The sequence below is a fragment of the Delphinapterus leucas genome, chromosome 1 (genome assembly GCF_059928025.1).
Source record: "Delphinapterus leucas isolate spDelLeu-1000000601 "Yukka" chromosome 1, BTC_Dleu_Yukka2, whole genome shotgun sequence".
NCBI lineage: Eukaryota > Metazoa > Chordata > Mammalia > Artiodactyla > Monodontidae > Delphinapterus > Delphinapterus leucas.
In genome coordinates this window covers 3,156,768-3,445,125 of record NC_143129.1, presented here as the reverse complement: position 1 = coordinate 3,445,125, position 288,358 = coordinate 3,156,768, and positions in this window count along the sequence as shown.

Genomic DNA, 288,358 nt, shown 5'->3' with positions numbered 1-288,358 from the left:
CCGGTGGGCACCGATCCTCTGTGCGGGAATCTCCCCGCTTTGCCCTCCGCACCCCTCGCTGTGCACTACTCCGCGGTCCCGAAGCTCCCCCCTCCGCCTCCCGCGGTCTCCGCCCCCGGAGGGGCTTCCTAGTGTGTGGAAACTTTTCCTCCTTCACAGCTCCCTCCCACTGCTGCAGGTTCCCTCCTTATTCTTTTGTCTCTGTTTTTTCTTTTGCCCTACCCAGGTACGAGGGGAGTTTCTTGCCTTTTGGGAGGTCTGAGGTCTTCTGCCAGCCTTCAGTAGGTGTTCTCTCTGTGCTAATTTCAATCTCTGGTTATATGCAGCACCCCAACTCACCTTTCCCCATAGGCAAGCATAAGTTGGTTTTCTAAATTTGAGACCCTGTTCTGTTTTGTAATTCAGTTCATGTGTAGCCAAGTTTACATTCCGTGTATTAGTGATATCTTATGATGTTTCTTTTTCTGTGTGACTTATTTCTCGTAGAATCATCGTACCTGAATCCACTCATTATGCCGCTACGGGCCTGATGACATAGATTTCATTGCTGAGTGATATTCCATTGTACGTACGTACCACAACTTCTTTATCCATTTTTTGCTTTCTCGGATATTTAACTTGTACCGTAGACGAGGTTCTTGTAAACAGAGCCGTCCCAAACTTTGGGGTGGCTGTGTGTTTTTGATTTTAATTTCCCTAAGCTACAGGACCATAAGTGAAAGTGCCATAGGCTGTGTTGCTTTGTTTCCTACGTGTTTCAGGAAACACCATACACTTCTCCAGAGTGGCTGTTGGCAATTTACATCCCGCCCATCAGCATAACAAGGCTCCCTGTTCTCCATGACCTGTCCTGCCTTTCTGGATTTTACACTTTTTTCAGATAGCCCTTGTGACCTGGGGGCAGTGAGACTTCATTGTAGTGCAGATTTCTTTACAGGCTTGCTTGGTTGGCCAAAAAGGGCATATGCGTTTTTTCCTGAATATATTCAGGAAAAAACGCATACGCCCTTTTTGGCCAAGTGCATCATTGTCGACATTCGGCCTCTTTTCCTATGCTTTAAGTGCAATTCCAGTCTACCCCCTGAAATCGTTTTCCTGAAATTCTGCCCCACTTTCAAGTCCTCTTCGAAGACTTATTTCAATACATTTTTGGACGATAGCTGTCATTCATAACTCTGCAGGTTTGTGAATTACAGTGCCCCTGAGCTCCTTTCTTCAACTCGCTTTCTTGTGAGCTGGCCGCAAAACCGCTGGATTGCTTCAGGCCCTAATCTGGCTCGGGCAGGGCATGCTGAGCCTTTGATTAATTACTCTTCCTGGTGGGAAATGAGCGTTCCATTTGCCCGTGCAGACACCTACAGCTAGTCTCTCATTGGTTCTCCCTATTCCTGTTCATCTTGCACAGAAATTGCAAACTGTGCCAAACAGGAGGTTAAAGGCACTGACTCTCCAAGTGGGGAGAGTGTTAGTAAAGCGTCTGGAACCGTGAGCCCGAGTACCAGGGGACGAAACCTGAGATGCATTTGAAAACGTTTCCCAATCACACGGTGGACCATACTCTGGGTTTCCCATGCATGTTTTAGCTGAAGGAAGAATCCCTTAAACCTGGAGAGTTGGGACCCATGGAATGGGTACCATGCAGTGTGACTTCAAAGGGTCTGCGTTTGCTCACCGAACCTCACCAATGTTATCAGCCCGAACTGTCCAGCCTTATGTCTCACCCAGCTCTGGGTGTAGATGTGGTAATTCCAGGTTGCATCACAAGCCCTGAATGAATTATTTAAGAATTGCTCTCTATTTCACTGTCATTGTGTTTTGTTTTTGAAATTTATTTTGATAATGGGATTTATCGGATTTTCACTGCTGCGTTCAGGCTGCTGTACACATGCTTGATTTCCTTATGGAGACATATAAATCCATGGGTTTTAAGATTCTTACTTGTCAGGTATATTCCCAGGCGTTGAATATGGGGTGTTGAGCCCATTTCGTTTAGCAAGGAGTAGGTCTTGTCTATTATATATTTGGCTTATGGAAAGGTATCTGTGCTAATTTCAATCTCTGGTTTTATGCAGCACCCCAACTCACCTTTCCCCATAAGCAAGCATAAGTTGGTTTTCTGAATTTGAGACCCTGTTCTGTTTTGTAATTCAGTTCATGTGTAGCCAAGTTTACATTCTGTGTATTAGTGATATCTTATAATGTTTCTTTTTCTGTGTGACTTATCTCTCGTAGAATCATCCTACCTGAATCGACTCATTATGCCTCTACGGGCCTGGTGACGTAGATTTAATTGCTGAGTGATATTGCATTGTACGTACGTACCACAACTTCTTTATCCATTTTTTGCTTTCTCGGATATTTAACTTGTACCGTAGACGAGGTTCTTGTAAACAGAGCCGTCCCAAACTTTGGGGTGGCTGTGTGTGTTTTATTTTAATTTCCCTATGCTATAGGACCATATGTGGAAGTGCCATAGGCTGTGTTGCTTTGTTTCCTACGTGTTTCAGGAAACACCATACACTTCTCCAGAGTGGCTGTTGGCAAATTACATCCTGACCATCAGCATAACAAGGCTCCCTGTTCTCCATGACTTGTCCTGCATTTCTGGATTTTACACTTTTTTCAGATGGCCCTTTTGACCGGGGGGCAGTGAGACTTCATTGTAGTGCAGATTTCTTTAACATGCTTGCTTGGTTGGCCAAAAAGGGCGTATGCGTTTTTTCCTGAATATATTCAGGAAAAAACGCATACGCACTTTTTGGCTAAGAGCATCATTGTCGACGTTCTGCCTCTTTTCCTATGCTTTAAATGCAATTCCAGTCTACCCCCTGAAATCGTTTTCCTGGAATTCTGCCCCGCTTTCAAGTCCTCTTCGCAGCCTTCCTTCAATATATTTTTGGACGATAGCTGTCATTTATAACTTTGCAGGTTTGTGAATTACAGTGCCCCTGAGCTCCGTTCTTCGAATTGCTTTCTTTTGAGCTGGCCGAAAAGCCGCAGGATTCCTTCAGGCCCTAATCTGGTTCAGGCACGGCATGCTGAGCCTTTGGTTAATTCCTCTTCCTGGTGGGAAATGAGCGTTAAATTTGCCCGTGCAGACACCTACAGCTAGTCTCTCATTGGTTCTCCCTATTCCTGTTCATCTTGCGCAGAAATTGCAAACTGTGCCAAACAGGAGGTTAAAGGCACTGACTCTCCAAGTGCGGAGAGTGTTAGTAAAGGGTCTGGAATGGTGAACCCGAGTAAAAGAGGACAAAAACTGAGATGCATGTGAAAACGTTTCCCGGTCACACGGTGCACCATACTGTGGGTTTCCCATGCATGCTTTAGCTGAAGGAAGAATCGCTTAAACCTGGAGAGTTGGGACCCATGGAATGGGTACCATGCAATATGACTTCTAATGGTCTGCATTTGCTCATCGAACCTCACCAATGCTATCAGCCCGAAGTGTCCAACCTTATGTCTCACTCAGCTCTGAGTTTAGATGAGGTAAATCCAGGTTGCTTCACAAGCCCTGAATGAATTATTTAAGAATTGCTCTCTATTTCACTGTCCTTGTGTTTTGTTTTTGTAATTCATTTTGATAATGGGATTTATCGGATTTTCTCTGCTGCATTCATACTACTGTACAAGGGCTTCTTTCTCTTACCGAGACATATAAATCCATGGGTTTGAAGATTCTTACTAGTCATGTGTATTCTTAGGCGTTGAATATGGGGTGTTTAGTCCATTTCGTTGAGCAAGGGGTAGGTCTTGACTATTACATATTTGGCTTATGGAAAGGTATCTGTGCTAATTTCTATCTCTGGTTTTATGCAGCACCCCAACTCACCTTTCCCCTTAAGCAAGCATAAGTTGGTTTTCTAAATTTGAGACCCTGTTCTGTTTTGTAATTCAGTTCATGTGTAGCCAAGTTTACATTCCGTGTATTAGTGATATCTTATGATGTTTCATTTTCTGTGTGACTTATTTCACTTAGAATCATCGTACCTGAATCCACTCATTATGCCGCGACGGGCCTGATGACATAGATTTCATTGCTGAGTGATATTCCATTGTACGTGCGTACCACAACTTCTTTATCCATTTTTTACATTCTGGGATATTTAACATGTACCGTAGACGAGGTTCTTGTAAACAGAGCCGTCCGACACTTTTGGGTGGCTGTGTGTTTTTGATTTTAATTTTCCTAAACTATAGGACCATAAGGGGAAGTGCCATAGGCTCCGTTGCTTTGTTTTTTAGATGTTCCGGGAAACACCATACATTTTTCCAGACTGGCTGTTGGCAATTTACATCACGCCCATCAGCATAACAAGGCTCGCTGTTCTCCATGGCCTGTGCTGCCTTTCTGGATTTTACACTTTTTTCAGATGGCCCTTTTGACCGGGGGGCAGTGAGACTTCATTGTAGTGCAGATTTCTTTAACATGCTTGCTTGGTTGGCCAAAAAGGGCGTATGCGTTTTTTCCTGAATATATTCAGGAAAAAACGCATACGCCCTTTTTGGCCAAGAGCATCATTGTCGACGTTCTGCCTCTTTTCCTATGCTTTAAATGCAATTCCCGTCTACCCCCTGAAATCGTTTTCCTGCAATTCTGCCCCACTTACAAGTCGTCTTCACAGCCTTCCTTCAATATATTTTTGGACGATAGCTGTCATTTATAACTCTGCAGTTTTGTGAGTTACAGTGCCCCTGAGCTCATTTCTTCAACTCGCTATCTTGTGAGCTGGCCGCAAACCCACAGGATTGCCTCAGGCCCTAATCTGGTTCCGGCACGGCATGCTGAGCCTTTGGTTAATTCCTCTTCCTGGTGGGAAATGAGCGTTAAATTTGCCCGTGCAGACACCTAGAGCTAGTCTCTCATTGGTTCTCCCTATTCCTTTTCATCTTGCGCAGAAATTGCAAACTGTGCCCAACAGGAGGTTAAAGGCACTGACTCTCCAAGTGGGGAGAGTGTTCGTAAAGGGTCTGGAATGGTGAACCCGAGTAAAAGGGGACGAAAACTGAGATGCATTTGAAAACGTTTGCCAGTCACACGGTGCACCATACTGTGGGTTTCCCATGCATGTTTTAGCTGAAGGAAGAATCCCTTAAACTTGGAGAGTTGGGACCCATGGAATGGGTACCATGCTGTATGACTTCAAAGGGTCTGCATTTGCTCATCGAACCTCACCAATGCTATCAGCCCGAAGTGCCCAACCTTATGTCTCACTCAGCTCTGGGTGTAGATGTGGTAAATCCAGGTTGCATCACAAGCCCTGAATGAATTATTTAAGAATTGCTCTCTATTTCACTGTCCTTGTGTTTTGTTTGTGTAATTCATTTTGATAATGGGATTTATCGGATTTTCTCTGCTGCCTTCATGCCACTGTACACACGCTTCATTCTGTTACGGAGACATATAAATCCATGGGTTTGAAGATTCTTACTAGTCAGGTGTATTCCTAGGCGTTGAATATGGGGTGTTTAGTCCATTTCGTTGAGCAAGGGGTAGGTCTTGACTATTACATATTTGGCTTATGGAAAGGTATCTGTGCTAATTTCTATCTCTGGTTTTATGCAGCACCCCAACTCACCTTTCCCCTTAAGCAAGCATAAGTTGGTTTTCTAAATTTGAGACCCTGTTCTGTTTTGTAATTCAGTTCATGTGTAGCCAAGTTTACATTCCGTGTATTAGTGATATCTTATGATGTTTCATTTTCTGTGTGACTTATTTCACTTAGAATCATCGTACCTGAATCCACTCATTATGCCGCGACGGGCCTGATGACATAGATTTCATTGCTGAGTGATATTCCATTGTACGTACGTACCACAACTTCTTTATCCATTTTTCACATTCTGGGATATTTAACTTGTACCTTAGACGAGGTTCTTGTAAACAGAGCCGTCCGACACTTTTGGGTGGCTGTGTGTTTTTGATTTTAATTTTCCTAAGCTATAGGACCATAAGGGGAAGTGCCATAGGCTCCGTTGCTTTGTTTTTTAGATGTTCCGGGAAACACCATACATTTTTCCAGACTGGCTGTTGGCAATTTACATCCCGCCCATCAGCATAACAAGGCTCCCTGTTCTCCATGGCCTGTGCTGCCTTTCTGGATTTTACACTTTCTTCAGATGGCCCTTTTGACCGGGGGGCAGTGAGACTTCATTGTAGTGCAGATTTCTTTAACATGCTTGCTTGGTTGGCCAAAAAGGGCGTATGCGTTTTTTCCTGAATATATTCAGGAAAAAACGCATACGCCCTTTTTGGCCAAGAGCATCATTGTCGACGTTCTGCCTCTTTTCATATGCTTTAAATGCAATTCCCGTCTACCCCCTAAAATCGTTTTCCTGCAAATCTTTCCTGCTTAAAAGTCGTCTTCGCAGCCTTCCTTCAATATATTTTTGGACGATAGCTGTCATTTATAACTCTGCAGGTTTGTGAGTTACAGTGCCCCTGAGCTCATTTCTTCAACTCGCTATCTTGTGAGCTGGCCGCAAACCCACAGGATTGCCTCAGGCCCTAGTCTGGTTCTGGCACGGCATGCTGAGCCTTTGGTTAATTCCTCTTCCTGGTGGGAAATGAGCGTTAAATTTGCCCGTGCAGACACCTAGAGTTAGTCTCTCATTCGTTCTCCCTATTCCTTTTCATCTTGTGCAGAAATTGCAAACTGTGCCCAACAGGAGGTTAAAGGCACTGACTCTCCAAGTGGGGAGAGTGTTCGTAAGGCGTCTGGAATGGTGAACCCGAGTAAAAGGGGACGAAAACTGAGATGCATTTGAAAACGTTTGCCAGTCACACGGTGCACCATACTGTGGGTTTCCCATGCATGTTTTAGCTGAAGGAAGAATCCCTTAAACTTGGAGCGTTGGGACCCATGGAATGGGTACCATGCTGTATGACTTCAAAGGGTCTGCATTTGCTCATCGAACCTCACCAATGCTATCAGCCCGAAGTGCCCAACCTTATGTCTCACTCAGCTCTGGGTGTAGATGTGGTAAATCCAGGTTGCATCACAAGCCCTGAATGAATTATTTAAGAATTGCTCTCTATTTCACTGTCCTTGGGTTTTGTTTGTGTAATTCATTTTGATAATGGGATTTATCGGATTTTCTCTGCTGCATTCATGCCGCTGTACACACGCTTCATTCTCTTACGGAGACATATAAATCCATGGGTTTGAAGATTCTTACTAGTCAGGTGTATTCCTAGGCGTTGAACATGGGGTGTTTAGTCCATTTTGTTGAGCAAAGGGTAGGTCTTGACTATTACATATTTGGCTTATGGAAAGGTATCTGTGCTAATTTCTATCTCTGGTTTTATGCAGCACCCCAACTCACCTTTCCCCTTAAGCAAGCATATGTTGGTTTTCTAAATTTGAGACCCTGTTCTGTTTTGTAATTCAGTTCATGTGTAGCCAAGTTTACATTCCGTGTATTAGTGATATCTTATGATGTTTCATTTTCTGTGTGACTTATTTCACTTAGAATCATCGTACCTGAATCCACTCATTATGCCGCGACGGGCCTGATGACATAGATTTCATTGCTGAGTGATATTCCATTGTACGTACGTACCACAACTTCTTTATCCATTTTTCACATTCTGGGATATTTAACTTGTACCTTAGACGAGGTTCTTGTAAACAGAGCCGTCCGACACTTTGGGGTGGCTGTGTGTTTTTTATTTTAATTTCCCTAAGCTATAGGACCATAAGTGCAAGTGCCGGAGGCTCCGTAGCTTTGTTTTTTCGGTGTTCCGGGAAACACCATACACTTCTCCAGAGTGGCTGTTGGCAATTTACATCCCGCCGATCAGCATAACAAGGCTCCCTGTTCTCCATGGCCTGTGCTGCCTTTCTGGATTTTACACTTTTTTCAGATGGCCCTTTTGACCGGGGGGCAGTGAGACTTCATTGTAGTGCAGATTTCTTTAACATGCTTGCTTGGTTGGCCAAAAAGGGCGTATGCGTTTTTTCCTGAATATATTCAGGAAAAAACGCATACGCCCTTTTTGGCCAAGAGCATCATTGTCAACGTTCTGCCTCTTTTCCTATGCTTTAAATGCAATTCCCGTCTACCCCCTGAAATCGTTTTCCTGCAATTCTGCCCCACTTACAAGTCGTCTTCGCAGCCTTCCTTCAATATATTTTTGGACGGTAGCTGTCATTTATAACTCTGCAGGTTTGTGAATTACAGTGCCCCTGAGCTCCTTTCTACAAATCGCTTTCTTGTGAGCTGGCCCCAAAACCGCAGGATTGCTTCAGGCCCTAATCTTTTTGCGGCATGAAATGCTGAGCATTTGGTTAATTCCTCTTCCTGGTGTGAAATGAGCGTTAAATTTGCTGGTGCAGAAACCTACAGCTAGTCTCTCATTGGATCTCCCTATTCCTGTTCATCTTGCGCAGAAATTGCAAACTGTGCCAAACAGCAGGTTAAAGGCACTGACTCTCCAAGTGGGGAGAGTGTTAGTAAAGGGTCTGGAATTGTGTACCCGTGTAAAAGTCGACGAAAACTGAGATGCATTTGAAAACGTTTCCCGGTCACACGGTGCACCATACTGTGGGTTTCCCATGCATGTTTTAACTGAAGGAAGAATCGCTTAAACCTGGAGAGTTGGGACCCATGGAATGGGTACCATGCAGTATGACTTCAAAGGGTCTGCATTTGCTCATCGAACCTCACCAATGCTATCAGCCCGAAGTGTCCAACCTTATGTCTCACTCAGCTCTGGGTGTAGATGAGGTAAATCCAGGTTGCATCACAAGCCCTGAATGAATTATTTAAGAATTGCTCTCTATTTCACTGTCATTGTGTTTTGTTTTTTTAATTCATTTTGATAATGGGATTTATCGGATTTTCTCTGCTGCCTTCATGCAGCTGTACACACGCTTGATTCTCTTATGGAGACATATAAATCCATGGGTTTGAAGATTCTTACTAGTCAGGTGTATTCCTAGGCGTTGAATATAGGGTGTTTAGCCCATTTCGTTGAGCAAGGGGTAGGTCTTGACTATTACATATTTGACTTATGGAATGGTATCTGTGCTAATTTCTATCTCTGGTTTTATGCAGCACCCCAACTCACCTTTCCCCTTAAGCAAACATAAGTTGGTTTTCTCAACTTGAGACCCTGTTCTGTTTTGTAATTCAGTTCATGTGTAGCCAAGATTCCATTCCGTGTATTAGTGATATCTTATGATGTTTCATTTTCTGTGTGACATATTTCACTTAGAATCATCGTACCTCAATCCACTCATTATGCCACGACGGGCCTGATGACATAGATTTCATTGGTGAGTGATATTCCATTATACGTACGTACCACAACTTCTTTATCCATTTTTCGCTTTCTGGGATATTTAACTTGTACCGTAGACGAGGTTCTTGTAAACAGAGCCGTCTGAAACTTTGGGGTGGCTGTGTGTTTTTGATTTTAATTTCCCTAATCTATAGGACCATAAGTGGAAGTGCCGTAGGCTCCGTTGCTTTGTTTTTTAGGTGTTTCAGGAAAAACCATGCACTTCTCCAGAGTGGCTCTTGGAAATTTACATCCCACCCATCAGCATAACAAGGCTCCCTGTTCTCCATGGCCTGTGCTACATTTCTGGATTTTACACTTTTTTCAGATGGCCCTTTTGACCGAGGGGCAGTGGGACTTCATTTTAGTGCAGAATTCTTTAACATGCATGCTTGGTTGGCCAAAAAGGGCGTATGCGTGTTTTCTGAATATATTCAGGAAAACACGCATACGCCCTTTTTGGCCAAGTGCATCATTGTCGACGTTCTGCCTCTTTTCCTATGCTTTAAATGCAATTCCAGTCTAGCCCCTGAAATCGTTTTCCTGCAGTTCTGCCCCGCTTTCAAGTCCTCTTCGCAGCCTTCCTTCAATATATTTTTGGACGATAGCTGTCATTTATAACTCTGCAGGTTTGTGAGTTACAGTGTCCCTGAGCTCCTTTCTTCAACTTGCTTTATTGTAAGTTGGCCGCAAAACTGCTGGATTGCTTCAGGCCCTAAACTGGTTCCGGCACGGCATGCTGAGCCTTTGGTTAATTCCTCTTCCTGGTGGGAAATGAGCATTAAATTTGCCCGTGCAGACACCTACACCTAGTCTCTCATTGGTTCTCCCTATTTTTGTACATCTTGCGCAGAAATTGCAAACTGTGCCAAACCGGAGGTTAAAGGTACAGACTCTCCCAGTGGGGAGAGTGTTATTAAAGGGTCTGGAATGGTGTACCCAAGTAAAACGAGACGAAAACTGAGATGCATTTGAAAACGTTTGCCAGTCACACGGTGCACCATACTGTGGGTTTCCCATGCATGTTTTAGCTGAAGGAAGAATCCCTTAAACTTGGAGCGTTGGGACCCATGGAATGGGTACCATGCTGTATGACTTCAAAGGGTCTGCATTTGCTCATCGAACCTCACCAATGCTATCAGCCCGAAGTGCCCAACCTTATGTCTCACTCAGCTCTGGGTGTAGATGTGGTAAATCCAGGTTGCATCACAAGCCCTGAATGAATTATTTAAGAATTGCTCTCTATTTCACTGTCCTTGGGTTTTGTTTGTGTAATTCATTTTGATAATGGGATTTATCGGATTTTCTCTGCTGCATTCATGCCGCTGTACACACGCTTCATTCTCTTACGGAGACATATAAATCCATGGGTTTGAAGATTCTTAGTAGTCAGGTGTATTCCTAGGCGTTGAACATGGGGTGTTTAGTCCAGTTTGTTGAGCAAAGGGTAGGTCTTGACTATTACATATTTGGCTTATGGAAAGGTATCTGTGCTAATTTCTATCTCTGGTTTTATGCAGCACCCCAACTCACCTTTCCCCTTAAGCAAGCATAAGTTGGTTTTCTAAATTTGAGACCCTGTTCTGTTTTGTAATTCAGTTCATGTGTAGCCAAGTTTACATTCCGTGTATTAGTGATATCTTATGATGTTTCATTTTCTGTGTGACTTATTTCACTTAGAATCATCGTACCTGAATCCACTCATTATGCCGCGACGGGCCTGATGACATAGATTTCATTGCTGAGTGATATTCCATTGTACGTACGTACCACAACTTCTTTATCCATTTTTCACATTCTGGGATATTTAACTTGTACCGTAGATGAGGTTCTTGTAAACAGAGCCGTCCGACACTTTGGGGTGGCTGTGTGTTTTTTATTTTAATTTCCCTAAGCTATAGGACCATAAGTGCAAGTGCCGTAGGCTCCGTAGCTTTGTTTTTTCGGTGTTCCGGGAAACACCATACACTTCTCCAGAGTGGCTGTTGGCAATTTACATCCCGCCGATCAGCATAACAAGGCTCCCTGTTCTCCATGGCCTGTGCTGCCTTTCTGGATTTTACACTTTTTTCAGATGGCCCTTTTGACCGGGGGGCAGTGAGACTTCATTGTAGTGCAGATATCTTTAACATGCTTTCTTGGTTGGCCAGAAAGGGCGTATGCGTTTTTTCCTGAATATATTCAGGAAAAAACGCATACGCCCTTTTTGGCCAAGTGCATCATTGTGGACGTTCTGCCTCTTTTCCTATGCTTTAAATGCAATTCCCGTCTACCCGCTGAAATCGTTTTCCTGCAATTCTGCCCCGATTTCAAGTCCTCTTCGCAGCCTTCCTTCAATATATTTTTGGACGGTAGCTGTCATTTATAACTCTGCAGGTTTGTGAATTACAGTGCCCCTGAGCTCCTTTCTACAAATCGCTTTCTTGTGAGCTGGCCCCAAAACCGCAGGATTACTTCAGGCCCTAATCTTTTTGCGGCATGAAATGCTGAGCATTTGGTTAATTCCTCTTCCTGGTGTGAAATGAGCGTTAAATTTGCCGGTGCAGAAACCTACAGCTAGTCTCTCATTGGATCTCCCTATTCCTGTTCATCTTGCGCAGAAATTGCAAACTGTGCCAAACAGCAGGTTAAAGGCACTGACTCTCCAAGTGGGGAGAGTGTTAGTAAAGGGTCTGGAATTGTGTACCCGTGTAAAAGTCGACGAAAACTGAGATGCATTTGAAAACGTTTCCCGGTCACACGGTGCACCATACTGTGGGTTTCCCATGCATGTTTTAACTGAAGGAAGAATCGCTTAAACCTGGAGAGTTGGGACCCATGGAATGGGTACCATGCAGTATGACTTCAAAGGGTCTGCATTTGCTCATCGAACCTCACCAATGCTATCAGCCCGAAGTGTCCAACCTTATGTCTCACTCAGCTCTGGGTGTAGATGAGGTAAATCCAGGTTGCATCACAAGCCCTGAATGAATTATTTAAGAATTGCTCTCTATTTCACTGTCATTGTGTTTTGTTTTTTTAATTCATTTTGATAATGGGATTTATCGGATTTTCTCTGCTGCCTTCATGCAGCTGTACACACGCTTGATTCTCTTATGGAGACATATAAATCCATGGGTTTGAAGATTCTTACTAGTCAGGTGTATTCCTAGGCGTTGAATATAGGGTGTTTAGCCCATTTCGTTGAGCAAGGGGTAGGTCTTGACTATTACATATTTGACTTATGGAATGGTATCTGTGCTAATTTCTATCTCTGGTTTTATGCAGCACCCCAACTCACCTTTCCCCTTAAGCAAACATAAGTTGGTTTTCTCAACTTGAGACCCTGTTCTGTTTTGTAATTCAGTTCATGTGTAGCCAAGATTCCATTCCGTGTATTAGTGATATCTTATGATGTTTCATTTTCTGTGTGACATATTTCACTTAGAATCATCGTACCTCAATCCACTCATTATGCCACGACGGGCCTGATGACATAGATTTCATTGGTGAGTGATATTCCATTATACGTACGTACCACAACTTCTTTATCCATTTTTCGCTTTCTGGGATATTTAACTTGTACCGTAGACGAGGTTCTTGTAAACAGAGCCGTCTGAAACTTTGGGGTGGCTGTGTGTTTTTGATTTTAATTTCCCTAATCTATAGGACCATAAGTGGAAGTGCCGTAGGCTCCGTTGCTTTGTTTTTTAGGTGTTTCAGGAAAAACCATGCACTTCTCCAGAGTGGCTCTTGGAAATTTACATCCCACCCATCAGCATAACAAGGCTCCCTGTTCTCCATGGCCTGTGCTACATTTCTGGATTTTACACTTTTTTCAGATGGCCCTTTTGACCGAGGGGCAGTGGGACTTCATTTTAGTGCAGAATTCTTTAACATGCATGCTTGGTTGGCCAAAAAGGGCGTATGCGTGTTTTCTGAATATATTCAGGAAAACACGCATACGCCCTTTTTGGCCAAGTGCATCATTGTCGACGTTCTGCCTCTTTTCCTATGCTTTAAATGCAATTCCAGTCTAGCCCCTGAAATCGTTTTCCTGCAGTTCTGCCCCGCTTTCAAGTCCTCTTCGCAGCCTTCCTTCAATATATTTTTGGACGATAGCTGTCATTTATAACTCTGCAGGTTTGTGAGTTACAGTGTCCCTGAGCTCCTTTCTTCAACTTGCTTTATTGTAAGTTGGCCGCAAAACTGCTGGATTGCTTCAGGCCCTAAACTGGTTCCGGCACGGCATGCTGAGCCTTTGGTTAATTCCTCTTCCTGGTGGGAAATGAGCATTAAATTTGCCCGTGCAGACACCTACACCTAGTCTCTCATTGGTTCTCCCTATTTTTGTACATCTTGCGCAGAAATTGCAAACTGTGCCAAACCGGAGGTTAAAGGTACAGACTCTCCCAGTGGGGAGAGTGTTATTAAAGGGTCTGGAATGGTGTACCCAAGTAAAACGAGACGAAAACTGAGATGCATTTGAAAACGTTTCCCCGTCACATGGTGCACCATAATGTGTGTTTCCCATGCATGTTTTAGCTGAAGGAAGAATCCATTAAACCTGGAGAGTTGGGACCCATGGAATGGCTACCATGCAGTATGACTTCATAGGGTCTGCATTTGCTTATCGAACCTCAACAATGCTATCAGCCCAAAGTGTCCAACCTTATGTCTCACTCAGCTCTGGGTGTGTATGTGGTAAATCCAGGTTGCATCACAAGCCCTGAATGAATTATTTAAGAATTGCTCTCTATTTCACTGTCCTTGTGTTTTGTTTTTGTAATTCATTTTGACAATTGGATTTATCGGATTTTCTCTGCTGCATTCATGCCGCTGTACACACACTTCATTCTCTTACGGAGGCATATGAATCCATGGGTTTGAAGATTCTTACTAGTCAGGTGTATTCCTAGGTGTTGAATATGTGGTGTTTAGTCCATTTCGTTGAGCAAGTGGTGGGTCTTGACTATGACATATTTGGCTTATGGAAAGTTATCTGTGCTAATTTCTATCTCTGGTTTTATGCAGCACGCGAACTCACCTTTCCCCTTAAGCATGCATATGTTGGTTTTCTAAATTTGAGACCCTGTTCTGTTTTGTAATTCAGTTCATGTGTAGACAAGTTTACATTCCGTGTATTAGTGATATCTTATGATGTTTCATTTTCTGTGTGACTTATTTCACTTAGAATCATCGTACCTGAATCCACTCATTATGCCGCGACGGGCCTGATGACATAGATTTCATTGCTGAGTGATATTCCATTGTATGTACGTACCACAACTTCTTTATCCATTTTTCACATTCTGGGATATTTACCTTGTACCGTAGACGAGGTTCTTGTAAATAGAGCCGTCCGACACTTTGGGGTGGCTGTGTGTTTTTTATTTTAATGTCCCTAAACTATAGGACCATAAGTAGAAATGCCGTAGGCTCCGTTGCTCTGTTTTTTAGGTGTTCCGGAAAACACCAAACACTTCTTCAGAGTGGCTGTTGGCAATTTACATCCCGCCCATCAGCATAACAAGGCTCCCTGTTCTCCATTGCCTGTGCTGCCTTTCTGGACTTTACACTTTTTTCAGATGGCCCTTTTGCCCGGGGGGCAATGAGACTTCATTGTAGTGCAGATTTCTTTAACATGCTTGCTTGGTTGGCCAAAAAGTGCATATGCTTTTTTTCCTGAATAAATTCAGGAAAAAACGCATACACACTTTTTGGCCAAGAGCATCATTGTCGACGTTCTGCCTCTTTTCCTATGCTTTAAATGCAATTCCCGTCTACCCCCTGAAATCGTTTTCCTGCAATTCTGCCCCGCTTACAAGTCATCTTCGCAGCCTTCCTTCAATATATTTTTGGACGATAGCTGTCATTTATAACTCTGCATGTTTGTGAGTTACAGTGCCCCTGAGCTCCTTTCTTCAACTCGCAACTTGTGAGCTGGGCGCAAACCCGCAGGATTGCTTCAGGCCCTAATCTGGTTCCGGCACGGCATGCTGATCCTTTGGTTAATTCCTCTTCCTGGTGGGAATTGAGCATTAAATTTGCCCGTGCAGACACTTACTGCTAGTCTCTCATTCGTTCTCCCTATTCCTGTTCATCTTGCGCAGAAATTGCAAACTGTGCCAAACAGGAGGTTAAAGGCACTGACTCCCCAAGTGGGGAGAGTGTTAGTAAAGGTTCTGGAATGGTGAACCCGAGTAAAAGGGGACGAAAACTGAGATGCATTTGAAAAGCTTTCCTGGTCACACGGTGCACCATACTGTGGGTTTCCCATGCATGTTTTAGCTGAAGAAAGAATCCCTTAAACCTGGAGAGTTGGGACCCATGGAATGGGTACCATGCAGTATGACTTCAAAGGGTCTGCATTTGCTCATCGAACCTCAACAATGCTATCAGCCCGAAGTGCCCAACCTTATGTCTCACTCAGCTCTGGGTGTAGATGTGGTAAATCCAGGTTGCATCACAAGCCCTGAATGAATTATTTAAGAATTGCTCTCTATTTTACTCTCATTGTGTTTTGTTTTTGTAATTTATTTTGATAATGGGATTTATCGCATTTTCACTGCTGCGTTCATGCCGCTGTACTCACGCTTGATTCTCTTACGGAGACATATAAATCCATGATTTTGAAGATTCTTACTAGTCAGGTGTATTCGTAGGTGTTGAATATGGCGTGTTGAGTCCATTTCGTTGACCAGGGAGTAGGTTTTTTCTATTACATATTTGGCTTATGGAACGGTATCTGTGCTAATTTCAATCTCTGGTTTTATGCAGCTCCCCAACTCTCCTTTTTCCTTAAGCAAACATAAGTTGGTCTTCTAAATTTGAGACCCCATTCTGTTTTGTAATTCAGGTCATTTGTAGCCACGTTTACATTCCATGTATTAGTAATATCGTATGTCTTTTTCTTTTTGAATTATGTGACTTTGAATGATCATACGTAACTACTCTGGGGTTGTTACAACTGGCCATATTTCACTGATTTTCAGGCTGAGTAATATTCCACTCTACATAAGTGCCACACCTCTATCCATTTTTTCCCTCCAGAGACATATAAATTATATCCTAGTCGAGGATCTTTTAAACAGAGAGGCGGTAAACATTGGGGTGCCTGTGTCCTCTCCATTTTTGTCTTTCCCAAGATATACGTCCATGAGTGCAAGTGCCCTGTGCTCTGTAGCTCATTTTTTAGATGCTTTAGTAAACACAATACACTTCTCAAGAGTGACCATTGGCAATATACATTTCCACTATAAGCCTCACAGGGCTCCCTTTTCTCCTTGCCCTGTCCTGCATTTCTGGTGTTTACACTTTATGAGGAAGGCTCTTCTGACTGATGCGAAGTGATATGTTTTGTAGTACTGATTTCCAGTGCCCACCTGTTTGGTTGGCTAAAAAAGTGTATGCCCTTTTCTTGAATATATACAGAAAAAGACGCATACACCCTTTTTGGCCAACTGCAATGTTGGCAATGTTCAGCCCCTTTTCTTGTGCTTAATGGTGAGTCCTTTCTACCTCTTCCAATCCCTTTCCTGCCATTCTCCGTTGCTTACAAGTTCTTTTCTCTGACTTTCCTCAAGACATTTTTCAGTGAGAGATATTTTCAACTCTGCAGTTTCGTGAATTTTAGCGGCCCTGAGTTCCATTTTTCAACTTGTGTTTATGGGAACTGACCACAAAGCAGCGGGATTTCCTCAAGCCCTATTCTGTTTCCATGGGCAACCCTAGCTTTTAGTCAATTCGTCTTCCTGATTGGAAATTAGAGTGACATGTGCCTGTCCGAACACCTAGGACTTGTCTCTCATTGTTCCTCCTCCTTCTGCTTCATCCTCTGGACAAATTCCAAACAGGATGTTGACAGTGCTGACATCTCCAAGTGGGGAGAGTGTTCGTAAAGACGCTGGAGGGGTGAACCCGAGCACCAGGAGATGAGGAGATGAGATGCCTTTTCCAAACTCTTCCTGATCAGACGGTATACCATCCTCTGGGTGTGACAGGCATGTTTTAGGTGTAGGAAGTGTCCCATTCATGTGAGGAGGACACCAGGGCTTTTTCAAAATCAGTGTCTCTCCACAACCCAAACTGGGGAATTTTTTAAGCTACGGCTACACATAGGTTCATTAAGGGCCTTGGGAAGTAGGCAGAGTCCAAACTTTAGATGATTGAAGTCTTCAGGGTCAGAAGCACTCACCACTGGCTTCCCTTAGGTTCCATTTTAACTGTCATTAATAGATGATGTCAATAAAAATATCTATTCTTTTTTCAGATTATTTCCCCTTATAGGTTATTGCAAAATATTGAGTGTAGTTCCCTGTGCTGTACAGTAGTTCCTTGTTGATGATCGATTTTATACATAGCAGTGTGTATGTGTTAATCCCAAACTGTTAATTTATCCCTCCTCCCACCTTTCCCATTTGGTCTTAATAAATTATAAGATTTTATACTTCTCAGAAATGGGAGAGCTGAAAGAGAGGTATCATTTTCAATGGAAAAGCATTTAAAACAAGATTGAAGCTTTAACCAAGATTATTAGATGTACATCCTTGGAAAGAAATCACTTCGTTTCTCTAGTATTGACCTGACAAATAAGACAAACCTTTCACTGAACTTGCTTATAATAAAGTGATGGAAATATCAAATGGAAGTGTTAGAAACATCTTATTTTACCCGAGCCTTATACACTGTTCTATGTTAATTACAGTTTGGCTCACACATCTGTTCATTGAAGTTACAATGTTCTCAATTTCTGTTACTGATCCTCCAGAGTGGACCCCAACAAGTGTCCCCCTGCCCAGTGTCATTGGAGCCAACAGATCGAGACTGAGTTTGGTTCAGAAGCAAAGGAAACTTTATATTTTGATCAGAGAATGCAGAGGTGAGAGCATGTGCTACCCCGTGGGCTGTGGGCTGGGCTGCTGTGTAGAGATCCTGTCAGAGTCAGTGGGAGGGAGGGGGCGGAGCTCTCGAGGGCCCGGTTGGCTGCAGCTCAGGCTCTATATCGCGGAGTCTGCACTGTGCTCCAGGAGCTGAAGTGTCGACCCAGCCATTCTGCACTAGGAAATCTGGTCTGAAGTGCCGGCTGTTGAACCTCTGTATGCGGGACCCTAGGAGCACGTGAAATTAGACAAAGCACAAAGGATAAAAAAGGTTAGACTTTATTTTATTGCCCAGATTCTATTTTTATCTCCCAGGGATTTTTAAGGGGCTTTGCCTGGGACAAACCCCTCTTCTGCATTTTGTCCCCTTCCTCATTCTTAGAGTGCTGAGGGTGCAGACCCTTCATCTGTAACTGCTGAGTGCTGAGTTAGGAGCCCTCATACCTGTGGGAGAGGGTCTGAACTTCTCCCCAGCAGCCTCCAGGTGACGTTGTTTGTCCGCAGGCCTCCTGCCTCCCTGCTCCTCCGCCTGAGCACAAGTATTGGTAGTGTTATAGATTCTAATGACCTTTAAGGGTCCAGGAAGGAGATGTGCAGTGACGCTGTGAGGTCCAGTTTCACCCCGCCCCACATTTGTTCGGCCACCTTAGGCTGACCGTTTCTGCCAGCCTAGATGCTCTGACCAGTAGTCTGTGCTTTCTTCAGTTAGGCCCCTGAATTAACGTAAAAACAGCACCAGGTGTCAGCACCCTGACTGCTCAACTCCCAGACAGTCCAGGGTCAGTGGTGATGAAGGACCATGATGGCCACTGAGTCAACAGCCTTTTGAAGTAAACAGGAGTCCAGCCGGTCTTATTGGCCACCATCATCACAGTGTCTGTAGGCTCTTCTATGGTGACAGCGTGATATACGGTTCCCCCGCCAAGATTATTACCTCCCCTCTGGGTGCAGTAAGTCCTGCAAGCAGTAGTCTACTCTTTTGGGACACACTCTTGTTGTTTTATGAGAGAAACTCCAGGTCAAGTGATGGTCACACGAGTCGTCATGGTGCCCCTTTGCCCCAGTTATCTCTCTGGAGGTTGGAGTTGGAGGACCTCCTCACTCAAGGTCAGTGTGCCCACGGAGCAAACCCTGCAACTTCAGGGCATGGTTGGGGGTTAGGATCACCACGTGGGGTCCTTTTCCCTTAGGAGGGAGGTGGCCTTTTGGGCTGCTGATTTCCAGGTTTTCAGATACTGCCAGTATCTTGGCCAGATGTGGCGGTGGGCCAAGCCCCTTGGTGACCGTAGTTTATCCTACCTGGATGGCATTCTTGCATTGTTCCATTTCAAGTGGTCCCAGGTTTTGCACTAATACTCCAATGGCCATTCAAATTTCACTAGGAATGTAAAGGTCAAAGGGTTTAGCTAAATTAGGGAGTTCCAGGGCAAGGGTCTGAATTGACTGCTCTTTCCATTCTTGAAAGGCCACTTCTGGATTCTATTCAAAAGGATCATCATCTTTTTCTTTCAGTGTTTCATATAGAGGCCCAGCTAGTAGACTGTAGTTAGGGATCCAGAAGCAGCAAACCCTGGCCTCCCCAGGAACCCCTAAGCTGTCTTCTAGTTTTAGAAATGGGTAAGGCTGTAAATTGTTTCTTCCCTTTCCTGGGATGGGCTTCTCCGACCTTCTGTGAGAATGCAGCCCACGCAGGTCACCATAGTCTGTGATATTTGAGCTTTTTCTTGGACAACTTGTATCCTTTATTGGCTTGGTAGTTCAGAGGTCTCCTTAGTAGGGCTGGCGATCAGAATGTCGTCTGCATATTGAAGGAGTGTTTCCTTTTCCAGAGGTAGAACTTTTAGGTCTTTAGCTGAGCTTTCCCCAAAGATGGTGTGGGAATTTTTGAACCCTTGGGGCAAGACGGCCCGGAAGTATTGTTTTAGTTGTATGTTGAGTCCTGCCACTCACAAGCCAAAATTTCTTGTGACTCTGGGACTAATAGAATACAAAAGAAGGCTTCATTGAAGACTAATACAGAATACCATGTCCTGGTGGTTAGTAGAATGACCAGCAGGGTGTAGGGTTTAGGAACTACTGGAGGTATATCCTCGGTGGCTTCACTGACTGTCCTGACATCTTTTACCAGGACTCCAGCAGCCCATGGGGCTCTCGAGGTCAGGCCAATCCCAGGATATGGAGCTCACCTGGGCAGGTACCCCACCCCCACCCCAGCCCACGGGGCTCTCTTCAGGCCCCCCAGGATCCCCTGGCAGGTTCCCCTGCAGCCCATGGGGCTCTCGTGGTCAGGCCGCTCCCAGGATACAGAGCTACCCTTTCAGGTACCGTGGCAGGGCTGGGCACACAGGAGCCATGCACATCGCCCTCATTGCAGAGCACTCCCAGCTCACCTGTCACTCAGATCTGACACAGAGCACCTCAGAGCAGGACTTGAACTAACAAACAGCAGCTCCGACAGGTCTGTGACCCTGGGCATCACTCTGTGTGGCCTCCCTCCACCTGGTCTTCCAGAGACTTCCACTGCACCCGGAGCACCAGGCCTCTGTCTCCACCCACCACCCACCCCTCCTCTCCCTGACTCCTGGGTTCTTCTCATTAGGAGATGGTTTTCTTGAAGTTGTCTCCCACTCATGGGCCAGATAATATAATTAGAAAACAAGCCAGAGCTGCAGCCCCTTGTCTATCCTGACTCTCAGGAGCCCACACCTGTTCCTTGGACCTGGCCGATTCAGCAAGTTCCAGTTTCTGCAACTGTGAGCCCCTGAGGGGTGATTATTGGCTGGCCTGGGAAGCCTGACCATGCCGGCCATCCCTCCCCAGGTGTGCCTGGGTTGAGATCAATATAAACACCGCTCCAGGCAGCAAGAGCACCTGCAGCTGTGCCTGACGCCATTTTCTGCCCTGTCAGCAGTCTCGGGGCTGGACTGGTGGGAGGGAGTGAGAGGCCACGGCTTTGTGGGTGGCCCAGTGTGAGTGGGGCTCTGCTGGACTTTCTGCAGCAGTTGCCAAGATGCCACCTGCTAAAGAAGAGGATGTGCCACCCATACCTGCCGCTGGAATTTCTCCCTGGGCAGAGGTGAGTAAGGAAGAAAGCAGTGGGTGCCGGGACAGGAGGGGTATCTCAGGCAGGGAAATGGAAAGCTTCCAGAAGAGCACCCAGGGCCAGGACCATCCTGTCTGGCCTGCAGGCACCAAGTCGGCTGGCATGCTGTCGCTCATGTGGCTCCATGGCCCTTCCTCTAGGCTTTCAAGTCCTTGTACATATTCAGGTGTTTTACCTGGGAAGGGTGGGAACATTTCAGCAGCAGCTGGCCTGGGGCTCGGCCCACGTTTACTCACAGATGCCTCGGCACGGGCCCCCAGCTTTGCAATGAGGACGCTTGTTGCGTGGGGCATGCTGGCTGAATGGGAGATGATTCCCCACCACTGACCAACTTCAGAATTGTTTACAACTGGAGCAAGGGCCCTGATACGGTTTTCCTCTGTGTAACTGGTGGGTTCTGTTTTTTTTTCTTTTTTTCGTTTTTGGTTCAAGGTAGATTTTATTCCTCTTTTTTGTATTTACAGATATAAGCATGGAAATAATTTATTCATATAAATACATGTATGTGAAGGGAAGAATATTTTTTCTGTTTTACTTTTTGTAATTTTGAATTTAATTTTATTTTTTTATACAGCAGGTTCTTTTTGGTTACCTATTTTATACATAGAAATGTATACATGCCAATCCCAATCACTCAACTCCTCCCACCACCACCCCCCTAACAGCTTTCCCCCCTTGGTGTCCATACGTTTGTTGTCTACATCTGTTGCTCTATTTCTGCCTTGCAAAACGGTTCATCTGTACAACTTTTCTAGGTTCCACATATATGCATTTATATACAGGATTTGTTTTTCTCTTTCTGACTTACTTCACTCTGTATGACAGTCTCTAGATCCATCAACGTCTCTACAAATGACCCAATTTCATTCCTTTTTATGGCTTAGTAATATTCCATTTTATATATGTACCTCATCTTTATGCATTCGTCTGTCTGTGGGCATTTAGGTTGCTTCCATTACCTGGATATTGTAAATAGTGATGCAATGAACATTGCGGTGAATGTCTCTTTTCGTTTTATGGTTTTGTCTGGGTATATGCCCAGTAGTGGGATTGCTGTATTATATGGTAATTCTATTCTTAGTTTTATAAGAAACTCCATAATGTTCTCCACAGTGACTGCATCAATTTACATTCCCAACAATAGTGGAAGAGGTTTCCTTATCTCCGCACCCTTTCCAGCATTTGTTGTTTGTAGATTTTCTGATGATGCCCATTCTAACAGGTGTGAGGTGATACACCATGGATTAGTCTATTTCGTTGAGCAAAGAGTAGGTCTTGTCTATTACATATTTGGCTTATGGAACGGTATGTGTGCTCATTTCAATCTCTGGTTTTATACAGCACCCCAACTCAACTTTCCCGTTAAGCAAGCATAAGTTTTTATCTAAATGTGAGACTCTGTTCGGTTTTGTAATTCAGTTTATGTGTAGCCAAGTTTACACTCCCTCTATTTGTGATATCTTATGATAATTATGTTTCTCTGTGTGACATATTTCTCTTAGAATCATCATACTTAAATCCACTCAATTTGCTGCTACAGGCCTGATGACATTGATTTCATTGCTGAGTGATATTCCATTGTACGTAAGTAGGACAACTCCTTTATCCATTTTTTTCTTTCTGGGATATTTAATTTGTACTGGACTCGAGGTTCTTGTAAACACAGCAGCCCTGGATATTGTGTTGGCTGTGTCTTGTTGATTTTAATTTTCCTAAGCTATAGGGCCAAAAGTGGAAGTGCCCTAGGCTCTGTAGCTTTGTTTTTTAGATGTTTCAGCATACACCATAAACATCACCAGAGTGTCTGTTGGCAATTTACATCCCGTCCATCAGCATAACAAGGCTCCCTGTTCTCCATGGCCTGTCCTGTGTTTCTGGGTTTTACACTTTTTTCAGATGACTCTTTTGACGAATGGGAAATGAGAGTTCATTGTAGTGCGGATTTCCATTGCTCGAATTCTTGGTTGGCCACAAAGGGCATATGCGTTTTTTCCTGAATATATTCAGGAAAAAATGTATACGCACTTTTTGTCCAAGTGCATCACTGTCAAAGATCTGCCGCTTTTCACATGCTTTAAATGCAATTCCAATCTACCTCCTGAAATATGATTCCTGCAATTCTGCCTCGTTTTCAAGTCCTCTGTGCAGACTTACTTCAATATATTTTTGCCAATAGCTGTCATTTATAACTCTGCAGGTTTGTGAATTACAGTGCCTGTGATTTCCTTTCTTAACTCGTTTCCTTGAAAGCTGGCCACAGAACCGCAGGTTTGCTTCAGGCCGTAATCAGGGTCCCGCACGGCACTCTGAGCCTTTGGTTAATTCCTCTTCCTGGTGGGAAATTAGAGTTAAATGTGCCCCTCCAGACACCTGCCTCACTCCCAGCCCCTTGGTGATGTGTGTCCTCTGGTTTGAGGCCACATGTGCTGGGTTCCTCACCTTTCGCAGATGTGGCCCCACTGGTGTGCGGACACTCCTGCCTGGTTCCCATCCCCTTGGTGATGTGAGCCCTCCAGTGAGAGTCTGATCCTGGTTGGGCTCCTCACACTTCTGTGAGGTGGGCCCTCTTCTCTGAGGTCACTCCTGCCTGGCTGACACACCCCGCCTTGGCGACGTCGGCCCTCTGGTGGCAGTTGGAGCCCGCTGGGAGCCTCCTCCCCTCAGTGATGAGGCCCTCTGGCATCAGGCCCTAACTGCTGGTTACCCACATTTTCTGATACGTGCTAAGTGGTGTGAGGGCACTCCTGCCAGGTTCCCATCCCCATGTGCCTTCTGCTCTATGGTCCCAACACCTGTGTTGTTCACAGTTTCAGGATGTTGGCTCTCTGGTGTTAGTTCACTCAGGCCTAGATCCCATAGACTCTGTGCTCTGAGCCGCCTGCTGGGAGGTTCCTACTGCTGGATTCCTTACCATTTTTATTCTTTGGGTCCTGTGTTTTCATGCTCCTCCTTCCTGACTCACTCCCAGCCCCTTTGTGATGTGGGTCCTCTGGTTTGAGGCCACATGTGCCGGTTTCCTCACCTTTATTGATGTGGCCCCACTGGTGTGAGGACACTCCTGCCTGGTTCCCATCCCCTTGGTGATGGGGGCCCTCTGGTGAGAGTCTGATCCTGGCTGGATTCCTCACCCTTCTGGGAGGTGGGCCCTCTGCTGTGAGGTCACTCCTGCCTGGCTGGCACACATCACCTTGGCGATGTGGGTCCTCAGTTGGGAGTTGGTGCCTGCTGGGAGTCTCCTCCCCTCGGTAATGAGGGCCCTCTGGCGTCAGGCCCTAACTCATGGGCTCCCAAAATTTTCTGATATGTGCCCTGTCGTGCGAGTACACTCCTGCCACGTTCCCATCCCCATGGGGATGTGGGCCTTCTGCTCTGAGGTCCCACCAGCTGGGTTGCTCACAGTGTCATGATGTGAGCCCTCTGCTGTGAGTTCACTGTGGCCTGGATCCCATAGACTCCGTACTCTGGGCCACCTGCTGGGGGGTTCCAACTGCTGGATTCCTCACATTTTTTATTCTGTGGGCCCTGTGTTGTTAGGCTACTCCTGCCTGCCTCACTCGGAGCACCTTGGAAATGTGGGTCCTCTGGTTTAGGCCACATGTGCTGGGTTCCTCACCTTTCTATAATGTGGCCACACTGGTGTGAGGACACTCCTGCCTTGTTCCGGTCCCCTTGGTGATGTGGGCTCTCTGGTGAGAGTCTTATCCTGGCTGGTTTCCTCACCCTTCTGTGAGGTAGGCCCTCTGCTGTGAGGTCACTCCTGCCTGACTGGCACACGTCACCTTGGCGACGTGGGCCCTCAGTTGGGAGTTGGTGCCTGCTGGGAGTCTCCTCCCCTCGGTAATGAGGGCCCTCTGGCGTCAGGCCGTAACTCCTGGGCTCCAAAAATTTTCTGATGTGCGCCCTGTGGTGTGAGTACACTCCTGCCAGGTTTCCAACCCCATGGGAATATGGGCCTTCTGCTCTGAGGTCCCAACAGTGGGTGGCTCAGTTTCATGATGAGGGCCCTCTGGTGTGAGTTCACTCCGGCCTGGATCCCATAGCCTCGCTGCTCCTGGCCGCCTGCGGGGAGGTTCCAACTGCGGGATTCCTCACCTTTTTTCTTCTATGAGCCCTCTGTTTGGAGACTCCTCCTGCCTGCCTCACTCCCAGCCCCTTGGTGATGTGTGTCCTCTGGTTTGAGGCCACGTGTGCTGGGTCCCTCACCTTTCGATGATGTGGCCCCACTGGTGTGAGGACACTCCTGCCTGGTTCCTATCCCTTTGATGATGTGGGCCCTCTGGTGAGAGTCTGATCCTGGCTGGGTTCCTCACCCTTCTGTGAGGTGGGCCCTCTGCTGTGAGGTCACTCCTGCCTGGCTGGCACACCCCGCCAGGGCAACATCGGCCCTCTTGTGGCAGTTGGAGCCTGCTGGGAGCCTCCTCCCCTCGGTGATGACGGCCCTCTTGCATCAGGCCCTAACTGCTGGGTACCCACATTTTCTGATACGTGCTAAGTGGTGTGAGGACACTCCTGCGAGGTTCCCATCCCCATGGGGATGTGGGCCTTCTGCTCTGAGGTCCCAATGGATGGGTTGCTCACAGTTTCATGATGTGGGCCCTCTGCTGTGAGTTCACTGCAGCCTGGATCGCATAGACTCGGTGCTCTGGGCCGCCTGCTGGGAGGTTCCCACTGCAGGATTCCTCAGCTTTTTTATTCTATGGGCCCTGTGTTTTGAGGCTCCTCCTGCCTGCCTCACTCCGAGCCCCTTGGAGATGTGGGTCTTCTGGTTTAGGCCACATGTGCTGGGTTCCTCACCTTTCTATGATGTGGCCACACTGGTGTGAAGACAGTCCTGCCTGTTTCTGATCCCCTTGGTGATGTGGGCCCTCTGGTGAGAGTCTTATCCTGGCTGGGTTCCTCACCCTTCTGTGAGGTAGGCCCTCTGCTGTGAGGTCACTCCTGCCTGGCTGTCACACGTCCCCTTGGCGACATGGGCCCTCAGTTGGGAGTTGGTGCCTGCTTGGAGTCTCCTCCCCTTGGTAATGAGGGCCCTCTGGCATCAGGCCCTAACTTCTGAGCTCCCAAAATTCTCTGATGTGTGCCCTGTGGTGCGAGTACACTTATGCCATGTTCCCAACCACATGGGAATGTGGGCCTTCTGCTCTGAGGTCCCAATGGCTGGGTTGCTCAGAGTTTCATGATGAGGGCCCTCTGTTTTGAGTTCAGTCAGGTCTGGATCCCATAGCCTCGCTGCTCCTGGCCGCCTGCTGGGAGGTTCCAGCTGCTGGATTCCTCACCATTTTTATTCCATGGGCCCTATGTTTTGAGGCTCCTCCTGCCTGCCTCACTCCCAGCCCCTTGGTGATGTGTGTCCTCTGGTTTGAGGCCACGTGTGCTGGGTCACTCACATTTCGGTGATGACGCCTCACTGGTGTGAGGACACTCCAGCCTGGTTCCCATTCCCTTGGTGATGTGGGCCCTGTGGTGAGAGTCTGATCCTCTTTGGGTTCCTCACACTTTTGTGAGGTGGGCCCTCTGCTCTGAGGTCACTCCTGCCTGGCTGGCACATCCCGCATTGGTGATGGCGGCCTTCTGGTAGCAGTTGGAGCCTGCTGGGAGCCTCCTCTCCTCGGTGATGAGAGCCCTCTGGTGTCAGGCCCTAACTGCTGGGCTCCCCACATTTTCTGATGTGTGACCACTGGTGCGATGACACTCCTGCTTGGTTCCCTTCCCCATGGGGATGTGGGCCTTGTGCTCTGAGGTCACAACGGCTGGTTTGCTCACAGTTTCATGATGAGGGCCCTCTGTTGTGAGTTCATCACTGCCTGGATCCCATAGCCTCGGTGCTCTGGGCCGCCTGCTGGGATGTTCCAACTGCTGGGTTCCTCACCTTTTTTATACAATGGGCCATGTGTTGTGAGGTTAATCCTGCCTGCCTCGCTCCGAAACTCATGGTGATGTGGGTCCTCTGGTTTGAGGCCACATTTTTTGTGTACCTCAACTTTTGATGATGTGGCCCCACGGGTGTGATGATACTCCTGCGTGGTTCACAGCCCCTTGCTGATGTGGGCACTCTGGTGAGAGTCTGATCCTGGCTGGGTTCCTTACCCTTCTGTGAGGTGGGCCCTCTGATGTGAGGTCACTCCTGCCTGGCTGGCTCACATCGCCTTGGCGATGTGGGCCCACTGTTGGCCACGAAAGCATGCTGGGAGCCTCCTACCCTCTTTAATGAGGGCCCTGAAAAAACGCATATGCACTTTTTGACCAAGTGCATCATTGTCGAGGATCGGCCTCTTCTCCTATGCTTTCAGAGCGCTGCCCGTCTACCTCCTGAAATCATATTCCTGGAATTCTGCCCCGTTTCAAGCCCTCTTCGCAGCCTTACTTCAATATATTTTTGTATGATACCTGTCATTTATAACTCTGCAGGTTTGTTAATTACAGTGTCCCTGAGCTCCTTTCTTCAACTCGCTTGCTTGTGAGCTGGCCGCAAACCCACAGGATTGCTTCAGGCCCTAAAATGGTTTCGGCACGGCACGCTGAGACTTTGGTAAATTCCTCTTTCTGGTGGGAAATGAACATTTAAGTTGCCCGTGCAGACCCTAAAGCTAGTCTCTCATTGGTTCTCCCTATTCCTGTTCATCTTGCGCAGAAATTGCAAACTGTGCCAAACAGGAGGTTAAAGGCACTGACTCTCCAAGTGGGTAGAGAGTTAGTAAAGCGTCTGGAATGGTGAACCCAAGTACCAGGGAACGAAACCTGAGAAGCATTTAAAATCGTTTCCAGGTCACACGGCGAACCATACTCTGGGATTCCCAAGCATGTTTAAGCTGAAGGAAGAATTCCTTAAACCTGGAGAGTTGGGACCCATGGAATGGGTACCATGCAGTATGACTTCAAACGGTCTGCATTTGCTCACTGAACCTCACCAATACTATCAGTCAGAAGTGTCCAGCCTTATGTCTCACCCAGCTCTGGGTGTAGATGTGGTAAATCCAGGTTGCATCACAAGCCCTGAATGAATTATTTAAGAATTGCTCTCTATTTCACTGTCATTGTGTTTTGTTTTTGTAATTTAGTTTGATAACGGGATTTATCGGATTTTCACTGCTGCTTTTATGCCGCTGTACACACGCTTGATTCTCTTACAGAGACATATAAATCCATGGGTTTGAAGATTCTTACTAGTCAGGTGTATTCCTAGGCGTTGAATATGCGGTGTTGAGTCCATGTCGTTGAGCAAGGAGTAGGTCTTGACTATTACATATTTGGCTTATGGAACGGTATCTGTGCTAATTTCAATCTCTGGTTTTATGCAGCACCCCTACTCACCTTTGCCCTTAAGCAAGCATTGGTTGCTTTTCTAAATTTGAGTCCCTGTTCTGTTTTGTAATTCAGTTCATGTGTAGCCAAGTTTACATTCCGTGTATTAGTGATATCTTATGATGTTTCTTGTTTTGTGTGACTTATTTCACTTAGAATCATCGTACCTGAATCCACTCATTATGCCGCGATGGGCCTGATGACCTAGATTTCATTGCTGAGTGTTATTCCAAAGTATGTTCGTACCACAACTTCTTTATCCATTTTTCGCTTTCTGGGATATTTAACTTGAACCGTAGATGAGGTTCTTGTAAACAGAGCCTTCTGAAATTTTAGAGTGGCTGTGTCTTTTGGATTTTAATTTCCCTAAGCTATAGGAGCTTAAGTGGAAGTGCGTACGCTCCGTTGCTTTGTTTTTTAGGTGTTTCAGGAAACACCATACACTTCTCCAGAGTGGCTGTTGGCAATTTATATCCCGTCCATCAGCATAACAAGGCTCCCTGTTCTCCATGGCCTGTCCTGCCTTTCTGGATTTTACACTTTTTTCAGAAGGCCCTTTTGACCGGGGGGCAGTGAGACTTCATTGTAGTGCAGATTTCCTTTACACGCTTGCTTGGTTGGCCAAAAAGTGCGTATGCGTTATTTCCTGAATATATTCAGGTAAAAACGCATACGCCCTTTTTGGCCAAGTGCATCATTGTCGACGTTATGACTATTTCCTATGCTTTAAATGCAATTCCAGTCTACCCCCTGAAATCGTTTTCCAGCAATTCTGACCCGCTGTCAAGTCCTCTTCGCAGCCTTCTTCAATGTATTTCTGGACGATAGTTGTCATTTATAACTCTGCAGGTTTGTGAATGACAGTGCCCCTGAGCTCCTTTCTTCAACTCGTTTCCTTGTGAGCTGGCCGCAAAACCGCAGGATTGCTTCAGGCCCTAATCTGATTCCCGCACGGCATGCTGAGCCTTTGGTTAATTCCTCTTCCTGGTGGGAAATGAGCATAAAATTTGTCCGTGCAGACACCTACAGCTAGTCACTCATTTGTTCTCCCTATTCCTGTTCATCTTGTGCGGAAATTGCAAACTGTGCCAAACAGGAGGTTAAAGGCACTGACTCTCCAAGTGGTGAGAGTGTTAGTAAATGGTCTGGAATTGTGAACACGGGTAAAAGGGGACGAAAACTGAGATGCATTTGAAAAGACTTCCCGGTCACACGGTACACCATACTCTGGGGTTCCCAAGCATGTTTAAGTTGAAGGAAGAATCCCTTAAACCTGGAGAGTTGGGACCCATGGAATGGGTACCATGCAGTATGACTTCAAAGGGTCTGCATTTGCTTACGGAACCTCACCAATGCTATCAGCCCGAAGTGTCCAGCCTTATGTCTCACCCATCTCTGGGTGTAGATGTGGTAAATCCAGGTTGCATCACAAGCCCTGAATGAATTATTTAAGAATTGCTCTCTATTTCACTGTCATTGTGTTTTGTTTTTGAAATTTATTTTGATAATGGGATTTAGCTGATTTTCACTGCTGCGTTTATGTCACTGTACACACGCTTGATTCTCTTACCGAGACATATAAATCCATAGGTATTAAGACTCTTACTCGTCCCGTATATTCCTAGGTGCTGAATATGGGGTGTTGAGTCCATTTCGTTGGCCAGGGAGTAGGTTTTTTCTATTACATATTTGGCTTATGGAACGGTATCTGTGCTAATTTCAATCTCTGGTTTTATGCAGCACCCCAACTCTCCTTTATCCTTAAGCAAGCATAAGTTGGTTTTCTAAATCTGAGACCCCGTTCTGTTTTGTAATTCAGTTCATTTGTAGCCTCGTTTATATTCCATGTATTAGTAGTATCGTATGTCTTTTTCTTTTTGAATTATGTGACTTCGAATGATCATACGTAACTCCTCTGGGGTTGTTACAGCTGGACATATTTCATTGATTTTCAGGCTGAGTAATATTCCACTCTACATAAGTGCCACATCTCTATCCATTTTTTCCCTCCACAGACATATAAATTATATCCTAGTCGAGGATCTTTTAAACAGAGAGGCGGTAAACATTGGGGTGCCTGTGTCCTCTCCATTTTTGTTTTTCCCAAGATATACGTCCATGAGTGCAAGTGCCCTGTGCTCTGTAGCTCATTTTTTAGATGCTTTAGTAAACACAATACACTTATCCAGAGTGACCGTTGGCAATATACATTTCCACTATAAGCCTCACAGGGCTCCCTTTTCTCCTTGCCCTGTCCTGCATTTCTGGTGTTTACACTTTACGAGGAAGGCTCTTCTGACTGATGCGAAGTGATATGTTTTGTAGTATTGATTTCCAGTGCCCACCTGTTTGGTTGGCTAAAAAAGTGTATGCCCTTTTCTTGAATATATACAGAAAAAGACGCATACACCCTTTTTGGCCAACTGCAATGTTGGCAATGTTCAGCCCCTTTTCTTGTGCTTAATGGCGAGTCCTTTCTACCTCTTCCAATCCCTTTCCTGCCATTCTCCGTTGCTTACAAGTCCTTTTCTCTGACTTTCCTCAAGACATTTTTCAGTGAGAGATATTTTCAACTCTGCAGTTTCGTGAATTTTAGTGTCCCTGAGTTCCATTTTTCAACTTCTGTTTATGGGAACTGGCCACAAAGCAGCGGGATTTCCTCAAGCCCTATTCTGTTTCCATGGGCAACCCTAGCCTTTGGTCAATTCGTCTTCCTGATTGGAAATTAGAGTGACATGTGCCTGTCCGAACACCTAGGACTTGTCACTCATTGTTCCTCCTCCTTCTGCTTCATCCTCTGGACAAATTCCAAACAGGATGTTGACAGTGCTGACATCTCCAAGTGGGGAGACTGTTCGTAAAGACGCTGGAGGGGTGAACCCGAGCACCGGGAGATGAGGAGATGAGATGCCTTTTCCAAACTCTTCCTGATCAGACGGTATACCATCCTCTGGGTGTGACAGGCATGTTTTAGGTGTAGGAAGTGTCCCATTCATGTGAGGAGGACACCAGGGCTTTTTCAAAATCAGTGTCTCTCCACAACCCAAACTGGGGAATTTTTTAAGCTACGGCTACACATAGGTTCATTAAGGGCCTTGGGAAGTAGGCAGAGTCCAAACTTTAGATGATTGAAGTCTTCAGGGTCAGAAGCACTCAGCACTGGCTTCCCTTAGGTTCCATTTTAACTGTCATTAATAGATGATGTCAATAAAAACATCTATTCTTTTTCAGATTATTTCCCCTTATAGGTTATTGCAAAATATTGAGTGTAGTTCCCTGTGCTATACAGTAGTTCCTTGTTGATGATCGATTTTATACATAGCAGTGTGTATGTGTTAATCCCAAACTGTTAATTTATCCCTCCTCCCACCTTTCCCATTTGGTCTTAATAAATTATAAGATTTTATACTTCTCAGAAATGGGGGAGCTGAAAGAGAGGTATCATTTTCAATGGAAAAGCATTTAAAACAAGATTGAAGCTTTAACCAAGATTATTAGATGTACATCCTTGGAAAGAAATCACTTCGTTTCTCTAGTATTGACCTGACAAATAAGACCTTTTCACTGAACTTGCTTATAATAAAGTGATGGAAATATCAAATGGAAGTGTTAGAAACATCTTATTTTGCCCGAGCCTTATACACTGTTCTATGTTAATTACAGTTTGGCTCACACATCTGTTCATTGAAGATACAATGTTCTCAATTTCTGTTACTGATCCTCCAGAGTGGACCCCAACAAGTGTCCCCCTGCCCAGTGTCATTGGAGCCAACAGATTGAGACTGAGTTTGGTTCAGAAGCAAAGGAAACTTTATATTTTGATCAGAGAATGGAGAGGTGAGAGCATGTGCTACCCCGTGGGCTGTGGGCTGGGCTGCTGTGAAGAGATCCTGTCAGAGTCAGTGGGAGGGAGGGGGCAGAGCTCTCGAGGGCCCAGTTGGCTGCAGCTCAGGCTCTATATCGCGGAGTCTGCACTGTGCTCCAGGAGCTGAAGTGTCGACCCAGCCATTCTGCACTAGGAAATCTGGTCTGAAGTGCCGGCTGTTGAACCTCTGTATGCGGGACCCTAGGAGCACGTGAAATTAGACAAAGCACAAAGGATAAAAAAGGTTAGACTTTATTTTATTGCCCAGATTCTATTTTTATCTCCCAGGGATTTTTAAGGGGCTTTGCCTGGGACAAACCCCTCTTCTGCATTTTGTCCCCTTCCTCATTCTTAGAGTGCTGAGGGTGCAGACCCTTCATCTGTAACTGCTGAGTGCTGAGTTAGGAGCCCTCATACCCGTGGGCGAGGGTCAGAACTTCTCCCCAGCAGCCTCCAGGTGACGTTGATTGTCCCCAGGCCTCCTGCCTCCCTGCTCGTCCGCCTGAGCACAAGTATTGGTAGTGTTATAGATTCTAATGACCTTTAAGGGTCCAGGAAGGAGATGTGCAGTGACGCTGTGAGGTCCAGTTTCACCCCGCCCCACATTTGTTCGGCCACCTTAGGCTGACCGTTTCTGCCAGCCTAGATGCTCTGACCAGTAGTCTGCGCTTTCTTCAATTAGGCCCCTGAATTAACGTAAAAACAGCACCAGGTGTCAGGACCCTGCCTGCTCAACTCCCAGACAGTCCAGGGTCAGTGGTGATGAAGGACCATGATGGCCACTGAGTCAACAGCCTTTTGAAGTAAACAGGAGTCCAGCCGGTCTTATTGGCCACCATCATCACAGTGTCTGTAGGCTCTTCTATGGTGACAGCATGATATACGGTTCCCCTGCCAAGATTATTACCTCCCCTCTGGGTGCAGTAAGTCCTGCAAGCAGTAGTCTACTCTTTTGGGACACACTCTTGTTGTTTTATGAGAGAAACTCCAGGTCAAGTGATGGTCACACGAGTCGTCATGGTGCCCCTTTGCCCCGGTTATCTCTCTGGAGGTTGGAGTTGGAGGGCCTCCTCACTCAAGGTCAGTGTGCCCACGGAGCAAACCCTGCAACTTCAGGGCATGGTTGGGGGTTAGGATCACCACGTGGGGTCCTTTTCCCTTAGGAGGGAGGTGGCCTTTTGGGCTGCTGATTTCCAGGTTTTCAGATACTGCCAGTATCTTGGCCAGATGTGGCGGTGGGCCAAGCCCCTTGGTGACCGTAGTTTATCCTACCTGGATGGCATTCTTGCATTGTTCCATTTCAAGTGGTCCCAGGTTTTGCACTAATACTCCAACGGCGATTCACCTTTCACCAGGAATGTAAAGGTCAAAGGGTTTAGCTAAATTAGGGAGTTCCAGGGCAAGGGTCTGAATTGACTGCTCTTTCCATTCTTGAAAGGCCACTTCTGGATTCTATTCAAAAGGATCATCATCTTTTCCTTTCAGTGTTTCATATAGAGGCCCAGCTAGTAGACTGTAGTTAGGGATCCAGAAGCAGCAAACCCTGGCCTCCCCAGGAACCCCTAAGCTGTCTTCTAGTTTTAGAAATGGGTAAGGCTGTAAATTGTTTCTTCCCTTTCCTGGGATGGGCTTCTCCGACCTTCTGTGAGAATGAAGCCCAGGCAGGTCACCGTAGTCTGTGATATTTGAGCTTTTTCTTGGACAACTTGTATCCTTTATTGGCTTGGTAGTTCAGAGGTCTCCTTAGTAGGGCTGGCGATCAGAATGTCGTCTGCATATTGAAGGAGTGTTTCCTTTTCCAGAGGTAGAACTTTTAGGTCTTTAGCTGAGCTTTCCCCAAAGATGGTGTGGGAATTTTTGAACCCTTGGGGCAACACGGCCCGGAAGTATTGTTTTAGTTGTATGTTGAGTCCTGCCACTCACAAGCCAAAATTTCTTGTGACTCTGGGACTACTAGAATACAAAAGAAGGCATCATTGAAGACTAATACAGAATACCATGTCCTGGTGGTTGGTAGAATGACCAGCAGGATGTAGGATTTAGGAACTACTGGAGGTCTATCCTCGGTGGCTTCACTGACTGTCCTGACATCCTTTACCAGGACTCCAGCAGCCCATGGGGCTCTTGAGGCCAGGCCAATCCCAGGATATGGAGCTCACCTGGGCAGGTACCTCACCCCCACCCCAGCCCATGGGGCTCTCGTGTTCAGGCCCCTCCCAGGATATGGGGTTCCCTGGGCAGGTTCCCCTGCAGCCCATGGGGCTCTCGTGGTCAGACCCCTCCCCGGATACAGAGCTACCCTTGCAGGTACTGTGGCAGGGCTGGGCACCCAGGAACCATGCACATCGCCCTCATTGCAGAGCACTCCCAGCTCACCTGTCACTCAGATCTGACACAGAGCACCTCAGAGCAGGACTTGAACTAAGAAACGGCAGCTCCAACAGGTCTGTGACCCTGGGCATCACTCTGTGTGGCCTCCCTCCACCTGGTCTTCCAGAGACTTCCACTGCACCCGGGGCACCAGGCCTCTGTCTCCACCCACCACCCACCCGTCCTCTCCCTGACTCCTGGGTTCCTCTCATTAGGAGAGGGTTTTCTTGAAGTTGTCTCCCACTCATGGGCCAGATAATATAATTAGAAAACAAGCCAGAGCTGCAGCCCCTTGTCTATCCTGACTCTCAGGAGCCCACACCTGTTCCTCGGACCTGGCCGATTCAGCAAGTTCCAGTTTCTGCAACTGTGAGCCCCTGAGGGGTGATTATTGGCTGGCCTGGGAAGCCTGACCGTGCCGGCCAGCCCTCCCCAGGTGTGCCTGGGTTGAGATCAATATAAACACCGCTCCAGGCAGCAAGAGCCCCTGCAGCTGTGCCTGACGCCATTTTCTCTGCCCTGTCAGCAGTCTCGGGGCTGGACTGGTGGGAGGGAGTGAGAGGCCATGGCTTTGTTGGTGGCCCAGTGTGAGTGGGGCTCTGCTGGACTTTCTGCAGCAGTTGCCAAGATGCCACCTGCTAAAGAAGAGGATGTGTCACCCATACCTGCCGCTGGAATTTCTCCCTGGGCAGAGGTGAGTGAGGAAGAAAGCAGTGGGGGCCGGGACAGCAGGGGTATCTCAGGCAGGGAAATGGAAAGCTTCCAGAAGAGCACCCAGGGCCAGGACCATCCTGGCTGGCCTGCAGGCACCAAGTCGGCTGGCATGCTGGTGCTCATGTGGCTCCATGGCCCTTCCTCTAGGCTTTCAAGTCCTTGTACATATTCAGGTGTTTTACCTGGGAAGGGTGGGAACATTTCAGCAGCAGCTGGCCTGGGGCTCAGCCCACGTTTACTCACAGATGCCTCGGCACGGTCCCCCAGCTTTGCAATGAGGACGCTTGTTGTGTGGGGCCTGCTGGCTGAATGGGAGATGATTCCCCACCACTGACCAACTTCAGAATTGTTTACAACTGGAGCAAGTGCCCTGATACGGTTTTCCTCTGTGTAACTGGTGGGTTCTCTTTTGTTTTCTTTCTTTCGTTTTTGGTTCAAGGTAGATTTTATTCCTCTTTTTTGTATTTACAGATATAAGCATGGAAATAATTTATTCATATAAATACATGTATGTGAAGGGAAGAATATTTTGTCTGTTTTACTTTTTGTAATTTGGAATTTTATTTTATTTTTTTATACAGCAGGTTCTTTTTGGTTATCGATTTTATACATATAAATGTATACATGCCAATCCCAATCTCTCAACTCCTCCCACCACCACCCCCCAACAGCTTTCCCCCCTTTGTGTTCATACGTTTGTTGTCTACATCTGTTGCTCTATTTCTGCCTTGCAAAACGGTTCATCTGTACAATTTTTCTAGGTTCCACATATATGCATTAATATACAAGATTTGTTTTTCTATTTCTGACTTACTTCACTCTGTATGACAGTCTCTAGATCCATCAACGTCTCTACAAATGACCCAATTTCATTCCTTTTTATGGCTTAGTGATATTCCATTTTATATATGTACCACATCTTTATGCATTCGTCTGTCTGTGGGCATTTAGGTTGCTTCCATTACCTGGATATTGTAAATAGTGATGCAGTGAACATTGCGGTGAATGTCTCTTTTTGATTTATGGTTTTGTCTGGGTATATGCCCAGTAGTGGCATTGCTGTATCATATGGTAATTCTATTCTTAGTTTTATAAGAAACTCCATAATGTTCTCCACAGTGACTGTATCAATTTACATTCCCAACAATAGTGGAAGAGGGTTCCTTATCTCCACACCCTTTCCAGCATCTGTTGTTTGTAGATTTTCTGATGATGCCCATTCTAACAGGTGTGAGGTGATACACCATGGATGAGTCTATTTCGTTGAGCAAAGAGTAGGTCTTGTCTATTACATATTTGGCTTATGGAACGGTATGTGTGCTAATTACAATCTCTGGTTTTATACAGCACCCCAACTCAACTTTCCCCTTAAGCAAGCATAAGTTTTTATCTAAATGTGAGACTCTGTTCGGTTTTGTAATTCAGTTTAAGTGTAGCCAAGTTTACACTCTCTCTATTAGTGATATCTTATGATAATTATCTTACTCTGTGTGACATATTTCTCTATTTCTCTTAGAATCATCATACTTAAATCCACTCAATTTGCTGCTACAGGCCTGATGACATTGATTTCATTGCTGAGTGATATTCCGTTGTACGTAAGTAGCACAACTCCTTTATCCATTTTTTTCTTTCTGGGATATTTAACTTGTACTGGATTCGAGGTTCTTGTAAACACAGCAGCCCTAAATTTTGTGTTGGCTGTGTCTTGTTGATTTTAATTTTCCTAAGCTATAGGGCCAAAAGTGGAAGTGCCCTAGGGTCTGTAGCTTTGTTTTTCAGATGTTTCAGGATACACCATAAACATCTCCACAGTGTCTGTTGGCAACTTACATCCCGCCCATCAGCATAACAAGGCTCCCTGTTCTCCATGGCCTGTCCTGTGTATCTGGGTTTTACACTTTTTTCAGATGGCCCTTTTGACGAATGGGAAATGAGACTTCATTGTAGTGCGGATTTCCATTGCTCGAGTGCTTGGTTGGCCAAAAAGGGCATATGCGTTTTTTCCTGAATATATTCAGGAAAAAATGTATACGCCCTTTTGTCCAAGTGCATCACTGTCAAAGATCTGCCGCTTTTCACATACTTTAAATGCAATTCTAATCTACCTCCTGAAATATGATTCCTGCAATTCTGCCTCGTTTTCAAGTCCTCTTTGCAGACTTACTTCAATATATTTTTGCCAATAGCTGTCATTTATAACTCTGCAGGTTTGTGAATTACAGTGCCCGTGATTTCCTTTAAAACTCGTTTCCTTGAAAGCTGGCCACAGAACCGCAGGTTTGCTTCAGGCCGTAATCAGGGTCCAGCACGTCACTCTGAGCCTTTGGTTAATTCCTCTTCCTGGTGGGAAATTAGAGTTAAATGTGCCCCTCCAGACACCTGCCTCACTCCCAGCCCCTTGGTGATGTGTGTCCTCTGGTTTGAGGCCACATGTGCTGGGTTCCTCACCTTTGGCTGATGTGGCCCCACTGGTGTGAGGACACTCCTGCCTGGTTCCCATCCTCTTGGTGATGTGGGCCCTCCGGTGAGAGTCAGATCCTGGTTGGGTTACTCACACTTCTGTGAGGTGGGACCTCTTCTCTGAGGTCACTCCTGCCTGGCTGGCACACCCCGCCTTGGCGACGTCGGCCCTCTGGTGGGAGTTGGTGCCTGCTGGGAGTCTCCTCCCCTCGGTAATGAGGGCCCTCTGGCGTCAGGCCGTAACTCCTGGGCTCCAAAAATTTTCTGATGTGCGCCCTGTGGCGCGAGTACACTCCTGCCAGTTTCCCAACCCCATGGGAATGTGGGCCTTCTGCTCTGAGGTCCCAACGTTGGGTTGCTCAGTTTCATGATGAGGGCCCTCAGGTGTGAGTTCACTCCGGCCTGGATCCCATAGCCTCGCTGCTCCTGGCCACCTGCTGGGAGGTTCCAACTGCGGGATTCCTCACCTTTTTTCTTCTATGGGCCCTCTGTTTTGAGACTCCTCCTGCCTGCCTCACTCCCAGCCCCTTGGTGATGTGTGTCCTCTTGTTTGAGGCCACGTGTGCTGGGTCCCTCACCTTTCGATGATGTGGCCCCACTGGTGTGAGGACACTCCTGCCTGGTTCCTATCCCTTTGATGATGTGGGCCCTCTGGTGAGAGTCTGATCCTGGCTGGGTTCCTCACCCTTCTGTGAGGTGGGCCCTCTGCTGTGAGGTCACTCCTGCCTGGCTGGCACACCCCGCCAGGGCAACATCGGCCCTCTTGTGGCAGTTGGAGCCTGCTGGGAGCCTCCTCCCCTCGGTGATGACGGCCCTCTTGCATCAGGCCCTAACTGCTGGGTACCCACATTTTCTGATACGTGCTAAGTGGTGTGAGGACACTCCTGCGAGGTTCCCATCCCCATGGGGATGTGGGCCTTCTGCTCTGAGGTCCCAATGGATGGGTTGCTCACAGTTTCATGATGTGGGCCCTCTGCTGTGAGTTCACTGCAGCCTGGATCGCATAGACTCGGTGCTCTGGGCCGCCTGCTGGGAGGTTCCCACTGCAGGATTCCTCAGCTTTTTTATTCTATGGGCCCTGTGTTTTGAGGCTCCTCCTGCCTGCCTCACTCCGAGCCCCTTGGAGATGTGGGTCTTCTGGTTTAGGCCACATGTGCTGGGTTCCTCACCTTTCTATGATGTGGCCACACTGGTGTGAAGACAGTCCTGCCTGTTTCTGATCCCCTTGGTGATGTGGGCCCTCTGGTGAGAGTCTTATCCTGGCTGGGTTCCTCACCCTTCTGTGAGGTAGGCCCTCTGCTGTGAGGTCACTCCTGCCTGGCTGTCACACGTCCCCTTGGCGACATGGGCCCTCAGTTGGGAGTTGGTGCCTGCTTGGAGTCTCCTCCCCTTGGTAATGAGGGCCCTCTGGCATCAGGCCCTAACTTCTGAGCTCCCAAAATTCTCTGATGTGTGCCCTGTGGTGCGAGTACACTTATGCCATGTTCCCAACCACATGGGAATGTGGGCCTTCTGCTCTGAGGTCCCAACGGCTGGGTTGCTCAGAGTTTCATGATGAGGGCCCTCTGTTTTGAGTTCAGTCAGGTCTGGATCCCATAGCCTCGCTGCTCCTGGCCGCCTGCTGGGAGGTTCCAGCTGCTGGATTCCTCACCATTTTTATTCCATGGGCCCTATGTTTTGAGGCTCCTCCTGCCTGCCTCACTCCCAGCCCCTTGGTGATGTGTGTCCTCTGGTTTGAGGCCACGTGTGCTGGGTCACTCACATTTCGGTGATGACGCCTCACTGGTGTGAGGACACTCCAGCCTGGTTCCCATTCCCTTGGTGATGTGGGCCCTGTGGTGAGAGTCTGATCCTCTTTGGGTTCCTCACACTTTTGTGAGGTGGGCCCTCTGCTCTGAGGTCACTCCTGCCTGGCTGGCACATCCCGCATTGGCGATGGCGGCCCTCTGGTAGCAGTTGGAGCCTGCTGGGAGCCTCCTCTCCTCGGTGATGAGAGCCCTCTGGCGTCAGGCCCTAACTGCTGGGCTCCCCACATTTTCTGATGTGTGCCCACTGGTGCGATGACACTCCTGCTTGGTTCCCTTCCCCATGGGGATGTGGGCCTTGTGCTCTGAGGTCACAACGGCTGGTTTGCTCACAGTTTCATGATGAGGGCCCTCTGTTGTGAGTTCATCACTGCCTGGATCCCATAGCCTCGGTGCTCTGGGCCGCCTGCTGGGATGTTCCAACTGCTGGGTTCCTCACCTTTTTTATACAATGGGCCATGTGTTGTGAGGTTAATCCTGCCTGCCTCGCTCTGAAACTCATGGTGATGTGGGTCCTCTGGTTTGAGGCCACACTTTTTGTGTACCTCAACTTTTGGTGATGTGGCCCCACGGGTGTGATGATACTCCTGCGTGGTTCACAGCCCCTTGCTGATGTGGGCACTCTGGTGAGAGTCTGATCCTGGCTGGGTTCCTTACCCTTCTGTGAGGTGGGCCCTCTGATGTGAGGTCACTCCTGCCTGGCTGGCTCACATCGCCTTGGCGATGTGGGCCCACTGTTGGCCACGAAAGCATGCTGGGAGCCTCCTACCCTCTTTAATGAGGGCCCTGAAAAAACGCATATGCACTTTTTGACCAAGTGCATCATTGTCGAGGATCGGCCTCTTCTCCTATGCTTTCAGAGCACTGCCCGTCTACCTCCTGAAATCATATTCCTGGAATTCTGCCCCGTTTCAAGCCCTCTTCGCAGCCTTACTTCAATATATTTTTGTATGATACCTGTCATTTATAACTCTGCAGGTTTGTTAATTACAGTGTCCCTGAGCTCCTTTCTTCAACTCGCTTGCTTGTGAGCTGGCCGCAAACCCACAGGATTGCTTCAGGCCCTAAAATGGTTTCGGCACGGCACGCTGAGACTTTGGTAAATTCCTCTTTCTGGTGGGAAATGAACATTTAAGTTGCCCGTGCAGACCCTAAAGCTAGTCTCTCATTGGTTCTCCCTATTCCTGTTCATCTTGCGCAGAAATTGCAAACTGTGCCAAACAGGAGGTTAAAGGCACTGACTCTCCAAGTGGGTAGAGAGTTAGTAAAGCGTCTGGAATGGTGAACCCAAGTACCAGGGAACGAAACCTGAGAAGCATTTAAAATCGTTTCCCAGTCACACGGCGGACCATACTCTGGGATTCCCAAGCATGTTTAAGCTGAAGGAAGAATTCCTTAAACCTGGAGAGTTGGGACCCATGGAATGGGTACCATGCAGTATGACTTCAAACGGTCTGCATTTGCTCACTGAACCTCACCAATACTATCAGTCAGAAGTGTCCAGCCTTATGTCTCACCCAGCTCTGGGTGTAGATGTGGTAAATCCAGGTTGCATCACAAGCCCTGAATGAATTATTTAAGAATTGCTCTCTATTTCACTGTCATTGTGTTTTGTTTTTGTAATTTAGTTTGATAACGGGATTTATCGGATTTTCACTGCTGCTTTTATGCCGCTGTACACACGCTTGATTCTCTTACAGAGACATATAAATCCATGGGTTTGAAGATTCTTACTAGTCAGGTGTATTCCTAGGCGTTGAATATGCGGTGTTGAGTCCATGTCGTTGAGCAAGGAGTAGGTCTTGACTATTACATACTTGGCTTATGGAACGGTATCTGTGCTAATTTCAATCTCTGGTTTTATGCAGCACCCCTACTCACCTTTGCCCTTAAGCAATCATTGGTTGCTTTTCTAAATTTGAGTCCCTGTTCTGTTTTGTAATTCAGTTCATGTGTAGCCAAGTTTACATTCCGTGTATTAGTGATATCTTATGATGTTTCTTGTTTTGTGTGACTTATTTCACTTAGAATCATCGTACCTGAATCCACTCATTATGCCGCGAAGGGCCTGATGACCTAGATTTCATTGCTGAGTGTTATTCCAAAGTACGTTCGTACCACAACTTCTTTATCCATTTTTCGCTTTCTGGGATATTTAACTTGTACCGTAGATGAGGTTCTTGTAAACAGAGCCTTCTGAAATTTTAGAGTGGCTGTGTCTTTTGGATTTTAATTTCCCTAAGCTATAGGAGCTTAAGTGGAAGTGCCGTACGCTCCGTTGCTTTGTTTTTTAGGTGTTTCAGGAAACACCATACACTTCTCCAGAGTGGCTGTTGGCAATTTATATCCCGTCCATCAGCATAACAAGGCTCCCTGTTCTCCATGGCCTGTCCTGCCTTTCTGGATTTTACACTTTTTTCAGAAGGCCCTTTTGACCGGGGGGCAGTGAGACTTCATTGTAGTGCAGATTTCCTTTACACGCTTGCTTGTTTGGCCAAAATGTGCGTATGCGTTATTTCCTGAATATATTCAGGTAAAAACGCATACGCCCTTTTTGGCCAAGTGCATCATTGTCGACGTTATGACTCTTTCCTATGCTTTAAATGCAATTCCAGTCTACCCCCTGAAATCGTTTTCCAGCAATTCTGCCCCGCTGTCAAGTCCTCTTCGCAGCCTTCTTCAATGTATTTCTGGACGATAGTTGTCATTTATAACTCTGCAGGTTTGTGAATGACAGTGCCCCTGAGCTCCTTTCTTCAACTCGTTTCCTTGTGAGCTGGCCGCAAAACCGCAGGATTGCTTCAGGCCCTAATCTGGTTCCGGCCCGGCATGCTGAGCCTTTGGTTAATTCCACTTCCTGGAGGGAAATGAGCATAAATTTGCCCGTGCAGACACCTACAGCTAGTCTCTCATTGTTTCTCCCTATTCCTGTTCATCTTGCGCAGAAATTGCACACTGTGTCAAACAGGAGGTTAAAGGCACTGACTCTCCAAGCGGGGAGAGTGTTATTATACCGTCCGGAATGGTCAACCCGAGTATCAGGGGACGAAAACTTAGATGCATTTAAAAACGTTGCGCAGTCACAGGGACCATACTCTGGGTTTCCCATGCATGTTTTAGCTAAAGGAAGAATCCCTTAAACCTGGAGAGTTGGGACCCATGGAATGGGTATCATGCAGTATGACTTCAAAGGGTCTGCATTTGCTCACCGAACCTCACCAATGCTATCAGCTCAAAGTGTCCGGCCTTATGTCTCACCCAGCTCTGGGTGTAGATATGGTAAATCCAGGTTGCATCACAAGTCCTGAATGAATTATTTAAGAATTGCTTTCTATTTCACTGTCATTGTGTTTTGTTTTTATAATTCATTTTGATAATGGGATTTATCGGATTTTCACTGCTGCGTTTATACCGCTGTACACACGCTTGATTCTCTTATGGAGACATATAAATCCATGGGTTTTAAGATTCTTACTAGTCAGGTATATTCCTAGGCGTTGAATTTGGGGTGTTGAGTCTATTTTATTGAGCAAGGAGTAGGTCTTGACTATTGCATATTTGACTTATGGAACGGTATCTGTGCTAATTTCAATCTCTGGTTTTATGCAGCACCCCAACTCACCTTTCGCCTTAAGCAAGCATTGGTTGGTTTTCTAAATTTGAGGCCCTGTTCTGTTTTGTAATTCAGTTCATGTGTAGCCAAGTTTACATTCCGTGTATTAGTGATATCTTATGATGTTTCTTTCTCTGTGTGACTAATTTCACTTAGAGTCTTCATACCTGAATCCACTCGTTATGCCGCGACGGGCCTGAAGACATAGATTTCATTGCTGAGTGATATTCCATTGTACGTTCGTAGCACAACTTCTTTATCCATTTTCCGCTTTCTGGGATATTTAACTTGTACCATAGATGAGTATATTGTAAACAGAGCCATTCGAAAATTTGGGGTGGCTGCGTCTTTTTGATTTTAATTTCCCTAAACTATAGGACCATAAGTGGAAGTGCCGTAGGCTCCGTTGCTTTGTTTTTTAGGTGTTTGAGGAAACACCATACACTTCTCCAGAGTGGCTGTTGGCAATTTACATCCCGCCCATCAGCATAACAAGGCTTCCTGTTCTCCATGGCCTGTGCTGCCTTTCTGGATTTTACACTTTTTTCAGATGGCCCTTTTGACCGGGGGGCAGTGAGACTTCATTGTAGTGCAGATTACTTTAACATGCTTGCTTGGTTGGCCAAAAAGGGCGTATGCGTTTTTTCCTGAATATGTTCAGGAAAAAACGCATACGCCCTTTTTGGCCAAAGCATCATTGTCGACGTTCTGCCTCTTTTCCTATGCTTTAAATGCAATTCCAGTCTACCCCCTGAAATCGTTTTCCTGCAATTCTGCCCCGCTTTCAAGTCCTCTTCGCAGCCTACCTTCAATATATTTTTGGACGATAGCTGTCAATTATAACTCTGCCCGTTTGTGAATTACAGTGTCCCTGAGCTCCTTTCTTCAACTCGCTTTCTTGTGAGCTATCCGCAAACCCGCAGGATTGCTTCAGGCCCTAATCTGGTTCCGGCACGGCATGCTGAGCCTTTGGTTAATTCCTCTTCCTGGTGGGAAATGAGCATAAAATTTGCCCGCGCAGACACCTACAGCTAGTCACTCATTTGTTCTCCCTATTCCTGTTCATCTTGTGCGGAAATTGCAAACTGTGCCAAACAGGAGGTTAAAGGCACTGACTCTCCAAGTGGGGAGAGTGTTAGTAAATGGTCTGGAATTGTGAATACGAGTAAAAGGGGACGAAAACTGAGATGCATTTGAAAAGACTTCCCAGTCACGTGGTGCACCATACTCTGGGGTTCCCAAGCATGTTTAAGTTGAAGGAAGAATCCCTTAAACCTGGAGAGTTGGGACCCATGGAATGGGTACCATGCAGTATGACTTCAAAGGGTCTGCATTTGCTTACGGAACCTCACCAATGCTATCAGCCCGAAGTGTCCAGCCTTATGTCTCACCCATCTCTGGGTGTAGATGTGGTAAATCCAGGTTGCATCACAAGCCCTGAATGAATTATTTAAGAATTGCTCTCTATTTCACTGTCATTGTGTTTTGTTTTTGAAATTTATTTTGATAATGGGATTTAGCTGATTTTCACTGCTGCGTTTATGTCACTGTACACACGCTTGATTCTCTTACCGAGACATATAAATCCATAGGTATTAAGACTCTTACTCGTCCCGTATATTCCTAGGTGCTGAATATGGGGTGTTGAGTCCATTTCGTTGGCCAGGGAGTAGGTTTTTTCTATTACATATTTGGCTTATGGAACGGTATCTGTGCTAATTTCAATCTCTGGTTTTATGCAGCACCCCAACTCTCCTTTATCCTTAAGCAAGCATAAGTTGGTTTTCTAAATCTGAGACCCCGTTCTGTTTTGTAATTCAGTTCATTTGTAGCCTCGTTTATATTCCATGTATTAGTAGTATCGTATGTCTTTTTCTTTTTGAATTATGTGACTTCGAATGATCCTACGTAACTCCTCTGGGGTTGTTACAACTGGCCATATTTCATTGATTTTCAGGCTGAGTAATATTCCACTCTACATAAGTGCCACATCTCTATCCATTTTTTCCCTCCACAGACATATAAATTATATCCTAGTCGAGGATCTTTTAAACAGAGAGGCGGTAAACATTGGGGTGCCTGTGTCCTCTCCATTTTTGTTTTTCCCAAGATATACGTCCATGAGTGCAAGTGCCCTGTGCTCTGTAGCTCATTTTTTAGATGCTTTAGTAAACACAATACACTTATCCAGAGTGACCGTTGGCAATATACATTTCCACTATAAGCCTCACAGGGCTCCCTTTTCTCCTTGCCCTGTCCTGCATTTCTGGTGTTTACACTTTACGAGGAAGGCTCTTCTGACTGATGCGAAGTGATATGTTTTGTAGTATTGATTTCCAGTGCCCACCTGTTTGGTTGGCTAAAAAAGTGTATGCCCTTTTCTTGAATATATACAGAAAAAGACGCATACACCCTTTTTGGCCAACTGCAATGTTGGCAATGTTCAGCCCCTTTTCTTGTGCTTAATGGCGAGTCCTTTCTACCTCTTCCAATCCCTTTCCTGCCATTCTCCGTTGCTTACAAGTCCTTTTCTCTGACTTTCCTCAAGACATTTTTCAGTGAGAGATATTTTCAACTCTGCAGTTTCGTGAATTTTAGTGTCCCTGAGTTCCATTTTTCAACTTCTGTTTATGGGAACTGGCCACAAAGCAGCGGGATTTCCTCAAGCCCTATTCTGTTTCCATGGGCAACCCTAGCCTTTGGTCAATTCGTCTTCCTGATTGGAAATTAGAGTGACATGTGCCTGTCCGAACACCTAGGACTTGTCACTCATTGTTCCTCCTCCTTCTGCTTCATCCTCTGGACAAATTCCAAACAGGATGTTGACAGTGCTGACATCTCCAAGTGGGGAGACTGTTCGTAAAGACGCTGGAGGGGTGAACCCGAGCACCAGGAGATGAGGAGATGAGATGCCTTTTCCAAACTCTTCCCGATCAGACGGTATACCATCCTCTGGGTGTGACAGGCATGTTTTAGGTGTAGGAAGTGTCCCATTCATGTGAGGAGAACACCAGGGCTTTTTCAAAATCAGTGTCTCTCCACAACCCAAACTGGGGAATTTTTTAAGCTACGGCTACACATAGGTTCATTAAGGGCCTTGGGAAGTAGGCAGAGTCCAAACTTTAGATGATTGAAGTCTTCAGGGTCAGAAGCACTCACCACTGGCTTCCCTTAGGTTCCATTTTAACTGTCATTAATAGATGATGTCAATAAAAACATCTATTCTTTTTCAGATTATTTCCCCTTATAGGTTATTGCAAAATATTGAGTGTAGTTCCCTGTGCTATACAGTAGTTCCTTGTTGATGATCGATTTTATACATAGCAGTGTGTATGTGTTAATCCCAAACTGTTAATTTATCCCTCCTCCCACCTTTCCCATTTGGTCTTAATAAATTATAAGATTTTATACTTCTCAGAAATGGGGGAGCTGAAAGAGAGGTATCATTTTCAATGGAAAAGCATTTAAAACAAGATTGAAGCTTTAACCAAGATTATTAGATGTACATCCTTGGAAAGAAATCACTTCGTTTCTCTAGTATTGACCTGACAAATAAGACCTTTTCACTGAACTTGCTTATAATAAAGTGATGGAAATATCAAATGGAAGTGTTAGAAACATCTTATTTTACCCGAGCCTTATACACTGTTCTATGTTAATTACAGTTTGGCTCACACATCTGTTCATTGAAGTTACAATGTTCTCAATTTCTGTTACTGATCCTCCAGAGTGGACCCCAACAAGTGTCCCCCTGCCCAGTGTCATTGGAGCCAACAGATTGAGACTGAGTTTGGTTCAGAAGCAAAGGAAACTTTATATTTTGATCAGAGAATGGAGAGGTGAGAGCATGTGCTACCCCGTGGGCTGTGGGCTGGGCTGCTGTGTAGAGATCCTGTCAGAGTCAGTGGGAGGGAGGGGGCGGAGCTCTCGAGGGCCCAGTTGGCTGCAGCTCAGGCTCTATATCGCGGAGTCTGCACCGTGCCCCAGGAGCTGAGGTGTCGACCCAGCCATTCTGCACTAGGAAATCTGGTCTGAAGTGCCGGCTGTTGAACCTCTGCATGTGGGACCCTAGGAGCACGTGAAATTAGACAAAGCACAAAGGATAAAAAAGGTTAGACTTTATTTTATTGCCCAGATTCTATTTTTATCTCCCAGGGATTTTTAAGGGGCTTTGCCTGGGACAAACCCCTCTTCTGCATTTTGTCCCCTTCCTCATTCTTAGAGTGCTGAGGGTGCAGACCCTTCATCTGTAACTGCTGAGTGCTGAGTTAGGAGCCCTCATACCCGTGGGCGAGGGTCAGAACTTCTCCCCAGCAGCCTCCAGGTGACGTTGATTGTCCCCAGGCCTCCTGCCTCCCTGCTCGTCCGCCTGAGCACAAGTATTGGTAGTGTTATAGATTCTAATGACCTTTAAGGGTCCAGGAAGGAGATGTGCAGTGACGCTGTGAGGTCCAGTTTCACCCCGCCCCACATTTGTTCGGCCACCTTAGGCTGACCGTTTCTGCCAGCCTAGATGCTCTGACCAGTAGTCTGCGCTTTCTTCAATTAGGCCCCTGAATTAACGTAAAAACAGCACCATGTGTCAGGACCCTGCCTGCTCAACTCCCAGACAGTCCAGGGTCAGTGGTGATGAAGGACCATGATGGCCACTGAGTCAACAGCCTTTTGAAGTAAAGAGGAGTCCAGCCGGTCTTATTGGCCACCATCATCACAGTGTCTGTAGGCTCTTCTATGGTGACAGCGTGATATACGGTTCCCCCGCCAAGATTATTACCTCCCCTCTGGGTGCAGTAAGTCCTGCAAGCAGTAGTCTACTCTTTTGGGACACACTCTTGTTGTTTTATGAGAGAAACTCCAGGTCAAGTGATGGTCACACGAGTCGTCATGGTGCCCCTTTGCCCCGGTTATCTCTCTGGAGGTTGGAGTTGGAGGGCCTCCTCACTCAAGGTCAGTGTGCCCACGGAGCAAACCCTGCAACTTCAGGGCATGGTTGGGGGTTAGGATCACCACGTGGGGTCCTTTTCCCTTAGGAGGGAGGTGGCCTTTTGGGCTGCTGATTTCCAGGTTTTCAGATACTGCCAGTATCTTGGCCAGATGTGGCGGTGGGCCAAGCCCCTTGGTGACCGTAGTTTATCCTACCTGGATGGCATTCTTGCATTGTTCCATTTCAAGTGGTCCCAGGTTTTGCACTAATACTCCAATGGCGATTCACCGTTCACCAGGAATGTAAAGGTCAAAGGGTTTAGCTAAATTAGGGAGTTCCAGGGCAAGGGTCTGAATTGACTGCTCTTTCCATTCTTGAAAGGCCACTTCTGGATTCTATTCAAAAGGATCATCATCTTTTCCTTTCAGTGTTTCATATAGAGGCCCAGCTAGTAGACTGTAGTTAGGGATCCAGAAGCAGCAAACCCTGGCCTCCCCAGGAACCCCTAAGCTGTCTTCTAGTTTTAGAAATGGGTAAGGCTGTAAATTGTTTCTTCCCTTTCCTGGGATGGGCTTCTCCGACCTTCTGTGAGAATGAAGCCCAGGCAGGTCACCGTAGTCTGTGATATTTGAGCTTTTTCTTGGACAACTTGTATCCTTTCTTGGCTTGGTAGTTCAGAGGTCTCCTTAGTAGGGCTGGCGATCAGAATGTCGTCTGCATATTGAAGGAGTGTTTCCTTTTCCAGAGGTAGAACTTTTAGGTCTTTAGCTGAGCTTTCCCCAAAGATGGTGTGGGAATTCTTGAACCCTTGGGGCAACACGGCCCGGAAGTATTGTTTTAGTTGTATGTTGAGTCCTGCCACTCACAAGCCAAAATTTCTTGTGACTCTGGGACTACTAGAATACAAAAGAAGGCATCATTGAAGACTAATACAGAATACCATGTCCTGGTGGTTGGTAGAATGACCAGCAGGATGTAGGATTTAGGAACTACTGGAGGTCTATCCTCGGTGGCTTCACTGACTGTCCTGACATCCTTTACCAGGACTCCAGCAGCCCATGGGGCTCTTGAGGCCAGGCCAATCCCAGGATATGGAGCTCACCTGGGCAGGTACCTCACCCCCACCCCAGCCCATGGGGCTCTCGTGTTCAGGCCCCTCCCAGGATATGGGGTTCCCTGGGCAGGTTCCCCTGCAGCCCATGGGGCTCTCGTGGTCAGACCCCTCCCCGGATACAGAGCTACCCTTGCAGGTACTGTGGCAGGGCTGGGCACCCAGGAACCATGCACATCGCCCTCATTGCAGAGCACTCCCAGCTCACCTGTCACTCAGATCTGACACAGAGCACCTCAGAGCAGGACTTGAACTAAGAAACGGCAGCTCCGACAGGTCTGTGACCCTGGGCATCACTCTGTGTGGCCTCCCTCCACCTGGTCTTCCAGAGACTTCCACTGCACCCGGGGCACCAGGCCTCTGTCTCCACCCACCACCCACCCCTCCTCTCCCTGACTCCTGGGTTCCTCTCATTAGGAGAGGGTTTTCTTGAAGTTGTCTCCCACTCATGGGCCAGATAATATAATTAGAAAACAAGCCAGAGCTGCAGCCCCTTGTCTATCCTGACTCTCAGGAGCCCACAACTGTTCCTCGGACCTGGCCGATTCAGCAAGTTCCAGTTTCTGCAACTGTGAGCCCCTGAGGGGTGATTATTGGCTGGCCTGGGAAGCCTGACCGTGCCGGCCAGCCCTCCCCAGGTGTGCCTGGGTTGAGATCAATATAAACACCGCTCCAGGCAGCAAGAGCCCCTGCAGCTGTGCCTGACGCCATTTTCTCTGCCCTGTCAGCAGTCTCGGGGCTGGACTGGTGGGAGGGAGTGAGAGGCCATGGCTTTGTTGGTGGCCCAGTGTGAGTGGGGCTCTGCTGGACTTTCTGCAGCAGTTGCCAAGATGCCACCTGCTAAAGAAGAGGATGTGTCACCCATACCTGCCGCTGGAATTTCTCCCTGGGCAGAGGTGAGTGAGGAAGAAAGCAGTGGGGGCCGGGACAGCAGGGGTATCTCAGGCAGGGAAATGGAAAGCTTCCAGAAGAGCACCCAGGGCCAGGACCATCCTGGCTGGCCTGCAGGCACCAAGTCGGCTGGCATGCTGGTGCTCATGTGGCTCCATGGCCCTTCCTCTAGGCTTTCAAGTCCTTGTACATATTCAGGTGTTTTACCTGGGAAGGGTGGGAACATTTCAGCAGCAGCTGGCCTGGGGCTCAGCCCACGTTTACTCACAGATGCCTCGGCACGGTCCCCCAGCTTTGCAATGAGGACGCTTGTTGTGTGGGGCCTGCTGGCTGAATGGGAGATGATTCCCCACCACTGACCAACTTCAGAATTGTTTACAACTGGAGCAAGTGCCCTGATACGGTTTTCCTCTGTGTAACTGGTGGGTTCTCTTTTGTTTTCTTTCTTTCGTTTTTGGTTCAAGGTAGATTTTATTCCTCTTTTTTGTATTTACAGATATAAGCATGGAAATAATTTATTCATATAAATACATGTATGTGAAGGGAAGAATATTTTGTCTGTTTTACTTTTTGTAATTTGGAATTTTATTTTATTTTTTTATACAGCAGGTTCTTTTTGGTTATCGATTTTATACATATAAATGTATACATGCCAATCCCAATCTCTCAACTCCTCCCACCACCACCCCCCAACAGCTTTCCCCCCCTTGGTGTCCATACGTTTGTTGTCTACATCTGTTGCTCTATTTCTGCCTTGCAAAACGGTTCATCTGTACAATTTTTCTAGGTTCCACATATATGCATTAATATACAAGATTTGTTTTTCTATTTCTGACTTACTTCACTCTGTATGACAGTCTCTAGATCCATCAACGTCTCTACAAATGACCCAATTTCATTCCTTTTTATGGCTTAGTGATATTCCATTTTATATATGTACCACATCTTTATGCATTCGTCTGTCTGTGGGCATTTAGGTTGCTTCCATTACCTGGATATTGTAAATAGTGATGCAATGAACATTGCGGTGAATGTCTCTTTTTGATTTATGGTTTTGTCTGGGTATATGCCCAGTAGTGGCATTGCTGTATCATATGGTAATTCTATTCTTAGTTTTATAAGAAACTCCATAATGTTCTCCACAGTGACTGTATCAATTTACATTCCCAGCAATAGTGGAAGAGGGTTCCTTATCTCCACACCCTTTCCAGCATCTGTTGTTTGTAGATTTTCTGATGATGCCCATTCTAACAGGTGTGAGGTGATACACCATGGATGAGTCTATTTCGTTGAGCAAAGAGTAGGTCTTGTCTATTACATATTTGGCTTATGGAACGGTATGTGTGCTAATTACAATCTCTGGTTTTATACAGCACCCCAACTCAACTTTCCCCTTAAGCAAGCATAAGTTTTTATCTAAATGTGAGACTCTGTTCGGTTTTGTAATTCAGTTTATGTGTAGCCAAGTTTACACTCTCTCTATTAGTGATATCTTATGATAATTATCTTACTCTGTGACATATTTCTCTATTTCTCTTAGAATCATCATACTTAAATCCACTCAATTTGCTGCTACAGGCCTGATGACATTGATTTCATTGCTGAGTGATATTCCGTTGTACGTAAGTAGCACAACTCCTTTATCCATTTTTTTCTTTCTGGGATATTTAATTTGTACTGGATTCGAGGTTCTTGTAAACACAGCAGCCCTAAATTTTGTGTTGGCTGTGTCTTGTTGATTTTAATTTTCCTAAGCTATAGGGCCAAAAGTGGAAGTGCCCTAGGGTCTGTAGCTTTGTTTTTCAGATGTTTCAGGATACACCATAAACATCTCCACAGTGTCTGTTGGCAACTTACATCCCGCCCATCAGCATAACAAGGCTCCCTGTTCTCCATGGCCTGTCCTGTGTATCTGGTTTTTACACTTTTTTCAGATGGCCCTTTTGACGAATGGGAAATGAGACTTCATTGTAGTGCGGATTTCCATTGCTCGAGTGCTTGGTTGGCCAAAAAGGGCATATGCGTTTTTCCTGAATATATTCAGGAAAAAATGTATACGCACTTTTGTCCAAGTGCATCACTGTCAAAGATCTGCCGCTTTTCACATGCTTTAAATGCAATTCCAATCTACCTCCTGAAATATGATTCCTGCAATTCTGCCTCGTTTTCAAGTCCTCTTTGCAGACTTACTTCAATATATTTTTGCCAATAGCTGTCATTTATAACTCTGCAGGTTTGTGAATTACAGTGCCCGTGATTTCCTTTAAAACTCGTTTCCTTGAAAGCTGGCCACAGAACCGCAGGTTTGCTTCAGGCCGTAATCAGGGTCCAGCACGTCACTCTGAGCCTTTGGTTAATTCCTCTTCCTGGTGGGAAATTAGAGTTAAATGTGCCCCTCCAGACACCTGCCTCACTCCCAGCCCCTTGGTGATGTGTGTCCTCTGGTTTGAGGCCACATGTGCTGGGTTCCTCACCTTTGGCTGATGTGGCCCCACTGGTGTGAGGACACTCCTGCCTGGTTCCCATCCTCTTGGTGATGTGGGCCCTCCGGTGAGAGTCAGATCCTGGTTGGGTTACTCACACTTCTGTGAGGTGGGACCTCTTCTCTGAGGTCACTCCTGCCTGGCTGGCACACCCCGCCTTGGCGACGTCGGCCCTCTGGTGGGAGTTAGTGCCTGCTGGGAGTCTCCTCCCCTCGGTAATGAGGGCCCTCTGGCGTCAGGCCGTAACTCCTGGGCTCCAAAAATTTTCTGATGTGCGCCCTGTGGCGCGAGTACACTCCTGCCAGTTTCCCAACCCCATGGGAATGTGGGCCTTCTGCTCTGAGGTCCCAACGTTGGGTTGCTCAGTTTCATGATGAGGGCCCTCAGGTGTGAGTTCACTCCGGCCTGGATCCCATAGCCTCGCTGCTCCTGGCCACCTGCTGGGAGGTTCCAACTGCGGGATTCCTCACCTTTTTTCTTCTATGGGCCCTCTGTTTTGAGACTCCTCCTGCCTGCCTCACTCCCAGCCCCTTGGTGATGTGTGTCCTCTTGTTTGAGGCCACGTGTGCTGGGTCCCTCACCTTTCGATGATGTGGCCCCACTGGTGTGAGGACACTCCTGCCTGGTTCCTATCCCTTTGATGATGTGGGCCCTCTGGTGAGAGTCTGATCCTGGCTGGGTTCCTCACCCTTCTGTGAGGTGGGCCCTCTGCTGTGAGGTCACTCCTGCCTGGCTGGCACACCCCGCCAGGGCAACATCGGCCCTCTTGTGGCAGTTGGAGCCTGCTGGGAGCCTCCTCCCCTCGGTGATGACGGCCCTCTTGCATCAGGCCCTAACTGCTGGGTACCCACATTTTCTGATACGTGCTAAGTGGTGTGAGGACACTCCTGCGAGGTTCCCATCCCCATGGGGATGTGGGCCTTCTGCTCTGAGGTCCCAATGGATGGGTTGCTCACAGTTTCATGATGTGGGCCCTCTGCTGTGAGTTCACTGCAGCCTGGATCGCATAGACTCGGTGCTCTGGGCCGCCTGCTGGGAGGTTCCCACTGCAGGATTCCTCAGCTTTTTTATTCTATGGGCCCTGTGTTTTGAGGCTCCTCCTGCCTGCCTCACTCCGAGCCCCTTGGAGATGTGGGTCTTCTGGTTTAGGCCACATGTGCTGGGTTCCTCACCTTTCTATGATGTGGCCACACTGGTGTGAAGACAGTCCTGCCTGTTTCTGATCCCCTTGGTGATGTGGGCCCTCTGGTGAGAGTCTTATCCTGGCTGGGTTCCTCACCCTTCTGTGAGGTAGGCCCTCTGCTGTGAGGTCACTCCTGCCTGGCTGTCACACGTCCCCTTGGCGACATGGGCCCTCAGTTGGGAGTTGGTGCCTGCTTGGAGTCTCCTCCCCTTGGTAATGAGGGCCCTCTGGCATCAGGCCCTAACTTCTGAGCTCCCAAAATTCTCTGATGTGTGCCCTGTGGTGCGAGTACACTTATGCCATGTTCCCAACCACATGGGAATGTGGGCCTTCTGCTCTGAGGTCCCAACGGCTGGGTTGCTCAGAGTTTCATGATGAGGGCCCTCTGTTTTGAGTTCAGTCAGGTCTGGATCCCATAGCCTCGCTGCTCCTGGCCGCCTGCTGGGAGGTTCCAGCTGCTGGATTCCTCACCATTTTTATTCCATGGGCCCTATGTTTTGAGGCTCCTCCTGCCTGCCTCACTCCCAGCCCCTTGGTGATGTGTGTCCTCTGGTTTGAGGCCACGTGTGCTGGGTCACTCACATTTCGGTGATGACGCCTCACTGGTGTGAGGACACTCCAGCCTGGTTCCCATTCCCTTGGTGATGTGGGCCCTGTGGTGAGAGTCTGATCCTCTTTGGGTTCCTCACACTTTTGTGAGGTGGGCCCTCTGCTCTGAGGTCACTCCTGCCTGGCTGGCACATCCCGCATTGGCGATGGCGGCCCTCTGGTAGCAGTTGGAGCCTGCTGGGAGCCTCCTCTCCTCGGTGATGAGAGCCCTCTGGCGTCAGGCCCTAACTGCTGGGCTCCCCACATTTTCTGATGTGTGCCCACTGGTGCGATGACACTCCTGCTTGGTTCCCTTCCCCATGGGGATGTGGGCCTTGTGCTCTGAGGTCACAACGGCTGGTTTGCTCACAGTTTCATGATGAGGGCCCTCTGTTGTGAGTTCATCACTGCCTGGATCCCATAGCCTCGGTGCTCTGGGCCGCCTGCTGGGATGTTCCAACTGCTGGGTTCCTCACCTTTTTTATACAATGGGCCATGTGTTGTGAGGTTAATCCTGCCTGCCTCGCTCCGAAACTCATGGTGATGTGGGTCCTCTGGTTTGAGGCCACATTTTTTGTGTACCTCAACTTTTGATGATGTGGCCCCACGGGTGTGATGATACTCCTGCGTGGTTCACAGCCCCTTGCTGATGTGGGCACTCTGGTGAGAGTCTGATCCTGGCTGGGTTCCTTACCCTTCTGTGAGGTGGGCCCTCTGATGTGAGGTCACTCCTGCCTGGCTGGCTCACATCGCCTTGGCGATGTGGGCCCACTGTTGGCCACGAAAGCATGCTGGGAGCCTCCTACCCTCTTTAATGAGGGCCCTGAAAAAACGCATATGCACTTTTTGACCAAGTGCATCATTGTCGAGGATCGGCCTCTTCTCCTATGCTTTCAGAGCACTGCCCGTCTACCTCCTGAAATCATATTCCTGGAATTCTGCCCCGTTTCAAGCCCTCTTCGCAGCCTTACTTCAATATATTTTTGTATGATACCTGTCATTTATAACTCTGCAGGTTTGTTAATTACAGTGTCCCTGAGCTCCTTTCTTCAACTCGCTTGCTTGTGAGCTGGCCGCAAACCCACAGGATTGCTTCAGGCCCTAAAATGGTTTCGGCACGGCACGCTGAGACTTTGGTAAATTCCTCTTTCTGGTGGGAAATGAACATTTAAGTTGCCCGTGCAGACCCTAAAGCTAGTCTCTCATTGGTTCTCCCTATTCCTGTTCATCTTGCGCAGAAATTGCAAACTGTGCCAAACAGAAGGTTAAAGGCACTGACTCTCCAAGTGGGTAGAGAGTTAGTAAAGCGTCTGGAATGGTGAACCCAAGTACCAGGGAACGAAACCTGAGAAGCATTTAAAATCGTTTCCCAGTCACACGGCGGACCATACCCTGGGATTCCCAAGCATGTTTAAGCTGAAGGAAGAATTCCTTAAACCTGGAGAGTTGGGACCCATGGAATGGGTACCATGCAGTATGACTTCAAACGGTCTGCATTTGCTCACTGAACCTCACCAATACTATCAGTCAGAAGTGTCCAGCCTTATGTCTCACCCAGCTCTGGGTGTAGATGTGGTAAATCCAGGTTGCATCACAAGCCCTGAATGAATTATTTAAGAATTGCTCTCTATTTCACTGTCATTGTGTTTTGTTTTTGTAATTTAGTTTGATAACGGGATTTATCGGATTTTCACTGCTGCTTTTATGCCGCTGTACACACGCTTGATTCTCTTACAGAGACATATAAATCCATGGGTTTGAAGATTCTTACTAGTCAGGTGTATTCCTAGGCGTTGAATATGCGGTGTTGAGTCCATGTCGTTGAGCAAGGAGTAGGTCTTGACTATTACATATTTGGCTTATGGAACGGTATCTGTGCTAATTTCAATCTCTGGTTTTATGCAGCACCCCTACTCACCTTTGCGCTTAAGCAATCATTGGTTGCTTTTCTAAATTTGAGTCCCTGTTCTGTTTTGTAATTCAGTTCATGTGTAGCCAAGTTTACATTCCGTGTATTAGTGATATCTTATGATGTTTCTTGTTTTGTGTGACTTATTTCACTTAGAATCATCGTACCTGAATCCACTCATTATGCCGCGATGGGCCTGATGACCTAGATTTCATTGCTGAGTGTTATTCCAAAGTACGTTCGTACCACAACTTCTTTATCCATTTTTCGCTTTCTGGGATATTTAACTTGTACCGTAGATGAGGTTCTTGTAAACAGAGCCTTCTGAAATTTTAGAGTGGCTGTGTCTTTTGGATTTTAATTTCCCTAAGCTATAGGAGCTTAAGTGGAAGTGCCGTATGCTCCGTTGCTTTGTTTTTAAGGTGTTTCAGGAAACACCATACACTTCTCCAGAGTGGCTGTTGGCAATTTATATCCCGTCCATCAGCATAACAAGGCTCCCTGTTCTCCATGGCCTGTCCTGCCTTTCTGGATTTTACACTTTTTTCAGAAGGCCCTTTTGACCGGGGGGCAGTGAGACTTCATTGTAGTGCAGATTTCCATTACACGCTTGCTTGGTTGGCCAAAAAGTGCGTATGCGTTATTTCCTGAATATATTCAGGTAAAAACGCATACGCCCTTTTTGGCCAAGTGCATCATTGTCGACGTTATGACTCTTTCCTATGCTTTAAATGCAATTCCAGTCTACCCCCTGAAATCGTTTTCCAGCAATTCTGCCCCGCTGTCAAGTCCTCTTCGCAGCCTTCTTCAATGTATTTCTGGACGATAGTTGTCATTTATAACTCTGCAGGTTTGTGAATGACAGTGCCCCTGAGCTCCTTTCTTCAACTCGTTTCCTTGTGAGCTGGCCGCAAAACCGCAGGATTGCTTCAGGCCCTAATCTGGTTCCGGCCCTGCATGCTGAGCCTTTGGTTAATTCCACTTCCTGGAGGGAAATGAGCATAAATTTGCCCGTGCAGACACCTACAGCTAGTCTCTCATTGTTTCTCCCTATTCCTGTTCATCTTGCGCAGAAATTGCACACTGTGTCAAACAGGAGGTTAAAGGCACTGACTCTCCAAGCGGGGAGAGTGTTATTATACCGTCCGGAATGGTCAACCCGAGTATCAGGGGACGAAAACTTAGATGCATTTAAAAACGTTGCGCAGTCACAGGGACCATACTCTGGGTTTCCCATGCATGTTTTAGCTAAAGGAAGAATCCCTTAAACCTGGAGAGTTGGGACCCATGGAATGGGTATTATGCAGTATGACTTCAAAGGGTCTGCATTTGCTCACCGAACCTCACCAATGCTATCAGCTCAAAGTGTCCAGCCTTATGTCTCACCCAGCTCTGGGTGTAGATATGGTAAATCCAGGTTGCATCACAAGTCCTGAATGAATTATTTAAGAATTGCTTTCTATTTCACTGTCATTGTGTTTTGTTTTTATAATTCATTTTGATAATGGGATTTATCGGATTTTCACTGCTGCGTTTATACCGCTGTACACACGCTTGATTCTCTTATGGAGACATATAAATCCATGGGTTTTAAGATTCTTACTAGTCAGGTATATTCCTAGGCGTTGAATTTGGGGTGTTGAGTCTATTTTATTGAGCAAGGAGTAGGTCTTGACTATTGCATATTTGACTTATGGAACGGTATCTGTGCTAATTTCAATCTCTGGTTTTATGCAGCACCCCAACTCACCTTTCGCCTTAAGCAAGCATTGGTTGGTTTTCTAAATTTGAGGCCCTGTTCTGTTTTGTAATTCAGTTCATGTGTAGCCAAGTTTACATTCCGTGTATTAGTGATATCTTATGATGTTTCTTTCTCTGTGTGACTAATTTCACTTAGAGTCTTCATACCTGAATCCACTCGTTATGCCGCGACGGGCCTGAAGACATAGATTTCATTGCTGAGTGATATTCCATTGTACGTTCGTAGCACAACTTCTTTATCCATTTTCCGCTTTCTGGGATATTTAACTTGTACCATAGATGAGTATATTGTAAACAGAGCCATTCGAAAATTTGGGGTGGCTGCGTCTTTTTGATTTTAATTTCCCTAAACTATAGGACCATAAGTGGAAGTGCCGTAGGCTCCGTTGCTTTGTTTTTTAGGTGTTTGAGGAAACACCATACACTTCTCCAGAGTGGCTGTTGGCAATTTACATCCCGCCCATCAGCATAACAAGGCTTCCTGTTCTCCATGGCCTGTGCTGCCTTTGTGGATTTTACACTTTTTTCAGATGGCCCTTTTGACCGGGGGGCAGTGAGACTTCATTGTAGTGCAGATTTCTTTAACATGCTTGCTTGGTTGGCCAAAAAGGGCGTATGCGTTTTTTCCTGAATATGTTCAGGAAAAAACGCATACGCCCTTTTTGGCCAAGTGCATCATTGTCGACGTTCTGCCTCTTTTCGTATGCTTTAAATGCAATTCCAGTCTACCCCCTGAAATCGTTTTCCTGCAATTCTGCCCCGCTTTCAAATCCTCTTTGCAGCCTACCTTCAATATATTTTTGGACGATAGCTGTCAATTATAACTCTGCCCGTTTGTGAATTACAGTGTCCCTGAGCTCCTTTCTTCAACTCGCTTTCTTGTGAGCTATCCACAAACCCGCAGGATTGCTTCAGGCCCTAATCTGGTTCCGGCACGGCATGCTGAGCCTTTGGTTAATTCCTCTTCCTGGTGGGAAATGAGCGTAAAATTTGCCCGTGCAGACACCTACAGCTAGTCACTCATTTGTTCTCCCTATTCCTGTTCATCTTGTGCGGAAATTGCAAACTGTGCCAAACAGGAGGTTAAAGGCACTGACTCTCCAAGTGGGGAGAGTGTTAGTAAATGGTCTGGAATTGTGAACACGAGTAAAAAGTATGAAAACTGAGATGCATTTGAAAAGACTTCCCGGTCACATGGTGCACCATACTCTGGGGTTCCCAAGCATGTTTAAGTTGAAGGAAGAATCCCTTAAACCTGGAGAGTTGGGACCCATGGAATGGGTACCATGCAGTATGACTTCAAAGGGTCTGCATTTGCTTACGGAACCTCACCAATGCTATCAGCCCGAAGTGTCCAGCCTTATGTCTCACCCATCTCTGGGTGTAGATGTGGTAAATCCAGGTTGCATCACAAGCCCTGAATGAATTATTTAAGAATTGCTCTCTATTTCACTGTCATTGTGTTTTGTCTTTGAAATTTATTTTGATAATGGGATTTAGCTGATTTTCACTGCTGCGTTTATGTCACTGTACACACGCTTGATTCTCTTACTGAGACATATAAATCCATAGGTATTAAGACTCTTACTCATCCCGTATATTCCTAGGTGCTGAATATGGGGTGTTGAGTCCATTTCGTTGGCCAGGGAGTAGGTTTTTTCTATTACATATTTGGCTTATGGAACGGTATCTGTGCTAATTTCAATCTCTGGTTTTATGCAGCACCCCAACTCTCCTTTATCCTTAAGCAAGCATAAGTTGCTTTTCTAAATCTGAGACCCCGTTCTGTTTTGTAATTCAGTTCATTTGTAGCCTCGTTATATTCCATGTATTAGTAGTATCGTATGTCTTTTTCTTTTTGAATTATGTGACTTCGAATGATCATACGTAACTCCTCTGGGGTTGTTACAGCTGGCCATATTTCATTGATTTTCAGGCTGAGTAATATTCCACTCTACACAAGTGCCACATCTCTATCCATTTTTTCCCTCCACAGACATATAAATTATATCCTAGTCGAGGATCTTTTAAACAGAGAGGCGGTAAACATTGGGGTGCCTGTGTCCTCTCCATTTTTGTTTTTCCCAAGATATACGTCCATGAGTGCAAGTGCCCTGTGCTCTGTAGCTCATTTTTTAGATGCTTTAGTAAACACAATACACTTATCCAGAGTGACCGTTGGCAATATACATTTCCACTATAAGCCTCACAGGGCTCCCTTTTCTCCTTGCCCTGTCCTGCATTTCTGGTGTTTACACTTTACGAGGAAGGCTCTTCTGACTGATGCGAAGTGATATGTTTTGTAGTATTGATTTCCAGTGCCCACCTGTTTGGTTGGCTAAAAAAGTGTATGCCCTTTTCTTGAATATATACAGAAAAAGACGCATACACCCTTTTTGGCCAACTGCAATGTTGGCAATGTTCAGCCCCTTTTCTTGTGCTTAATGGCGAGTCCTTTCTACCTCTTCCAATCCCTTTCCTGCCATTCTCCGTTGCTTACAAGTCCTTTTCTCTGACTTTCCTCAAGACATTTTTCAGTGAGAGATATTTTCAACTCTGCAGTTTCGTGAATTTTAGTGTCCCTGAGTTCCATTTTTCAACTTCTGTTTATGGGAACTGGCCACAAAGCAGCGGGATTTCCTCAAGCCCTATTCTGTTTCCATGGGCAACCCTAGCCTTTGGTCAATTCGTCTTCCTGATTGGAAATTAGAGTGACATGTGCCTGTCCGAACACCTAGGACTTGTCACTCATTGTTCCTCCTCCTTCTGCTTCATCCTCTGGACAAATTCCAAACAGGATGTTGACAGTGCTGACATCTCCAAGTGGGGAGACTGTTCGTAAAGACGCTGGAGGGGTGAACCCGAGCACCAGGAGATGAGGAGATGAGATGCCTTTTCCAAACTCTTCCCGATCAGACGGTATACCATCCTCTGGGTGTGACAGGCATGTTTTAGGTGTAGGAAGTGTCCCATTCATGTGAGGAGAACACCAGGGCTTTTTCAAAATCAGTGTCTCTCCACAACCCAAACTGGGGAATTTTTTAAGCTACGGCTACACATAGGTTCATTAAGGGCCTTGGGAAGTAGGCAGAGTCCAAACTTTAGATGATTGAAGTCTTCAGGGTCAGAAGCACTCACCACTGGCTTCCCTTAGGTTCCATTTTAACTGTCATTAATAGATGATGTCAATAAAAACATCTATTCTTTTTCAGATTATTTCCCCTTATAGGTTATTGCAAAATATTGAGTGTAGTTCCCTGTGCTATACAGTAGTTCCTTGTTGATGATCGATTTTATACATAGCAGTGTGTATGTGTTAATCCCAAACTGTTAATTTATCCCTCCTCCCACCTTTCCCATTTGGTCTTAATAAATTATAAGATTTTATACTTCTCAGAAATGGGGGAGCTGAAAGAGAGGTATCATTTTCAATGGAAAAGCATTTAAAACAAGATTGAAGCTTTAACCAAGATTATTAGATGTACATCCTTGGAAAGAAATCACTTCGTTTCTCTAGTATTGACCTGACAAATAAGACCTTTTCACTGAACTTGCTTATAATAAAGTGATGGAAATATCAAATGGAAGTTTTAGAAACATCTTATTTTACCCGAGCCTTATACACTGTTCTATGTTAATTACAGTTTGGCTCACACATCTGTTCATTGAAGTTACAATGTTCTCAATTTCTGTTACTGATCCTCCAGAGTGGACCCCAACAAGTGTCCCCCTGCCCAGTGTCATTGGAGCCAACAGATTGAGACTGAGTTTGGTTCAGAAGCAAAGGAAACTTTATATTTTGATCAGAGAATGGAGAGGTGAGAGCATGTGCTACCCCGTGGGCTGTGGGCTGGGCTGCTGTGTAGAGATCCTGTCAGAGTCAGTGGGAGGGAGGGGGCGGAGCTCTCGAGGGCCCAGTTGGCTGCAGCTCAGGCTCTATATCGCGGAGTCTGCACCGTGCCCCAGGAGCTGAGGTGTCGACCCAGCCATTCTGCACTAGGAAATCTGGTCTGAAGTGCCGGCTGTTGAACCTCTGCATGTGGGACCCTAGGAGCACGTGAAATTAGACAAAGCACAAAGGATAAAAAAGGTTAGACTTTATTTTATTGCCCAGATTCTATTTTTATCTCCCAGGGATTTTTAAGGGGCTTTGCCTGGGACAAACCCCTCTTCTGCATTTTGTCCCCTTCCTCATTCTTAGAGTGCTGAGGGTGCAGACCCTTCATCTGTAACTGCTGAGTGCTGAGTTAGGAGCCCTCATACCCGTGGGCGAGGGTCAGAACTTCTCCCCAGCAGCCTCCAGGTGACGTTGATTGTCCCCAGGCCTCCTGCCTCCCTGCTCGTCCGCCTGAGCACAAGTATTGGTAGTGTTATAGATTCTAATGACCTTTAAGGGTCCAGGAAGGAGATGTGCAGTGACGCTGTGAGGTCCAGTTTCACCCCGCCCCACATTTGTTCGGCCACCTTAGGCTGACCGTTTCTGCCAGCCTAGATGCTCTGACCAGTAGTCTGCGCTTTCTTCAATTAGGCCCCTGAATTAACGTAAAAACAGCACCATGTGTCAGGACCCTGCCTGCTCAACTCCCAGACAGTCCAGGGTCAGTGGTGATGAAGGACCATGATGGCCACTGAGTCAACAGCCTTTTGAAGTAAAGAGGAGTCCAGCCGGTCTTATTGGCCACCATCATCACAGTGTCTGTAGGCTCTTCTATGGTGACAGCGTGATATACGGTTCCCCCGCCAAGATTATTACCTCCCCTCTGGGTGCAGTAAGTCCTGCAAGCAGTAGTCTACTCTTTTGGGACACACTCTTGTTGTTTTATGAGAGAAACTCCAGGTCAAGTGATGGTCACACGAGTCGTCATGGTGCCCCTTTGCCCCGGTTATCTCTCTGGAGGTTGGAGTTGGAGGGCCTCCTCACTCAAGGTCAGTGTGCCCACGGAGCAAACCCTGCAACTTCAGGGCATGGTTGGGGGTTAGGATCACCACGTGGGGTCCTTTTCCCTTAGGAGGGAGGTGGCCTTTTGGGCTGCTGATTTCCAGGTTTTCAGATACTGCCAGTATCTTGGCCAGATGTGGCGGTGGGCCAAGCCCCTTGGTGACCGTAGTTTATCCTACCTGGATGGCATTCTTGCATTGTTCCATTTCAAGTGGTCCCAGGTTTTGCACTAATACTCCAATGGCGATTCACCGTTCACCAGGAATGTAAAGGTCAAAGGGTTTAGCTAAATTAGGGAGTTCCAGGGCAAGGGTCTGAATTGACTGCTCTTTCCATTCTTGAAAGGCCACTTCTGGATTCTATTCAAAAGGATCATCATCTTTTCCTTTCAGTGTTTCATATAGAGGCCCAGCTAGTAGACTGTAGTTAGTGATCCAGAAGCAGCAAACCCTGGCCTCCCCAGGAACCCCTAAGCTGTCTTCTAGTTTTAGAAATGGGTAAGGCTGTAAATTGTTTCTTCCCTTTCCTGGGATGGGCTTCTCCGACCTTCTGTGAGAATGAAGCCCAGGCAGGTCACCGTAGTCTGTGATATTTGAGCTTTTTCTTGGACAACTTGTATCCTTTCTTGGCTTGGTAGTTCAGAGGTCTCCTTAGTAGGGCTGGCGATCAGAATGTCGTCTGCATATTGAAGGAGTGTTTCCTTTTCCAGAGGTAGAACTTTTAGGTCTTTAGCTGAGCTTTCCCCAAAGATGGTGTGGGAATTCTTGAACCCTTGGGGCAACACGGCCCGGAAGTATTGTTTTAGTTGTATGTTGAGTCCTGCCACTCACAAGCCAAAATTTCTTGTGACTCTGGGACTACTAGAATACAAAAGAAGGCATCATTGAAGACTAATACAGAATACCATGTCCTGGTGGTTGGTAGAATGACCAGCAGGATGTAGGATTTAGGAACTACTGGAGGTCTATCCTCGGTGGCTTCACTGACTGTCCTGACATCCTTTACCAGGACTCCAGCAGCCCATGGGGCTCTTGAGGCCAGGCCAATCCCAGGATATGGAGCTCACCTGGGCAGGTACCTCACCCCCACCCCAGCCCATGGGGCTCTCGTGTTCAGGCCCCTCCCAGGATATGGGGTTCCCTGGGCAGGTTCCCCTGCAGCCCATGGGGCTCTCGTGGTCAGACCCCTCCCCGGATACAGAGCTACCCTTGCAGGTACTGTGGCAGGGCTGGGCACCCAGGAACCATGCACATCGCCCTCATTGCAGAGCACTCCCAGCTCACCTGTCACTCAGATCTGACACAGAGCACCTCAGAGCAGGACTTGAACTAAGAAACGGCAGCTCCGACAGGTCTGTGACCCTGGGCATCACTCTGTGTGGCCTCCCTCCACCTGGTCTTCCAGAGACTTCCACTGCACCCGGGGCACCAGGCCTCTGTCTCCACCCACCACCCACCCCTCCTCTCCCTGACTCCTGGGTTCCTCTCATTAGGAGAGGGTTTTCTTGAAGTTGTCTCCCACTCATGGGCCAGATAATATAATTAGAAAACAAGCCAGAGCTGCAGCCCCTTGTCTATCCTGACTCTCAGGAGCCCACACCTGTTCCTCGGACCTGGCCGATTCAGCAAGTTCCAGTTTCTGCAACTGTGAGCCCCTGAGGGGTGATTATTGGCTGGCCTGGGAAGCCTGACCGTGCCGGCCAGCCCTCCCCAGGTGTGCCTGGGTTGAGATCAATATAAACACCGCTCCAGGCAGCAAGAGCCCCTGCAGCTGTGCCTGACGCCATTTTCTCTGCCCTGTCAGCAGTCTCGGGGCTGGACTGGTGGGAGGGAGTGAGAGGCCATGGCTTTGTTGGTGGCCCAGTGTGAGTGGGGCTCTGCTGGACTTTCTGCAGCAGTTGCCAAGATGCCACCTGCTAAAGAAGAGGATGTGTCACCCATACCTGCCACTGGAATTTCTCCCTGGGCAGAGGTGAGTGAGGAAGAAAGCAGTGGGGGCCGGGACAGCAGGGGTATCTCAGGCAGGGAAATGGAAAGCTTCCAGAAGAGCACCCAGGGCCAGGACCATCCTGGCTGGCCTGCAGGCACCAAGTCGGCTGGCATGCTGGTGCTCATGTGGCTCCATGGCCCTTCCTCTAGGCTTTCAAGTCCTTGTACATATTCAGGTGTTTTACCTGGGAAGGGTGGGAACATTTCAGCAGCAGCTGGCCTGGGGCTCAGCCCACGTTTACTCACAGATGCCTCGGCACGGTCCCCCAGCTTTGCAATGAGGACGCTTGTTGTGTGGGGCCTGCTGGCTGAATGGGAGATGATTCCCCACCACTGACCAACTTCAGAATTGTTTACAACTGGAGCAAGTGCCCTGATACGGTTTTCCTCTGTGTAACTGGTGGGTTCTCTTTTGTTTTCTTTCTTTCGTTTTTGGTTCAAGGTAGATTTTATTCCTCTTTTTTGTATTTACAGATATAAGCATGGAAATAATTTATTCATATAAATACATGTATGTGAAGGGAAGAATATTTTGTCTGTTTTACTTTTTGTAATTTGGAATTTTATTTTATTTTTTTATACAGCAGGTTCTTTTTGGTTATCGATTTTATACATATAAATGTATACATGCCAATCCCAATCTCTCAACTCCTCCCACCACCACCCCCCAACAGCTTTCCCCCCCTTGGTGTCCATACGTTTGTTGTCTACATCTGTTGCTCTATTTCTGCCTTGCAAAACGGTTCATCTGTACAATTTTTCTAGGTTCCACATATATGCATTAATATACAAGATTTGTTTTTCTATTTCTGACTTACTTCACTCTGTATGACAGTCTCTAGATCCATCAACGTCTCTACAAATGACCCAATTTCATTCCTTTTTATGGCTTAGTGATATTCCATTTTATATATGTACCACATCTTTATGCATTCGTCTGTCTGTGGGCATTTAGGTTGCTTCCATTACCTGGATATTGTAAATAGTGATGCAATGAACATTGCGGTGAATGTCTCTTTTTGATTTATGGTTTTGTCTGGGTATATGCCCAGTAGTGGCATTGCTGTATCATATGGTAATTCTATTCTTAGTTTTATAAGAAACTCCATAATGTTCTCCACAGTGACTGTATCAATTTACATTCCCAGCAATAGTGGAAGAGGGTTCCTTATCTCCACACCCTTTCCAGCATCTGTTGTTTGTAGATTTTCTGATGATGCCCATTCTAACAGGTGTGAGGTGATACACCATGGATGAGTCTATTTCGTTGAGCAAAGAGTAGGTCTTGTCTATTACATATTTGGCTTATGGAACGGTATGTGTGCTAATTACAATCTCTGGTTTTATACAGCACCCCAACTCAACTTTCCCCTTAAGCAAGCATAAGTTTTTATCTAAATGTGAGACTCTGTTCGGTTTTGTAATTCAGTTTATGTGTAGCCAAGTTTACACTCTCTCTATTAGTGATATCTTATGATAATTATCTTACTCTGTGACATATTTCTCTATTTCTCTTAGAATCATCATACTTAAATCCACTCAATTTGCTGCTACAGGCCTGATGACATTGATTTCATTGCTGAGTGATATTCCGTTGTACGTAAGTAGCACAACTCCTTTATCCATTTTTTTCTTTCTGGGATATTTAATTTGTACTGGATTCGAGGTTCTTGTAAACACAGCAGCCCTAAATTTTGTGTTGGCTGTGTCTTGTTGATTTTAATTTTCCTAAGCTATAGGGCCAAAAGTGGAAGTGCCCTAGGGTCTGTAGCTTTGTTTTTCAGATGTTTCAGGATACACCATAAACATCTCCACAGCGTCTGTTGGCAACTTACATCCCGCCCATCAGCATAACAAGGCTCCCTGTTCTCCATGGCCTGTCCTGTGTATCTGGTTTTTACACTTTTTTCAGATGGCCCTTTTGACGAATGGGAAATGAGACTTCATTGTAGTGCGGATTTCCATTGCTCGAGTGCTTGGTTGGCCAAAAAGGGCATATGCGTTTTTCCTGAATATATTCAGGAAAAAATGTATACGCACTTTTGTCCAAGTGCATCACTGTCAAAGATCTGCCGCTTTTCACATGCTTTAAATGCAATTCCAATCTACCTCCTGAAATATGATTCCTGCAATTCTGCCTCGTTTTCAAGTCCTCTTTGCAGACTTACTTCAATATATTTTTGCCAATAGCTGTCATTTATAACTCTGCAGGTTTGTGAATTACAGTGCCCGTGATTTCCTTTAAAACTCGTTTCCTTGAAAGCTGGCCACAGAACCGCAGGTTTGCTTCAGGCCGTAATCAGGGTCCAGCACGTCACTCTGAGCCTTTGGTTAATTCCTCTTCCTGGTGGGAAATTAGAGTTAAATGTGCCCCTCCAGACACCTGCCTCACTCCCAGCCCCTTGGTGATGTGTGTCCTCTGGTTTGAGGCCACATGTGCTGGGTTCCTCACCTTTGGCTGATGTGGCCCCACTGGTGTGAGGACACTCCTGCCTGGTTCCCATCCTCTTGGTGATGTGGGCCCTCCGGTGAGAGTCAGATCCTGGTTGGGTTACTCACACTTCTGTGAGGTGGGACCTCTTCTCTGAGGTCACTCCTGCCTGGCTGGCACACCCCGCCTTGGCGACGTCGGCCCTCTGGTGGGAGTTAGTGCCTGCTGGGAGTCTCCTCCCCTCGGTAATGAGGGCCCTCTGGCGTCAGGCCGTAACTCCTGGGCTCCAAAAATTTTCTGATGTGCGCCCTGTGGCGCGAGTACACTCCTGCCAGTTTCCCAACCCCATGGGAATGTGGGCCTTCTGCTCTGAGGTCCCAACGTTGGGTTGCTCAGTTTCATGATGAGGGCCCTCAGGTGTGAGTTCACTCCGGCCTGGATCCCATAGCCTCGCTGCTCCTGGCCACCTGCTGGGAGGTTCCAACTGCGGGATTCCTCACCTTTTTTCTTCTATGGGCCCTCTGTTTTGAGACTCCTCCTGCCTGCCTCACTCCCAGCCCCTTGGTGATGTGTGTCCTCTTGTTTGAGGCCACGTGTGCTGGGTCCCTCACCTTTCGATGATGTGGCCCCACTGGTGTGAGGACACTCCTGCCTGGTTCCTATCCCTTTGATGATGTGGGCCCTCTGGTGAGAGTCTGATCCTGGCTGGGTTCCTCACCCTTCTGTGAGGTGGGCCCTCTGCTGTGAGGTCACTCCTGCCTGGCTGGCACACCCCGCCAGGGCAACATCGGCCCTCTTGTGGCAGTTGGAGCCTGCTGGGAGCCTCCTCCCCTCGGTGATGACGGCCCTCTTGCATCAGGCCCTAACTGCTGGGTACCCACATTTTCTGATACGTGCTAAGTGGTGTGAGGACACTCCTGCGAGGTTCCCATCCCCATGGGGATGTGGGCCTTCTGCTCTGAGGTCCCAATGGATGGGTTGCTCACAGTTTCATGATGTGGGCCCTCTGCTGTGAGTTCACTGCAGCCTGGATCGCATAGACTCGGTGCTCTGGGCCGCCTGCTGGGAGGTTCCCACTGCAGGATTCCTCAGCTTTTTTATTCTATGGGCCCTGTGTTTTGAGGCTCCTCCTGCCTGCCTCACTCCGAGCCCCTTGGAGATGTGGGTCTTCTGGTTTAGGCCACATGTGCTGGGTTCCTCACCTTTCTATGATGTGGCCACACTGGTGTGAAGACAGTCCTGCCTGTTTCTGATCCCCTTGGTGATGTGGGCCCTCTGGTGAGAGTCTTATCCTGGCTGGGTTCCTCACCCTTCTGTGAGGTAGGCCCTCTGCTGTGAGGTCACTCCTGCCTGGCTGTCACACGTCCCCTTGGCGACATGGGCCCTCAGTTGGGAGTTGGTGCCTGCTTGGAGTCTCCTCCCCTTGGTAATGAGGGCCCTCTGGCATCAGGCCCTAACTTCTGAGCTCCCAAAATTCTCTGATGTGTGCCCTGTGGTGCGAGTACACTTATGCCATGTTCCCAACCACATGGGAATGTGGGCCTTCTGCTCTGAGGTCCCAACGGCTGGGTTGCTCAGAGTTTCATGATGAGGGCCCTCTGTTTTGAGTTCAGTCAGGTCTGGATCCCATAGCCTCGCTGCTCCTGGCCGCCTGCTGGGAGGTTCCAGCTGCTGGATTCCTCACCATTTTTATTCCATGGGCCCTATGTTTTGAGGCTCCTCCTGCCTGCCTCACTCCCAGCCCCTTGGTGATGTGTGTCCTCTGGTTTGAGGCCACGTGTGCTGGGTCACTCACATTTCGGTGATGACGCCTCACTGGTGTGAGGACACTCCAGCCTGGTTCCCATTCCCTTGGTGATGTGGGCCCTGTGGTGAGAGTCTGATCCTCTTTGGGTTCCTCACACTTTTGTGAGGTGGGCCCTCTGCTCTGAGGTCACTCCTGCCTGGCTGGCACATCCCGCATTGGCGATGGCGGCCCTCTGGTAGCAGTTGGAGCCTGCTGGGAGCCTCCTCTCCTCGGTGATGAGAGCCCTCTGGCGTCAGGCCCTAACTGCTGGGCTCCCCACATTTTCTGATGTGTGCCCACTGGTGCGATGACACTCCTGCTTGGTTCCCTTCCCCATGGGGATGTGGGCCTTGTGCTCTGAGGTCACAACGGCTGGTTTGCTCACAGTTTCATGATGAGGGCCCTCTGTTGTGAGTTCATCACTGCCTGGATCCCATAGCCTCGGTGCTCTGGGCCGCCTGCTGGGATGTTCCAACTGCTGGGTTCCTCACCTTTTTTATACAATGGACCATGTGTTGTGAGGTTAATCCTGCCTGCCTCGCTCCGAAACTCATGGTGATGTGGGTCCTCTGGTTTGAGGCCACATTTTTTGTGTACCTCAACTTTTGATGATGTGGCCCCACGGGTGTGATGATACTCCTGCGTGGTTCACAGCCCCTTGCTGATGTGGGCACTCTGGTGAGAGTCTGATCCTGGCTGGGTTCCTTACCCTTCTGTGAGGTGGGCCCTCTGATGTGAGGTCACTCCTGCCTGGCTGGCTCACATCGCCTTGGCGATGTGGGCCCACTGTTGGCCACGAAAGCATGCTGGGAGCCTCCTACCCTCTTTAATGAGGGCCCTGAAAAAACGCATATGCACTTTTTGACCAAGTGCATCATTGTCGAGGATCGGCCTCTTCTCCTATGCTTTCAGAGCACTGCCCGTCTACCTCCTGAAATCATATTCCTGGAATTCTGCCCCGTTTCAAGCCCTCTTCGCAGCCTTACTTCAATATATTTTTGTATGATACCTGTCATTTATAACTCTGCAGGTTTGTTAATTACAGTGTCCCTGAGCTCCTTTCTTCAACTCGCTTGCTTGTGAGCTGGCCGCAAACCCACAGGATTGCTTCAGGCCCTAAAATGGTTTCGGCACGGCACGCTGAGACTTTGGTAAATTCCTCTTTCTGGTGGGAAATGAACATTTAAGTTGCCCGTGCAGACCCTAAAGCTAGTCTCTCATTGGTTCTCCCTATTCCTGTTCATCTTGCGCAGAAATTGCAAACTGTGCCAAACAGAAGGTTAAAGGCACTGACTCTCCAAGTGGGTAGAGAGTTAGTAAAGCGTCTGGAATGGTGAACCCAAGTACCAGGGAATGAAACCTGAGAAGCATTTAAAATCGTTTCCCAGTCACACGGCGGACCATACCCTGGGATTCCCAAGAATGTTTAAGCTGAAGGAAGAATTCCTTAAACCTGGAGAGTTGGGACCCATGGAATGGGTACCATGCAGTATGACTTCAAACGGTCTGCATTTGCTCACTGAACCTCACCAATACTATCAGTCAGAAGTGTCCAGCCTTATGTCTCACCCAGCTCTGGGTGTAGATGTGGTAAATCCAGGTTGCATCACAAGCCCTGAATGAATTATTTAAGAATTGCTCTCTATTTCACTGTCATTGTGTTTTGTTTTTGTAATTTAGTTTGATAACGGGATTTATCGGATTTTCACTGCTGCTTTTATGCCGCTGTACACACGCTTGATTCTCTTACAGAGACATATAAATCCATGGGTTTGAAGATTCTTACTAGTCAGGTGTATTCCTAGGCGTTGAATATGCGGTGTTGAGTCCATGTCGTTGAGCAAGGAGTAGGTCTTGACTATTACATATTTGGCTTATGGAACGGTATCTGTGCTAATTTCAATCTCTGGTTTTATGCAGCACCCCTACTCACCTTTGCGCTTAAGCAATCATTGGTTGCTTTTCTAAATTTGAGTCCCTGTTCTGTTTTGTAATTCAGTTCATGTGTAGCCAAGTTTACATTCCGTGTATTAGTGATATCTTATGATGTTTCTTGTTTTGTGTGACTTATTTCACTTAGAATCATCGTACCTGAATCCACTCATTATGCCGCGATGGGCCTGATGACCTAGATTTCATTGCTGAGTGTTATTCCAAAGTACGTTCGTACCACAACTTCTTTATCCATTTTTCGCTTTCTGGGATATTTAACTTGTACCGTAGATGAGGTTCTTGTAAACAGAGCCTTCTGAAATTTTAGAGTGACTGTGTCTTTTGGATTTTAATTTCCCTAAGCTATAGGAGCTTAAGTGGAAGTGCCGTATGCTCCGTTGCTTTGTTTTTAAGGTGTTTCAGGAAACACCATACACTTCTCCAGAGTGGCTGTTGGCAATTTACATCCCGTCCATCAGCATAACAAGGCTCCCTGTTCTCCATGGCCTGTCCTGCCTTTCTGGATTTTACACTTTTTTCAGAAGGCCCTTTTGACCGGGGGGCAGTGAGACTTCATTGTAGTGCAGATTTCCATTACACGCTTGCTTGGTTGGCCAAAAAGTGCGTATGCGTTATTTCCTGAATATATTCAGGTAAAAACGCATACGCCCTTTTTGGCCAAGTGCATCATTGTCGACGTTATGACTCTTTCCTATGCTTTAAATGCAATTCCAGTCTACCCCCTGAAATCGTTTTCCAGCAATTCTGCCCCGCTGTCAAGTCCTCTTCGCAGCCTTCTTCAATGTATTTCTGGACGATAGTTGTCATTTATAACTCTGCAGGTTTGTGAATGACAGTGCCCCTGAGCTCCTTTCTTCAACTCGTTTCCTTGTGAGCTGGCCGCAAAACCGCAGGATTGCTTCAGGCCCTAATCTGGTTCCGGCCCTGCATGCTGAGCCTTTGGTTAATTCCACTTCCTGGAGGGAAATGAGCATAAATTTGCCCGTGCAGACACCTACAGCTAGTCTCTCATTGTTTCTCCCTATTCCTGTTCATCTTGCGCAGAAATTGCACACTGTGTCAAACAGGAGGTTAAAGGCACTGACTCTCCAAGCGGGGAGAGTGTTATTATACCGTCCGGAATGGTCAACCCGAGTATCAGGGGACGAAAACTTAGATGCATTTAAAAACGTTGCGCAGTCACAGGGACCATACTCTGGGTTTCCCATGCATGTTTTAGCTAAAGGAAGAATCCCTTAAACCTGGAGAGTTGGGACCCATGGAATGGGTATTATGCAGTATGACTTCAAAGGGTCTGCATTTGCTCACCGAACCTCACCAATGCTATCAGCTCAAAGTGTCCAGCCTTATGTCTCACCCAGCTCTGGGTGTAGATATGGTAAATCCAGGTTGCATCACAAGTCCTGAATGAATTATTTAAGAATTGCTTTCTATTTCACTGTCATTGTGTTTTGTTTTTATAATTCATTTTGATAATGGGATTTATCGGATTTTCACTGCTGCGTTTATACCGCTGTACACACGCTTGATTCTCTTATGGAGACATATAAATCCATGGGTTTTAAGATTCTTACTAGTCAGGTATATTCCTAGGCGTTGAATTTGGGGTGTTGAGTCTATTTTATTGAGCAAGGAGTAGGTCTTGACTATTGCATATTTGACTTATGGAACGGTATCTGTGCTAATTTCAATCTCTGGTTTTATGCAGCACCCCAACTCACCTTTCGCCTTAAGCAAGCATTGGTTGGTTTTCTAAATTTGAGGCCCTGTTCTGTTTTGTAATTCAGTTCATGTGTAGCCAAGTTTACATTCCGTGTATTAGTGATATCTTATGATGTTTCTTTCTCTGTGTGACTAATTTCACTTAGAGTCTTCATACCTGAATCCACTCGTTATGCCGCGACGGGCCTGAAGACATAGATTTCATTGCTGAGTGATATTCCATTGTACGTTCGTAGCACAACTTCTTTATCCATTTTCCGCTTTCTGGGATATTTAACTTGTACCATAGATGAGTATATTGTAAACAGAGCCATTCGAAAATTTGGGGTGGCTGCGTCTTTTTGATTTTAATTTCCCTAAACTATAGGACCATAAGTGGAAGTGCCGTAGGCTCCGTTGCTTTGTTTTTTAGGTGTTTGAGGAAACACCATACACTTCTCCAGAGTGGCTGTTGGCAATTTACATCCCACCCATCAGCATAACAAGGCTTCCTGTTCTCCATGGCCTGTGCTGCCTTTGTGGATTTTACACTTTTTTCAGATGGCCCTTTTGACCGGGGGGCAGTGAGACTTCATTGTAGTGCAGATTTCTTTAACATGCTTGCTTGGTTGGCCAAAAAGGGCGTATGCGTTTTTTCCTGAATATGTTCAGGAAAAAACGCATACGCCCTTTTTGGCCAAGTGCATCATTGTCGACGTTCTGCCTCTTTTCGTATGCTTTAAATGCAATTCCAGTCTACCCCCTGAAATCGTTTTCCTGCAATTCTGCCCCGCTTTCAAATCCTCTTTGCAGCCTACCTTCAATATATTTTTGGACGATAGCTGTCAATTATAACTCTGCCCGTTTGTGAATTACAGTGTCCCTGAGCTCCTTTCTTCAACTCGCTTTCTTGTGAGCTATCCACAAACCCGCAGGATTGCTTCAGGCCCTAATCTGGTTCCGGCACGGCATGCTGAGCCTTTGGTTAATTCCTCTTCCTGGTGGGAAATGAGCGTAAAATTTGCCCGTGCAGACACCTACAGCTAGTCACTCATTTGTTCTCCCTATTCCTGTTCATCTTGTGCGGAAATTGCAAACTGTGCCAAACAGGAGGTTAAAGGCACTGACTCTCCAAGTGGGGAGAGTGTTAGTAAATGGTCTGGAATTGTGAACACGAGTAAAAAGGATGAAAACTGAGATGCATTTGAAAAGACTTCCCGGTCACATGGTGCACCATACTCTGGGGTTCCCAAGCATGTTTAAGTTGAAGGAAGAATCCCTTAAACCTGGAGAGTTGGGACCCATGGAATGGGTACCATGCAGTATGACTTCAAAGGGTCTGCATTTGCTTACGGAACCTCACCAATGCTATCAGCCCGAAGTGTCCAGCCTTATGTCTCACCCATCTCTGGGTGTAGATGTGGTAAATCCAGGTTGCATCACAAGCCCTGAATGAATTATTTAAGAATTGCTCTCTATTTCACTGTCATTGTGTTTTGTCTTTGAAATTTATTTTGATAATGGGATTTAGCTGATTTTCACTGCTGTGTTTATGTCACTGTACACACGCTTGATTCTCTTACTGAGACATATAAATCCATAGGTATTAAGACTCTTACTCATCCCGTATATTCCTAGGTGCTGAATATGGGGTGTTGAGTCCATTTCGTTGGCCAGGGAGTAGGTTTTTTCTATTACATATTTGGCTTATGGAACGGTATCTGTGCTAATTTCAATCTCTGGTTTTATGCAGCACCCCAACTCTCCTTTATCCTTAAGCAAGCATAAGTTGCTTTTCTAAATCTGAGACCCCGTTCTGTTTTGTAATTCAGTTCATTTGTAGCCTCGTTATATTCCATGTATTAGTAGTATCGTATGTCTTTTTCTTTTTGAATTATGTGACTTCGAATGATCATACGTAACTCCTCTGGGGTTGTTACAGCTGGCCATATTTCATTGATTTTCAGGCTGAGTAATATTCCACTCTACACAAGTGCCACATCTCTATCCATTTTTTCCCTCCACAGACATATAAATTATATCCTAGTCGAGGATCTTTTAAACAGAGAGGCGGTAAACATTGGGGTGCCTGTGTCCTCTCCATTTTTGTTTTTCCCAAGATATACGTCCATGAGTGCAAGTGCCCTGTGCTCTGTAGCTCATTTTTTAGATGCTTTAGTAAACACAATACACTTATCCAGAGTGACCGTTGGCAATATACATTTCCACTATAAGCCTCACAGGGCTCCCTTTTCTCCTTGCCCTGTCCTGCATTTCTGGTGTTTACACTTTACGAGGAAGGCTCTTCTGACTGATGCGAAGTGATATGTTTTGTAGTATTGATTTCCAGTGCCCACCTGTTTGGTTGGCTAAAAAAGTGTATGCCCTTTTCTTGAATATATACAGAAAAAGACGCATACACCCTTTTTGGCCAACTGCAATGTTGGCAATGTTCAGCCCCTTTTCTTGTGCTTAATGGCGAGTCCTTTCTACCTCTTCCAATCCCTTTCCTGCCATTCTCCGTTGCTTACAAGTCCTTTTCTCTGACTTTCCTCAAGACATTTTTCAGTGAGAGATATTTTCAACTCTGCAGTTTCGTGAATTTTAGTGTCCCTGAGTTCCATTTTTCAACTTCTGTTTATGGGAACTGGCCACAAAGCAGCGGGATTTCCTCAAGCCCTATTCTGTTTCCATGGGCAACCCTAGCCTTTGGTCAATTCGTCTTCCTGATTGGAAATTAGAGTGACATGTGCCTGTCCGAACACCTAGGACTTGTCACTCATTGTTCCTCCTCCTTCTGCTTCATCCTCTGGACAAATTCCAAACAGGATGTTGACAGTGCTGACATCTCCAAGTGGGGAGACTGTTCGTAAAGACGCTGGAGGGGTGAACCCGAGCACCAGGAGATGAGGAGATGAGATGCCTTTTCCAAACTCTTCCCGATCAGACGGTATACCATCCTCTGGGTGTGACAGGCATGTTTTAGGTGTAGGAAGTGTCCCATTCATGTGAGGAGAACACCAGGGCTTTTTCAAAATCAGTGTCTCTCCACAACCCAAACTGGGGAATTTTTTAAGCTACGGCTACACATAGGTTCATTAAGGGCCTTGGGAAGTAGGCAGAGTCCAAACTTTAGATGATTGAAGTCTTCAGGGTCAGAAGCACTCACCACTGGCTTCCCTTAGGTTCCATTTTAACTGTCATTAATAGATGATGTCAATAAAAACATCTATTCTTTTTCAGATTATTTCCCCTTATAGGTTATTGCAAAATATTGAGTGTAGTTCCCTGTGCTATACAGTAGTTCCTTGTTGATGATCGATTTTATACATAGCAGTGTGTATGTGTTAATCCCAAACTGTTAATTTATCCCTCCTCCCACCTTTCCCATTTGGTCTTAATAAATTATAAGATTTTATACTTCTCAGAAATGGGGGAGCTGAAAGAGAGGTATCATTTTCAATGGAAAAGCATTTAAAACAAGATTGAAGCTTTAACCAAGATTATTAGATGTACATCCTTGGAAAGAAATCACTTCGTTTCTCTAGTATTGACCTGACAAATAAGACCTTTTCACTGAACTTGCTTATAATAAAGTGATGGAAATATCAAATGGAAGTTTTAGAAACATCTTATTTTACCCGAGCCTTATACACTGTTCTATGTTAATTACAGTTTGGCTCACACATCTGTTCATTGAAGTTACAATGTTCTCAATTTCTGTTACTGATCCTCCAGAGTGGACCCCAACAAGTGTCCCCCTGCCCAGTGTCATTGGAGCCAACAGATTGAGACTGAGTTTGGTTCAGAAGCAAAGGAAACTTTATATTTTGATCAGAGAATGGAGAGGTGAGAGCATGTGCTACCCCGTGGGCTGTGGGCTGGGCTGCTGTGTAGAGATCCTGTCAGAGTCAGTGGGAGGGAGGGGGCGGAGCTCTCGAGGGCCCAGTTGGCTGCAGCTCAGGCTCTATATCGCGGAGTCTGCACCGTGCCCCAGGAGCTGAGGTGTCGACCCAGCCATTCTGCACTAGGAAATCTGGTCTGAAGTGCCGGCTGTTGAACCTCTGCATGTGGGACCCTAGGAGCACGTGAAATTAGACAAAGCACAAAGGATAAAAAAGGTTAGACTTTATTTTATTGCCCAGATTCTATTTTTATCTCCCAGGGATTTTTAAGGGGCTTTGCCTGGGACAAACCCCTCTTCTGCATTTTGTCCCCTTCCTCATTCTTAGAGTGCTGAGGGTGCAGACCCTTCATCTGTAACTGCTGAGTGCTGAGTTAGGAGCCCTCATACCCGTGGGCGAGGGTCAGAACTTCTCCCCAGCAGCCTCCAGGTGACGTTGATTGTCCCCAGGCCTCCTGCCTCCCTGCTCGTCCGCCTGAGCACAAGTATTGGTAGTGTTATAGATTCTAATGACCTTTAAGGGTCCAGGAAGGAGATGTGCAGTGACGTTGTGAGGTCCAGTTTCACCCCGCCCCACATTTGTTCGGCCACCTTAGGCTGACCGTTTCTGCCAGCCTAGATGCTCTGACCAGTAGTCTGCGCTTTCTTCAGTTAGGCCCCTGAATTAACGTAAAAACAGCACCAGGTGTCAGGACCCTGCCTGCTCAACTCCCAGACAGTCCAGGGTCAGTGGTGATGAAGGACCATGATGGCCACTGAGTCAACAGCCTTTTGAAGTAAACAGGAGTCCAGCCGGTCTTATTGGCCACCATCATCACAGTGTCTGTAGGCTCTTCTATGGTGACAGCGTGATATACGGTTCCCCCGCCAAGATTATTACCTCCCCTCTGGGTGCAGTAAGTCCTGCAAGCAGTAGTCTACTCTTTTGGGACACACTCTTGTTGTTTTATGAGAGAAACTCCAGGTCAAGTGATGGTCACACGAGTCGTCATGGTGCCCCTTTGCCCCGGTTATCTCTCTGGAGGTTGGAGTTGGAGGGCCTCCTCACTCAAGGTCAGTGTGCCCACGGAGCAAACCCTGCAACTTCAGGGCATGGTTGGGGGTTAGGATCACCACGTGGGGTCCTTTTCCCTTAGGAGGGAGGTGGCCTTTTGGGCTGCTGATTTCCAGGTTTTCAGATACTGCCAGTATCTTGGCCAGATGTGGCGGTGGGCCAAGCCCCTTGGTGACCGTAGTTTATCCTACCTGGATGGCATTCTTGCATTGTTCCATTTCAAGTGGTCCCAGGTTTTGCACTAATACTCCAATGGCGATTCACCGTTCACCAGGAATGTAAAGGTCAAAGGGTTTAGCTAAATTAGGGAGTTCCAGGGCAAGGGTCTGAATTGACTGCTCTTTCCATTCTTGAAAGGCCACTTCTGGATTCTATTCAAAAGGATCATCATCTTTTCCTTTCAGTGTTTCATATAGAGGCCCAGCTAGTAGACTGTAGTTAGGGATCCAGAAGCAGCAAACCCTGGCCTCCCCAGGAACCCCTAAGCTGTCTTCTAGTTTTAGAAATGGGTAAGGCTGTAAATTGTTTCTTCCCTTTCCTGGGATGGGCTTCTCCGACCTTCTGTGAGAATGAAGCCCAGGCAGGTCACCGTAGTCTGTGATATTTGAGCTTTTTCTTGGACAACTTGTATCCTTTCTTGGCTTGGTAGTTCAGAGGTCTCCTTAGTAGGGCTGGCGATCAGAATGTCGTCTGCATATTGAAGGAGTGTTTCCTTTTCCAGAGGTAGAACTTTTAGGTCTTTAGCTGAGCTTTCCCCAAAGATGGTGTGGGAATTTTTGAACCCTTGGGGCAACACGGCCCGGAAGTATTGTTTTAGTTGTATGTTGAGTCCTGCCACTCACAAGCCAAAATTTCTTGTGACTCTGGGACTACTAGAATACAAAAGAAGGCATCATTGAAGACTAATACAGAATACCATGTCCTGGTGGTTGGTAGAATGACCAGCAGGATGTAGGATTTAGGAACTACTGGAGGTCTATCCTCGGTGGCTTCACTGACTGTCCTGACATCCTTTACCAGGACTCCAGCAGCCCATGGGGCTCTCGAGGCCAGGCCAATCCCAGGATATGGAGCTCACCTGGGCAGGTACCTCACCCCCACCCCAGCCCACGGGGCTCTCGTTTTCAGGCCCCTCCCAGGATATGGGGTTCCCTGGGCAGGTTCCCCTGCAGCCCATGGGGCTCTCGTGGTCAGACCCCTCCCCGGATACAGAGCTACCCTTGCAGGTACTGTGGCAGGGCTGGGCACACAGGAACCATGCACATCGCCCTCATTGCAGAGCACTCCCAGCTCACCTGTCACTCAGATCTGACACAGAGCACCTCAGAGCAGGACTTGAACTAAGAAACGGCAGCTCCGACAGGTCTGTGACCCTGGGCATCACTCTGTGTGGCCTCCCTCCACCTGGTCTTCCAGAGACTTCCACTGCACCCGGGGCACCAGGCCTCTGTCTCCACCCACCACCCACCCCTCCTCTCCCTGACTCCTGGGTTCCTCTCATTAGGAGAGGGTTTTCTTGAAGTTGTCTCCCACTCATGGGCCAGATAATATAATTAGAAAACAAGCCAGAGCTGCAGCCCCTTGTCTATCCTGACTCTCAGGAGCCCACACCTGTTCCTCGGACCTGGCCGATTCAGCAAGTTCCAGTTTCTGCAACTGTGAGCCCCTGAGGGGTGATTATTGGCTGGCCTGGGAAGCCTGACCGTGCCGGCCAGCCCTCCCCAGGTGTGCCTGGGTTGAGATCAATATAAACACCGCTCCAGGCAGCAAGAGCCCCTGCAGCTGTGCCTGACGCCATTTTCTCTGCCCTGTCAGCAGTCTCGGGGCTGGACTGGTGGGAGGGAGTGAGAGGCCATGGCTTTGTTGGTGGCCCAGTGTGAGTGGGGCTCTGCTGGACTTTCTGCAGCAGTTGCCAAGATGCCACCTGCTAAAGAAGAGGATGTGTCACCCATACCTGCCGCTGGAATTTCTCCCTGGGCAGAGGTGAGTGAGGAAGAAAGCAGTGGGGGCCGGGACAGCAGGGGTATCTCAGGCAGGGAAATGGAAAGCTTCCAGAAGAGCACCCAGGGCCAGGACCATCCTGGCTGGCCTGCAGGCACCAAGTCGGCTGGCATGCTGGTGCTCATGTGGCTCCATGGCCCTTCCTCTAGGCTTTCAAGTCCTTGTACATATTCAGGTGTTTTACCTGGGAAGGGTGGGAACATTTCAGCAGCAGCTGGCCTGGGGCTCAGCCCACGTTTACTCACAGATGCCTCGGCACGGTCCCCCAGCTTTGCAATGAGGACGCTTGTTGTGTGGGGCCTGCTGGCTGAATGGGAGATGATTCCCCACCACTGACCAACTTCAGAATTGTTTACAACTGGAGCAAGTGCCCTGATACGGTTTTCCTCTGTGTAACTGGTGGGTTCTCTTTTGTTTTCTTTCTTTCGTTTTTGGTTCAAGGTAGATTTTATTCCTCTTTTTTGTATTTACAGATATAAGCATGGAAATAATTTATTCATATAAATACATGTATGTGAAGGGAAGAATATTTTGTCTGTTTTACTTTTTGTAATTTGGAATTTTATTTTATTTTTTTATACAGCAGGTTCTTTTTGGTTATCGATTTTATACATATAAATGTATACATGCCAATCCCAATCTCTCAACTCCTCCCACCACCACCCCCCAACAGCTTTCCCCCCCTTGGTGTCCATACGTTTGTTGTCTACATCTGTTGCTCTATTTCTGCCTTGCAAAACGGTTCATCTGTACAATTTTTCTAGGTTCCACATATATGCATTAATATACAAGATTTGTTTTTCTATTTCTGACTTACTTCACTCTGTATGACAGTCTCTAGATCCATCAACGTCTCTACAAATGACCCAATTTCATTCCTTTTTATGGCTTAGTGATATTCCATTTTATATATGTACCACATCTTTATGCATTCGTCTGTCTGTGGGCATTTAGGTTGCTTCCATTACCTGGATATTGTAAATAGTGATGCAGTGAACATTGCGGTGAATGTCTCTTTTTGATTTATGGTTTTGTCTGGGTATATGCCCAGTAGTGGCATTGCTGTATCATATGGTAATTCTATTCTTAGTTTTATAAGAAACTCCATAATGTTCTCCACAGTGACTGTATCAATTTACATTCCCAACAATAGTGGAAGAGGGTTCCTTATCTCCACACCCTTTCCAGCATCTGTTGTTTGTAGATTTTCTGATGATGCCCATTCTAACAGGTGTGAGGTGATACACCATGGATGAGTCTATTTCGTTGAGCAAAGAGTAGGTCTTGTCTATTACATATTTGGCTTATGGAACGGTATGTGTGCTAATTACAATCTCTGGTTTTATACAGCACCCCAACTCAACTTTCCCCTTAAGCAAGCATAAGTTTTTATCTAAATGTGAGACTCTGTTCGGTTTTGTAATTCAGTTTATGTGTAGCCAAGTTTACACTCTCTCTATTAGTGATATCTTATGATAATTATCTTACTCTGTGACATATTTCTCTATTTCTCTTAGAATCATCATACTTAAATCCACTCAATTTGCTGCTACAGGCCTGATGACATTGATTTCATTGCTGAGTGATATTCCGTTGTACGTAAGTAGCACAACTCCTTTATCCATTTTTTTCTTTCTGGGATATTTAATTTGTACTGGATTCGAGGTTCTTGTAAACACAGCAGCCCTAAATTTTGTGTTGGCTGTGTCTTGTTGATTTTAATTTTCCTAAGCTATAGGGCCAAAAGTGGAAGTGCCCTAGGGTCTGTAGCTTTGTTTTTCAGATGTTTCAGGATACACCATAAACATCTCCACAGTGTCTGTTGGCAACTTACATCCCGCCCATCAGCATAACAAGGCTCCCTGTTCTCCATGGCCTGTCCTGTGTATCTGGTTTTTACACTTTTTTCAGATGGCCCTTTTGACGAATGGGAAATGAGACTTCATTGTAGTGTGGATTTCCATTGCTCGAGTGCTTGGTTGGCCAAAAAGGGCATATGCGTTTTTCCTGAATATATTCAGGAAAAAATGTATACGCACTTTTGTCCAAGTGCATCACTGTCAAAGATCTGCCGCTTTTCACATGCTTTAAATGCAATTCCAATCTACCTCCTGAAATATGATTCCTGCAATTCTGCCTCGTTTTCAAGTCCTCTTTGCAGACTTACTTCAATATATTTTTGCCAATAGCTGTCATTTATAACTCTGCAGGTTTGTGAATTACAGTGCCCGTGATTTCCTTTAAAACTCGTTTCCTTGAAAGCTGGCCACAGAACCGCAGGTTTGCTTCAGGCCGTAATCAGGGTCCAGCACGTCACTCTGAGCCTTTGGTTAATTCCTCTTCCTGGTGGGAAATTAGAGTTAAATGTGCCCCTCCAGACACCTGCCTCACTCCCAGCCCCTTGGTGATGTGTGTCCTCTGGTTTGAGGCCACATGTGCTGGGTTCCTCACCTTTGGCTGATGTGGCCCCACTGGTGTGAGGACACTCCTGCCTGGTTCCCATCCTCTTGGTGATGTGGGCCCTCCGGTGAGAGTCAGATCCTGGTTGGGTTACTCACACTTCTGTGAGGTGGGACCTCTTCTCTGAGGTCACTCCTGCCTGGCTGGCACACCCCGCCTTGGCGACGTCGGCCCTCTGGTGGGAGTTGGTGCCTGCTGGGAGTCTCCTCCCCTCGGTAATGAGGGCCCTCTGGCGTCAGGCCGTAACTCCTGGGCTCCAAAAATTTTCTGATGTGCGCCCTGTGGCGCGAGTACACTCCTGCCAGTTTCCCAACCCCATGGGAATGTGGGCCTTCTGCTCTGAGGTCCCAACGTTGGGTTGCTCAGTTTCATGATGAGGGCCCTCAGGTGTGAGTTCACTCCGGCCTGGATCCCATAGCCTCGCTGCTCCTGGCCACCTGCTGGGAGGTTCCAACTGCGGGATTCCTCACCTTTTTTCTTCTATGGGCCCTCTGTTTTGAGACTCCTCCTGCCTGCCTCACTCCCAGCCCCTTGGTGATGTGTGTCCTCTTGTTTGAGGCCACGTGTGCTGGGTCCCTCACCTTTCGATGATGTGGCCCCACTGGTGTGAGGACACTCCTGCCTGGTTCCTATCCCTTTGATGATGTGGGCCCTCTGGTGAGAGTCTGATCCTGGCTGGGTTCCTCACCCTTCTGTGAGGTGGGCCCTCTGCTGTGAGGTCACTCCTGCCTGGCTGGCACACCCCGCCAGGGCAACATCGGCCCTCTTGTGGCAGTTGGAGCCTGCTGGGAGCCTCCTCCCCTCGGTGATGACGGCCCTCTTGCATCAGGCCCTAACTGCTGGGTACCCACATTTTCTGATACGTGCTAAGTGGTGCGAGGACACTCCTGCGAGGTTCCCATCCCCATGGGGATGTGGGCCTTCTGCTCTGAGGTCCCAATGGCTGGGTTGCTCACAGTTTCATGATGTGGGCCCTCTGCTGTGAGTTCACTGCAGCCTGGATCGCATAGACTCGGTGCTCTGGGCCGCCTGCTGGGAGGTTCCCACTGCAGGATTCCTCAGCTTTTTTATTCTATGGGCCCTGTGTTTTGAGGCTCCTCCTGCCTGCCTCACTCCGAGCCCCTTGGAGATGTGGGTCTTCTGGTTTAGGCCACATGTGCTGGGTTCCTCACCTTTCTATGATGTGGCCACACTGGTGTGAAGACAGTCCTGCCTGTTTCTGATCCCCTTGGTGATGTGGGCCCTCTGGTGAGAGTCTTATCCTGGCTGGGTTCCTCACCCTTCTGTGAGGTAGGCCCTCTGCTGTGAGGTCACTCCTGCCTGGCTGTCACACGTCCCCTTGGCGACATGGGCCCTCAGTTGGGAGTTGGTGCCTGCTTGGAGTCTCCTCCCTTTGGTAATGAGGGCCCTCTGGCATCAGGCCCTAACTTCTGAGCTCCCAAAATTCTCTGATGTGTGCCCTGTGGTGCGAGTACACTTATGCCATGTTCCCAACCACATGGGAATGTGGGCCTTCTGCTCTGAGGTCCCAACGGCTGGGTTGCTCAGAGTTTCATGATGAGGGCCCTCTGTTTTGAGTTCAGTCAGGTCTGGATCCCATAGCCTCGCTGCTCCTGGCCGCCTGCTGGGAGGTTCCAGCTGCTGGATTCCTCACCATTTTTATTCCATGGGCCCTATGTTTTGAGGCTCCTCCTGCCTGCCTCACTCCCAGCCCCTTGGTGATGTGTGTCCTCTGGTTTGAGGCCACGTGTGCTGGGTCACTCACATTTCGGTGATGACGCCTCACTGGTGTGAGGACACTCCAGCCTGGTTCCCATTCCCTTGGTGATGTGGGCCCTGTGGTGAGAGTCTGATCCTCTTTGGGTTCCTCACACTTTTGTGAGGTGGGCCCTCTGCTCTGAGGTCACTCCTGCCTGGCTGGCACATCCCGCATTGGCGATGGCGGCCCTCTGGTAGCAGTTGGAGCCTGCTGGGAGCCTCCTCTCCTCGGTGATGAGAGCCCTCTGGCGTCAGGCCCTAACTGCTGGGCTCCCCACATTTTCTGATGTGTGCCCACTGGTGCGATGACACTCCTGCTTGGTTCCCTTCCCCATGGGGATGTGGGCCTTGTGCTCTGAGGTCACAACGGCTGGTTTGCTCACAGTTTCATGATGAGGGCCCTCTGTTGTGAGTTCATCACTGCCTGGATCCCATAGCCTCGGTGCTCTGGGCCGCCTGCTGGGATGTTCCAACTGCTGGGTTCCTCACCTTTTTTATACAATGGGCCATGTGTTGTGAGGTTAATCCTGCCTGCCTCGCTCCGAAACTCATGGTGATGTGGGTCCTCTGGTTTGAGGCCACATTTTTTGTGTACCTCAACTTTTGATGATGTGGCCCCACGGGTGTGATGATACTCCTGCGTGGTTCACAGCCCCTTGCTGATGTGGGCACTCTGGTGAGAGTCTGATCCTGGCTGGGTTCCTTACCCTTCTGTGAGGTGGGCCCTCTGATGTGAGGTCACTCCTGCCTGGCTGGCTCACATCGCCTTGGCGATGTGGGCCCACTGTTGGCCACGAAAGCATGCTGGGAGCCTCCTACCCTCTTTAATGAGGGCCCTGAAAAAACGCATATGCACTTTTTGACCAAGTGCATCATTGTCGAGGATCGGCCTCTTCTCCTATGCTTTCAGAGCACTGCCCGTCTACCTCCTGAAATCATATTCCTGGAATTCTGCCCCGTTTCAAGCCCTCTTCGCAGCCTTACTTCAATATATTTTTGTATGATACCTGTCATTTATAACTCTGCAGGTTTGTTAATTACAGTGTCCCTGAGCTCCTTTCTTCAACTCGCTTGCTTGTGAGCTGGCCGCAAACCCACAGGATTGCTTCAGGCCCTAAAATGGTTTCGGCACGGCACGCTGAGACTTTGGTAAATTCCTCTTTCTGGTGGGAAATGAACATTTAAGTTGCCCGTGCAGACCCTAAAGCTAGTCTCTCATTGGTTCTCCCTATTCCTGTTCATCTTGCGCAGAAATTGCAAACTGTGCCAAACAGGAGGTTAAAGGCACTGACTCTCCAAGTGGGTAGAGAGTTAGTAAAGCGTCTGGAATGGTGAACCCAAGTACCAGGGAACGAAACCTGAGAGGCATTTAAAATCGTTTCCCAGTCACACGGCGGACCATACTCTGGGATTCCCAAGCATGTTTAAGCTGAAGGAAGAATTCCTTAAACCTGGAGAGTTGGGACCCATGGAATGGGTACCATGCTGTATGACTTCAAAGGGTCTGCATTTGCTCACTGAACCTCACCAATGCTATCAGTCAGACGTGTCCAGCCTTATGTCTCACCCAGCTCTGGGTGTAGATGTGGTAAATCCAAGTTGCATCACAAGCCCTGAATGAATTATTTAAGAATTGCTCTCTATTTCACTGTCATTGTGTTTTGTTTTTGTAATTTAGTTTGATAACTGGATTTATCGGATTTTCACTGCTGCTTTTATGCCGCTGTACACACGCTTGATTCTCTTACAGAGACATATAAATCCATGGGTTTGAAGATTCTTACTAGTCAGGTGTATTCCTAGGCGTTGAATATGCGGTGTTGAGTCCACGTCGTTGAGCAAGGAGAAGGTCTTGACTATTACATATTTGGCTTATGGAACGGTATCTGTGCTAATTTCAATCTCTGGTTTTATGCAGCACCCCTACTCACCTTTGCCCTTAAGCAAGCATTGGTTGCTTTTCTAAATTTGAGTCCCTGTTCTGTTTTGTAATTCAGTTCATGTGTAGCCAAGTTTACATTCCGTGTATTAGTGATATCTTATGATGTTTCTTGTTTTGTGTGACTTATTTCACTTAGAATCATCGTACCTGAATCCACTCATTATGCCGCGATGGGCCTGATGACCTAGATTTCATTGCTGAGTGTTATTCCAAAGTACGTTCGTACCACAACTTCTTTATCCATTTTTCGCTTTCTGGGATATTTAACTTGTACCGTAGACGAGGTTCTTGTAAACAGAGCCGTCCGACACTTTGGGGTGGCTGTGTGTTTTTGATTTAATTTCCCTAAGCTATAGGACCATAAGTGGAAGTGCCGTAGGCTCCGTAGCTTTGTTTTTTCGGTGTTCCGGGAAGCACCATACACTTCTCCAGAGTGGCTGTTGGCAATTTACATCCCGCCCATCAGCATAACAAGGCTCCCTGTTCTCCATGGCCTGTGCTGCCTTTCTGGATTTTACACTTTTTTCAGATGGCCCTGTTGACCGGGGGGCAGTGAGACTTCATTGAAGTGCACATTACTTTAACATGCATGCTTGGTTGGCCAAGAAGGGCGTATGCGTTTTTTCTTGAATATATTCAGGAAAAAACGCATACGCCCTTTTTGGCCAAGTGCATCATTGTCGACGTTCTGCCTCTTTTCCTATGCTTTAAATGCAATTCCAGTCTACCCACTGAAATCGTTTTCCTGCAATTCTGCCCCGCATTCAAGTCCTCTTCGCAGCCTTCCTTCAATATATTTTTGGACGATAGCTGTCTTTTATAACTCTGCAGGTTTGTGAGTTACAGTGCCCCTGAGCTCCTTTCTTCAACTCGCTATCTTGTGAGCTGGCCGCAAACCCACAGGATTGCTTCAGGCCCTAATCTGGTTCCGGCACGGCATGCTGAGCCTTTGGTTAATTCCTCTTCCTGGTGGGAAATGAGCGTTAAATTTGCCCGTGCAGACACCTAGAGCTAGTCTCTCATTCGTTCTCCCTATTCCTTTTCATCTTGCGCAGAAATTGCAAACTGTGCCCAACAGGAGGTTAAAGGCACTGACTCTCCAAGTGGGGAGAGTGTTCGTAAAGGGTCTGTAATGGTGAACCCGAGTAAAAGGGGACGAAAACTGAGATGCATTTGAAAACGTTTGCCAGTCACACGGTGCACCATACTGTGGGTTTCCCATGCATGTTTTAGCTGAAGGAAGAATCCCTTAAACTTGGAGAGTTGGGACCCATGGAATGGGTACCATGCTGTATGACTTCAAAGGGTCTGCATTTGCTCATCGAACCTCACCAATGCTATCAGCCCGAAGTGCCCAACCTTATGTCTCACTCAGCTCTGGGTGTAGATATGGTAAATCCAGGTTGCATCACAAGCCCTGAATGAATTATTTAAGAATTGCTCTCTATTTCACTGTCCTTGGGTTTTGTTTGTGTAATTCATTTTGATAATGGGATTTATCGGATTTTCTCTGCTGCATTCATGCCGCTGTACACACGCTTCATTCTCTTACGGAGACATATAAATCCATGGGTTTGAAGATTCTTACTAGTCAGGTGTATTCCTAGGCGTTGAATATGGGGTGTTTAGTCCATTTCGTTGAGCAAGGGGTAGGTCTTGACTATTACATATTTGGCTTATGGAAAGGTCTCTGTGCTAATTTCTATCTCTGGTTTTATGCAGCACCCCAACTCACCTTTCCCCTTAAGCAAGCATAAGTTGGTTTTCTAAATTTGAGACCCTGTTCTGTTTTGTAATTCAGTTCATGTGTAGCCAAGTTTACATTCCGTGTAGTAGTGATATCTTATGATGTTTCATTTTCTGTGTGACTTATTTCACTTAGAATCATCGTACCTGAATCCACTCATTATGCCGAGACGGGCCTGATGACATAGATTTCATTGCTGAGTGATATTCCATTGTACGTACGTACCACAACTTCTTTATCCATTTTTCACATTCTGGGATATTTAACTTGTACCGTAGACGAGGTTCTTGTAAACAGAGCCGTCCGACACTTTGGGGTGGCTGTGTGTTTTTGATTTTAATTTCCCTAAGCTCATCGACCATAAGTGGAAGTGCCGTAGGCTCCGTAGCTTTGTTTTTTCGGTGTTCCGGGAAACACCATACACTTCTCCAGAGTGGCTGTTGGCAATTTACATCCCGCCCATCAGCATAACAAGGCTCCCTGTTCTCCATGGCCTGTGCTGCCTTTCTGGATTTTACACTTTTTTCAGATGGCCCTTTTGACCGGGGGGCAGTGAGACTTCATTGTAGTGCAGATTTCTTTAACATGCTTGCTTGGTTGGCCAAAAAGGGCGTATGCGTTTTTTCCTGAATATATTCAGGAAAAAACGCATACGCCCTTTTTGACCAAGTGCATCATTGTCGACGTTCTGCCTCTTTTCCTATGCTTTAAATGCAATTCCCGTCTACCCCCTGAAATCGTTTTCCTGCAAATCTGTCCCGCTTACAAGTTGTCTTCGCAGCCTTCCTTCAATATATTTTTGGACGATAGCTGTCATTTATAACTCTGCAGGTTTGTGAGTTACAGTGCCCCTGAGCTCCTTTCTTCAACTCGCTATCTTGTGAGCTGGCCGCAAACCCACAGGATTGCTTCAGACCCTAATCTGGTTCCTGCACGGCATGCTGAGCCTTTGGTTAATTCCTCTTCCTGGTGGGAAATGAGCGTTAAATTTGCGCGTGCAGACACCTACAGCTAGTCTCTCATTGGTTCTCCCTATTCCTTTTCATCTTGCGCAGAAATTGCAAACTGTGCCCAACAGGAGGTTAAAGGCACTGACTCTCCAAGTGGGGAGAGTGTTCGTAAAGGGTCTGGAATGGTGAACCCGAGTAAAAGGGGACGAAAACTGAGATGCATTTGAAAACGTTTGCCAGTGACACGGTGCACCATACTGTGGGTTTCCCATGCATGTTTTAGCTGAAGGAAGAATCCCTTAAACTTGGAGTGTTGGGACCCATGGAATGGGTACCATGCTGTATGACTTCAAAGGGTCTGCATTTGCTCATCGAACCTCACCAATGCTATCAGCCCGAAGTGCCCAACCTTATGTCTCACTCAGCTCTGGGTGTAGATGTGGTAAATCCAGGTTGCATCACAAGCCCTGAATGAATTATTTAAGAATTGCTCTCTATTTCACTGTCCTTGGGTTTTGTTTGTGTAATTCATTTTGATAATGGGATTTATCGGATTTTCTCTGCTGCATTCATGCCGCTGTACACACGCTTCATTCTCTTACGGAGACATATAAATCCATGGGTTTGAAGATTCTTACTAGTCAGGTGTATTCCTAGGCGTTGAATATGGGGTGTTTAGTCCATTTCGTTGAGCAAGGGGTAGGTCTTGACTATTACATATTTGGCTTATGGAAAGGTATCTGTGCTAATTTCTATCTCTGGTTTTATGCAGCACCCCAACTCACCTTTCCCCTTAAGCAAGCATAAGTTGGTTTTCTAAATTTGAGACCCTGTTCTGTTTTGTAATTCATTTAATGAGTAGCCAAGTTTACATTCCGTGTAGTAGTGATATCTTATGATGTTTCATTTTCTGTGTGACTTATTTCACTTAGAATCATCGTACCTGAATCCACTCATTATGCCGCGACGGGCCTGATGACATAGATTTCATTGCTGAGTGATATTCCATTGTACGTACGTACCACAACTTCTTTATCCATTTTTCACATTCTGGGATATTTTACTTGTACCGTAGACGAGGTTCTTGTAAACAGAGCCGTCCGACACTTTGGGGTGGCTGTGTGTTTTTGATTTTAATTTCCCTAAGCTATAGGACCATAAGTGGAAGTGCCGTAGGCTCCGTAGCTTTGTTTTTTCGGTGTTCCGGGAAACACCATACACTTCTCCAGAGTGGCTGTTGGCAATTTACATCCCGCCCATCAGCATAACAAGGCTCGCTGTTCTCCATGGCCTGTGCTGCCTTTCTGGATTTTACACTTTTTTCAGATGGCCCTTTTGACCGGGGGGCAGTGAGACTTCATTGTAGTGCAGATTTCTTTAACATGCTTGCTTGGTTGGCCAAAAAGGGCGTATGCGTTTTTTCCTGAATATATTCAGGAAAAAACGCATACGCGCTTTTTGGCCAAGAGCATCATTGTCGACGTTCTGCCTCTTTTCCTATGCTTTAAATGCAATTCCCGTCTACCCCCTGAAATCGTTTCCTGCAATTCTGCCCCACTTACAAGTCGTCTTCGCAGCCTTCCTTCAATATATTTTTGGACGATAGCTGTCATTTATAACTCTGCAGGTCTGTGAGTTACAGTGCCCCTGAGCTCATTTCTTCAACTCGCTATCTTGTGAGCTGGCCGCAAACCCACAGGATTGCCTCAGGCCCTAATCTGGTTCCAGCACGGCATGCTGAGCCTTTGGTTAATTCCTCTTCCTGGTGGGAAATGAGCATTAAATTTGCCCGTGTAGACACCTAGAGGTAGTCTCTCATTCGTTCTCCCTATTCCTTTTCATCTTGCGCAGAAATTGCAAACTGTGCCCAACAGGAGGTTAAAGGCACTGACTCTCCAAGTGGGGAGAGTGTTCGTAAAGGGTCTGGAATGGTGAACCCGAGTAAAAGGGGACGAAAACTGAGATGCATTTGAAAACGTTTGCCAGTCACACGGTGCACCATACTGTGGGTTTCCCATGCATGTTTTAGCTGAAGGAAGAATCCCTTAAACTTGGAGAGTTGGGACCCATGGAATGGGTACCATGCTGTATGACTTCAAAGGGTCTGCATTTGCTCATCGAACCTCACCAATGCTATCAGCCCGAAGTGTCCAACCTTATGTCTCACTCAGCTCTGGGTTTAGATGTGGTAAATCCAGGTTGCATCACAAGCCCTGAATGAATTATTTAAGAATTGCTCTCTATTTCACTGTCCTTGGGTTTTGTTTGTGTAATTCATTTTGATAATGGGATTTATCGGATTTTCTCTGCTGCATTCATGCCGCTCTATACACGCTTCATTCTCTTACGGAGACATATAAATCCATGGGTTTGAAGATTCTTACTAGTCAGGTGTATTCCTAGGCGTTGAATATGGGGTGTTTAGTCCATTTCGTTGAGCAAGGGGTAGGTCTTGACTATTACATATTTGGCTTATGGAAAGGTATCTGTGCTAATTTCTATCTCTGGTATTATGCAGCACCCCAACTCACCATTCCCCTTAAGCAAGCATAAGTTGGTTTTCTAAATTTGAGACCCTGTTCTGTTTTGTAATTCAGTTCATGTGTAGCCAAGTTTACATTCCGTGTATTAGTGATATCTTATGATGTTTCATTTTCTGTGTGACTTATTTCACTTAGAATCATCGTACCTGAATCCACTCATTATGCCGCGACGGGCCTGATGACATAGATTTCATTGCTGAGTGATATTCCATTGTACGTACGTACCACAACTTCTTTATCCATTTTTCACATTCTGGGATATTTAACTTGTACCGTAGACGAGGTTCTTGTAAACAGAGCCGTCCGACACTTTGGGGTGGCTGTGTGTTTTTGATTTTAATTTCCCTAAGCTATAGGACCATAAGTGGAAATGCCGTAGGCTCCGTAGCTTTGTTTTTTCGGTGTTCCGGGAAACACCATACACTTCTCCAGAGTGGCTGTTGGCAATTTACATCCCGCCCATCAGCATAACAAGGCTCCCTGTTCTCCATGGCCTGTGCTGCCTTTCTGGATTTTACACTTTTTTCAGATGGCCCTTTTGACCGGGGGGCAGTGAGACTTCATTGTAGTGCAGATTTCTTTAACATGCTTGCTTGGTTGGCCAAAAAGGGCGTATGCGTTTTTTCCTGAATATATTCAGGAAAAAACGCATACGCCCTTTTTGGCCAAGTGCATCATTGTCGACGTTCTGCCTCTTTTCCTATGCTTTAAATGCAATTCCCGTCTACCCCCTGAAATCGTTTTCCTGCAAATCTGCCCCGCATACAAGTCGTCTTCGCAGCCTTCCTTCAATATATTTTTGGACGATAGCTGTCATTTATAACTCTGCAGGTTTGTGAGTTACAGTGCCCCTGAGCTCCTTTCTTCAACTCGCTATCTTGTGAGCTGGCCGCAAACCCACAGGATTGCTTCAGGCCCTAATCTGGTTCCGGCACGGCATGCTGAGCCTTTGGTTAATTCCTCTTCCTGGTGGGAAATGAGCGTTAAATTTGCCCGTGCAGACACCTAGAGCTAGTCTCTCATTGGTTCTCCCTATTCCTTTTCATCTTGCGCAGAAATTGCAAACTGTGCCCAACAGGAGGTTAAAGGCACTGACTCTCCAAGTGGGGAGAGTGTTCGTAAAGGGTCTGGAATGGTGAACCCGAGTAAAAGGGGACGAAAACTGAGATGCATTTGAAAACGTTTGCCAGTCACACGGTGCACCATACTGTGGGTTTCCCATGCATGTTTTAGCTGAAGGAAGAATCCCTTAAACTTGGAGAGTTGGGACCCATGGAATGGGTACCATGCTGTATGACTTCAAAGGGTCTGCATTTGCTCATCGAACCTCACCAATGCTATCAGCCCGAAGTGCCCAACCTTATGTCTCACTCAGCTCTGGGTGTTGATATGGTAAATCCAGGTTGCATCACAAGCCCTGAATGAATTATTTAAGAATTGCTCTCTATTTCACTGTCCTTGGGTTTTGTTTGTGTAATTCATTTTGATAATGGGATTTATCGGATTTTCTCTGCTGCATTCATGCCGCTGTACACACGCTTCATTCTCTTACGGAGACATATAAATCCATGGGTTTGAAGATTCTTACTAGTCAGGTGTATTCCTAGGCGTTGAATATGGGGTGTTTAGTCCATTTCGTTGAGCAAGGGGTAGGTCTTGACTATTACATATTTGGCTTATGGAAAGGTCTCTGTGCTAATTTCTATCTCTGGTTTTATGCAGCACCCCAACTCACCTTTCCCCTTAAGCAAGCATAAGTTGGTTTTCTAAATTTGAGACCCTGTTCTGTTTTGTAATTCAGTTCATGTGTAGCCAAGTTTACATTCCGTGTAGTAGTGATATCTTATGATGTTTCATTTTCTGTGTGACTTATTTCACTTAGAATCATCGTACCTGAATCCACTCATTATGCCGCGACGGGCCTGATGACATAGATTTCATTGCTGAGTGATATTCCATTGTACGTACGTACCACAACTTCTTTATCCATTTTTCACATTCTGGGATAATTAACTTGTACCGTAGACGAGGTTCTTGTAAACAGAGCCGTCCGACACTTTGGGGTGGCTGTGTGTTTTTGATTTTAATTTCCCTAAGCTATAGGACCATAAGTGGAAGTGCCGTAGGCTCCGTAGCTTTGTTTTTTCGGTGTTCCGGGAAACACCATACACTTCTCCAGAGTGGCTGTTGGCAATTTACATCCCGCCCATCAGCATAACAAGGCTCCCTGTTCTCCATGGCCTGTGCTGCCTTTCTGGATTTTACACTTTTTTCAGATGGCCCTTTTGACCGGGGGGCAGTGAGACTTCATTGTAGTGCAGATTTCTTTAACATGCTTGCTTGGTTGGCCAAAAAGGGCGTATGCGTTTTTTCCTGAATATATTCAGGAAAAAACGCATACGCCCTTTTTGGCCAAGTGCATCATTGTCGACGTTCTGCCTCTTTTCCTATGCTTTAAATGCAATTCCCGTCTACCCCCTGAAATCGTTTTCCTGCAAATCTGTCCCGCTTACAAGTCGTCTTCGCAGCCTTCCTTCAATATATTTTTGGACGATAGCTGTCATTTATAACTCTGCAGGTTTGTGAGTTACAGTGCCCCTGAGCTCCTTTCTTCAACTCGCTATCTTGTGAGCTGGCCGCAAACCCACAGGATTGCTTCAGGCCCTAATCTGGTTCCTGCACGGCATGCTGAGCCTTTGGTTAATTCCTCTTCCTGGTGGGAAATGAGCGTTAAATTTGCGCGTGCAGACACCTAGAGCTAGTCTCTCATTCGTTCTCCCTATTCCTTTTCATCTTGCGCAGAAATTGCAAACTGTGCCCAACAGGAGGTTAAAGGCACTGACTCTCCAAGTGGGGAGAGTGTTCGTAAAGGGTCTGGAATGGTGAACCCGAGTAAAAGGGGACGAAAACTGAGATGCATTTGAAAACGTTTGCCAGTCACACGGTGCACCATACTGTGGGTTTCCCATGCATGTTTTAGCTGAAGGAAGAATCCCTTAAACTTGGAGAGTTGGGACCCATGGAATGGGTACCATGCTGTATGACTTCAAAGGGTCTGCATTTGCTCATCGAACCTCACCAATGCTATCAGCCCGAAGTGCCCAACCTTATGTCTCACTCAGCTCTGGGTGTAGATATGGTAAATCCAGGTTGCATCACAAGCCCTGAATGAATTATTTAAGAATTGCTCTCTATTTCACTGTCCTTGGGTTTTGTTTGTGTAATTCATTTTGATAATGGGATTTATCGGATTTTCTCTGCTGCATTCATGCCGCTGTACACACGCTTCATTCTCTTACGGAGACATATAAATCCATGGGTTTGAAGATTCTTACTAGTCAGGTGTATTCCTAGGCGTTGAATATGGGGTGTTTAGTCCATTTCGTTGAGCAAGGGGTAGGTCTTGACTATTACATATTTGGCTTATGGAAAGGTATCTGTGCTAATTTCTATCTCTGGTTTTATGCAGCACCCCAACTCACCTTTCCCCTTAAGCAAGCATAAGTTGGTTTTCTAAATTTGAGACCCTGTTCTGTTTTGTAATTCAGTTCATGTGTAGCCAAGTTTACATTCCGTGTATTAGTGTTATCTTATGATGTTTCATTTTCTGTGTGACTTATTTCACTTAGAATCATCGTACCTGAATCCACTCATTATGCCGCGACGGGCCTGATGACATAGATTTCATTGCTGAGTGATATTCCATTGTACGTACGTACCACAACTTCTTTATCCATTTTTCACATTCTGGGATATTTAACTTGTACCGTAGACGAGGTTCTTGTAAACAGAGCCGTCCGACACTTTGGGGTGGCTGTGTGTTTTTGATTTTAATTTCCCTAAGCTATAGGACCATAAGTGGAAGTGCCGTAGGCTCCGTAGCTTTGTTTTTTCGGTGTTCCGGGAAACACCATACACTTCTCCAGAGTGGCTGTTGGCAATTTACATCCCGCCCATCAGCATAACAAGGCTCCCTGTTCTCCATGGCCTGTGCTGCCTTTCTGGATTTTACACTTTTTTCAGATGGCCCTTTTGACCGGGGGGCAGTGAGACTTCATTGTAGTGCAGATTTCTTTAACATGCTTGCTTGGTTGGCCAAAAAGGGCGTATGCGTTTTTTCCTGAATATATTCAGGAAAAAACGCATACGCCCTTTTTGGCCAAGTGCATCATTGTCGACGTTCTGCCTCTTTTCCTATGCTTTAAATGCAATTCCCGTCTACCCCCTGAAATCGTTTTCCTGCAAATCTGTCCCGCTTACAAGTCGTCTTCGCAGCCTTCCTTCAATATATTTTTGGACGATAGCTGTCATTTATAACTCTGCAGGTTTGTGAGTTACAGTGCCCCTGAGCTCCTTTCTTCAACTCGCTATCTTGTGAGCTGGCCGCAAACCCACAGGATTGCTTCAGGCCCTAATCTGGTTCCTGCACGGCATGCTGAGCCTTTGGTTAATTCCTCTTCCTGGTGGGAAATGAGCGTTAAATTTGCGCGTGCAGACACCTAGAGCTAGTCTCTCATTCGTTCTCCCTATTCCTTTTCATCTTGCGCAGAAATTGCAAACTGTGCCCAACAGGAGGTTAAAGGCACTGACTCTCCAAGTGGGGAGAGTGTTCGTAAAGGGTCTGGAATGGTGAACCCGAGTAAAAGGGGACGAAAACTGAGATGCATTTGAAAACGTTTGCCAGTCACACGGTGCACCATACTGTGGGTTTCCCATGCATGTTTTAGCTGAAGGAAGAATCCCTTAAACTTGGAGAGTTGGGACCCATGGAATGGGTACCATGCTGTATGACTTCAAAGGGTCTGCATTTGCTCATCGAACCTCACCAATGCTATCAGCCCGAAGTGCCCAACCTTATGTCTCACTCAGCTCTGGGTGTAGATATGGTAAATCCAGGTTGCATCACAAGCCCTGAATGAATTATTTAAGAATTGCTCTCTATTTCACTGTCCTTGGGTTTTGTTTGTGTAATTCATTTTGATAATGGGATTTATCGGATTTTCTCTGCTGCATTCATGCCGCTGTACACACGCTTCATTCTCTTACGGAGACATATAAATCCATGGGTTTGAAGATTCTTACTAGTCAGGTGTATTCCTAGGCGTTGAATATGGGGTGTTTAGTCCATTTCGTTGAGCAAGGGGTAGGTCTTGACTATTACATATTTGGCTTATGGAAAGGTATCTGTGCTAATTTCTATCTCTGGTTTTATGCAGCACCCCAACTCACCTTTCCCCTTAAGCAAGCATAAGTTGGTTTTCTAAATTTGAGACCCTGTTCTGTTTTGTAATTCAGTTCATGTGTAGCCAAGTTTACATTCCGTGTATTAGTGTTATCTTATGATGTTTCATTTTCTGTGTGACTTATTTCACTTAGAATCATCGTACCTGAATCCACTCATTATGCCGCGACGGGCCTGATGACATAGATTTCATTGCTGAGTGATATTCCATTGTACGTACGTACCACAACTTCTTTATCCATTTTTCACATTCTGGGATATTTAACTTGTACCGTAGACGAGGTTCTTGTAAACAGAGCCGTCCGACACTTTGGGGTGGCTGTGTGTTTTTGATTTTAATTTCCCTAAGCTATAGGACCATAAGTGGAAGTGCCGTAGGCTCCGTAGCTTTGTTTTTTCGGTGTTCCGGGAAACACCATACACTTCTCCAGAGTGGCTGTTGGCAATTTACATCCCGCCCATCAGCATAACAAAGCTCCCTGTTCTCCATGGCCTGTGCTGCCTTTCTGGATTTTACACTTTTTTCAGATGGCCCTTTTGACCGCGGGGCAGTGAGACTTCATTGTAGTGCAGATTTCTTTAAAGTGCTTGCTTGGTTGGCCAAAAAGGGCGTATGCGTTTTTTCCTGAATATATTCAGGAAAAAACGCATACGCACTTTTTGGCCAAGAGCATCATTGTCGACTTTCTGCCTCTTTTCCTATGCTTTAAATGCAATTCCCGTCTACCCCCTGAAATCGTTTTCCTGCAAATCTGTCCCGCTTACAAGTCGTCTTCGCAGCCTTCCTTCAATATATTTTTGGACGATAGCTGTCATTTATAACTCTGCAGGTTTGTGAGTTACAGTGCCCCTGAGCTCCTTTCTTCAACTCGCTATCTTGTGAGCTGGCCGCAAACCCACAGGATTGCTTCAGGCCCTAATCTGGTTCCGGCACGGCATGCTGAGCCTTTGGTTAATTCCTCTTCCTGGTGGGAAATGAGCGTTAAATTTGCCCTTGCAGACACCTACAGCTAGTCTCTCATTGGTTCTCCCTATTCCTTTTCATCTTGCGCAGAAATTGCAAACTGTGCCCAACAGGAGGTTAAAGGCACTGACTCTCCAAGTGGGGAGAGTGTTCGTAAAGGGTCTGGAATGGTGAACCCGAGTAAAAGGGGACGAAAACTGAGATGCATTTGAAAACGTTTGCCAGTGACACGGTGCACCATACTGTGGGTTTCCCATGCATGTTTTAGCTGAAGGAAGAATCCCTTAAACTTGGAGTGTTGGGACCCATGGAATGGGTACCATGCTGTATGACTTCAAAGGGTCTGCATTTGCTCATCGAACCTCACAAATGCTATCAGCCCGAAGTGCCCAACCTCATGTCTCACTCAGCTCTGGGTGTAGATGTGGTAAATCCAGGTTGCATCACAAGCCCTGAATGAATTATTTAAGAATTGCTCTCTATTTCACTGTCCTTGGGTTTTGTTTGTGTAATTCATTTTGATAATGGGATTTATCGGATTTTCTCTGCTGCATTCATGCCGCTGTACACACGCTTCATTCTCTTACGGAGACATATAAATCCATGGGTTTGAAGATTCTTACTACTCAGGTGTATTCCTAGGCGTTGAATATGGGGTGTTTAGTCCATTTCGTTGAGCAAGGGGTAGGTCTTGACTATTACATATTTGGCTTATGGAAAGGTATCTGTGCTAATTTCTATCTCTGGTTTTATGCAGCACCCCAACTCACCTTTCCCCTTAAGCAAGCATAAGTTGGTTTTCTAAATTTGAGACCCTGTTCTGTTTTGTAATTCATTTAATGAGTAGCCAAGTTTACATTCCGTGTAGTAGTGATATCTTATGATGTTTCATTTTCTGTGTGACTTATTTCACTTAGAATCATCGTACCTGAATCCACTCATTATGCCGCGACGGGCCTGATGACATAGATTTCATTGCTGAGTGATATTCCATTGTACGTACGTACCACAACTTCTTTATCCATTTTTCACATTCTGGGATATTTTACTTGTACCGTAGACGAGGTTCTTGTAAACAGAGCCGTCCGACACTTTGGGGTGGCTGTGTGTTTTTGATTTTAATTTCCCTAAGCTATAGGACCATAAGTGGAAGTGCCGTAGGCTCCGTAGCTTTGTTTTTTCGGTGTTCCGGGAAACACCATACACTTCTCCAGAGTGGCTGTTGGCAATTTACATCCCGCCCATCAGCATAACAAGGCTCCCTGTTCTCCATGGCCTGTGCTGCCTTTCTGGATTTTACACTTTTTTCAGATGGCCCTTTTGACCGGGGGGCAGTGAGACTTCATTGTAGTGCAGATTTCTTTAACATGCTTGCTTGCTTGGCCAAAAAGGGCGTATGCGTTTTTTCCTGAATATATTCAGGAAAAAACGCATACGCCCTTTTTGGCCAAGACCCTCATTGTCGACGTTCTGCCTCTTTTCCTATTCTTTAAATGCAATTCCCGTCTACCCCCTGAAATCGTTTTCCTGCAATTCTGCCCCACTTACAAGTCGTCTTCGCAGCCTTCCTTCAATATATTTTTGGACGATAGCTGTCATTTATAACTCTGCAGGTTTGTGAGTTACAGTGCCCCTGAGCTCATTTCTTCAACTCGCTATCTTGTGAGCTGGCCGCAAACCCACAGGATTTCCTCAGGCCCTAATCTGGTTCCGGCACGGCATGCTGAGCCTTTGGTTAATTCCTCTTCCTGGTGGGAAATGCGCGTTAAATTTGCCCGTGCAGACACCTAGAGCTAGTCTCTAATTCGTTCTCCCTATTCCTTTTCATCTTGCACAGAAATTGCAAACTGTGCCCAGCAGGAGGTTAAAGGCACTGACTCTCCAAGTGGGGAGAGTGTTCGTAAAGGGTCTGGAATGGTGAACCCGAGTAAAAGGGGACGAAAACTGAGATGCATTTGAAAACGTTTGCCAGTCACACGGTGCACCATACTGTGGGTTTCCAATGCATGTTTTCGCTGAAGGAAGAATCCCTTAAACTTGGAGAGTTGGGACCCATGGAATGGGTACCATGCTGTATGACTTCAAAGGGTCTGCATTTGCTCATCGAACCTCACCAATGCTATCAGCCCGAAGTGCCCAACCTTATGTCTCATTCAGCTCTGGGTGTAGATGTGGTAAATCCAGGTTGCATCACAAGCCCTGAATGAATTATTTAAGAATTGCTCTCTATTTCACTGTCCTTGGGTTTTGTTTGTGTAATTCATTTTGATAATGGGATTTATCGGATTTTCTCTGCTGCATTCATGCTGCTGTACACACGCTTCATTCTCTTACGGAGACATATAAATCCATGGGTTTGAAGATTATTACTAGTCAGGTGTATTCCTAGGCGTTGAATATGGGGTGTTTAGTCCATTTCGTTGAGCAAGGGGTAGGTCTTGACTATTACATATTTGGCTTATGGAAAGGTATCTGTGCTAATTTCTATCTCTGGTTTTATGCAACACCCTAACTCACCTTTACCCTTAAGCAAGCATAAGTTGGTTTTCTAAATTTGAGACCCTGTTCTGTTTTGTAATTCATTTCATGTGTAGCCAAGTTTACATTCCGTGTAGTAGTGATATCTTATGATGTTTCATTTTCTGTGTGACTTATTTCACTTAGAATCATCATACCTGAATCCACTCATTATGCCGCGACGGGCCTGATGACATAGATTTCATTGCTGAGTGATATTCCATTGTACGTACGTACCACAACTTCTTTATCCATTTTTCACATTCTGGTATATTTAACTTGTACCGTAGACGAGGTTCTTGTAAACAGAGCCGTCCGACACTTTGGGGTGGCTGTGTGTTTTTGATTTTAATTTCCCTAAGCTATAGGACCATAAGTGGAAGTGCCGTAGGCTCCGTAGCTTTGTTTTTTCGGTGTTCCGGGAAACACCATACACTTCTCCAGAGTGGCTGTTGGCAATTTACATCCCGCCCATCAGCATAACAAGGCTCCCTGTTCTCCATGGCCTGTGCTGCCTTTCTGGATTTTACACTTTTTTCAGATGGCCCTTTTGACCGGGGGGCAGTGAGACTTCATTGTAGTGCAGATTTCTTTAACATGCTTGCTTGGTTGGCCAAAAAGGGCGTATGCGTTTTTTCCTGAATATATTCAGGAAAAAACGCATACGCCCTTTTTGGCCAAGAGCATCATTGTCGACGTTCTGCCTCTTTTCCTATTCTTTAAATGCAATTCCCGTCTACCCCCTGAAATCGTGTTCCTGCAATTCTGCCCCACTTACAAGTCGTCTTCGCAGCCTTCCTTCAATATATTTTTGGACGATAGCTGTCATTTATAACTCTGCAGGTTTGTGAGTTACAGTGCCCCTGAGCTCATTTCTTCAACTCGCTATCTTATGAGCTGGCTGCACACCCACAGGATTGCCTCAGGCCCTAATCTGGTTCCGGCACGCATGCTGAGCCTTTGGTTAATTCCTCTTCCTGGTGGGAAATGAGCATTAAATTTGCCCGTGCAGACACCTAGAGCTAGTCTCTCATTCGTTCTCCCTATTCCTTTTCATCTTGCGCAGAAATTGCAAACTGTGCCCAACAGGAGGTTAAAGGCACTGACTCTCCAAGTGGGGAGAGTGTTCGTAAAGGGTCTGGAATGGTGAACCCGAGTAAAAGGGGACGAAAACTGAGATGCATTTGAAAACGTTTGCCAGTCACACGGTGCACCATACTGTGGGTTTCCCATGCATGTTTTAGCTGAAGGAAGAATCCCTTAAACTTGGAGAGTTGGGACCCATGGAATGGGTAACATGCTTTATGACTTCAAAGGGTCTGCATTTGCTCATCGAACCTCACCAATGCTATCAGCCCGAAGTGCCCAACCTTATGTCTCACTCAGCTCTGGGTGTAGATGTGGTAAATCCAGGTTGCATCACAAGCCCTGAATGAATTATTTAAGAATTGCTCTCTATCTCACTGTCCTTGGGTTTTGTTTGTGTAATTCATTTTGATAATGGGATTTATCGGATTTTCTCTGCTGCATTCATGCAGCTGTACACACGCTTCATTCTCTTACGGAGACATATAAATCCATGGGTTTGAAGATTCTTACTAGTCAGGTGTATTCCTAGGCGTTGAATATGGGGTGTTTAGTCCATTTCGTTGAGCAAGGGGTAGGTCTTGACTATTACATATTTTTTTTTTTTCTGTACGCGGGCCTCTCAGTGTTGTGGCCTCTCCCGTTGCGGAGCACAGGCTCCGGATGCGCAGGCTCAACGGCCATGACTTACGGGGCCAGTAGCTACGCGGCATGTTGGATCCTCTCGGACCGGGGCACGAACCCGCGTCACCTTCATCGGCAGGCGGACTCTCAACCACTGCACCACCAGGGAAGCCCCCTGACTATTACATATTTGACGTATGGAATGGTATCTGTGCTAATTTCTATCTCTGGTTTTATGCAGCACCCCAACTCACCTTTCCCCTTAAGCAAACATAAGTTGGTTTTCTAAATTTGAGACCCTGTTCTCTTTTGTAATTCAGTTCATGTGTAGCCAAGATTACATTCGGTGTATAAGTGATATCTTATGAGGTTTCATTTTCTTTGTGACTTATTTCACTTAGAATCATCGTACCTGAATCCACTCATTATGCCGCGACGGGCCTGATGACATAGATTTCATTGCTGAGTGATATTCCATTGTACGTACGTACCACAACTTCTTTATCCATTTTTCACTTTCTGGGATATTTAACTTGTACCGTAGACGAGGTTCTTGTAAACAGAGCCCTCTGAAACTTTGGGGTGGCTGTGTGTTTTTGATTTTAATTTCCCTAAGCTATAGGACCATAAGTGGAAGTGCCGTAGGCTCCGTTGCTTTGTTTTTTAGGTGTTTCAGGAAACACAATACCCTTCTCCAGAGTGGCTTTTGGCAATTTACATCCCACCCATCAGCATAACAAGGCTCCCTGTTCTCCATGGCCTGTGCTGCATTTCTGGATTTTACACTGTTTTCAGATGGCCCTTTTGACCGGGGAGCAGTGAGACTTCATTGTAGTGCAGATTTCTTTAACATGCTTGCTTGGTTGGCCAAAAAGTGCGTATGCGTTTTTTCCGGAATATATTCAGGAAAAAACGCATACGCACTTTTTGGCCAAGTGCATCATTGTGGACGTTCTGCCTCTTTTCCTATGCTTTAAATGCAATTCCAGTCTACCCCCTGAAATCGTTTTCCTGCAATTCTGCCCCGCTTTCAAGTCCTCTTCGCAGCCTTCCTTCAATATATTTTTGGACGATAGCTGTCATTTATAACTCTGCAGGTTTGTGAATTACAGTGCCCCTGAGCTCCTTTCTTCAAATCACTTTCTTGTGAGATGGCCGCAAACCCCATGTTTGATTCAGGCCCTAATCTGGTTCCAGCACGGAATGTTGAGCGTTTGGTTAATTCCTCTTCCTGGTGGGAAATGAGCATTAAATTTGCCCGTGCAGACACCTACAGCTAGTCTCTCATTGGTTCTCCCTATTCCTGTTCATCTTGCGCAGAAATTGCAAACTGTGCCAAACAGCAGATTAAAGGCACTGACTCTCCAAGTGGGGAGAGTGTTAGTAAAGGGTCTGGAATGGTGAACCTGAGTAAAAGGGGCCGAAAACTGAGATGCATTTGAAAACGTTTCCCGGTCACACGGTGCACCATACTGTGGGTTTCCCATGCATGTTTTAGCTGAAGGAAGAATCGCTTAAACCTGGAGAGTTGGGACCCATGGAATGGGTATCATGCAGCATGACTTCAAAGGGTCTGCATTTGCTCATCGAACCTCACCAATGCTATCAGCCCGAAGTGTCCAACCTTATGTCTCACTCAGCTCTGGGTGTAGATGAGGTAAATCCAGGTTGCATCACAAGCCCTGAATGAATTATTTAAGAATTGCTCTCTATTTCACTGTCATTGTGTTTTGTTATTTAATTCATTTTGATAATGGGATTTATCGGATTTTCTCTGCTGCCTTCATGCAGCTGTACACACGCTTGATTCTCTTATGGAGACATATAAATCCATGGGTTTGAAGAGTCTTACTAGTGAGGTGTATTCCTAGGCGTTGAATAGAGCGTGTTTAGCCCATTGCGTTGAGCAAGGGGTAGGTCATGACTATTACATATTTGACTTATGGAATGGTATCTCTGCTAATTTCTATCTCTGGTTTTATGCAGCACCCCAACTCACCTTTCCCCTTAAGCAAACATAAGTTGGTTTTCTAAATTTGAGACCCTGTTCTGTTTTGTAATTCAGTTCATGTGTAGCCCAGATTACATTCCGTGTATTAGTGATATCTTATGATGTTTCATTTTCTGTGTGACTTATTTCTCTTAGAATCATCGTACCTGAATCCACTCATTATGCCAGGACGGGCCAGAGGACATAGATTTCATTGGTGAGTGATATTCCATTGTACGTACGTACCATAAGTTCTTTATCCATTTTTCGCTTTCTGGGATATTTAACTTGTACCGTAGACGAGGTTCTTGTGAGGAGAGCCGTCTGAAACTTTGGGGTGGCTGTGTGTTTTTGATTTTAATTTCCCTAATCTATAGGACCATAAGTGGAAGTGCCGTAGGCTCCGTTGCTTTGTTTTTTAGGTGTTTCAGGAAACACCATACACTTCTCCAGAGTGGCTGTTGGCAATTTACATCCCACCCATCAGCATAACAAGGCTCCCTGTTCTCCATGGCCTGTGCTGCCTTTCTGGATTTTACACTTTTTTCAGATGGCCCTTTTGATCGGGGGGCAGTGAGACTTCATTGTAGTGCAGATTTCTTTAACATGCTTGCTTGGTTGTCCAAAAAGCGCGTATGCGTTTTTTCCTGAATATATTCAGGAAAAAAACGCATACGCCCTTTTTGGCCAAGTGCATCACTGTGGACGTTCTGCCTCTATTCCTATGCTTTAAATGCAATTCCAGTCTACCCCCTGAAATCGTTTTCCTGCAATTCTGCCCCGCTTTCAAGTCCTCTTCGCAGCCTTCCTTCAATATTTTATTGGACGATAGCTGTCATTTATAACTCTGCAGGTTTGTGAATTACAGTGCCCCTGAGCTCCTTTCTTCAAATCGCTTTCTTTTGAGCTGGCCGCAAACCCGCAGGATTGCTTCAGGCCCTAATCTGGTTCCGGCACGGCATGCTGAGCGTTTGGTTAATTCCTCTTCCTGGTTGGAAATGAGCGTTAAATTTGCCCGTGCAGAAACCTACAGCTAGTCTCTCATTGGTTCTTCCTATTCCTATTCCTCTTGCGCAGAAATTGCAAACTGTGCCAAACAGCAGGTTAAAGGCACTGACTCTCCAAGTGGGGAGAGTGTTTGTAAAGGGTCTGGAATTCTGAACCCGAGTAAACGGGGACAAAAACTGAGATGCATTTGAAAATGTTTCCCGGTCACACGTTGCACCATACTGTGGGCTTCCCATGCATGCTTTACCTGAAGGAAGAATCGCTTAAACCTGGAGAGTTGGGACCCATGGAATGGGTACCATGTAGTATGACTTCAAATGGTCTGCATTTGCTCATCAAACCTCACCAATGCTATCAGCCCGAAGTGTCCAACCTTAGGTCTCACTCAGCTCTGGGTTTAGATGAGGTAAATCCAGGTTGCATCACAAGCCCTGAATGAATTATTTAAGAATTGCTCTCTATTTCACTGTCATTGTGTTTTGTTTTTGTAATTCATTTTGATAATAGGATTTATCGGATTTTCTCTGCTGCCTTCATGCAGCTGTACACATGCTTGATTCTCTTATGGAGACATATAAATCCATGGGTTTGAAGATTCTTACTAGTCAGGTGTATTCCTAGGCGTTGAATATGGGGTGTTTCGTCCATTTCGTTGAGCAAGGGGTAGGTCTTGACTATTATATATTTGGCTTATGGAAAGGTATCTGTGCTAATTTCTATCTCTGGTTTTATGCAGCACCCCAACTCACCTTTCCCCTTAAGCAAGCATAAGTTGGTTTTCTATATTTGAGACCCTGTTCTGTTTTGTAATTCAGTTCATGTGTAGCCAAGATTACATTCGGTGTATTAGTGATATATTATGATGTTTCATTTTCTGTGTGACTTATTTCACTTAGAATCATCGTACCTGAATCCACTCATTATGCCACGACGGGCCAGATGACATAGACTTCATTGGTGAGTGATATTCCATTGTACGTACGTACCACAACTTCTTTATCCATTTTTCGCTTTCTGGGATATTTAACTTGTACGGTAGACGAGGTTCTTGTAAACAGAGCCGTCTGAAACTTTTGCGTGGCTGTGTGTTTTTGATTTTAATTTCCCTAAGCTATAGGACCATAAGTGGAAGTGCCGTAGGCTCCGTTGCTTTGTTTTTTAGGTGTTTCAGGAAACACCATACACTTCTCCAGAGTGGCTGTTGGCAATTTACATCCCACCCATCAGCATAACAAGGCTCCCTGTTCTCCAGGGCCTGTGCTGCATTTCTGGATTTTACACTTTTTTCAGATGGCCCTTTTGACCGGGGGGCAGTGAGACTTCATTGTAGTGCAGATTTCTTTAACATGGTTGCTTGGTTGGCCAAAAAGAGCGTATGCGTTTTTTCCTGAATATATTCAGGAAAAAACGCATACGCTCTTTTTGGCCAAGTGCATCATTGTGGACGTTCTGCCTCTTTTCCTATGCTTTAAATGCAATTCCAGTCTACCCCATGAAATCGTTTTCCTGAAATTCTGCCCCGCTTTCAAGTCCTCTTCGCAGCCTTCCTTCAATATATTTTTGGACGATAGCTGTCATTTACAACACTGCAGGTTTTGAATTACAGTGCGCCGGAGCTCCTTTCTTCAAATCGCTTTCTTGTGAGCTGGCCGCAAACCCTCAGGATTGCTTCAGGCCCTAATCTGGTTCCGGCACAGCATGCTGAGCCTTCGGTTAATTCCTCTTCCTGGTGGGAAATGAGCGTTAAATTTGCCCGTGCAGACACCTACAGCTAGTCTCTCATTGGTTCTCCCTATTCCTGTTCATCTTGCGCAGAAATTGCAAACTGTGCCAAACAGGAGGTTAAAGGCACTGACTCTCCAAGTGGGGAGAGTGTTAGTAAAGGGTCTGGAATTGTGAACCCGAGTAAAAGGGGACGAAAACTGAGATGCATTTGAAAACGTTTCCCGGTCACACGGTGCACCATACTGTGGGTTTCCCATGCATGTTTTAGCTGAAGGAAGAATCGCTTAAACCTGGAGAGTTGGGACCCATGGAATGGGTACCATGCAGTATGACTTCAAATGGTCTGCATTTGCTCATCGAACCTCACCAATGCTATCAGCCCGAAGTGTCCAACTTTATGTCTCACTCAGCTCTGGGTGTAGATGAGGTAAATCCAGGTTGCATCACAAGCCCTGAATGAATTATTTAAGAATTGCTCTCTATTTCACTGTCATTGTGTTTTGTTTTTGTAATTCATTTTGATAATAGGATTTATCGGATTTTCTCTGCTGCATTCATGCAGCTGTACACACGCTTGATTCTCTTATGGAGACATATAAATCCATGGGTTTGAAGATTCTTACTAGTCAGGTGTATTCCTAGGCGTTGAATATAGGGTGTTTAGCCCATTTCGTTGAGCAAGTGGTAGGTCTTGACTATTACATATTTGACGTATGGAATGGTATCTGTGCTAATTTCTATCTCTGGTTTTATGCAGCACCCCAACTCACCTTTCCCCTTAAGCAAACATAAGTTGGTTTTCTAAATTTGAGACCCTGTTCTGTTTTGTAATTCAGTTCATGTGTAGCCAAGATTACATTCGGTGTGTTAGTGATATCTTATGATGTTTCATTTTCTGTGTGACTTATTTCACTTAGAATCATCGTACCTGAATCCACTCATTACGCCACGACGGGCCAGATGACATAGCTTTCCTTGGTGACTGATATTCCATTGTACGTACGTACCACAACTTCTTTATCCATTTTTCGCTTTCTGGGATATTTAACTTGTACCATAGAAGAGGTTCTTGTAAACAGAGCCATCTGAAACTTTGGCTTGGCTGTGTGTTTTTGATTTAAATTTCCCTAAGCTATAGGACCATAAGTGGAAGTGCCGTAGGCTCTGTTGCTTTGTTTTTTAGGTGTTTCAGGAAACACCATACACTTCTCCAGAGTGGCTGTTGGCAATTTACATCCCGCCCATCAGCATAACAAGGCTCCCTGTTCTCCATGGCCTGTGCTGCCTTTCTGGATTTTACACTTTTTTCAGATGGCCCCTTTGACCGGGGGGCAGTGAGAATTCATTGTAGTGCAGATTTCTTTAACATGCTTGCTTGGTTGGCCAAAAAGGGCGTATGCGTTTTTTCCTGAATATATTCAGGAAAAAACGCATACGCCCTTTTTGGCCAAGTGCATCATTGTCGACGTTCTGCCTCTTTTCCTATGCTTTAAATGCAATTCCAGTCTCCCCCCTGAAATCGTTTTCCTGCAATTCTGCCCCGCTTTCAAGTCCTCTTCGCAGGCTTCCTTCAATATATTTTTGGACGATAGCTGTCATTTATAACTCTGCAGGTTTGTGAATTAGAGTGCCCCGGAGCTCCTTTCTTCAAATCGCTTTCTTGTGAGCTGGCCGCAAACTCGCAGGGTTGCTTCAGGCCCTAATCTGGTTCCGGCACGGCATGCTGAGCGTTTGGTTAATTCCTCTTCCTGGTGGGAAATGAGCGTTAAATTTGCCCGTGGAGACACCTACAGCTAGTCTCTCATTGGTTCTCCCTATTCCTGTTCATCTTGCGCAGAAATTGCAAACTGTGCCAAACAGCAGGTTAAAGGCACTGACTCTCCAAGTGGGTAGAGTGTTAGTAAAGGGTCTGGAATTGTGAACCCGAGTAAAAGGGGACGAAAACTGAGATGCATTTGAAAACGTTTCCCGGTCACACGGTGCACCATACTGTGGGTTTCCCATGCATGTTTTAGCTGAAGGAAGAATCGCTTAAACCTGGAGAGTTGGGACCCATGGAATGGGTACCATGCAGTATGACTTCAAATGGTCTGCATTTGCTCTTCGAACCTCACCAATGCTATCAGCCCGAAGTGTCCAACTTTATGTCTCACTCAGCTCTGGGTGTAGATGAGGTAAATCCAGGTTGCATCACAAGCCCTCAATGAATTATTTAAGAATTGCTCTCTATTTCACTGTCATTGTGTTTTGTTTTTGTAATTCATTTTGATAATAGGATTTATCGGATTTTCTCTGCTACCTTCATGCAGCTGTACACACGCTTGATTCTCTTATGGAGACATATAAATCCATGGGTTTGAAGATTCTTACTAGTCAGGTGTATTCCTAGGCGTTGAATATAGGGTGTTTAGCCCATTTCGTTGAGCAAGGTGTAGGTCTTGACTATTACATATTTGACGTATGGAATGGTATCTGTGCTAATTTCTATCTCTGGTTTTATGCAGCACCCCAACTCACCTTTCCCCTTAAGCAAACATAAGTTGGTTTTCTAAATTTGAGACCCTGTTCTGTTTTGTAATTCAGTTCATGTGTAGCCAAGATTACATTCGGTGTATTAGTGATATCTTATGATGTTTCATTTTCTGTGTGACTTATTTCTCTTAGAATCATCGTACCTGAATCCACTCATTATGCCACGACGGGCCAGATGACATAGATTTCATTGGTGAGTGATATTCCATTGTACGTACGTACCACAACTTCTTTATCCATTTTTCGCTTTCTGGGATATTTAACTTGTACCGTAGACGAGGTTCTTGTAAAGAGAGCCGTCTGAAACTTTGGGGTGGCTGTGTGTTTTTTATTTTAATTTCCCTAAGCTATAGGACCATAAGTGGAAGTGCCGTAGGCTCTGTTGCTTTGTTTTTTAGGTGTTTCAGGAAACACCATACACTTCTGCAGAGTGGCTGTTGGCAATTTACATCCCACCCATCAGCATAACAAGGCTCCCTGTTCTCCATGGCCTGTGCTGCATTTCTGGATGTTACACTTTTTTCAGATGGCCGTTTTTACCGGGGGGCATGAGACTTCATTGTAGTGCAGATTTCTTTAACATGCTTGCTTGGTTGGCCAAAAAGGGCGTATGCGTTTTTTCCTGAATATATTCAGGAAAAAACGCATACGCCCTTTTTGGCCAAGTGCATCATTGTCGACGTTCTGCCTCTTTTCCTATGCTTTAAATGCAATTCCAGTCTACCCCATGAAATCGTTTTCCTGAAATTCTGCCCCGCTTTCAAGTCCTCTTCGCAGCCTTCCTTCAATATATTTTTGGACGATAGCTGTCATTTATAACTCTGCAGGTTTGTGAATTACAGTGCCCCTGAGCTCCTTTCTTCAAATCGCTTTCTTGTGAGCTGGCCGCAAACCCGCAGGATTGCTTCAGGCCCTAATCTGGTTCCGGCACGGCATGCTGAGCCTTTGGTTAATTCGTCTTTCTGGTGGGAAATGTGCGTTAAATTTGCCCGTGCAGACACCTACAGCTAATCTCTCATTGGTTCTCCCTATTCCTGTTCATCTTGCGCAGAAATTGCAAACTGTGCCAAACAGGAGGTTAAAGGCACTGACTCTCCAAGTCTGGAGAGTGTTAGAAAAGGGTCTGGAATTGTGAACCCGAGTAAAAGGGGACGAAAATTGAGATGCCTTTGAAAACGTTTCCTGGTCACACGGTGCACCATACTGTGGGCTTCCCATGCATGCTTTAGCTGAAGGAAGAATCGCTTAAACCTGGAGAGTTGGGACCCATGGAATGGGTACCATGCAGTATGACTTCAAATGGTCTGCATTTGCTCATCGAACCTCACCAGTGGTATCACCCCGAAGTGTCCAACCTTATGTCTCACTCAGCTCTGGGTGTAGATGAGGTAAATCCAGGTTGCATCTCAAGCCCTGAATGAATTATTTAAGAATTGTTCTCTCTTTCACTGTCATTGTGTTTTGTTTTTGTAATTCATTTTGATAATAGGATTTATCGGATTTTCTCTGCTGCCTTCATGCAGCTGTACACATGCTTGATTCTCTTATGGAGACATATAAATCCATGGGTTTGAAGATTCTTACTAGTCAGGTGTATTCCTAGGCGTTGAATATAGGGTGTTTAGCCCATTTCGTTGAGCAAGGGGTAGGTCTTGACTATTACATATTTTTTTTTTTTTTTTGCTGTACGCGGGCCTCTCAGTGTTGTGGCCTCTCCCGTTGCGGAGCACAGGCTCCGGACGCGCAGGCTCAATGGCCATGACTCACGGGGCCAGTAGCTCCGCGGCATGTGGGATCCTCTCGGACCGGGGCACGAACCCGCGTCCCCTGCATCGGCAGGCGAACTCTCAACCAGTGCGCCACCAGGGAAGCACCCTTGACTATTACATATATGACGTATGGAATGGTATCTGTGCTAATTTCTATCTCTGGTTTTATGCAGCACCCCAACTCACCTTTCCCCTTAAGCAAACATAAGTTGGTTTTCTAAATTTGAGACCCTGTTCTGTTTTGTAATTCAGTTCATGTGTAGCCAAGATTACATTCGGTGTATTAGTGATATCTTATGATGTTTCATTTTCTGTGTGACTTATTTCTCTTAGAATCATCGTACCTGAATCCACTCATTATGCCACGACGGGCCAGATGACATAGATTTCATTGGTGAGTGATATTCCATTGTACGTACGTACCACAACTTCTTTATCCATTTTTCGCTTTCTGGGATATTTAACTTGTACCGTAGACGAGGTTCTTGTAAAGAGAGCCGTCTGAAACTTTGGGGTGGCTGTGTGTTTTTTATTTTAATTTCCCTAAGCTATAGGACCATAAGTGGAAGTGCCGTAGGCTCTGTTGCTTTGTTTTTTAGGTGTTTCAGGAAACACCATACACTTCTGCAGAGTGGCTGTTGGCAATTTACATCCCACCCATCAGCATAACAAGGCTCCCTGTTCTCCATGGCCTGTGCTGCATTTCTGGATGTTACACTTTTTTCAGATGGCCGTTTTTACCGGGGGGCATGAGACTTCATTGTAGTGCAGATTTCTTTAACATGCTTGCTTGGTTGGCCAAAAAGGGCGTATGCGTTTTTTCCTGAATATATTCAGGAAAAAACGCATACGCCCTTTTTGGCCAAGTGCATCATTGTCGACGTTCTGCCTCTTTTCCTATGCTTTAAATGCAATTCCAGTCTACCCCATGAAATCGTTTTCCTGAAATTCTGCCCCGCTTTCAAGTCCTCTTCGCAGCCTTCCTTCAATATATTTTTGGACGATAGCTGTCATTTATAACTCTGCAGGTTTGTGAATTACAGTGCCCCTGAGCTCCTTTCTTCAAATCGCTTTCTTGTGAGCTGGCCGCAAACCCGCAGGATTGCTTCAGACCCTAATCTGGTTCTGGCACGGCATGCTGAGCGTTTGGTTAAATCCTCTTCCTGGTTGGAAATGAGCGTTAAATTAGCCCCTGCAGACACCTACAGCTAGTCACTCATTGGTTCTCCCTATTCCTGTTCATCTTGCGCAGAAATTGCAAAGTGTGCGAAACAGGAGGTTAAAGGCACTGACTCTCCAAGTGGGGAGAGTGTTAGTAAAGGGTCTGGAATTGTGAACCCGAGTAAAAGAGGACAAAAACTGAGATGCATTTGAAAACGTTTCCCGGTCACATGGTGCACCATACTGTGGGTTTCCCATGCATGGTTTAGCTGAAGGAAGAATCGCTTAAACCTGGAGAGTTGGGACCCATGGAATGTGTACCATGTATTATGACTTCAAAAGGTCTGCATTTGCTCATCGAACCTCACCAATGCTATCAGCCCGAAGGGTCCAACCTTATGTCTCACTCAGCTCTGGGTTTAGATGAGGTAAATCCAGGTTGCATCACAAGCCCTGAATGAATAATTTAAGAATTGCTCTCTATTTCACTGTCATTGTGTTTTGTTTTTGTAATTCATTTTGATAATAGGATTTATCAGATTTTCTCTGCTGCCTTCATGCAGCTGTACACACGCTTGATTCTCTTATGGAGACATGTAAATCCATGGGTTTGAAGAGTCTTAGTAGTCAGGTGTATTCCTAGGCTTTGAATATAGGGTGTTTAGCCCATTTCGTTGAGCAAGGGGTAGGTCTTGACTATTACATATTTGACGTATGGAATGGTATCTGTGCTAATTTCTATCTCTCGTTTTATGCAGCACCCCAACTCACCTTTCCCCTTAAGCAAACATTAGTTGGTTTTCTAAATTTGAGACCCTGTTCTGTTTTGTAATTCAGTTCATGTGTAGCCAAGATTACATTCGGTGTATTAGTGATATCTTATGATGTTTCATTTTCTGTGTGACTTTTTTCACTTAGAATCATCGTACCTGAATACACTCATTATGCCACGACGGGCCAGATGACATAGATTTCATTGGTGACTGATATTCCACTGTACGTACGTACCACAACTTCTTTATCCATTTTTCACATTCTGGGATATTTAACTTGTACCGTAGAGGAGGTTCTTGTAAACAGAGCTGTCCGACACTTTGGGGTGGCTGTGTGTTTTTGATTTTAATTTCCCTAAGCTATAGGACCATAAGTGGAAGTGCCGTAGGCTCCGTAGCTTTGTTTTTTCGGTGTTCCGGGAAACACCATACACTTCTCCAGAGTGGCTGTTGGCAATTCACATCCCACGCATCAGCATAACAAGGCTCCCTGTTCTCCATGGCCTGTGCTGCCTTTCTGGATTTTACACTTTTTTCAGATGGCCCTTTTGACCGGGGGGCAGTGAGACTTCATTGTAGTGCAGATTTCTTTAACATGCTTGCTTGGTTGGCCAAAAAGTGCGTATGCGTTTTTTCCTGAATATATTCAGGAAAAAACGCATACGCCCTTTTTGGCCAAGAGCTTCATTGTTGACGTTCTGCCTCTTTTCCTATGCTTTAAATGCAATTCCCGTCTACCCCCTGAAATCGTTTTCCTGCAATTCTGCCCCACTTACAAGTCGTCTTCGCAGCCTTCCTTCAATATATTTTTGGACGATAGCTGTCATTTATAACTCTGCAGGTTTGTGAGTTACAGTGCCCCTGAGCTCCTTTCTTCAACTCGCTATCTTGTGAGCTGGCCGCAAACCCACAGGATTGCCTCAGGCCCTTATCTGGTTCCGGCAGGGCATGCTGAGCCTTTGGTTAATTCCTCTTCCTGGTGGGAAATGAGCGTTAAATTTGCCCGTGCAGACACCTAGAGCTAGTCTCTCATTGGTTCTCCCTATTCCTTTTTATCTTGCGCAGAAATTGCAAACTGTGCCTGACAGGAGGTTAAAGGCACTGACTCTCCAAGTGGGGAGAGTGTTCGTAAAGGGTCTGGAATGGTGAACCAGAGTAAAAGGGGACAAAAACTGAGATGCATTTGAAAACGTTTGCCAGTCACACGGTGCACCATACTGTGGGTTTCCCATGCATGTTTTAGCTGAAGGAAGAATCCCTTAAACTTGGAGAGTTGGGACCCATGGAATGGGTACCATGCTGTATGACTTCAAAGGGTCTGCATTTGCTCATCGAACCTCACCAATGCTATCAGCCCGAAGTGCCCAACCTTATGTCTCACTCAGCTCTGGGTGTAGATGTGGTAAATCCAGGTTGCATCACAAGCCCTGAATGAATTATTTAAGAATTGCTCTCTATTTCACTGTCCTTGGGTTTTGTTTGTGTAATTCATTTTGATAATGGGATTTATCGGATTTTCTCTGCTGCATTCATGCCGCTGTACACACGCTTCATTCTCTTACGGAGACATATAAATCCATGGGTTTGAAGATTCTTACTACTCAGGTGTATTCCTAGGCGTTGAATATGGGGTGTTTAGTCCATTTCGTTGAGCAAGGGGTAGGTCTTGACTATTACATATTTGGCTTATGGAAAGGTATCTGTGCTAATTTCTATCTCTGGTTTTATGCAGCACCCCAACTCACCTTTCCCCTTAAGCAAGCATAAGTTGGTTTTCTAAATTTGAGACCCTGTTCTGTTTTGCAATTCAGTTCATGTGTAGCCAAGTTTACATTCCGTGTATTAGTGATATCTTATGATGTTTCATTTTCTGTGTGACTTATTTCACTTAGAATCATCGTACCTGAATCCACTCATTATGCCGCGATGGGCCTGATGACATAGATTTCATTGCTGTGTGATATTCCACTGTACGTACGTACCACAACTTCTTTATCCATTTTTCACATTCTGGGATATTTAACTTGTACCGTAGACGAGGTTCTTGTAAACAGAGCCGCCCGAGACTTTTGGGTGGCTGTGTGTTTTTGATTTTAATTTTCCTAAGCTATAGGACCATAAGGGGAAGTGCCGTAGGCTCCGTTGCTTTGTTTTTTAGATGTTCCGGGAAACACCATACACTTCTCCAGAGTGGCTGTTGGCAATTTACATCCCGCCCATCAGCATAACAAGGCTCGCTGTTCTCCATGGCCTGTGCTGCCTTTCTGGATTTTACACTTTTTTCAGATGGCCCTTTTGACCGGGGGGCAGTGAGACTTCATTGTAGTGCAGATTTCTTTAACATGCTTGCTTGGTTGGCCAAAAAGGGCGTATGCGTTTTTTCTTTATATATTCAGGAAAAAACGCATACGCACTTTTTGGCCAAGAGCATCATTGTCGACGTTCTGCCTCTTTTCCTATGCTTTAAATGCAATTCCCGTCTACCCCCTGAAATCGTTTTCCTGCAATTCTGCCCCACTTTCAAGTCGTCTTCGCAGCCTTTCTTCAATATATTTTTGAACGATAGCTGTCATTTATAACTCTGTAGGTTTGTGAGTTACAGTGCCCCTGAGCTCCTTTCTTCAACTCGCTATCTTGTGAGCTGGCCGCAAACCCACAGGATTGCCTCAGGCCCTAATCTGGTTCCGGCACGGCATGCTGAGCCTTTGGTTAATTCCTCTTCCTGGTGGGAAATGAGCGTTAAATTTGCCCGTGCAGACACCTAGAGCTAGTCTCTCATTGGTTCTCCCTATTCCTTTTCATCTTGCGCAGAAATTGCAAACTGTGCCTGACAGGAGGTTAAAGGCACTGACTCTCCAAGTGGGGAGAGTGTTCGTAAAGGGTCTGGAATGGTGAACCCGAGTAAAAGGGGACGAAAACTGAGATGCATTTGAAAACGTTTGCCAGTCACACGGTGCACCATACTGTGGGTTTCCCATGCACGTTTTAGCTGAAGGAAGAATCCCTTAACCTTGGAGAGTTGGGACCCATGGAATGGGTACCATGCTGTATGACTTCAAAGGGTCTGCATTTGCTCATCGAACCTCACCAATGCTATCAGCCCGAAGTGCCCAACCTTATGTCTCACTCAGCTCTGGGTGTAGATGTGGTAAATCCAGGTTGCATCACAAGCCCTGAATGAATTATTTAAGAATTGCTCTCTATTTCACTGTCCTTGGGTTTTGTTTGTGTAATTCATTTTGATAATGGGATTTATCGGATTTTCTCTGCTGCATTCATGCCGCTGTACACACGCTTCATTCTCTTACGGAGACATATAAATCCATGGGTTTGAAGATTCTTACTACTCAGGTGTATTCCTAGGCGTTGAATATGGGGTGTTTAGTCCATTTCGTTGAGCAAGGGGTAGGTCTTGACTATTACATATTTGGCTTATGGAAAGGTATCTGTGCTAATTTCTATCTCTGGTTTTATGCAGCACCCCAACTCACCTTTCCCCTTAAGCAAGCATAAGTTGGTTTTCTAAATTTGAGACCCTGTTCTGTTTTGCAATTCAGTTCATGTGTAGCCAAGTTTACATTCCGTGTATTAGTGATATCTTATGATGTTTCATTTTCTGTGTGACTTATTTCACTTAGAATCATCGTACCTGAATCCACTCATTATGCCGCGATGGGCCTGATGACATAGATTTCATTGCTGAGTGATATTCCATTGTACGTACGTACCACAACTTCTTTATCCATTTTTCACATTGTGGGATATTTAACTTGTACCGTAGACGAGGTTCTTGTAAACAGAGCCGTCCGACACTTTGGGGTGGCTGTGTGTTTTTGATTTTAATTTCCCTAAGCTATAGAACCATAAGTGGAAGTGCCGTAGGCTCCGTAGCTTTGTTTTTTTGGTGTTCCGGGAAACACCATACACTTCTCCAGAGTGGCTGTTGGCAATTTACATCCCGCCCATCAGCATAACAAGGCTCCCTGTTCTCCATGGCCTGTGCTGCCTTTCTGGATTTTACACTTTTTTCAGATGGCCCTTTTGACCGGGGGGCAGTGAGACTTCATTGTAGTGCAGATTTCATTAACATGCTTGCTTGGTTGGCCAAAAAGGGCATATGCGTTTTTTCCTGAATATATTCAGGAAAAAACGCATACGCCCTTTTTGGCCAAGAGCATCATTGTTGACGTTCTGCCTCTTTTCCTATGCTTTAAATGCAATTCCCGTCTACCCCCTGAAATCGTTTTCCTGCAAATCTGTCCCGCTTACAAGTCGTCTTTGCAGACCTCCTTCAATATATTTTTGGACGATAGCTGTCATTTATTACTCTGCAGGTTTGTGAGTTACAGTGCCCCTGAGCTCCTTTCTTCAACTCGCTATCTTGTGAGCTGGCTGCAAACCCGCACGATTGTCAGGCCCTAATCTGTTTCAGGCACGGCATGTTGAGCCTTTGGTTAATTCCTCTTCCTGGTGCGAAATGAGCATTAAATTTGCCCGTGCAGACACCTACAGCTAGTCTCTCATTTGTTCTCCCTATTCCTGTTAATCTTGCGCAGAAATTGCAAACTGTGCCCAACAGGAGGTTAAAGGCACTGACTCTCCAAGTGGGGAGAGTGTTCGTAAAGGGTCTGGAATGGTGAACCCGAGTAAAAGGGGACGAAAACTGAGATGCATTTGAAAACGTTTGCCAGTCACACGGTGCACCATACTGTGGGTTTCCCATGCATGTTTTAGCTGAAGGAAGAATCCCTTAAACTTGGAGAGTTGGGACCCATGGAATGGGTACCATGCTGTATGACTTCAAAGGGTCTGCATTTGCTCATCGAACCTCACCAATGCTATCAGCCCGAAGTGCCCAACCTTATGTCTCACTCAGCTCTGGGTGTAGATGTGGTAAATCCAGGTTGCATCACAAGCCCTGAATGAATTATTTAAGAATTGCTCTCTATTTCACTGTCCTTGGGTTTTGTTTGTGTAATTCATTTTGATAATGGGATTTATCGGATTTTCTCTGCTGAATTCATGCAGCTGTACACATGCTTCATTCTCTTACGGAGTCATATAAATCCATGGGTTTGAAGATTCTTACTAGTCAGGTGTATTCCTAGGCGTTGAATATGGGGTGTTTAGTCCATTTCGTTGAGCAAGGGGTAGGTCTTGACTATTACATATTTGGCTTATGGAAAGGTATCTGTGCTAATTTCTATCTATGGTTTTATGCAGCACCCCAACTCACCTTTCCCCTTAAGCAAGCATAAGTTGGTTTCCTAAATTTGAGACCCTGTTCTGTTTTGTAATTCAGTTCATGTGTAGCCAAGTTTACATTCCGTGTATTAGTGATATCTTATGATGTTTCATTTTCTGTGTGACTTATTTCACTTAGAATCATCGTACCTGAATCCACTCATTATGCCGCGACGGGCCTGATGACATAGATTTCATTGCTGTGTGATATTCCACTGTACGTACGTACCACAACTTCTTTATCCATTTTTCACATTCTGGGATATTTAACTTGTACCGTAGACGAGGTTCTTGTAAACAGAGCCGCCAGAGACTTTTGGGTGGCTGTGTGTTTTTGATTTTAATTTTCCTAAGCTATAGGACCATAAGGGGAAGTGCCGTAGGCTCCGTAGCTTTGTTTTTTCGCTGTTCCGGGAAACACCATACACTTCTCCAGAGTGGCTGTTGGCAATTCACATCCCATGCATCAGCATAACAAGGCTCCCTGTTCTCCATGGCCTGTGCTGCCTTTCTGGATTTTACACTTTTTTCAGATGGCCCTTTTGACCGGGGGGCAGTGAGACTTCATTGTAGTGCAGATTTCTTTAACATGCTTGCTTGGTTGGCCAAAAAGTGCGTATGCGTTTTTTCCTGAATATATTCAGGAAAAAACGCATACGCCCTTTTTGGCCAAGAGCTTCATTGTTGACGTTCTGCCTCTTTTCCTATGCTTTAAATGCAATTCCCGTCTACCCCCTGAAATCGTTTTCCTGCAATTCTGCCCCACTTACAAGTCGTCTTCGCAGCCTTCCTTCAATATATTTTTGGACGATAGCTGTCATTTATAACTCTGCAGGTTTGTGAGTTACAGTGCCCCTGAGCTCCTTTCTTCAACTCGCTATCTTGTGAGCTGGCCGCAAACCCACAGGATTGCCTCAGGCCCTTATCTGGTTCCGGCAGGGCATGCTGAGCCTTTGGTTAATTCCTCTTCCTGGTGGGAAATGAGCGTTAAATTTGCCCGTGCAGACACCTAGAGCTAGTCTCTCATTGGTTCTCCCTATTCCTTTTTATCTTGCGCAGAAATTGCAAACTGTGCCTGACAGGAGGTTAAAGGCACTGACTCTCCAAGTGGGGAGAGTGTTCGTAAAGGGTCTGGAATGGTGAACCAGAGTAAAAGGGGACAAAAACTGAGATGCATTTGAAAACGTTTGCCAGTCACACGGTGCACCATACTGTGGGTTTCCCATGCATGTTTTAGCTGAAGGAAGAATCCCTTAAACTCGGAGAGTTGGGACCCATGGAATGGGTACCATGCTGTATGACTTCAAAGGGTCTGCATTTGCTCATCGAACCTCACCAATGCTATCAGCCCGAAGTGCCCAACCTTATGTCTCACTCAGCTCTGGGTGTAGATGTGGTAAATCCAGGTTGCATCACAAGCCCTGAATGAATTATTTAAGAATTGCTCTCTATTTCACTGTCCTTGGGTTTTGTTTGTGTAATTCATTTTGATAATGGGATTTATCGGATTTTCTCTGCTGCATTCATGCCGCTGTACACACGCTTCATTCTCTTACGGAGACATATAAATCCATGGGTTTGAAGATTCTTACTACTCAGGTGTATTCCTAGGCGTTGAATATGGGGTGTTTAGTCCATTTCGTTGAGCAAGGGGTAGGTCTTGACTATTACATATTTGGCTTATGGAAAGGTATCTGTGCTAATTTCTATCTCTGGTTTTATGCAGCACCCCAACTCACCTTTCCCCTTAAGCAAGCATAAGTTGGTTTTCTAAATTTGAGACCCTGTTCTGTTTTGCAATTCAGTTCATGTGTAGCCAAGTTTACATTCCGTGTATTAGTGATATCTTATGATGTTTCATTTTCTGTGTGACTTATTTCACTTAGAATCATCGTACCTGAATCCACTCATTATGCCGCGATGGGCCTGATGACATAGATTTCATTGCTGTGTGATATTCCACTGTACGTACGTACCACAACTTCTTTATCCATTTTTCACATTCTGGGATATTTAACTTGTACCGTAGACGAGGTTCTTGTAAACAGAGCCGCCCGAGACTTTTGGGTGGCTGTGTGTTTTTGATTTTAATTTTCCTAAGCTATAGGACCATAAGGGGAAGTGCCGTAGGCTCCGTTGCTTTGTTTTTTAGATGTTCCGGGAAACACCATACACTTCTCCAGAGTGGCTGTTGGCAATTTACATCCCGCCCATCAGCATAACAAGGCTCGCTGTTCTCCATGGCCTGTGCTGCCTTTCTGGATTTTACACTTTTTTCAGATGGCCCTTTTGACCGGGGGGCAGTGAGACTTCATTGTAGTGCAGATTTCTTTAACATGCTTGCTTGGTTGGCCAAAAAGGGCGTATGCGTTTTTTCTTGAATATATTCAGGAAAAAACGCATACGCACTTTTTGGCCAAGAGCATCATTGTCGACGTTCTGCCTCTTTTCCTATGCTTTAAATGCAATTCCCGTCTACCCCCTGAAATCGTTTTCCTGCAATTCTGCCCCACTTTCAAGTCGTCTTCGCAGCCTTTCTTCAATATATTTTTGAACGATAGCTGTCATTTATAACTCTGTAGGTTTGTGAGTTACAGTGCCCCTGAGCTCCTTTCTTCAACTCGCTATCTTGTGAGCTGGCCGCAAACCCACAGGATTGCCTCAGGCCCTAATCTGGTTCCGGCACGGCATGCTGAGCCTTTGGTTAATTCCTCTTCCTGGTGGGAAATGAGCGTTAAATTTGCCCGTGCAGACACCTAGAGCTAGTCTCTCATTGGTTCTCCCTATTCCTTTTCATCTTGCGCAGAAATTGCAAACTGTGCCTGACAGGAGGTTAAAGGCACTGACTCTCCAAGTGGGGAGAGTGTTCGTAAAGGGTCTGGAATGGTGAACCCGAGTAAAAGGGGACGAAAACTGAGATGCATTTGAAAACGTTTGCCAGTCACACGGTGCACCATACTGTGGGTTTCCCATGCATGTTTTAGCTGAAGGAAGAATCCCTTAACCTTGGAGAGTTGGGACCCATGGAATGGGTACCATGCTGTATGACTTCAAAGGGTCTGCATTTGCTCATCGAACCTCACCAATGCTATCAGCCCGAAGTGCACAACCTTATGTCTCACTCAGCTCTGGGTGTAGATGTGGTAAATCCAGGTTGCATCACAAGCCCTGAATGAATTATTTAAGAATTGCTCTCTATTTCACTGTCCTTGGGTTTTGTTTGTGTAATTCATTTTGATAATGGGATTTATCGGATTTTCTCTGCTGCATTCATGCCGCTGTACACACGCTTCATTCTCTTACGGAGACATATAAATCCATGGGTTTGAAGATTCTTACTACTCAGGTGTATTCCTAGGCGTTGAATATGGGGTGTTTAGTCCATTTCGTTGAGCAAGGGGTAGGTCTTGACTATTACATATTTGGCTTATGGAAAGGTATCTGTGCTAATTTCTATCTCTGGTTTTATGCAGCACCCCAACTCACCTTTCCCCTTAAGCAAGCATAAGTTGGTTTTCTAAATTTGAGACCCTGTTCTGTTTTGCAATTCAGTTCATGTGTAGCCAAGTTTACATTCCGTGTATTAGTGATATCTTATGATGTTTCATTTTCTGTGTGACTTATTTCACTTAGAATCATCGTACCTGAATCCACTCATTATGCCGCGATGGGCCTGATGACATAGATTTCATTGCTGTGTGATATTCCACTGTACGTACGTACCACAACTTCTTTATCCATTTTTCACATTCTGGGATATTTAACTTGTACCGTAGACGAGGTTCTTGTAAACAGAGCCGCCCGAGACTTTTGGGTGGCTGTGTGTTTTTGATTTTAATTTTCCTAAGCTATAGGACCATAAGGGGAAGTGCCGTAGGCTCCGTTGCTTTGTTTTTTAGATGTTCCGGGAAACACCATACACTTCTCCAGAGTGGCTGTTGGCAATTTACATCCCGCCCATCAGCATAACAAGGCTCGCTGTTCTCCATGGCCTGTGCTGCCTTTCTGGATTTTACACTTTTTTCAGATGGCCCTTTTGACCGGGGGGCAGTGAGACTTCATTGTAGTGCAGATTTCTTTAACATGCTTGCTTGGTTGGCCAAAAAGGGCGTATGCGTTTTTTCTTGAATATATTCAGGAAAAAACGCATACGCACTTTTTGGCCAAGAGCATCATTGTCGACGTTCTGCCTCTTTTCCTATGCTTTAAATGCAATTCCCGTCTACCCCCTGAAATCGTTTTCCTGCAATTCTGCCCCACTTTCAAGTCGTCTTCGCAGCCTTTCTTCAATATATTTTTGAACGATAGCTGTCATTTATAACTCTGTAGGTTTGTGAGTTACAGTGCCCCTGAGCTCCTTTCTTCAACTCGCTATCTTGTGAGCTGGCCGCAAACCCACAGGATTGCCTCAGGCCCTAATCTGGTTCCGGCACGGCATGCTGAGCCTTTGGTTAATTCCTCTTCCTGGTGGGAAATGAGCGTTAAATTTGCCCGTGCAGACACCTAGAGCTAGTCTCTCATTGGTTCTCCCTATTCCTTTTCATCTTGCGCAGAAATTGCAAACTGTGCCCGACAGGAGGTTAAAGGCACTGACTCTCCAAGTGGGGAGAGTGTTCGTAAAGGGTCTGGAATGGTGAACCCGAGTAAAAGGGGACGAAAACTGAGATGCATTTGAAAACGTTTGCCAGTCACACGGTGCACCATACTGTGGGTTTCCCATGCATGTTTTAGCTGAAGGAAGAATCCCTTAACCTTGGAGAGTTGGGACCCATGGAATGGGTACCATGCTGTATGACTTCAAAGGGTCTGCATTTGCTCATCGAACCTCACCAATGCTATCAGCCCGAAGTGCACAACCTTATGTCTCACTCAGCTCTGGGTGTAGATGTGGTAAATCCAGGTTGCATCACAAGCCCTGAATGAATTATTTAAGAATTGCTCTCTATTTCACTGTCCTTGGGTTTTGTTTGTGTAATTCATTTTGATAATGGGATTTATCGGATTTTCTCTGCTGCATTCATGCCGCTGTACACACGCTTCATTCTCTTACGGAGACATATAAATCCATGGGTTTGAAGATTCTTACTACTCAGGTGTATTCCTAGGCGTTGAATATGGGGTGTTTAGTCCATTTCGTTGAGCAAGGGGTAGGTCTTGACTATTACATATTTGGCTTATGGAAAGGTATCTGTGCTAATTTCTATCTCTGGTTTTATGCAGCACCCCAACTCACCTTTCCCCTTAAGCAAGCATAAGTTGGTTTTCTAAATTTGAGACCCTGTTCTGTTTTGCAATTCAGTTCATGTGTAGCCAAGTTTACATTCCGTGTATTAGTGATATCTTATGATGTTTCATTTTCTGTGTGACTTATTTCACTTAGAATCATCGTACCTGAATCCACTCATTATGCCGCGACGGGCCTGATGACATAGATTTCATTGCTGAGTGATATTCCATTGTACGTACGTACCACAACTTCTTTATCCATTTTTCACATTGTGGGATATTTAACTTGTACCGTAGACGAGGTTCTTGTAAACAGAGCCGTCCGACACTTTGGGGTGGCTGTGTGTTTTTGATTTTAATTTCCCTAAGCTATAGAACCATAAGTGGAAGTGCCGTAGGCTCCGTAGCTTTGTTTTTTTGGTGTTCCGGGAAACACCATACACTTCTCCAGAGTGGCTGTTGGCAATTTACATCCCGCCCATCAGCATAACAAGGCTCCCTGTTCTCCATGGCCTGTGCTGCCTTTCTGGATTTTACACTTTTTTCAGATGGCCCTTTTGACCGGGGGGCAGTGAGACTTCATTGTAGTGCAGATTTCATTAACATGCTTGCTTGGTTGGCCAAAAAGGGCGTATGCGTTTTTTCCTGAATATATTCAGGAAAAAACGCATACGCCCTTTTTGGCCAAGAGCATCATTGTTGACGTTCTGCCTCTTTTCCTATGCTTTAAATGCAATTCCCGTCTACCCCCTGAAATCGTTTTCCTGCAAATCTGTCCCGCTTACAAGTCGTCTTTGCAGACCTCCTTCAATATATTTTTGGACGATAGCTGTCATTTATTACTCTGCAGGTTTGTGAGTTACAGTGCCCCTGAGCTCCTTTCTTCAACTCGCTATCTTGTGAGCTGGCTGCAAACCCGCACGATTGTCAGGCCCTAATCTGTTTCAGGCACGGCATGTTGAGCCTTTGGTTAATTCCTCTTCCTGGTGCGAAATGAGCATTAAATTTGCCCGTGCAGACACCTACAGCTAGTCTCTCATTTGTTCTCCCTATTCCTGTTAATCTTGCGCAGAAATTGCAAACTGTGCCCAACAGGAGGTTAAAGGCACTGACTCTCCAAGTGGGGAGAGTGTTCGTAAAGGGTCTGGAATGGTGAACCCGAGTAAAAGGGGACGAAAACTGAGATGCATTTGAAAACGTTTGCCAGTCACACGGTGCACCATACTGTGGGTTTCCCATGCATGTTTTAGCTGAAGAAAGAATCCCTTAATCCTGGAGAGTTGGGACCCATGGAATGGGTACCATGCAGTATGACTTCAAAGGGTCTGCATTTGCTCATCGAACCTCACCAATGCTATCAGCCCGAAGTGCCCAACCTTATGTCTCACTCAGCTCTGGGTGTAGATGTGGTAAATCCAGGTTGCATCACAAGCCCTGAATGAATTATTTAAGAATTGCTCTCTATTTCACTGTCCTTGGGTTTTGTTTGTGTAATTCATTTTGATAATGGGATTTATCGCATTTTCACTGCTGTGTTCATGCCGCTGTACTCACGCTTGATTCTCTTACGGAGACATATAAATCCATGAGTTTGAAGATTCTTACTAGTCAGGTGTATTCGTAGGTGTTGAATATGGCGTGTTGAGTCCATTTCGTTGACCAGGGAGTAGGTTTTTTCTATTACATATTTGGCTTATCGAACGGTATCTGTGCTAATTTCAATCTCTGGTTTTATGCAGCTCCCCAACTCTCCTTTTTCCTCAAGCAAACATAAGTTGGTCTTCTAAATTTGAGACCCCATTCTGTTTTGTAATTCAGGTACTTTGTAGCCACGTTTACATTCCATGTATTAGTAATATCGTATGTCTTTTTCTTTTTGAATTATGTGACTTTGAATGATCATACGTAACTACTCTGGGGTTGTTACAACTGGCCATATTTCACTGATTTTCAGGCTGAGTAATATTCCACTCTATATAAGTGCCACACCTCTATCCATTTTTTCCCTCCACAGACATATAAATTATATCCTAGTCGAGGATCTTTGAAACAGAGAGGCGGTAAACATTGGGGTGCCTGTGTCCTCTCCATTTTTGTCTTTCCCAAGATATACGTCCATGAGTGCAAGTGCCCTGTGCTCTGTAGCTCATTTTTTAGATGCTTTAGTAAACACAATACACTTCTCAAGAGTGACCATTGGCAATATACATTTCCACTATAAGCCTCACAGGGCTCCCTTTTCTCCTTGCCCTGTCCTGCATTTCTGGTGTTTACACTTTATGAGGAAGGCTCTTCTGACTGATGCGAAGTGATATGTTTTGTAGTACTGATTTCCAGTGCCCACCTGTTTGGTTGGCTAAAAAAGTGTATGCCCTTTTCTTGAATATATACAGAAAAAGACGCATACACCCTTTTTGGCCAACTGCAATGTTGGCAATGTTCAGCCCCTTTTCTTGTGCTTAATGGCGAGTCCTTTCTACCTCTTCCAATCCCTTTCTTGCCATTCTCCGTTGCTTACAAGTCCTTTTCTCTGACTTTCCTCAAGACATTTTTCAGTGAGAGATATTTTCAACTCTGCAGTTTCGTGAATTTTAGCGGCCCTGAGTTCCATTTTTCAACTTGTGTTTATGGGAACTGGCCACAAAGCAGCGGGATTTCCTCAAGCCCTATTCTGTTTCCATGGGCAACCCTAGCTTTTAGTCAATTCGTCTTCCTGATTGGAAATTAGAGTGACATGTGCCTGTCCGAACACCTAGGACTTGTCTCTCATTGTTCCTCCTCCTTCTGCTTCATTCTCTGGACAAATTCCAAACTGTATGCAACAGGATGTTGACAGTGCTGACATCTCCAAGTGGGAAGACTGTTCGTAAAGACGCTGGAGGGGTGAACCCGAGCACCAGGAGATGAGGAGATGAGATGCCTTTTCCAAACTCTTCCCGATCAGACGGTATACCATCTTCTGGGTGTGACAGGCATATTTTAGCTGTAGGAAGTGTCCCATTCATGTGAGGAGAACACCAGGGCTTTTTCAAAATCACTGTCTCTCCACAACCCAAACTGGGGAATTTTTTAAGCTACGGCTACACATATGTTCATTAAGGGCCTTGGGAAGTAGGCAGAGTCCAAACTTTAGATGATTGAAGTCTTCAGGGTCAGAAGCACTCACCACCGGCTTCCGTTAGGTTCCATTTTAACTGTCATTAATAGATGATGTCAATAAAAATATCTATTCTTTTTTCAGATTATTTCCCCTTATAGGTTATTGCAAAATATTGAGTGTAGTTCCCTGTGCTGTACAGTAGTTCCTTGTTGATGATCGATTTTATACATAGCAGTGTGTATGTGTTAATCCCAAACTGTTAATTTATCCCTCCTCCCACCTTTCCCCTTTGGTAATAATAAATTATAAGATTTTATACTTCTCAGAAATGGGGGAGCTGAAAGAGAGGTATCATTTTCAATGGAAAAGCATTTAAAACAAGATTGAAGCTTTAACCAAGATTATTAGATGTACATCCTTGGAAAGAAATCACTTCGCTTCTCTAATATTTACCTGACAAATAAGACAAACCTTTTCACTGAACTTGCTTATAATAAAGTGATGGAAATATCAAATGGAAGTGTTAGAAACATCTTATTTTACCCGAGCCTTATACACTGTTCTATGTTAATTACAGTTTGGCTCACACATCTGTTCATTGAAGTTACAATGTTCTCAATTTCTGTTACTGATCCTCCAGAGTGGACCCCAACAAGTGTCCCCCTGCCCAGTGTCATTGGAGCCAACAGATCGAGACTGAGTTTGGTTCAGAAGCAAAGGAAACTTTATATTTTGATCAGAGAATGCAGAGGTGAGAGCATGTGCTACCCCGTGGGCTGTGGGCTGGGCTGCTGTGTAGAGATCCTGTCAGAGTCAGTGGGAGGGAGGGGGCGGAGCTCTTGAGGGCCCGGTTGGCTGCAGCTCAGGCTCTATATCGCGGAGTCTGCACTGTGCTCCAGGAGCTGAAGTGTCGACCCAGCCATTCTGCACTAGGAAATCTGGTCTGAAGTGCCGGCTGTTGAACCTCTGTATGCGGGACCCTAGGAGCACGTGAAATTAGACAAAGCACAAAGGATAAAAAAGGTTAGACTTTATTTTATTGCCCAGATTCTATTTTTATCTCCCAGGGATTTTTAAGGGGCTTTGCCTGGGACAAACCCCTCTTCTGCATTTTGTCCCCTTCCTCATTCTTAGAGTGCTGAGGGTGCAGACCCTTCATCTGTAACTGCTGAGTGCTGAGTTAGGAGCCCTCATACCTGTGGGAGAGGGTCTGAACTTCTCCCCAGCAGCCTCCAGGTGACGTTGATTGTCCGCAGGCCTCCTGCCTCCCTGCTCGTCCGCCTGAGCACAAGTATTGGTAGTGTTATAGATTCTAATGACCTTTAAGGGTCCAGGAAGGAGATGTGCAGTGACGCTGTGAGGTCCAGTTTCACCCCGCCCCACATTTGTTCGGCCACCTTAGGCTGACCGTTTCTGCCAGCCTAGATGCTCTGACCAGTAGTCTGTGCTTTCTTCAGTTAGGCCCCTGAATTAACGTAAAAACAGCACCAGGTGTCAGCACCCTGACTGCTCAACTCCCAGACAGTCCAGGGTCAGTGGTGATGAAGGACCATGATGGCCACTGAGTCAACAGCCTTTTGAAGCAAACAGGAGTCCAGCCGGTCTTATTGGCCACCATCATCACAGTGTCTGTAGGCTTTTCTATGGTGACAGCGTGATATACTGTTCCCCTGCCAAGATTATTACCTCCCCTCTGGGTGCAGTAAGTCCTGCAAGCAGTAGTCTACTCTTTTGGGACACACTCTTGTTGTTTTATGAGAGAAACTCCAGGTCAAGTGATGGTCACACGAGTCGTCATGGTGCCCCTTTGCCCCAGTTATCTCTCTGGAGGTTGGAGTTGGAGGACCTCCTCACTCAAGGTCAGTGTGCCCACGGAGCAAACCCTGCAACTTCAGGGCATGGTTGGGGGTTAGGATCACCACGTGGGGTCCTTTTCCCTTAGGAGGGAGGTGGCCTTTTGGGCTGCTGATTTCCAGGTTTTCAGATACTGCCAGTATCTTGGCCAGATGTGGCGGTGGGCCAAGCCCCTTGGTGACCGTAGTTTATCCTACCTGGATGGCATTCTTGCATTGTTCCATTTCAAGTGGTCCCAGGTTTTGCACTAATACTCCAATGGCCATTCAAATTTCACTAGGAATGTAAAGGTCAAAGGGTTTAGCTAAATTAGGGAGTTCCAGGGCAAGGGTCTGAATTGACTGCTCTTTCCATTCTTGAAAGGCCACTTCTGGATTCTATTCAAAAGGATCATCATCTTTTTCTTTCAGTGTTTCATATAGAGGCCCAGCTAGTAGACTGTAGTTAGGGATCCAGAAGCAGCAAACCCTGGCCTCCCCAGGAACCCCTAAGCTGTCTTCTAGTTTTAGAAATGGGTAAGGCTGTAAATTGTTTCTTCCCTTTCCTGGGATGGGCTTCTCCGACCTTCTGTGAGAATGCAGCCCACGCAGGTCACCATAGTCTGTGATATTTGAGCTTTTTCTTGGACAACTTGTATCCTTTATTGGCTTGGTAGTTCAGAGGTCTCCTTAGTAGGGCTGGCGATCAGAATGTCGTCTGCATATTGAAGGAGTGTTTCCTTTTCCAGAGGTAGAACTTTTAGGTCTTTAGCTGAGCTTTCCCCAAAGATGGTGTGGGAATTTTTGAACCCTTGGGGCAACACGGCCCGGAAGTATTGTTTTAGTTGTATGTTGAGTCCTGCCACTCACAAGCCAAAATTTCTTGTGACTCTGGGACTAATAGAATACAAAAGAAGGCTTCATTGAAGACTAATACAGAATACCATGTCCTGGTGGTTGGTAGAATGACCAGCAGGGTGTAGGGTTTAGGAACTACTGGAGGTATATCCTCGGTGGCTTCACTGACTGTCCTGACATCTTTTACCAGGACTCCAGCAGCCCATGGGGCTCTCGAGGTCAGGCCAATCCCAGGATATGGAGCTCACCTGGGCAGGTACCCCACCCCCACCCCAGCCCACGGGGCTCTCGTGGTCAGGCCCCTCCCAGGATACAGAGCAACCCTTTCAGGTACCGTGGCAGGGCTGGGCACACAGGAGCCATGCACATCGCCCTCATTGCAGAGCACTCCCAGCTCACCTGTCACTCAGATCTGACACAGAGCACCTCAGAGCAGGACTTGAACTAACAAACAGCAGCTCCGACAGGTCTGTGACCCTGGGCATCACTCTGTGTGGCCTCCCTCCACCTGGTCTTCCAGAGACTTCCACTGCACCCGGGGCACCAGGCCTCTGTCTCCACCCACCACCCACCCCTCCTCTCCCTGACTCCTGGGTTCCTCTCATTAGGAGAGGGTTTTCTTGAAGTTGTCTCCCACTCATGGGCCAGATAATATAATTAGAAAACAAGCCAGAGCTGCAGCCCCTTGTCTATCCTGACTCTCAGGAGCCCACACCTGTTCCTTGGACCTGGCCGATTCAGCAAGTTCCAGTTTCTGCAACTGTGAGCCCCTGAGGGGTGATTATTGGCTGGCCTGGGAAGCCCGACCGTGCCGGCCAGACCTCCCCAGGTGTGCCTGGGTTGAGATCAATATAAACACCGCTCCAGGCAGCAAGAGCACCTGCAGCTGTGCCTGACGCCATTTTCTGCCCTGTCAGCAGTCTCGGGGCTGGACTGGTGGGAGGGAGTGAGAGGCCACGGCTTTGTGGGTTGCCCAGTGTGAGTGGGGCTCTGCTGGACTTTCTGCAGCAGTTGCCAAGATGCCACCTGCTAAAGAAGAGGATGTGCCACCCATACCTGCCGCTGGAATTTCTCCCTGGGCAGAGGTGAGTAAGGAAGAAAGCAGTGGGGGCCGGGACAGGAGGGGTATCTCAGGCAGGGAAATGGAAAGCTTCCAGAAGAGCACCCAGGGCCAGGACCATCCTGTCTGGCCTGCAGGCACCAAGTCGGCTGGCATGCTGTCGCTCATGTGGCTCCATGGCCCTTCCTCTAGGCTTTCAAGTCCTTGTACATATTCAGGTGTTTTACCTGGGAAGGGTGGGAACATTTCAGCAGCAGCTGGCCTGGGGCTCGGCCCACGTTTACTCACAGATGCCTCGGCACGGGCCCCCAGCTTTGCAATGAGGACGCTTGTTGCGTGGGGCATGCTGGCTGAATGGGAGATGATTCCCCACCACTGACCAACTTCAGAATTGTTTACAACTGGAGCAAGGGCCCTGATACGGTTTTCCTCTGTGTAACTGGTGGGTTCTGTTTTTTTTTCTTTTTTTCGTTTTTGGTTCAAGGTAGATTTTATTCCTCTTTTTTGTATTTACAGATATAAGCATGGAAATAATTTATTCATATAAATACATGTATGTGAAGGGAAGAATATTTTTTCTGTTTTACTTTTTGTAATTTTGAATTTTATTTTATTTTTTATACAGCAGGTTCTTTTTGGTTACCTATTTTATACATAGAAATGTATACATGCCAATCCCAATCTCTCAACTCCTCCCACCACCACCCCCCTAACAGCTTTCCCCCCTTGGTGTCCATACGTTTGTTGTCTACATCTGTTGCTCTATTTCTGCCTTGCAAAACGCTTCATCTGTACAACTTTTCTAGGTTCCACATATATGCATTTATATACAGGATTTGTTTTTCTCTTTCTGACTTACTTCACTCTGTATGACAGTCTCTAGATCCATCAACGTCTCTACAAATGACCCAATTTCATTCCTTTTTATGGCTTAGTAATATTCCATTTTATATATGTACCTCATCTTTATGCATTCGTCTGTCTGTGGGCATTTAGGTTGCTTCCATTACCTGGATATTGTAAATAGTGATGCAATGAACATTGCGGTGAATGTCTCTTTTCGTTTTATGGTTTTGTCTGGGTATATGCCCAGTAGTGGGATTGCTGTATTATATGGTAATTCTATTCTTAGTTTTATAAGAAACTCCATAATGTTCTCCACAGTGACTGCATCAATTTACATTCCCAACAATAGTGGAAGATGTTTCCTTATCTCCGCACCCTTTCCAGCATTTGTTGTTTGTAGATTTTCTGATGATGCCCATTCTAACAGGTGTGAGGTGATACACCATGGATTAGTCTATTTCGTTGAGCAAAGAGTAGGTCTTGTCTATTACATATTTGGCTTATGGAACGGTATGTGTGCTCATTTCAATCTCTGGTTTTATAAAGCACCCCAACTCAACTTTCCCGTTAAGCAAGCATAAGTTTTTATCTAAATGTGAGACTCTGCTCGGTTTTGTAATTCAGTTTATGTGTAGCCAAGTTTACACTCCCTCTATTTGTGATATCTTATGATAATTATGTTTCTCTGTGTGACATATTTCTCTTAGAATCATCATACTTAAATCCACTCAATTTGCTGCTACAGGCCTGATGACATTGATTTCATTGCTGAGTGATATTCCGTTGTACGTAAGTAGGACAACTCCTTTATCCATTTTTTTCTTTCTGGGATATTTAATTTGTACTGGACTCAAGGTTCTTGTAAACACAGCAGCCCTGGATATTGTGTTGGCTGTGTCTTGTTGATTTTAATTTTCCTAAGCTATAGGGCCAAAAGTGGAAGTGCCCTAGGCTCTGTAGCTTTGTTTTTTAGATGTTTCAGCATACACTATAAACATCACCAGAGTGTCTGTTGGCAATTTACATCCCGTCCATCAGCATAACAAGGCTCCCTGTTCTCCATGGCCTGTCCTGTGTTTCTGGGTTTTACACTTTTTTCAGATGGCTCTTTTGACGAATGGGAAATGAGAGTTCATTGTAGTGCGGATTTCCATTGCTCGAATTCTTGGTTGGCCACAAAGGGCATATGCGTTTTTTCCTGAATATATTCAGGAAAAAATGTATACGCACTTTTTGTCCAAGTGCATCACTGTCAAAGATCTGCCGCTTTTCACATGCTTTAAATGCAATTCCAATCTACCTCCTGAAATATGATTCCTGCAATTCTGCCTCGTTTTCAAGTCCTCTGTGCAGACTTACTTCAATATATTTTTGCCAATAGCTGTCATTTACAACTCTGCAGGTTTGTGAATTACAGTGCCTGTGATTTCCTTTCTTAACTCGTTTCCTTGAAAGCTGGCCACAGAACCGCAGGTTTGCTTCAGGCCGTAATCAGGGTCCCGCACGGCACTCTGAGCCTTTGGTTAATTCCTCTTCCTGGTGGGAAATTAGAGTTAAATGTGCCCCTCCAGACACCTGCCTCACTCCCAGCCCCTTGGTGATGTGTGTCCTCTGGTTTGAGACCACATGTGCTGGGTTCCTCACCTTTCGCAGATGTGGCCCCACTGGTGTGCGGACACTCCTGCCTGGTTCCCATCCCCTTGGTGATGTGAGCCCTCCAGTGAGAGTCTGATCCTGGTTGGGCTCCTCACACTTCTGTGAGGTGGGCCCTCTTCTCTGAGGTCACTCCTGCCTGGCTGACACACCCCGCCTTGGCGACGTCGGCCCTCTGGTGGCAGTTGGAGCCCGCTGGGAGCCTCCTCCCCTCAGTGATGAGACCCTCTGGCATCAGGCCCTAACTGCTGGTTACCCACATTTTCTGATACGTGCTAAGTGGTGTGAGGGCACTCCTGCCAGGTTCCCATCCCCATGTGCCTTCTGCTCTATGGTCCCAACACCTGTGTTGTTCACAGTTTCAGGATGTTGGCTCTCTGGTGTTAGTTCACTCAGGCCTAGATCCCATAGACTCTGTGCTCTGAGCCGCCTGCTGGGAGGTTCCTACTGCTGGATTCCTTACCATTTTTATTCTTTGGGTCCTGTGTTTTCATGCTCCTCCTTCCTGACTCACTCCCAGCCCCTTTGTGATGTGGGTCCTCTGGTTTGAGGCCACATGTGCCGGTTTCCTCACCTTTATTGATGTGGCCCCACTGGTGTGAGGACACTCCTGCCTGGTTCCCATCCCCTTGGTGATGGGGGCCCTCTGGTGAGAGTCTGATCCTGGCTGGATTCCTCACCCTTCTGGGAGGTGGGCCCTCTGCTGTGAGGTCACTCCTGCCTGGCTGGCACACATCACCTTGGCGATGTGGGTCCTCAGTTGGGAGTTGGTGCCTGCTGGGAGTCTCCTCCCCTCGGTAATGAGGGCCCTCTGGCGTCAGGCCCTAACTCATGGGCTCCCAAAATTTTCTGATATGTGCCCTGTCGTGCGAGTACACTCCTGCCACGTTCCCATCCCCATGGGGATGTGGGCCTTCTGCTCTGAGGTCCCACCAGCTGGGTTGCTCACAGTGTCATGATGTGAGCCCTCTGCTGTGAGTTCACTGTGGCCTGGATCCCATAGGCTCCGTACTCTGGGCCACCTGCTGGGGGGTTCCAACTGCTGGATTCCTCACATTTTTTATTCTGTGGGCCCTGTGTTGTTAGGCTACTCCTGCCTGCCTCACTCGGAGCACCTTGGAAATGTGGGTCCTCTGGTTTAGGCCACATGTGCTGGGTTCGTCACCTTTCTATAATGTGGCCACACTGGTGTGAGGACACTCCTGCCTTGTTCCGGTCCCCTTGGTGATGTGGGCTCTCTGGTGAGAGTCTTATCCTGGCTGGTTTCCTCACCCTTCTGTGAGGTAGGCCCTCTGCTGTGAGGTCACTCCTGCCTGACTGGCACACGTCACCTTGGCGACGTGGGCCCTCAGTTGGGAGTTGGTGCCTGCTGGGAGTCTCCTCCCCTCGGTAATGAGGGCCCTCTGGCGTCAGGCTCTAACTCCTGGGCTCCCAAAATTTTCTGATGTGCGCCCTGTGGTGTGAGTACACTCCTGCCAGGTTTCCAACCCCATGGGAATGTGGGCCTTCTGCTCTGAGGTCCCAACGGTGGGTGGCTCAGTTTCATGATGAGGGCCCTCTGGTGTGAGTTCACTCCGGCCTGGATCCCATAGCCTCGCTGCTCCTGGCCGCCTGCGGGGAGGTTCCAACTGTGGGATTCCTCACCTTTTCTCTTCTATGGGCCCTCTGTTTGGAGACTCCTCCTGCCTGACTCACTCCCAGCCCCTTGGTTATGTGTGTCCTCTGGTTTGAGGCCACGTGTGCTGGGTCCCTCACCTTTCGATGATGTGGCCCCACTGGTGTGAGGACACTCCTGCCTGGTTTCTATCCCCTTGGTGATGTGGGCCCTCTGGTGAGAGTCTGATCCTGGCTGGGTTCCTCACCCTTCTGTGAGGTGGGCCCTCTGCTGTGAGGTCACTACTGACTGGCTGACACACCCCGCCTTGGCGACATCGGCCCTCTTGTGGCAGTTGGAGCCTGCTGGGAGCCACCTCCCCTCGGTGATGAGGGCTCTCTAGCGTCAGGCCGTAACTGCTGGGTACCCACTTTTTCTGATACGTGCTAAGTGGTGCGAGGACACTCTTGCCATGTTCCCAACCCCATGGGGATGTGGGCCTTCTGCTGTGAGGTCCCAATGGCTGGGTTGCTCACAGTTTCATGATATGGGCCCTCTGCTGTGAGTTCACTGCAGCCTGGATCGCATAGACTCGGTGCTCTGGGCCGCCTGCTGGGAGGTTCCCACTGCAGGATTCCTCAGCTTTTTTATTCTATGGGCCCTGTGTTGTGAGGCTACTCCTGCATGCCTCACTCCGAGCCCCTTGGAGATGTGGGTCTTCTGGTTTAGGCCACATGTGCTGGGTTCCTCACCTTTCTATGATGTGGTCACCCTGGTGTGAAGACAGTCCTGCCTGGTTCTGATCCTCTTGGTGATGTGGGCCCTCTGGTGAGAGTCTAATCCTCTTTGGGTTCCTCACACTTTTTTGAGGTTTGCCCTCTGCTCTGAGGTCACTCCTGCCTGGCTGGCACACCCCGCATTGGCGACGTTGGCCCTCTTGTAGCAGTTGGAGCCTGCTGGTAGCCTCCTCTCCTCGGTGATGAGGGCCCTCTGGCATCAGGCCCTAACTGCTGGGCTCCCCACATTTTCTGATGTGTGCCCACTGGTGCGATGACACTCCTGCTTGGTTCCCTTCCCCATGGGGATGTGGGCCTTGTGCTCTGAGGTCACAATGGCTAGGTTGCTCACAGTTTCATGATGAGGGCCCTCTGTTGTGAGTTCATCATTGCCTGGATCCCATAGCCTCGGTGCTCTGGGCCGCCTGCTGGGATGTTCCAACTGCTGGATTCCTCACCTTTTTTATACAATGGGCCACGTGTTTTGAGGTTCATCCTGCCTGCCTCGCTCCGAGACCCATGGAGATGTGGGTCCTCTGGTTTGAGGCCACATGTGCTGGGTACCTCAACTTGCGATGATGTGGCCCCACGGGTGTGAAGACACTCCTGCCTGGTTCCCAGCCCCTTGCTGATGTGGGCCCTCTGGTGAGAGTCTGATAATGGCTGGGTCCCTTACCCTTCTGTGAGGTGGGCCCTCTGATGTGAGGTCACTCCTGCCTGGCTGGCTCACGTCACCTTGGCGATGTGGGCCCTCTGTTGGCCACTGAAGCATGCTGGGAGCCCCCTACCCTCTTTAAGGAGGGCCTTGGAAAAAACGCATATGCACTTTTTGAACAAGTGCATCATTGTTGAGGTTCTGCCTCTTCTCCTATGCTTTCAGTGCATTTCCCGTCTACCTCCTGAAATCGTTTTCCTGGAATTCTGCCCCGCTTTCAAGTCCTCTTCGCAGCCTTCCTTCAATATATTTTTGGACGATAGCTGTCATTTATAACTCTGCAGGTTTGTGAATTACAGTGCCCCTGAGCTCCTTTGTTCAACTCGCTATCTTGTGAGCTGCCTGCACACCCGCAGTATTGCTTCAGGCCCTAATCTGGTTCCGGCACGGCATTCTGAGCCTTTGGTTAATTCCACTTCCTGGTGAGAAATGAGCATTAAATTGCCCGTGCAGACACCTACAGCTAGTCTCTCATTGGTTCTCCCTATTCCTGTTCATCTTGCGCAGAAATTGCAAACTGTGACAAACAGGAGGTTAAAGGCACTGACTCTCCAAGTGGGGAGAGTGTTAGTTAAGCATCTGGAATGGTGAACCCGAGTATAAAGGGACGAAAACTGAGATGCATTTGAAAACGTTTCCCAATCACATGGTGGACCATACTCTGGGTTTCCCATACATGATGTAGCGGAAGGAAGAATCCCTTAAACCTGGAGAGTTGGGACCCTTGGAATGGGTACCATGCAGTATGACTTCAAAGGGTCTGCAATTGCTCACCGAACCTCAACAATACTATCAGGGCGAAGTGTCCGGCCTTATGTCTCCCCAGCACTGGGTGTACATGTGGTAAATCCAGGTTGCATCAGAAGCCCTGAGTGAATTATTTAAGAATTGCTCTCTATTTCACTGTCATTGTGTTTTGTTTTTGAAATTTATTTTGATAATGTGATTTATCGGATTTTCACTGTTGCCTTTAGGCCACTGAACACACGCTGGATTCTCTTATGGACACATATAAATCCATGGGTTTTAAGATTCTTGCTAGGCAGGTATATTCCTAGGCGTTGAATATGGGGTGTTGAGCCCATTTCGTTGAGCAAGCAGTAGGTCTTGTCTATTACATATTTGGCTTATGGAACGGTATCAGTGCGAATTTCAATCTCTGTTTTTATGCAGCACCCGAACTCACCTTTCCCAAAAAGCAAGCATAAGTTGGTTTTCTAAATTTGAGACACTGTTCTGTTTTGTAATTCATTTCATGTGTAGCCAAGTTTACATTCCGTGTATTAGTGATATCTTATGATGTTTCTTTTTCTGTGTGACCTATTGCACGTAGAATCATCGTACCTGAATCCACTCATTATGCCGCGACAGGCCTGATGACATAGATTTCATTGCTGAGTGATATTCCATTGTACGTAAGAACCACAACTTCTTTATCCATTTTTCGCCCTCTGGGATATTTAACTTGTACCGTACAAGAGGTTCTTGTAAACAGAGCCGTTCCAAACTTTGGGGTGCCTGTGTGGTTTTGATTTTAATTTCCCTAAGCTATAGGACCATAAGTGGAAGTGCCATAGGCTGTGTTGCTTTGTTTCTTATGTGTTTCAGGAAATACCATACACTTCTCCAGAGTGGCTGTTGGCAATTCACATGCCGACCATCAGGATAACAATGCTCACTCTTCTCCATGGCCTGTCCTGCCTTTCTGGATTTTACACTTTTTTCAGATGGCCCTTTTGACCGGGGGGCAGAGAGACTTCATTTTAGTGCAGATTTCTTTACACGCTTGCTTGGTTGGCCAAAAAGGGCGTATGCGTTTTTTCCTGATTATATTCAGGAAAAAACGCATACGCCCTTTTTGGCCAAGTGCATCATTGTCGCTGTTCTCCGTCTTTTCCTAGGCTTGAAGTGCAACTCCAGTCTACCCCCTGAAATCGTTTTCCTGAATTTCTGCCCAAATTCTAAGTCCTCTTCGCAGACATACTTCAAAATATTTTTGGACGATAGCTGTCATTTATAACTCTGCAGGTTTGTGAGTTACAGTGCCCCTGAGCTCCTTTCTTCATCTCGCTAACTTGTGAGCTGGCCGCAAACCCGCAGGATTGCTTCAGGCCCTTATCTGGTTCCAGCAGGGCATGCTGAGCCTTTGGTTAATTCCTCTTCCTGGTGGGAAATGAGCGTTAAATTTGCCCGTACAGACACCTACAGCTAGTCTCTCATTGGTTCTCCCTATTCCTGTTCATCTTGCGCAGAAATTGCAAACTGTGCCCAACAGGAGGTTAAAGGCACTGACTCTCCAAGTGGGGAGAGTGTGAGTAAAGGGTCTGGAATGGTGAACCCGTGTAAAAGGGGAGGAAAACTGAGATGCATTTGAAAACGTTTGCCGGTCACACGGTCCACCATACTGTGGGTTTCCCATGCATGTTTTGAGCTGAAGGAAGAATCCCTTATAACTGGAGATTTGGGACCCATGGAATGGGTACCATGCAGTATGTCTTCAAAGGGTCTGCATTTGCTCATCGAACCTCACCAGTGCTATCAGCCCGAAGTGCCCAACCTTATGTCACACTCAGCTCTGGGTGTAGATGTGGTAAATCCAGGTTGCATCACAAGCCTGAATGAATTATTTAAGAATTGCTCTCTATTTCACGGTCCTTGTGTTTGGTTTTTGTAATTCATTTTGATAATGGGATTTATCGGATTTTCTCTGCTGCATTCATGTTGCTGTACACACGCTTCATTCCCTAACGGAGACATATAAATCCATGGGTTTGAAGATTCTTACCAGTCAGGTGTATTCCTAGGCGTTGAATATGGGGTATTTAGTCCATTTCATTGCGCAAAGGGTAGGCCTTGACTATTACATATTTGGCTTATGTGAAGGTATCTGTGCTAATTTCTATCTCTGGTTTTATGCAGCACCCCAACTCACCTTTCCCCTTAAGCAAGCATACGTTGGTTTTCTAAATTTGAGACCCTGTTCTGTTTTGTAATTCAGTTCATGTGTAGCCAAGTTTACATTCCGTGTAGTAGTGATATCTTATGATGTTTCATTTTCTGTGTGACTTATTTCACTTAGAATCATCGTACCTGAATCCACTCATTATGCCGCGACGGGCCTGATGACATAGATTTCATTGCTGAGTGATATTCCATTGTACGTACGTACCACAACTTCTTTATCCATTTTTCACATTCTGGGATATTTAACTTGTACCGTAGACGAGGTTCTTGTAAACAGAGCCGTCCGACACTTTGGGGTGGCTGTGTGTTTTTGATTTTAACTTTCCTAAGCTATAGGACCATAAGGGGAAGTGCCATAGGCTCCGTTGCTTTGTTTTTTAGATATTCCGGGAAACACCATACATTTTTCCAGACTGGCTGTTGGCAATTTACATCCCGCCCATCAGCATAACAAGGCTCCCTGTTCTCCATGGCCTGTGCTGCCTTTCTGGATTTTACACTTTTTTCAGATGACCCTTTTGACCGGGGGGCAGTGAGACTTCATTGTAGTGCAGATTTCTTTAACATGCTGGCTTGGTTGGCCAAAAAGGGCGTATGCGTTTTTTCCTGAATATATATATTCAGGAGAAAACGCATACGCCCTTTTTGGCCAAGAGCATCATTGTCGACGTTCTGCCTCTTTTCCTATGCTTTAAATGCAATTCCCGTCTACCCCCTGAAATCGTTTTCCTGCGATTCTGCCCCACTTACAAGTCGTCTTCGCAGCCTTCCTTCAATATATTTTTGGACGATAGCTGTCATTTATAACTCTGCAGGTTTGTGAGTTACAGTGCCCCTGAGCTCATTTCTTCAACTCGCTATCTTGTGAGCTGGCCGCAAACCCACAGGATTGCCTCAGGCCCTAATCTGCTTCCGGCTCAGCATGCTGAGCCTTTGGTTCATTCCTCTTCCTGGTGGGAAATGAGCGTTAAATTTGCCCGTGCAGACACCTAGAGCTAGTCTCTCATTCGTTCTCCCTATTCCTTTTCATCTTGCGCAGAAATTGCAAACTGTGCCCAACAGGAGGTTAAAGGCACTGACTCTCCAAGTGGGGAGAGTGTTCGTAAAGGGTCTGGAATGGTGAACCCGAGTAAAAGGGGACGAAAACTGAGAATCATTTGAAAACGTTTGCCAGTCACACGGTGCAGCATACTGTGGGTTTCCCATGCATGTTTTAGCTGAAGGAAGAATCCCTTAAACTTAGAGAGTTGGGACCCATGGAATGGGTACCATGCTGTATGACTTCAAAGGGTCTGCATTTGCTCATCGAACCTCACCAATGCTATCAGCCCGAAGTGCCCAACCTTATGTCTCACTCAGCTCTGGGTGTACATGTGGTAAATCCAGGTTGCATCACAAGCCCTGAATGAATTATTTAAGAATTGCTCTCTATTTCACTGTCCTTGGGTTTTGTTTGTGTAATTCATTTTGATAATGGGATTTATCGGATTTTCTCTGCTGCATTCATGCCGCTGTACACACGCTTCATTCTCTTACGGAGACATATAAATCCATGGGTTTGAAGATTCTTACTAGTCAGGTGTATTCCTAGGCGTTGAATATGGGGTGTTTAGTCCATTTCGTTGAGCAAGGGGTAGGTCTTGACTATTACATATTTGGCTTATGGAAAGGTATCTGTGCTAATTTCTATCTCTGGTTTTATGCAGCACCCCAACTCACCTTTCCCCTTAAGCAAGCATAAGTTGGTTTTCTAAATTTGAGACCCTGTTCTGTTTTGTAATTTAGTTCATGTGTAGCCAAGTTTACATTCCGTGTAGTAGTGATACCTTATGATGTTTCATTTTCTGTGTGACTTATTTCACTTAGAATCATCGTACCTGAATCCACTCATTATGCCGCGACGGGCCTGATGACATAGATTTCATTGCTGAGTGATATTCCATTGTACGTACGTACAACAACTTCTTTATCCATTTTTCACATTCTGGGATATTTAACTTGTACCGTAGACGAGGTTCTTGTAAACAGAGCCGTCCGACACTTTGGGGTGGCTGTGTGTTTTTGATTTTAATTTCCCTAAGCTATAGGACCATAAGTGGAAGTGCCGTAGGCTCCATAGCTTTGTTTTTTCGGTGTTCCGGGAAACACCATACACTTCTCCAGGGTGGCTGTTGGCAATTTACATCCCGCCCATCAGCATAACAAGGCTCCCTGTTCTCCATGGCCTGTGCTGCCTTTCTGGATTTTACACTTTTTTCAGATGGCCCTTTTGACCGGGGGGCAGTGAGACTTCATTGTAGTGCAGATTTCTTTAACATGCTGGCTTGGTTGGCCAAAAAGGGCGTATGCGTTTTTTCCTGAATATATTCAGGAGAAAACGCATACGCCCTTTTTGGCCAAGAGCATCATTGTCGACGTTCTGCCTCTTTTCCTATGCTTTAAATGCAATTCCCGTCTACCCCCTGAAATCGTTCTCCTGCAATTCTGCCCCACTTACAAGTCGTCTTCGCAGCCTTCCTTCAATATATTTTTGGACGATAGCTGTCATTTATAACTCTGCAGGTTTGTGAGTTACAGTGCCCCTGAGCTCATTTCTTCAACTCGCTATCTTGTGAGCTGGCCGCAAACCCACAGGATTGCCTCAGGCCCTAATCTGGTTCTTGCACGGCATGCTGAGCCTTTGGTTAATTCCTCTTCCTGGTTGGAAATGAGCGTTAAATTTGCCCGTGCAGACACCTAGAGCTAGTCTCTCATTCGTTCTCCCTATTCCTTTTCATCTTGCGCAGAAATTGCAAACTGTGCCCAACAGGAGGTTAAAGGCACTGACTCTCCAAGTGGGGAGAGTGTTCGTAAAGGGTCTGGAATGGTGAACCCGAGTAAAAGGGGACGAAAACTGAGATGCATTTGAAAACGTTTGCCAGTCACACGTTGCACCATACTGTGGGTTTCCCATGCATGTTTTAGCTGAAGGAAGTATCCCTTAAACTTGGAGAGTTGGGACCCATGGAATGGGTACCATGCTGTATGACTTCAATGGGTCTGCATTTGCTCATCGAACCTCACCAATGCTATCAGCCCGAAGTGCCCAACCTTATGTCTCACTCAGCTCTGGGTGTACATGTGGTAAATCCAGGTTGCATCACAAGCCCTGAATGAATTATTTAAGAATTGCTCTCTATTTCACTGTCCTTGGGTTTTGTTTGTGTAATTCATTTTGATAATGGGATTTATCGGATTTTTTCTGCTGCATTCATGCCGCTGTACACACGCTTCATTCTCTTACGGAGACATATAAATCCATGGGTTTGAAGATTCTTACTAGTCAGGTGTATTCCTAGGCGTTGAATATGGGTGTTTAGTCCATTTCGTTGAGCAAGGGGTAGGACTTGACTATTACATATTTGGCTTATGGAAAGGTATCTGTGCTAATTTCTATCTCTGGTTTTATGCAGCACCCCAACTCACCTTTCCCCTTAAGCAAGCATAAGTTGGTTTTCTAAATTTGAGACCCTGTTCTGTTTTGTAATTCAGTTCATGTGTAGCCAAGTTTACATTCCGTGTAGTAGTGATATCTTATGATGTTTCATTTTCTGTGTGACTTATTTCACTTAGAATCATCGTACCTGAATCCACTCATTATGCCGCGACGGGCCTGATGACATAGATTTCATTGCTGAGTGATATTCCATTGTACGTACGTACCACAACTTCTTTATCCATTTTTCACATTCTGGGATATTTAACTTTACCGTAGACGAGGTTCTTGTAAACAGAGCCGTCCGACACTTTGGGGTGGCTGTGTGTTTTTGATTTTAATTTCCCTAAGCTATAGGACCATAAGTGGAAGTGCCGTAGGCTCCGTAGCTTTGTTTTTTCGGTGTTCCGGGAAACACCATACACTTCTCCAGGGTGGCTGTTGGCAATTTACATCCCGCCCATCAGCATAACAAGGCTCCCTGTTCTCCATGGCCTGTGCTGCCTTTCTGGATTTTACACTTTTTTCAGATGGCCCTTTTGACCGGGGGGCAGTGAGACTTCATTGTAGTGCAGATTTCTTTAACATGCTTGCTTGGTTGGCCAAAAAGGGCGTATGCGTTTTTTCCTGAATATATTCAGGAAAAAACGCATACGCCCTTTTTGGCCAAGAGCATCATTGTCGACGTTCTGCCTCTTTTCCTATGCTTTAAATGCAATTCCCGTCTACCCCCTGAAATCGTTCTCCTGCAATTCTGCCCCACTTACAAGTCGTCTTCGCAGCCTTCCTTCAATATATTTTTGGACGATAGCTGTCATTTATAACTCTGCAGGTTTGTGAGTTACAGTGCCCCTGAGCTCATTTCTTCAACTCGCTATCTTGTGAGCTGGCCGCAAACCCACAGGATTGCCTCAGGCCCTAATCTGGTTCTTGCACGGCATGCTGAGCCTTTGGTTAATTCCTCTTCCTGGTTGGAAATGAGCGTTAAATTTGCCCGTGCAGACACCTAGAGCTAGTCTCTCATTCGTTCTCCCTATTCCTTTTCATCTTGCGCAGAAATTGCAAACTGTGCCCAACAGGAGGTTAAAGGCACTGACTCTCCAAGTGGGGAGAGTGTTCGTAAAGGGTCTGGAATGGTGAACCCGAGTAAAAGGGGACGAAAACTGAGAATCATTTGAAAACGTTTGCTAGTCACACGGTGCACCATACTGTGGGTTTCCCATGCATGTTTTAGCTGAAGGAAGAATCCCTTAAACTTGGAGAGTTGGGACCCATGGAATGGGTACCATGCTGTATGACTTCAATGGGTCTGCATTTGCTCATCGAACCTCACCAATGCTATCAGCCCGAATTGCCCAACCTTATGTCTCACTCAGCTCTGGGTGTACATGTGGTAAATCCAGGTTGCATCACAAGCCCTGAATGAATTATTTAAGAATTGCTCTCTATTTCACTGTCCTTGGGTTTTGTTTGTGTAATTCATTTTGATAATGGGATTTATCGGATTTTCTCTGCTGCATTCATGCCACTGTACACACGCTTCATTCTCTTACGGAGACATATAAATCCATGGGTTTGAAGATTCTTACTAGTCAGGTGTATTCCTAGGCGTTGAATATGGGTGTTTAGTCCATTTCGTTGAGCAAGGGGTAGGACTTGACTATTACATATTTGGCTTATGGAAAGGTATCTGTGCTAATTTCTATCTCTGGTTTTATGCAGCACCCCAACTCACCTTTCCCCTTAAGCAAGCATAAGTTGGTTTTCTAAATTTGAGACCCTGTTCTGTTTTGTAATTCAGTTCATGTGTAGCCAAGTTTACATTCCGTGTAGTAGTGATATCTTATGATGTTTCATTTTCTGTGTGACTTATTTCACTTAGAATCATCGTACCTGAATCCACTCATTATGCCGCGACGGGCCTGATGACATAGATTTCATTGCTGAGTGATATTCCATTGTACGTACGTACCACAACTTCTTTATCCATTTTTCACATTCTGGGATATTTAACTTGTACCGTAGACGAGGTTCTTGTAAACAGAGCCGTCCGACACTTTGGGGTGGCTGTGTGTTTTTTATTTTAATTTCCCTAAGCTATAGGACCATAAGTGGAAGTGCCGTAGGCTCCGTAGCTTTGTTTTTTCGGTGTTCCGGGAAACACCATACACTTCTCCAGAGTGGCTGTTGGCAATTTACATCCCGCCCATCAGCATAACAAGGCTCCCTGTTCTCCATGGCCTGTGCTGCCTTTCTGGATTTTAAACTTTTTTCAGATGGCCCTTCTGACCGCGGGGCAGTGAGACTTCATTGTAGAGCAGATTACTTTAACATGCTTGCTTGGTTGGCCAAAAAGTGCGTATGCGTTTTTTACTGAATATATTCAGGAAAAAACGCATACGCACTTTTTGGCCAAGAGCATCATTGTCGACGTTCTGCCTCTTTTCCTATGCTTTAAATGCAATTCCCGTCTACCCCCTGAAATCGTTCTCCTGCAATTCTGCCCCACTTACAAGTCGTCTTCGCAGCCTTCCTTCAATATATTTTTGGACGATAGCTGTCATTTATAACTCTGCAGGTTTGTGAGTTACAGTGCCCCTGAGCTCATTTCTTCAACTCGCTATCTTGTGAGCTGGCCGCAAACCCACAGGATTGCCTCAGGCCCTAATCTGGTTCCGGCACGGCATGCTGAGCCTTTGGTTAATTCCTCTTCCTGGTGGGAAATGAGCGTTAAATTTGCCCGTGCAGACACCTAGAGCTAGTCTCTCATTCGTTCTCCTTATTCCTTTTCATCTTGCGCAGAAATTGCAAACTGTGCCCAACAGGAGGTTAAAGGCACTGACTCTCCAAGTGGGGAGAGTGTTCGTAAAGGGTCTGGAATGGTGAACCCGAGTAAAAGGGGACGAAAACTGAGATGTATTTGAAAACGTTTGCCAGTCACACGGTGCACCATACTGTGGGTTTCCCATGCATGTTTTAGCTGAAGGAAGAATCCCTTAAACTTGGAGAGTTGGGACCCATGGAATGGGTACCATGCTGTATGACTTCAAAGGGTCTGCATTTGCTCATCGAACCTCACCAATGCTATCAGCCCGAAGTGCACAACCTTATGTCTCACTCAGCTCTGGGTGTAGATGTGGTAAATCCAGGTTGCATCACAAGCCCTGAATGAATTATTTAAGAATTGCTCTCTATTTCACTGTCCTTGGGTTTTGTTTGTGTAATTCATTTTGATAATGGGATTTATCGGATTTTCTCTGCTGCATTCATGCCGCTGTACACACGCTTCATTCTCTTACGGAGACATATAAATCCATGGGTTTGAAGATTCTTACTAGTCAGGTGTATTCCTAGGCGTTGAATATGGGGTGTTTAGTCCATTTCGTTGAGCAAGGTGTAGGACTTGACTATTACATATTTGGCTTATGGAAAGGTATCTGTGCTAATTTCAATCTCTGGTTTTATGCAGCACCCCAACTCACCTTTCCCCTTAAGCAAGCATAAGTTGGTTTTCTAAATTTGAGACCCTGTTCTGTTTTGTAATTCAGTTCATGTGTAGCCAAGTTTATATTCCGTGTAGTATTGATATCTTATGATGTTTCATTTTCTGTGTGACTTATTTCACTTAGAATCATCGTACCTGAATCCACTCATTATGCCGCGACGGGCCTGATGACATAGATTTCATTGCTGAGTGATATTCCATTGTACGTACGTACCACAACTTCTTTATCCATTTTTCACATTCTGGTATATTTAACTTGTACCGTAGACGAGGTTCTTGTAAACAGAGCCGTCCGACACTTTGGGGTGGCTGTGTGTTTTTGATTTTAATTTCCCTAAGCTATAGGACAATAAGTGGAAGTGCCGTAGGCTCCGTAGCTTTGTTTTTTCGGTGTTCCAGGAAACACCATACACTTCTCCAGGGTGGCTGTTGGCAATTTACATCCCGCCAATCAGCATAACAAGGCTCCCTGTTCTCCATGGCCTGTGCTGCCTTTCTGGATTTTACACTTTTTTCAGATGGCCCTTTTGACCGGGGGGCAGTGAGACTTCATTTTAGTGCAGATTTCTTTAACATGCTTGCTTGGTTGGCCAAAAAGTGCGTATGCGTTTTTTCCTGAATATATTCAGGAAAAAACGCATACGCACTTTTTGGCCAAGAGCATCATTGTCGACGTTCTGCCTCTTTTCCTATGCTTTAAATGCAATTCCCGTCTACCCCCTGAAATCGTTTTCCTGCAATTCTCCCCCACTTACAAGTCGTCTTCGCAGCCTTCCTTCAATATATTTTTGGACGATAGCTGTCATTTATAACTCTGCAGGTTTGTGAGTTACAGTGCCCCTGAGCTCATTTCTTCAACTCGCTTTCTTGTGAGCTGGCCGCAAACCCACAGGATTGCCTCAGGCCCTAATCTGGTTCTTGCACGGCATGCTGAGCCTTTGGTTAATTCCTCTTCCTGGTTGGAAATGAGCGTTAAATTTGCCCGTGCAGACACCTAGAGCTAGTCTCTCATTGGTTCTCCCTATTCCTTTTCATCTTGCGCAGAAATTGCAAACTGTGCCCAAGAGGAGGTTAAAGGCACTGACTCTCCAAGTGGGGAGAGTGTTCGTAAAGGGTCTGGAATGGTGAACCCGAGTAAAAGGGGACGAAAACTGAGATGCATTTGAAAACGTTTGCTAGTCACACGGTGCACCATACTGTGGGTTTCCCATGCATGTTTTAGCTGAAGGAAGAATCCCTTAAACTTGGAGAGTTGGGACCCATGGAATGGGTACCATGCTGTATGACTTCAATGGGTCTGCATTTGCTCATCGAACCTCACCAATGCTATCAGCCCGAATTGCCCAACCTTATGTCTCACTCAGCTCTGGGTGTACATGTGGTAAATCCAGGTTGCATCACAAGCCCTGAATGAATTATTTAAGAATTGCTCTCTATTTCACTGTCCTTGGGTTTTGTTTGTGTAATTCATTTTGATAATGGGATTTATCGGATTTTCTCTGCTGCATTCATGCCGCTGTACACACGCTTCATTCTCTTACGGAGACATATAAATCCATGGGTTTGAAGATTCTTACTAGTCAGGTGTATTCCTAGGCGTTGAATATGGGTGTTTAGTCCATTTCGTTGAGCAAGGGGTAGGACTTGACTATTACATATTTGGCTTATGGAAAGGTATCTGTGCTAATTTCTATCTCTGGTTTTATGCAGCACCCCAACTCACCTTTCCCCTTAAGCAAGCATAAGTTGGTTTTCTAAATTTGAGACCCTGTTCTGTTTTGTAATTCAGTTCATGTGTAGCCAAGTTTACATTCCGTGTAGTAGTGATATCTTATGATGTTTCATTTTCTGTGTGACTTATTTCACTTAGAATCATCGTACCTGAATCCACTCATTATGCCGCGACGGGCCTGATGACATAGATTTCATTGCTGAGTGATATTCCATTGTACGTACGTACCACAACTTCTTTATCCATTTTTCACATTCTGGGATATTTAACTTGTACCGTAGACGAGGTTCTTGTAAACAGAGCCGTCCGACACTTTGGGGTGGCTGTGTGTTTTTGATTTTAATTTCCCTAAGCTATAGGACCATAAGTGGAAGTGCCGTAGGCTCCGTAGCTTTGTTTTTTCGGTGTTCCGGGAAACACCATACACTTCTCCAGGGTGGCTGTTGGCAATTTACATCCCGCCCATCAGCATAACAAGGCTCCCTGTTCTCCATGGCCTGTGCTGCCTTTCTGGATTTTACACTTTTTTCAGATGGCCCTTTTGACCGGGGGGCAGTGAGACTTCATTGTAGTGCAGATTTCTTTAACATGCTTGCTTGGTTGGCCAAAAAGGGCGTATGCGTTTTTTCCTGAATATATTCAGGAAAAAACGCATACGCCCTTTTTGGCCAAGAGCATCATTGTCGACGTTCTGCCTCTTTTCCTATGCTTTAAATGCAATTCCCGTCTACCCCCTGAAATCGTTCTCCTGCAATTCTGCCCCACTTACAAGTCATCTTCGCAGCCTTCCTTCAATATATTTTTGGACGATAGCTGTCATTTATAACTCTGCAGGTTTGTGAGTTACAGTGCCCCTGAGCTCATTTCTTCAACTCGCTATCTTGTGAGCTGGCCGCAAACCCACAGGATTGCCTCAGGCCCTAATCTGGTTCCGGCACGGCATGCTGAGCCTTTGGTTAATTCCTCTTCCTGGTGGGAAATGAGCGTTAAATTTGCCCGTGCAGACACCTAGAGCTAGTCTCTCATTGGTTCTCCCTATTCCTTTTCATCTTGCGCAGAAATTGCAAACTGTGCCCAACAGGAGGTTAAAGGCACTGACTCTCCAAGTGGGGAGAGTGTTCGTAAAGGGTCTGGAATGGTGAACCCGAGTAAAAGGGGACGAAAACTGAGATGCATTTGAAAACGTTTGCCAGTCACACGGTGCACCATACTTTGGGTTTCCCATGCATGTTTTAGCTGAAGGAAGAATCCCTTAAACTTGGAGAGTTGGGACCCATGGAATGGGTACCATGCTGTATGACTTCAAAGGGTCTGCATTTGCTCATCGAACCTCACCAATGCTATCAGCCCGAAGTGCCCAACCTTATGTCTCACTCAGCTCTGGGTGTACATGTGGTAAGTCCAGGTTGCATCACAAGCCCTGAATGAATTATTTAAGAATTGCTCTCTATTTCACTGTCCTTGGGTTTTGTTTGTGTAATTCATTTTGATAATGGGATTTATCGGATTTTCTCTGCTGCATTCATGCCGCTGTACACACGCTTCATTCTCTTACGGAGACATATAAATCCATGGGTTTGAAGATTCTTACTAGTCAGGTGTATTCCTAGGCGTTGAATATGGGGTGTTTAGTCCATTTCGTTGAGCAAGGGGTAGGACTTGACTATTACATATTTGGCTTATGGAAAGTTATCTGTGCTAATTTCTATCTCTGGTTTTATGCAGCACCCCAACTCACCTTTCCCCTTAAGCAAGCATAAGTTGGTTTTCTAAATTTGAGACCCTGTTCTGTTTTGTAATTCAGTTCATGTGTAGCCAAATTTACATTCCGTGTAGTAGTGATATCTTATGATGTTTCATTTTCTGTGTGACTTATTTCACTTAGAATCATCGTACCTGAATCCACTCATTATGCCGCGACGGGCCTGATGACATAGATTTCATTGCTGAGTGATATTCCATTGTACGTACGTACCACAACTTCTTTATCCATTTTTCACATTCTGGGATATTTAACTTGTACCGTAGACGAGGTTCTTGTAAACAGAGCCGTCCGACACTTTGGGGTGGCTGTGTGTTTTTGATTTTAATTTCCCTAAGCTATAGGACCATAAGTGGAAGTGCCGTAGGCTCCGTAGCTTTGTTTTTTCGGTGTTCCGGGAAACACCATACACTTCTCCAGGGTGGCTGTTGGCAATTTACATCCCGCCCATCAGCATAACAAGGCTCCCTGTTCTCCATGGCCTGTGCTGCCTTTCTGGATTTTACACTTTTTTCAGATGGCCCTTTTGACCGGGGGGCAGTGAGACTTCATTGTAGTGCAGATTTCTTTAACATGCTTGCTTGGTTGGCCAAAAAGGGCGTATGCGTTTTTTCCTGAATATATTCAGGAAAAAACGCATACGCCCTTTTTGGCCAAGAGCATCATTGTCGACGTTCTGCCTCTTTTCCTATGCTTTAAATGCAATTCCCGTCTACCCCCTGAAATAGTTTTCCTGCAATTCTCCCCCACTTACAAGTCGTCTTCGCAGCCTTCCTTCAATATATTTTTGGACGATAGCTGTCATTTATAACTCTGCAGGTTTGTGAGTTACAGTGCCCCTGAGCTCATTTCTTCAACTCGCTATCTTGTGAGCTGGCCGCAAACCCACAGGATTGCCTCAGGCCCTAATCTGGTTCCGGCACGGCATGCTGAGCCTTTGGTTAATTCCTCTTCCTGGTGGGAAATGAGCGTTAAATTTGCCCGTGCAGACACCTAGAGCTAGTCTCTCATTCGTTCTCCCTATTCCTTTTCATCTTGCGCAGAAATTGCAAACTGTGCCCAACAGGAGGTTAAAGGCACTGACTCTCCAAGTGGGGAGAGTGTTCATAAAGGGTCTGGAATGGTGAACCTGAGTAAAAGGGGACGAAAACTGAGAATCATTTGAGAACGTTTGCCAGTCACACGGTGCACCATACTGTGGGTTTCCCATGCATGTTTTAGCTGAAGGAAGAATCCCTTAAACTTGGAGAGTTGGGACCCATGGAATGGGTACCATGCTGTATGACTTCACAGGGTCTGCATTTGCTCATCGAACCTCACCAATGCTATCAGCCCGAAGTGCCCAACCTTATGTCTCACTCAGCTCTGGGTGTAGATGTGGTAAATCCAGGTTGCATCACAAGCCCTGAATGAATTATTTAAGAATTGCTCTCTATTTCACTGTCCTTGGGTTTTGTTTGTGTAATTCATTTTGTTAATGGGATTTATCGGATTTTCTCTGCTGCATTCATGCCGCTGTACACACGCTTCATTCTCTTACGGAGACATATAAATCCATGGGTTTGAAGATTCTTACTAGTCAGGTGTATTCCTAGGCGTTGAATATGGGGTGTTTCGTCCATTTCGTTGAGCAAGGGGTAGGTCTTGACTATTACATATTTGGCTTATGGAAAGGTATCTGTGCTAATTTCTATCTCTGGTTTTATGCAGCACCCCAACTCACCTTTCCCCTTAAGCAAGCATAAGTTGGTTTTCTATATTTGAGACCCTGTTCTGTTTTGTAATTCAGTTCATGTGTAGCCAAGATTACATTCGGTGTATTAGTGATATATTATGATGTTTCATTTTCTGTGTGACTTATTTCACTTAGAATCATCGTACCTGAATCCACTCATTATGCCACGACGGGCCAGATGACATAGACTTCATTGGTGAGTGATATTCCATTGTACGTACGTACCACAACTTCTTTATCCATTTTTCGCTTTCTGGGATATTTAACTTGTACGGTAGACGAGGTTCTTGTAAACAGAGCCGTCTGAAACTTTGGCGTGGCTGTGTGTTTTTGATTTTAATTTCCCTAAGCTATAGGACCATAAGTGGAAGTGCCGTAGGCTCCGTTGCTTTGTTTTTTAGGTGTTTCAGGAAACACCATACACTTCTCCAGAGTGGCTGTTGGCAATTTACATCCCACCCATCAGCATAACAAGGCTCCCTGTTCTCCATGGCCTGTGCTGCCTTTCTGGATTTTACACTTTTTTCAGATGGCCCTTTTGACCGGGGGGCAGTGAGACTTCATTGTAGTGCAGATTTCTTTAACATGGTTGCTTGGTTGGCCAAAAAGAGCGTATGCGTTTTTTCCTGAATATATTCAGGAAAAAACGCATACGCTCTTTTTGGCCAAGTGCATCATTGTCGACGTTCTGCCTCTTTTCCTATGCTTTAAATGCAATTCCAGTCTACCCCATGAAATCGTTTTCCTGAAATTCTGCCCCGCTTTCAAGTCCTCTTCGCAGCCTTCCTTCAATATATTTTTGGACGATAGCTGTCATTTACAACACTGCAGGTTTTGAATTACAGTGCCCCGGAGCTCCTTTCTTCAAATCGCTTTCTTGGGAGCTGGCCGCAAACCCTCAGGATTGCTTCAGGCCCTAATCTGGTTCCGGCACAGCATGCTGAGCCTTCGGTTAATTCCTCTTCCTGGTGGGAAATGAGCGTTAAATTTGCCCGTGCAGACACCTACAGCTAGTCTCTCATTGGTTCTCCCTATTCCTGTTCATCTTGCGCAGAAATTGCAAACTGTGCCAAACAGGAGGTTAAAGGCACTGACTCTCCAAGTGGGGAGAGTGTTAGTAAAGGGTCTGGAATTGTGAACCCGAGTAAAAGGGGACGAAAACTGAGATGCATTTGAAAACGTTTCCCGGTCACACGGTGCACCATACTGTGGGTTTCCCATGCATGTTTTAGCTGAAGGAAGAATCGCTAAAACCTGGAGAGTTGGGACCCATGGAATGGGTACCATGCAGTATGACTTCAAATGGTCTGCATTTGCTCATCGAACCTCACCAATGCTATCAGCCCGAAGTGTCCAACTTTATGTCTCACTCAGCTCTGGGTGTAGATGAGGTAAATCCAGGTTGCATCACAAGCCCTGAATGAATTATTTAAGAATTGCTCTCTATTTCACTGTCATTGTGTTTTGTTTTTGTAATTCATTTTGATAATAGGATTTATCGGATTTTCTCTGCTGCATTCATGCAGCTGTACACATGCTTTATTCTCTTATGGAGACATATAAATCCATGGGTTTGAAGATTCTTACTAGTCAGGTGTATTCCTAGGCGTTGAATATAGGGTGTTTAGCCCATTTCGTTGAGCAAGGGGTAGGTCTTGACTATTACATATTTGACGTATGGAATGGTATCTGTGCTAATTTCTATCTCTGGTTTTATGCAGCACCCCAACTCACCTTTCCCCTTAAGCAAACATAAGTTGGTTTTCTAAATTTGAGACCCTGTTCTGTTTTGTAATTCAGTTCATGTGTAGCCAAGATTACATTCGGTGTGTTAGTGATATCTTATGATGTTTCATATTCTGTGTGACTTATTTCACTTAGAATCATCGTACCTGAATCCACTCATTACGCCACGACGGGCCAGATGACATAGCTTTCCTTGGTGACTGATATTCCATTGTACGTACGTACCACAACTTCTTTATCCATTTTTCGCTTTCTGGGATATTTAACTTGTACCGTAGAAGAGGTTCTTGTAAACAGAGCCATCTGAAACTTTGGCTTGGCTGTGTGTTTTTGATTTAAATTTCCCTAAGCTATAGGACCATAAGTGGAAGTGCCGTAGGCTCTGTTGCTTTGTTTTTTAGGTGTTTCAGGAAACACCATACACTTCTCCAGAGTGGCTGTCGGCAATTTACATCCCGCCCATCAGCATAACAAGGCTCCCTGTTCTCCATGGCCTGTGCTGCCTTTCTGGATTTTACACTTTTTTCAGATGGCCCTTTTGACCGGGGGGCAGTGAGACTTCATTGTAGTGCAGATTTCTTTAACATGCTTGCTTGGTTGGCCAAAAAGGGCGTATGCGTTTTTTCCTGAATATATTCAGGAAAAAACGCATACGCCCTTTTTGGCCAAGTGCATCATTGTCAACGTTCTGCCTCTTTTCCTATGCTTTAAATGCAATTCCAGTCTACCCCCTGAAATCGTTTTCCTGCAATTCTGCCCCGCTTTCAAGTCCTCTTTGCAGCCTTCCTTCAATATATTTTTGGACGATAACTGTCATTTATAACTCTGCAGGTTTGTGAATTACAGTGCCCCTGAGCTCCTTTCTTCAAATCGCTTTCTTTTGAGCTGGCCGCAAACCCGCAGGATTGCTTCAGGCCGTAATCTGGTTCCGGCACGGCATGCTGAGCGTTTGGTTAATTCCTCTTCCTGGTTGGAAATGAGCGTTAAATTTGCCCGTGCAGAAACCTACAGCTAGTCTCTCATTGGTTCTTCCTATTCCTATTCCTCTTGCGCAGAAATTGCAAACTGTGCCAAACAGCAGGTTAAAGGCACTGAGTCTCCAAGTGGGGAGAGTGTTTGTAAAGGGTCTGGAATTCTGAACCCGAGTAAACGGGGACAAAAACTGAGATGCATTTGAAAATGTTTCCCGGTCACACGGTGCACCATACTGTGGGCTTCCCATGCATGCTTTACCTGAAGGAAGAATCGCTTAAACCTGGAGAGTTGGGACCCATGGAATGGGTACCATGTAGTATGACTTCAAATGGTCTGCATTTGCTCATCGAACCTCACCAATGCTATCAGCCCGAAGTGTCCAACCTTAGGTCTCACTCAGCTCTGGGTTTAGATGAGGTAAATCCAGGTTGCATCACAAGCCCTGAATGAATTATTTAAGAATTGCTCTCTATTTCACTGTCATTGTGTTTTGTTTTTGTAATTCATTTTGATAATAGGATTTATCGGATTTTCTCTGCTGCCTTCATGCAGCTGTACACATGCTTGATTCTCTTATGGAGACATATAAATCCATGGGTTTGAAGATTCTTACTAGTCAGGTGTATTCCTAGGAGTTGAATATAGGGTGTTTAGCCCATTTCGTTGAGCAAGGGGTAGGTCTTGACTATTACATATTTGACGTATGGAATGGTATCTGTGCTAATTTCTATCTCTGGTTTTATGCAGCACCCCAACTCACCTTTCCCCTTAAGCAAACATAAGTTGGTTTTCTAAATTTGAGACCCTGTTCTGTTTTGTATTTCAGTTCATGTGTAGCCAAGATTACATTCGGTGTATTAGTGATATCTTATGATGTTTCATTTTCTGTGTGACTTATTTCACTTAGAATCATCGTACCTGAATCCACTCATTATGCCACGACGGGCCAGATGACATAGACTTCATTGGTGAGTGATATTCCATTGCACGTACGTACCACAACTTCTTTATCCATTTTTCGCTTTCTGGGATATTTAACTTGTACCGTAGAAGAGGTTCTTGTAAACAGAGCCATCTGAAACTTTGGCTTGGCTGTGTGTTTTTGATTTAAATTTCCCTAAGCTATAGGACCATAAGTGGAAGTGCCGTAGGCTCTGTTGCTTTGTTTTTTAGGTGTTTCAGGAAACACCATACACTTCTCCAGAGTGGCTGTTGGCAATTTACATCCCGCCCATCAGCATAACAAGGCTCCCTGTTCTCCATGGCCTGTGCTGCCTTTCTGGATTTTACACTTTTTTCAGATGGCCCTTTTGACCGGGGGGCAGTGAGACTTCATTGTAGTGCAGATTTCTTTAACATGCTTGCTTGGTTGGCCAAAAAGGGCGTATGCGTTTTTTCCTGAATATATTCAGGAAAAAACGCATACGCCCTTTTTGGCCAAGTGCATCATTGTCGACGTTCTGCCTCTTTTCCTATGCTTTAAATGCAATTCCAGTCTACCCCCTGAAATCGTTTTCCTGCAATTCTGCCCCGCTTTCAAGTCCTCTTCGCAGGCTTCCTTCAATATATTTTTGGACGATAGCTGTCATTTATAACTCTGCAGGTTTGTGAATTAGAGTGCCCCGGAGCTCCTTTCTTCAAATCGCTTTCTTGTGAGCTGGCCGCAAACTCGCAGGGTTGCTTCAGGCCCTAATCTGGTTCCGGCACGGCATGCTGAGCGTTTGGTTAATTCCTCTTCCTGGTTGGAAATGAGCGTTAAATTTGCCCGTGCAGACACCTACAGCTAGTCTCTCATTGGTTCTCCCTATTCCTGTTCATCTTGCGCAGAAATTGCAAACTGTGCCAAACAGCAGGTTAAAGGCACTGACTCTCCAAGTGGGTAGAGTGTTAGTAAAGGGTCTGGAATTGTGAACCCGAGTAAAAGGGGACGAAAACTGAGATGCATTTGAAAACGTTTCCCGGTCACACGGTGCACCATACTGTGGGTTTCCCATGCATGTTTTAGCTGAAGGAAGAATCGCTTAAACCTGGAGAGTTGGGACCCATGGAATGGGTACCATGTAGTATGACTTCAAATGGTCTGCATTTGCTCTTCGAACCTCACCAATGCTATCAGCCCGAAGTGTCCAACTTTATGTCTCACTCAGCTCTGGGTGTAGATGAGGTAAATCCAGGTTGCATCACAAGCCCTGAATGAATTATTTAAGAATTGCTCTCTATTTCACTGTCATTGTGTTTTGTTTTTGTAATTCATTTTGATAATAGGATTTATCGGATTTTCTCTGCTACCTTCATGCAGCTGTACACACGCTTGATTCTCTTATGGAGACATATAAATCCATGGGTTTGAAGATTCTTACTAGTCAGGTGTATTCCTAGGCGTTGAATATAGGGTGTTTAGCCCATTTCGTTGAGCAAGGTGTAGGTCTTGACTATTACATATTTGACGTATGGAATGGTATCTGTGCTAATTTCTATCTCTGGTTTTATGCAGCACCACAACTCACCTTTCCCCTTAAGCAAACATAAGTTGGTTTTCTAAATTTGAGACCCTGTTCTGTTTTGTAATTCAGTTCATGTGTAGCCAAGATTTCATTCGGTGTATTAGAGATAACTTATGATGTTTCATTTTCTGTGTGACTTATTTCTCTTAGAATCATCGTACCTGAATCCACTCATTATGCCACGATGGGCCAGATGACATAGATTTCATTGGTGAGTGATATTCCATTGTACGTACGTACCACAACTTCTTTATCCATTTTTCGCTTTCTGGGATATTTAACTTGTACCGTAGACGAGGTTCTTGTAAACAGAGCCGTCTGAAACTTTGGGGTGGCTGTGTGTTTTTTATTTTAATTTCCCTAAGCTATAGGACCATAAGTGGAAGTGCCGTAGGCTCCGTTGCTTTGTTTTTTAGGTGTTTCAGGAAACACCATACACTTCTCCAGAGTGGCTGTTGGCAATTTACATCCCACCCATGAGCATAACAAGGCTCCCTGTTCTCCATGGCCTGTGCTGCCTTTCTGGATTTTACACTTTTTTCAGATGGCCCTTTTGACCGGGGGGCAGTGAGACTTCATTGTAGTGCAGATTTCTTTAACATGCTTGCTTGGTTGGCCAAAAAGGGCGTATGCGTATATTCCGGAAAAAACGCATACGCCCTTTTTGGCCAAGTGCATCATTGTCGACGTTCTGCCTCTTTTCCTATGCTTTAATTGCAATTCCAGTCTAACCCCTGAAATCGTTTTCCTGCAATTTTGCCCCGCTTTCAAGTCCTCTTCGCAGCCTTCCTTCAATATATTTTTGGACGATAGCTGTCATTTATAACTCTGCAGGTTTGTGAATTACAGTGCCCCTGAGCTCCTTTCTTCAAATCGCTTTCTTTTGAGCTGGCCGCAAACCCGCAGGATTGCTTCAGGCCCTAATCTGGTTCCGGCACGGCATGCTGAGCGTTTGGTTAATTCCTCTTCCTGGTTGGAAATGAACGTTAAATTTGCCCGTGCAGAAACCTACAGCTAGTCTCTCATTGGTTCTTCCTATTCCTATTCCTCTTGCGCAGAAATTGCAAACTGTGCCAAACAGCAGGTTAAAGGCACTGACTCTCCAAGTGGGGAGAGTGTTTGTAAAGGGTCTGGAATTCTGAACCCGAGTAAACGGGGACAAAAACTGAGATGCATTTGAAAATGTTTCCCGGTCACACGGTGCACCATACTGTGGGCTTCCCATGCATGCTTTACCTGAAGGAAGAATCGCTTAAACCTGGAGAGTTGGGACCCATGGAATGGGTACCATGTAGTATGACTTCAAATGGTCTGCATTTGCTCATCGAATCTCACCAATGCTATCAGCCCGAAGTGTCCAACCTTAGGTCTCACTCAGCTCTGGGTTTAGATGAGGTAAATCCAGGTTGCATCACAAGCCCTGAATGAATTATTTAAGAATTGCTCTCTATTTCACTGTCATTGTGTTTTGTTTTTGTAATTCATTTTGATAATAGGATTTATCGGATTTTCTCTGCTGCCTTCATGCAGCTGTACACATGCTTGATTCTCTTATGGAGACATATAAATCCATGGGTTTGAAGATTCTTACTAGTCAGGTGTATTCCTAGGCGTTGAATATAGGGTGTTTAGCCCATTTCGTTGAGCAAGGGGTAGGTCTTGACTATTACATATTTGACGTATGGAATGGTATCTGTGCTAATTTCTATCTCTGGTTTTATGCAGCACCCCAACTCACCTTTCCCCTTAAGCAAACATAAGTTGGTTTTCTAAATTTGAGACCCTGTTCTGTTTTGTAATTCAGTTCATGTGTAGCCAAGATTACATTCGGTGTATTAGTGATATCTTATGATGTTTCATTTTCTGTGTGACTTATTTCACTTAGAATCATCGTACCTGAATCCACTCATTATGCCACGACGGGCCAGATGACATAGACTTCATTGGTGAGTGATATTCCATTGTACGTACGTACCACAACTTCTTTATCCATTTTTCGCTTTCTGGGATATTTAACTTGTACCGTAGACGAGGTTCTTGTAAACAGAGCCGTCTGAAACTTTGGCGTGGCTGTGTGTTTTTGATTTTAATTTCCCTAAGCTATAGGACCATAAGTGGAAGTGCCGTAGGCTCCGTTGCTTTGTTTTTTAGGTGTTTCAGGAAACACCATACACTTCTCCAGAGTGGCTGTTGGCAATTTACATCCCACCCATGAGCATAACAAGGCTCCCTGTTCTCCATGGCCTGTGCTGCCTTTCTGGATTTTACACTTTTCTCAGATGGCCCTTTTGACCGGGGGGCAGTGAGACTTCATTGTAGTGCAGATTTCTTTAACATGGTTGCTTGGTTGGCCAAAAAGAGCGTATGCGTTTTTTCCTGAATATATTCAGGAAAAAACGCATACGCTCTTTTTGGCCAAGTGCATCATTGTCGACGTTCTGCCTCTTTTCCTATGCTTTAAATGCAATTCCAGTCTACCCCATGAAATCGTTTTCCTGAAATTCTGCCCCGCTTTCAAGTCCTCTTCGCAGCCTTCCTTCAATATATTTTTGGACGATAGCTGTCATTTACAACACTGCAGGTTTTGAATTACAGTGCCCCGGAGCTCCTTTCTTCAAATCGCTTTCTTGTGAGCTGGCCGCAAACCCTCAGGATTGCTTCAGGCCCTAATCTGGTTCTGGCACAGCATGCTGAGCCTTCGGTTAATTCCTCTTCCTGGTGGGAAATGAGCGTTAAATTTGCCCGTGCAGACACCTACAGCTAGTCTCTCATTGGTTCTCCCTATTCCTGTTCATCTTGCGCAGAAATTGCAAACTGTGCCAAACAGGAGGTTAAAGGCACTGACTCTCCAAGTGGGGAGAGTGTTAGTAAAGGGTCTGGAATTGTGAACCCGAGTAAAAGGGGACGAAAACTGAGATGCATTTGAAAACGTTTCCCGGTCACACGGTGCACCATACTGTGGGTTTCCCATGCATGTTTTAGCTGAAGGAAGAATCGCTTAAACCTGGAGAGTTGGGACCCATGGAATGGGTACCATGCAGTATGACTTCAAATGGTCTGCATTTGCTCATCGAACCTCACCAATGCTATCAGCCCGAAGTGTCCAACTTTATGTCTCACTCAGCTCTGGGTGTAGATGAGGTAAATCCAGGTTGCATCACAAGCCCTGAATGAATTATTTAAGAATTGCTCTCTATTTCACTGTCATTGTGTTTTGTTTTTGTAATTCATTTTGATAATAGGATTTATCGGATTTTCTCTGCTGCATTCATGCAGCTGTACACACGCTTGATTCTCTTATGGAGACATATAAATCCATGGGTTTGAAGATTCTTACTAGTCAGGTGTATTCCTAGGCGTTGAATATAGGGTGTTTAGCCCATTTCGTTGAGCAAGGGGTAGGTCTTGACTATTACATATTTGACGTATGGAATGGTATCTGTGCTAATTTCTATCTCTGGTTTTATGCAGCACCCCAACTCACCTTTCCCCTTAAGCAAACATAAGTTGGTTTTCTAAATTTGAGACCCTGTTCTGTTTTGTAATTCAGTTCATGTGTAGCCAAGATTACATTCGGTGTGTTAGTGATATCTTATGATGTTTCATATTCTGTGTGACTTATTTCACTTAGAATCATCGTACCTGAATCCACTCATTACGCCACGACGGGCCAGATGACATAGCTTTCCTTGGTGACTGATATTCCATTGTACGTACGTACCACAACTTCTTTATCCATTTTTCGCTTTCTGGGATATTTAACTTGTACCGTAGAAGAGGTTCTTGTAAACAGAGCCATCTGAAACTTTGGCTTGGCTGTGTGTTTTTGATTTAAATTTCCCTAAGCTATAGGACCATAAGTGGAAGTGCCGTAGGCTCTGTTGCTTTGTTTTTTAGGTGTTTCAGGAAACACCATACACTTCTCCAGAGTGGCTGTTGGCAATTTACATCCCGCCCATCAGCATAACAAGGCTCCCTGTTCTCCATGGCCTGTGCTGCCTTTCTGGATTTTACACTTTTTTCAGATGGCCCTTTTGACCAGGGGGCAGTGAGACTTCATTGTAGTGCAGATTTCTTTAACATGCTTGCTTGGTTGGCCAAAAAAGGCGTATGCGTTTTTTCCTGAATATATTCAGGAAAAAACGCATACGCCCTTTTTGGCCAAGTGCATCATTGTCGACGTTCTGCCTCTTTTCCTATGCTTTAAATGCAATTCCAGTCTACCCCCTGAAATCGTTTTCCTGCTATTCTGCCCCGCTTTCAAGTCCTCTTCGCAGGCTTCCTTCAATATATTTTTGGACGATAGCTGTCATTTATAACTCTGCAGGTTTGTGAATTAGAGTTCCCCGGAGCTCCTTTCTTCAAATCGCTTTCTTGTGAGCTGGCCGCAAACTCGCAGGGTTGCTTCAGGCCCTAATCTGGTTCCGGCACGGCATGCTGAGCGTTTGGTTAATTCCTCTTCCTGGTTGGAAATGAGCGTTAAATTTGCCCGTGCAGACACCTACAGCTAGTCTCTCATTGGTTCTCCCTATTCCTGTTCATCTTGCGCAGAAATTGCAAACTGTGCCAAACAGCAGGTTAAAGGCACTGACTCTCCAAGTGGGTAGAGTGTTAGTAAAGGGTCTGGAATTGTGAACCCGAGTAAAAGGGGACGAAAACTGAGATGCATTTGAAAACGTTTCCCGGTCACACGGTGCACCATACTGTGGGTTTCCCATGCATGTTTTAGCTGAAGGAAGAATCGCTTAAACCTGGAGAGTTGGGACCCATGGAATGGGTACCATGCAGTATGACTTCAAATGGTCTGCATTTGCTCTTCGAACCTCACCAATGCTATCAGCCCGAAGTGTCCAACTTTATGTCTCACTCAGCTCTGGGTGTAGATGAGGTAAATCCAGGTTGCATCACAAGCCCTGAATGAATTATTTAAGAATTGCTCTCTATTTCACTGTCATTGTGTTTTGTTTTTGTAATTCATTTTGATAATAGGATTTATCGGATTTTCTCTGCTACCTTCATGCAGCTGTACACACGCTTGATTCTCTTATGGAGACATATAAATCCATGGGTTTGAAGATTCTTACTAGTCAGGTGTATTCCTAGGCGTTGAATATAGGGTGTTTAGCCCATTTCGTTGAGCAAGGTGTAGGTCTTGACTATTACATATTTGACGTATGGAATGGTAGCTGTGCTAATTTCTATCTCTGGTTTTATGCAGCACCCCAACTCTCCTTTCCCCTTAAGCAAACATAAGTTGGTTTTCTAAATTTGAGACCCTGTTCTGTTTTGTAATTCAGTTCATGTGTAGCCAAGATTACATTCGGTGTATTAGAGATAACTTATGATGTTTCATTTTCTGTGTGACTTATTTCTCTTAGAATCATCGTACCTGAATCCACTCATTATGCCACGACGGGCCAGATGACATAGATTTCATTGGTGAGTGATATTCCATTGTACGTACGTACCACAACTTCTTTATCCATTTTTCGCTTTCTGGGATATTTAACTTGTACCGTAGACGAGGTTCTTGTAAACAGAGCCGTCTGAAACTTTGGGGTGGCTGTGTGTTTTTTATTTTAATTTCCCTAAGCTATAGGACCATAAGTGGAAGTGCCGTAGGCTCCGTTGCTTTGTTTTTTAGGTGTTTCAGGAAACACCATACACTTCTCCAGAGTGGCTGTTGGCAATTTACATCCCACCCATGAGCATAACAAGGCTCCCTGTTCTCCATGGCCTGTGCTGCCTTTCTGGATTTTACACTTTTTTCAGATGGCCCTTTTGACCGGGGGGCAGTGAGACTTCATTGTAGTGCAGATTTCTTTAACATGCTTGCTTGGTTGGCCAAAAAGGGCGTATGCGTTTTTTCCTGAATATATTCAGGAAAAAACGCATACGCCCTTTTTGGCCAAGTGCATCATTGTCGACGTTCTGCCTCTTTTCCTATGCTTTAAATGCAATTCCAGTCTACCCCCTGAAATCGTTTTCCTGCAATTCTGCCCCGCTTTCAAGTCCTCTTCGCAGGCTTCCTTCAATATATTTTTGGACGATAGCTGTCATTTATAACTCTGCAGGTTTGTGAATTAGAGTGCCCCGGAGCTTCTTTCTTCAAATCGCTTTCTTGTGAGCTGGCCGCAAACTCGCAGGGTTGCTTCAGGCCCTAATCTGGTTCCGGCACGGCATGCTGAGCGTTTGGTTAATTCCTCTTCCTGGTGGGAAATGAGCATTAAATTTGCCCGTGCAGACACCTACAGCTAGTCTCTCATTTGTTCTCCCTATTCCTGTTCATCTTGCGCAGAAATTGCAAACTGTGCCAAACAGCAGGTTAAAGGCACTGACTCTCCAAGTGGGTAGAGTGTTAGTAAAGGGTCTGGAATTGTGAACCCGAGTAAAAGGGGACGAAAACTGAGATGCATTTGAAAACGTTTCCCGGTCACACGGTGCACCATACTGTGGGTTTCCCATGCATGTTTTAGCTGAAGGAAGAATCGCTTAAACCTGGAGAGTTGGGACCCATGGAATGGGTACCATGCAGTATGACTTCAAATGGTCTGCATTTGCTCTTCGAACCTCACCAATGCTATCAGCCCGAAGTGTCCAAGTTTATGTCTCACTCAGCTCTGGGTGTAGATGAGGTAAATCCAGGTTGCATCACAAGCCCTGAATGAATTATTTAAGAATTGCTCTCTATTTCACTGTCATTGTGTTTTGTTTTTGTAATTCATTTTCATAATAGGATTTATCGGATTTTTTCTGCTACCTTCTTGCAGCTGTACACACGCTTGATTCTCTTATGGAGACATATAAATCCATGGGTTTGAAGATTCTTACTAGTCAGGTGTATTCCTAGGCGTTGAATATAGGGTGTTTAGCCCATTTCGTTGAGCAAGGGGTAGGTCTTGACTATTACATATTTGACGTATGGAATGGTATCTGTGCTAATTTCTATCTCTGGTTTTATGCAGCACCCCAACTCACCTTTCCCCTTAAGCAAACATAAGTTGGTTTTCTAAATTTGAGACCCTGTTCTGTTTTGTAATTCAGTTCATGTGTAGCCAAGATTACATTCGGTGTATTAGAGATAACTTATGATGTTTCATTTTCTGTGTGACTTATTTCTCTTAGAATCATCGTACCTGAATCCACTCATTATGCCACGACGGGCCAGATGACATAGATTTCATTGGTGAGTGATATTCCATTGTACGTACGTACCACAACTTCTTTATCCATTTTTCGCTTTCTGGGATATTTAACTTGTACCGTAGACGAGGTTCTTGTAAACAGAGCCGTCTGAAACTTTGGGGTGGCTGTGTGTTTTTTATTTTAATTTCCCTAAGCTATAGGACCATAAGTGGAAGTGCCGTAGGCTCCGTTGCTTTGTTTCTTAGGTGTTTCAGGAAACACCATACACTTCTCCAGAGTGGCTGTTGGCAATTTACATCCCACCCATGAGCATAACAAGGCTCCCTGTTCTCCATGGCCTGTGCTGCCTTTCTGGATTTTACACTTTTTTCAGATGGCCCTTTTGACCGGGGGGCAGTGAGACTTCATTGTAGTGCAGATTTCTTTAACATGCTTGCTTGGTTGGCCAAAAAGGGCGTATGCGTTTTTTCCTGAATATATTCAGGAAAAAACGCATACGCCCTTTTTGGCCAAGTGCATCATTGTCGACGTTCTGCCTCTTTTCCTAATCTTTAAATGCAATTCCAGTCTAACCCCTGAAATCGTTTTCCTGCAATTTTGCCCCGCTTTCAAGTCCTCTTCGCAGCCTTCCTTCAATATATTTTTGGACGATAGCTGTCATTTATAACTCTGCAGGTTTGTGAATTACAGTGCCCCTGAGCTCCTTTCTTCAAATCGCTTTCTTTTGAGCTGGCCGCAAACCCGCAGGATTGCTTCAGGCCCTAATCTGGTTCCGGCACGGCATGCTGAGCGTGTGGTTAATTCCTCTTCCTGGTTGGAAATGAGCGTTAAATTTGCCCGTGCAGAAACCTACAGCTAGTCTCTCATTGGTTCTCCCTATTCCTGTTCATCTTGCACAGAAATTGCAAACTGTGCCAAGCAGGAGGTTAAAGGCACTGACTCTACAAGTGGGGAGAGTGTTAGTAAAGGGCCTGGAGTTGTGAACCCGAGTAAAAGGGGACAAAAACTGAGATGCATTTGAAAACGTTTCCTGGTCACACGGTGCAGCATACTGTGGGTTTCCCATGCATGTTTTAGCTGAAGGAAGAATCGGTTAAACCTGGAGAGTTGGGACCCATGGAATGGGTACCATGCAGTATGACTTCAAATGGTCTGCATTTGCTCATCGAACCTCACCAATGCTATCAGCCCGAAGTGTCCAACCTTATGTCTCACTCAGCTCTGGGTGTAGATGAGGTAAATCCAGGTTGCATCACAAGCCCTGAATGAATTATTTAAGAATTGCTCTCTATTTCACTGTCATTGTGTTTTGTTTTTGTAATTCATTTTGATAATGGGATTTATCGGATTTTCTCTGCTGCCTTCATGCAGCTGGACACACGCTTGATTCTCTTATGGAGACATATAAATCCATGGGTTTGAAGATTCTTTCTAGTCAGGTGTATTCCTAGGCTTTGAATATAGTGTGTTTAACCCATTTCGTTGAGCAAGGGGTAGGTCTTGACTATTACATATTTGACGTATGGAATGGTATCTGTGCTAATTTCTATCTCTGGTTTTATGCAGCACCCCAACTCACCTTTCCCCTTAAGCAAACATAAGTTGGTTTTCTAAATTTGAGACCCTGTTCTGTTTTGTAATTCAGTTCATGTGTAGCCAAGGTTACATTCCGTGTATTAGTGATATCTTATGATGTTTCATTTTCTGTGTGACTTATTTCACTTAGAATCATCGTACCTGAATCCACTCATTATGCCACGACGGACCAGATGACATAGATTTCATTGGTGAGTGATATTCCATTGTACGTACGTACCACAACTTCTTTATCCATTTTTCGCTTTCTGGGATATTTAACTTGTACCGTAGACGAGGTTCTTGTAAACAGAGCCGTCTGAAACTTTGGGGTGGCTGTGTGGTTTTGATTTTAATTTCCCTAAGCTATAGGACCATAAGTGGAAGTGCCGTAGGCTCCGTTGCTTTGTTTTTTAGGTGTTTCAGGAAACACCATACACTTCTCCAGAGTGGCTCTTGGCAATTAACATCCCACCCATCAGCATAACAAGGCTCCCTGTTCTCCATGGCCTGTGCTGCCTTTCTGGATTTTACACTTTTTTCAGATGGCCCTTTTGACCTGGGGGCAGTGAGACTTCATTTTAGTGCAGATTTCTTTAACATGCTTGCTTTGTTGACCTAAAAGCGCGTATGCGTTTTTTCCTGAATATATTCAGGAAAAAACGCATATGCCCTTTTTGGCCAAGTGCATCATTGTCGATGTTCTGCCTCTTTTCCTATGCTTTAAATGCAATTCCAGTCTACGCCCTGAAATCATTTTCCTGCAATTCTGCCCCGCTTTCAAGTCCTCTTCGCAGCCTTCCTTCAATATATTTTTGGACGATAGCTGTCATTTATAACTCTGCAGGTTTGTGAATTACAGTGCCCCTGAGCTCCTTTCTTCAAATCGCTTTCTTGTGAGCTGGCTGCAAACCCGCAGGATTGCTTCAGGCCCTAATCTGGTTCTGGCACGGCATGCTGAGCCTTTGGTTAATTTCTCTTCCTGGTTGGAAATGAGCATTAAATTTGCCCGTGCAGACACCTACAGCTAGTCTCTCATTGCTTCTCCCTAATCCTGTTCATCTTGTGCAGAAATTGCAAACTATACCAAACAGCAGGTTAAAGGCACTGACTCTCCATGTGGGGAGAGTGTTAGTAAAGGGTCTGGAATTTTGAACCCGAGTAAAAGGGGACGAAAACTGAGATGCATTTGAAAACGTTTCCCGGTCACACGGTGCACCATACTGTGGGTTTCCCATGAATGTTTTAGCTGAAGGAAGAATCGCTTAAACCTGGAGAGTTGGGACCCATGGAATGGGTACCATGCAGTATGACTTCAAATGGTTTGCATTTGCTCATTGAAACTCACCAATGCTATCAGCCCGAAGTGTCCAACCTTATGTCTCACTCTGCTCTGGGTGTAGATGAGGTAAATCCAGGTTGCATCACAAGCCCTGAATGAATTATTTAAGAATTGCTCTCTATTTCACTGTCCTTCTGTTTTGTTTTTGTAATTCATTTTGATAATGGGATTTATCGGATTTTCTCTGCTGCATTCATGCAGCTGTACACACGCTTGATTCTCTTATGGAGACATATAAATCCATGGGTTTGAAAATTCTTTCTAGTCAGGTGTATTCCTAGGCGTTGAATATAGGGTGTTTAGCCAATTTCGTTGAGAAAGGGGTAGGTCTTGACTATTAAATATTTGACGTATGGAATGGTATCTGTGCTAATTTCTATCTCTGGTTTTATGCAGCACCCCACTCACCTTTCCCCTTAAGCAAACATAAGTTGGTTTTCTTAATTTGAGACCCTGTTCTTTTTTGTAATTCAGTTCATGTGTAGCCAAGATTACATTCGGTGTATTAGTGATATCTTATGATGTTTCATTTTCTGTGTGACTTATTTCACTTAGAATCATTGTAACTGAATCCACTCATTATGCCAGGATGGGCCAGATGACATAGATTTCATTGGTGAGTGATATTCCATTGTACGTATGTACCACAACTTCTTTATCCATTTTTCGCTTTCTGGGATATTTAACGTGTACCGTAGATGAGTTTCTTGTAAACAGAGCCGTCTAAAACCTTGGGGTGGCTGTGTGTTTTTGATCTTAATTTCCCTAAGCTATAGGACCATAAGTGGAAGTGCCGTAGGCTCCGTTGCTTTGTTTTTTAGGTGTTTCAGGAAACACCATACACTTCTCCAGAGTGGCCCTTGGCAATTTACATCCCACCCACCAGCATAACAAGGCTCCCTGTTCTTCATGGCCTGTGCTGCATTTCTGGATTTTACACTTTTTTCAGATGGCCCTTTTGACCGGGGGGCAGTGAGACTTCATTGTAGTGCAGATTTCTTTAACATGCTTGTTTGGTTGGCCAAAAAGGGCGTATACGTTTTTTCCTGAATATATTCAGGAAAAAACGCATACGCCCTTTTTGGCCAAGTGCATCATTGTCGACGTTCTGCCTCTTTTCCTATGCTTTAAATGCAATTCCCGTCTACCCCCTGAAATCGTTTTCCTGCAATTCTGCCATGCATAGAAGTTCTCTTCGCAGCCTTCCTTCAATATATTTTTGGACGATAGCTGTCATTTATAACTCTGCATGTTTGTGAGTTTCAGTGCCCCTGAGCTCCTTTCTTCAAATCGCTTTCTTGTGAGCTGGCCGCAAACCTGCAGGATTGCTTCAGGCCCTAATCTGGTTCCGGCATGGCATGCTGAGCCTTAGGTTAATTCCTCTTCCTTGTGGGAAAAGAGCGTTAAATTTGCCTGTGCAGACAGCTACAGCTAGCCTCTCATTTGTTCTCCCTATTCCTGTTCATCTTGCGGTGAAATTGTAAACTGTGCCAAACAGCAGGTTAAAGGCACTGACTCTCCAAGTGAGGAGAATGTTAGTTAAGCGTCTGGAATGGTGAACCCGAGTATAAAGGGAGGAAAACTGAGATGCATTTGAAAACGTTTCCTAATCACATGGTGGACCATACTCTGGGTTTCCCATACATGATGTAGCGGAAGGAAGAATCCCTTAAACCTGGAGATTTGGGACCCATGGAATGGGTACCATGCAGTATGACCTCAAAGGGTCTGCATTTGCTCACTGAACCTCACCAATGCTATCAGAACGAAGTGTCCGGCCTTATGTCTCCCCATCTCTGGGTGTAGATGTGGTAAATCCAGGTTGCATCAGAAGCCCTGAGTGAATTATTTAAGAATTTCTCTCTATTTCACTGTCATTGTGTTGTGTTTTTGAAATTTATTTTGATAATGGGATTTATCAGATTTTCACTGCTGCGTTCAGGCCACTGAACACACGCTTGATTCTCTTACGGAGACATATAAATCCATGGGTTTTAAGATTCTTACTAGGCAGGTATATTCCTAGGCATTGAATATGGGGTGTTGAGTCCATTTCGTTGAGCAAGGAGTAGGTCATGTCTATTACATATTTGGCTTATGGAATGGTTTCTGTGCGAATTTATATCTGTTTTTATGCAGCACCCAAACTCACCTTTCCCAAAAAGCAAGCATAAGTTGGTTTCTAAATTGGAGACCCTGTTCTGTTTTGTAATTCAGTACATGTGTAGCCAAGTTTACATTCCGTGTATTAGTGATATCTTATGATGTTTGTTTTTCTGTGTGACCTATTTCACTTAGGATCATCGTACCTGAATCCACGCATTATGCCGCTATGGTCCTGATGACATAGATTTCATTGCTGAGTGATATTCCATTGTACGTACGTACCACAACTTCTTTATCCATTTTTCGCTCTCTGCGATATTTAACTTGTACCGTAGACGAGGTTCTTGTAAACAGAGCCGTTCCAAACGTTGGGGTGGCTGTGTGGTTTTTATTTTAATTTCCCTAACTATAGGACCATAAGCGAAAGTGCCATAGGCTGTGTTGCTTTGTTATTTATGTGTTTCAGGAAACACCATACACTTCTCCAGAGTGGCTGTTGGCAATTCACATCCCGCCCATCAGCATAACAATGCTCCCTGTTCTCCATGGCCTGTCCTGCCCCTCTGGATTTTATACTTTTTTCAGATGGCCCTTTTGAGTGGGGGGCAGTGAGACTTCATTGTAGTGCAGATTTCTTTAACATGCTTGCTTGGTTGGCCAAAAAGGGCGTATGCGTATTTTCTTGAATATATTCAGAAAAATACGCATACGCCGTTTTAGGCCAAGTGCATCATTCTCGCCGTTCTGCCTCTTTCCTATGCTTTAAGTGCAATTCCAGTCTACCCCCTGAAATCGTTTTCCTGAATTTCTGCCCAACTTCCAAGTCCTCTTCGCAGCCTTCCTTCAATATATTTTTGGACGATAGCTGTCATTTATAACTCTGCAGGTTTGTGAATTACAGTGCCCTTGAGCCCCTTTCTTCAACTCGCTTTCCTGTGAGCTGGGCGCAAAACCGCAGGATTGCTTCAGGCCCTAATCTGGTTCCGGCACAGCATGCTGAACCTTTGGTTAATTCCTCTTCCTGGTGGGAAATGTGTGTTACATTTGCCCGTGCAGACACCTACAGCTGGTATCTCATTGGTTCTCACTTTTCCTATTCATCTTGCACAGAATTTGCAAACTGTGCCAAACAGGAGGTTAAAGGCACTGACTCTCCAAGTGGGGAGAGTGTTAGTAAACCGTGTGGAATGGTGAACCCGAGTACCAGGGGACGAAAACTGTGATGCATTTGAAAACGATTCCCACTCACAGGGAGGACGTTACTCTGGGTTTCCCATGCATGTTTTAACGGAAGGAAGAATCCCTTAATCCTGGAGAGTTGGGACCCATGGAATGGTACCATGCAGTATGACTTCATACGGTCTGCATTTGCTCACGGAACCTCACCAATGCTATCAGCCCGAAGTGTGCAGCGTTATGTTTCACCCAGCTCTGGGTGTAGATGTGGTAAATCCAGGTTGCATCACAAGCCCTGAATTAATTATTTAATAATTGCTCCCTATTTCACTCTCATTGTGTTCTGTATTTGAAATTTATTTTGATAATGGGATTTATCGGATTTTCACTGCTGCGTTTATGCCGCTGTACACACGTTGATTCTCTTACGGAGACATATAAATCCATGGGTTTTAAGATTCTTACTAGTCAGGTATATTCCTAGGCGTTGAATATGGAGTGTTGAGTCCATTTCGTTGAGCAGCGAGTAGCTCTTGACTATTACACATTTGGCTTATGGAACGGTATCTGTACTAATTTCAATCTCTGGTTTTATGCAGCATCCCAACTCACCTTTCCCCATTAGCAAGCATAAGTTGGGTTCCTAATTTCAGACCCTGTTCTGTTTTGTATTTCAGTTCATGTGTAGCCAAGTTTACATTCCGTGTATTAGTGATATCTTATGTTGCTTTAAATGATATCCTATGTTGTGTGTCTTTTTCTTTTGAATTATGTGACTTCGAACGATCATACTTAACTCCTCTGGAGTTGTTACAACTGGCCGTATTTCTTTGATTTCCAGGCTGAGTAAAATTCCGGTCTACATAAGTACCACATCTCTATCCATTTTTTCCCTCCAGAGATATTTAAGTTATATCCTAGTCGAGGATCTTTTAAACTGAGAGGCGGTAAATATTGGGGTGCCTGAGTCCTCTCGATTTTTGTTTTTCCCAAGATATACGTCCATGAGTGCTAGTGCCCTGTGCCCTGTAGCTCATTTTTTAGATGCTTTAGTAAACACAATACACTTCTCCAGAGTGACCGTTGGCAATATACGTTTCCACTATAAGCCTCACAGGGCTCCCTTTTCTCCTTGCCCTGTCCTGCATTTCTGGTGTTTACACTTTATGAGGAAGGCTCTTCTGACTGATGCGAAGTGATATCTTTTGTAGTATTGATTTCCAGTGCCCACCTGTTTGGTTGGCTAAAAAAGTGTATGCCCTTTTCTTGAATATATACAGAAAAAAACGCATATACACTTTTTGGCCAACTGCAGTGTTGGCAATGTTCAACCCCTTTTCTTGTGCTTAATGGCGAGTCCTTTCTACCTCTTCCAATCCCTTTCCTGCCATTCTCCATTGCTTACAAGTCCTTTTCTCTGACTTTCCTCAAGACATTTTTCAGTGATAGATATTTTCAACTCTGCAGTTTCGTGAATTTTAGTGCCCCTGAGTTCCATTTTTCAAATTGTGTTTATGGGAACTGGCCACAAAGCAGTGGAATTTCCTCAAGCCCTATTCTGTTACCATGGGCAACCCTAACCTTTGGTCAATTCGTCTTCCTGATTGGAAATGAGAGTGACATGTGCCTGTCCGAACACCTAGGACTTGCCAGTCATTGTTCCTCCTCCTTCCGCTTCATCCTCTGGACAAATTCCAAACTGTATGCAACAGGATTTTGACAATGCTGACATCTCCAAGTGGGGAGACTGTTATTAAAGACGCTGGAGGGGTGAACCCTAGTACCAGGAGATGAGGAGATGAGATGCCTTTTCCAAACTCATCCTGGTCAGACGGTATACCATCCTCTGGGTGTGACAGGCAAGTTTTAGTTGTAGGAAGGGTCCCATTCATGTGAGGAGAACACCAGGGCTTTTTCAAAATCAGTGTCTCTCCACAACCCAAACTGGGGAATTTTTTAAGCTACGGCTACACATATGTTCATTAAGGGCCTTGGGAAGTAGGCAGAGTCCAAGCTTTAGATGATTGAAGTCTTCAGGGTCAGAAGCACTCACCACCGGCTTCCCTTAGGTTCCATTTTAACTGTCATTGATAGATGATGTCAATAAAAAATCTATTCTTTTTCAGATTATTTCCCCTTATAGGTTATTGCAAAATATTGAGTGTAGTTCCCTGTGCTATACAGTTGTTCCTTGTTGATGATCGATTTTATACATAGCAGTGTGTATGTGTTAATCCCAAACTGTTAATTTATCCCTCCTCCCAACTTTCCCCTTTGGTAATAATAAATTATAAGATTTTATACTTCTCAGAAATGGGGGAGCTGAAAGAGAGGTATCATTTTCAATGGAAAAGCATTTAAAAGAAGATTGAAGCTTTAACCATGATTATTAGATGTACATCCTTCGAAAGAAATCACTTCATTTCTCTAATATTGACCTGACAAATAAGACAAACCTTTTCACTGAACTTGCTTATAATAAAGTGATGGAAATATCAAATGGAAGTGTTAGAAACATCTTATTTTACCCGAGCCTTATACACTGTTCTATGTTAATTACAGTTTGGCTCAAACATCGGTTCATTGAAGTTACAATGTTCTCAATTTCTGTTACTGATCCTCCAGAGTGGACCCCAACAAGTGTCCCCCTGCCTGGTGTCATTGGAGCCAACAGATCGAGACTGAGTTTGGTTCAGAAGCAAAGGAAACTTTATATTTTGATCAGAGAATGGAGAGGTGAGAGCATGTGCTACCCTGTGGGCTGTGGGCTGGGCTGCTGTGTAGAGATCCTGTCAGAGTCAGTGGGAGGGAGTGGCGGAGCTCTCGAAGGCTCGGTTGGCTGCAGTTCAGGCTCTATATCACGGAGTCTGCACTGGGCCCCAGGAGCTGATGTGTCGACCCAGCCATTCTGCACTAGGAATTTTGGTCTGAAGTGCCGGGTGTGGAACCTCTGTATGCAGGACCCTAGGAGCACGTGAAATTAGACAAAGCACAAAGGATAAAAAAGGTTAGACTTTGTTTTATTGCACAGATTCTATTTTTATCTCCCAGGGATTTTTAAGGGGCTTTGCCTGGGACAACCCCCTCTTCTGCCTTTTGTCCCCTTCCTCATCCTTGGAGTGCTGAGGGTGCAGACCCTTCTTCTGTAGCTGCTGAGTGCTGAGTTAGGAGCCCTCATACCCGTGGGTGAGGGTCAGAACTTCTCCCCAGCAGCCTCCAGGTGACGTTGATTGTCCCCAGGCCTCCTGCCTCCCTGCTCGTCCGCCTGAGCACCAGTATTGGAAGTGTTATAGATTCTAATGACCTTTAAGGGTCCAGGAAGGAGATGTGCAGTGACGCTGTGAGGCCCAGTTTCACCCCGCCCCGCATTTGTTCGGCCACTTTAGGCTGACCGTTTCTGCCAGCCTAGATGCTCTGACCAGTAGTCTGCGCTTTCTTCAATTAGGCCCCTGAATTAACGTAAAAACAGCACCAGGTGTCAGGACCCTGTCCGCTCAACTCCCAGACAGTCCAGGGTCACTGGTGATGAAGGACCATGATGGCCACTGAGTCAACAGCCTTTTGAAGTAAACAGGAGTCCAGCCGGTCTTATTGGCCACCATTATCACAGTGTCCGTAGGCTTTTCTATGGTGACAGCGTGATATACGGTTCCCCCGCCAAGATTATTAGGTCCGCTCTGGGTGCAGTAAGTCCTGCAAGCAGTAGTCTACTCTTTTGGGACACACTCTTGTTGTTTTATGAGAGAAACTCCAGGTCAAGTGATGGTCACATGAGTCGTCATGGTGCCCCGTTCCCCCCGGTTATCTCTCTGGAGGTTGGAGCTGGAGGGCCTCCTCACTCAAGGTCAGTGTGCCCACGGAGCAAACCCTGCAACTTCAGGGCATGGTTGGGGGTTAGGATCACCACGTGGGGTCCTTTTCCCTTAGGAGGGAGGTGGCCTTTAGGGCTGCTGATTTCCAGGTTTTTAGATACCGCCAGTATCTTGGCCAGATGTGGCAGTGGGCCAAGCCCCTTGGTGACTGTAGTTTATCCTACCTGGATGGCATTCTTGCATTGTTCCATTTCAAGTGGTCCCAGTTTTTGCACTAATACTCCAATGGTGATTCACTTTTCACCAGGAATGTAAAGATCAAAGGGTTTAGCTAAATTAGGGAGTTCCAGGGCAAGGGTCTGAATTGACTGCTCTTTCCATTCTTGAAAGGCCACTTCTGGATTCTATTCAAAAGGATCATCATCTTTTCCTTTCAGTGTTTCATATAGAGGCCCAGCTAGTAGCCTGTAGTTAGGGATCCAGAAGCAGCAAACCCTGGCCTCCCCAGGAACCCCTAAGCTGTCTTCTAGTTTTAGATATGGGTAAGGCTGTAAATTGTTTCTTCCCTTTCCTGGGATGGGCTTCTCTGACCTTCTGTGAGAATGAAGCCCAGGCAGGTTGCCGTAGTCTGTGATATTTGAGCTTTTTCTTGGACAACTTGTATCCTTTATTGGCTTGGTAGTTCAGAGGTCTCCTTAGTAGGGCTGGTGATCAGAATGTCGTCTGCATATTGAAGGAGTGTTTCCTTTTCCAGTGGTAGAACTTTTAGGTCTTTAGCTGAGCTTTCCCCAAAGATGGTGTGGGAATTTTTGAACCCTTGGGGCAAGACGGCCCAGAAGTATTGTTTTAGTTGTATGTTGAGTCCTGCCACTCACAAGCCAAAATTTCTTGTGACTCTGACACTAATGGAATACAAAAGAAGGCATCATTGAAGACTAATACAGAATACCATGTCCTGGTGGTTGGTAGAATGACCAGCAGGGTGTAGGATTTAGGAACTACTGGAGGTATATCCTCGGTGGCTTCACTGACTGTCCTGACATCCTTTACCAGGACTCCAGCAGCCCATGGGACTCTCGAGATCAGGCCAGTCCCAGGATATGGAGATCACCTGCGCAGGTACCCTACCCCCACCCCAGACCACGGGGCTCTCGTGGTCAGGCCCCTGCCAGGATACAGAGCTACCCTTGCAGTTACCGTGGCAGGGCTGGGCACACAGGAACCGTGCACATCGCCCTCATTGCAGAGCACTCCCAGCTCACCTGTCACTCAGATCTGACACAGAGCACCTCAGAGCAGGACTTGAACTAACAAACAGCAGCTCCGACAGGTCTGTGACCCTGGGCATCACTCTGTGTGGCCTCCCTCCACCTGGTCTTCCAGAGACTTCCACTGCACCCGGGGCACCAGGTCTCTGTCTCCACCCACCACCCACCCCTCCTCTCCCTGACTCCTGGGTTCCTCTCATTAGGAGAGGGTTTTCTTGAAGTTGTCTCACACTCATGGGCCAGATAATATAATTAGAAAACAAGCCAGAGCTGCAGCCCCTTGTCTATCCTGACTCTCAGGAGCCCACACCTGTTCCTTGGACCTGGCCGATTCAGAAATTTCCATTTTCGGCAACTGTGAGCCCCTGAGGGGTGATTATTGGCTGGCCTGGGAAGCCTGACCATGCCGGCCAGCCCTCCCCAGGTGTGCCTGTGTTGAGATCAATATAAACACCGCTCCAGGCAGCAAGAGCCCCTGCAGCTGTGCCTGACGCCATTTTCTCTGCCCAGTCAGCAGTCTCGGGGCTGGGCTGGTGGGACGGAGTGAGAGGCCACGGCTTTGTGGTTGGCCCAGTGTGAGTGGGGCTCTGCTGGACTTTCTGCAGCAGTTGCCAAGATGCCACCTGCTAAAGAAGAGGACGTGTCACCCATACCTGCCGCTGGAATTTCTCCCTGGGCAGAGGTGAGGAAGGAAGAAAGCAGTGGGGGCCGGGACAGCAGGGGTATCTCAGGCAGGGAAATGGAAAGCTTCCAGAAGAGTACACAGGGCCAGGACCATCCTGGCTGGCCTGCAGGCACCAAGTCGGCTGGCATGCTGTCGCTCATGTGGCTCCATGGCCCTTCCTCTAGGCTTTCAAGTCCTTGTACATATTCAGGTGTTTTACCTGGGAAGGGTGGGAACATTTCAGCAGCAGCTGGCCTGGGTCTCGGCCCACGTTTACTCACAGATGCCTTGGCACGGTCCACCAGCTTTGCAATGAGGACGCTTGTTGCGTGGGGCCTGCTGGCTGAATGGGAGATGATTCCCCACCACTGACGAACTACAGAATTGTTTACAACTGGAGCAATGGCCTGATACGGTTTTCCTCTGTGTAACTTGTGGGTTCTGTTTTTTTTTCTTTTTTTCATTTTTGGTTCAAGGTAGATTTTATTCCTCTTTTTTGTATTTACAGATATAAACATGGAAATAATTTATTCATATAAATACATGTATGTGAAGGGAAGAATATTTTTTCTGTTTTAATTTTTTTAATTTTATTTTTTTAACTTTGAATTTTATTTTATTTTTTTATAAAGCAGGTTCTTTTTGGTTATCTCTTTTCTACATATAAATGTATACATGCCAATCCCAATATCTCAACTCCTCCCACCACCAACCCCAACAGCTTTCCCCCCTTGGTGTCCATACGTTTGTTGTCTACATCTGTTGCTGTATTTTTGCCTTGCAAAACGGTTCATCTGTACAATTTTTCTTGGTTCCACATATATGCATTAATATACAAGATTTGTTTTTCTCTTTCTGACTTACTTCACTCTGTATGACAGTCTCTAGATCCATCAACATCTCTACAAATGACCCAATTTCATTCCTTTATATGGCTTAGTAATATTCCATTTTATACTTGTACCACATCTTTATGCATTCGTCTGTCTGTGGGCAATTAGGTTGCTTCCATTACCTGGATATTGTAAATAGTGATGCAATGAACATTGCGGTGAATGTCTCTTTTTGATTTATGGTTTTGTCTGGGTATATGCCTAGTACTGGGATTGCTGTATCATATGGTAATTCTATTCTTAGTTTTATAAGAAACTCCATAATGTTCTCCACAGTGACTGTATCAATTTACATTCCCAACAATAGTGGAAGAGGGTTCCTTATCTCCACACCCATTCCAACATTTGTTGTTTGTAGATATTCTGATGATACCCGTTCTAACAGGTGTGAGGTGATACACCATGGAGGAGTCTATTTCGTTGAGCAAAGAGTAGGTCTTGTCTATTACATATTTAGCTTATGGAACGGTATGTGTGCTAATTTCAATCTCTGGTTTTATACAGCACCCTAACTCAACTTTCCCCTTAAGGAAGCATAAGTTTTTTATCTAAATGTGAGACTCTGTTCGGTTTTGTAATTTAGTTTATGTGTAGCCAAGTTTACACTCCCTCTATTAGTGATATCTTATGATAATTATCTTTCTGTGTGTGACATATTTCTCTTAGAATCATCATACCTAAATCCACTCAATTTGCTGCTACAGGCCTGATGACATTGATTTCATTGCTGAGTGATATTCCGTTGTACGTAGGTAGCACAACTTCTTTATCCATTTTTTTCTTTCTGGGATATTTAATTTGTACTGGACTCGAGGTTCTTGTAAACACAGCAGCCCTAAATTTTGTGTTGGCTGTGTCTTGTTGATTTTAATTTTCCTAAGCTATAGGGCCAAAAGTGGAAGTGCCCTAGGCTCTGTAGCTTTGTTTTTCAGATGTTTCAGGATACACCATAAACATCTCCAGAGTGTCTGTTGGCAGTTTACATCCCACCCATCAGCATAACAAGGCTCCCTGTTCTCCATGGCCTGTCCTGTGTTTCTGGTTTTTACACTTTTTTCAGATGGCCCTTTTGACGAATGGGAAATGAGACTTCATTGTAGTGCGGATTTCCATTGCTGGAGTGCTTGGTTGGCAAAAAAGGGCATATGCGTTTTTTCTGAATATATTCAGGAAAAAAATGTATACGCGCTTTTTGTCCAAGTGCATCACTGTCAAAGATCTGCCGCTTTTCACATGCTTTAAATGCAATTCCAATCTACCTCCTGATATATGATTCCTGCAATTCTGCCTCGTTTTCAAGTCCTCTTTGCAGACTTACTTCAATATATTTTTGCCAATAGCTGTCATTTATAACTCTGCAGGTTTGTGAATTACAGCGCCCATGATTTGCTTTCTTAACTCGCTTCCTTGAAAGCTGGCCACAAAACCGCAGGTTTGCTTCAGGCCGTAATCAGGGTGTGGCACGGCACTCTGAGCCTTTGGTTAATTCCTCTTCCTGGTGGGAAATTAGAGTTAAATGTGCCTCTCCAGACACCTGCCTCACTCCCAGCCCCTTGGTGATGTGTGTCCTCTGGTTTGAGACCACATGTGATGGGTTCCTCATCTTTTGATGATGTGGCCCCACTGGTGTGAGGACACTCCTGCCTGCTTCCCATCCCCTTGGTGATGTGGTCCCTCCGGCGAGAGTCTGATCCTGGTTGGGTTCCTCACACTTCTGTGAGGTGGACCCTCTTCTCTGAGGTCATTTTTGCCTGGGTGGCACACCCCGCCTTGGTGACGTCGGCCCTCTGGTGGCAGTTGGAGCCTGCTGGGAGCCTCCTTCCCTCGGTGATGAGGCCCTCTGGCATCAGGCCCTAACTGCTGGGTTCACACATTTTCTGATACGTGCTAAGTGGTGCGAGGGCACTCCTGCCAGGTTCCCATCCCCATGGGCATGTGGGCCTTCTGCTCTAAGGTCCCAACACCTGTGTTGTTCACCGTTTCATGATGTTGGCTCTCTGGTGTTAGTTCACTCAGGCCTAGATCCCATAGACTCTGTGCTCTGAGCCGCCTGCTGGGAGGTTCCAACTGCTGGATTCCTTACCTTTTCTATTCTTTGGGTCCTGTGTTTTCATGCTCCTCCTTCCTAACTCACTCCCAGCCCCTTTTTGATGTAGGTCCTCTGGTTTGAGGCCACCTGTGCTGGTTTCCTCACCTTTATTGATGTGGTCCCACTGGTGTGAGGACACTCCTGCCTGGTTCCCACCCCCTTGGTGATGGGGGCCCTCTGGTGAGAGTCTGATCCTGACTGTATTCCTCACCCTTCTGGGAGGTGGGCCCTCTGCTGTGAGGTCACTCCTTCCTGGCTGTCACACGTCACCTTGGAGATGTGCGCCCTCAGTTGGGAGTTGGTGCCTGCTGGGAGTCTCCTCCCCTCGGTAATGAGGACCCTCTGGCATCAGGCCCTAACTCATGGGCTCCCAAAATTTTCTGATGTGCGGCCTGTCGTGCGAGTACACTCCTGCCAGCGTCCCATCCCCATGGGGATGTGGGCTTTCTGCTCTGAGGTCCCAACAGCTGGGTTGCTCACAGTGTCAGAATGTGGGCCGTCTACTGTGAGTTCACTCCGGCATGGATCCCATAGCCTCGGTGCTCTGGGCCACCTGCTTGGAGCTTCCAACTGCGGGGTTCCTCACCTTTTTTATTCTATGTGCCCTCTGTTGTGAGTCTCCTCCTGCATGCCTCACTCCCAGCCCTTTCATGATGTGTGTCCCCTTGTTTGAGGCCACATATGCTGTGTTCCTCACCTTTCGCTGATGTGGCCCCACTGGTGTGAGGACACTCCTGCCTGGTTTCCATCCCCTTGGTGATGTGGGCCCTCTGGTTAGAGTCTGATCCTGGTTGGGTTCCTCACACTTCTGTGAGGTGGGCCCTCTGCTGTGAGGTAACTCCTGCCTGGCTTTCTCCCGTTGCCTTGGTGACGTCGGCCCTCTGGTGGCATTTGGAGCCTGCTGGTAGCCTCCTCTCCTCGGTGATGAGGGCCCTCTGGCGTCAGGCCCTAACTGCTGGGTTCCCCCATTTTCTGATATGTTCTAAGTTGTGCGAGGACACTCCTGCGAGGTTCCCATCCCCATGGGGATGTGGGCCTTCTGCTTTGAGGTCCCACCGGCTGGGTTGCTCACAATTTCATGATGTGGGCACTCTGCTGTGAGTTCACTGTGGCCTGGATCCCATAGACTCCGTGCTCTTGGCCACCTGCTGGGAGGTTCAAACTGCTGGATTCCTCACATTTTTTATTCTGTGGGCCCTGTGTTGTTAGGCTACTCCTGCCTGCCTCACTCGGAGCACCTTGGAAATGTGGGTCCTCTGGTTTAGGCCACATGTGCTGGGTTCCTCACCTTTCTATAATGTGGCCCCACTGGTGTGAGGACACTCCTGCCTTGTTCCGATCCCCTTGGTGATGTGGGTTCTCTGGTGAGAGCCTTATCCTGGCTGGGTTCCTCACCCTTCTGTGAGGTAGGCCCTCTGCTGTGAGGTCACTCCTGCCTGACTGGCACACGTCACCTTGGCGACATGGGCCCTCAGTTGGGAGTTGGTGCCTGCTGGGAGTCTCCTCCCCTCCGTAATGAGGGACCTCTGGCATCAGGCCCTAACTCCTGAGCTCCCAAAATTTTCTGATGTGCACCCTGTGGTGCGAGTACACTCCTGCCAGGTTCCCAACCCCATGGGAATGTGGGCCTTCTGCTCTGAGGTCCCAACGGTGGGTTGCTCAGTTTCATGATGAGGGCCCTCTGGTGTGAGTTCACTCCGGCCTGGATCCCATAGCCTCGCTGCTGCTGGCCGACTGCAGGGAGGTTCCAACTGCGGGATTCCTCACCTTTTTTCTTCTATGGGCCCTCTGTTTTGAGACTCCTCCTGCCTGCTTCACTCCAGGCCCCATGGTGATGTGTGTCCTCTGGTTTCAGGCTACGTGTGCTGGGTCCCTCACCTTACAATTATGTGGCCCCACTGGTGTGAGGACACTCCTGCCTGGTTCCTATCCCCTTGGGTCCTTGGGTGAGAGTGTGATCCTGGCTGGGTTCCTCACCATTCTGTGAGGTGGGCCCTCTGCTGTGAGGTCACTCCTGCCTGGCTGGCACACCCCGCCTTTGCAACGTCGGCCCTCTTGTGTCAGTTGGAGCCTGCTGGGAGCCTCCTCCCCTCCGTGATGAGGGCCCTCTGGCGTCAGGCCCTAACTGCTGGTTCCCACATTTTCTGATACGTGCTAAGTGGTGTGAGGACACTCGTGCCATGTTCCCAACCCCATGGGAATGTGGGCCTTCTGTTCTGAGGTCCCAACGGCTGGGTTGCTCACAGTTTCATGATGTGGGCCCACTGCTGTGAGTTCACTGCGGCCTGGATCGCATAGACTCGGTGCTCTGTGCCACCTGCTGGGAGGTTCACACTGCAGGATTCCTCAGCTGTTTTATTCTATTGGCCCTGTGTTGTGAGGCTACTCCTGCCTGACTCGATCCGAGACCCATGGTGATGTGGGTCCTCTGGTTTGAGACAACATGTGTTGGGTACCTCAACTTTCGATGATGTGGCGCCACGGGTGTGAGGACACTCCTGCCTGGTTCCCAGACCCTAGCTGATGTGGGCACTCTGGTGAGAGTCTGCTCCTGGCTGGGTACCTTACCCTTCTGTGAGGTGGGCCCTCTGATGTGAGGTAACTCCTGCCTGGTTGGCTCACATCGCCTTGGCGACGTGGAGCCTCTGTTGGCCACTGAAGCATGCTGGGCCTCCTACCCTCTTGAATGACGGCCCTGGAAAAATCACATATGCCATTTTGACCAAGGGAATCATTGTCGAGGTTCTGCCTCTTTTACTATGCTTTCAAAGGACTTCCCGTTTACCTCCTGAAATCGTATTCCTGGAATTCTACCCCACTTTCAAGTCCTCTTCGCAGCCTTCCTTCAAATATTTTTGGACGATAGCTGTCATTTATAACTCTGCAGATTTGTGAATGGCAGTGGCCCTGAGCTCTTTTCTTCAACTCGCTTTCTTGTGAGCTGGCCGCAAAACCACTGGATTGCTTCAGGCCCTAATCTGGTTCTGGCACGGCATGCTGAGCCTTTGGCTATTTCTTCTTCCTAGTGGTAAAGGAGCGTTAAATTTGCCCATGCAGATACCTACAGCTAGTCTCTCATTGGTTCTCCCTATTCCTGTTCATCTTGCGCAGAAATTGCAAACTGTGCCAAACAGGAGGTTAAAGGCACTGACTCTCCAAGCTGGGAGAGTGTTAGAAAAGGTTCTGGAATGGTGAACCCGAGTACCAGGGGACGAAAACTGAGATGCATTTAAAAATGTTTACCAGTCACACGGTGGGCCATACTCTGGGTTTCCCATGCATGTTTTAGCTGAAGGAAGAATCCCTTAAACCTGGAGAGCTGGGACCCATGGAATGAGTACCATGCAGTATGACTTCAAAGGGTCTGCGTTTGCTCACCGAACCTCACAAATGCTATCAGCCCGAAGTGTCCGGCCTTATGTCTCACCAAGCTCTTGGTGTAGATGTGGTAAATCCAGGTTGCATCAAAAGCCCTGAATGAATTATTTAAGAATTGCTCTCTATTTCACTGTCATTGTGTTTTGTTTTGTAATTTATTTTGATAACTGGATTTATCGGATTTTCACTACTGCATTAATGCCGCTGTACACACACTTGATTCTCTTACGTAGACATATAAATCCATGGGTTTTAAGATTCTTACTAGTCAGGTATATTCCTAGGCGTGCAATATGTGGTGTTGTGTCCATTTCGTTGAGCAAGGAGTAGGCCTTGACTCTAATATATTTGGTTTATGGAAGGGTATCTGTGGTAATTTCAATCTCTGGTTTTATGCAGCACCCCAACTCACATTTCCCCTTAAGCAAGCATAAGTTGGTTTTCTAAATTTGAGACCCTGTTCTGTTTTGTAATTCAGTGCATGTGTAGCCAAGTTTACATTCCGTCTATTAGTGATATCTTATGATGTTTCTTTCTCTGTGTGACTAATTTCACTTAGAATCATCGTAGCTGCATGCACTCATTATGCTGCAACAGGCCTGATGACATAGATTTCATTGCTGAGTGATATTCCATTGTACGTATGTATCACAACTTCTTTATCCATTTTTCACATTGTGGGACATTTAACTTGTACCGTAGACGAGGTTCTTGTAAACACAGCCACCCGAATCTTTGGGGTGGCTGTGTGTTTTTGATTTTAATTTCCCTAAACTCTAGGACAATAAGTGGAAGTGCCGTAGGCAACATCGCTTTGTTTTTTAGGTGTTTCAGGAAACACCATACACTTCTCCAGAGTGGCAGTTGGCAATTTATATCCTGCCCATCAACAAAACAAGGCTCCCTCTTCTCCATGGCCTGTCCTGCCTTTCTGGATTTTACACTTTTTTCAGATGGCCCTTTTGACCGGGGGCAGTGAGACTTCATTGTAGTGCAGATTTCCTTTACACGCTTGCTTGGTTGGCCAAAAAGGGCGTATACGTTTCTTCCTGAATATATTCAGGAAAAAACGCATATGCCATTTTTGGCCAAGTGCATCATTGTCGACACTCTGCCTCTTTTCCTGTGCTTTAAGTGCAATTCCAGCCTAACCCTTAAATCCTTTTCATAAAATTCTGCCCCGCTGTCAAGTCCTCTTCGAAGATTTACTTCAATACATTTTTGGACGAGAGCTGTCATTCATAAGTCTGCAGTTTTGTGAATTACAGTGTCCCTGAGCTCCTTTCTTCAACTCGCTTTCTTGTGAGCTGGCTGCAAAACCGCAGGATTGCTTCAGGCCCTAATCTCTTTCCGGCAGGGCACACTGAGCCTTTGTTTAATTCCTCTTCCTGGTGGGAAATGAGCGTTCCATTTGCCCGTGCAGACACCTAGAGCTAGTCTCTCATTGATTCTCCCTATTCCTGTTCATCTTGCGCAGAAATTGCAAACTGTGCCAAACAGGAGGTTAAAGGCACTGACTCTCCAAGTGGGGAGAGTGTTAGTAAAGCGTCTGGAATGGTGAACCCGAGTACCAGGGGACGAAAACTGAGATGCATATGAAAACGTTTCCCAACCACACGGTGGACCATAGTCTGGGATTCCCATGCATGTTTTAGCTGAAAGAAGAATCCCTTAAACCTGGAGAGTTGGGACCCATGGAATGGGTACCATGCAGTATGACTTCAAAGGGTCTGCGTTTGCTCAACGAACCTCACCAATGCTATCAGCCCGAAGTGTCCAGCCTTATGTCTCACCCAGCTCTGGGTGTAGATGTGGTAAATCCAGGTTGCATCACAAGCCCTGAATGAATTATTTAAGAATTGCTCTCTATTTCACTGTCATTGTGATTTGTTTTTGAAATTTATTTTGATAATGGGATTTATCGAATTTTCACTGCTGCGTTTAGGCCACTGTACACACGCTTGCTTTCCATATGCAGGCATATAAATCCATGGGTTTTAAGATTCTTACTTGTCTGGTATATTCCCTGGCGTTGAATATGTGGTGTTGGGTCCATTTCGTTGAGCAAGGAGTAGGTATTGTCTATTATATATTTGGCTTATGGAACGGTATCTGTGCTAATTTCAATCTCTGGTTTTATGCAGCACCCCAACTCACCTTTCCCCATAAGCAAGCATAAGTTGGTTTTCTAAATTTGAGACCCTGTTCTGTTTTGTAATTCAGTTCATGTGTAGCCAAGTTTATATTCCGTGTAGTAGTGATATCTTATGATGTTCCTTTTTCTGTGTGACTTATTTCACTTAGAATCATCGTACCTGAATCCACTCATTATGCCGCTATGGGCCTGATGACGTAGATTTCAGTGCTGAGTGATATTCCATTGTACGCACGTACCACAACTTCTTTATCCATTTTTTGCTTTCTTGGATATTTAACTTGTACCGTAGACGAGGTTCTTGTAAACAGAGTCGTCCCAAATTTGGGGTGGCTGTGTGTTTTTGATTTTAATTTCCCTAAGCTATAGGACCATAAGTGGAAGTGCCATAGGCTGTGTTGCATTGTTTCCTACGTGTTTCAGGAAACACTATACACTTCTCCATAGTGGCTGTTGGCAATTTACCTCCCGCCCATCAGCATAACACTTCTCCCTGTTCTCCATGGCCTCTGCTGCCTTTCTGGATTTTACACTTTTTTTAGATGGCCCTTTTGACTGCGGGGCAGTGAGACTTCATTGTAGTGCAGATTTCTTTAACATGCTTGCTTGGTTGGCCAAAAAGGGCGTATGCGTTTTTTCCTGTATATTTTCAGGAAAAAACGCATACGCACTTCTTGGCAAAGTGCACCATTGACGACCTTCTGCCTCTTTTCCTATGCTTTAAATGCAATTCCAGTCTACCCATGAAATCTTTTTCCTGCAATTCTGCCCCACTTTCAAGTCCTCTTCGCTGACTTCCTTCAATATATATTTGGACGATAGCTGTCATTTATAACTCTGAAGCTTTGTGGATTACAGTGCCCCTGAGCTCCTTTCTTCAACTCACTTTCTTGTGAGCTGTCGGCAAAATCGCAGGATTTCTTCACGTCCTAATCTGGTTCTGGCATGGCAATCTGAGCCTTTGGTTAATTCCTCTTCCTGGTGGGAAATGAGCGTTCCATTTGCCCGTGCAGACACCTACAGCTAGTCTCTCCTTGGATCTGCCTATTCCTGTTCATCTTGCGCAGAAATTGCAAACTGTGCCAAACAGGACGTTAAAGGCACTGACTCTCCAAGTGGGGAGAGTGTTAGTGAAGCATCTGGAATGTTGAACCCGAGTACCAGGGGACGAAAACTGAGATGCATTTGAAAACATTTCCCCATCACACGGTGGATCATACTCTGTGTTTCCCATGCATGTTTTAGCTAAAGGAAGAATCCCTTAAACCTGGAGATTTGGGACCCATGGAATGAGTACCATGCAGTATGACTTCAAAGGGTCTGCGCTTGCTCACCGTACCTCAACAATGCTATCAGCCCGAAGTGTCCAGCCTTATGTCTCACCCAGCTCTGGGTGTAGATGTGGTAAATCCAGGTTGCATCACAAGCCCTGAATGAATTATTTAAGAATTGCTCTCTAATTCACTGTCATTGTGTTTTGTTTCTGAAATTTATTTTGATAATGGGATTTATCGGATTTTCACTGCTGCGTTTAGGCCGCTGTACAAATGCTTGATTTCCTTATGGAGACATATAAATCCATGTGTTTTAAGATTCTTACATGTCAGGTATATTCCCAGGTGTTGAATATGGGGTGATGACTCCATTTCGTTGAGCAACAGTAGGTCTTGTCTATTATATATTTGGCTTATGGAACGGTATCTGTGCTAATTTCAATCTCTGATTTTATGCAGCACCCCAACTCACCTTTCCCCATAAGAAAGCATAAGTTGGTTTTCTAAATTTGAGACCCTGTTCTGTTTTGTAATTCAGTTCATGTGTAGTCAAGTTTACATTCCATGTATTAGTGATATCTTATGATGTTTCTTTCTCTGTGTGACTTATTTCTCGTAGAATCATCCTACCTGAATCCAGTCATTATGCCGCTACGGGCCTGATGACGTAGATTTCATTGCTGAGTGATATTCCATTGTACGTACGTACCACAAATTCTTTATCCATTTTTTGCTTTCTCGGATATTTAACTTGTACCAAAGACGAGGTTCTTGTAAACAGAGCCGTCCAAAACTTTGGGGTGGCTGTGTGTTTTTGATTTTAATTTCCCTAAGCTATATGACCATAAGGGCAATGTCATAGGCTGTGTTGCTGTGTTTCCTACGTGTTTCAGGAAACACCATACACTTCTCCAGAGTGGCTGTTGGCAATTTACATCCCGCCTATCAGCATAACAAGGCTCCTTGTTCTCCATGACCTGTGCTTCCTTTCTGGATTTTACACCTTTTTCAGATGGCCCTTTAACCGGGGGGCAGTGAGACTACATTGTAGTGCAGATTTCCGTTACACGCTTTCTTGGTTGGCCAAAAAGTGCGTATGTGTTTTTTCCTGAATATATTCAGGAAAAACGCATACGCCGTTTTTGGCCAAGTGCATCATTGTCGACATTCTGCATCTTTTCCTATGCTTTAAGTGCAATTCCAGTCTGCCCCCTGAAATCGTTTTCCTGAAATTCTGCCCCGCTTTCAAGTCCTCTTCGAAGACTTACTTCAATACACTTTTGGACGATAGCTGTCATTCATAACTCTGCAGGTTTGTGAATTACAGTGCCCCTGAGCTCCTTTCTTCAACTCGCTTTCTTGTGAGCTGGCCGCAAAACCGCAGGATTGCTTCAGGCCCTAATCTGGTTCCGGCAGGGCACGCTGAGCCTTTGGATAATCCCTCTTCCTGGTGGGAAATGAGTGTTCCATTTGCCCGTGAAGGCACCTACAGCTAGTCTCTCATTGGTTCTCCCTATTCTTGTTCCTCTTGCGCAGAAATTGCAAACTGTGCCAAACAGGACGTTAAAGGCACTGACTCTCCAAGTGGGGAGAGTGTTAGTAAAGCATCTGGAACGGTGAACCCGAGTACCAGGGGACGAAACATGAGATGCATTTGAAAACGTTTCCCAATCATACGGTGGACCATACTCTGGGTTTCCCATGCATGTTGTAGCAGAAGGAAGAATCCCTTAAACCTGGAGAGTTGGGACCCATGGAATGGGTACCATGCAGAATGACTTCAAAGGGTCTGCGTTTGCTCACCGAACCTCACCAGTGCTATCAGATCGAAGTGTCCAGCCTTATGTCTCACCCAGCTCTGGTCGTAGATGTGGTAAATCCATGTTGCATCACAAGCCCTGAATGAACTATTTAAGAATTGCTCTCTATTTCACTGTCATTGTGTTTTGTTTTTCAAATTAATTTTGATAATGGGATTTATCGGATTTTCACTGCTGCGTTTAGGCCGCTGTACACACGCTTGATTTCCTTATGGAGACATATAAATCCATGGGTCTTAACATTCTTACTTGTCAGGTATATTTCCAGGCGTTGAATATGGGGTGTTGAGTCCATTTCGTTGAGCAAGGAGTAGGTTTTTTCTATTATATATTTGACTTATGGAACGCTATCTGTGCTAATTTCGATCTCTGGTTTGATGCAGCACCCCAAAACACCTTTCCCCATAAGCAAGCATAAGTTGGTTTTCTAAATTTGAGACCCTGTCCTGTTTTGTAATTCAGTTCATGTGTAGCCAAGTTTACGTTCCGTGTATTACTGATATCTTATGATGTTTTTTTTTCTGTGTGACTTATTTCTCGTAGAATCGTCGTACCTGAATCCACTCATTATGCCGCTACGGGCCTGATGACGTAGATCTCATTGCTGAGTGATATTCCATTGTACGTACGTACCACAACTTCTTTATCCATTTTTTGCTTTCTCGGATATTGAACTTGTACCGTAGACTAGGTTCTTGTAAACAGAGCCGTCCCAAACTTTGGGGTGGCTGTGTGTTTTTGATTTTAATTTCCCTAAGCTATAGGACCATAAGTGGAAGTGTCATAGGCTGTGTTGCTTTGTTTCCTAAGTGTTTCAGGAAACACCATACACTTCTCCAGAGTGGCTGTTGGCAATTTACATCCCGCCCATCAGCATAACAAGGCTCCCTCTTCTCCATGACATGTCCTGCCTTTCTGGATTTTACACTTTATTCAGATGGCCCTTTTGACCGGGAGGCAGTGAGACTTCATTGTAGTGCAGATTTCCTTTACACGCTTGCTTGGTTGGCCAAAAAGGGCGTATGCGTTTTTTCCTGAATATATTCAGGAAAAAACGCATACGCCCTTTTTGGCCATGTGCATCATTGTCGACATTCTGCCTCTTTTCCTATGCTTTAAGTGCAATTCCAGTCTACCCCCTGAAATCGTTTTCCGGAAATTCTGCCCTGCTTTCAAGTCCTCTTCGAAGACTTACATCAATACATTTTTGGACGATAGCTGTCATTCATAACTCTGAAGGTTTGTGAATTACAGTGCCCCTGAGCTCCTTTCTTCAACTCGCTTTCTTGTGAGCTGGCCGCAAAACCTCAGGATTGCTTCAGGCCCTAATCTGGTTCCGGCAGGGCACGCTGAGCCTTTGGTTAATCCCTCTTCCTGGTGGGAAATGAGCGTTCCATTTGCCCATGCAGACACCTACAGCTAGTCTCTCATTGGTTCTCCCTATTCCTGTACATCTTGCGCAGAAATTGCAAACTGTGCCAAACAGGACGTTAAAGGCACTGACTCTCCAAGTGTGGAGAGTGTTAGTAAAGCGTCTGGAAAGGTGAACCCGAGTACCAGGGGACGAAACCTGAGATGCATTTGAAAACGTTTCCCAAACACACGGTGGACCATACTCTGGGTTTACCATGCATGTTTTAGCTGAACGAAGAATCCCTTAAACCTGGAGAGTTGGGACCCAAGGAATGGCTACCATGCAGTATGACTTCAAAGGGTCTGCGTTTGCTCACCGAACCTCACCAATGCTATCAGCCCGAAGTGTCCAGCCTTATGTCTCACCCAGCTCTGGGTGTAGATGTGGTAAATCCAGGTTGCATCACAAGCCCTGAATGAATTATTTAAGAATTGCTCTCTATTTCACTGTCATTGTGTTTTGTTTGTGAAATTTATTTTGATAATGGGATTTATCGGATTGTCACTGCTGCGTTTAGGCCGCTGTACACAGGCTTGATTTCCTGATGGAGACATATAAATCCATGGGTCTTAAGATTCTTACTTGTCAGGTATATTCCCAGGCGTTGAATATGGGGTGTTGAGTCTATTTCGTTGAGAAAGGAGTAGGTCGTGTCTATATATATTTGGCTTATGGAACGGTATCTGTGCTAATTTCAATCTCTGGTTTTATGCAGCACCCCAACTCACCTTTCCCCATAAGCAAGCATAAGTTGGTTTTCTAAATTTGAGACCCTGTTCTGTTTTGTAATTCAGTTCATGTGTAGCCAAGTTTACGTTCCGTGTATTAGTGATATCTTATGATGTTTCTTTTTCTGTGTGACTTATTTTTCGTAGAATCGTTGTAACTGAATCCACTCATTATGCCTCTACGGGCCTGATGACGTAGATTTCATTGCTGAGTGATATTCCATTGTACGTACGTACCACAACTTCTTTATCCATTTTTTGCTTTCTCGGATATTTAACTTGTACCGTAGACTAGGTTCTTGTAAACAGAGCCGTCCCAAACTTTGGGGTGGTTGTGTGTTTTTGATTTTAATTTCCCTAAGCTATAGGACCATAAGTGGAAGTGCCATAGGCTGTGTTGCTTTGTTTCCTACGTGTTTCAGGAAACACCATACACTTCTCCAGAGTGGCTGTTGGCAATTTACATCCCGCCCATCAGCATGACAATGCTCCCTGTTCTCCATGACCTGTCCTGCCTTTCTGGATTTTACACTTGTTTCCGATGGCCGTTTGGACGGGGGGCAGTGAGACTTCATTGTAGTGCAGATTTCCTTTACACGCTTGCTTGGTTGGCCAAAAAGGGCGTATGCGTTTTTTCCTTCAGGAAAAAACGCATACGCCCTTTTTGGCCAAGTGCATCATTGTCGACATTCTGCATCTTTTCCTATGCTTTAAGTGCAATTCCAGTCTACCCCCTGAAATCGTTTTCCTGAAATTCTGCCCTGCTTTCAAGTCCTCTTCGAAGACTTAATTCAATACATTTTTGGACGATAGCTGTCATTCATAACTCTGCAGGTTTGTGAATTACAGTGCCCCTGAGCGCCTTTCTTCAACTCGCTTTCTTGTGGGCTGGCCGCAAAACCGCAGGATTGCTTCAGGCCATAATCTGGTTCCAGCAGGGCACGCTGAGCCTTTGGTTAATCCCTCTTCCTGGTGGGAAATGAGCGTTCCATTTGCCCGTGCACACACCTACAGCTAGTCTCTCATTGGATCTGCCTATTCCTGTTCATCTTGCGCAGAAATTGCAAACTGTGACAAACAGGAGGTTAAAGGCACTGACTCTCCAAGTGCGGAGAGTGTTAGTAAAGCCTCTTGAACGGTGAACCCGAGTACCAGGGGACGAAACCTGAGATGCATTTGAAAACGTTTCCCAATCACACGATGGACCATACTCTGGGTTTCCCATGCATGTTTTAGCTGAAGGAAGAATCCCTTAAACCTGGAGAGTTGGGAAACATGGAATGGCTACCATGCAGTATGACTTCAAAGGGTCTGCGTTTGCTCACTGAACCTCACCAATGCTATCAGCCCGAAGTGTCCAGCCTTATGTCTCACCCAGCTCTCGGTGTAGATGTGGTAAATCCAGGTTGCATCACAAGCCCTGAATGAATTATTTAAGAATTGCTCTCGATTTCACTGTCATTGTGTTTTGTTTTTGAAATTAATTTTGATAATGGGATTTATCGGATTTTCACTGCTGCGTTTAGGCCGCTGTACACACGCTTGATTTCCTTATGGAGACATATAAATCCATGGGTCTTAACATTCTTACTTGTCAGGTATATTTCCAGGCGTTGAATATGGGGTGTTGAGTCCATTTCGTTGAGCAAGGAGTAGGTCTTTTCTATTATGTATTTGGCTTATGGAACGGTATCTGTGCTAATTTCAATGTCTGGTTTGATGCAGCACCCCAACTCACCTTTCCCCATAATCAAGCATAACTTGGTTTTCTAAATTTGAGACCCTGTTCTGTTTTGTAATTCAGTTCATGTGTAGCCAAGTTTACGTTCCGTGTATTAGTGATATCTTATGATGTTTCTTTTTCTGTGTGACTTATTTCTCGTAGAATCGTCGTACCTGAATCCACTCATTATGCCGCTATGGGCCTGATGACGTAGATCTCATTGCTGAGTGATATTCCATTGTATGTACGTACCACAAATTCTTTATTCATTTTTTGCTTTCTCGGATATTTAACTTGTACCGTAGACTAGGTTCTTGTAAACAGAGCCGTCCCGAACTTGGGGTGGCTGTGTGTTTTTGATCTTAATTTCCCTAAGCTATAGGACCATAAGTGGAAGTCCCATAGGCTGTGTTGCTTTGTTTCCTACGTGTTTCAGGAAACACCATACACTTCTCCAGAGTGGCTGTTGGCAATTTACATCCCGCCCATCAGCATAACAAGGCTCCCTGTTCTCCATGACCTGTCCTGTCTTTCTGGATTTTACACTTTATTCAGATGGCCCTTTTGACCGGGGGGCAGTGAGACTTCATTTTAGTGCAGATTTCCTTTACACGCTTGCTTGGTAGGCCAAAAAGGGCGTATGCGTTTTTTCCTGAATACATTCAGGAAAAAACGCATACGCCCTTTTTGGCCAAGTGCATCATTGTGGACATTCTGCCTCTTTTCCTATGCTTTAAGTGCAATTCCAGTCTACCCCCTGAAATCGTTTTCCTGAAATTCTGCCCCGCTTTCAAGTCCTCTTCGAAGACTTACTTCAATATATTTTTGGACGATAGCTGTCGTTCATAACTCTGCAGGTTTGTGAATTACAGTGCCCCTGAGCTCCTTTCTTCAACTCGCTATCTTGTGAGCTGGCCGCAAAACCGCAGGATTTCTTCAGGACGTAATCTGGTTCCGGCAGGGCCCGCTGAGCCTTTGGTTAATTCCTCTTCCTGGTGGGAAATGAGCATTCCATTTGCCCGTGCAGACACCTACAGCTAGTCTCTCATTGGTTCTCCCTATTCCTGTTCATCTTGCGAAGAAATTGCAAACTGTGACAAACAGGAGGTTAAAGGCACTGACTCTCCAAGTGGGGAGAGTGTTAGTAAAGCCTCTGGAACGGTGAACCCGAGTACCAGGGGACGAAACCTGAGATGCATTTGAAAACGTTTCCCAATCACACGGTGGACCATACTCTGGGTTTCCCATGCATGTTTTAGCTGAAGGAAGAATCCCTTAAACCTGGAGAGTTGGGACCCATGGAATGGCTACCATGCAGTATGACTTCAAAGGGTCTGCGTTTGCTCACCAATCCTCACCAATGCTATCAGTCCGAAGTGTCCAGCCTTATGTCTCAACCAGCTCTGGGTGTAGATGTGGTAAATCCAGGTTGCATCACAAGCCCTGAATGAATTATTTAAGAATTGCTCTCTATTTCACTGTCATTGTGTTTTGTTTTTGAAATTTATTTTGTTAATGGGGTTTATCAGATTTTCACTGCTGCATTTAGGCCACTGTACACACGCTTGATTTCCTTTTGGAGACATATAAATCCATGGGTCTTAAGATTCTTACTTGTCAGGTATATTCCCAGGCGTTGAATATGGGGTGTTGATTCCATTTCGTTGAGCAACGAGTAGGTCTTGTCTATTATATATTTGGCTTATGGAACGGTATCTGTGCTAATTTCAATCTCTGGTTTGATGCAGCACCCCAAAACACCTTTCCCCATAAGCAAGCATAAGTTGGTTTTCTAAATTTGAGACCCTGTTCTGTTTTGTAATTCAGTTCATGTGTAGCCAAGTTTACGTTCCGTGTATTACTGATATCTTATGATGTTTTTTTTTCTGTGTGACTTATTTCTCGTAGAATCGTCGTACCTGAATCCACTCACTATGCCGCTACGGGCCTGATGACGTAGATCTCATTGCTGAGTGATATTCCATTGTACGTACGTACCACAACTTCTTTATCCATTTTTTGCTTTCTCCGATATTGAACTTGTACCGTAGACTAGGTTCTTGTAAACAGAGCCGTCCCAAACTTTGGGGTGGCTGTGTGTTTTTGATTTTAATTTCCCTAAGCTATAGGACCATAAGTGGAAGTGTCATAGGCTGTGTTGCTTTGTTTCCTAAGTGTTTCAGGAAACACCATACACTTCTCCAGAGTGGCTGTTGGTAATTTACATCCCGCCCATCAGCATAACAAGGCTCCCTGTTCTCCATGACCTGTCCTGCCTTTCTGGATTTTACACTTTATTCAGATGGCCCTTTTGACCGGGGGGCAGTGAGACTTCATTGTAGTGCAGATTTCCTTTACACGCCTGCTTGGTTGGCCAAAAAGGGCGTATGCGTTTTTTCCTGAATATATTCAGGAAAAAACGCATACGCCCTTTTTGGCCATGTGCATCATTGTCGACATTCTGCCTCTTTTCCTATGCTTTAAGTGCAATTCCAGTCTACCCCCTGAAATCGTTTTCCTGAAATTCTGCCCCGCTTTCAAGTCCTCTTCGAAGACTTACATCAATACATTTTTGGACGATAGCTGTCATTCATAACTCTGCAGGTTTGTGAATTACAGTGCCCCTGAGCTCCTTTCTTCAACTCGCTTTCTTGTGAGCTGGCCGCAAAACCGCAGGATTGCTTCAGGCCCTAATCTGGTTCCGGCAGGGCATGCTGAGCCTTTGGTTAATTCCTCTTCCTGGTGGGAAATGAGCATTCCATTTGCCCGTGCAGACACCTACAGCTAGTCTTTCATTGGTTCTCCCTATTCCTGTTCATCGTGCGCAGAAATAGCAAACTGTGCCAAACAGGAGGTTAAAGACACTGACTGTCCAAGAGGGGAGAATGTTAGAAAAGCGTATGGAACGGTGAACCCGAGTACCAGGGAACGAAACCTGAGATGCATTTGAAAGCGTTTCCCAATCACACGGTGGACCATACTCTGGGTTTCCCATGCATGTTTTAGCTGAAGGAAGAATCCCTGAAACCTGGAGAGTTGGGACCCATGGAAAGGGTACCATGCAGTATGACTTCAAAGGGTCTGCGTTTGCTCACCGAACCTCACCAATGCTATCAGCCTGAAGTGTCCAGCCTTATGTCTCACCCAGCTCTGGGTGTAGATGTGGTAAATCCAGGTTGCATCACAAGCCCTGAATGAATTATTTAAGAATTGCTCTCTATTTCACTGTCATTGTGTTTTGTTTTTGAAATATATTTTGGTAATGGGATTTATCGGATTTTCACTGCTGCGTTTAGGCCCCTGTACACACGCTTGATTTCCTTATGGAGACATATAAATCCATGAGTTTGAAGATTCTTACTAGTGAGGTGTATTCCTAGCCGTTGAATATAGGGTGTTTAGCCCATTTGGTTGAGCAAGGGGTAGGTCTTGACTATTACATATTTGACGTATGGAATGGTATCTGTGCTAATATCTATCTCTGGTTTTATGCAGCACACCAACTCAGCTTTCCCCTTAATCAAACATAAGTTGGTTTTCTAAATTTGAGACCCTGTTCTGTTTTGTAATTCAGTTCATGTGTAGCCAAGATTGCATTCCGTGTATTAGTGATATCTTATGATGTTTCATTTTCTGTGTGACTTATTTCACTTAGAATCATCGTACCTGAATCCACTCATTAGGCCACAACGGGCCTGATGACACAGATTTCATTGGTGAGTGATATTCCATTGTACGTACGTACCACAACTTCTTTATCCATTTTTCGCTTTCTGGGATATTTAACTTGTACCGTAGACGAGGTTCTTGTAAACAGAGCCGTCTGAAACTTTGGGGTGGCTGTGTGGTTTTGATTTTAATTTCCCTAAGCTATAGGACCCTAAGTGGAAGTGCCGTAGGCTCCGTTGCTTTGTTTTTTAGTTGTTTCAGGAAACACCATACACATCTCCAGAGTGGCTGTTGGCAATTTACATCCCACCCGTCAGCATAACAAGGCTCCCTGTTCTCCATGGCCTGTGCTGCATTTCTGGATTTTACATTTTTTTCAGATGGCCCTTTTGACCAGGGGGCAGTGAGACTTCATTGTAGTGCAGATATCTTTAACATGCTTGCTTGGTTGGCCAAAAAGTGCGTATGCGTTTTTTCCTGAATATATTCAGGAAAAAACGCATACGCACTTTTTGGCCAAGTGCATCATTGTCGACGTTCTGCCTCTTTTCCTATGCTTTAAATGCAATTCCAGTCTACCCCCTGAAATCGTTTTCCTGCAATTCTGCCCCGCTTTCAAGTCCTCTTCGCAGCCTTCCTTCAATATATTTTTGGACGATAGCTGTCATTTATAACTCTGCAGGCTTGTGAATTACAGTGCCCCTGAGCGCCTTTCTTCAAATCGCTTTCTTATGAGCCAGCCGCAAACCCGCAGGATTGCTTCAGGCCCTAATCTGGTTCCGGCACGGCATGCTGAGTCTTTGTTTAATTCCTCTTCCTGGTGGGAAATTAGCGTTAAATTTGCCCCTGCAGACACCTACAGCTAGTCTCTCATTGGTTCTCCCTATTCCTGTTCATCTTGCACAGAAATTGCACACTGTGCCAAACAGGAGGTTAAAGGCACTGACTCTCCAAGTGGGGAGAGTGTTAGTAAATGGTCTGGAATTGTGAACCCGAGTAAAAGGGGACAAACCCTGAGATGCATTTGAAATGGTTTCCCGGTCACACGGTGCACCATATTGTGGGTTTCCCATGCATGCTTTAGCTGAAGGAAGAATCGCTTAAAACTGGATAGTTGGGACCCATGGAATGGGTACCATGTAGTATGACTTCAAATGGTCTGCATTTGCTCATCGAACCTCATCAATGCTATCAGCCCGAAGTGTCCAGCCTTATGTCTCACCCAGCTCTGGGTGTAGATGTGGTAAATCCAGGTTGCATCACAAGCCCTGAATGAATTATTTAAGAATTGCTCTCTATTTCACTGTCATTGTGTTTTGTTTGTGAAATTTAGTTTGATAATGGGATTTATCGGATTTTCACTGCTGCGTTTAGGCTGCTGTACACACGCTTGATTTCCTTATGGAGACATATAAATCCATGGGTCTTAAGATTCTTACTTGTCAGGTATATTCCCAGGCGTTGAATATGGGGTGTTGAGTCCATTTCGTTGAGCAAGGAGTAGGTCTTGTCTATTATATATTTGGCTTATGGAACGGTATCTGTGCTAATTTCAATCTCTGGTTTGATGCAGCACCCCAACTCACCTTTCCCCATAAGCAAGCATAAGTTGGTTTTCTAAATTTGAGACCCTGTTCTGTTTTGTAATTCAGTTCATGTGTAGCGAAGTTTACGTTCCGTGTATTAGTGATATCTTATGATATTTCTTTTTCTGAGAGACTTATTTCTCGTAGAATCGTCGTACCTGAATCCACTGATTTTGCCGCTACGGGCCTGATGACCTAGATCTCATTGCTGAGTGATATTCCATTGTACGTACGTACCACAATTTCTTTATCCATTTTTTGCTTTCTCGGATATTTAACTTGTACCGTAGACGAGGTTCTTGTAAACAGAGCCGTCCCAAACTTTGGGGTGGCTGTGTGTTTTTGATTTTAATATCCCTAAGCTATAGGACCCTAAGTGGAAGTGCCATAGGCTGTGTTGCTTTGTTTCCTACGTGTTTCAGGAAACACCATACACTTCTCCAGAGTGGCTGTTGGCAATTTACATCCCGCCCATCAGCATAACAAGGCTCCCTCTTCTCCATGACCTGTCCTGCCTTTCTGGATTTTACACTTGTTTCAGATGGCCGTTTGGACCGGGGGGCAGTGAGACTTCATTGTAGTTCAGATTTCCTTTACACGCTTGCTTGGTTGGCCAAAAAGTGCGTATGCGTTTTTTCCTGAATATATTCAGGAAAAAACGCATACGCCCTTTTTGGCCAAGTGCATCATTGTCGACATTCTGCCTCTTTTCCTATGCTTTAAGTGCAATTCCAGTCTACCCCCTGAAATCGTTTTCCTGAAATTCTGCCCCGCTTTCAAGTCCTCTTCGAGGACTTACTTCAATACATTTTTGAACGAGCTGTCATTCATAACTCTGCAGGTTTGTGAATTACAGTGCCCCTGAGCTCCTTTCTTCAACTCGCTTTCTTGTGAGCTGGCCGCAAAACCGCAGGATTGCTTCAGGCCCTAATCTGGTTCCGGCAGGGCACTCTGAGCCTTTGGATAATTCTTCTTCCTGGTGGGAAATGAGCGTTCCATTTGCCCGTGCAGCCACCTACAGCTTCTCTCTCATTGGTTCTCCCTATTCCTGTTCATCTTGCGCAGAAATTGCAAACTGTGCCAAACAGGCGGTTAAAGGCACTGACTCTCCAAGTGGGGAGAGTGTTAGTAAAGCGTCTGGAATGTTGAACCCGAGTACCAGGGGACGAAACCTGAGATGCATTTGAAAACGTTTCCCAATCACACGGTGGACCATACTCTGGGTTTCCCATGCATGTTTTAGCTGAAGGAAGAATCCCTTAAACCTGGAGAGTTGGGACCAATGGAATGGCTACCATGCAGTATGACTTCAAAGGGTCTGCGTTTGCTCACCGAACCTCACCAATGCTATCAGCCCGAAGTGTCCAGCCTTATGTCTCACCCAGCTCTGGGTGTTGATGTGGTAAATACAGGTTGCATCACAAGCCCTGAATGAATTATTTAAGAAGTGCTCTCTATTTCACTGTCATTGTGTTGTGTTTGTGAAATTTATTTTGATAATGGGATTTATCAGATTTTCACTGCTCCATATAGGCCGCTGTACACACGCTTGATTTCCTTATGGAGACATATAAATCCATGGGTCTTAAGATTCTTACTAGTCAGGTGTATTCCTAGGCGTTGAATATGGGGTGTTTAGTCCATTTCGTTGAGCAAGTGGTAGGTCTTGACTATTACATATTTGGCTTATGGAAAGGTATCTGTGCTAATTTCTATCTCTGGTTTTATGCAGCACCCCAACTGACCTTTCCCCTTAAGCAAGCATAAGTTGGTTTTCTAAATTTGAGACCCTGTTCTGTTTTGTAATTCAGTTCATGTGTAGCCAAGATTACATTCGGTGTATTAGTGATATCTTATGATGTTTCATTCTCTGTGTGACTTTTTTCACTTAGAATCATCGTACCTGAATCCACTCATTATGCCAGGACGTGCCAGATGACATAGACTTCATTGGTGAGTGATATTTCATTGTACGTACGTACCACAACTTCTTTATCCATTTTTCGCTTTCTGGGATATTTAACTTGTACCGTAGACGAGGTTCTTGTAAACAGAGCCGTCTGAAACTTTGGGGTGGCTGTGTGGTTTTGATTTTAATTTCCCTAAGCTATAGGACCATAAGTGGAAGTGCCGTAGGCTCCGTTGCTTTGTTTTTTAGGTGTTTCAGGAAACACCATACACTTCTCCAGAGTGGCTGTTGGCTATTTACATCCCACCCATCAGCATAACAAGGCTCCCTGTTCTCCATGGCCTGTGCTGCATTTCTGGATTTTACCCTTTTTTCAGATGGCCCTTTTGACCGGGGGGCAGTGAGACTTCATTGTAGTGCAGATTTCTTTAACATGCTTGCTTGGTTGGCCAAAAAGAGCGTATGCGTTTTTTCCTGAATATATTCAGGAAAAAACGCATAGGCCCTTTTTGGCCAAGTGCATCATTGTCGACGTTCTGCCTCTTTTCCTATGCTTTAAATGCAATTCCAGTCTACCCCCTGAAATCGTTTTCCTGCAATTCTGCCCCGCTTTCAAGTCCTCTTCGCAGCCTTCCTTCAATATATTTTTGGACGATAGCTGTCATTTATAACTCTGCAGGCTTGTGAATTACAGTGCCCCTGAGCGCCTTTCTTCAAATCGCTTTCTTATGAGCCAGCCGCAAACCCGCAGGATTGCTTCAGGCCCTAATCTGGTTCCGGCACGGCATGCTGAGCCTTTGTTTAATTCCTCTTCCTGGTGGGAAATTAGCGTTAAATTTGCCCCTGCAGACACCTACAGCTAGTCTCTCATTGGTTCTCCCTATTCCTGTTCATCTTGCACAGAAATTGCACACTGTGCCAAACAGGAGGTTAAAGGCACTGACTCTCCAGGTGGGGAGAGTGTTAGTAAATGGTCTGGAATTGTGAACCCGAGTAAAAGGGGACAAACCCTGAGATGCATTTGAAATGGTTTCCCGGTCACACGGTGCACCATATTGTGGGTTTCCCATGCATGCTTTAGCTGAAGGAAGAATCGCTTAAAACTGGATAGTTGGGACCCATGGAATGGGTACCATGTAGTATGACTTCAAATGGTCTGCATTTGCTCATCGAACCTCATCAATGCTATCAGCCCGAAGTGTCCAGCCTTATGTCTCACCCAGCTCTGGGTGTAGATGTGGTAAATCCAGGTTGCATCACAAGCCCTGAATGAATTATTTAAGAATTGCTCTCTATTTCACTGTCATTGTGTTTTGTTTGTGAAATTTAGTTTGATAATGGGATTTATCGGATTTTCACTGCTGCGTTTAGGCTGCTGTACACACGCTTGATTTCCTTATGGAGACATATAAATCCATGGGTCTTAAGATTCTTACTTGTCAGGTATATTCCCAGGCGTTGAATATGGGGTGTTGAGTCCATTTCGTTGAGCAAGGAGTAGGTCTTGTCTATTATATATTTGGCTTATGGAACGGTATCTGTGCTAATTTCAATCTCTGGTTTGATGCAGCACCCCAACTCACCTTTCCCCATAAGCAAGCATAAGTTGGTTTTCTAAATTTGAGACCCTGTTCTGTTTTGTAATTCAGTTCATGTGTAGCGAAGTTTACGTTCCGTGTATTAGTGATATCTTATGATATTTCTTTTTCTGAGAGACTTATTTCTCGTAGAATCGTCGTACCTGAATCCACTGATTTTGCCGCTACGGGCCTGATGACCTAGATCTCATTGCTGAGTGATATTCCATTGTACGTACGTACCACAATTTCTTTATCCATTTTTTGCTTTCTCGGATATTTAACTTGTACCGTAGACGAGGTTCTTGTAAACAGAGCCGTCCCAAACTTTGGGGTGGCTGTGTGTTTTTGATTTTAATATCCCTAAGCTATAGGACCCTAAGTGGAAGTGCCATAGGCTGTGTTGCTTTGTTTCCTACGTGTTTCAGGAAACACCATACACTTCTCCAGAGTGGCTGTTGGCAATTTACATCCCGCCCATCAGCATAACAAGGCTCCCTCTTCTCCATGACCTGTCCTGCCTTTCTGGATTTTACACTTGTTTCAGATGGCCGTTTGGACCGGGGGGCAGTGAGACTTCATTGTAGTTCAGATTTCCTTTACACGCTTGCTTGGTTGGCCAAAAAGTGCGTATGCGTTTTTTCCTGAATATATTCAGGAAAAAACGCATACGCCCTTTTTGGCCAAGTGCATCATTGTCGACATTCTGCCTCTTTTCCTATGCTTTAAGTGCAATTCCAGTCTACCCCCTGAAATCGTTTTCCTGAAATTCTGCCCCGCTTTCAAGTCCTCTTCGAGGACTTACTTCAATACATTTTTGAACGAGCTGTCATTCATAACTCTGCAGGTTTGTGAATTACAGTGCCCCTGAGCTCCTTTCTTCAACTCGCTTTCTTGTGAGCTGGCCGCAAAACCGCAGGATTGCTTCAGGCCCTAATCTGGTTCCGGCAGGGCACTCTGAGCCTTTGGATAATTCTTCTTCCTGGTGGGAAATGAGCGTTCCATTTGCCCGTGCAGCCACCTACAGCTTCTCTCTCATTGGTTCTCCCTATTCCTGTTCATCTTGCGCAGAAATTGCAAACTGTGCCAAACAGGCGGTTAAAGGCACTGACTCTCCAAGTGGGGAGAGTGTTAGTAAAGCGTCTGGAATGTTGAACCCGAGTACCAGGGGACGAAACCTGAGATGCATTTGAAAACGTTTCCCAATCACACGGTGGACCATACTCTGGGTTTCCCATGCATGTTTTAGCTGAAGGAAGAATCCCTTAAACCTGGAGAGTTGGGACCAATGGAATGGCTACCATGCAGTATGACTTCAAAGGGTCTGCGTTTGCTCACCGAACCTCACCAATGCTATCAGCCCGAAGTGTCCAGCCTTATGTCTCACCCAGCTCTGGGTGTTGATGTGGTAAATACAGGTTGCATCACAAGCCCTGAATGAATTATTTAAGAAGTGCTCTCTATTTCACTGTCATTGTGTTGTGTTTGTGAAATTTATTTTGATAATGGGATTTATCAGATTTTCACTGCTCCATATAGGCCGCTGTACACACGCTTGATTTCCTTATGGAGACATATAAATCCATGGGTCTTAAGATTCTTACTAGTCAGGTGTATTCCTAGGCGTTGAATATGGGGTGTTTAGTCCATTTCGTTGAGCAAGGGGTAGGTCTTGACTATTACATATTTGGCTTATGGAAAGGTATCTGTGCTAATTTCTATCTCTGGTTTTATGCAGCACCCCAACTGACCTTTCCCCTTAAGCAAGCATAAGTTGGTTTTCTAAATTTGAGACCCTGTTCTGTTTTGTAATTCAGTTCATGTGTAGCCAAGATTACATTCGGTGTATTAGTGATATCTTATGATGTTTCATTCTCTGTGTGACTTTTTTCACTTAGAATCATCGTACCTGAATCCACTCATTATGCCAGGACGTGCCAGATGACATAGACTTCATTGGTGAGTGATATTTCATTGTACGTACGTACCACAACTTCTTTATCCATTTTTCGCTTTCTGGGATATTTAACTTGTACCGTAGACGAGGTTCTTGTAAACAGAGCCGTCTGAAACTTTGGGGTGGCTGTGTGGTTTTGATTTTAATTTCCCTAAGCTATAGGACCATAAGTGGAAGTGCCGTAGGCTCCGTTGCTTTGTTTTTTAGGTGTTTCAGGAAACACCATACACTTCTCCAGAGTGGCTGTTGGCTATTTACATCCCACCCATCAGCATAACAAGGCTCCCTGTTCTCCATGGCCTGTGCTGCATTTCTGGATTTTACCCTTTTTTCAGATGGCCCTTTTGACCGGGGGGCAGTGAGACTTCATTGTAGTGCAGATTTCTTTAACATGCTTGCTTGGTTGGCCAAAAAGAGCGTATGCGTTTTTTCCCGAATATATTCAGGAAAAAACGCATAGGCCCTTTTTGGCCAAGTGCATCATTGTCGACGTTCTGCCTCTTTTCCTATGCTTTAAATGCAATTCCAGTCTACCCCCTGAAATCGTTTTCCTGCAATTCTGCCCCGCTTTCAAGTCCTCTTCGCAGCCTTCCTTCAATATATTTTTGGACGATAGCTGTCATTTATAACTCTGCAGGCTTGTGAATTACAGTGCCCCTGAGCGCCTTTCTTCAAATCGCTTTCTTATGAGCCAGCCGCAAACCCGCAGGATTGCTTCAGGCCCTAATCTGGTTCCGGCACGGCATGCTGAGTCTTTGTTTAATTCCTCTTCCTGGTGGGAAATTAGCGTTAAATTTGCCCCTGCAGACACCTACAGCTAGTCTCTCATTGGTTCTCCCTATTCCTGTTCATCTTGCACAGAAATTGCACACTGTGCCAAACAGGAGGTTAAAGGCACTGACTCTCCAGGTGGGGAGAGTGTTAGTAAATGGTCTGGAATTGTGAACCCGAGTAAAAGGGGACAAACCCTGAGATGCATTTGAAATGGTTTCCCGGTCACACGGTGCACCATATTGTGGGTTTCCCATGCATGCTTTAGCTGAAGGAAGAATCGCTTAAAACTGGATAGTTGGGACCCATGGAATGGGTACCATGTAGTATGACTTCAAATGGTCTGCATTTGCTCATCGAACCTCATCAATGCTATCAGCCCGAAGTGTCCAGCCTTATGTCTCACCCAGCTCTGGGTGTAGATGTGGTAAATCCAGGTTGCATCACAAGCCCTGAATGAATTATTTAAGAATTGCTCTCTATTTCACTGTCATTGTGTTTTGTTTGTGAAATTTAGTTTGATAATGGGATTTATCGGATTTTCACTGCTGCGTTTAGGCTGCTGTACACACGCTTGATTTCCTTATGGAGACATATAAATCCATGGGTCTTAAGATTCTTACTTGTCAGGTATATTCCCAGGCGTTGAATATGGGGTGTTGAGTCCATTTCGTTGAGCAAGGAGTAGGTCTTGTCTATTATATATTTGGCTTATGGAACGGTATCTGTGCTAATTTCAATCTCTGGTTTGATGCAGCACCCCAACTCACCTTTCCCCATAAGCAAGCATAAGTTGGTTTTCTAAATTTGAGACCCTGTTCTGTTTTGTAATTCAGTTCATGTGTAGCGAAGTTTACGTTCCGTGTATTAGTGATATCTTATGATATTTCTTTTTCTGAGAGACTTATTTCTCGTAGAATCGTCGTACCTGAATCCACTGATTTTGCCGCTACGGGCCTGATGACCTAGATCTCATTGCTGAGTGATATTCCATTGTACGTACGTACCACAATTTCTTTATCCATTTTTTGCTTTCTCGGATATTTAACTTGTACCGTAGACGAGGTTCTTGTAAACAGAGCCGTCCCAAACTTTGGGGTGGCTGTGTGTTTTTGATTTTAATATCCCTAAGCTATAGGACCCTAAGTGGAAGTGCCATAGGCTGTGTTGCTTTGTTTCCTACGTGTTTCAGGAAACACCATACACTTCTCCAGAGTGGCTGTTGGCAATTTACATCCCGCCCATCAGCATAACAAGGCTCCCTCTTCTCCATGACCTGTCCTGCCTTTCTGGATTTTACACTTGTTTCAGATGGCCGTTTGGACCGGGGGGCAGTGAGACTTCATTGTAGTTCAGATTTCCTTTACACGCTTGCTTGGTTGGCCAAAAAGTGCGTATGCGTTTTTTCCTGAATATATTCAGGAAAAAACGCATACGCCCTTTTTGGCCAAGTGCATCATTGTCGACATTCTGCCTCTTTTCCTATGCTTTAAGTGCAATTCCAGTCTACCCCCTGAAATCGTTTTCCTGAAATTCTGCCCCGCTTTCAAGTCCTCTTCGAGGACTTACTTCAATACATTTTTGAACGAGCTGTCATTCATAACTCTGCAGGTTTGTGAATTACAGTGCCCCTGAGCTCCTTTCTTCAACTCGCTTTCTTGTGAGCTGGCCGCAAAACCGCAGGATTGCTTCAGGCCCTAATCTGGTTCCGGCAGGGCACGCTGAGCCTTTGGATAATTCTTCTTCCTGGTGGGAAATGAGCGTTCCATTTGCCCGTGCAGCCACCTACAGCTTCTCTCTCATTGGTTCTCCCTATTCCTGTTCATCTTGCGCAGAAATTGCAAACTGTGCCAAACAGGCGGTTAAAGGCACTGACTCTCCAAGTGGGGAGAGTGTTAGTAAAGCGTCTGGAATGTTGAACCCGAGTACCAGGGGACGAAACCTGAGATGCATTTGAAAACGTTTCCCAATCACACGGTGGACCATACTCTGGGTTTCCCATGCATGTTTTAGCTGAAGGAAGAATCCCTTAAACCTGGAGAGTTGGGACCAATGGAATGGCTACCATGCAGTATGACTTCAAAGGGTCTGCGTTTGCTCACCGAACCTCACCAATGCTATCAGCCCGAAGTGTCCAGCCTTATGTCTCACCCAGCTCTGGGTGTTGATGTGGTAAATACAGGTTGCATCACAAGCCCTGAATGAATTATTTAAGAAGTGCTCTCTATTTCACTGTCATTGTGTTGTGTTTGTGAAATTTATTTTGATAATGGGATTTATCAGATTTTCACTGCTCCATATAGGCCGCTGTACACACGCTTGATTTCCTTATGGAGACATATAAATCCATGGGTCTTAAGATTCTTACTAGTCAGGTGTATTCCTAGGCGTTGAATATGGGGTGTTTAGTCCATTTCGTTGAGCAAGGGGTAGGTCTTGACTATTACATATTTGGCTTATGGAAAGGTATCTGTGCTAATTTCTATCTCTGGTTTTATGCAGCACCCCAACTGACCTTTCCCCTTAAGCAAGCATAAGTTGGTTTTCTAAATTTGAGACCCTGTTCTGTTTTGTAATTCAGTTCATGTGTAGCCAAGATTACATTCGGTGTATTAGTGATATCTTATGATGTTTCATTCTCTGTGTGACTTTTTTCACTTAGAATCATCGTACCTGAATCCACTCATTATGCCAGGACGTGCCAGATGACATAGACTTCATTGGTGAGTGATATTTCATTGTACGTACGTACCACAACTTCTTTATCCATTTTTCGCTTTCTGGGATATTTAACTTGTACCGTAGACGAGGTTCTTGTAAACAGAGCCGTCTGAAACTTTGGGGTGGCTGTGTGGTTTTGATTTTAATTTCCCTAAGCTATAGGACCATAAGTGGAAGTGCCGTAGGCTCCGTTGCTTTGTTTTTTAGGTGTTTCAGGAAACACCATACACTTCTCCAGAGTGGCTGTTGGCTATTTACATCCCACCCATCAGCATAACAAGGCTCCCTGTTCTCCATGGCCTGTGCTGCATTTCTGGATTTTACCCTTTTTTCAGATGGCCCTTTTGACCGGGGGCAGTGAGACTTCATTGTAGTGCAGATTTCTTTAACATGCTTGCTTGGTTGGCCAAAAAGAGCGTATGCGTTTTTTCCTGAATATATTCAGGAAAAAACGCATACGCACTTTTTGGCCAAGTGCATCATTGTCGACGTTCTGCCTCTTTTCCTATGCTTTAAATGCAATTCCAGTCTACCCCCTGAAATCGTTTTCCTGCAATTCTGCCCCGCTTTCAAGTCCTCTTCGCAGCCTTCCTTCAATATATTTTTGGACGATAGCTGTCATTTATAACTCTGCAGGCTTGTGAATTACAGTGCCCCTGAGCGCCTTTCTTCAAATCGCTTTCTTATGAGCCAGCCGCAAACCCGCAGGATTGCTTCAGGCCCTAATCTGGTTCCGGCACGGCATGCTGAGTCTTTGTTTAATTCCTCTTCCTGGTGGGAAATTAGCGTTAAATTTGCCCCTGCAGACACCTACAGCTAGTCTCTCATTGGTTCTCCCTATTCCTGTTCATCTTGCACAGAAATTGCACACTGTGCCAAACAGGAGGTTAAAGGCACTGACTCTCCAGGTGGGGAGAGTGTTAGTAAATGGTCTGGAATTGTGAACCCGAGTAAAAGGGGACAAACCCTGAGATGCATTTGAAATGGTTTCCCGGTCACACGGTGCACCATATTGTGGGTTTCCCATGCATGCTTTAGCTGAAGGAAGAATCGCTTAAAACTGGATAGTTGGGACCCATGGAATGGGTACCATGTAGTATGACTTCAAATGGTCTGCATTTGCTCATCGAACCTCATCAATGCTATCAGCCCGAAGTGTCCAGCCTTATGTCTCACCCAGCTCTGGGTGTAGATGTGGTAAATCCAGGTTGCATCACAAGCCCTGAATGAATTATTTAAGAATTGCTCTCTATTTCACTGTCATTGTGTTTTGTTTGTGAAATTTAGTTTGATAATGGGATTTATCGGATTTTCACTGCTGCGTTTAGGCTGCTGTACACACGCTTGATTTCCTTATGGAGACATATAAATCCATGGGTCTTAAGATTCTTACTTGTCAGGTATATTCCCAGGCGTTGAATATGGGGTGTTGAGTCCATTTCGTTGAGCAAGGAGTAGGTCTTGTCTATTATATATTTGGCTTATGGAACGGTATCTGTGCTAATTTCAATCTCTGGTTTGATGCAGCACCCCAACTCACCTTTCCCCATAAGCAAGCATAAGTTGGTTTTCTAAATTTGAGACCCTGTTCTGTTTTGTAATTCAGTTCATGTGTAGCGAAGTTTACGTTCCGTGTATTAGTGATATCTTATGATATTTCTTTTTCTGAGAGACTTATTTCTCGTAGAATCGTCGTACCTGAATCCACTGATTTTGCCGCTACGGGCCTGATGACCTAGATCTCATTGCTGAGTGATATTCCATTGTACGTACGTACCACAATTTCTTTATCCATTTTTTGCTTTCTCGGATATTTAACTTGTACCGTAGACGAGGTTCTTGTAAACAGAGCCGTCCCAAACTTTGGGGTGGCTGTGTGTTTTTGATTTTAATATCCCTAAGCTATAGGACCCTAAGTGGAAGTGCCATAGGCTGTGTTGCTTTGTTTCCTACGTGTTTCAGGAAACACCATACACTTCTCCAGAGTGGCTGTTGGCAATTTACATCCCGCCCATCAGCATAACAAGGCTCCCTCTTCTCCATGACCTGTCCTGCCTTTCTGGATTTTACACTTGTTTCAGATGGCCGTTTGGACCGGGGGGCAGTGAGACTTCATTGTAGTTCAGATTTCCTTTACACGCTTGCTTGGTTGGCCAAAAAGTGCGTATGCGTTTTTTCCTGAATATATTCAGGAAAAAACGCATACGCCCTTTTTGGCCAAGTGCATCATTGTCGACATTCTGCCTCTTTTCCTATGCTTTAAGTGCAATTCCAGTCTACCCCCTGAAATCGTTTTCCTGAAATTCTGCCCCGCTTTCAAGTCCTCTTCGAGGACTTACTTCAATACATTTTTGAACGAGCTGTCATTCATAACTCTGCAGGTTTGTGAATTACAGTGCCCCTGAGCTCCTTTCTTCAACTCGCTTTCTTGTGAGCTGGCCGCAAAACCGCAGGATTGCTTCAGGCCCTAATCTGGTTCCGGCAGGGCACGCTGAGCCTTTGGATAATTCTTCTTCCTGGTGGGAAATGAGCGTTCCATTTGCCCGTGCAGCCACCTACAGCTTCTCTCTCATTGGTTCTCCCTATTCCTGTTCATCTTGCGCAGAAATTGCAAACTGTGCCAAACAGGCGGTTAAAGGCACTGACTCTCCAAGTGGGGAGAGTGTTAGTAAAGCGTCTGGAATGTTGAACCCGAGTACCAGGGGACGAAACCTGAGATGCATTTGAAAACGTTTCCCAATCACACGGTGGACCATACTCTGGGTTTCCCATGCATGTTTTAGCTGAAGGAAGAATCCCTTAAACCTGGAGAGTTGGGACCAATGGAATGGCTACCATGCAGTATGACTTCAAAGGGTCTGCGTTTGCTCACCGAACCTCACCAATGCTATCAGCCCGAAGTGTCCAGCCTTATGTCTCACCCAGCTCTGGGTGTTGATGTGGTAAATACAGGTTGCATCACAAGCCCTGAATGAATTATTTAAGAAGTGCTCTCTATTTCACTGTCATTGTGTTGTGTTTGTGAAATTTATTTTGATAATGGGATTTATCAGATTTTCACTGCTCCATATAGGCCGCTGTACACACGCTTGATTTCCTTATGGAGACATATAAATCCATGGGTCTTAAGATTCTTACTAGTCAGGTGTATTCCTAGGCGTTGAATATGGGGTGTTTAGTCCATTTCGTTGAGCAAGGGGTAGGTCTTGACTATTACATATTTGGCTTATGGAAAGGTATCTGTGCTAATTTCTATCTCTGGTTTTATGCAGCACCCCAACTGACCTTTCCCCTTAAGCAAGCATAAGTTGGTTTTCTAAATTTCAGACCCTGTTCTGTTTTGTAATTCAGTTCATGTGTAGCCAAGATTACATTCGGTGTATTAGTGATATCTTATGATGTTTCATTCTCTGTGTGACTTTTTTCACTTAGAATCATCGTACCTGAATCCACTCATTATGCCAGGACGTGCCAGATGACATAGACTTCATTGGTGAGTGATATTTCATTGTACGTACGTACCACAACTTCTTTATCCATTTTTCGCTTTCTGGGATATTTAACTTGTACCGTAGACGAGGTTCTTGTAAACAGAGCCGTCTGAAACTTTGGGGTGGCTGTGTGGTTTTGATTTTAATTTCCCTAAGCTATAGGACCATAAGTGGAAGTGCCGTAGGCTCCGTTGCTTTGTTTTTTAGGTGTTTCAGGAAACACCATACACTTCTCCAGAGTGGCTGTTGGCTATTTACATCCCACCCATCAGCATAACAAGGCTCCCTGTTCTCCATGGCCTGTGCTGCATTTCTGGATTTTACCCTTTTTTCAGATGGCCCTTTTGACCGGGTGGCAGTGAGACTTCATTGTAGTGCAGATTTCTTTAACACGCTTGCTTGGTTGGCCAAAAAGAGCGTATGCGTTTTTTCCTGAATATATTCAGGAAAAAACGCATAGGCCCTTTTTGGCCAAGTGCATCATTGTCGACGTTCTGCCTCTTTTCCTATGCTTTAAATGCAATTCCAGTCTACCCCCTGAAATCGTTTTCCTGAAATTCTGCCCCGCTTTCAAGTCCTCTTCGAAGACTTACATCAATACATTTTTGGACGATAGCTGTCATTCATAACTCTGAAGGTTTGTGAATTACAGTGCCCCTGAGCTCCTTTCTTCATCTCGCTTTCTTGTGAGCTGGCCGCAAAACCGCAGGATTGCTTCAGGCCCTAATCTGGTTCCGGCAGGGCATGCTGAGCCTTTGGTTAATTCCTCTTCCTGGTGGGAAATGAGCATTCCATTTGCCCGTGCAGACACCTACAGCTAGTCTTTCATTGGTTCTCCCTATTCCTGTTCATCGTGCGCAGAAATAGCAAACTGTGCCAAACAGGAGGTTAAAGACACTGACTGTCCAAGAGGGGAGAATGTTAGAAAAGCGTATGGAACGGTGAACCCGAGTACCAGGGAACGAAACCTGAGATGCATTTGAAAGCGTTTCCCAATCACACGGTGGACCATACTCTGGGTTTCCCATGCATGTTTTAGCTGAAGGAAGAATCCCTGAAACCTGGAGAGTTGGGACCCATGGAAAGGGTACCATGCAGTATGACTTCAAAGGGTCTGCGTTTGCTCACCGAACCTCACCAATGCTATCAGCCCGAAGTGTCCAGCCTTATGTCTCACCCAGCTCTGGGTGTAGATGTGGTAAATCCAGGTTGCATCACAAGCCCTGAATGAATTATTTAAGAATTGCTCTCTATTTCACTGTCATTGTTTTGTTTTTGTAATTCATTTTGATAATGGAATTTATCGGATTTTCTCTGCTGCCTTCATGCAGCTCTACACACGCTTGATTCTCTTATGGAGACATATAAATCCATGGGTTTGAAGATTCATACTAGTCAGGTGTATTCCTAGGCGTTGAATATAGGGTGTTTAGCCCATTTTGTTGAGCAAGGGGTAGGTCTTGACTCTTACATATTTGACGTATGGAATGGTATCTGTGCTAATTTCTATCTCTGGTTTTATGCAGCACCCCAACTCACCTTTCCCCTTAAGCAAACATAAGTTGGTTTTCTAAATTTGAGACCCTGTTCTGTTTTGTAATTCAGTTCATATGTAGCCAAGATTACATTCGGTGTATTAGTGATATCTTATGATGTTTCATTTTCTGTGTGACTTATTTCACTTAGAATCATCGTACCTGAATCCACTCATTATGCCACGACGGGCCAGATGACATAGCCTTCATTGGTGAGTGATATTCCATTGTACGTACGTACCACAACTTCTTTATCCATTTTTCGCTTTCTGGGATTTTTAACTTGTACCGTAGACGAGGTTCTTGTAAACAGAGCCGTCTGAAACTTTGGGGTGGCTGTGTGTTTTTGATTTTAATTTCCCTAAGCTATAGGACCCTAAGTGGAAGTGCCGTAGGCTCCGTTGCTTTGTTTTTTAGGTGTTTCAGGAAACACCATACACTTCTCCAGAGTGGCTGTTGGCAATGTATATCCCACCCATCAGCATAACAAGGCTCCCTGTTCTCCATGGCCTGTGCTGCATTTCTGGATTTTACACTTTTTTCAGATGTCCCTTTTGACCAGGGGCAGTGAGACTTCATTGTATTGCAGATTTCTTTAATATGCTTGCTCGGTTGGCCAAAAAGTGCGTATGCGTTTTTTCCTGAATATATTCAGGAAAAAACGCATACGCACTTTTTGGCCAAGTGCATCATTGTCGACGTTCTGCCTCTTTTCCTATGCTTTAAATGCAATTCCAGTCTACCCCCTGAAATCGTTTTCCTGCAATTCTGCCCCGCTTTCAAGTCCTCTTCGCAGCCTTCCTTCAATATATTTTTGGACGATAGCTGTCATTTATAACTCTGCAGGCTTGTGAATTACAGTGCCCCTGAGCACCTTTCTTCAAATCGCTTTCTTATGAGCCAGCCGCAAACCCGCAGGATTGCTTCAGGCCCTAATCTGGTTCCGGCACGGCATGCTGAGTCTTTGTTTAATTCCTCTTCCTGGTGGGAAATTAGCGTTAAATTTGCCCCTGCAGACACCTACAGCTAGTCTCTCATTGGTTCTCCCTATTCCTGTTCATCTTGCACAGAAATTGCACACTGTGCCAAACAGGAGGTTAAAGGCACTGACTCTCCAAGTGGGGAGAGTGTTAGTAAATGGTCTGGAATTGTGAACCCGAGTAAAAGGGGACAAACCCTGAGATGCATTTGAAATGGTTTCCCGGTCACACGGTGCACCATATTGTGGGTTTCCCATGCATGCTTTAGCTGAAGGAAGAATCGCTTAAAACTGGATAGTTGGGACCCATGGAATGGGTACCATGTAGTATGACTTCAAATGGTCTGCATTTGCTCATCGAACCTCATCAATGCTATCAGCCCGAAGTGTCCAGCCTTATGTCTCACCCAGCTCTGGGTGTAGATGTGGTAAATCCAGGTTGCATCACAAGCCCTGAATGAATTATTTAAGAATTGCTCTCTATTTCACTGTCATTGTGTTTTGTTTTTGAAATATATTTTGGTAATGGGATTTATCGGATTTTCACTGCTGCGTTTAGGCCGCTGTACACACGCTTGATTTCCTTATGGAGACATATAAATCCATGAGTTTGAAGATTCTTACTAGTGAGGTGTATTCCTAGCCGTTGAATATAGGGTGTTTAGCCCATTTGGTTGAGCAAGGGGTAGGTCTTGACTATTACATATTTGACGTATGGAATGGTATCTGTGCTAATATCTATCTCTGGTTTTATGCAGCACACCAACTCAGCTTTCCCCTTAATCAAACATAAGTTGGTTTTCTAAATTTGAGACCCTGTTCTGTTTTGTAATTCAGTTCATGTGTAGCCAAGATTGCATTCCGTGTATTAGTGATATCTTATGATGTTTCATTTTCTGTGTGACTTATTTCACTTAGAATCATCGTACCTGAATCCACTCATTAGGCCACAACGGGCCTGATGACACAGATTTCATTGGTGAGTGATATTCCATTGTACGTACGTACCACAACTTCTTTATCCATTTTTCGCTTTCTGGGATATTTAACTTGTACCGTAGACGAGGTTCTTGTAAACAGAGCCGTCTGAAACTTTGGGGTGGCTGTGTGGTTTTGATTTTAATTTCCCTAAGCTATAGGACCCTAAGTGGAAGTGCCGTAGGCTCCGTTGCTTTGTTTTTTAGTTGTTTCAGGAAACACCATACACATCTCCAGAGTGGCTGTTGGCAATTTACATCCCACCCGTCAGCATAACAAGGCTCCCTGTTCTCCATGGCCTGTGCTGCATTTCTGGATTTTACATTTTTTTCAGATGGCCCTTTTGACCAGGGGGCAGTGAGACTTCATTGTAGTGCAGATATCTTTAACATGCTTGCTTGGTTGGCCAAAAAGTGCGTATGCGTTTTTTCCTGAATATATTCAGGAAAAAACGCATACGCACTTTTTGGCCAAGTGCATCATTGTCGACGTTCTGCCTCTTTTCCTATGCTTTAAATGCAATTCCAGTCTACCCCCTGAAATCGTTTTCCTGCAATTCTGCCCCGCTTTCAAGTCCTCTTCGCAGCCTTCCTTCAATATATTTTTGGACGATAGCTGTCATTTATAACTCTGCAGGCTTGTGAATTACAGTGCCCCTGAGCACCTTTCTTCAAATCGCTTTCTTATGAGCCAGCCGCAAACCCGCAGGATTGCTTCAGGCCCTAATCTGGTTCCGGCACGGCATGCTGAGTCTTTGTTTAATTCCTCTTCCTGGTGGGAAATTAGCGTTAAATTTGCCCCTGCAGACACCTACAGCTAGTCTCTCATTGGTTCTCCCTATTCCTGTTCATCTTGCACAGAAATTGCACACTGTGCCAAACAGGAGGTTAAAGGCACTGACTCTCCAAGTGGGGAGAGTGTTAGTAAATGGTCTGGAATTGTGAACCCGAGTAAAAGGGGACAAACCCTGAGATGCATTTGAAATGGTTTCCCGGTCACACGGTGCACCATATTGTGGGTTTCCCATGCATGCTTTAGCTGAAGGAAGAATCGCTTAAAACTGGATAGTTGGGACCCATGGAATGGGTACCATGTAGTATGACTTCAAATGGTCTGCATTTGCTCATCGAACCTCATCAATGCTATCAGCCCGAAGTGTCCAGCCTTATGTCTCACCCAGCTCTGGGTGTAGATGTGGTAAATCCAGGTTGCATCACAAGCCCTGAATGAATTATTTAAGAATTGCTCTCTATTTCACTGTCATTGTGTTTTGTTTGTGAAATTTAGTTTGATAATGGGATTTATCGGATTTTCACTGCTGCGTTTAGGCTGCTGTACACACGCTTGATTTCCTTATGGAGACATATAAATCCATGGGTCTTAAGATTCTTACTTGTCAGGTATATTCCCAGGCGTTGAATATGGGGTGTTGAGTCCATTTCGTTGAGCAAGGAGTAGGTCTTGTCTATTATATATTTGGCTTATGGAACGGTATCTGTGCTAATTTCAATCTCTGGTTTGATGCAGCACCCCAACTCACCTTTCCCCATAAGCAAGCATAAGTTGGTTTTCTAAATTTGAGACCCTGTTCTGTTTTGTAATTCAGTTCATGTGTAGCGAAGTTTACGTTCCGTGTATTAGTGATATCTTATGATATTTCTTTTTCTGAGAGACTTATTTCTCGTAGAATCGTCGTACCTGAATCCACTGATTTTGCCGCTACGGGCCTGATGACCTAGATCTCATTGCTGAGTGATATTCCATTGTACGTACGTACCACAATTTCTTTATCCATTTTTTGCTTTCTCGGATATTTAACTTGTACCGTAGACGAGGTTCTTGTAAACAGAGCCGTCCCAAACTTTGGGGTGGCTGTGTGTTTTTGATTTTAATATCCCTAAGCTATAGGACCCTAAGTGGAAGTGCCATAGGCTGTGTTGCTTTGTTTCCTACGTGTTTCAGGAAACACCATACACTTCTCCAGAGTGGCTGTTGGCAATTTACATCCCGCCCATCAGCATAACAAGGCTCCCTCTTCTCCATGACCTGTCCTGCCTTTCTGGATTTTACACTTGTTTCAGATGGCCGTTTGGACCGGGGGGCAGTGAGACTTCATTGTAGTTCAGATTTCCTTTACACGCTTGCTTGGTTGGCCAAAAAGTGCGTATGCGTTTTTTCCTGAATATATTCAGGAAAAAACGCATACGCCCTTTTTGGCCAAGTGCATCATTGTCGACATTCTGCCTCTTTTCCTATGCTTTAAGTGCAATTCCAGTCTACCCCCTGAAATCGTTTTCCTGAAATTCTGCCCCGCTTTCAAGTCCTCTTCGAGGACTTACTTCAATACATTTTTGAACGAGCTGTCATTCATAACTCTGCAGGTTTGTGAATTACAGTGCCCCTGAGCTCCTTTCTTCAACTCGCTTTCTTGTGAGCTGGCCGCAAAACCGCAGGATTGCTTCAGGCCCTAATCTGGTTCCGGCAGGGCACGCTGAGCCTTTGGATAATTCTTCTTCCTGGTGGGAAATGAGCGTTCCATTTGCCCGTGCAGCCACCTACAGCTTCTCTCTCATTGGTTCTCCCTATTCCTGTTCATCTTGCGCAGAAATTGCAAACTGTGCCAAACAGGCGGTTAAAGGCACTGACTCTCCAAGTGGGGAGAGTGTTAGTAAAGCGTCTGGAATGTTGAACCCGAGTACCAGGGGACGAAACCTGAGATGCATTTGAAAACGTTTCCCAATCACACGGTGGACCATACTCTGGGTTTCCCATGCATGTTTTAGCTGAAGGAAGAATCCCTTAAACCTGGAGAGTTGGGACCAATGGAATGGCTACCATGCAGTATGACTTCAAAGGGTCTGCGTTTGCTCACCGAACCTCACCAATGCTATCAGCCCGAAGTGTCCAGCCTTATGTCTCACCCAGCTCTGGGTGTTGATGTGGTAAATACAGGTTGCATCACAAGCCCTGAATGAATTATTTAAGAAGTGCTCTCTATTTCACTGTCATTGTGTTGTGTTTGTGAAATTTATTTTGATAATGGGATTTATCAGATTTTCACTGCTCCATATAGGCCGCTGTACACACGCTTGATTTCCTTATGGAGACATATAAATCCATGGGTCTTAAGATTCTTACTAGTCAGGTGTATTCCTAGGCGTTGAATATGGGGTGTTTAGTCCATTTCGTTGAGCAAGGGGTAGGTCTTGACTATTACATATTTGGCTTATGGAAAGGTATCTGTGCTAATTTCTATCTCTGGTTTTATGCAGCACCCCAACTGACCTTTCCCCTTAAGCAAACATAAGTTGGTTTTCTAAATTTGAGACCCTGTTCTGTTTTGTAATTCAGTTCATATGTAGCCAAGATTACAATTGGTGTATTAGTGATATCTTATGATGTTTCATTTTCTGTGTGACTTATTTCACTTGGAATCATCGTAACTGAATTCACTCATTATGCCACGACGGGCCCGATGACATAGACTTCATTGGTGAGTGATATTCCATTGTACGTACGTACCACAACTTCTTTATCCATTTTTCGCTTTCTGGGATATTTAACTTGTACCGTAGGCGAGGTTCTTGTAAACAGAGCCGTCTGAAACTTTGGGGTGGCTGTGTGTTTTTGATTTTAATTTCCATAAGCTATAGGACCATAAGTGGAAGTGCCGTAGGCTCCGTTGCTTTGCTTTTAGGTGTTTCAGGAAACACCATACACTTCTCCAGAGTGGCTGTTGGCTATTTACATCCAATCCATCAGCATAACAAGGCTCCCTGTTCTCCATGGCCTGTGCTGCATTTCTGGATTTTACCCTTTTTTCAGATGGCCCTTTTGACCCGGGGGCAGTGAGACTTCATTGTATTGCAGATTTCTTTAACATGCTTGCTTGGTTGGGCAAAAAGGGCGTATGTGTTTTTTCCTGAATATACTCAGGAAAAACGCATACGCCCTTTTTAGCCAAGTGCATCATTGTCGACGTTCTGCCTCTTTTCCTATGCTTTAAATGCAATTCCAGTCTACCCCCTGAAATCGATTTCCTGCAATTCTGCCCCGCTTTCAAGTCCTCTTCCAGCCTTCCTTCAATATATTTTTGGACGATAGCTGTCATTTATAACTCTGCAGGTTTTTGTATTACAGTGACCCTGAGCGCCTTTCTTCAAATCGCTTTCTTTTGAGCTGGCCACAAACCCGCAGGATTGCTTCAGGCCCTAATCTGGTTCTGGCACGGCATGCTGAGCCTTTGGTTATTTCCTCTTCCTGGTGGGAAATGAGCGTTAAATTTGCCCGTGCAGACACCTACAGCTCGTCTCTCATTGGTTCTCCCTATTCCTGTTCATCTTGCGCAGAAATTGCAAACTGTGCCGAACAGCAGGTTAAAGGCACTGACTCTCCAAGTGGGGAGAGTGTTAGTAAACGGTCTGGAATTATGAACCCGAGTAAAAGGGGACAAAACTGAGATGCATTTGGAAACGTTTCCCGGTCACACGGTGCACCATTCTGTGGGTTTCCCATGCATGCTATAGCTGAAGGAAGAATCACTTCAACCTGGAGAGTTGGGACCCATGGAATGGGTACCATGCAGTATGACTTCAAATGGTCTGCATTTGCTCATTGTACCTCACCAATGGTATCAGCGCGAAGTGTCCAACCTTATGTCTCACTCAGCTCTGGGTTTAGATGAGGTAAATCCAGGTTGCATCACAAGCCCTGAATGAATTATTTAAGAATTGCTCTCTATTTCACTGTCATTGTTTTGTTTTTGTAATTCATTTTGATAATGGAATTTATCGGATTTTCTCTGCTGCCTTCATGCAGCTGTACACACGCTTGATTCTCTTATGGAGACATATAAATCCATGGGTTTGAAGATTCATACTAGTCAGGTGTATTCCTAGGCGTTGAATATAGGGTGTTTAGCCCATTTTGTTGAGCAAGGGGTAGGTCTTGACTCTTACATATTTGACGTATGGAATGGTATCTGTGCTAATTTCTATCTCTGGTTTTATGCAGCACCCCAACTCACCTTTCCCCTTAAGCAAACATAAGTTGGTTTTCTAAATTTGAGACCCTGTTCTGTTTTGTAATTCAGTTCATATGTAGCCAAGATTACATTCGGTGTATTAGTGATATCTTATGATGTTTCATTTTCTGTGTGACTTATTTCACTTAGAATCATCGTACCTGAATCCACTCATTATGCCACGACGGGCCAGATGACATAGCCTTCATTGGTGAGTGATATTCCATTGTACGTACGTACCACAACTTCTTTATCCATTTTTCGCTTTCTGGGATTTTTAACTTGTACCGTAGACGAGGTTCTTGTAAACAGAGCCGTCTGAAACTTTGGGGTGGCTGTGTGTTTTTGATTTTAATTTCCCTAAGCTATAGGACCCTAAGTGGAAGTGCCGTAGGCTCCGTTGCTTTGTTTTTTAGGTGTTTCAGGAAACACCATACACTTCTCCAGAGTGGCTGTTGGCAATTTATATCCCACCCATCAGCATAACAAGGCTCCCTGTTCTCCATGGCCTGTGCTGCATTTCTGGATTTTACACTTTTTTCAGATGTCCCTTTTGACCAGGGGCAGTGAGACTTCATTGTATTGCAGATTTCTTTAATATGCTTGCTCGGTTGGCCAAAAAGGGCGTATGTGTTTTTTCCTGAATATACTCAGGAAAAAACGCATACGCCCTTTTTAGCCAAGTGCATCATTGTCGACGTTCTGCCTCTTTTCCTATGCTTTAAATGCAATTCCAGTCTACCCCCTGAAATCGTTTTCCTGCAATTCTGCCCCGCTTTCAAGTCCTCTTCCAGCCTTCCTTCAATATATTTTTGGATGATAGCTGTCATTTATAACTCTGCAGGTTTGTGTATTACAGTGACCCTGAGCTCCTTTCTTCAAATCGCTTTCTTTTGAGCTGGCCACAAACCCGCAGGATTGCTTCAGGCCCTAATCTGGTTCCGGCACGGCATGCTGAGCCTTTGGTTAATTCCTCTTCCTGGTGGGAAATGAGCGTTAAATTTGCCCGTGCAGACACCTACAGCTAGTCTCTCATTGGTTCTCCCTATTCCTGTTCATCTTGCGCAGAAATTGCAAACTGTGCCAAACAGCAGGTTAAAGGCACTGACTCTCCAAGTGGGGAGAGTGTTAGTAAAGGGTCTGGAATTCTGAACCCGAGTAAAAGGGGACAAAACTGAGATGCATTTGTAAACGTTTCCCGGTCACATGGTGCACCATTTTGTGGGTTTCCCATGCCTGCTATAGCTGAAGGAAGAATCACTTCAACCTGGAGAGTTGGGACCCATGGAATGGGTACCATGCAGTATGACTTCAAATAGTCTGCATTTGCTCATTGTACCTCACCAATGCTATCAGCGCGAAGTGTCCAACCTTATGTCTCACTCAGCTCTGGGTATAGATGAGGTAAATCCAGGTTGCATCACAAGCCCTGAATGAATTATTTAAGAATTGCTCTCTATTTCAGTGTCATTGTGTTTTGTTTTTGTAATTCATTTTGATAATGGGATATATCGGATTTTCTCTGCTGCCTTCATGCAGCTGTACACACGCTTGATTCTCTTATGGAGACATATAAATCCATGGGTTTGAAGATTCTTACTAGTCAGGTGTATTCCTAGGCGTTGAAAATAGGGTTTTTAGCCCATTTCGTTGAGCAAGGGGTAGGTCTTGACTATTACATATTTGACGTATGGAATGGTATCTGTGCTAATTTCTATCTCTGGTTTTATGCAGCACCCCAACTCACCTTTCCCCTTAAGCAAACATAAGTTGGTTTTCTAAATTTGAGATCCTGTTCTGTTTTGTAATTCAGTTCATGTGTAGCCAAGATTACATTCGGTGTATTAGAGATATCTTATGATGTTTCATTTTCTGTGTGACTTATTTCTCTTAGAATCATCGTACCTGAATCCACTCAGTATGCCACGACGGGCCAGATGACATAGATTTCATTGGTGAGTGATATTCCATTGTACGTACGTACCACAACTTCTTATTCCGTTTTTCGCTTTCTGGGATATTTAACTTGTACCGTAGACGAGGTTCTTGTAAACAGAGCCGTCTGAAACTTTGGGGTGGCTGTGTGTTTTTGATTTTAATTTCCCTAAGCTATAGGACCCTAAGTGGAAGTGCCGTAGGCTCCGTTGCTTTGTTTTTTAGTTGTTTCAGGAAACACCATACACATCTCCAGAGTGGCTGTTGGCAATTTACATCCCACCCATCAGCATAACAAGGCTCCCTGTTCTCCATGGCCTGTGCTGCATTTCTGGATTTTACATTTTTTTCAGATGGCCCTTTTGACCGGGTGGCAGTGAGACTTCATTGTAGTGCAGATATCTTTAACATGCTTGCTTGGTTGGCCAAAAAGAGCGTATGCGTTTTTTCCTGAATATATTCAGGAAAAAACGCATATGCACTTTTTGGCCAAGTGCATCATTGTCGACGTTCTGCCTCTTTTCCTATGCTTTAAATGCAATTCCAGTCTACCCCCTGAAATCGTTTTCCTGCAATTCTGCCACGCTTTCAAGTCCTCTTCGCAGCCTTCCTTCAATATATTTTTGGACGATAGCTGTCATTTATAACTCTGCCGGCTTGTGAATTACAGTGCCCCTGAGCGCCTTTCTTCAAATCGCTTTCTTATGAGCCAGCCGCAAACCCGCAGGATTGCTTCAGGCCCCAATCTGGTTCCGGCACGGCATGCTGAGCCTTTGTTTAATTCCTCTTCCTGGTGGGAAATGAGCGTTAAATTTGCCCCTGCAAACACCTACAGCTAGTCTCTCATTGGTTCTCCCTATTCCTGTTCATCTTGCACAGAAATTGCCAACTGTGCCAAACAGGAGGTTAAAGGCACTGACTCTCCAAGTGGGGAGAGTGTTAGTAAATGGTCTGGAATTGTGAACCCGAGTAAAAGGGGACAAACCCTGAGATGCATTTGAAAAGGTTTCCCAGTCACACGGTGCACCATATTGTGGGTTTCCCATGCATGCTTTAGCTGAAGGAAGAATCGCTTAAACCTGGACAGTTGGGACCCATGGAATGGGTACCATGTAGTATGACTTCAAATGGTCTGCATTTGCTCATCGAACCTCACCATTTCTATCAGCCCTGAGAGTCTAACCTTATGTGTCATTCAGCTTTGGGTGTAGATGAGGTAAATCCAGATTGCATCACAAGTCCTGAATGAATTATTTAAGAATTGCTCTCTATTTCACTGTCATTGTGTTTTGTTTTTGTAATTCATTTTGATAATCGGAATTATCGGATTCTCTCTGCTGCCTTCATGCAGCTGTACACACGCTTGATTCTCTTATGGAGACATATAAATCCATCGGTTTGAAGATTCTTACTAGTCAGGTGTATAAGTAGGCGTTGAATATAGGGTGTTTAGCCCATTTAGTTGAGCAAGGGGTAGGTTTTGACTATTACATATTTGACGTATGGAATGGTATCTGTGCTAATTTCTATCTCTGGTTTTATGCAGCACCCCAACTCACCTTACCCCTTAAGCAAACATAAGATGGTTTTCTAAATTTGAGACCCTGTTCTGTTTTGTAATTCAGTTCATGTGTAGCCAAGATTACATTCCGTGTATTAGTGATATCTTATGATGTTTCATTTTCTGTGTGACTTATTTCACTTAGAATCATTGTACATGAAACCACTCATTATGCCATGACTGGCCTGATGACATAGATGTCATTGGTGAGTGATATTCCATTGTACGTACGTACCACAATTTCTTTATCCATTTTTCGCTTTCTGTGATATTTAACTTATACCGTAGATGAGGTTCTTGTAAACAGAGCCGTCTGAAACTGGGGTGGCTGTGTGTTTTTGATTTTAATTTCCCTAAGCTATAGGACCATAAGTGGAAGTGCTGTAGGCTCCGTTGCTTTGTTTTTTTGGTGTTTCAGGAAACACCATACACTTCTCCAGAGTGGCTCTTGGCAATTTACATCCCACCCATCAGAATTACATGGCTCCCGGTTCTCCATGGCGTGTGCTGCATTTCTGGATTTTACACTTTTTTCAGATGGCCCTTTTGACCGGGGGGCAGTGAGACTTCATTGTAGTGCAGATTTCTTTAACATGCTTGCTTGGTTGGCCAAAAAGGGCGTATGCGTTTTTTCCTGAATATATTCAGGAAAAAACGCATACGCCCTTTTTGGCCAAGTGCACCATTGTCGACGTTCTGCCTCTTTTCCTATGCTTTAAATGAAATTCAGGTCTACCCCCTGAAATCGTTTTCCTGCAATTCTGCCCCGCTTTCAAGTCCTCTTCGCAGCCTTCCTTCAATATATTTTTGGACAATAGCTGTCATTTATAACTCTGCAGGTTTGTGAATTACAGTGCCCCTGAGCTCCTTTCTTCAAATCGCTTTCTTGTGAGCTGGCCACAAACCCGCAGGATTGCTTCAGGCCCTAATCTGGTTCCGGCATGGCATGCTGAGCGTTTGGTTAATTCCTCTTCCTGGTGGGAAATGAGCGTTAAATTTGCCCGTGCAGACACCTACAGCTAGTCTCTCATTGTTTCTCCCTATTCCTGTTCATCTTGCGCAGAAATTGCAAACTGTGCCAAACAGCAGGTTAAATGCACTGACTCTCCAAGTGGGAAGAGTGTTAGTAAAGGGTCTGGAATTGTGAACCCAAGTAAAAGGGGACAAAAACTGAGATGCATTTGAAAACGTTTCCCGGTCACACGGTGCACCATACTGTGGGTTTCCCATGCATGTTTTAGCTGAAGGAAGAATCGCTTAAACCTGGAGAGTTGGGACCCTTGGAATGGGTACCGTGCAGTATGACTTCAAATGGTCTGCATTTGCTCATCAAACCTCACCAATGCTATCAGCCCGAAGTGTCCAACTTTATGTCTCACTCAGTTCTGGGTGTAGATGAGGTAAATCCAGGTTGCATCACAAGCCCTGAATGAATTATTTAAGAATTGCTCTCTATTTCACTGTCATTGTGTTTTGTTTTTGAAATTTATTTTGATAATGGGATTTATCGGATTTTCACTCTTGTGTTTAGGCCGCTGTACACATGCTTGATTTCCTTATGGAGACATATAAATCCATGGGTTTTAAGATTCTTACTTGTCAGGTATATTCGCAGGCGTTGAATAAGGGGTGTTGAGTCCATTTCGTTGAGCAAGGTGTAGGTCTTGTCTATTATATATTTGGCTTATGGAACGTTATCTGTACTAATTTCAATCTTTGGTTTTATGCAGCACCCCAACTCACCTTTCCCTATAAGCAAGCATAAGTTGGTTTTCTAAATTTGAGACCCTGTTCTCTTTTGTATTTCAGTTCATGTGTAGCCAAGTTTATGTTCCGTGTATTAGTGATATCTTATGATCTTTCTTTTTCTGTGAGATTATTTCTAGTAGAATCATAGTACTTGAATCAATTCATGATGCCGCTACGGGCCTGATGACATAGATTTCATTGCTGAGTGATATTCCATTGTACATACGTACCACAACATCTTTATCCATGTTTTGCTTTCTCGGATATTTAACTTGTACGGTAGACGAGGTTCTTGTAAACAGAGCCATCCCAAATTTTGGGGTGGCTGTGTGTTTTTGATTTTAATTTCCCTAAGCTATAGGACCCTAATTGGAAGTGCCATAGGCTGTGTTGCTTTGTTTCCTACGTGTTTCATGAAACAACATACACTTCTCCAGAGTGGCTGTTGGCAATGTACATCCCGCCCATCAGCATAACAAGGCTCCCTGTTCTCCATGACCTGGCCTGCCTTTCTGGATTTTACACTTTTTTCAGATGGCCCTTTTGACCGGGGGGCAGTGAGACTTCATTGTAGTGCAGATTTCCTTTACAGGCTTGCTTGGTTGCCCAAAAAGCACGTATGCGTTTTTTCCTGAATATATTCAGGAAAAAACTCATACGCCTTTTTTGGCCAAGTGCATCATTGTGGACATTCTGCCTCTTTTCGTATGCTTTAAGTGCAATTCCAGTCTACCCCCTGAAATCGTTTTCCTGAAATTCTGCCCCGCTTTCAAGTCCTCTTCGAAGACATACTTCAATACATTTTGGGGCGATAGCTGTCATTCATAACTCTGCAGGTTTGTGAATTACAGTTCCCCTGAGCTCCTTTCTTCAACTCGCTTTCTTGTGAGCTGGCCGCAAAACCGCAGGATTGCTTCAGGCCCTAATCTGGTTCCGGCAGGGCACGATGAGCCTTTGGTTAATTCCTCTTCCTGGTGGGAAATGAGCGTTCCATTGGCACGTGCAGACACCTACAGCTAGTCTCTCATTGGTTCTCCCTATTCCTGTTCATCTTGCGCAGAAATTGCAAACTGTGCCAAACAGGAGGTTAAAGGCACTGACTCTCCAAGTAGGGAGAGTGTTAGTAAAGCGTCTGGAACGGTGAACCCGAGTACCAGGGGACGAAACCTGAGATGCATTTGAAACCGTTTCCCAATCACACGGTGGACCATACTCTGGGTTTCCCATGCATGTTTTAGCTGAAGGAAGAATCCCTTAAACCTGGAGAGTTGGGACCCATGGAATGGCTACCATGCAGTATGACTTCAAAGGGTCTGCGTTTGCTCACCGAACCTCACCAATGCTATCAGCCCGAAGTGTCCAGCCTTATGTCTCACCCAGCTCTGGGTGTAGATGTGGTAAATCCAGGTTGCATCACAAGCCCTGAATGAATTATTTAAGAATTGCTCTCTATTTCACTGTCATTGTGTTTTGTTTGTGAAATTTAGTTTGATAATGGGATTTATCGGATTTTCACTGCTGCGTTTAGGCTGCTGTACACACGCTTGATTTCCTTATGGAGACATATAAATCCATGGGTCTTAAGATTCTTACTTGTCAGGTATATTCCCAGGCGTTGAATATGGGGTGTTGAGTCCATTTCGTTGAGCAAGGAGTAGGTCTTGTCTATTATATATTTGGCTTATGGATCGGTATCTGTGCTAATTTCAATTTCTGGTTTGATGCAGCACCCCAACTCACCTTTCCCCATAAGCAAGCATAAGTTGGTTTTCTAAATTTGAGACCCTGTTCTGTTTTGTAATTCAGTTCATGTGTAGCGAAGTTTACGTTCCGTGTATTAGTGATATCTTATGATATTTCTTTTTCTGAGAGACTTATTTCTCGTAGAATCGTCGTACCTGAATCCACTGATTTTGCCGCTACGGGCCTGATGACGTAGATCTCATTGCTGAGTGATATTCCATTGTACGTACGTACCACAATTTCTTTATCCATTTTTTGCTTTCTCGGATATTTAACTTGTACCGTAGACGAGGTTCTTGTAAACAGAGCCGTCCCAAACTTTGGGGTGGCTGTGTGTTTTTGATTTTAATATCCCTAAGCTATAGGACCCTAAGTGGAAGTGCCATAGGCTGTGTTGCTTTGTTTCCTACGTGTTTCAGGAAACACCATACACTTCTCCAGAGTGGCTGTTGGCAATTTACATCCCGCCCATCAGCATAACAAGGCTCCCTCTTCTCCATGACCTGTCCTGCCTTTCTGGATTTTACACTTGTTTCAGATGGCCGTTTGGACCGGGGGGCAGTGAGACTTCATTGTAGTTCAGATTTCCTTTACACGCTTGCTTGGTTGGCCAAAAAGTGCGTATGCGTTTTTTCCTGAATATATTCAGGAAAAAACGCATACGCCCTTTTTGGCCAAGTGCATCATTGTCGACATTCTGCCTCTTTTCCTATGCTTTAAGTGCAATTCCAGTCTACCCCCTGAAATCGTTTTCCTGAAATTCTGCCCCGCTTTCAAGTCCTCTTCGAGGACTTACTTCAATACATTTTTGAACGAGCTGTCATTCATAACTCTGCAGGTTTGTGAATTACAGTGCCCCTGAGCTCCTTTCTTCAACTCGCTTTCTTGTGAGCTGGCCGCAAAACCGCAGGATTGCTTCAGGCCCTAATCTGGTTCCGGCAGGGCACGCTGAGCCTTTGGATAATTCTTCTTCCTGGTGGGAAATGAGCGTTCCATTTGCCCGTGCAGCCACCTACAGCTTCTCTCTCATTGGTTCTCCCTATTCCTGTTCATCTTGCGCAGAAATTGCAAACTGTGCCAAACAGGCGGTTAAAGGCACTGACTCTCCAAGTGGGGAGAGTGTTAGTAAAGCGTCTGGAATGGTGAACCCGAGTACCAGGGGACGAAACCTGAGATGCATTTGAAAACGTTTCCCAATCACACGGTGGACCATACTCTGGGTTTCCCATGCATGTTTTAGCTGAAGGAAGAATCCCTTAAACCTGGAGAGTTGGGACCAATGGAATGGCTACCATGCAGTATGACTTCAAAGGGTCTGCGTTTGCTCACCGAACCTCACCAATGCTATCAGCCCGAAGTGTCCAGCCTTATGTCTCACCCAGCTCTGGGTGTTGATGTGGTAAATACAGGTTGCATCACAAGCCCTGAATGAATTATTTAAGAAGTGCTCTCTATTTCACTGTCATTGTGTTGTGTTTGTGAAATTTATTTTGATAATGGGATTTATCGGATTTTCACTGCTCCATATAGGCCGCTGTACACACGCTTGATTTCCTTATGGAGACATATAAATCCATGGGTCTTAAGATTCTTACTAGTCAGGTGTATTCCTAGGCGTTGAATATGGGGTGTTTAGTCCATTTCGTTGAGCAAGGGGTAGGTCTTGACTATTACATATTTGGCTTATGGAAAGGTATCTGTGCTAATTTCTATCTCTGGTTTTATGCAGCACCCCAACTCACCTTTCCCCTTAAGCAAGCATAAGTTGGTTTTCTAAATTTCAGACCCTGTTCTGTTTTGTAATTCAGTTCATATGTAGCCAAGATTACAATTGGTGTATTAGTGATATCTTATGATGTTTCATTTTCTGTGTGACTTATTTCACTGAGAATCATCGTAACTGAATTCACTCATTATGCCACGACGGGCCCGATGACATAGACTTCATTGGTGAGTGATATTCCATTGTACGTACGTACCACAACTTCTTTATCCATTTTTCGCTTTCTGGGATATTTAACTTGTACTGTAGGCGAGGTTCTTGTAAACAGAGCCGTCTGAAACTTTGGGGTGGCTGTGTGTTTTTGATTTTAATTTCCATAAGCTATAGGACCATAAGTGGAAGTGCCGTAGGCTCCGTTGCTTTGTTTTTTAGGTGTTTCAGGAAACACCATACACTTCTCCAGAGTGGCTGTTGGCTATTTACATCCAATCCATCAGCATAACAAGGCTCCCTGTTCTCCATGACCTATGCTGCATTTCTGGATTTTACACTTTTTTCAGATGGCCCTTTTGACCGGGGGGCAGTGAGACTTCATTGTAGTGCAGATTTCTTTAACATGCTTGCTTGGTTGGCCTAAAAGGGCGTATGCGTTTTTTCCTGAATATATTCAGGAAAAAACGCATACGCACTTTTTGGCCAAGTGCATCATTGTCGACGTTCTGCCTCTTTTCCTATGCTTTAAATGCAATTCCAGTCTACCCCCTGAAATCGTTTTCCTGCAATTCTGCCCCGCTTTCAAGTCCTCTTCGCAGCCTTCCTTCAATATATTTTTGGACGATAGCTGTCATTTACAACACTGCAGGTTTTGAATTACAGTGCCCCGGAGCTCCTTTCTTCAAATCGCTTTCTTGGGAGCTGGCCGCAAACCCTCAGGATTGCTTCAGGCCCTAAACTGGTTCCGGCACAGCATGCTGAGCCTTCGGTTAATTCCTCTTCCTGGTGGGAAATGAGCGTTAAATTTGCCCGTGCAGACACCTACAGCTAGTCTCTCATTGGTTCTCCCTATTCCTGTTCATCTTGCGCAGAAATTGCAAACTGTCCCAAACAGGAGGTTAAAGGCAATGACTCTCCATGTGGGGAGAGTGTTAGTAAAGGGTCTGGAATTGTGAACCCGAGTAAAAGGGGACAAAAACTGAGATGCATTTGAAAACGTTTCCCGGTCACACGGTGCACCATACTGTGGGTTTCCCATGCATGCTTTAGCTGAAGGAAGAATCGCTTAAACCTGGAGAGTTGGGACCCATGGAATGGGTACCATGCAGTATGACTTCAAATGGTCTGCATTTGCTCATCGAACCTCACCAATATTATCAGCCCGAAGTGTACAACCTTATGTCTCACTCAGCTCTGGGTGTAGATGAGGTAAATCCAGGTTGCATCACAAGCCCTGAATGAATTATTTAAGAATTGCTCTCTATTTCACTGTCATTGTGTTTTGTTTTTGTAATTCATTTTGATAATAGGATTTATCGGATTTTCTCTGCTGCCTTCATGCAGCTGTACACACGCTTGATTCTCTTATGGAGACATATAAATCCATGGGTTTGAAGATTCTTACTAGTCAGGTGTATTCCTAGGCGTTGAATATAGGGTGTTTAGCCCATTTCGTTGAGCAAGGGGTAGGTCTTGACTATTACATATTTGACGTATGGAATGGTATCTGTGCTAATTTCTATCTCTGGTTTTATGCAGCACCCCAACGCACCTTTCCCCTTAAGCAAACATAAGTTGGTTTTCTAAATTTGAGACCCTGTTCTGTTTTGTAATTCAGTTCATATGTAGCCAAGATTACATTCGGTGTATTAGTGATATCTTATGATGTTTCATTTTCTGTGTGACTTATTTCACTTAGAATCATCATACCTGAATCCACTCATTATGCCACGACGGGCCAGATGACATAGACATCATTGGTGAGTGATATTCCATTGTACGTACGTACCACAACTTCTTTATCCATTTTTCGCTTTCTGGGATATTTAACTTGTACCGTAGACGAGGTTCTTGTAAACAGAGCCGTCTGAAACTTTGGGGTGGCTGTGTGTTTTTGATTTTAATTTCCCTAAGCTATAGGACCATAAGTGGAAGTGCCGTAGGCTCCGTTGCTTTGTTTTTTAGGTGTTTCAGGAAACACAATACACTTCTCCAGAGTGGCTGTTGGCAATGTATATCCCACCCATCAGCATAACAAGGCTCCCTGTTCTCCATGGCCTGTGCTGCGTTTCTGGATTTTACCCTTTTTTCAGATGGCCCTTTTGACCGGGGGGCAGTGAGACTTCATTGTATTGCAGATTTCTTTAACATGCTTGCTTGGTTGGGCAAAAAGGGCGTATGTGTTTTTTCCTGAATATACTCAGGAAAAAACGCATACGCCCTTTTTAGCCAAGTGCATCATTGTCGACGTTCTCCCTCATTTCCTATGCTTTAAATGCAATTCCAGTCTACCCCCTGAAATCGATTTCCTGCAATTCTGCCCCGCTTTCAAGTCCTCTTCCAGCCTTCCTTCAATATATTTTTGGACGATAGCTGTCATTTATAACTCTGCAGGTTTGTGTATTACAGTGACCCTGAGCTCCTTTCTTCAAATCGCTTTCTTTTGAGCTGGCCACAAACCCGCAGGATTGCTTCAGGCCCTAATCTGGTTCTGGCACGGCATGCTGAGCCTTTGGTTAATTCCTCTTCCTGGTGGGAAATGAGCGTTAAATTTGCCCGTGCAGACACCTACAGCTCGTCTCTCATTGGTTCTCCCTATTCCTGTTCATCTTGCGCAGAAATTGCAAACTGTGCCAAACAGCATGTTAAAGGCAATGACTCTCCAAGTGGGGAGAATGTTAGTAAACGGTCTGGAATTATGAACCCGAGTAAAAGGGGACAAAACTGAGATGCATTTGTAAACGTTTCCCGGTCACACGGTGCACCATTCTGTGGGTTTCCTATGCATGCTATAGCTGAAGGAAGAATCACTTCAACCTGGAGAGTTGGGACCCATGGAATGGGTACCATGCAGTATGACTTCAAATGGTCTGCATTTGCTCATTGTACCTCACCAATGGTATCAGCGCGAAGTGTCCAACCTTATGTCTCACTCAGCTCTGGGTTTAGATGAGGTAAATCCAGGTTGCATCACAAGCCCTGAATGAATTATTTAAGAATTGCTCTCTATTTCACTGTCATTGTTTTGTTTTTGTAATTCATTTTGATAATGGGATTTATCGGATTTTCTCTGCTGCCTTCATGCAGCTGTAAACACGGTTGATTCTCTTATGGAGACATATAAATCCATGGGTTTGAAGATTCTTACTAGTCAGGTGTATTCCTAGGCGTTGAATATAGGGTGTTTAGCCCATTTTGTTGAGCAAGGGGTAGGTCTTGACTCTTACATATTTGACGTATGGAATGGTATCTGTGCTAATTTCTATCTCTGGTTTTATGCAGCACCCCAACTCACCTTACCCCTTAAGCAAACATAAGTTGGTTTTCTAAATTTGAGACCCTGTTCTGTTTTGTAATTCAGTTCATATGTAGCCAAGATTACATTCGGTGTATTAGTGATATCTTATGATGTTTCATTTTCTGTGTGACTTATTTCACTTAGAATCATCGTACCTGAATCCACTCATTATGCCACGACAGACCAGATGACATAGACTTCATTGGTGAGTGATATTCCATTGTACGTACGTACCACAACTTCTTTATCCATTTTTCGCTTTCTGGGATATTTACCTTGTACCGTAGACGAGGTTCTTGTAAACAGAGCCGTCTGAAACTTTGGGGTGGCTGTGTGTTTTTGATTTTAATTTCCCTAAGCTATAGGACCACAAGTGGAAGTGCCGTAGGCTCCGTTGCTTTGTTTTTTAGGTGTTTCAGGAAACACCATACACTTCTCCAGAGTGGCTGTTGGCTATTTATATCCCACCCATCAGCATAACAAGGCTCCCTGTTCTCCATGGCCTGTGCTGCATTTCTGGATTTTACACTTTTTTCAGATGGCCCTTTTGACAGGGGGGCAGTGAGACTTCATTGTAGTGCAGATTTCTTTAACATGCTTGCTTGGTTGGCCTAAAAGGGCGTATGCGTTTTTTCCTGAATATATTCAGGAAAAAACGTATACGCCCTTTTTGGCCAAGTGCATCATTGTCGACGTTCTGCCTCTTTTCCTATGCTTTAAATGCAATTCCAGTCTACCCCCTGAAATCGTTTTCCTGCAATTCTGCCCCGCTTTCAAGTCCTCTTCGCAGCCTTCCTTCTATATAATTTTGGACGATAGCTGTCATTTATAACTCTGCAGGTTTGTGAATTACATTGCCCCTGAGCTCCTTTCTTCACATCGCTTTCTTGTGAGCTGGCCGCAAACCCGCAGGATTGCTTCAGGCCCTAATCTGGTTCCGGCACGGCATGCTGAGCCTTTGGTTAATTCCTCTTCCTGGTGGGAAATGAGCGTTAAATTTGCCCGTGCAGACACCTACAGCTAGTCTCTCATTGGTACTCCCTATTCCTGTTCATCTTGCGCAGAAATTGCAAACTGTGCCAAACAGGAGGTTAAAGGCACTGACTCTCCAAGTGGGGAGAGTGTTAGTAAACGGTCTGGAATACTGAACCCGAGTAAAAGGGGACAAAACTGAGATGCATTTGTAAACGTTTCCCGGTCACACGGTGCACCATATTGTGGGTTTCCCATGCATGCTATACCTGAAGGAAGAATCTCTTTAACCTGGAGAGTTGGGACCCATGGAATGGGTACCATGCAGTATGACTTCAAATGGTCTGCATTTGCTCATCGAACGTCACCAATGCTATCAGCGCGAAGTGTCGAACCTTATGTCTCACTCAGCTCTGGGTTTAGATGAGGTAAATCCAGGTTGCATCACAAGCCCTGAATGAATTATTTAAGAATTGCTCTCTATTTCACTGTCATTGTGTTTTGTTTTTGTAATTCATTTTGATAAAGGGTTTTATCGGATTTTCTCTGCTGCCTTCATGCAGCTGTACACACGCTTGATTCTCTTATGGAGACATATAAATCCATGGGTTTGAGGATTCTTACTAGTCATGTGTATTCCTAGGCGTTGAATATAGGGTGTTTAGCCCATTTAGTTGAGCAAGGGGTAGGTCTTGACTATTACATATTTGACGTATGGAATGGTATCTGTGCTAATTTCTATCTCTGGTTTTATGCAGCACCCCAACTGACCTTTCCCCTTAAGCAAACATAAGTTGGTTTTCTAAATTTGAGACCCTGTTCTGTTTTGTAATTCAGTTCATATGTAGCCAAGATTACAATTGGTGTATTAGTGATATCTTATGATGTTTCATTTTCTGTGTGACTTATTTCACTTGGAATCATCGTAACTGAATTCACTCATTATGCCACGACGGGCCCGATGACAGAGACTTCATTGGTGAGTGATATTCCATTGTACGTACGTACCACAACTTCTTTATCCATTTTTCGCTTTCTGGGATATTTAACTTGTACTGTAGGCGAGGTTCTTGTAAACAGAGCCGTCTGAAACTTTGGGGTGGCTGTGTGTTTTTGATTTTAATTTCCATAAGCTATAGGACCATAAGTGGAAGTGCCGTAGGCTCCGTTGCTTTGTTTTTTAGGTGTTTCAGGAAACACCATACACTTCTCCAGAGTGGCTGTTGGCTATTTACATCCAATCCATCAGCATAACAAGGCTCCCTGTTCTCCATGGCCTATGCTGCATTTCTGGATTTTACACTTTTTTCAGATGGCCCTTTTGACCGGGGGGCAGTGAGACCTCATTGTAGTGCAGATTTCTTTAACATGCTTGCTTGGTTGGCCTAAAAGGGCGTATGCGTTTTTTCCTGAATATATTCAGGAAAAAACGCATACGCACTTTTTGGCCAAGTGCATCATTGTCGATGTTCTGCCTCTTTTCCTATGCTTTAAATGCAATTCCAGTCTACCCCCTGAAATCGTTTTCCTGCAATTCTGCCCCGCTTTCAAGTCCTCTTCGCAGCCTTCCTTCAATATATTTTTGGACGATAGCTGTCATTTATAACTCTGCAGGTTTGTGAATTACAGTGCCCCTGAGCTCCTTTCTTCAACTCGCTTTCTTGTGAGCTGGCCGCAAACCCGCAAGATTGCTTCAGGCCCTAATGTGGTTCCGGCACGGCATGCTGAGCCTTTGGTTAATTCCTCCTCCTGGTGGGAAATGAGCGTTAAATTTGCCCGTGCAGACACCTACAGCTAGTTTCTCATTGGTTCTCCCTATTCCTGTTCATCTTGCACAGAAATTGCAAACTGTCCCAAACAGGAGGTTAAAGGCACTGACTCTCCAAGTGGGGAGAGTGTTAGTAAAGGGTCTGGAATTGTGAACCCGAGTAAAAGGGGACAAAAATTGAGATGCATTTGAAAACGTTTCCCGGTCACACGGTGCACCATACTGTGGGTTTCCCATGCATGCTTTAGCTGAAGGAAGAATCGCTTAAACCTGGAGAGTTGGGACCCATGGAATGGGTACCATGCAGTATGACTTCAAATGGTCTGCATTTGCTCATCGAACTTCACCAGTATTATCAGCCCGAAGTGTACAACATATGTCTCAGCTCTGGGTGTAGATGAGGTAAATCCAGGTTGCATCACAAGCCCTGAATGAATTATTTAAGAATGCTCTCTATTTCAGTGTCATTGTGTTTTGTTTTTGTAATTCATTTTGATAATAGGATTTATCGCATTTTCTCTGCTGCCTTCATGCAGCTGTACACACGCTTGATTCTCTTATGGAGACATATAAATCCATGGGTTTGAAGATTCTTACTAGTCAGGTGTATTCCTAGGCGTAGAATATAGGGTGTTTAGCCCATTTCGTTGAGCAAGGGGTAGGTCTTGACTATTACATATTTGACTTATGGAAAGGTATCTGTGCTAATTTCTATCTCTGGTTTTATGCAGCACCCCAACTCACCTTTCCCCTTAAGCAAACATAAGTTGGTTTTCTAAATTTGAGACCCTGTTTTGTTTTGTAATTCAGTTCATATGTAGCCAAGATTACATTCGGTGTATTAGTGATATCTTATGATGTTTCATTTTCTGTGTGACTTATTTCACTTAGAATCATCGTACCTGAATCCACTCATTATGCCACGACGGGCCAGATGACATAGACTTCATTGGTGAATGATATTCCATTGTACGTACGTACCACAACTTCTTTATCCATTTTTCGCTTTCTGGGATATTTAACTTGTACTGTAGACGAGGTTCTTGTAAACAGAGCCGTCTGAAACTTTGGGGTGGCTGTGTGTTTTTGATTTTAATTTCCCTAAGCTATAGGACCATAAGTGGAAGTGCCGTAAGCTCCATTGCTTTGTTTTTTAGGTGTTTCAGGAAACACCATACACTTCTCCAGAGTGGCTGTTGGCAATTTATATCCCACCCATCAGCATAACAAGGCTCCCTGTTCTCCATGGCCTGTGCTGCATTTCTGGATTTTACACTTTTTTCAGATGTCCCTTTTGACCAGGGGCAGTGAGACTTCATTGTATTGCAGATTTCTTTAATATGCTTGCTCGGTTGGCCAAAAAGGGCGTATGTGTTTTTTCCTGAATATACTCAGGAAAAAACGCATACGCCCTTTTTAGCCAAGTGCATCATTGTCGACGTTCTGCCTCTTTTCCTATGCTTTAAATGCAATTCCAGTCTACCCCCTGAAATCGTTTTCCTGCAATTCTGCCCCGCTTTCAAGTCCTCTTCCAGCCTTCCTTCAATATATTTTTGGATGATAGCTGTCATTTATAACTCTGCAGGTTTGTGTATTACAGTGACCCTGAGCTCCTTTCTTCAAATCGCTTTCTTTTGAGCTGGCCACAAACCCGCAGGATTGCTTCAGGCCCAATCTGGTTCTGGCACGGCATGCTGAGCCTTTGGTTAATTCCTCTTCCTGGTGGGAAATGAGCGTTAAATTTGCCCGTGCAGACACCTACAGCTAGTCTCTCATTGGTTCTCCCTATTCCTGTTCATCTTGCGCAGAAATTGCAAACTGTGCCAAACAGCAGGTTAAAGGCACTGACTCTCCAAGTGGGGAGAGTGTTAGTAAAGGGTCTGGAATTCTGAACCCAAGTAAAAGGGGACAAAACTGAGATGCATTTGTAAACGTTTCCCGGTCACACGGTGCACCATTTTGTGGGTTTCCCATGCATGCTATAGCTGAAGGAAGAATCACTTCAACCTGGAGAGTTGGGACCCATGGAATGGGTACCATGCAGTATGACTTCAAATAGTCTGCATTTGCTCATTGTACCTCACCAATGCTATCAGCGCGAAGTGTCCAACCTTATGTCTCACTCAGCTCTGGGTATAGATGAGGTAAATCCAGGTTGCATCACAAGCCCTGAATGAATTATTTAAGAATTGCTCTCTATTTCACTGTCATTGTGTTTTGTTTTTGTAATTCATTTTGATAATGGGATTTATCGGATTTTCTCTGCTGCCTTCATGCAGCTGTACACATGCTTGATTCTCTTATGGAGACATATAAATCCATGGGTTTGAAGATTCTTACTAGTCAGGTGTATTCCTAGGCGTTGAAAATAGGGTGTTTAGCCCATTTCGTTGAGCAAGGGGTAGGTCTTGACTATTACATATTTGACGTATTGAATGGTATCTGTGCTAATTTCTATCTCTGGTTTTATGCAGCACCCCAACTCACCTTTCCCCTTAAGCAAACATAAGTTGGTTTTCTAAATTTGAGATCCTGTTCTGTTTTGTAATTCAGTTCATGTGTAGCCAAGATTACATTCGGTGTATTAGAGATATCTTATGATGTCTCAATTTCTGTGTGACTTATTTCTCTTAGAATCATCGTACCTGAATCCACTCATTATGCCACGACGGGCCAGATGACATAGATTTCATTGGTGAGTGATATTTCATTGTACGTACGTACCACAACTTCTTATTCCGTTTTTCGCTTTCTGGGATATTTAACTTGTACCGTAGACGAGGTTCTTGTAAACAGAGCCGTCTGAAACTTTGGGGTGGCTGTGTGTTTTTGATTTTAATTTCCCTAAGCTATAGGACCCTAAGTGGAAGTGCCATAGGCTCCGTTGCTTTGTTTTTTAGTTGTTTCAGGAAACACCATACACATCTCCAGAGTGGCTGTTGGCAATTTACATCCCACCCATCAGCATAACAAGGCTCCCTGTTCTCCATGGCCTGTGCTGCATTTCTGGATTTTACATTTTTTTCAGATGGCCCTTTTGACTGGGTGGCAGTGAGACTTCATTGTAGTGCAGATATCTTTAACATGCTTGCTTGGTTGGCCAAAAAGAGCGTATGCGTTTTTTCCTGAATATATTCAGGAAAAAACGCATATGCACTTTTTGGCCAAGTGCATCATTGTCGACGTTCTGCCTCTTTTCCTATGCTTTAAATGCAATTCCAGTCTACCCCCTGAAATCGTTTTCCTGCAATTCTGCCACGCTTTCAAGTCCTCTTCGCAGCCTTCCTTCAATATATTTTTGGACGATAGCTGTCATTTATAACTCTGCCGGCTTGTGAATTACAGTGCCCCTGAGCGCCTTTCTTCAAATCGCTTTCTTATGAGCCAGCCGCAAACCCGCAGGATTGCTTCAGGCCCCAATCTGGTTCCGGCACGGCATGCTGAGCCTTTGTTTAATTCCTCTTCCTGGTGGGAAATGAGCGTTAAATTTGCCCCTGCAAACACCTACAGCTAGTCTCTCATTGGTTCTCCCTATTCCTGTTCATCTTGCACAGAAATTGCAAACTGTGCCAAACAGGAGGTTAAAGGCACTGACTCTCCAAGTGGGGAGAGTGTTAGTAAATGGTCTGGAATTGTGAACCCGAGTAAAAGGGGACAAACCCTGAGATGCATTTGAAAAGGTTTCCCAGTCACACGGTGCACCATATTGTGGGTTTCCCATGCATGCTTTAGCTGAAGGAAGAATCGCTTAAACCTGGACAGTTGGGACCCATGGAATGGGTACCATGTAGTATGACTTCAAATGGTCTGCATTTGCTCATCGAACCTCACCATTTCTATCAGCCCTGAGAGTCTAACCTTATGTGTCATTCAGCTTTGGGTGTAGATGAGGTAAATCCAGATTGCATCACAAGTCCTGAATGAATTATTTAAGAATTGCTCTCTATTTCACTGTCATTGTGTTTTGTTTTTGTAATTCATTTTGATAATCGGAATTATCGGATTCTCTCTGCTGCCTTCATGCAGCTGTACACACGCTTGATTCTCTTATGGAGACATATAAATCCATGGGTTTGAAGATTCTTACTAGTCAGGTGTATAACTAGGCGTTGAATATAGGGTGTTTAGCCCATTTAGTTGAGCAAGGGGTAGGTTTTGACTATTACATATTTGACGTATGGAATGGTATCTGTGCTAATTTCTATCTCTGGTTTTATGCAGCACCCCAACTCACCTTACCCCTTAAGCAAACATAAGATGGTTTTCTAAATTTGAGACCCTGTTCTGTTTTGTAATTCAGTTCATGTGTAGCCAAGATTACATTCCGTGTATTAGTGATATCTTATGATGTTTCATTTTCTGTGTGACTTATTTCACTTAGAATCATTGTACATGAAACCACTCATTATGCCATGGCTGGCCTGATGACATAGATGTCATTGGTGAGTGATATTCCATTGTACGTACGTACCACAATTTCTTTATCCATTTTTCGCTTTCTGGGATATTTAACTTATACCGTAGATGAGGTTCTTGTTAACAGAGCCGTCTGAAACTGGGGTGGCTGTGTGTTTTTGATTTTAATTTCCCTAAGCTATAGGACCATAAGTGGAAGTGCTGTAGGCTCCGTTGCTTTGTTTTTTTGGTGTTTCAGGAAACACCATACACTTCTCCAGAGTGGCTCTTGGCAATTTACATCCCACCCATCAGCATTACATGGCTCCCGGTTCTCCATGGCCTGTGCTGCATTTCTGGATTTTACACTTTTTTCAGATGGCCCTTTTGACCGGGGGGCAGAGAGACTTCATTTTAGTGCAGATTTCTTTACACGCTTGCTTGGTTGGCCAAAAAGGGCGTATGCGTTTTTTCCTGATTATATTCAGGAAAAAACGCATACGCCCTTTTTGGCCAAGTGCACCATTGTCGACGTTCTGCCTCTTTTCCTATGCTTTAAATGAAATTCAGGTCTACCCCCTGAAATCGTTTTCCTGCAATTCTGCCCCGCTTTCAAGTCCTCTTCGCAGCCTTCCTTCAATATATTTTTGGACAATAGCTGTCATTTATAACTCTGCAGGTTTGTGAATTACAGTGCCCCTGAGCTCCTTTCTTCAAATCGCTTTCTTGTGAGCTGGCCACAAACCCGCAGGATTGCTTCAGGCCCTAATCTGGTTCCGGCATGGCATGCTGAGCGTTTGGTTAATTCCTCTTCCTGGTGGGAAATGAGCGTTAAATTTGCCCGTGCAGACACCTACAGCTAGTCTCTCATTGTTTCTCCCTATTCCTGTTCATCTTGCGCAGAAATTGCAAACTGTGCCAAACAGCAGGTTAAATGCACTGACTCTCCAAGTGGGAAGAGTGTTAGTAAAGGGTCTGGAATTGTGAACCCGAGTAAAAGGGGACAAAAACTGAGATGCATTTGAAAACGTTTCCCGGTCACACGGTGCACCATACTGTGGGTTTCCCATGCATGTTTTAGCTGAAGGAAGAATCGCTTAAACCTGGAGAGTTGGGACCCTTGGAATGGGTACCATGCAGTATGACTTCAAATGGTCTGCATTTGCTCATCAAACCTCACCAATGCTATCAGCCCGAAGTGTCCAACTTTATGTCTCACTCAGTTCTGGGTGTAGATGAGGTAAATCCAGGTTGCATCACAAGCCCTGAATGAATTATTTAAGAATTGCTCTCTATTTCACTGTCATTGTGTTTTGTTTTTGAAATTTATTTTGATAATGGGATTTATCGGATTTTCACTCTTGTGTTTAGGCCGCTGTACACATGCTTGATTTCCTTATGGAGACATATAAATCCATGGGTTTTAAGATTCTTACTTGTCAGGTATATTCGCAGGCGTTGAATAAGGGGTGTTGAGTCCATTTCGTTGAGCAAGGTGTAGGTCTTGTCTATTATATATTTGGCTTATGGAACGTTATCTGTACTAATTTCAATCTTTGGTTTTATGCAGCACCCCAACTCACCTTTCCCTATAAGCAAGCATAAGTTGGTTTTCTAAATTTGAGACCCTGTTCTCTTTTGTATTTCAGTTCATGTGTAGCCAAGTTTACGTTCCGTGTATTAGTGATATCTTATGATCTTTCTTTTTCTGTGAGATTATTTCTAGTAGAATCATAGTACTTGAATCAATTCATGATGCTGCTACGGGCCTGATGACATAGATTTCATTGCTGAGTGATATTCCATTGTACATACGTACCACAACATCTTTATCCATGTTTTGCTTTCTCGGATATTTAACTTGTACGGTAGACGAGGTTCTTGTAAACAGAGCCATCCCAAATTTTGGGGTGGCTGTGTGTTTTTGATTTTAATTTCCCTAAGCTATAGGACCCTAATTGGAAGTGCCATAGGCTGTGTTGCTTTGTTTCCTACGTGTTTCATGAAACAACATACACTTCTCCAGAGTGGCTGTTGGCAATGTACATCCCGCCCATCAGCATAACAAGGCTCCCTGTTCTCCATGACCTGGCCTGCCTTTCTGGATTTTACACTTTTTTCAGATGGCCCTTTTGACCGGGGGGCAGTGAGACTTCATTGTAGTGCAGATTTCCTTTACAGGCTTGTTGGTTGCCCAAAAAGCACGTATGCGTTTTTTCCTGAATATATTCAGGAAAAAACTCATACGCCTTTTTTGGCCAAGTGCATCATTGTGGACATTCTGCCTCTTTTCGTATGCTTTAAGTGCAATTCCAGTCTACCCCCTGAAATCGTTTTCCTGAAATTCTGCCCCGCTTTCAAGTCCTCTTCGAAGACATACTTCAATACATTTTTGGGCGATAGCTGTCATTCATAACTCTGCAGGTTTGTGAATTACAGTTCCCCTGAGCTCCTTTCTTCAACTCGCTTTCTTGTGAGCTGGCCGCAAAACCGCAGGATTGCTTCAGGCCCTAATCTGGTTCCGGCAGGGCACGATGAGCCTTTGGTTAATTCCTCTTCCTGGTGGGAAATGAGCGTTCCATTGGCACGTGCAGACACCTACAGCTAGTCTCTCATTGGTTCTCCCTATTCCTGTTCATCTTGCGCAGAAATTGCAAACTGTGCCAAACAGGAGGTTAAAGGCACTGACTCTCCAAGTAGGGAGAGTGTTAGTAAAGCGTCTGGAACGGTGAACCCGAGTACCAGGGGACGAAACCTGAGATGCATTTGAAACCGTTCCCAATCACACGGTGGACCATACTCTGGGTTTCCCATGCATGTTTTAGCTGAAGGAAGAATCCCTTAAACCTGGAGAGTTGGGACCCATGGAATGGCTACCATGCAGTATGACTTCAAAGGGTCTGCGTTTGCTCACCGAACCTCACCAATGCTATCAGCCCGAAGTGTCCAGCCTTATGTCTCACCCAGCTCTGGGTGTAGATGTGGTAAATCCAGGTTGCATCACAAGCCCTGAATGAATTATTTAAGAATTGCTCTCTATTTCACTGTCATTGTGTTTTGTTTGTGAAATTTAGTTTGATAATGGGATTTATCGGATTTTCACTGCTGCGTTTAGGCTGCTGTACACACGCTTGATTTCCTTATGGAGACATATAAATCCATGGGTCTTAAGATTCTTACTTGTCAGGTATATTCCCAGGCGTTGAATATGGGGTGTTGAGTCCATTTCGTTGAGCAAGGAGTAGGTCTTGTCTATTATATATTTGGCTTATGGAACGGTATCTGTGCTAATTTCAATTTCTGGTTTGATGCAGCACCCCAACTCACCTTTCCCCATAAGCAAGCATAAGTTGGTTTTCTAAATTTGAGACCCTGTTCTGTTTTGTAATTCAGTTCATGTGTAGCGAAGTTTACGTTCCGTGTATTAGTGATATCTTATGATATTTCTTTTTCTGAGAGACTTATTTCTCGTAGAATCGTCGTACCTGAATCCACTGATTTTGCCGCTACGGGCCTGATGACCTAGATCTCATTGCTGAGTGATATTCCATTGTACGTACGTACCACAATTTCTTTATCCATTTTTTGCTTTCTCGGATATTTAACTTGTACCGTAGACGAGGTTCTTGTAAACAGAGCCGTCCCAAACTTTGGGGTGGCTGTGTGTTTTTGATTTTAATATCCCTAAGCTATAGGACCCTAAGTGGAAGTGCCATAGGCTGTGTTGCTTTGTTTCCTACGTGTTTCAGGAAACACCATACACTTCTCCAGAGTGGCTGTTGGCAATTTACAACCCGCCCATCAGCATAACAAGGCTCCCTCTTCTCCATGACCTGTCCTGCCTTTCTGGATTTTACACTTGTTTCAGATGGCCGTTTGGACCGGGGGGCAGTGAGACTTCATTGTAGTTCAGATTTCCTTTACACGCTTGCTTGGTTGGCCAAAAAGTGCGTATGCGTTTTTTCCTGAATATATTCAGGAAAAAACGCATACGCCCTTTTTGGCCAAGTGCATCATTGTCGACATTCTGCCTCTTTTCCTATGCTTTAAGTGCAATTCCAGTCTACCCCCTGAAATCGTTTTCCTGAAATTCTGCCCCGCTTTCAAGTCCTCTTCGAGGACTTACTTCAATACATTTTTGAACGAGCTGTCATTCATAACTCTGCAGGTTTGTGAATTACACTGCCCCTGAGCTCCTTTCTTCAACTCGCTTTCTTGTGAGCTGGCCGCAAAATCGCAGGATTGCTTCAGGCCCTAATCTGGTTCCGGCAGGGCACGCTGAGCATTTGGATAATTCTTCTTCCTGCTGGGAAATGAGCGTTCCATTTGCCCGTGCAGCCACCTACAGCTTCTCTCTCATTGGTTCTCCCTATTCCTGTTCATCTTGTGCAGAAATTGCACACTGTGCCAAACAGGCGGTTAAAGGCACTGACTCTCCAAGTGGGGAGAGTGTTAGTAAAGCGTCTGGAATGGTGAACCCGAGTACCAGGGGACGAAACCTGAGATGCATTTGAAAACGTTTCCCAATCACACGGTGGACCATACTCTGGGTTTCCCATGCATGTTTTAGCTGAAGAAAGAATCCCTTAAACCTGGAGAGTTGGGACCAATGGAATGGCTACCATGCAGTATGACTTCAAAGGGTCTGCGTTTGCTCACCGAACCTCACCAATGCTATCAGCCCGAAGTGTCCAGCCTTATGTCTCACCCAGCTCTGGGTGTTGATGTGGTAAATACAGGTTGCATCACAAGCCCTGAATTAATTATTTAAGAAGTGCTCTCTATTTCACTGTCATTGTGTTGTGTTTGTGAAATTTATTTTGATAATGGGATTTATCGGATTTTCACTGCTCCATATAGGCCGCTGTACACACGCTTGATTTCCTTATGGAGACATATAAATCCATGGGTCTTAAGATTCTTACTAGTCAGGTGTATTCCTAGGCGTTGAATATGGGGTGTTTAGTCCATTTCGTTGAGCAAGGGGTAGGTCTTGACTATTACATATTTGGCTTATGGAAAGGTATCTGTGCTAATTTCTATCTCTGGTTTTATGCAGCACCCCAACTCACCTTTCCCCTTAAGCAAGCATAAGTTGGTTTTCTAAATTTCAGACCCTGTTCTGTTTTGTAATTCAGTTCATGTGTAGCCAAGATTACATTCGGTGTATTAGTGATATCTTATGATGTTTCATTCTCTGTGTGACTTTTTTCACTTAGAATCATCGTACCTGAATCCACTCATTATGCCAGGACGTGCCAGATGACATAGACTTCATTGGTGAGTGATATTTCATTGTACGTACGTACCACAACTTCTTTATCCATTTTTCGCTTTCTGGGATATTTAACTTGTACCGTAGACGAGGTTCTTGTAAACAGAGCCGTCTGAAACTTTGGGGTGGCTGTGTGGTTTTGATTTTAATTTCCCTAAGCTATAGGACCATAAGTGGAAGTGCCGTAGGCTCCGTTGCTTTGTTTTTTAGGTGTTTCAGGAAACACCATACACTTCTCCAGAGTGGCTGTTGGCTATTTACATCCCACCCATCAGCATAACAAGGCTCCCTGTTCTCCATGGCCTGTGCTGCATTTCTGGATTTTACCCTTTTTTAAGATGGCCCTTTTGACCGGGGGGCAGTGAGACTTCATTGTAGTGCAGATTTCTTTAACATGCTTGCTTGGTTGGCCTAAAAGGGCGTATGCGTTTTTTCCTGAATATATTCAGGAAAAAACGTATACGCCCTTTTTGGCCAAGTGCATCATTGTCGACGTTCTGCCTCTTTTCCTATGCTTTAAATGCAATTCCAGTCTACCCCCTGAAATCGTTTTCCTGCAATTCTGCCCCGCTTTCATGTCCTCTTCGCAGCCTTCCTTCAATATAATTTTGGACGATAGCTGTCATTTATAACTCTGCAGGTTTGTGAATTACATTGCCCCTGAGCTCCTTTCTTCACATCGCTTTCTTGTGAGCTGGCCGCAAACCCTCAGGATTGCTTCAGGCCCTAATCTGGTTCCGGCACGGCATGCTGAGCCTTTGGTTAATTCCTCTTCCTGGTGGGAAATGAGCGTTAAATTTGCCCGTGCAGACACCTACAGCTAGTTTCTCATTGGTTCTCCCTATTCCTGTTCATCTTGCACAGAAATTGCAAACTGTCCCAAACAGGAGGTTAAAGGCACTGACTCTCCAAGTGGGGAGAGTGTTAGTAAAGGGTCTGGAATTGTGAACCCGAGTAAAAGGGGACAAAAACTGAGATGCATTTGAAAACGTTTCCCGGTCACACGGTGCACCATACTGTGGGTTTCCCATGCATGCTTTAGCTGAAGGAAGAATCGCTTAAACCTGGAGAGTTGGGACCCATGGAATGGGTACCATGCAGTATGACTTCAAATGGTCTGCATTTGCTCATCGAACCTCACCAGTATTATCAGCCCGAAGTGTACAACATATGTCTCACTCAGCTCTGGGTGTAGATGAGGTAAATCCAGGTTGCATCACAAGCCCTGAATGAATTATTTAAGAATGCTCTCTATTTCAGTGTCATTGTGTTTTGTTTTTGTAATTCATTTTGATAATAGGATTTATCGCATTTTCTCTGCTGCCTTCATGCAGCTGTACACACGCTTGATTCTCTTATGGAGACATATAAATCCATGGGTTTGAAGATTCTTACTAGTCAGGTGTATTCCTAGGCGTAGAATATAGGGTGTTTAGCCCATTTCGTTGAGCAAGGGGTAGGTCTTGACTATTACATATTTGACTTATGGAAAGGTATCTGTGCTAATTTCTATCTCTGGTTTTATGCAGCACCCCAACTCACCTTTCCCCTTAAGCAAACATAAGTTGGTTTTCTAAATTTGAGACCCTGTTTTGTTTTGTAATTCAGTTCATATGTAGCCAAGATTACATTCGGTGTATTAGTGATATCTTATGATGTTTCATTTTCTGTGTGACTTATTTCACTTAGAATCATCGTACCTGAATCCACTCATTATGCCACGACGGGCCAGATGACATAGACTTCATTGGTGAATGATATTCCATTGTACGTACGTACCACAACTTCTTTATCCATTTTTCGCTTTCTGGGATATTTAACTTGTACCGTAGACGAGGTTCTTGTAAACAGAGCCGTCTGAAACTTTGGGGTGGCTGTGTGTTTTTGATTTTAATTTCCCTAAGCTATAGGACCATAAGTGGAAGTGCCGTAAGCTCCATTGCTTTGTTTTTTAGGTGTTTCAGGAAACACCATACACTTCTCCAGAGTGGCTGTTGGCAATTTATATCCCACCCATCAGCATAACAAGGCTCCCTGTTCTCCATGGCCTGTGCTGCATTTCTGGATTTTACACTTTTTTCAGATGTCCCTTTTGACCAGGGGCAGTGAGACTTCATTGTATTGCAGATTTCTTTAATATGCTTGCTCGGTTGGCCAAAAAGGGCGTATGTGTTTTTTCCTGAATATACTCAGGAAAAAACGCATACGCCCTTTTTAGCCAAGTGCATCATTGTCGACGTTCTGCCTCTTTTCCTATGCTTTAAATGCAATTCCAGTCTACCCCCTGAAATCGTTTTCCTGCAATTCTGCCCCGCTTTCAAGTCCTCTTCCAGCCTTCCTTCAATATATTTTTGGATGATAGCTGTCATTTATAACTCTGCAGGTTTGTGTATTACAGTGACCCTGAGCTCCTTTCTTCAAATCGCTTTCTTTTGAGCTGGCCACAAACCCGCAGGATTGCTTCAGGCCCAATCTGGTTCTGGCACGGCATGCTGAGCCTTTGGTTAATTCCTCTTCCTGGTGGGAAATGAGCGTTAAATTTGCCCGTGCAGACACCTACAGCTAGTCTCTCATTGGTTCTCCCTATTCCTGTTCATCTTGCGCAGAAATTGCAAACTGTGCCAAACAGCAGGTTAAAGGCACTGACTCTCCAAGTGGGGAGAGTGTTAGTAAAGGGTCTGGAATTCTGAACCCGAGTAAAAGGGGACAAAACTGAGATGCATTTGTAAACGTTTCCCGGTCACACGGTGCACCATTTTGTGGGTTTCCCATGCATGCTATAGCTGAAGGAAGAATCACTTCAACCTGGAGAGTTGGGACCCATGGAATGGGTACCATGCAGTATGACTTCAAATAGTCTGCATTTGCTCATTGTACCTCACCAATGCTATCAGCGCGAAGTGTCCAACCTTATGTCTCACTCAGCTCTGGGTATAGATGAGGTAAATCCAGGTTGCATCACAAGCCCTGAATGAATTATTTAAGAATTGCTCTCTATTTCACTGTCATTGTGTTTTGTTTTTGTAATTCATTTTGATAATGGGATTTATCGGATTTTCTCTGCTGCCTTCATGCAGCTGTACACATGCTTGATTCTCTTATGGAGACATATAAATCCATTGGTTTGAAGATTCTTACTAGTCAGGTGTATTCCTAGGCGTTGAAAATAGGGTGTTTAGCCCATTTCGTTGAGCAAGGGGTAGGTCTTGACTATTACATATTTGACGTATTGAATGGTATCTGTGCTAATTTCTATCTCTGGTTTTATGCAGCACCCCAACTCACCTTTCCCCTTAAGCAAACATAAGTTGGTTTTCTAAATTTGAGATCCTGTTCTGTTTTGTAATTCAGTTCATGTGTAGCCAAGATTACATTCGGTGTATTAGAGATATCTTATGATGTTTCATTTTCTGTGTGACTTATTTCTCTTAGAATCATCGTACCTGAATCCACTCATTATGCCACGACGGGCCAGATGACATAGATTTCATTGGTGAGTGATATTTCATTGTACGTACGTACCACAACTTCTTATTCCGTTTTTCGCTTTCTGGGATATTTAACTTGTACCGTAGACGAGGTTCTTGTAAACAGAGCCGTCTGAAACTTTGGGGTGGCTGTGTGTTTTTGATTTTAATTTCCCTAAGCTATAGGACCCTAAGTGGAAGTGCCGTAGGCTCCGTTGCTTTGTTTTTTAGTTGTTTCAGGAAACACCATACACATCTCCAGAGTGGCTGTTGGCAATTTACATCCCACCCATCAGCATAACAAGGCTCCCTGTTCTCCATGGCCTGTGCTGCATTTCTGGATTTTACATTTTTTTCAGATGGCCCTTTTGACCGGGTGGCAGTGAGACTTCATTGTAGTGCAGATATCTTTAACATGCTTGCTTGGTTGGCCAAAAAGAGCGTATGCGTTTTTTCCTGAATATATTCAGGAAAAAACGCATATGCACTTTTTGGCCAAGTGCATCATTGTCGACGTTCTGCCTCTTTTCCTATGCTTTAAATGCAATTCCAGTCTACCCCCTGAAATCGTTTTCCTGCAATTCTGCCACGCTTTCAAGTCCTCTTCGCAGCCTTCCTTCAATATATTTTTGGACGATAGCTGTCATTTATAACTCTGCCGGCTTGTGAATTACAGTGCCCCTGAGCGCCTTTCTTCAAATCGCTTTCTTATGAGCCAGCCGCAAACCCGCAGGATTGCTTCAGGCCCCAATCTGGTTCCGGCACGGCATGCTGAGCCTTTGTTTAATTCCTCTTCCTGGTGGGAAATGAGCGTTAAATTTGCCCCTGCAAACACCTACAGCTAGTCTCTCATTGGTTCTCCCTATTCCTGTTCATCTTGCACAGAAATTGCAAACTGTGCCAAACAGGAGGTTAAAGGCACTGACTCTCCAAGTGGGGAGAGTGTTAGTAAATGGTCTGGAATTGTGAACCCGAGTAAAAGGGGACAAACCCTGAGATGCATTTGAAAAGGTTTCCCAGTCACACGGTGCACCATATTGTGGGTTTCCCATGCATGCTTTAGCTGAAGGAAGAATCGCTTAAACCTGGACAGTTGGGACCCATGGAATGGGTACCATGTAGTATGACTTCAAATGGTCTGCATTTGCTCATCGAACCTCACCATTTCTATCAGCCCTGAGAGTCTAACCTTATGTGTCATTCAGCTTTGGGTGTAGATGAGGTAAATCCAGATTGCATCACAAGTCCTGAATGAATTATTTAAGAATTGCTCTCTATTTCACTGTCATTGTGTTTTGTTTTTGTAATTCATTTTGATAATCGGAATTATCGGATTCTCTCTGCTGCCTTCATGCAGCTGTACACACGCTTGATTCTCTTATGGAGACATATAAATCCATGGGTTTGAAGATTCTTACTAGTCAGGTGTATAACTAGGCGTTGAATATAGGGTGTTTAGCCCATTTAGTTGAGCAAGGGGTAGGTTTTGACTATTACATATTTGACGTATGGAATGGTATCTGTGCTAATTTCTATCTCTGGTTTTATGCAGCACCCCAACTCACCTTACCCCTTAAGCAAACATAAGATGGTTTTCTAAATTTGAGACCCTGTTCTGTTTTGTAATTCAGTTCATGTGTAGCCAAGATTACATTCCGTGTATTAGTGATATCTTATGATGTTTCATTTTCTGTGTGACTTATTTCACTTAGAATCATTGTACATGAAACCACTCATTATGCCATGGCTGGCCTGATGACATAGATGTCATTGGTGAGTGATATTCCATTGTACGTACGTACCACAATTTCTTTATCCATTTTTCGCTTTCTGGGATATTTAACTTATACCGTAGATGAGGTTCTTGTTAACAGAGCCGTCTGAAACTGGGGTGGCTGTGTGTTTTTGATTTTAATTTCCCTAAGCTATAGGACCATAAGTGGAAGTGCTGTAGGCTCCGTTGCTTTGTTTTTTTGGTGTTTCAGGAAACACCATACACTTCTCCAGAGTGGCTCTTGGCAATTTACATCCCACCCATCAGCATTACATGGCTCCCGGTTCTCCATGGCCTGTGCTGCATTTCTGGATTTTACACTTTTTTCAGATGGCCCTTTTGACCGGGGGGCAGTGAGACTTCATTGTAGTGCAGATTTCTTTAACATGCTTGCTTGGTTGGCCAAAAAGGGCGTATGCGTTTTTCCCTGAATATATTCAGGAAAAAACGCATACGCCCTTTTTGGCCAAGTGCACCATTGTCGACGTTCTGCCTCTTTTCCTATGCTTTAAATGAAATTCAGGTCTACCCCCTGAAATCGTTTTCCTGCAATTCTGCCCCGCTTTCAAGTCCTCTTCGCAGCCTTCCTTCAATATATTTTTGGACAATAGCTGTCATTTATAACTCTGCAGGTTTGTGAATTACAGTGCCCCTGAGCTCCTTTCTTCAAATCGCTTTCTTGTGAGCTGGCCACAAACCCGCAGGATTGCTTCAGGCCCTAATCTGGTTCCGGCATGGCATGCTGAGCGTTTGGTTAATTCCTCTTCCTGGTGGGAAATGAGCGTTAAATTTGCCCGTGCAGACACCTACAGCTAGTCTCTCATTGTTTCTCCCTATTCCTGTTCATCTTGCGCAGAAATTGCAAACTGTGCCAAACAGCAGGTTAAATGCACTGACTCTCCAAGTGGGAAGAGTGTTAGTAAAGGGTCTGGAATTGTGAACCCGAGTAAAAGGGGACAAAAACTGAGATGCATTTGAAAACGTTTCCCGGTCACACGGTGCACCATACTGTGGGTTTCCCATGCATGTTTTAGCTGAAGGAAGAATCGCTTAAACCTGGAGAGTTGGGACCCTTGGAATGGGTACCGTGCAGTATGACTTCAAATGGTCTGCATTTGCTCATCAAACCTCACCAATGCTATCAGCCCGAAGTGTCCAACTTTATGTCTCACTCAGTTCTGGGTGTAGATGAGGTAAATCCAGGTTGCATCACAAGCCCTGAATGAATTATTTAAGAATTGCTCTCTATTTCACTGTCATTGTGTTTTGTTTTTGAAATTTATTTTGATAATGGGATTTATCGGATTTTCACTCTTGTGTTTAGGCCGCTGTACACATGCTTGATTTCCTTATGGAGACATATAAATCCATGGGTTTTAAGATTCTTACTTGTCAGGTATATTCGCAGGCGTTGAATAAGGGGTGTTGAGTCCATTTCGTTGAGCAAGGTGTAGGTCTTGTCTATTATATATTTGGCTTATGGAACGTTATCTGTACTAATTTCAATCTTTGGTTTTATGCAGCACCCCAACTCATCTTTCCCTATAAGCAAGCATAAGTTGGTTTTCTAAATTTGAGACCCTGTTCTCTTTTGTATTTCAGTTCATGTGTAGCCAAGTTTACGTTCCGTGTATTAGTGATATCTTATGATCTTTCTTTTTCTGTGAGATTATTTCTAGTAGAATCATAGTACTTGAATCAATTCATGATGCTGCTACGGGCCTGATGACATAGATTTCATTGTTGAGTGATATTCCATTGTACATACGTACCACAACATCTTTATCCATGTTTTGCTTTCTCGGATATTTAACTTGTACGGTAGACGAGGTTCTTGTAAACAGAGCCATCCCAAATTTTGGGGTGGCTGTGTGTTTTTGATTTTAATTTCCCTAAGCTATAGGACCCTAATTGGAAGTGCCATAGGCTGTGTTGCTTTGTTTCCTACGTGTTTCATGAAACAACATACACTTCTCCAGAGTGGCTGTTGGCAATGTACATCCCGCCCATCAGCATAACAAGGCTCCCTGTTCTCCATGACCTGGCCTGCCTTTCTGGATTTTACACTTTTTTCAGATGGCCCTTTTGACCGGGGGGCAGTGAGACTTCATTGTAGTGCAGATTTCCTTTACAGGCTTGTTGGTTGCCCAAAAAGCACGTATGCGTTTTTTCCTGAATATATTCAGGAAAAAACTCATACGCCTTTTTTGGCCAAGTGCATCATTGTGGACATTCTGCCTCTTTTCGTATGCTTTAAGTGCAATTCCAGTCTACCCCCTGAAATCGTTTTCCTGAAATTCTGCCCCGCTTTCAAGTCCTCTTCGAAGACATACTTCAATACATTTTTGGGCGATAGCTGTCATTCATAACTCTGCAGGTTTGTGAATTACAGTTCCCCTGAGCTCCTTTCTTCAACTCGCTTTCTTGTGAGCTGGCCGCAAAACCGCAGGATTGCTTCAGGCCCTAATCTGGTTCCGGCAGGGCACGATGAGCCTTTGGTTAATTCCTCTTCCTGGTGGGAAATGAGCGTTCCATTGGCACGTGCAGACACCTACAGCTAGTCTCTCATTGGTTCTCCCTATTCCTGTTCATCTTGCGCAGAAATTGCAAACTGTGCCAAACAGGAGGTTAAAGGCACTGACTCTCCAAGTAGGGAGAGTGTTAGTAAAGCGTCTGGAACGGTGAACCCGAGTACCAGGGGACGAAACCTGAGATGCATTTGAAACCGTTCCCAATCACACGGTGGACCATACTCTGGGTTTCCCATGCATGTTTTAGCTGAAGGAAGAATCCCTTAAACCTGGAGAGTTGGGACCCATGGAATGGCTACCATGCAGTATGACTTCAAAGGGTCTGCGTTTGCTCACCGAACCTCACCAATGCTATCAGCCCGAAGTGTCCAGCCTTATGTCTCACCCAGCTCTGGGTGTAGATGTGGTAAATCCAGGTTGCATCACAAGCCCTGAATGAATTATTTAAGAATTGCTCTCTATTTCACTGTCATTGTGTTTTGTTTGTGAAATTTAGTTTGATAATGGGATTTATCGGATTTTCACTGCTGCGTTTAGGCTGCTGTACACACGCTTGATTTCCTTATGGAGACATATAAATCCATGGGTCTTAAGATTCTTACTTGTCAGGTATATTCCCAGGCGTTGAATATGGGGTGTTGAGTCCATTTCGTTGAGCAAGGAGTAGGTCTTGTCTATTATATATTTGGCTTATGGAACGGTATCTGTGCTAATTTCAATTTCTGGTTTGATGCAGCACCCCAACTCACCTTTCCCCATAAGCAAGCATAAGTTGGTTTTCTAAATTTGAGACCCTGTTCTGTTTTGTAATTCAGTTCATGTGTAGCGAAGTTTACGTTCCGTGTATTAGTGATATCTTATGATATTTCTTTTTCTGAGAGACTTATTTCTCGTAGAATCGTCGTACCTGAATCCACTGATTTTGCCGCTACGGGCCTGATGACCTAGATCTCATTGCTGAGTGATATTCCATTGTACGTACGTACCACAATTTCTTTATCCATTTTTTGCTTTCTCGGATATTTAACTTGTACCGTAGACGAGGTTCTTGTAAACAGAGCCGTCCCAAACTTTGGGGTGGCTGTGTGTTTTTGATTTTAATATCCCTAAGCTATAGGACCCTAAGTGGAAGTGCCATAGGCTGTGTTGCTTTGTTTCCTACGTGTTTCAGGAAACACCATACACTTCTCCAGAGTGGCTGTTGGCAATTTACAACCCGCCCATCAGCATAACAAGGCTCCCTCTTCTCCATGACCTGTCCTGCCTTTCTGGATTTTACACTTGTTTCAGATGGCCGTTTGGACCGGGGGGCAGTGAGACTTCATTGTAGTTCAGATTTCCTTTACACGCTTGCTTGGTTGGCCAAAAAGTGCGTATGCGTTTTTTCCTGAATATATTCAGGAAAAAACGCATACGCCCTTTTTGGCCAAGTGCATCATTGTCGACATTCTGCCTCTTTTCCTATGCTTTAAGTGCAATTCCAGTCTACCCCCTGAAATCGTTTTCCTGAAATTCTGCCCCGCTTTCAAGTCCTCTTCGAGGACTTACTTCAATACATTTTTGAACGAGCTGTCATTCATAACTCTGCAGGTTTGTGAATTACACTGCCCCTGAGCTCCTTTCTTCAACTCGCTTTCTTGTGAGCTGGCCGCAAAACCGCAGGATTGCTTCAGGCCCTAATCTGGTTCCGGCAGGGCACGCTGAGCATTTGGATAATTCTTCTTCCTGCTGGGAAATGAGCGTTCCATTTGCCCGTGCAGCCACCTACAGCTTCTCTCTCATTGGTTCTCCCTATTCCTGTTCATCTTGTGCAGAAATTGCACACTGTGCCAAACAGGCGGTTAAAGGCACTGACTCTCCAAGTGGGGAGAGTGTTAGTAAAGCGTCTGGAATGGTGAACCCGAGTACCAGGGGACGAAACCTGAGATGCATTTGAAAACGTTTCCCAATCACACGGTGGACCATACTCTGGGTTTCCCATGCATGTTTTAGCTGAAGAAAGAATCCCTTAAACCTGGAGAGTTGGGACCAATGGAATGGCTACCATGCAGTATGACTTCAAAGGGTCTGCGTTTGCTCACCGAACCTCACCAATGCTATCAGCCCGAAGTGTCCAGCCTTATGTCTCACCCAGCTCTGGGTGTTGATGTGGTAAATACAGGTTGCATCACAAGCCCTGAATTAATTATTTAAGAAGTGCTCTCTATTTCACTGTCATTGTGTTGTGTTTGTGAAATTTATTTTGATAATGGGATTTATCGGATTTTCACTGCTCCATATAGGCCGCTGTACACACGCTTGATTTCCTTATGGAGACATATAAATCCATGGGTCTTAAGATTCTTACTAGTCAGGTGTATTCCTAGGCGTTGAATATGGGGTGTTTAGTCCATTTCGTTGAGCAAGGGGTAGGTCTTGACTATTACATATTTGGCTTATGGAAAGGTATCTGTGCTAATTTCTATCTCTGGTTTTATGCAGCACCCCAACTCACCTTTCCCCTTAAGCAAGCATAAGTTGGTTTTCTAAATTTCAGACCCTGTTCTGTTTTGTAATTCAGTTCATATGTAGCCAAGATTACAATTGGTGTATTAGTGATATCTTATGATGTTTCATTTTCTGTGTGACTTATTTCACTTGGAATCATCGTAACTGAATTCACTCATTATGCCACGACGGGCCCGATGACATAGACTTCATTGGTGAGTGATATTCCATTGTACGTACGTACCACAACTTCTTTATCCATTTTTCGCTTTCTGGGATATTTAACTTGTACTGTAGGCGAGGTTCTTGTAAACAGAGCCGTCTGAAACTTTGGGGTGGCTGTGTGTTTTTGATTTTAATTTCCATAAGCTATAGGACCATAAGTGGAAGTGCCGTAGGCTCCGTTGCTTTGTTTTTTAGGTGTTTCAGGAAACACCATACACTTCTCCAGAGTGGCTGTTGGCTATTTACATCCAATCCATCAGCATAACAAGGCTCCCTGTTCTCCATGACCTATGCTGCATTTCTGGATTTTACACTTTTTTCAGATGGCCCTTTTGACCGGGGGCAGTGAGACTTCATTGTAGTGCAGATTTCTTTAACATGCTTGCTTGGTTGGCCTAAAAGGGCGTATGCGTTTTTTCCTGAATATATTCAGGAAAAAACGCATACGCACTTTTTGGCCAAGTGCATCATTGTCGACGTTCTGCCTCTTTTCCTATGCTTTAAATGCAATTCCAGTCTACCCCCTGAAATCGTTTTCCTGCAATTCTGCCACGCTTTCAAGTCCTCTTCGCAGCCTTCCTTCAATATATTTTTGGACGATAGCTGTCATTTATAACTCTGCAGGTTTGTGAATTACAGTGCCCCTGAGCTCCTTTCTTCAACTCGCTTTCTTGTGAGCTGGCCGCAAACCCGCAAGATTGCTTCAGGCCCTAATCTGGTTCCGGCACGGCATGCTGAGCCTTTGGTTAATTCCTCTTCCTGGTGGGAAATGAGCGTTAAATTTGCCCGTGCAGACACCTACAGCTAGTTTCTCATTGGTTCTCCCTATTCCTGTTCATCTTGCGCAGAAATTGCAAACTGTCCCAAACAGGAGGTTAAAGGCAATGACTCTCCATGTGGGGAGAGTGTTAGTAAAGGGTCTGGAATTGTGAACCCGAGGAAAAGGGGACAAAAACTGAGATGCATTTGAAAACGTTTCCCGGTCACACGGTGCACCATACTGTGGGTTTCCCATGCATGCTTTAGCTGAAGGAAGAATCGCTTAAACCTGGAGAGTTGGGACCCATGGAATGGGTACCATGCAGTATGACTTCAAATGGTCTGCATTTGCTCATCGAACCTCACCAATATTATCAGCCCGAAGTGTACAACCTTATGTCTCACTCAGCTCTGGGTGTAGATGAGGTAAATCCAGGTTGCATCACAAGCCCTGAATGAATTATTTAAGAATTGCTCTCTATTTCACTGTCATTGTGTTTTGTTTTTGTAATTCATTTTGATAATAGGATTTATCGGATTTTCTCTGCTGCCTTCATGCAGCTGTACACACGCTTGATTCTCTTATGGAGACATATAAATCCATGGGTTTGAAGATTCTTACTAGTCAGGTGTATTCCTAGGCGTTGAATATAGGGTGTTTAGCCCATTTCGTTGAGCAAGGGGTAGGTCTTGACTATTACATATTTGACGTATGGAATGGTATCTGTGCTAATTTCTATCTCTGGTTTTATGCAGCACCCCAACGCACCTTTCCCCTTAAGCAAACATAAGTTGGTTTTCTAAATTTGAGACCCTGTTCTGTTTTGTAATTCAGTTCATATGTAGCCAAGATTACATTCGGTGTATTAGTGATATCTTATGATGTTTCATTTTCTGTGTGACTTATTTCACTTAGAATCATCATACCTGAATCCACTCATTATGCCACGACGGGCCAGATGACATAGACATCATTGGTGAGTGATATTCCATTGTACGTACGTACCACAACTTCTTTATCCATTTTTCGCTTTCTGGGATATTTAACTTGTACCGTAGACGAGGTTCTTGTAAACAGAGCCGTCTGAAACTTTGGGGTGGCTGTGTGTTTTTGATTTTAATTTCCCTAAGCTATAGGACCATAAGTGGAAGTGCCGTAGGCTCCGTTGCTTTGTTTTTTAGGTGTTTCAGGAAACACAATACACTTCTCCAGAGTGGCTGTTGGCAATGTATATCCCACCCATCAGCATAACAAGGCTCCCTGTTCTCCATGGCCTGTGCTGCATTTCTGGATTTTACCCTTTTTTCAGATGGCCCTTTTGACCCGGGGGCAGTGAGACTTCATTGTATTGCAGATTTCTTTAACATGCTTGCTTGGTTGGGCAAAAAGGGCGTATGTGTTTTTTCCTGAATATACTCAGGAAAAAACGCATACGCCCTTTTTAGCCAAGTGCATCATTGTCGACGTTCTGCCTCATTTCCTATGCTTTAAATGCAATTCCAGTCTACCCCCTGAAATCGATTTCCTGCAATTCTGCCCCGCTTTCAAGTCCTCTTCCAGCCTTCCTTCAATATATTTTTGGACGATAGCTGTCATTTATAACTCTGCAGGTTTGTGTATTACAGTGACCCTGAGCTCCTTTCTTCAAATCGCTTTCTTTTGAGCTGGCCACAAACCCGCAGGATTGCTTCAGGCCCTAATCTGGTTCTGGCACGGCATGCTGAGCCTTTGGTTAATTCCTCTTCCTGGTGGGAAATGAGCGTTAAATTTGCCCGTGCAGACACCTACAGCTCGTCTCTCATTGGTTCTCCCTATTCCTGTTCATCTTGCGCAGAAATTGCAAACTGTGCCAAACAGCATGTTAAAGGCAATGACTCTCCAAGTGGGGAGAATGTTAGTAAACGGTCTGGAATTATGAACCCGAGTAAAAGGGGACAAAACTGAGATGCATTTGTAAACGTTTCCCGGTCACACGGTGCACCATTCTGTGGGTTTCCCATGCATGCTATAGCTGAAGGAAGAATCACTTCAACCTGGAGAGTTGGGACCCATGGAATGGGTACCATGCAGTATGACTTCAAATGGTCTGCATTTGCTCATTGTACCTCACCAATGGTATCAGCGCGAAGTGTCCAACCTTATGTCTCACTCAGCTCTGGGTTTAGATGAGGTAAATCCAGGTTGCATCACAAGCCCTGAATGAATTATTTAAGAATTGCTCTCTATTTCACTGTCATTGTTTTGTTTTTGTAATTCATTTTGATAATGGGATTTATCGGATTTTCTCTGCTGCCTTCATGCAGCTGTAAACACGGTTGATTCTCTTATGGAGACATATAAATCCATGGGTTTGAAGATTCTTACTAGTCATGTGTATTCCTAGGCGTTGAATATAGGGTGTTTAGCCCATTTTGTTGAGCAAGGGGTAGGTCTTGACTCTTACATATTTGACGTATGGAATGGTATCTGTGCTAATTTCTATCTCTGGTTTTATGCAGCACCCCAACTCACCTTACCCCTTAAGCAAACATAAGTTGGTTTTCTAAATTTGAGACCCTGTTCTGTTTTGTAATTCAGTTCATATGTAGCCAAGATTACATTCGGTGTATTAGTGATATCTTATGATGTTTCATTTTCTGTGTGACTTATTTCACTTAGAATCATCGTACCTGAATCCACTCATTATGCCACGACAGACCAGATGACATAGACTTCATTGGTGAGTGATATTCCATTGTACGTACGTACCACAACTTCTTTATCCATTTTTCGCTTTCTGGGATATTTAACTTGTACCGTAGACGAGGTTCTTGTAAACAGAGCCGTCTGAAACTTTGGGGTGGCTGTTTGTTTTTGATTTTAATTTCCCTAAGCTATAGGACCACAAGTGGAAGTGCCGTAGGCTCCGTTGCTTTGTTTTTTAGGTGTTTCAGGAAACACCATACACTTCTCCAGAGTGGCTGTTGGCTATTTATATCCCACCCATCAGCATAACAAGGCTCCCTGTTCTCCATGGCCTGTGCTGCATTTCTGGATTTTACACTTTTTTCAGATGGCCCTTTTGACAGGGGGGCAGTGAGACTTCATTGTAGTGCAGATTTCTTTAACATGCTTGCTTGGTTGGCCTAAAAGGGCGTATGCGTTTTTTCCTGAATATATTCAGGAAAAAACGTATACGCCCTTTTTGGCCAAGTGCATCATTGTCGACGTTCTGCCTCTTTTCCTATGCTTTAAATGCAATTCCAGTCTACCCCCTGAAATCGTTTTCCTGCAATTCTGCCCCGCTTTCAAGTCCTCTTCGCAGCCTTCCTTCTATATAATTTTGGACGATAGCTGTCATTTATAACTCTGCAGGTTTGTGAATTACATTGCCCCTGAGCTCCTTTCTTCACATCGCTTTCTTGTGAGCTGGCCGCAAACCCGCAGGATTGCTTCAGGCCCTAATCTGGTTCCGGCACGGCATGCTGAGCCTTTGGTTAATTCCTCTTCCTGGTGGGAAATGAGCGTTAAATTTGCCCGTGCAGACACCTACAGCTAGTCTCTCATTGGTACTCCCTATTCCTGTTCATCTTGCGCAGAAATTGCAAACTGTGCCAAACAGGAGGTTAAAGGCACTGACTCTCCAAGTGGGGAGAGTGTTAGTAAACGGTCTGGAATACTGAACCCGAGTAAAAGGGGACAAAACTGAGATGCATTTGTAAACGTTTCCCGGTCACACGGTGCACCATATTGTGGGTTTCCCATGCATGCTATACCTGAAGGAAGAATCACTTTAACCTGGAGAGTTGGGACCCATGGAATGGGTACCATGCAGTATGACTTCAAATGGTCTGCATTTGCTCATCGAACGTCACCAATGCTATCAGCGCGAAGTGTCCAACCTTATGTCTCACTCAGCTCTGGGTTTAGATGAGGTAAATCCAGGTTGCATCACAAGCCCTGAATGAATTATTTAAGAATTGCTCTCTATTTCACTGTCATTGTGTTTTGTTTTTGTAATTCATTTTGATAAAGGGTTTTATCGGATTTTCTCTGCTGCCTTCATGCAGCTGTACACACGCTTGATTCTCTTATGGAGACATATAAATCCATGGGTTTGAGGATTCTTACTAGTCATGTGTATTCCTAGGCGTTGAATATAGGGTGTTTAGCCCATTTAGTTGAGCAAGGGGTAGGTCTTGACTATTACATATTTGACGTATGGAATGGTATCTGTGCTAATTTCTATCTCTGGTTTTATGCAGCACCCCAACTGACCTTTCCCCTTAAGCAAACATAAGTTGGTTTTCTAAATTTGAGACCCTGTTCTGTTTTGTAATTCAGTTCATATGTAGCCAAGATTACAATTGGTGTATTAGTGATATCTTATGATGTTTCATTTTCTGTGTGACTTATTTCACTGAGAATCATCGTAACTGAATTCACTCATTATGCCACGATGGGCCCGATGACATAGACTTCATTGGTGAGTGATATTCCATTGTACGTACGTACCACAACTTCTTTATCCATTTTTCGCTTTCTGGGATATTTAACTTGTACTGTAGGCGAGGTTCTTGTAAGCAGAGCCGTCTGAAACTTTGGGGTGGCTGTGTGTTTTTGATTTTAATTTCCATAAGCTATAGGACCATAAGTGGAAGTGCCGTAGGCTCCGTTGCTTTGTTTTTTAGGTGTTTCAGGAAACACCATACACTTCTCCAGAGTGGCTGTTGGCTATTTACATCCAATCCATCAGCATAACAAGGCTCCCTGTTCTCCATGGCCTATGCTGCATTTCTGGATTTTACACTTTTTTCAGATGGCCCTTTTGACCGGGGGGCAGTGAGACCTCATTGTAGTGCAGATTTCTTTAACATGCTTGCTTGGTTGGCCTAAAAGGGCGTATGCGTTTTTTCCTGAATATATTCAGGAAAAAACGCATACGCACTTTTTGGCCAAGTGCATCATTGTCGATGTTCTGCCTCTTTTCCTATGCTTTAAATGCAATTCCAGTCTACCCCCTGAAATCGTTTTCCTGCAATTCTGCCCCGCTTTCAAGTCCTCTTCGCAGCCTTCCTTCAATATATTTTTGGACGATAGCTGTCATTTATAACTCTGCAGGTTTGTGAATTACAGTGCCCCTGAGCTCCTTTCTTCAACTCGCTTTCTTGTGAGCTGGCCGCAAACCCGCAAGATTGCTTCAGGCCCTAATCTGGTTCCGGCACGGCATGCTGAGCCTTTGGTTAATTCCTCTTCCTGGTGGGAAATGAGCGTTAAATTTGCCCGTGCAGACACCTACAGCTAGTTTCTCATTGGTTCTCCCTATTCCTGTTCATCTTGCACAGAAATTGCAAACTGTCCCAAACAGGAGGTTAAAGGCACTGACTCTCCAAGTGGGGAGAGTGTTAGTAAAGGGTCTGGAATTGTGACCCCGAGTAAAAGGGTACAAAAATTGAGATGCATTTGAAAACGTTTCCCGGTCACACGGTGCACCATACTGTGGGTTTCCCATGCATGCTTTAGCTGAAGGAAGAATCGCTTAAACCTGGAGAGTTGGGACCCATGGAATGGGTACCATGCAGTATGACTTCAAATGGTCTGCATTTGCTCATCGAACCTCACCAGTATTATCAGCCCGAAGTGTACAACATATGTCTCACTCAGCTCTGGGTGTAGATGAGGTAAATCCAGGTTGCATCACAAGCCCTGAATGAATTATTTAAGAATGCTCTCTATTTCAGTGTCATTGTGTTTTGTTTTTGTAATTCATTTTGATAATAGGATTTATCGCATTTTCTCTGCTGCCTTCATGCAGCTGTACACACGCTTGATTCTCTTATGGAGACATATAAATCCATGGGTTTGAAGATTCTTACTAGTCAGGTGTATTCCTAGGCGTAGAATATAGGGTGTTTAGCCCATTTCGTTGAGCAAGGGGTAGGTCTTGACTATTACATATTTGACTTATGGAAAGGTATCTGTGCTAATTTCTATCTCTGGTTTTATGCAGCAGCCCAACTCACCTTTCCCCTTAAGCAAACATAAGTTGGTTTTCTAAATTTGAGACCCTGTTTTGTTTTGTAATTCAGTTCATATGTAGCCAAGATTACATTCGGTGTATTAGTGATATCTTATGATGTTTCATTTTCTGTGTGACTTATTTCACTTAGAATCATCGTACCTGAATCCACTCATTATGCCACGACGGGCCAGATGACATAGACTTCATTGGTGAATGATATTCCATTGTACGTACGTACCACAACTTCTTTATCCATTTTTCGCTTTCTGGGATATTTAACTTGTACCGTAGACGAGGTTCTTGTAAACAGAGCCGTCTGAAACTTTGGGGTGGCTGTGTGTTTTTGATTTTAATTTCCCTAAGCTATAGGACCATAAGTGGAAGTGCCGTAAGCTCCATTGCTTTGTTTTTTAGGTGTTTCAGGAAACACCATACACTTCTCCAGAGTGGCTGTTGGCAATTTATATCCCACCCATCAGCATAACAAGGCTCCCTGTTCTCCATGGCCTGTGCTGCATTTCTGGATTTTACACTTTTTTCAGATGTCCCTTTTGACCAGGGGCAGTGAGACTTCATTGTATTGCAGATTTCTTTAATATGCTTGCTCGGTTGGCCAAAAAGGGCGTATGTGTTTTTTCCTGAATATACTCAGGAAAAAACGCATACGCCCTTTTTAGCCAAGTGCATCATTGTCGACGTTCTGCCTCTTTTCCTATGCTTTAAATGCAATTCCAGTCTACCCCCTGAAATCGTTTTCCTGCAATTCTGCCCCGCTTTCAAGTCCTCTTCCAGCCTTCCTTCAATATATTTTTGGATGATAGCTGTCATTTATAACTCTGCAGGTTTGTGTATTACAGTGACCCTGAGCTCCTTTCTTCAAATCGCTTTCTTTTGAGCTGGCCACAAACCCGCAGGATTGCTTCAGGCCCAATCTGGTTCTGGCACGGCATGCTGAGCCTTTGGTTAATTCCTCTTCCTGGTGGGAAATGAGCGTTAAATTTGCCCGTGCAGACACCTACAGCTAGTCTCTCATTGGTTCTCCCTATTCCTGTTCATCTTGCGCAGAAATTGCAAACTGTGCCAAACAGCAGGTTAAAGGCACTGACTCTCCAAGTGGGGAGAGTGTTAGTAAAGGGTCTGGAATTCTGAACCCAAGTAAAAGGGGACAAAACTGAGATGCATTTGTAAACGTTTCCCGGTCACACGGTGCACCATTTTGTGGGTTTCCCATGCATGCTATAGCTGAAGGAAGAATCACTTCAACCTGGAGAGTTGGGACCCATGGAATGGGTACCATGCAGTATGACTTCAAATAGTCTGCATTTGCTCATTGTACCTCACCAATGCTATCAGCGCGAAGTGTCCAACCTTATGTCTCACTCAGCTCTGGGTATAGATGAGGTAAATCCAGGTTGCATCACAAGCCCTGAATGAATTATTTAAGAATTGCTCTCTATTTCACTGTCATTGTGTTTTGTTTTTGTAATTCATTTTGATAATGGGATTTATCGGATTTTCTCTGCTGCCTTCATGCAGCTGTACACATGCTTGATTCTCTTATGGAGACATATAAATCCATTGGTTTGAAGATTCTTACTAGTCAGGTGTATTCCTAGGCGTTGAAAATAGGGTGTTTAGCCCATTTCGTTGAGCAAGGGGTAGGTCTTGACTATTACATATTTGACGTATTGAATGGTATCTGTGCTAATTTCTATCTCTGGTTTTATGCAGCACCCCAACTCACCTTTCCCCTTAAGCAAACATAAGTTGGTTTTCTAAATTTGAGATCCTGTTCTGTTTTGTAATTCAGTTCATGTGTAGCCAAGATTACATTCGGTGTATTAGAGATATCTTATGATGTTTCAATTTCTGTGTGACTTATTTCTCTTAGAATCATCGTACCTGAATCCACTCATTATGCCACGACGGGCCAGATGACATAGATTTCATTGGTGAGTGATATTTCATTGTACGTACGTACCACAACTTCTTATTCCGTTTTTCGCTTTCTGGGATATTTAATTTGTACCGTAGACGAGGTTCTTGTAAACAGAGCCGTCTGAAACTTTGGGGTGGCTGTGTGTTTTTGATTTTAATTTCCCTAAGCTATAGGACCCTAAGTGGAAGTGCCGTAGGCTCCGTTGCTTTGTTTTTTAGTTGTTTCAGGAAACACCATACACATCTCCAGAGTGGCTGTTGGCAATTTACATCCCACCCATCAGCATAACAAGGCTCCCTGTTCTCCATGGCCTGTGCTGCATTTCTGGATTTTACATTTTTTTCAGATGGCCCTTTTGACCGGGTGGCAGTGAGACTTCATTGTAGTGCAGATATCTTTAACATGCTTGCTTGGTTGGCCAAAAAGAGCGTATGCGTTTTTTCCTGAATATATTCAGGAAAAAACGCATATGCACTTTTTGGCCAAGTGCATCATTGTCGACGTTCTGCCTCTTTTCCTATGCTTTAAATGCAATTCCAGTCTACCCCCTGAAATCGTTTTCCTGCAATTCTGCCACGCTTTCAAGTCCTCTTCGCAGCCTTCCTTCAATATATTTTTGGACGATAGCTGTCATTTATAACTCTGCCGGCTTGTGAATTACAGTGCCCCTGAGCGCCTTTCTTCAAATCGCTTTCTTATGAGCCAGCCGCAAACCCGCAGGATTGCTTCAGGCCCCAATCTGGTTCCGGCACGGCATGCTGAGCCTTTGTTTAATTCCTCTTCCTGGTGGGAAATGAGCGTTAAATTTGCCCCTGCAAACACCTACAGCTAGTCTCTCATTGGTTCTCCCTATTCCTGTTCATCTTGCACAGAAATTGCAAACTGTGCCAAACAGGAGGTTAAAGGCACTGACTCTCCAAGTGGGGAGAGTGTTAGTAAATGGTCTGGAATTGTGAACCCGAGTAAAAGGGGACAAACCCTGAGATGCATTTGAAAAGGTTTCCCAGTCACACGGTGCACCATATTGTGGGTTTCCCATGCATGCTTTAGCTGAAGGAAGAATCGCTTAAACCTGGACAGTTGGGACCCATGGAATGGGTACCATGTAGTATGACTTCAAATGGTCTGCATTTGCTCATCGAACCTCACCATTTCTATCAGCCCTGAGAGTCTAACCTTATGTGTCATTCAGCTTTGGGTGTAGATGAGGTAAATCCAGATTGCATCACAAGTCCTGAATGAATTATTTAAGAATTGCTCTCTATTTCACTGTCATTGTGTTTTGTTTTTGTAATTCATTTTGATAATCGGAATTATCGGATTCTCTCTGCTGCCTTCATGCAGCTGTACACACGCTTGATTCTCTTATGGAGACATATAAATCCATGGGTTTGAAGATTCTTACTAGTCAGGTGTATAACTAGGCGTTGAATATAGGGTGTTTAGCCCATTTAGTTGAGCAAGGGGTAGGTTTTGACTATTACATATTTGACGTATGGAATGGTATCTGTGCTAATTTCTATCTCTGGTTTTATGCAGCACCCCAACTCACCTTACCCCTTAAGCAAACATAAGATGGTTTTCTAAATTTGAGACCCTGTTCTGTTTTGTAATTCAGTTCATGTGTAGCCAAGATTACATTCCGTGTATTAGTGATATCTTATGATGTTTCATTTTCTGTGTGACTTATTTCACTTAGAATCATTGTACATGAAACCACTCATTATGCCATGGCTGGCCTGATGACATAGATGTCATTGGTGAGTGATATTCCATTGTACGTACGTACCACAATTTCTTTATCCATTTTTCGCTTTCTGGGATATTTAACTTATACCGTAGATGAGGTTCTTGTTAACAGAGCCGTCTGAAACTGGGGTGGCTGTGTGTTTTTGATTTTAATTTCCCTAAGCTATAGGACCATAAGTGGAAGTGCTGTAGGCTCCGTTGCTTTGTTTTTTTGGTGTTTCAGGAAACACCATACACTTCTCCAGAGTGGCTGTTGGCAATTTACATCCCACCCATCAGCATTACATGGCTCCCGGTTCTCCATGGCCTGTGCTGCATTTCTGGATTTTACACTTTTTTCAGATGGCCCTTTTGACCGGGGGGCAGTGAGACTTCATTGTAGTGCAGATTTCTTTAACATGCTTGCTTGGTTGGCCAAAAAGGGCGTATGCGTTTTTTCCTGAATATATTCAGGAAAAAACGCATACGCCCTTTTTGGCCAAGTGCACCATTGTCGACGTTCTGCCTCTTTTCCTATGCTTTAAATGAAATTCAGGTCTACCCCCTGAAATCGTTTTCCTGCAATTCTGCCCCGCTTTCAAGTCCTCTTCGCAGCCTTCCTTCAATATATTTTTGGACAATAGCTGTCATTTATAACTCTGCAGGTTTGTGAATTACAGTGCCCCTGAGCTCCTTTCTTCAAATCGCTTTCTTGTGAGCTGGCCACAAACCCGCAGGATTGCTTCAGGCCCTAATCTGGTTCCGGCATGGCATGCTGAGCGTTTGGTTAATTCCTCTTCCTGGTGGGAAATGAGCGTTAAATTTGCCCGTGCAGACACCTACAGCTAGTCTCTCATTGTTTCTCCCTATTCCTGTTCATCTTGCGCAGAAATTGCAAACTGCCAAACAGCAGGTTAAATGCACTGACTCTCCAAGTGGGAAGAGTGTTAGTAAAGGGTCTGGAATTGTGAACCCGAGTAAAAGGGGACAAAAACTGAGATGCATTTGAAAACGTTTCCCGGTCACACGGTGCACCATACTGTGGGTTTCCCATGCATGTTTTAGCTGAAGGAAGAATCGCTTAAACCTGGAGAGTTGGGACCCTTGGAATGGGTACCGTGCAGTATGACTTCAAATGGTCTGCATTTGCTCATCAAACCTCACCAATGCTATCAGCCCGAAGTGTCCAACTTTATGTCTCACTCAGTTCTGGGTGTAGATGAGGTAAATCCAGGTTGCATCACAAGCCCTGAATGAATTATTTAAGAATTGCTCTCTATTTCACTGTCATTGTGTTTTGTTTTTGAAATTTATTTTGATAATGGGATTTATCGGATTTTCACTCTTGTGTTTAGGCCGCTGTACACATGCTTGATTTCCTTATGGAGACATATAAATCCATGGGTTTTAAGATTCTTACTTGTCAGGTATATTCGCAGGCGTTGAATAAGGGGTGTTGAGTCCATTTCGTTGAGCAAGGTGTAGGTCTTGTCTATTATATATTTGGCTTATGGAACGTTATCTGTACTAATTTCAATCTTTGGTTTTATGCAGCACCCCAACTCACCTTTCCCTATAAGCAAGCATAAGTTGGTTTTCTAAATTTGAGACCCTGTTCTCTTTTGTATTTCAGTTCATGTGTAGCCAAGTTTACGTTCCGTGTATTAGTGATATCTTATGATCTTTCTTTTTCTGTGAGATTATTTCTAGTAGAATCATAGTACTTGAATCAATTCATGATGCTGCTACGGGCCTGATGACATAGATTTCATTGCTGAGTGATATTCCATTGTACATACGTACCACAACATCTTTATCCATGTTTTGCTTTCTCGGATATTTAACTTGTACGGTAGACGAGGTTCTTGTAAACAGAGCCATCCCAAATTTTGGGGTGGCTGTGTGTTTTTGATTTTAATTTCCCTAAGCTATAGGACCCTAATTGGAAGTGCCATAGGCTGTGTTGCTTTGTTTCCTACGTGTTTCATGAAACAACATACACTTCTCCAGAGTGGCTGTTGGCAATGTACATCCCGCCCATCAGCATAACAAGGCTCCCTGTTCTCCATGACCTGGCCTGCCTTTCTGGATTTTACACTTTTTTCAGATGGCCCTTTTGACCGGGGGGCAGTGAGACTTCATTGTAGTGCAGATTTCCTTTACAGGCTTGTTGGTTGCCCAAAAAGCACGTATGCGTTTTTTCCTGAATATATTCAGGAAAAAACTCATACGCCTTTTTTGGCCAAGTGCATCATTGTGGACATTCTGCCTCTTTTCGTATGCTTTAAGTGCAATTCCAGTCTACCCCCTGAAATCGTTTTCCTGAAATTCTGCCCCGCTTTCAAGTCCTCTTCGAAGACATACTTCAATACATTTTTGGGCGATAGCTGTCATTCATAACTCTGCAGGTTTGTGAATTACAGTTCCCCTGAGCTCCTTTCTTCAACTCGCTTTCTTGTGAGCTGGCCGCAAAACCGCAGGATTGCTTCAGGCCCTAATCTGGTTCCGGCAGGGCACGATGAGCCTTTGGTTAATTCCTCTTCCTGGTGGGAAATGAGCGTTCCATTGGCACGTGCAGACACCTACAGCTAGTCTCTCATTGGTTCTCCCTATTCCTGTTCATCTTGCGCAGAAATTGCAAACTGTGCCAAACAGGAGGTTAAAGGCACTGACTCTCCAAGTAGGGAGAGTGTTAGTAAAGCGTCTGGAACGGTGAACCCGAGTACCAGGGGACGAAACCTGAGATGCATTTGAAACCGTTCCCAATCACACGGTGGACCATACTCTGGGTTTCCCATGCATGATTTAGCTGAAGGAAGAATCCCTTAAACCTGGAGAGTTGGGACCCATGGAATGGGTACCATGCAGTATGACTTCAAAGGGTCTGCGTTTGCTCACCGAACCTCACCAATGCTATCAGCCCGAAGTGTCCAGCCTTATGTCTCACCCAGCTCTGGGTGTAGATGTGGTAAATCCAGGTTGCATCACAAGCCCTGAATGAATTATTTAAGAATTGCTCTCTATTTCACTGTCATTGTGTTTTGTTTGTGAAATTTAGTTTGATAATGGGATTTATCGGATTTTCACTGCTGCGTTTAGGCTGCTGTACACACGCTTGATTTCCTTATGGAGACATATAAATCCATGGGTCTTAAGATTCTTACTTGTCAGGTATATTCCCAGGCGTTGAATATGGGGTGTTGAGTCCATTTCGTTGAGCAAGGAGTAGGTCTTGTCTATTATATATTTGGCTTATGGAACGGTATCTGTGCTAATTTCAATTTCTGGTTTGATGCAGCACCCCAACTCACCTTTCCCCATAAGCAAGCATAAGTTGGTTTTCTAAATTTGAGACCCTGTTCTGTTTTGTAATTCAGTTCATGTGTAGCGAAGTTTACGTTCCGTGTATTAGTGATATCTTATGATATTTCTTTTTCTGAGAGACTTATTTCTCGTAGAATCGTCGTACCTGAATCCACTGATTTTGCCGCTACGGGCCTGATGACCTAGATCTCATTGCTGAGTGATATTCCATTGTACGTACGTACCACAATTTCTTTATCCATTTTTTGCTTTCTCGGATATTTAACTTGTACCGTAGACGAGGTTCTTGTAAACAGAGCCGTCCCAAACTTTGGGGTGGCTGTGTGTTTTTGATTTTAATATCCCTAAGCTATAGGACCCTAAGTGGAAGTGCCATAGGCTGTGTTGCTTTGTTTCCTACGTGTTTCAGGAAACACCATACACTTCTCCAGAGTGGCTGTTGGCAATTTACATCCCGCCCATCAGCATAACAAGGCTCCCTCTTCTCCATGACCTGTCCTGCCTTTCTGGATTTTACACTTGTTTCAGATGGCCGTTTGGACCGGGGGGCAGTGAGACTTCATTGTAGTTCAGATTTCCTTTACACGCTTGCTTGGTTGGCCAAAAAGTGCGTATGCGTTTTTTCCTGAATATATTCAGGAAAAAACGCATACGCCCTTTTTGGCCAAGTGCATCATTGTCGACATTCTGCCTCTTTTCCTATGCTTTAAGTGCAATTCCAGTCTACCCCCTGAAATCGTTTTCCTGAAATTCTGCCCCGCTTTCAAGTCCTCTTCGAGGACTTACTTCAATACATTTTTGAACGAGCTGTCATTCATAACTCTGCAGGTTTGTGAATTACACTGCCCCTGAGCTCCTTTCTTCAACTCGCTTTCTTGTGAGCTGGCCGCAAAATCGCAGGATTGCTTCAGGCCCTAATCTGGTTCCGGCAGGGCACGCTGAGCATTTGGATAATTCTTCTTCCTGCTGGGAAATGAGCGTTCCATTTGCCCGTGCAGCCACCTACAGCTTCTCTCTCATTGGTTCTCCCTATTCCTGTTCATCTTGTGCAGAAATTGCACACTGTGCCAAACAGGCGGTTAAAGGCACTGACTCTCCAAGTGGGGAGAGTGTTAGTAAAGCGTCTGGAATGGTGAACCCGAGTACCAGGGGACGAAACCTGAGATGCATTTGAAAACGTTTCCCAATCACACGGTGGACCATACTCTGGGTTTCCCATGCATGTTTTAGCTGAAGAAAGAATCCCTTAAACCTGGAGAGTTGGGACCAATGGAATGGCTACCATGCAGTATGACTTCAAAGGGTCTGCGTTTGCTCACCGAACCTCACCAATGCTATCAGCCCGAAGTGTCCAGCCTTATGTCTCACCCAGCTCTGGGTGTTGATGTGGTAAATACAGGTTGCATCACAAGCCCTGAATTAATTATTTAAGAAGTGCTCTCTATTTCACTGTCATTGTGTTGTGTTTGTGAAATTTATTTTGATAATGGGATTTATCGGATTTTCACTGCTCCATATAGGCCGCTGTACACACGCTTGATTTCCTTATGGAGACATATAAATCCATGGGTCTTAAGATTCTTACTAGTCAGGTGTATTCCTAGGCGTTGAATATGGGGTGTTTAGTCCATTTCGTTGAGCAAGGGGTAGGTCTTGACTATTACATATTTGGCTTATGGAAAGGTATCTGTGCTAATTTCTATCTCTGGTTTTATGCAGCACCCCAACTCACCTTTCCCCTTAAGCAAGCATAAGTTGGTTTTCTAAATTTCAGACCCTGTTCTGTTTTGTAATTCAGTTCATGTGTAGCCAAGATTACATTCGGTGTATTAGTGATATCTTATGATGTTTCATTCTCTGTGTGACTTTTTTCACTTAGAATCATCGTACCTGAATCCACTCATTATGCCAGGACGTGCCAGATGACATAGACTTCATTGGTGAGTGATATTTCATTGTACGTACGTACCACAACTTCTTTATCCATTTTTCGCTTTCTGGGATATTTAACTTGTACCGTAGACGAGGTTCTTGTAAACAGAGCCGTCTGAAACTTTGGGGTGGCTGTGTGGTTTTGATTTTAATTTCCCTAAGCTATAGGACCATAAGTGGAAGTGCCGTAGGCTCCGTTGCTTTGTTTTTTAGGTGTTTCAGGAAACACCATACACTTCTCCAGAGTGGCTGTTGGCTATTTACATCCCACCCATCAGCATAACAAGGCTCCCTGTTCTCCATGGCCTGTGCTGCATTTCTGGATTTTACCCTTTTTTAAGATGGCCCTTTTGACCGGGGGGCAGTGAGACTTCATTGTAGTGCAGATTTCTTTAACATGCTTGCTTGGTTGGCCTAAAAGGGCGTATGCGTTTTTTCCTGAATATATTCAGGAAAAAACGTATACGCCCTTTTTGGCCAAGTGCATCATTGTCGACGTTCTGCCTCTTTTCCTATGCTTTAAATGCAATTCCAGTCTACCCCCTGAAATCGTTTTCCTGCAATTCTGCCCCGCTTTCATGTCCTCTTCGCAGCCTTCCTTCAATATAATTTTGGACGATAGCTGTCATTTATAACTCTGCAGGTTTGTGAATTACATTGCCCCTGAGCTCCTTTCTTCACATCGCTTTCTTGTGAGCTGGCCGCAAACCCGCAGGATTGCTTCAGGCCCTAATCTGGTTCCGGCACGGCATGCTGAGCCTTTGGTTAATTCCTCTTCCTGGTGGGAAATGAGCGTTAAATTTGCCCGTGCAGACACCTACAGCTAGTTTCTCATTGGTTCTCCCTATTCCTGTTCATCTTGCACAGAAATTGCAAACTGTCCCAAACAGGAGGTTAAAGGCACTGACTCTCCAAGTGGGGAGAGTGTTAGTAAAGGGTCTGGAATTGTGAACCCGAGTAAAAGGGGACAAAAACTGAGATGCATTTGAAAACGTTTCCCGGTCACACGGTGCACCATACTGTGGGTTTCCCATGCATGCTTTAGCTGAAGGAAGAATCGCTTAAACCTGGAGAGTTGGGACCCATGGAATGGGTACCATGCAGTATGACTTCAAATGGTCTGCATTTGCTCATCGAACCTCACCAGTATTATCAGCCCGAAGTGTACAACATATGTCTCACTCAGCTCTGGGTGTAGATGAGGTAAATCCAGGTTGCATCACAAGCCCTGAATGAATTATTTAAGAATGCTCTCTATTTCAGTGTCATTGTGTTTTGTTTTTGTAATTCATTTTGATAATAGGATTTATCGCATTTTCTCTGCTGCCTTCATGCAGCTGTACACACGCTTGATTCTCTTATGGAGACATATAAATCCATGGGTTTGAAGATTCTTACTAGTCAGGTGTATTCCTAGGCGTAGAATATAGGGTGTTTAGCCCATTTCGTTGAGCAAGGGGTAGGTCTTGACTATTACATATTTGACTTATGGAAAGGTATCTGTGCTAATTTCTATCTCTGGTTTTATGCAGCACCCCAACTCACCTTTCCCCTTAAGCAAACATAAGTTGGTTTTCTAAATTTGAGACCCTGTTTTGTTTTGTAATTCAGTTCATATGTAGCCAAGATTACATTCGGTGTATTAGTGATATCTTATGATGTTTCATTTTCTGTGTGACTTATTTCACTTAGAATCATCGTACCTGAATCCACTCATTATGCCACGACGGGCCAGATGACATAGACTTCATTGGTGAATGATATTCCATTGTACGTACGTACCACAACTTCTTTATCCATTTTTCGCTTTCTGGGATATTTAACTTGTACCGTAGACGAGGTTCTTGTAAACAGAGCCGTCTGAAACTTTGGGGTGGCTGTGTGTTTTTGATTTTAATTTCCCTAAGCTATAGGACCATAAGTGGAAGTGCCGTAAGCTCCATTGCTTTGTTTTTTAGGTGTTTCAGGAAACACCATACACTTCTCCAGAGTGGCTGTTGGCAATTTATATCCCACCCATCAGCATAACAAGGCTCCCTGTTCTCCATGGCCTGTGCTGCATTTCTGGATTTTACACTTTTTTCAGATGTCCCTTTTGACCAGGGGCAGTGAGACTTCATTGTATTGCAGATTTCTTTAATATGCTTGCTCGGTTGGCCAAAAAGGGCGTATGTGTTTTTTCCTGAATATACTCAGGAAAAAATGCATACGCCCTTTTTAGCCAAGTGCATCATTGTCGACGTTCTGCCTCTTTTCCTATGCTTTAAATGCAATTCCAGTCTACCCCCTGAAATCGTTTTCCTGCAATTCTGCCCCGCTTTCAAGTCCTCTTCTAGCCTTCCTTCAATATATTTTTGGATGATAGCTGTCATTTATAACTCTGCAGGTTTGTGTATTACAGTGACCCTGAGCTCCTTTCTTCAAATCGCTTTCTTTTGAGCTGGCCACAAACCCGCAGGATTGCTTCAGGCCCAATCTGGTTCTGGCACGGCATGCTGAGCCTTTGGTTAATTCCTCTTCCTGGTGGGAAATGAGCGTTAAATTTGCCCGTGCAGACACCTACAGCTAGTCTCTCATTGGTTCTCCCTATTCCTGTTCATCTTGCGCAGAAATTGCAAACTGTGCCAAACAGCAGGTTAAAGGCACTGACTCTCCAAGTGGGGAGAGTGTTAGTAAAGGGTCTGGAATTCTGAACCCGAGTAAAAGGGGACAAAACTGAGATGCATTTGTAAACGTTTCCCGGTCACACGGTGCACCATTTTGTGGGTTTCCCATGCATGCTATAGCTGAAGGAAGAATCACTTCAACCTGGAGAGTTGGGACCCATGGAATGGGTACCATGCAGTATGACTTCAAATAGTCTGCATTTTCTCATCGAACCTCACCAATGGTATCAGCACGAAGTGTCCAACCTTATATCTCACTCAGCTCTGGGTGTAGATGAGGTAAATCCAGGTTGCATCACAAGCCCTGAATGAATTATTTAAGAATTGCTCTCTATTTCACTGTCATTGTGTTTTGTTTTTGTAATTCATTTTGATAATAGGATATATCGGATTTTCTCTGTGGCCTTCATGCAGCTGTACACACGCTTGATTCACTTATGGAGACATATAAATCCATGGGTTTGAAGATCCTTACTAGTCAGCTGTATTCCTAGGCGTTGAATATAGTGTGTTTAGCCCATTTCGTTGAGCAAGGGGTATGTCTTGACTATTATGTATTTGACTTATGGAATGGTATCTGTGCTAATTTCTAACTCTGGTTTTATGCAGCACCCCAACTCACCTTTCCCCTTATGCAAACATAAGTTGGTTTTCTAAATTTGAGACCCTGTTCTGTTTTGTAATTCAGTTCATGTGTAGCCAAGATTACATTCGGTGTATTAGTGATATCTTATGATGTTTCATTTTCTGTGTGACGTATTTAACTTAGAATCATCGTACCTGAATCCACTCATTATGCCACGACGGGCCAGATGACATAGATTTCATTGGTGACTGATATTCCATTGTACGTACGTACCACAACTTCTTTATCCATTTTTCACTTTCTGGGATATTTAACTTGTACCGTAGACGAGGTTCTTGTAAACAGAGCCGTCTGAAACTTTGGGGTGGCTGTGTATTTTTGATTTTAGTTTCCTTAAGCTATAGGACCATAAGTGGAAGTGCCGTAGGCTCCGTTGCTTTGTTTTTTAGGTGTTTCAGGAAAAACCATACACTTTTCCAGAGTGGCTCTTGGCAATTTACATCCCACCCATCAGCATAACAAGGCTCCCTGTTCTCCATGGCCTGTGCTGCATTTCTGGATTTACACTTTTTTCAGATGGCCCTTTTGACCGGGGGGCAGTGATACTTCATTGTAGTGCAGATATCTTTAACATGCTTGCTTGGTTGGCCAAAAAGGGAGTATGCGTTTTTTCCTGAATATATTCAGGAAAAAACGCATATGCACTTTTTGGCCAAGTGCATCATTGTCGACGTTCTGCCTCTTTTCCTATGCTTTAAATGGAATTCCAGTCTATCCCCTGAAATCGTTTTCCTGCAATTCTGCCCCGCTTTCAAGTCCTCTTCGCAGCCTTCCTTCAATACATTTTTGGACGATAGCTGTTATTTATACCTCTGCAGGCTTGTGAATTACAGTGCCCCTGAGCTCCTTTCTTCAAATCGCTTTCTTATGAGCCAGCCGCAAACCCGCAGGATTGCTTCAGGCCCTAATCTGGTTCCGGCACGGCATGCTGAGCGTTTGGTTAATTCCTCTTCCTGGTTGGAAATGAGCGTTAAATTTGCCCGTGCAGACACCTACAGCTAGTCTCTCATTGGTTCTCCCTATTCCTGTTCATCTTGCGCAGAAATTGCAAACTGTGCCAAACAGCAGGTTAAAGGCACTGACTCTCCAAGCGGGGAGAGTGTTAGTAAAGGGTCTGGAATTGTGAACCCGAGTAAAAGGGGGCGAATACTGAGATGCATTTGAAAAAGTTTCCCGGTCACACGGTGCACCATACTGTGGGTTTCCCATGCATGTTTTAGCTGAAGGAAGAATCGCTTAAACCTGGAGAGTTGGGACCCATGGAATGGGTACCATGCAGTATGACTTCAAATGGTCTGCATTTGCTCATCGAACCTCACCAATGCTATCAGCCCGAAGTGTCGAACCTTATGTCTCACTCAGCTCTGGGTGTAGATGAGGTAAATCCAGGTTGCATCACAAGCCCTGAATGAATTATTTAAGAATTGCTCTCTCTTTCACTGTCATTGTGTTTTGTTTTTGTAATTCATTTTGATAATGGGATTTATCGGATTTTCTCTGCTTCCTTCATGCAGCTGTACACACGCTTGATTCTCTTATGGAGACATATAAATCCATGGGTTTGAAGATTCTTACTAGTCAGGTGTATTCCTAGGCGTTGAATATAGGGTGTTTAGCCCATTTCGTTGAGCAAGGGGTAGGTCTTGACTATTACGTATTTGACTTATGGAATGGTATCTGTGCTAATTTCTAACTCTGGTTTTATTCAGCACCCCAACTCACCTTTCCTCTTACGCAAACATAAGTTGGTTTTCTAAATTTGAGACCCTGTTCTGTTTTGTAATTCAGTTCATGTGTAGCCAAGATTACATTCGGTGTATTAGTGATATCTTATACTGTTTCATTTTCTGTGTGACTTATTTCACTTAGAATCATCGTACCTGAATCCACTCATTATGCCACGACGGGCCAGATGACATAGATTTCATTGGTGAGTGATATTCCATTGTACGTACGTACCACATCTTCTTTATCCATTTTTCGCTTTCTGGGACATTTAACTTGTACCTTAGACGAGTTTCTTGTAAACAGAGCCGTCTGAAACTTTGGGGTGGCTGTGTGTTTTTGATTTTAATTTCCCCAAGCTATAGGACCATATGTGGAAGTGCCGGATGCTGCATTGCTTTGTTTTTTAGGTGTTTCAGGAAACACCATACACTTCTCCAGAGTGGCTGTTGGCAATTTACATCCCACCCATCAGCATAACAAGGCTCCCTGTTCTCCATGGCCTGTGCTGCATTTCTGGATTTTACACTTTTTTCAGATGGCCCTTTTGATCGGGGGGCAGTGAGACTTCATTGTAGTGCAGATTTCTTTAACATGCTTGCTTGGTTGGCCAATAAGGGCGTATGCGTTTTTTCCTGAATATATTCAGGAAAAAACGCATACGCCCTTTTTGGCCAAGTGCATCATTGTCGACGTTCTGCCTCTTTTCCTATGCTTTAAATGTAATTCCAGTCCACCACCTGAAATCGTTTTCCTGCAATTCTGCCCCGCTTTCAAGTCCTCTTCGCAGCCTTCCTTCAATATATTTTTGGACGATAGCTGTCATTTATAACTCTGCAGGTTTGTGAATTACAGTGCCCCTGAGCTCCTTTCTTCAAATCGCTTTCTTTTGAGCTGGCCACGAACCCGAAGGATTGCTTCAGGCCCTAATCTGGTTCCGGCACGGCATGCTGAGCGTTTGGTTAATTCCTCTTCCTGGTGGGAAGTGAGCGTTAAATTTGCCCGTGCAGACACCTACAGCTAGTCTCTCATTGGTTCTCACTATTCCTGTTCATCTTGCGCAGAAATTGCAAACTGTGCCAAACAGCAGGTTAAAGGCACTGACTCTCCAAGTGGGGAGAGTGTTAGTAAAGTGTCTGGAATTGTGAACCCGAGTAAAAGGGGACAAAAACTGAGATGCATTTGAAAATGTTTCCCGGTCACACGGTGCACAATACTGTGGGTTTCCCATGCATGCTTTAGCTGAAGGAAGAATCGCTTAAACCTGGAGAGTTGGGACCCATGGAATGGTTACCATGTAGTATGACTTCAAATGGTCTGCATTTTCTCATCGAACCTCACCAATGCTATCAGCCCGAAGTGTCCAACCTTATGTCTCACTCAGCTCTGGGTTTAGATGAGGTAAATCCAGGTTGCATCACAAGCCCTGAATGAATTATTTAAGAATTGCTCTCTATTTCACTGTCATTCTTTTTTGTTTTTGTAATTCATTTTGATAATAGGATTTATCGGATTTTCTCTGCTGCCTTCATGCAGCTGTACACACGCTTGATTCTCTTATGGAGACATATAAATCCATGGGTTTGAAGATTCTTACTAGTCAGGTGTATTCCTAGGCGTTGAATATAGGGTGTTTAGCCCATTTCGTTGAGCAAAGGGTAGGTCTTGACTATTACATATTTGACTTATGGAATGGTATCTGTGCTAATTTCTGTCTCTGGTTTTATGCAGCACCCCAACTCACCTTTCCCCTTAAGCAAACATAAGTTGGTTTTCTAAATTTGAGACCCTGTTCTGTTTTGTATTTCAGTTCATGTGTAGCCAAGATTACATTCGGTGTATTAGTGATATCTTATGATGTTTCATTTTCTGTGTGACTTATTTCACTTAGAATCATCGTACCTGAATCCACTCATTATGCCACGACGGGCCAGATGACATAGATTTCATTGGTGAGTGATATTCCATTGTACGTACGTACCACAACTTCTTTATCCATTTTTCGCTTTCTGGGATATTTAACTTGTACCGTAGACGAGGTTCTTGTAAACAGAGCCGTCTGAAACTTTGGGGTGGCTGTGTGTTTTTGATTTTAATTTCCCTAAGCTATAGGACCATAAGTGGAAGTGCCGTAGGCTCCGTTGCTTTGTTTTTTAGGTGTTTCAGGAAACACAATACACTTCTCCAGAGTGGCTGTTGTCAATTTACATCCCACCCATCAGCATAACAAGGCTCCCTGTTCTCCATGGCCTGTGCTGCCTTTCTGGATTTTACACTTTTTTCAGATGGCCCTTTTGACCAGGGGGCAGTGAGACTTCATTGTAGTGCAGATTTCTTTAACAGGGGACTGGGACCGTTTAGAGTACAGGTTAGCATACGACAACGTTTTAGGGAGAGCGTACGTGTTAGGATACTGGTTAGTGTTATCATACGGGTTAGGATTAGGGGACGGGCTAGGGTAAGGCTTCGGGTAAGGGTTAGGGTTAGGGTTGGTGTTAGGTTAGGGTTAGGTAACGGGGACGTTTTAGGGTACAGCTTAGGTTACAACAACTGTTTACGGTGAGGCTACGTGTTAGGGTACGTGTTAGTGTTAGCGTACGGGTTAGGTTTAGGGGACGTGTTAGGGTAATTCTTCGGGTAAGGGTTAGGGTTAGGGTTAGTGTTAGGGGACGTGGATGGTTTAGGGTAAAGGTTAGGGTACGACAACGGTTTAGCGTGAGCATACGTGTTAGGGTACAGGTTAGTTTTAGCGTACGTTTTAGGATAAGGGGACGGGTTAGGGTAAGGCTTCGGGTAAATGTTAAGGTTAGGTTTAGTGGTAGGGTTAGGGTTAGGGTACGGGGATGGTTTAGGGTACAGGTTAGGGCACGACAACGGTTTAGCTAGAGCGTACGTGTTATGGTACCTGTTGGTGTTAGCGTACGGGTTAGGATTAGAAGACCGGTTAGGGTAAGGCTTCGGGTAAGGGTTAGGTTTAGGGTTAGGGATAGGGTTAGGGGATGGGAACGGTTTAGGGTACAGGTTAGTGTACGACAATGGTTTAGGGTGAGCGTACATGTTAGTGTACAGGTTAGTGTTAGCATACGGTTTAGGATTAGGGGAAGGGTTAGGGTAAGGCTTCGGGTAAAGTTTAGGGTTAAGGTTAGTGTTAGGGTTAGGGTTAGAGGACGGGGACGGTTTGGGGTGCAGGTTAGGCTATGACAACTGCTTAGGGTGAGCATACGTGTTAGGGTAGGTGTTAGTGTTTGCGTAAGGGTTAGGATTAAGGTACGGGTTAGTGTAAGGCTTCAGGTAAGGGTTAGGTTTAGGGTTAGGGTTAGGGGACGGGCACGGGGACGGGGACAGTTTAGGGTACTGGTTAGGGTACGACAACTGTTTAGGGTGAGCATACGTGTTAGGGTACGGGTTAGTGGTAGCATACGTGTTAGGATTATAGGATGTATTAGTGTAAGGCTTCGGGTAACGATTAGGGTTAGGGTTAGGGTTAGGGGACGTGGATGGGGACGGGGATGGTTTAGGGTACAGGTTAGTGTACGACAACGGTTTAGGGTGAGCGTACGTGTTAGGGTACGTGTTAGTGTTAGCGTACGGGTTAGGATTAAGGGACGGGTTAGTGTAAGGCTTCGGGTAAGGGTTAGGGTTAAGGTTAGGGTTAGGGGACGGGGACGGTTTAGGGTACAGATTAGTGTACGACAACGTTTTAGGGTGAGCGTATGTGTTAGGGTACAGGTTAGTGTTAGCGTACGGTTTAGGATTAGGGGACAGATTAGGGTAAGGCTTCGGCTAAGGGTTAGGGTTAGGATTAGGGTTAGGGTTAGGGTTAGGGTTAGTTGACGGCGACGGTTTAGGGTACAGGTTAGGGTACGACAACGGTTTAGGGAGAGCGTACGTGTTAGGGTACGGGTTACTGTTAGCGTACGGGTTAGGATTAGTGAATGGGTTAGGGTAAGGCTTCGGGTAAGGGTTAGGGTTAGGGTTAGGGTTAGGGGACGGGGAAGGGGACGGGGACGGTTTAGGTTACAGGTAAGTGTACAAGAACGGTTTAGGGTGAGCGTACGTGTTAGGGTACAGGTTAGTGTTAGTGTACGGGTTAGGATTAGGGGACGGGTTAAGGTAAGGCTTCGGGTAAGGGTTAGGGTTAGGGTTAGGGTTAGGGGACGTTTGAGTGTACAGGTAAGTGTATGACAACGGTTTAGGGTGAGTGTACGTGTTAGAGTACAGGTTAAAGTTAGCGTACGGGTTAGGATTAGGGGACAGGTTAGGGTAAGGCTTCGAGTAAGGGTTAGGGTTACGGTTAGGGTTAGGGGACGGGCACGGGGACGGGGACTGTTTAGGGTACATGTTAGGTACGACAACGGTTTAGGGTGAACGTACGTGTTAGGGTAAGGGTTCGTGTTAGCGTGCAGTTTAGGATTAGGGGAAGGGTTAGGGTAAGGCTTTGGGTAAGGGTTAGGGTTAGGGTTACGGTTAGGGTTAGGGTCAGGGGACGGGTACGGGGACGGTTTAGGGTACAGTTTAGCGTACGACAATGGTTTAGGGTGAGCGTACGTGTTAGGGTACGTGTTAGTGTTAGCGTACGGGTTAGGATTGGGGGACGGGTTAGGGTAAGGCTTCGGGTAAGGGTTAGGGTTAGGGTTAGGTTAAGGGGACGGGGACGGTTTAGGGTACAGGTTAGGGTACGACAACGGTTTAGGGTGAGCGTATGTGTTAGGGTACAGGTTAGTGTTAGGGTACGGGTTAGGATTAGGGGACGGGTTACGGTAAGGCTTCAGGTAAGGGTTAGGGTTAGGGTTAGTGTTAGAGTTAGGGTTAGGGGACATGGACGGTTTAGGGTACAGGTTAGGGTACGACAACTGTTTAGGGAGAGCGTACGTGTTAGGGTACGGGTTAGTGTTAGCGTACGGGTTAGGATTGGGGACGGGTGAGGGTAAGGCTTCAGGTAAGGGTTAGGGTTAGGGTTAGGGTTAGGGATAGGGGACGGGGACGGTTTAGGGTACAGATTAGTGTACGACAACGGTTGAGGGTGAGCGTACGTGTTAGGGTACGGGTTAGTGTTTGTGTACGGGTTAGGATTAGGGGAAGGGTGAGAGTAAGGCTTCGGGTAAGGGTGAGGGTTAGGGTTAGGCTTAGGGTTAGGGGATGGGCACGGGGACCGTTTATAGTACAGGTTAGTGTACGACAACGGTTTACGGTGAGCGTACGTGTTAGGGTACGGGTTAGTGTTAGCGTACGGGTTAGGATTAGGGGACGGGTGAGTGTAAGGTTTCGGGTAAGGATTAGGGTTAGTGTTAGTGTTAGGGTTAGGGTTAGGGGACGGGGACGGTTTAGGGTACAGGTTAGGGTATGACAACGGTTTAGGGTGAGCGTACGTGTTAGGGTACGGGTTAGTGTTAGCGTACGAGTTAGGATTAGGGGACGGGTGAGTGTAAGGCTTCGGGTAAGGGTTAGGGTTAGGGTTAGGGTTAGGGGACGGGGACCGTTTAGGGTACAGGTTATGGTACGTCAACGGTTTAGGGTGAGCGTACGTGTTAGGGTACGGGTTAGTGTTAGTGTACGGGTTAGGATAAGGGGACGGGTGAGGGTAAGGCTTCGGGTAAGGGTTAGGGTTAGGGTTATGGTTAGGGTTAGGGTTAGGGGACGGGGACGGTTTAGGGTACAGGTTAGGGTACGACAGCGGTTTAGGGTGAGCGTACGTGTTAGGGTACGGGTTAGTGTTAGCGTACGGGTTAGGATTAGGTGACGGGTGAGGTTAAGAATTCGGGAAAGGGTTAGGGATAGGGTTAGGGGACGGGGACTGTTTAGGGTACAGGTTAGGGTACGACAACGGTTTAGGGTGAGCGTACGTGTTAGGGTACGGGTTAGTGTTAGCTTACGGGTTAGGATTAGGGGACGGGTGAGTGTAAGGGTTAGGGTTAGGGTTAGGTTTAGGGTTAGGGTTAGGGGACGGGGACGGTTTAGGGTACAGGTTATGGTACGACAACGGTTTAGGGTGAGCGTACGTGTTAGGGTACGGGTTAGTGTTAGCGTACGCGTGAGGATTATGGGACGGGTGAGTGTAAGGCTTCGGGTAAGGGTTAGGGTTAGGGTTAGGGTTAGGGTTCGGGGACGGGGACGGTTTAGGGTGCAGGTTAGGGTACGACAACGGTTTAGGGTGAGCGTACGTGTTAGGGTACGGTTTAGTGTTGGGGTACGGGTTAGGATTAGGGGACGGGTGAGGGTAAGGCTTCGGGTAAGGGTTAGGGTTAGGGTTAGGGGACGGGGACGGGGACGGGGACGGTTTAGGGTACAGGTTAGGGTACAACAACGGTTTAGGGTGAGCTTACGTGTTAGGGTACGGGATAGTGTTAGCGTACAGGTTAGGATTAGGGGACGGGTGTGGGTAAGTGTTAGGGTTAGGGTTAGGGTTAGGGTTAGGGTTAGGGTTAGGGTTAGGGTTAGGGTTAGGGTTAGGGGACGGGGACGGTTTAGGGTACAGGTTAGGGTACGACAACGGTTTAGGGTGAGCGTACGTGTTAGGGTACGGGTTAGTGTTAGCGTACGGGTTAGGATTAGGGGACGGGTGAGGGTAAGGCTTCGGGTAAGGGTTAGGTTTAGGGTTAGGGTTAGGGTTAGGGTTAGGGTTAGGGTTAGGGTTAGGGTTAGGGTTAGGGTTAGGGTTAGGGGACGGGGACAGGGACGGTTTAGGGTACAGGTTAGGGTACGACAATGGTTTAGCGTGAGCGTACATGTTAGGGTATGGGTTAGTGTTAGCGTACGGGTTAGTATTAGGGGACGGGTGAGGGTAAGGCTTCGGGTAAGGGTTAGGGTTAGGGGACGGGGACGGGGACGGGGACGGGGACGGTTTAGGGTACAGGTTAGGGTACGACAACGGTTTAGCATGAGCGTACATGTTAGGGTATGGGTTAGTGTTAGCGTACGGGTTAGGATTAGGGGACGGGTGAGGGTAAGGCTTCGGGTAAAGGTTAGGGTTAGGGTTAGGGTTAGGGTTGGGGATGGGGACGTGGACGGTTTAGGGTACTTGTTAGGGTACAACAACATTTTAGGGTGAGCGTACGTGTTAGGGTACGGGTTAGTTTTAGCTTACGGGTTAGGATTAGGGGACGGGTGAGTGTAAGGCTTCGGGTAAGGGTTAGGGTTAGGGTTGGGGTTAGGGTTAGGGTTAGGGGATGGGGACGGTTTAGGGTACAGGTGAGTGTACGTCAACGGTTTAGGGTGAGCGTACGTGTTAGGGTACGGTTTAGTGTTAGCGTACGGGTCAGGATTAGGGGACGGGTGAGGGTAAGGCTTCGGGTAAGGGTTAGGGTTAGGGTTAGGGTTAGGGTTAGGGTTAGGGGCGGGGACGGTTTAGGGTACAGTTTAGGGTACGACAACGGTTTAGGGTGAGCGTACGTGTTAGGGTACGGGTTAGTGTTAGCGTACGGTTTAGGATTAGGGGAAGGGTGAGGGTAAGGCTTCGGGTAAAGGTTAGGGTTAGGGTTAGGGTTAGGGTTAGGGTTAGGGGACGGGGACGGGGACGGTTTAGGGTACAGGTTAGGGTACGACAACAGTTTAGGGTGAGCGTACGTGTTAGGGTACGGGTTAGTGTTAGCGTACGGGTTAGGATTAGTGGACGGGTGAGGGTAAGGCTTCGGGTAAAGGTTAGGGTTAGGGTTAGGGTTAGGGTTAGGGTTAGGGGACGGGGACGGTTTAGGGTACAGGTTAGGGTACGACAACGGTTTAGGGTGAGCGTACGTGTTAGCGTACGGGCTAGTGTTAGCGTACGGGTTAGGATTAGGGGAAGGGTGAGGGTAAGGCTTCGGGTAAATGTTAGGGTTAGGGTTAGGGTTAGGGGACGGGCACGGGGACGGTTTAGGGTACAGGTTAGGGTATGACAACGGTTTAGAGTGAGCGTATGTGTTAGGGTACGGGTTAGTGTTAGCGTACGGGTTAGGATTAGGGGACGGGTGAGGGTAAGGCTTCGGGTAAGGGTTAGGGTTAGGGTTAGGTTTAGGGTTAGGGGACGGTTTAGGGTACAGGTTAGGGTACGACAACGGTTTAGGGTGAGCGTACGTGTTAGGGTACGGGTTACTGTTAGCGATCGGTTGAGGATTATGGGACGGGTGAGTGTAAGGCTTCGGGTAAGGGTTAGGGTTAGGGTTAGGGGACGGGGACGGTTTAGGGTACAGGTTAGGGTACGACAACGGTTTATGGTGAGCGTACGTGTTAAGGTACTGGTTAGTGTTAGCGTACGGGTTAGGATTAGGGGACGGGTGAGGGTAAGGCTTCGGGTAAGGGTTAGGGTTAGGGTTAGGGTTAGGGGACGGGGACGGTTTAGGGTACAGATTAGGGTACGACAACGGTTTAGGGTGAGCGTACGTGTTAGGGTACGGGTTAGTGTTAGTGTACGGTTTAGGATAAGGGGACGGGTGAGGCTAAGGCTTCGGGTAAGGGTTAGGGTTAGGGTTAGGGTTAGGGGACGGGGACGGTTTAGGGTACAGGTTAGGGTACGACAACGGTTTAGGGTGAGCGTACGTGTTAGGGTACGGGTTAGTGTTAGCGTACGGGTTAGGATTAGGGGACGGGTGAGGGTAAGGCTTCGGGTAAGTGTTAGGGTTAGGGTTAGGGTTAAGGTTAGGGTACGGTGACGGTTTAGGGTACAGTTTAGAGTACGACAATGATTTAGGGTGAGTGTACGTGTTAGGGTACGGGTTAGTGTTAGCGTACGGGTTAGGATTAGGGGACGGGTGAGGTTAAGGCTTCGGGTAAGGGTTAGGTTTAGGGTTAGGGTTAGGGTTAGGGGACGGGGATGGTTTAGGGTACAGGTTAGGCTACGACAGCGGTTCAGGGTGAGCGTACGTGTTAGGGTACGGGTTAGTGTTAGCGTACGGGTTAGGATTAGGGGACGGGTGAGGGTAAGGCTTCGGGTAAGTGTTAGGGTTAGGGTTAGGGTTAGGGTTAGGGTTGGGGACGGGGACAGGGACGGGGACGGGGACGGGGACGGTTTAGGGTCCAGGTTACGGTACGACAAGGGTTTAGGGTGAGCGTACGTGTTAGGGTACGGGTTAGTGTTAGCGTACGGGTTAGGATTAGGGGACGGGTGAGGGTAAGGCTTCGGGTAAAGGTTAGGTTTAGGGCTTGGGTTAGGGGACGGGGACGGGGACGGTTTAGGGTACAGGTTAGGGTACGACAACGATTTAGGGTGAGCGTACGTGTTAGGGTACGGGTTAGTGTTAGCGTACGGGTTAGGATTATGGGACAGGTGAGGGTAAGGCTTCGGGTAAGGGTTAGGGTTAGGGTTAGGGTTAGTGGACGGGACGGTTTAGGGTACAGGTTAGGCTACGACAACGGTTTAGGGTGAGCGTACGTGTTAGGTTACGGGTTAGTGTTAGCGTACGGGTTAGGATTAGGGGACGGGTGAGGGTAAGGCTTCGGGTAAGGGTTAGGATTAGGGTTAGGGTAAGGGTTAGGGGACGGGGACGGTTTAGGGTACAGGTTAGGGTACGACAACGGTTTATGGTGAGCGTACGTGTTAAGGTACGGGTTAGTGTTAGAGTACGGGTTAGGATTAGGGGACGGGTGAGGGTAAGGCTTCGGGTAAGTGTTAGGGTTAGGGTTAGGGTTAGGGTTAGGGTTCGGGTACGGTTTAGGGTACAGGTTAGGGTACGACAACGATTTAGGGTGAGCGTACGTGTTAGGGTACGGGATAGTGTTAGCGTACGAGTTAGGATTAGGGGACGGGTGAGTGTAAGGCTTCGGGTAAGGGTTAGGGTTAGGGTTAGGGTTAGGGGACGGGGACGGTTTAGGGTACAGGTTAGGCTGCGACAACGGTTTAGGGTGAGCGTACGTGTTAGTGTACGGGATAGTGTTAGCGTACGGGTTAGGATTAGGGGACGGGTGAGGGTAAGGCTTCGGGTAAGGGTTAGGGTTAGGGTTAGGGTTAGGGTTAGGGGACGGCGACAGGGACGGTTTAGGGTACAGGTTAGGGTACGACAACGTTTTAGGGTGAGCGTACATGTTAGGGTATGGGTTAGTGTTGCGTACGGGTTAGGATTAGGGGACGGGTGAGGGTAAGGCTTCGGGTAAGGTTTAGGGTTAGGGTTAGGGGACGGGGACGGGGACGGGGACGGGGACGGTTTAGGGTACAGGTTAGGGTACGACAACAGTTTAGGGTGAGCGTACGTGTTAGGGTACGGGTTAGTGTTAGCGTACGGGTTAGGATTAGGGGACGGGTGAGGGTAAGGCTTCGGGTAAGTGTTAGGGTTAGGGTTAGGGTTAGGGTTAGGGTTAGGGTACGGGGACGGTTTAGGGTACAGGTTAGTGTACGACAACGATTTAGGGTGAGAGTACGTGTTAGGGTACGGGTTAGTGTTAGCGTACGGGTTAGGATGAGGGGACGGGTGACGGTAAGGCTTCGGGTAAGGGTTAGGGTTAGGGTTAGGGTTAGGGTTACGGTTAGGGTTAGGGGACGGGGACGGTTTAGGGTACAGGTTAGGGTACGAAAACGGTTTAGGGTGAGCTTACGTGTTAGGGTACGGGTTAGTGTTAGCGTAAGGTTTACGATTAGGGGACGGGTGAGGGTAAGTCTTCGAGTAAGGGTTAGTGTTAGGGTTAGGGTTAGGGTTAGGGTTAGGGGACGGGGACGGTTTAGGGTACAGGTTAGGGTACGACAACGGTTAAGGGTGAGCGTACGTGTTAGGGTACGGGTTAGTGTTAGCGTACGGATTAGGATTAGGGGACGGGTGAGGGTAAGGCTTCGGGTAAGGGTTAGGGTTAGGGTTAGGGTTAGGGTTAGGGTTACGGGACGGGGAAAGGGTCGGTTTATGGTACAGGTTAGGGTACGACAACAGTTTAGGGTGAGCGTACGTGTTAGGGTACGGGTTAGTGTTAGCGTACGGGTTAGGATTAGGTGACGGGTGAGGGTAAGGCTTCAGGTAAGGGTTAGGGTTAGGGTTAGGGTTAGGGGACGGGGAAGGGGACGGCGCCGGTTTAGGGTACAGGTTAGTGTACGACAACGGTTAGGGTGAGCGTACGTGTTAGGGTACGGGTTAGTGTTAGCGTGCGGGTTAGGATTAGGGGACGGGTGAGGGTAAGGCTTCGGGTAAGCGTTAGGGTTAGGGTTAGGGTTAGGGTTAGGGAACGGGGACGGTTTAGGGTACAGGTTAGGGTACGACAACGGTTTAGGGTGAGCGTACGTTTTAGGGTACAGATTAGTTTAGCGTACGGGTTAGGATTAGGGGACGGGTGAGGGTAAGGCTTCGGGTAAGGGTTACGGTTAGGGGACGGGGACGGGGACGGTTTAGGGTACAGGTTAGGGTACGACAAAGGTTTAGGGTGAGCGTACGTGATAGGGTGCGGTTTAGTGTTAGCGTACGGGTTAGAATTATGGGACGGGTGAGGGTAAGGCTTCGGGTATGGGTTAGGGTTAGGGTTAGGGTTAGGGTTAGGGTTAGGGTTCGGGTACGGTTTAGGGTACAGGTTAGGGTACGACAACGATTTAGGGTGAGCGTACGTGTTAGGGTACGGGTTAGTGTTAGCGTACGAGTTAGGATTAGGGGACGGGTGAGTGTAAGGCTTCGGGTAAGGGTTAGGGTTAGGGTTAGGGTTAGGGGACGGGGACGGTTTAGGGTACAGGTTAGGGTACGAGAACGGTTTAAGGTGAGTGTACGTCTTAGGGTATGGGTTAGTGTTAGCGTACGGGTTAGGATTAGGGGACGCGTGAGGGTAAGGCTTCGGGTAAGTTTTAGGGTTAGGGTTAGGGTTAGGGTTAGGGTACGGGGACGGTTTAGGGTACAGGTTAGGGTACTACAACGATTTAGGGTGAGCGTACGTGTTAGGGTACGGGTTAGTGTTAGCGTACGGGTTAGGATTATGGGACAGGTGAGGGTAAGGCTTCGGGTAAGGGTTAGGGTTAGGGTTAGGGTTAGTGGACGGGACGGTTTAGGGTACAGGTTAGGCTACGACAACGGTTTAGGGTGAGCGTACGTGTTAGGTTACGGGTTAGTGTTAGCGTACGGGTTAGGATTAGGGGACGGGTGAGGGTAAGGCTTCGGGTAAGGGTTAGGATTAGGGTTAGGGTAAGGGTTAGGGGACGGGGACGGTTTAGGGTACAGGTTAGGGTACGACAACGGTTTATGGTGAGCGTACGTGTTAAGGTACGGGTTAGTGTTAGAGTACGGGTTAGGATTAGGGGACGGGTGAGGGTAAGGCTTCGGGTAAGTGTTAGGGTTAGGGTTAGGGTTAGGGTTAGGGTTAGGGTTCGGGTACGGTTTAGGGTACAGGTTAGGGTACGACAACGATTTAGGGTGAGCGTACGTGTTAGGGTACGGGTTAGTGTTAGCGTACGAGTTAGGATTAGGGGACGGGTGAGTGTAAGGCTTCGGGTAAGGGTTAGGGTTAGGGTTAGGGTTAGGGGACGGGGACGGTTTAGGGTACAGGTTAGGCTGCGACAACGGTTTAGGGTGAGCGTACGTGTTAGGGTACGGGATAGTGTTAGCGTACAGGTTAGGATTAGGGGACGGGTGAGGGTAAGGCTTCGGGTAAGGGTTAGGGTTAGGGTTAGGGTTAGGGGACAGCGACAGGGACGGTTTAGGGTACAGGTTAGGGTACGACAACGTTTTAGGGTGAGCGTACATGTTAGGGTATGGGTTAGTGTTGCGTACGGGTTAGGATTAGGGGACGGGTGAGGGTAAGGCTTCGGGTAAGGGTTAGGGTTAGGGTTAGGGGACGGGGACGGGGACGGGGACGGGGACGGTTTAGGGTACAGGTTAGGGTACGACAACAGTTTAGGGTGAGCGTACGTGTTAGGGTACGGGTTAGTGTTAGCGTACGGGTTAGGATTAGGGGACGGGTGAGGGTAAGGCTTCGGGTAAGTGTTAGGGTTAGGGTTAGGGTTAGGGTTAGGGTTAGGGTACGGGGACGGTTTAGGGTACAGGTTAGTGTACGACAACGATTTAGGGTGAGAGTACGTGTTAGGGTACGGGTTAGTGTTAGCGTACGGGTTAGGATTAGGGGACGGGTGACGGTAAGGCTTCGGGTAAGGGTTAGGGTTAGGGTTAGGGTTAGGGTTAGGGGACGGGGACGGTTTAGGGTACAGGTTAGGGTACGAAAACGGTTTAGGGTGAGCTTACGTGTTAGGGTACGGGTTAGTGTTAGTGTAAGGTTTAGGATTAGGGGACGGGTGAGGGTAAGTCTTCGGGTAAGGGTTAGTGTTAGGGTTAGGGTTAGGGTTAGGGTTAGGGGACGGGGACGGTTTAGGGTACAGGTTAGGGTACGACAACGGTTTAGGGTGAGCGTACGTGTTAGGGTACGGGTTAGTGTTAGCGTACGGATTAGGATTAGGGGACGGGTGAGGGTAAGGCTTCGGGTAAGGGTTAGGGTTAGGGTTAGGGTTAGGGTTAGGGTTACGGGACGGGGAAAGGGTCGGTTTATGGTACAGGTTAGGGTACAACAACAGTTTAGGGTGAGCGTACGTGTTAGGGTACGGGTTAGTGTTAGCGTACGGGTTAGGATTAGGGGACGGGTGAGGGTAAGGCTTCAGGTAAGGGTTAGGGTTAGGGTTAGGGTTAGGGGACGGGGACGGGGACGGCGCCGGTTTAGGGTACAGTTTAGTGTACGACAACGGTTTAGGGTGAGCGTACGTGTTAGGGTACGGGTTAGTGATAGCGTGCGGGTTAGGATTAGGGGACGGGTGAGGGTAAGGCTTCGGGTAAGCGTTAGGGTTAGGGTTAGGGTTAGGGTTAGGGAACGGGGACGGTTTAGGGTACAGGTTAGGGTACGACAACGGTTTAGGGTGAGCGTACGTTTTAGGGTACGGGTTAGTTTAGCGTACGGGTTAGGATTAGGGGACAGGTGAGGGTAAGGCTTCTGGTAAGGGTTAGGGTTAGGGTTAGGGTTAGGGGACGGGGACGGTTTAGGGTACAAGTTAGGGTACGACAACGGTTTAGGGTGAGCGTACGTGTTAGGTTATGGGTTAGTGTTAGCGTACGGTTTAGGATTAGGGAACGGGTGAGGGTAAGGCTTCGGGTAAGGGTTACGGTTAGGGGACGGGGACGGGGACGGTTTAGGGTACAGGTTAGGGTACGACAACGGTTTAGGGTGAGCGTACGTGTTAGGGTGCGGTTTAGTGTTAGCGTACGGGTTAGAATTATGGGACGGGTGAGGGTAAGGCTTCGGGTATGGGTTAGGGTTAGGGTTAGGGTTAGGGTTAGGGGACGCGGACGGTTTAGGGTACAGGTTAGGGTACGACAAAGGTTTAGGGTGAGCGTACGTGTTAGGGTACAGGTTAGTGTTAGCGTACGGGTGAGGATTAGGGGACGGGTGAGTGTAAGGCTTCGGGTAAGGGTTAGGGTTAGGGTTAGGGTTAGGGTTAGGGGACGGGGACGGTTTAGGGTACAGGTTAGGGTACGAAAACGGTTTAGGGTGAGTGTACGTGTTAGGGTACGGGTTAGTGTTAGCGTACGGGTTAGGATTAGGGGACGGGTGAGGGTAAGGCTTCGGGTAAGTGTTAGGGTTAGGGTTAGGGTTAGGGTTAGGGTTAGGGTACGGGGACGGTTTAGGGTACAGGTTAGGGTACGACAACGATTTAGGGTGAGCGTACGTGTTAGGGTACGGGTTAGTGTTAGCGTACGCGTTAGGATTAGGGGACGGGTGAGGGTAAGACTTCGGGTAAGGGTTAGGGTTAGGGTTACGGTTAGGGGACGGGACGGTTTAGGGTACAGGTTAGGCTACGACAACGGTTTAGGGTGAGCCTACGTGTTAGGTTACGGGTTAGTGTTAGCGTACGGGTTAGGATTAGGAGACGGGTGAGGGTAAGGCTTCGGGTAAGGGTTAGGGTTAGGGTTAGGGTTAGGTTTAGGGGACGGGGACGGTTTAGGGTACACGTTAGGGTACGACAACGGTTTAGGGTGAGCGTACGTGTTAGGGTACGGGTTAGTGTTAGCGTACGGGTTAGGATTAGGGGACGGGTGAGGGTAAGTCTTCGGGTAAGTGTTAGGGTTAGGGTTAGGGTTAGGGTTAGTGTTCGGGGACGGTTTAGGGTACAGGTTAGGGTAGGACAACGATTTAGGGTGAGCGTACGTGTTAGGGTACGGGTTAGTGTTAGCGTACGAGTTAGGATTAGGGGACGGGTGAGGGTAAGGCTTCGGGTAAGGGTTAGGGATAGGGTTAGGGTTAGGGTTAGGGTTAGGGGACGGGGACGGTTTAGGGTACAGGTTAGGCTGCGACAACGTTTTAGGGTGAGCGTACGTGTTAGGGTACGGGTTAGTGTTAGCGTACGGTTTAGGATTAGGGGACGGGTGAGGGTAAGGCTTCGGGTAAGGGTTAGGGTTAGGGTTAGGGCTAGGGTTAGGTTAGGGGACGGGGACAGGGACGGTTTAGGGTACAGGTTAGGGTATGGGTTAGTGTTAGCGTACGGGTTAGGATTAGGGGACGGGTGAGGGTAAGTCTTCGGGTAAGGTTTAGGGTTAGGGTTAGGGGACGGGGACGGGGACGGGGACGGGTTAGGGTTAGGGTTAGGGTTAGGGGACGGGGACGGGGACGGTTTAGGGTCCAGGTTAGGGTACGACAACGGTTTAGGGTGAGCGTACGTGTTAGGGTACGGGTTAGTGTTAGCGTACGGGTTAGGATTAGGGGACGGGTGAGGGTAAGGCTTCGGGTAAGGATTAGGGTTAGGGTTTGGGGACGGGGACGTGTACTGGGACGGT